Source organism: Ovis canadensis, chromosome 23 (assembly GCF_042477335.2).
Source record: "Ovis canadensis isolate MfBH-ARS-UI-01 breed Bighorn chromosome 23, ARS-UI_OviCan_v2, whole genome shotgun sequence".
Classification (NCBI taxonomy): Eukaryota; Metazoa; Chordata; class Mammalia; order Artiodactyla; family Bovidae; genus Ovis; species Ovis canadensis.
In genome coordinates this window covers 74,038,826-74,276,482 of record NC_091267.1, presented here as the reverse complement: position 1 = coordinate 74,276,482, position 237,657 = coordinate 74,038,826, and the positions used below count along the sequence as shown (strand labels likewise).

The 237,657-nt window shown below is 41.6% G+C and overlaps 2 protein-coding genes and 1 non-coding gene across 19 annotated transcripts; 1 reads left to right on the top strand and 2 right to left on the bottom strand.

Moving 5' to 3' along the window:
- Positions 1 to 11,501: 11,501 nt before the first annotated feature.
- Positions 11,502 to 117,985, bottom strand: RELCH (RAB11 binding and LisH domain, coiled-coil and HEAT repeat containing). 10 transcript variants are annotated; one of them, XM_069569107.1, is made up of 29 exons: positions 117,209 to 117,985; positions 93,937 to 94,026; positions 88,442 to 88,513; positions 88,276 to 88,331; positions 88,059 to 88,172; positions 83,006 to 83,209; positions 82,814 to 82,905; positions 81,905 to 82,198; positions 76,732 to 76,807; positions 75,625 to 75,720; positions 66,588 to 66,700; positions 62,199 to 62,289; positions 59,373 to 59,444; positions 55,236 to 55,376; positions 54,650 to 54,814; positions 52,457 to 52,604; positions 49,927 to 50,083; positions 49,158 to 49,281; positions 47,118 to 47,166; positions 45,070 to 45,149; positions 41,571 to 41,677; positions 39,271 to 39,370; positions 35,062 to 35,144; positions 34,201 to 34,264; positions 32,660 to 32,798; positions 28,808 to 28,924; positions 25,484 to 25,572; positions 22,017 to 22,087; positions 11,502 to 13,201 (listed from the first exon to the last, which is right to left on the bottom strand). In XM_069569107.1, the coding sequence occupies exons 1-29, from the start codon at positions 117,720 to 117,722 to the stop codon at positions 13,081 to 13,083; spliced, it is 3,639 nt and encodes a 1,212-aa protein (XP_069425208.1). In that variant the 5' UTR covers positions 117,723 to 117,985; the 3' UTR covers positions 11,502 to 13,080. The 10 variants fall into 10 exon arrangements, 8 of the variants coding, with proteins under 8 accessions (XP_069425208.1, XP_069425209.1, XP_069425210.1 ...); XM_069569108.1 differs by lacking the exon at positions 35,062 to 35,144 and adding an exon at positions 34,468 to 34,550; XR_011252438.2 differs by lacking the exon at positions 11,502 to 13,201 and adding an exon at positions 34,468 to 34,550 and having other exon boundaries at positions 22,049 to 22,087; positions 117,209 to 117,981.
- On the bottom strand, positions 60,858 to 60,925 carry LOC138428571 (small nucleolar RNA SNORD36). The gene has a single exon (XR_011252509.1). It is a non-coding gene; the product is annotated as a small nucleolar RNA SNORD36 (small nucleolar RNA).
- A 133-nt stretch (positions 117,986 to 118,118) lies between the features above and the next one.
- On the top strand, positions 118,119 to 221,178 carry PIGN (phosphatidylinositol glycan anchor biosynthesis class N). 8 transcript variants are annotated; one of them, XM_069569116.1, is made up of 30 exons: positions 118,127 to 118,196; positions 121,615 to 121,768; positions 127,252 to 127,497; positions 130,834 to 130,955; positions 131,471 to 131,569; positions 134,212 to 134,318; positions 138,591 to 138,715; positions 139,795 to 139,925; positions 141,055 to 141,171; positions 143,248 to 143,288; positions 146,759 to 146,818; positions 147,977 to 148,069; positions 148,728 to 148,783; positions 159,388 to 159,466; positions 160,824 to 161,006; positions 165,018 to 165,157; positions 167,247 to 167,346; positions 167,451 to 167,543; positions 169,141 to 169,232; positions 170,516 to 170,624; positions 173,032 to 173,140; positions 175,482 to 175,584; positions 183,030 to 183,132; positions 184,532 to 184,618; positions 187,520 to 187,575; positions 188,131 to 188,206; positions 189,954 to 190,027; positions 195,530 to 195,572; positions 197,858 to 197,910; positions 219,273 to 221,178. In XM_069569116.1, the coding sequence occupies exons 3-30, from the start codon at positions 127,277 to 127,279 to the stop codon at positions 219,394 to 219,396; spliced, it is 2,796 nt and encodes a 931-aa protein (XP_069425217.1). In that variant the 5' UTR covers positions 118,127 to 118,196; positions 121,615 to 121,768; positions 127,252 to 127,276; the 3' UTR covers positions 219,397 to 221,178. The 8 variants fall into 8 exon arrangements, 7 of the variants coding, with proteins under 7 accessions (XP_069425219.1, XP_069425217.1, XP_069425222.1 ...); XM_069569117.1 differs by having other exon boundaries at positions 118,190 to 118,355; XM_069569118.1 differs by lacking the exon at positions 146,759 to 146,818 and having other exon boundaries at positions 118,119 to 118,196.
- The last annotated feature ends 16,479 nt before the right edge of the window (positions 221,179 to 237,657 follow it).

The following is a 237,657-nucleotide window of genomic DNA, read 5'->3' as shown; positions in this document are numbered from 1 at the left end:
ACGCCAATGCTTTGGCCACCTGATGGGAAGAGTTGACTCATTGGAAAAGACTCTGATGCTGGGAGGGATTGGGGGCAGGGGGAGAAGGGGACGACCGAGGATGAGATGGCTGGATGGCATCACGGACTCCATGGACGTGAGTCTGAGTGAACTCCGGGAGTTGGTGATGGACAGGGGCGTGCTGCTGTTCATGGGGTCGCAAAGAGTCGGACACGACTGAGCGACTGAACTGAAGACCCCACAAGCGGCGCGCCTCGGCCAAAGAAGAAGAGAAAGAGCAGCCTGTGGCTGACAGCGGCGCAGGGCAAGCTCTCGGAGCGTCAGACACTTGTGTCCGAAGCATCAGAGACGCCCCTCCAAGCCCTCCCCACTTGGGTGCTTGTGCTAAGTCGCTTCAGTTGTGTCCAGTCTTTGCGACCCCAGGGACTGTAGCCCGCCAGCCCCCTCTGTCGGTGGAATTCTCCAGGCAAGAATACTTGAGCGGGTTGGCTTGAGGCTTCAACAATCTAATGAATGGGAGAAAATATTTGCAAATCACGTAGCCGATAAGGGGGTTAGATGGTAAAGAATTGCCTGCAATACAGGAGACCCAGGTTCGAACTCTGGGTCGGGAAGATCCCCTGTAGGAGGGCATGACTACCCGCTCCAGTATTCTTACCTGGAGAATCCCATGGATAGAGGAGCCTGGCGGGCTACAGTCCATGGGGTCGCGAAGAGTCGGGCACGACTGAGCAACTAACACTTCACTTCGATGTGATTATAAATATGGTGAAATTTAAGTCTGGCTATTTGTTTTGTATTTGTTCCACCTTGGCTCATTTTTTCCTTCCCTTCTTCTGGATGATTTGGGTATTTTTACGGCTATGTTTTTTCTCCGTTGGTAGCTTATTTTATATGCCTCTCGTTTGTTTTGTTGTTTTAGTTCTGGGTTTGCAACGTGACCGTATGACATCACAGCCTACCTCCAGATGAAGTTCTGCGGCTCTAGGTGTAGGGTAAGGGCCGCACAACGGCATACTGCCATTGCCCCTCCTGCCTTGGGCTGCGGCAGGCACGCAGGCTCCTTTACTTTGTGACTCTCTCCTGGGCAGCCTGATGGGTACACTGCCCAGTTACTTTTCTGCTTTTTGGAAAGCAATCTGTAGTGTTGCTTAAAAAAAATTAAAAGTGCAAATATCCTTTGGCAAAGCAATTCCATATCATAGTAGAAAAAGCTAGTTACAGAGAAATATCATCCCATGTCTGTAAAAAATAATTTAAAAACATGATTTTACTTATCTAAGCAAAGGAAGTTTCTGGAGAGACAACAATAGCAAATACTAATAGCATACTTACAAATTCTTTTAATCCTTGCAACAGCTTTGCGAGGAATACTATATCCTTCCTACAGATGAGGAAACTGAGGCATAGAGGTTAATAACTTACCTGGGGTCACCTGGAGTAAGTGACAGAGCCGGGATTCAAACCTTGGCTGTCTGGCTCTGGAGTGTATCTTATTACTAAGCACCAACTTTTCCCCAGGTTTTAAAAAATTGAACTATAGCTGATTTACAACACTGTGTTAGTTTATATAGTAATACTGTTAGATATAAAGTGATTCTGTTATATTTATTCTTTTTTCAGACTTTTTTCAGTTATAGGTTATTATAAGATACTGAGAGAGCTATATGTAAATCCTTGTTGTTTGCCTATTTTAAATACAGTGGGTGTATATCTGTTGATCTCATACTCCAGATTTATCCCTCCTCCCCTTTTCCCTTTGGTAACCGTAAGTTTGTTTTCTGTGCCTGTAAGTTGGTTTCTCTTTTCTAAATAAGTTCATTTGCTTCTTTTTTTTTTTTAGATTCCTCATATTAAGCTGACTTACTTCACTTAGCATGATAGTATCTAGCTCCATCCACGTTGTTGCAAATGACATTTCATCCTTTTTATGGCTGAGTATTATTCCATGGTGTGCGTATCACATCTTCTTTATCCACTTATCTGTTGATGGACATTTAGGTTAAAGTACCAAATATTAGCATTAGGTGAGTCATAAAAGAAAAAGTAGAAACTACTCATTTCAACTTTTGATGTTCCTAAGCTGTTTACACTGAGGAAAAAGTACTTTTGTACTTTAACTGACAGGTATGGACATTTGGTAAAGAGAGGTTAAAACTCCAGATGAAGTTAAGTATAGGAATTGAACAAAATTACAGATTAAGAGAAATATTTATCTGGCCTTTTGTTGTCTTGAATGTGGAGACAGACTTTCTGGAAATGGCTGTGTGGGAGACTTTGATTTTGATAAAAGGAACTGACTCGTGGGAGAGGGTATACTCAGTGTGGCACTTCACGAGAAACACCAAGGCCTACTCCTGGCGTATTTCCAACATCTACCCCTTCTTTTTTCAAAAAAAGATTAGGGGACTTAAAACTTCTGCTTGGAAAGTCCCAGAGGTGAATGTGCTGGTTTTGGAAGCACTCTCAACAACAGGATGCCCAGGTCACCATATTAAATCTACTGAAACAAGTTTACCTGAAAAAATAATTACCTTTAAAGACTTTATTTCTATATTTACAGATCACTCAAATAATTCAAATACTTTGTAGAGATTAATGTAGAATACATTTGTTATTAACAAGATCCATTAAAATGAGCTTGAAGACATCATCTTTCCTATATAAATGGCGTTATTATGAGAAACGTGGAAGATAAATAGTAGTTTTTCCTATTAAATGAAGAATGCTTGCTCTATAAAGAGATTTCTCATCATTTACAGAAAGTGTTATTTATTATTTTTATAAGTCCATTTACAAGCACACGTATAATTAAATTTTGGTTATACGTAATAAATGCAAAATTCATTTTAAACAACAGATGTTTTAACATTTATTAAATATTTCCAATTTTTACAGAGTAATCAGCCAATGGTGAATTGTTTTATTTGTACTGGGGAGAAAAATAAAGGAATCATAGCATTAGTTGAAAACTATTTTGCATGGCTAATGTGCAACTAACCCTGAAAATCCTCACTACTCCCCACTTCTGCAAGAACTTTTTGAGTTTCCAGAATCGAAAAGGTAAATTAAAATATGGCTGTCATTTTTGTTTCAGGTGAATGGTTTGTAAGTATTATGTCAATAGTATTATATTTTAATGGTCTGTACTAGGCACCAGAAAATAGATACAATCTTGTTAATAACATGCTTATAAATGTCCACAAGAATGATAATTAATCAGCTTATGTAATTTTTTTCATGTGGTGACAGAAAATACTTACTGGGCACAGAGCTAAAGCAAATACATAAAAAGTGACGTTATTGAGTAAACATAAGGCTTCACAAGCCTCCAGTGAAGCTCAGGAAACACAGACGTTTCCACTATTCACTCTCTCTGCTCGTGCTGACGTCTCACCCACAAAACACGTTTCCAACCAAAGTGAACCTTGAGAAATCGGTGTTCACTCACAGATAAATCAAGGGGCAATACTATCCCACAACGACAGGAAGAAATTTCACATCCAGGTTTGTGAGCGAGATTGGCCTGTCATGCCCTTCCTGAATTGGGTCAAGTTTTGGTGTCAGGGTTTTGCTGGACAAGACTGAGGAGTATGGAAGACCTTCGAAAAGGTGTATGATACGGTGTTATTTTTTCCTTAAATATTTGGTAGAATTCACCCATAAAACCATCTCGGCATTGAGGTTTCTTTATGGCATGGTTTTAAATGAGTTTTGCTGTGTTTAATAGACAGCTTCAGAGAGTTTGTTTCGTGTTGGTTTTGGTAAGAAGTGGTGTGTGTGTGTTTAAATAGAAGTGTGTTCATTCCGTCTCATCTTTTAACTTTGCTGGTGTACAGTCATTTATAAAGTCTCATTATATTTTAAATGTAGTGTTTGCAAGGATTTCTTCTTTTCAGTTTCCAATACTGGTAATGGCAGAAAGAGAAGAGGAACTAAAGAGCCTCTTGATGAAGGTGAAAGAGGAGAGTGAACAAGTTGGCTTAAAACTCAACATTCAGAAAACTAAGATCATGGCATCTAGTCCCATCACTTCATGGCAAACAGATGGGGAAACAGTGGAAACAGTGAGAGATTTTATATTCTTGGGCTCCAAAATCACTGCAGATGGTGACTGCAGCCATGAAATTAAGAGACTTGCTCCTTGGAAGAAAAGCTATGACCAACCTAGACAGTGTATTAAAAAGCAGAGACATTACCTTGCTGACAAAGGTCCATCTAGTCAAAGCTAAGGTTTTTCCAGTAGTCATGTATGGATTTGAGAGGTGGACCATAAAGAAGTCCGACTGCCGAAGAATTGACGCTTTTGAACTGTGGTGTTGGAAAAATTCCTGAGAGTCCGTTGGACTGCAAGGAGAGTCAACCAGTCCATCCTAAAGGATATCAGTCCTGAATATTCATTGGAAGGACTGAAGCTCAAACTCCAGTACTTTGGTCACCTGATGCAAAGAGCCGACTCATTGGAAAAGACCCTGATGCTGGGAAAGATTGAGGGCAGGAGGAGAAGGGGACGACAGAGGATGAGAGGTTGGATGGCACCATCAACTCGATGGACATGAGTTTGGGTAAACTCTGGGAGCTGGTGATGGCCAGGGAGGCCTGGTGTGCTGCCGTCCATGGGGCTGCACAGTCTGACCCGCCTGAGCGACTGAACACCACCTGGGGATTTATTTATGCCTTCTCCTTTTCTTGGTAATCTTTCTGGGGTTTAACCAGATTTTATTAGTTCAATTAATTAGAATCAAATTGTCTTTCTTCATCTTCCTTATCGTATGTTTTTCTGTTTAATTTCTGATCTTTATTGATTCTTCTGCCTCATGGTTCTTTTCAAACTTCTTAAAATGAATGTTAATTGACCTTAAACCTTCTTTCCTCATTTATGTGTTTAAAGCTGTACAGTTATTTTCCTTCGGCATTTAAAAAACATAATTGCTTTTGTTTTCTGTTGATATGTACAGCTCCCTGTAAGAATGGCTTTAATCTCACAAGTTTCATATTTCCCATTATTTAATAAAAATGTTTTCTAATGTTGTCACAGCTTCCTTAACATATGGTTTCTTTTAAAAGCACGTTGCTTACATCTCAACATTCGATATTTTCCAGTTTCCTTTAAAAAATAAGCTTGGCTGTCCTGGGTCTCGGTTGGGGCATGTGGGGTCTAGTCCCCTGAGCAGGGCTCGAACCCAGGTCCCTGCATTGGGAGCGCAGAGTCCTGGCTGCTGGACTGCCAGGGAAGTCCCTGTGTATCCTTTTTTGGCTCCGTATTCCTTTTTGCATCACTTTCCTTTTGCTTGAATAGCTTTCTCGGCTTTTCCTTTGGTGTGAGTCTGCTGCTAACAAATTCTGTTTTGGGGTGTTTTTTTTTTTCTAGGGGACGAGTGTCTAAAAATACCTTAACTTGCCTTCTTTTGAAGTTGTAGGGTGGCGGTTATTTTCCTTCGGCATTTAAAAAACATAATTGCTTTTGTTTTCTGTTGATATGCCAACGATCAGTCTTACAGTGGCTGCTTTTAAGACTTGCTGTTTGTAATCGGTTTCCAGCAGGTACTCTAACATGGGGAGGCTTAGTTTCCTTTGAATTGATCCTGTTTGTGATTCATTGCCTTTCTTGATGTTTTTGTCAGCTTAAACATTTTTGTGTCCATTCTCTCTTCAAATAACATTTCTGCCCAGTCTCTCTCTTCCCTTCTGGCCCCAATGACTTTTACCCTCTTTTCTGTGTTTTGCATTAAAAAAAAAAAATCTGTGCTGCTTCCTGTTTCCAGTTCCACATGTAGGGAGCTTGAGGTTGCCACTCTGCCCTGAGGAGTAAAAAGCTGAACGATCAATGGTTTAGTCGTTAAGTCGTGTCCGACTCTCTCGGCTCCATGGACTGTAGCCCGCCAGGCTCCTCTGTCCACGGGATTTCCCAGGCAAGAATACTGGAATGGGTTGCCTGTTCTTTCTCCAAGGGATCTTCCTGACTGACAGATTGAACCCTAGTCTCCTGCACTGCAGGCTGATTCTTTACCAACTGAGCCACCAGAAAATCAGTTCAGTTCAGTTCAGTTGCTCAGTCGTGTCCGACTCTTTGCGACCCCATGAACCGCAGCGCGCCAGGCCTCCCTGTTCATCACCAACTCCCAGAGTTCACTCAGACTCGCGTCCATTGAGTCAGTGATGCCATCCAGCCATCTCTTCCTCGGTCGTCCCCTTCTCCTCCTGCCCCCAATCCCTCCCAGCATCAGAGTCTTTTCCAATGAGTCAATTCTTCGCATGAGGTGGCCAAAGTACTGGAGTTTCAGCTTCAGCATCATTCCTTCCAAAGAAATCCCAGGGCTGATCTCCTTCAGAATGGACTCTTCCTAAATCCATTTAAGAGAAGGGAGGTCCCAGGGCATACCACTGCCCCCCAAACTGGAGAGACTGACAGGCAAATACAGAGAATCACAAATTGTCAGAGCAGGACGCTCACAAGCTATAATCTCTGTGGGAACTGAGGCAGGGGTGGAAAAACTAGAACTGTTATTGATCAACTGCTGGAGCCCCAGGAGGACAAGTCCAGGAGCCACAGACCCCAGGGAGCCCAGCCAGAGAGCGGCCCCTGCTCTTTGTTCGTTCTTACCTCCAGGAGCTTGACCAGGTTCACACAGATGTCAGCGAGAAAGCTCCTCAATCTCTAACCCTTCCCACTGGGCACATGGCAACTCAAGGTCTGTCTTCAGGTTTCTCACCTTCATCCTCAGCCTCTTCTCTTGGACTCATCTTATGCTAATTGAATCCTGACTACCCCTTGGTAAAGACACCGCCTGCAATGTAGGAGACCTGGGTTTGATCCCTGGGTTGGGAAGACCCTCTGGAGGAGGAAATGGACACCCACTCCAGTATTCTTGCCTGGAAAACCCCATGGACAGAGGAGCCTGGCGGGCTACAGTCCGTGGGGTTGCTAGAGTCAGATGCGACTTAGGGACTAAACCACCATCACCCCTAAAACATCACCTTCATTGCTATTCTTCAGCGTGCAGGCTTTTCCATTTTGTTTCCTCAAACCTCTGTACCTTAAAGGCTGGACGCAGAACAGGTATAGTATTTGCTTTTCACTTCTACTCTCAAAGGAAGCTCTTTCCAGCTCACTTACATATTGCTGACCCTATCCATCCGGTTGTGTCCCCTCTTTCCCAGTTCGATTCTGTAGGTCCATCTCGATAATACTTTCTTTGCAAGAGGTTTAATATTCTTTTCTCATCTTACGCATCTGGAAAAACCCGGACTTGGTTCTACTTTATTGTATGTATACTTTACATCTGTTCTGAACAGCTAATTTTGTCTGGAAGAAAACAACAACAACAACAAACCACAATTGTGTTAACTGCCTGTCTTTAAATTCGTAATTACTATTCTCAAATCAACTCTCACAATTGCTTGGCAATTTAACAGTTGTATCCATAATACTCTGCTATTCTTGGAGACAAGCATTTCTACCTTCCTTTTCCTCAAACCTCCAAAACTTTCCACACGCCGGCCACACTAGTATCTTTGCTTCATACTTTACTGAGAAGAGATGGAAAACCCCAAACCTTCCCACCACTAAATCTACCAAATTGCCTCCAGTGCACCTGTCCTCTCCAGTCACGGAGGAGGTCTGGATGTGTCTGTGTTCTGAACCGCACCCCTCTTGCCTTCTCAAGGACTTCGCTGTTTCACAGTCCTTGCCTACTCTCACTGCTCCATCACCGTTCTCTCTCAGTTTACCGACTTGCTCTCAGCAGGTTATGTACAGACCTAATTTCTCCTGTTACAAAACTTTCCTCCACGCCTCTCCTGGACCTCACGTTCCTTTCTAGATGCCTTTATAGCAACGTTTCCTGAAAGAGCCGGAACCCCGCCTGTCTCTCTTCACGCCTGCAATCAGGCCTCTATTTCCCCAGACCCACTGAGCTCACGATTGACGTCATCAGTGACTTTAATCTTCCGCCAACCTTAGACCCACCCTCCTACTGACTGCCAAGGGGCCACCACTGCTCCTCGGGGTGTTCTTTGCTTTCAAGAAACCACCCTTTCTTGGTTTCTCTCCAGCCTCACTTCCGAGTCTTTGAGTAGCTCCTCCTGCTCTACTGAACTTCAGATACGGGAGTGTCTCAGGGCTGAGTCGGGTCTCTTCACGGTCACTCTCTCACCAGGCCATCTCATTTAGTTTCATGGCTTTAGTCAAATATCAATGACTCCACAATCTGTGTTTTCAACCTTGACCTCTGTTGAGACCCACACTTGGATAATTAACTTCTCACTTGACCTCGAGACAGGTACCTCTCAGGTATCTCAATTCTGGCACATCTCAAATCAAACTGTAGATTCACTCCTAAAATTTCCTTCCTGTTGTTATCACTCATTATTTATTCAGTTAATCCAGCCCAAAATCCCAGTGACATTTTTGACTTTTCTTTTTCCCTCACTCTTCATACCCAACCTGTCATGCCTGTATTACGTCCCGAATTTACATCAGGTCTGCCCTTTCCCTCTACTTTTGTCCAGGCTGCCACCATCTCTTGCTTAGACATTGCCTTAGCTTCTGCCTGCTTGCTTCTTGCCTCTGCATGCTTGCTAAGTTGCTTCCCTCTGACTCTTTGCAACCCCATGGACTGTAGCCTGCCAGGCTCCTCTGTCCATGGAATTCTCCAGGCAAGGATACCTGAGTGGGTTGCCATGCCCTCCTCCAGGGCATCTTCTTAACCCAGGGACCGAACCGTTCTCTTGTTTCCTGCATTGGCAGGTGGGTTCTTGACCACTAGTGCCACCGGCGAAGCCCCTGCAGCCTCTATTCCTGCCTTTTTCCAAAGCGTTCTTCCAAAGCCTGTCTAACCATCATGTGAACTGGATCAAGCCAGTGTACTACTTCAACCATGTGAGAAGAATATTGGAATGGGTTGCCATTTCCTACTTCAGGGGATCTTCCCGACCCAGGGATCGAACCTGTGTGATCTGGCTATACCCCTCTCCAGTTTAATCTGTTGATACCCCATCACATTTAAAATGCTGGAGTCACGCTGATCTTCTTTTTCCAGTTCCCTAAACCCTCCAAGGCCTATGCACATATTGCTCTTTTTTCTCTTCCTGTTTTCACATGGGTAAAGCCACTCTTCCTAATTTTCAGGTACAATGTCACCTTACAGAGGCCTTCCAAAGTACTCATCCTAATTACAGTAAGGCTTCCTCAGTCCTTCCCTCTCAACCTGTTTGGTTCCCTGCCTGGCTGCAAGCTCTGTTCTACGCTGGCCTTATCCATTGCCTCCCGTGCCTAGCACAGTATAGGTACTCCATAAACAATACAAATGTTGAGTAGTGAACGACTGGATAATCTTTAGAAAGGCGTGGTTTTACTACATTTACAAATGGCTTAGAAAACGTGGTAAGGTTTGCTGATAAATGGGGCTGCCCAGAGCCAGCGATAAGGAGACAAGCTCTGCTGAGCTTTTTAGGCCATGAGCACACAGCACAGTGCTTTATTTGTGCTTTTATTTACCCATATTTTTTACCTTGGAGATAAGTAAGGACGTTAAGACAATCAGTCAGATACTTTGCTGAGTTCAAAATGTATAAGACTACACAATTCTGATCAACATATAATGGCTCTATGAAAAGAACATTAGGTTAGGGCTAGAGGAAAGGTAAACAGAGCATTCTTATGTAGCATGAAAATAGTCTAAAATCCAATTATTTCGCTGATATGCAGATACCACATACATTTATTATTCTTATTAGTAACATGTATCTTTAACCTATTATTTTTTAAATATACTGAAATAAAATAGTAACCAAATGAGGTACACGGTAAAGTTTTCAAACATGTCTACTCATATGAAAGGCACAGTTTGCTTGTAAGAGTTAACAACTAAGATAAAGTTGGAATATAGTTACCTGGGCAATCTGAAGAATTTGAGGAATCGGAGTAGCCAGTTACAAACTTCTTAAAATAAATATACATTATTTAGGCAAAAAATAGTCAAGAACTTGTAATCAGCATAAAGTGTTAGCTGCGGTTGGCTATCACTGTTCAAAGATCCACACGGTGGGTCTAGACAAAGTTACGTTCTTAAAGCTGAGCGCTGAAGAATTGATGCTTTTGAACTGTGGTGTTGAAGAAGACTCTTGAGAGTCCCTTGGACTGCAAGGAGATCCCACCAGTTCATCCTAAAGGAGACCAGTCATGGGTGTTCTTTGGAAGGAATGATGCTGAAGCTGAAACTCCAATACTTTGGCCACCTCATACAAAGAGGTGACTCATTGGAAAAGACCCTGATGCTGGAAGGGGCTGGGGGCAGGAGAAGGGGATGACAGAGGATGAGATGGTTGGATGGCATCACCGACTCGATGGATATGAGTTTGAGTAGATTCTGGGAGTTGGTGACGGACAGGGAGGCCTGGTGTGTTGCAATTCATGGGGTCACAAAGAGTCAGACACGACTTAGCGACTGAACTGAACTGAATGGCCTAAAATAGTTTATCTTAAAGAGCAGGTTTGTGAAAAGACAACTCAATACACACTGATTTCACGTCCCCAAACTTTAGTTTAGTTCAGAGACTATTTATTTGAACCATTTTTTCTTTTCTTATAAGGAAAGGAAGCTTGATAGCACCTGAATTGATACCCCATTAAAGTTACTTAAATTATTCACAATTTCATTCAGGCTGTCAGTTAATCTGATGTTTAGCAAGTAATCTCTCAAAAGGGGTGCTGACTGTCGACAGATGAAGGTCGAGGATGCTGAGCACAGAGGTGCACACACAGAGTGCTGCGGCTACTCGCGAGGCACTCTCAGGTTAGTACAGAGAAGTTGGCAACTACAACCCTTGTGGCTTTCTGGAAAACTTCAGTCTCTGGCTTGCTTTGGAACATAATTTCGAATGAACTTTTCATTACTTTGCAAACTTTGCTTTTATTTGTATCATTTTTACCTCTGTTTAAAAAGAGTGAGGATGGGAGTTTTCCAGCTTGTTTTGGAAGAACACACCCAGTTTCATATTAGTGTCTGTCTTGTCATTAAAGAATCTATATTTTACAATAGAAAGCCATGGGAAAATAAATGTAAAGTCTTACTGACATTAAGATGTTTAATAGCATAGTAACAGGGACTCGAAACACACTGCATATCTTGCTGGATGGCGCCTTTCATGAAAACCTGTTAGCATTTGGATAAACGGATTCACAAATTAATAAAACGTATCACATTAAAAATACATTATATTTATTCATCAGGTAACAAACATACTAGTGTTGCTATAGTTCAAAGCAAATGAGAATTCAAACATTTTTTTCTTTAAATCATCTCAGAAATGTTTTCATTTTATACAACATAATGCTTTTTAAATAAAAGTAAACTAAACGAGGTAACTTATAGAGATTATATTCCTAAATTAAAATATATTTAAGTGAATATACAGTTTCTCATTTCTCTTTTGCTTGGATGGAGGATATAGTGTTTCAAAATGAAAATAAATACACATAGCCAAAATCAAAACCAAAATAAGTATGCAAAAACATTTTATTTATAATAGATCAACATTTTTGACATGAAAGGAAGCCACTTTTAATTTCTCAGGAATGCCTAGAATCCAACAGTTTCCATAAATACTAGCTAACAATTATTTCACTGTAGGTTAAAGAAATAATTTCAGAATAAACTTTTTAAATGGCTCTGCCTATGGCAACTTATTTTTTATAAGCTTCAATGTGTGGTAAGCTAGCTTTGCCCATGAATGTAATCCAACTACATTCCAAGCGTATTAAAACCAGTTTATACAACAAACGTGACAATCACCCATATGTGCTCAAAAGAGAATTCTCTTTACCAAAATACGCATTTTTCAGAAAGGCCTCACATTAAACCCTTAAATCAACCGCCTCCCTCCCATGTCCAGGATCCCTCTTTTCTACTGCAAGTTGCCTTACTTGACAGACAACTGCCAGATCCCAGGGGAACTGTACACTGACTTAAGACTCTATGCGATATATGCCGAACACAAGGACAGTCACTGACTTTAAGGGACAAGCTGATGACTGAGACCAATAGTAAGGGAGCCGATGCCTTTTTTTGTCTAGAGGGAAAAAAGCAGCCCCAAACGTCCTGAACTTTTCTGTACCTCTCTGTACTACATAGGATGAAAAGATAGTCTCTGAAATTAAAATTCATCAGAAAATTTATCACCTTAAATAGAATGTTTTATGCAAATAAGCATTAACTTTTAGATCCGAGCCATACTTTCTTCTGTATTTCCACTTGGGAAAAAAAAATGTCACAATTATTAGCTCTTCTTACTTAAACTTTGGTTGGTATTTAAATCTACTACACACCAGTTGGTAAAATTCACCTTCGTTACCACTCCCCACGCGACACGTGCTCTCCTCCCTCAGGTAAGCCCATTATATTCATATAAGTGACGGGGAGATTTAAATAGCACTTAAAGAATATCCATGAGAGCGCGGAAATGTTGAAAGTTACACTATTATCTACTGACTGCAGGATTTGTAATTCAGGCTCATCACCGCGTTATAAATACTGTGTGACTGGAATGCACACAACTCCTACAGACACACAAACTGAAGTCCAAAAGGCACAGAGTAATGCTGGTGGCTCTTTCTAGTCAGAAACAATAAAAAGTCTGCATCATCCTTTCATAATTTAAATACTTAAGTAATCTCCATTTTTATTACTTTATAACAATGACTTCAAATTTACATTATTTTAAGTACCATTGTAATAGCTTAGTGTATCATACAAGTATTTGCTAACATCCCATCCAAAAATTAAAAAAAAACTATTCACTATATATATATAATATATAAAAAAAATATTCTGAAAGACAAGAACATAGAGGGGGACTTGGTACAGACTATCAGCTCAGCTTTTTCATCACCACAGTTGGAACTCCAAAATTACAGATATACAGCAACAATCAAAAGCAGTGCAAGTGTCTTTGGAGGTTAAGATAAAATTATTATGCAAGAACGAAAAACAGAGAAATAAAAAAGGCAAGTACTTCAAGTACAAGGAACCAGTCTGCTTGAGGTCCATCTCAGTGTTCGCTGGGGCCTCCTTCCCGCTCTTACTTCTTCCTCTGAAACACGTTGGCCAGCATGGCGCCCGATGTTGTCAACTGGCCCATTTTGTTCAAGAATTTGGTCTTCGCATCTTCACTCACTAGGCTTGCAGCAATTGACATTGAGCTAGGAAAAAGATTTTGAAATTCGTGTAAAGCGATTAGAAAATGAAAATTATCTACTTTTTTTCCAAGTCTTTAGTAACAGAACATTAAGAAATACATTCTGAACTGGTATCACAAAAGGGAAACGAACACTTAGGGAGTAGAGCTTTTTAGTAGGTTAGTGGTTTTTGTGTTAATCATTTCTTGAAAGGAAGCAGTGTGGTGTAGTGATTAGGCGCAAGTCTGGAATGAGACTGAAGCTCAATTCTGTCATTCACGAGCTGTGTGACTTTGGGCAAGTTATTTAATCTCTGTTTCCTCATCTATTAAAAGGAACGTAATTCTAGTACCTACCTCATAGGACTATTCAAGCATTAAAAAGGCTTCCTTGGTGGCTCAGTGGGTACACAATCTGCCTGCAATGCAGGAGACCCGGGTTCCATCCCTGGGTCAGGGAGATCCCCTGGAGAAGGGAGGGGCAACCCACTGAAGTATTCCTGCCTGGAAACTTCCATGGACAGAAGAGCCTGGTAGGCTACAGTTCATGGGATTGCAAAGAGTTGGACATGACTGAGCGACAGACACTCGGTTCCCTGATGAGTATACAGTGCTCATTAGCAGAGCCAGGCATGTAATAGCAGGTCTAAGTGTCAATTATGCTTCTTATTATTACCATTACTTCACCTAATGCTTACAGCAACCCTGGAAGATAGATATTATTCCTATTTTCACGAATGGGTAAACCAAGCCACACTGAGGTCTTCTACTGTGCGGGTAACAGTCCTGTGACTTATGCCTGTGTGCGGGGGGCGTGGGAAGAAGAAACATGTCATCAGTCGCCATCTGCACTAGTGCCAATCAGCAACGTCAAATCTTCTTGTTTCTCTTTAGCCAACCTTCTGTGTAGGGAGTAAGCACAACCTAAATGACCACTAAAGACTGCTGACACATCATGCTACTGAACAAAGTATCGACCAGGGACACTTTCCAGTGATTCAACAATCGTGCTGTGACAAGTAGTTTCAGGAGTCCAGCTTTCTGGATTTGCGACTTTGGCCAAGATACTTTAAATCACTGATTCAGTTTCCTCCTCTGTAAAATGCAGTTTGCAACTGTTACTGCAAAATATCTTGAGGTCTAAGTAAGAGAATATGTCTGGCCCTGTCAGAGCCGAGAGCACGGCGAGCCAGGTACAGGAGCGCAGCAGGCGTCTGCTCCATCTGCGCGTGGAGGGATGCTGCCAGCGAGCACTGCTGGTTCAGTGTGGCCTTTAAAGGTGCGCGGCGAGCCACCAGCTCCGCGCTGACCACGGCACCCACCGTGAGCACCTCTTCTTCCTGCTGCTCTTCCACCAGTGCCTCCACCTAAGGTGTCCCCGTGTCTCCGAGCACTCCTCTCTTGCTGGTTTCCCTCTTCCCACAAGTAATCCTCCACCAGGCTCAGTATCTGACTCTAGTTCTTCAGTTACAAAATACACTCATTCTCTTTGTTTCAAATAAATTTCCATAGGATGCCTACAAAATAGTTACCGAAACACAACGCTTTGCTGAGGGCCAGAATCATCAACTGTTGTATACTAGATAAAGCCAATGTCCCAAGCATTTTTCTCAGACCCTAACTTTAGAAATAACTCCCCAGAGCTCTAATACTTTGGCCACCTGACGCGAAGAACTGATTCACTGGAAAACACCATGATGTTGGTAAAGACTGAGGGCAGGAGAAGGGGGGGACAGAGGATGAGATGGTTGGATGGCATCACCAACTCAATGGACATAAGTCTGAGCAAACTCAGGGAGATGGTAAAGGATGGGCAAGCCTGGTGTGCTGCAGTCCATGGGGCTGCAGAGTCAGACACGATGCAGTGACTCAGCAGCAACCCCGCTGGTGTGTCTCTCCTTGCCGGTGCTCCTGTCATTTCCCCTCTTCCTAGCAGTGGATATGATGGCTCTCAAACTGTCATCAAATCTTGAGCCTTTACAACGTCTCTATTGTTTACTTTTATTTCTAATGTCAAGACTTTACAACTGGATTATTCCGATAATCTTGGATCTGGTTTCTTGCATTAGTCACTCACCACTTAAATAATCACTTCTTTATATCACACCCCTTCTCAGAATCTTCAGTGGCCACTTACTACCTCCAAGATAAAATATGCATGGGATTCAAGAAACAGCAATCTAACTCTTGTGTGGGTGTGTGTTTTAAACCAACCATCACTGATTAACTCCTTGACTCCCTTGAGTCATGTTTGCCTAGTCTAACTGTTTGAACTATTCTCAACTTAAATATCTCTTCTTTGGTGTCTAGCCAAGTTTTAAATTCCATGATGCCTTTCCTTAACACTGTAGGTTGATGGTACTGTTTTCTTTCTTTAGGAAACAGTGTTATGTCAGAAGATAAGTATTATTTTAGTCTGCATCTAGAAAAACAGGAGACATGGGTCAGATAATATCTGAGATACCATCAAGTCAATGACTCTAAGAGGAGTACAATATGCTAAAGGAGCCTGGAAACCAGGACATAGAAGGGAAAGCAGTGCCCACTGTTTAGCTTGGAGGAGAGTTAGGAGGCTTACGATACCTTCCTATGAAGAATGAAACATATAATATACATCTGCACAGCTGTGTATATCTATAGAGACCTACTGAGGCGCAGCACAATTATCTGGGGAACTTCTTGATGTGGATACCTAGACCTGACCCCAGTGATTCTGATTTTTTCTTTCCAGGGTAGAAGACCCAGGTAGGTATTTTACAAAGCTTTCTAGTACAGAATCACCGCATTATAGCATTTTTTTGTTTGTTTGTTTGTTTTTCTGAAGATTTACATTTTTTATTACTTTGACAAAAGAGTCTGACTCTGATCCCTCTGCCAAAACTTTAGAGAGCAGATGTTACAGGAAGGGAGACTTTAACTCAGAATATGAAAGGAGTTTTTTTTTTTTTTTAAAACAAGTGGTTAAAAATGAAATGGACTGCTCTGTAAAGTACTGTCTTCTTACTGCAGGCTTTCAAGGAAATCTCAGACCTTTCCATTGCAACTCATAGCCAATCACTTCCCATCACCTGTTGATTCTGCATCTATAGAACCTCTTGCTGCTGGTAAGTCACTTCAGTCGTGTCCGACTCTGTGTGACCCCACAGACGGCAGCCCACCAGGCTCCCTTGTCCCTGGGATTCTCCAGGCAAGAACATTGGAGTGGGTTGCTACTTCCTTCTCCAATGCATGAAAGTGAAAAGTGAAAGGGAAGTCGCTTAGTCGTGTTTGACTCTTCACGACCCCATGGACTGCAGCCTACCGGGCTCCTCCGTCCATGGAATTTTCTAGGCAAGAGTACTAGAGTGGGGTGCCATCGCCTTCTCTGATACTTCTGGCCTATTTTTTAAATTATTTATATCCTAGAATATTTCTCTCCCTCTCCACATTACTCTATCTTACAAATGGAAGACCACTGCTCCTTCTCTTTTAAATTCCTGTTTGATTTTTTGACACCACTCTGAATTGCCTCCTAATTCGCAGTGAAGCTTCTCTTGAAGTGAAGTATTAGTTGCTCAGTCATGTCTGACTCTTTGCGACCCTCTGGACTGTAGTCTGCCAGGCTCCTCTGTCCATGGTATTCTGCAGGCAAGAAGACGGGAGTGGACTGCCATGCCCACTTCCAGGCAAACGTCCTGACCCAGGGACTGAACCCGAGTCTCCTGCGCTGGCAGGCGGATTCTTTACTACTGAGCCACCTGGAAAGCCCAAGCTTCTCCTAGATGCTGCATTTTAAACACTGGTCTAATTTCATGTCTGAGCCCTCTTTCCAAGTGAGATCCGTCCACCTCCACCCCTCTAATTACCACCACTATTTTACTAGTTCCTAAATCTCAGTAACTGCTTACAGTGCTTTTCTAACTGTACTTCAAACTGTGAATAAACACTTCTCTTCAGAATAGCTCCCCTGGGTTGTACTGTGCCATCACCCAACCTGGGAACCCTTAGATTCTAGTTCTCTCTTAGTCTAACCTGTTGCCAAGTTAAACTGAACTCACATTTGAATATATCCTGAATCCACCTTATTTCTCATACTCACTGTTATATATAAACTGAGTAAGTGAATACGTGAGGATTCATTATGTCATGTTTATTTTTGTGTCTATTTGAAATTCTGTGGATTAAGAATTAAAAAAAATGATAATACAGGAGATGTGAATAACACAGGGAAACTATGATTATCAAAGTGAACTTTTCTTTTTAGATGGAAGGTCATATAACCAAAGGCGGCTCAGGACGGTACAGAGACTTCTTTCTTGTAATCTCCTGCATGCTAATTTATGAAATGTCATTTAGAAGGTATTTCACATATAATTTCTCTCAATTTTAGTCCCAAACCTTTTACATTTTAAACTAATAAGGCATCAAAAATGTTCATATTAAATGTATAAAAACGAACAGAATTATACGCTTTAATGTTAACTTTACGGATTTTGTGTTCAGAGTAGAAACCTATCAAAGTATTTCTATTTTATAACTTTCCATGGCTAAAATGATAGAAGAGCTTCCACCATTCCAGGAGACTAAGGCAACAGTTCTGAGCTGTGCTAAGGGGCAAAGGACTGCCCGTGTGTGTGTGCGTACTGGGGCTGGAACTGTGAAGGAGCGTCTGTATGGGCACCTGGCCTGACAAGATGAAACACTTATTCCTGGGAGTCACTTTTACAAAGGAAACACCTTTGAGTTTTTCATGCCTAAACAGATTCCACTTAAGATTAACTGTCCAAGGTTACTTTAGAAAGAGTACAACAGACTATTTATAAATTACTTCCTATCCTGAAATGACCAACTTTATTCTTCCACACCTATGTTCACATTTTAATTTCACTAAATCTCTGAGCTCTAGTTTGGTCAGAAGCACGTGACTAGAACACCCACACGCTGACAGCCCTTTATGCGGTGAATCCGTTAACTGCCCCAACTCTTGTCACAAATTTTTAGATATTTTCACCAGTGATTCCCAAACCCAACTACCTATCAGAATCTCTTTGGAAGCTTTTGTTTTCTGTTCAATATTTTATTGAAGTATAGCTTATAAAGGCATCCCTGATAGCTCAGTTGGTACAGAATCCGCCTGCAATGCAGGAGACCCTGGTTCGGTTGCTGGGTAGGGAAGATCCCCTGGAGAAAGGACGGGCTGCCCACGCCAGTGCTCTTGGGCTTCCCTTGCAGCTCAGCTGGTAAAGAATCTGCCTGCAATGCAGGAGACCTGACCTGGAAAAGGTCAGTTTTCATCCCAATCCCAAAGAAAGACAATGCCAAAGAAAGCTCAAACTACCGCACAATTGCACTCATCTCACACACTAGCAAAGTAATGCTCAAAATTCTCCAAGTCAGGCTTCAACAGTATGTGAACCATGAACTTCCAGATGGTCAAGCTGGATTTAGAAAAGGAAGAGGAACCAGCACATTGCCAACATTCATCAGATTACCGAAAAAACAAGAAAGTTCCAGAAAAACATCTATTTCTGCTTTATTGACTACACCAAAGCCTTTGACTGTGTGGATCACAACAAACTATGGAAAATTCTTCAAGAGATGGCAATACCAGACCACCTAACCTGCCTCTTGAGAAATCTGTATGCAGGTCAGGAAGCAACAGTTAGAACTGGATATGGAACAACAGACTGGCTCCAGATCAGGAAAGGAGTACATCAAGGCTGTATATTGTCACCCTGCTTATTTAACTTATACGCAGAGTACATCAAGAGAAACGCTGGGCTGGAAGAAACACAAGCGGGAATCAAGATTGCCAGGAGAAATATCAATAACCTCCGATATGCAGATGACACCACTCTCATGGCAGAAAAGTGAAGAACTAAACAGCCTCTTGATGAAAGTGAAAGAGGAGAGTGAAAAAGTTGGCTTAAAACTCAACATTCAGAAAAGTAAGATCATGGCATGTGGTCCCATGACTTCATGGCAAATAGATGGGGAAACAGTGGAAACAGTGTCAGACTTTATTTTCTTGGGCTCCAAAAATCATGGCAGATGGTGACTGCAGCCATGAAATTAACAGACACTTGCTCCTTGGAAGAAAAGCTATGACCAACCTAGACAGCATATTCAAAAGCAGAGACATTACTTTCCCAACAAAGGTCTGTCTAGCCAAAGCTACAGTTTTTCCAGTAGTCATGTATGGATGTGAGAGTTGGACAATAAAGAAAGCTGAGTACCGAAGAATTGATGCTTTTGAACTGTGGTGTTGGAGAAGACGCTTGAGAGTCCCTTGGACTGCAAGGAGATCCAACCAGTCCATCCTAAAGATCAGTCCTGAATATTCATTGGAAGGACTGATGCTGAAGCTGGAACTCCAATACTTTGGCCACCTGACGTGAAGAACCAACTCATTGGAAAAGACCCTGATGCTGGTAAAGATTGAAGGCAGGAGGAGAAGGGGACGACAGAGGATGAGATGGTTGGATGGCATCACTGACTCGATGGACATGGGTTTGAGTGAACTCTGAGAGTTGGTGATGGACAGGGAGGCCTGGCGTGCTGCAGTCAGTGGGGTCGCAGAGTTGGACACGACTGAGTGACTGAACTGAACTGAACTGATAGATGATATACAATATTATGTAAGTTAAAGGTGCACAATGTAATGATTCACAATTTTTAAAGGCTATATTCCATTTATAGTTATTATAAAATATTGGCTATATTCCCTGTATTGTACAATATATCCTTGCAATTTATATATAATAGTTTGTTCCTCTTAATCTTCTACCCCTAAATTGCCCCTCCCCCTTTCCTCCACCCTTCTCAGTCGGTTCAGTCACTCAGTCGTGTCCGACTCTTTGCGATCCCATGAATCACAGCACGCCTGGCCTCCTTGTCCATCACCATCTCCTGGAGCCCACCCAGACTCATGTCCATCGAGTCAGTGATGCCATCCAGCCATCTCATCCTCTGTCATCCCCTTCTTCTCCTGCCCCCAATCCCTCCCAGCATCAGAGTCTTTTTCCAATGAGTCAACTCTTCGCATGAGGTGGCCACAGTACTGGAGTTTCAGCTTTAGCATCATTCCTTCCAAAGAAATCTCAAGGCTGATCTCTTTCAGAATAGACTGGTTGGATCTCCTTGCAGTCCAAGGGACTCTCAAGAGTCTTCTTCAACACCACAGTTCAAAACCATCAATTCTTCGGCGCTCAGCCTTCTTCACAGTCCAACTCTCACATCCATACATGACTACTGGAAAAATCATAGCCTCGACTAGACGGACCTTAGTCGGCAAAGTAATGTCTCTGCTTTTGAATATGCTATCTAGGTTGGTAGTAACTTTTCTTCCTAGGAGCAAGTGTCTTTTAATTTCATGGCTGCAGTCACCATCTGCAGTAATTTTGGAGCCCCCCAAAATAAAGTCTGACACTGTTTCCACTGTTTCCCCATCTATTTGCCATGAAGTGATGGGACCACATGCCATGATCTTACTTTTCTGAATGTTGAGCTTTAAGCCAACTTTTTTGCTCTCCTCTTTCACTTTCATCAAGAGGCTTTTTAGTTCCTCTTCACTTTCTGCCATAAGGGTGGTGTCATCTGCACATCTGAGGTTATTGACATTTCTCCTGGCAATCTTGATTCCAGCTTGTGCTTCTTCCAGTCCAGCATTTCTCTTGATGTACTCGGCATATAAGGTAAGTAAGCAGAGTGACAATATACAGCCTTGACGTACTCCTTTTCCTATTTGGAACCAGTCTGTTATTCCATGTCCAGTTCTAACTGTTGCTTCCTGACCTGCATATAGGTTTCTCAAGAGGCAGGTCAGGTGGTCTGGTATTGCCATCTCTTTCAGAATTTTCCACAGTTTATTGTCATCCACACAAAGGCTTTGGCGTACTCAATAAAGCAGAAACAGATGTTTTTCTGGAACTCTCTTGCTTTTTCCATGATCCAGCGGATGTTGGCAGTTTGATCTCTGGTTCCTCTGCCTTTTCTAAAACCAGCTTGAACATCTGGAAGTTCACAGTTCACGTATTGCTTAAGCCTGGCTTGGAGAATTTTGAGCATTACTCTACCAGCGTGTGAGATGAGGGCAATTGTGCGGCAGTTTGAGCATTCTTTGGCATTGTCTTTCTTTGGGATTGGAATGAAAACTGACCTTTTCCAGTCCTGTGGCCACTGCTGAGTGTTCCAAGTTTGCTGGCATATTGAGTGCAGCACTTTCACAGCATCATCTTTCACGACTTGCAGCAGCTCAGCTGGAGTCCCGTCGCCTCCCCTCCACCCTTCTGGTAACCACTAGTTTGTTTTCTGTATCCGAGTCTGTTTCTTTTTTGTTATATCCATAATCCTGTTGTATTTTTCAGATTCTACATAAATGATATGATGCAGTATTTGTCTTGCCCTGACTAATTTCATCAGTAGAATATGCTCTTCTTTATGGTGTAGTAGTATTGCATTCTGTGTGTGTATACATACAGACACACACACATCTTTATCCATTCATCTGTTCATAGACACTTAGTCTGCCTTCCATATCTTGTCAATTGTAAATAATGCTTCTATGAACACTGGGGTGTGAGTCTCTTTGAATTGGTATTTGGCTGGAAGCTTTTAAATATACAGATCTCTAGGCCGACTCAGAAAGATGAGGGCACAAAGAATAAGGCAGAGATCTGAATTTTAAATTCCCTAGATGGTTTATGGATTAGTACTGTGAACTGCCCATTTAAAGGCTTTTCTTGCCTTCTAAATTAATTACCACAAAACAACACAATATAAAACACTTGACCCACTGACAAAAATTCTATGTAGAGAAGTTAAGGTTAACAGAAAGCCATAAAAAAGAATTAAGGTTTTACCCTTGAGGCTCTTGGACGGTCTTGTTCTCTACTTTTTGTTCACATTCTTTTATCATGGAAGTCAAAATAACCTGATTAAAAAAAAACTGACTTTAGTGAAATATAGGTAGCACAGTAAAACTAAAGTTTTTAGTTGAGCATTTAATATTGCCATAAGCTAATATGTTAATTAAAAGAGGAAACTTTTGGCAGTTACTTTGTTAAAGGCTTGCCTCTTGTTTGTTCTATTCTACAGATGGCCTTCATCTTCAATGCACAAATCCTGAACAAAATATCAGCAAGTTGAATCTACCTTCATCTATTAATAAAAGGAATTATGCATCATAACTAAGTGGGATTTTTACAGGGTTCAGAGGTTGCTTTAGGATATAAAAACCCATTAATATCAAATATTGTGAGAGAATAAAAAACCATAATTATGTAATCATCTCAACTGACTCAGAAAAATACATTTAACAATATCCAACCACCCCTCATGATAAAAATACTCAACCAACCAGCAATAAAAACAAACTCCCTCAGGTTGGTAAAGGGCAGCTATAAAATGTACAAAGCACAACAGGGAAAAAGCTAAAACGAGGGAAAGAAAGCAATTCCCAATCATGATTTTAACATGTCTTTCACAGCTGATAGAACGACTAGATCACAAAACGTTAATACAAATATAAGAGAACTGGCTCATAAAATTACCTACCTTTACCTCATGAAGCAAAAATCCACGGATCAATAAAGAAATAATGGAAATGAGAATCTAATTTGGACCAAATGATAACAAAGCTACAATGGAACAAAAGGGACGTGGCTAAAGGAGCACTGACAGGCTTGCGTTTATGTATCAGAAAAGAAGAAAAGTTAACAAGAGAAAAACCCAAGCTTCCTCCTTAAGGAGTTAGAAAAACAGGAAAAAAAAAATCAAACCTAAAGAAAGCAGAAGGAAATAAAGATGAAAACAGCAGTCAAACTAAAAAACAGAGAAAAATCAACAGTCAAAAATTCAATATTTGAAAAGGTTAATAAAATTCATAACCCCTAACAAAACTACTTTAAAAAGAAAGCAAAAAGCAAATTAATATCAGAAGTAAAAAGGTATAGCAATATAGAGCCTACACTAAGGAAAAGGGAAAAAAATACAGTAAAAGTATTAGAAAATAATATATTATTTACTATAATAATGGTGACTTTCCTGCATTTGAAACTTACTTAAAAAATTCAGAGACATTTTATTATTAGAATAATAAAGTTTCTCAGGTTAGTCAGACATAAATTCAACACATAAAAGTTATATACATTTCTACACCCCAATAACAAAGTGTTAAAAAACATATAATCCTAAAGAAAGTTAGCATTATAGCATTATAAATGTAAGGTGACAGTTTTTTTCAAACAAAATTATAAAACTTCATTCAAAGACATTAAAGGAGACATAAACAAATGTAAGGTACAGTCTGTTCTGCATGCGTGCGTGCTCAGTTGCTAAGGAGTGTCTGACTATTTTCGACCCCATGGACTGTCCATGGGATTTTCTAGACAAGAATGCTGGAGCAGACTGCCATTTCCTCCTCCAGGGGACCTTCCTGGCCCAGGGACGGAACCTGCGTCTCTCGCACCTTCTGCATTGGCAGGTGGAATTTTTTTTTTTTTTTTTTTTACCACTGAGCCCTTTGGGAAGCCCCATGTTCTAGACAGAAGACTCGAAATTATGAAGTTGATGTCTCTCCCAATTAATTTATAGAATCAATTAAACTTCATCAGAATCTGAACAAGATCATTCTAGGAACCTTGTTTAACGCAAAAATTTACATAAAAATGATAAGGGTTATGAAAAGTTCTAAAAAAATGACAGGATGCTGAATCTGCCGTTAGATTTCAGGACTTTTTAACAAGCAACTGTAATAAAGACAGTTCATTACAATGATACAGTTCATATCAATGTTATAATAAACAAGGAGATCAGCAGGAAACAATGTTCCTGAGTAAGACATGCAGGAATACAAGGAAACATCAGATATGAAAGAAGTGGCACTGCCAGTCAGTACAAGACATAATGAACTGTTCCGTAAACAGTAACGGGACAGCTGGTCATCTGTACAGAAAAAAGCATAATTTACGCACTGCCTCATACCATACATAAAAACTAATTTTAGATGGATTATGAATTTTATTGTAAAAATACAATTTTAAACATTTTAAGAAGAAAGTATAGGAGATCATGTCTTAGAAAGATTTAAACAATCTATTAAAATTAAAAATCAGTGTTCAAATAGGCCAAAAATATGAAAAAAAAATTGGGAAAAGATATTCATAAAATACAAAATGAACAGAATACTGGATTTCCAATTAAACAACAAACATCAAAGAAATAACAGGAAAAAATATCATCCAAAGTGAAAAAAATGGGCAGAAAACCTAAAAAGGCTTTGCTGTTAGTGAGCACATAGAGGATTCCAGGTTTAAAACAATCAAGGAGATGCAAGGAAAGCCGTCACGAGATGCCGCTTTGTCTCTACCGAATTCAAAGAAGCCCAAAACCATCGAGCACTGACGAAGACGTGGAGGAAAAGGTTGCAACTCCGGCGTGCCTGTGCAGGGCAGCACTCACCACCGGCGAGCTCAGAGACGGAAGCTTTGCTGGCGGCGAACTGTGTGAGAGCTGAGAGTGAGCGTGGACTACTGGGAGGAAACAGGTGTGGTGCAGGGATAACGGGAAGATTTTGGTTTTGTTTTGTTTAGGACGGGAGAGTCAAACATGGGAACAGGCTAAAGAAAAGCTGATAGAAAAACAGATTGATGACATAGAATAGGAAATAAATGATACAACAGGGACAGAACCTGTGTCTTCTGTCCTGAGGACACAGGAAGATAAACAGAATGAGAAGCGTTATGAGGAAATGGAGACAGAAAACAGAAACGCTGCCTCTAAGAAAGCTGATGGTCTGAGATAATACTGCACAGCATTTTGCAGATAAAAAGCATTTCATACATTCCTTGCTAAATTCTAGACAGTTCATTGTGCCTACTTTAGAGAGTTGAACAGATAGATGCAAAAGGAGCTGCTTAAGATCTCATCACTAGTTAACAAATCCGTAAAATGACACTGAACTTGATTTGAAAAAATTAAGCACAGCCTGCCATCATCAGGCCTCACACGAAGAGGAATGAAAGTCTGAACAGGAGATAATGAACCTCCCAGGTGGTGCTAGTGGTGAAGAAACCGCCTGCCAATGCAGCAAACATGGAGACAAGGCTGGATCCTGGGTCGGAAGATCCCCTGGAGGCGGGCACGGCAACCCACTCCAGTGTTCTTGCCTGGAGAGTCCCATGGACAGGGGAGCCTGGAGGCCTACAGTCCACGGGGTTGCAAAGAGTCAGATACGACTGAAGCGACTTAGCACGCACACGTAGGAGATATTAAAACACATGAGCATGGTGCTGATGGTCACAATGGCTTAATCATGACAGCAGCTTACTTCGTGCTCTGGAGAAAGATGTTCCATGTCGATGCGTAAACATCTGAGACCAGGTAAAAAGTGATTAACCATTAAATCCTCTGAAATGACTTGAGAGAAAGTAGTTAAGGACATTTACAAAAACCAAACTGGTATGTCCAACAGAACAACAGCAGCAGATTTCTTAAATGATGGCTGTGGTATGCTGATCACTTAGGGCCAACAGGCTTCCCTCAAGCATCATTCTTATCTGTTGAGTTAGCTACTTATCAAGAGTCAACTGTGTTTATTGCCACAAATCTCTTCATGTCAGAAGCATTCATTATTGTTACAGCACATAGTTTAATAACTTGGTATGTAAACATATGAAATAATAAGGGTGAAAATGAAATCAGGAAATTTAACTGGATGTTTAAATGAGGATAAAAAGAAAATTAATGTTTCCATGACAATTAAGTTGAAAGTCCAGCTGCTTAAAACATTGCTGTTTCAAATATATGCATATTAAAATATAAAGAAAAATACAAAAATCTAGAAAAATTCAGTATCCATTATCAGAAATGTTTCTGGATTCTCTTTAAACAAACTTAAGTTGAAATTCATAGACAATTATATTACAAACGTGATTATTCTAAGAAGGCTGATGTTTAAAACTCTAATCAGCAGACTGACAAAAGAAATGCCGTAACTTTACATCAAAAGATTGGTAAAATAAGTTATATTTATGTGTTTTAAGTTAAAAGAAGCTACCTTAGATATATATTATTTTCTAGATTCCTTACTTCAACCATTCTGCTAAACTGACGCATATGGTCCTGACTGAATTGGGCAAGAGAGGTTTTGCTGTAATACGTTTAGTACTACCTATATTTCTCAGTCCTATGAGTTTTAGTTGATTATATGACATTGAAAGGAGTCAGGAAAGCAGATGCATTTCTCAAGAAAACAATTCACCCTGTTCATTCACATTACTTAACAACACTTTCTCACCTATAATAGTTGTGAGCCATTTAAAAATAGTTCTTATTTAACATTATACCATATTAATATTCAAGTGAAAAATGCCAGTAAGTGACTTCCCCTATAAAGATGAGCTGATTTTTCTGAAGCAAATTATAATAAACTTTATTAAGTAAAAAAGTCCATATAACTACTGCCTTGAAAATAGTTATTTTCAAGAGAGAGAGGAATAAAGCCTCCTCTCTCCCTACTCACTGTTTGGTCCTCTTCCCCATGAAATCCCACAGTCTTTCTTAGGAGCTGGAAACTTATAGGTCATTTAGTCCTATCTGATGTTAGAAACCACCTCTACCTCATCCATGAGTGATGGTCATAAGGCCTCTGACTGCAAAACAGTGACAGGACATTCAGTTTCACAGAAGAGGTCACTGTACTTTTAGATAACTCAGAAAGCTCTTCTCAGACCACAGGCCTCCCTGCTCGTCAGCGTTTACACAAACGGGCCTAAGTTTTTTTCATAACCACCTTTAAAATTATTTTCAAATTATCTTTTCATCGCTAAACCATTCTAAGTCAAATATTTCTAGACTCCTTCAAATTTTATATTAAACGTCACTTCTTGACGCAACACCTTGCCAAACCTATTGAAACATGATGCTGTGTCCCATCAGCTCAGGATGCCGTGGAACACAGCGCAGACACAGGCAGCGTGATTCTCCCGGTGGCCTTAACGCCCCTGTAGACACAAGTACAAGCCCTGACTCAGGCGGAAGTGCCCGCACAGGGCCTGCTGTTGGGAGGCTGCTTCCCCTTGCTACGCTGGTGCGGAGGCTTCTTCCTGTGTGTCCTCTGCAGTGACAGTCTGCGCGTGCCTAGCCATGCACTGACGCCCCTTCCATACGGACGCCTCTGCTGTCAGAAACCACCGCACAGAGCTGAAAGTTTTGACCTTTCTTTTTTTGACTTTCTCATTTTCTTTGAGGCATATTCTTTTTGAAACTCTAAGAAAATTTAAGATTACACATAACTTTTCACTGAAGTTTGTAAACATTTACTTCTGCAAAGTTTAGGGAACAGGTACAAACATATCTGTGTTTTCTTTCTTTGACATGCCACACTCTGAAATGCCATTATTACTTTCTTGTAAGGGTCTTGCCACTTCTCCATTACTAAAGAGTCCTTCCTTGAGAATTCACAATTATTACTTCCTCTTCTTGCTTCCTCTATCTTCTCTAAGTTGAAAATGCCAACAAGATAAACTAGGAATGATGGTAAGTTCTGCTTTTACCAGAATTAAACTTATAGAAAATATGTGGTTAGTTGAGGCAAAATTATCAAACTATGGTATCTCTGCCCATTTTATAATCTATATGATAAAAAGTAGCTAACGTCAGCCATGTGACTAGGCAATTCGCAGTAGGTCCCAAAATGAAGTGCTCTCAGCCGTACATCGAGCTTCAAGCTTGACACTTTGGAAAGGACCAGCAGCTCCTTACCACCCGGTTCTACATTCCTGCTTTCCCTCCCACCACTTCCTTCTGCCCCAGCCCTAATCCTCTGGTCATGCTGTGCGGCGCGCACTTTCACAGTCCTGGGCAAGTGCTCAGTGCTCACTCCTTTTTCAACCTCTTACTTCCCCTTTCTAGGGCTATTCCGCTTTTAATGGGAAAGCCTGAAAGCTGGAGCTTGTTCTGCCCATCATTATCTTTACTTCCTTCTTAGTTTTATTTCATTTTTATTTCTTAGTTTTATTTTACTAGGTCTAGGATAGTAGAGAGAACATTTAACAGGACAGCTAAAGTTCACTGTTGTGGTCACAATTTTGCTTTTAACTATTAAAAAACAGAAGTCACTAATGGCTTCAGGTTTTAGTTTAATCATTTATAGAAAGCAGTGAGTGACACGGCTTAGATGAGCTCTGAGGCTTCCTCCTGTTCTGCTATCAATGTCAATGATTAGCCTGGGTGGCCCTGTATTTTTTTTTCAATGAGTGATATGTCTCCAAGAGATATTCATAGGATCATAAAGGTGGTTAAACATTCATTAAAAGTGAGTGCCAGGACATAGATAAGGCTTCCTTTTGATTAACAGAGAAGCCTCAGCTGTAGTTCATTTGTGGCTTAAGTCATACAGCCGATTAACACAGACAAAATTTTAGTCAGTATTTTCAAAACTATAGAACATATAAAAATAGAAGACTCAAAGTTGTCTTAAAATTAGGGGATGGCTAGAGTGAAGAGTGGGGCAAGTCAACTCAAATTTTTAAACTTCTACTCTACTTCTTGTTTGAGCTGAAGAAAACATTCTACTGCTCAAGGCTCGACAACTGAGGCTCACAGCAAAGCTGGCCCTTACGTCCAGACGCACAGAGCGAGGCGAGGATACAGCAGCAGGAAAGTGCACTGAAGGCCTCAAAGAGGTGGGCAGCGACGTCCAGCCGCTTAGAGTCCACGATCTGCAAGTTGTTCACCAAGGCCAACTTATGCAGGTGCGGTATGACAACTGGAAAGAGAGAGAGAAATGGTTGATTTTAACCTGAAATGTCCTCTATCCATTTGAAAAACAATATTTTATTTTATAAAATTTTACTTTAGTTTTGGATGATTTCAAAAGATCACCCACATCCTACACTTGCTCTTTCTTACTAGGGAAGAAAGCATGTTTTTTCAGAATAAAGAGTGATCCAGAATTTGGGAGAAATAGATTATAGCATGCCATTGTAACCTAACTGTGAGGATGTATACAGGTCATTTGGCTTCACTGCAATTCAGTTTCGCAATCTGAAAACCAAATAAATAAATGTAAACAACCTACGTCTTGTGTTATTATTATAAAGTTTATATAAATCAGGTATTGTTGCTATTAAAAGATGAATACAGTATACTTATTCTCTTTCAATATCAAATTATTTCACTACTTCATGAAAATATTACTGACTTTAGTTTCTCAAGTTCATAGCAAAGACCAGTGTCCAACAGCACAAGGTGGCTGAGTTTTCAAGTCACTCAATGGGCTCAATATCTGGTATCTCAATGAACAGAGTAAAATTTCAAAAATACAGACAGCACACTGCTAAAATAAAAGCAGCGGCCCAAGAAACAGTAGCCACTCCAGCAACGCTGAGTGTTCCTCCTGCCTAAGACCATGACCTCTAAACACCACTTCCCACTAAAACCAGGGCTCCTTGGAGAAACGGCTCCAGGGTAAGCGGCTATCAAGTTGTTGATCTCAGGGCCCCTTTCTAGTCCCTGCTTGGGTGGGGGACTCCAAACCGGGTTCATGAGCTCATATTCTGACCACTTGCAGTGACTCCTTTCACGTTTACACCGAATTTGCATATATTAAAGCCACAATCTCCTTATTGAAAAATCTTCTTTCTCAATAGATCAGCACTATAATTACAATCTTTAAGCTTACCTTAGTAAATGTAAAAAAAAAAAAAAAAAAACCCCACAAAAACTTAGGACAACGGCCATTTTTAGGGGACTTTTTGACTTGTCAAAATTAGTAACAGTATACTTAAGAGGTATTCTAAAACCATAAGACAAAACTTCAGCTCTTCATTGAATTCCTAATGAATTCACTGAAACTTTGATTCATTAACTGGCATGCTGAGGCCTCAACAAAACGGTGGCTCTGAGACAGTCTCTCAAAGAGTCTTTATTTCATTTCTGCCCACACTTACCTTCCTTGCGCTTGTTTATCTATAAAAGCATGGCCTCTCTATTCATTCTGCTCATGCTCTGTTATTTCTTATTCAAGCAATCCTTTCCTCAATGTTTTTCTCAGAAACTCAACAACCACACTATACAATATCCCCTTAAAACTGCTCAACTAGAAAACAAACCTAAACAAATTTCTTTAAATTCTAGTCTACTGACAGTTAAAGGCGATCATTTAGGATCTTCCTAAATCTCTGAAGATAGACATTTATTACAGAATTCAACATTTCATTATATAAGTACTGTCCTGGAACAACTAATTCACTCAACTGTTAACCCCTCAGATGGAGATAAATCATTAAAAGATTTAATAACCTAAGTGTGAGTAGTTCTACAAATGACCTGCAGTGGGCAAGGAAAACAGGAAACACACAATATAAGGCCACTTCTGGAGCCTTTCACTTAAAGATTCAAAACTGCAAACAAAGTACAGATAGATCAATAGGAAACTTTCTAAAAATAGACTTTAGTAAAGTTCCAAAATATATTCTGGGGTAGATCCAGTAGCAAAAATGAAGGGAATCATGTCTTCTCTTTTTAGAAACGGGCTGAGATCAAAAATAAGGAACTAAAAAAAAAAAAAAAAAACACACACACTGATTTGAAATGTAAAACTGCCATGTTAGAAAATCTCTGAAGTATGACTGAACGTTTTCAGATAAAGTTAAAAAAGTGGAAAACAAACAAAATTGTATCATATTCTGAAAAATATTCCCCAGTGGCTCAGACAGTAAACAGTCTGCCCGCAATGTGGGACACCTGAGTTCAATCCCTGGGTCTGGAAGGTCCCCTGGAGAAGGAAATGGCAACCCACTCCAGTATTCTTGCCTGGAAAATCCTATGGACGGAGGAGCTGGCAGGCTACAGCCCACTGGGTTGCAAAGAGTTGGACACGACTGAGCGGCTTCACTCTCACTGGAAAAACCAAATGGCCCCTGAGATAAAAATGAAAACCGAAAGGGCCTGTGTTCACTAAGAGTGGGGAAGAAAAAGGGCCGCTGGATGAGCCGGTGTCGTCTATTCTTTGAGAAATAGAGGGGAAAAGAGATAGAAAAGCTCAAAAATGCCACTCCAAGAAACAGCAGTCACCACCCTGCAACTCTCTGGCCCTCTCCAGTCTGTAACGGCAACTGTCTGCAGACACAGGCGGCCGGCGATGTAGCACCCTTGTCGGTATGCGCTCTACTCTGTACACCATTCACCTCACTAATACAGGATGTTAAGTTCCTTGGGGTGAAGTTTCAAGCAAAAGAGAAACCAACTGACTGAGTAGTAGATATCGAAGTGGAAAAAATTGTTTGGTCTTAAAACACACTTGTCAATCAATACACAGTTGACTTGTAGAAGGCTTCAGGGATAATAGTTTACTACACCTATTCAAGCATCGGAAACTTCTATTCTCAATCCTTTCTCTAGCCAAACCTTGTTATTTTGGGATCATTATGAAAAGAAAATTTCTTTTTTCTATGCAATGTGTCAACTTTTCTCTTGAATGTACATACGAAGGTTCGATTGTGTTCTCAACCATGTGGCGCCCATCAAAGGTCCACTGACTATTTAGACTGTCCCTTGATTCAATAGCCAAGACCTGCTTTAGGACAATTACAGCCACAATAAAGTTAGTCTAAGCTCCTGCAGAGGGCCATCTGTAAATCTGATGTTGCTGTGATGAAGAGCTAACCCTACTGCTCACTAAAACACTAAGCCTTTTTCTGTTAACTAATTGTGAAATATGTGAAATATTATTTCCTCCTCATGCTACCAACACTATTACCCATCGAGAAATAATCCTGTGATTGTGTTTTTGTAGCTCCGTAAGTGTTCATGCCCTTTTGGACACTGCAGTCCAAATCCTGACAATATTCTTGGTGATAATTCTTATAAACTGACTTAGGAAACCAAGCCTGTGATCCTTTCAAGAGCATGTCAAATGGCTAAAAATAAAAGGACTAAGATGTAGCAGTGCTAACTGTCATGCTTTTGGCATAATAATTATTGGATGCTTTGATACCACTCAGAAATGGCTGTCACGAAGGTTGAGAAGTGACAGTATAGAAACCGGAGAAAACGCTTTAGCAGATCATTATGCAGGTTATTCAGCAGGTTGACAAGCTGTGACTTAAAACTGTTGAATGGCATGCTAAGTGGAAGAAATGTACACGTTTCATGACATGTCTAAAAACACATATAAATTTCCTTAGAAATAACAATTAAATAATAATCTCTGAATATAAGGAGCACAGTTATTTTGAAATTAAGTTATTAAGAACCGTTCTAAAAATAACTTGAAATTATTTATGAGTTACTTTTCATGTCTACAGGATATAGTATAAGAAACCACTGAGTAACAGCAATAATGAACAATCCTCAATAAGAAACTTGTTTCACTCGTAGCTTTCAGTGTATGAAAGACAAAGTGCAGAAAAGGCTTTAACACAAGACATATCCTCAGAGAAACTTATGCTTTTGCTCTTACACGTCAATTCAGGAAAAAGAGTAAGAAAATGCAACTTACACTCATCTCGGAACCTTGGCTCTGCATTAGGCCCAACTCTACCAAACGTTTTTATGATCTCTGTATGCAGAGAATATTGGTCTTGATATTGAGGGTCTTCCAGGAAAGAAGCCAACTGCATTTTCACTCTTTCCAGCAACTTAAAATTGAATATCATACAGTCAGATTGAGGGAAAGACACACACTAAACATGGCTTGCATCACTGGATTCAAATGACTTGTATCAACATGAGTTGAAGTTTGAAATTAAATAAGTACTTCTCTAGTTTTTCAGGTCAGAAAAGAGCCTACATTTTTATGTTTGCCAACTCATTTTATTTTCTTAACACAAATATTCCCTGACAAACTGTAGAAAGATCCCACAATATTTAGGGAAAAAGATAAACGTATGATGATTTTGTGTCTAAGTTAGAATTCTTAAAACAGATAACAGTGTAAGTTACCCACTTATTCACCTTCTGAAAGCAATGAGTCATTAGTGACTTATATATTACTCATATTTCCCTAAAAGAAGTTTTTATTTTGGGATTTAAGAACATGTTGAAATTCTGCCAAGACTGCAAGCTTTGCAGAATGATGTATTTTTTTTATTTTGCTCCACCAGGGAAATATATATATATATGTAAGTAAAAAAACAAAAAACACTTTTTCCCACAACTAACAAAGTTGTTTATTTTGTTATAAAAAAACTCTATGACAAAAATTTTACAAAACAGTCTATATGTATATAATTTGTGTGTGTGTGTGTGTGAAATGTCTATGAGATGGAAAATCTTGTTTTCCATTTAAGTGGCTAATACGCCCACAAATAACTGATTTTCTAGTGTACAGCGTTTTTCACCGTGCAAGGACATGTCCAATCTCATAATAGAGAATAACATTCTGATACTAATTTTGATAAGTGTCTAACAGTTAATTTGCAGACAGAACCGAACAAACTTCAGATCACACAGGTTTCCGAATCAAAGTGGACTCTGAGGGAGGAAGACTGGTAATCTCCTGAAGCGGGCACGACAGAAGGCTGCCACAGTGCCGAGGAGGCCGGAAGACACCAGCAGCCTACAGCATGACTTGCAGCTTGACACGAGTGACAGTTACCAGAACATCGGCCCCTCTCGCCTCCATTCTCAAAACCGAGGAAGACTGTTCTCTTCAAATCTGCACACACTGACAACTGGGAATTTATGCATACTATCCAGAAGTCTACTGAATAAGAGAAGTCTCTGAAACTAGATCTGCTGTGAAGGATTATTCAATACTGCAATACCCAGACAAGCTTAGAATAGAACATCTGAGAGCTGGCTTATATTGAAGTTTCAAATTGAGAAGAAAGACTAGGGATTGTCTTAGCATATGAAAAGATACTTTTGGAAGGCTGGCTATCATATTCTCACGCACTGAGGTCCCTCTGGCCCATAACTAACTGAGGAATAAAGTGGATGCGTGTGCCCCCTGCCCCCAGCCACAGGGCGTGGGTGCGGGCATGTGCTCCCACCCCCTCAGCAGCACATCAGATGAGAGAAACTTCACTCATTTCCTACCTCTCTTTGAATAACTGTTTCCATAATCGTGCCAAAGGCTGGAATCGTAGCAATCCTGACAGAGCTGTTAGAATTAAAGAAGAAAAAAACTGACATTTTCTTTGAGACAAAAAACTGGTTATTATTAAAGTATATATCAAGGTAAGTACAAGGTAAATATACTGTATTAGTCGCTAGCAATGACAAATTAAATTAAAAAAAGCAGACCAAGAAGAATGCTCAAAAGGACAGACAGTATAACTTAAGGTCGCAGTCTGTGGAACTCACAATTCAGGATCACTGGACAAGGTAACAAGGGCCGGAGCAACCCGCTTGTCAACTAACGCTTCACTCATGCCTCGAAGAGTCAGCTGTAAACCAGTCAACATGCAATAAAAAATGGTTTGGTAAACTGGAATGAGAACTGGGTTAGCTGTGACTGAGGATGGGCAGGCAGACTCATTGGCCTTTCTTGGTTTAGTCACCCACATGAGACATTAAAACGTTAAGCCTCTGGTTCATGCCACTGTACTTACTGGTAACAGCGTGTTAGTGAGATTAGCAGAGCACCCCTTCTTGGCTTGGAAGAAATAGTCCATCAGCGTGTTTCAAGTTTTGGAGCTGTTTACTGAGGAACACTACTACTAATAACCCCTTTCAATACATGGCCTTGTCATTAGGCTTACTGCGAAGGTGGACTTGAAAACACAAAACCCACACATGAATAGTAGTATAATAGTTTAAAACCAAGTAAGCATGATCCCATTTTATTATTTTAAAGAGTTAAACCTACTCTTCAATGAATTTAAAAGCTGATGGTTATTTCTTGACAGGCACGTTTTGAAAGGGATGCTGAAGGTAAAAGGCAAGGACGACACTTACATTTCAGGGTCACTGGAGAGAGTTATGAGAGCAGGAACAACCCTCTGAGCTACCAGAGTTTCATTCACCCCCTTCACCAACAGCTGATTGGTCAGCGCAGGGGGTATTCACAGGTGATGCATGGAAAGAACAAACAACAATGCCACGGGAAGAAGAAAGAACAATCAAGAGAAAGAGAAAACACAAAAGCAAAACCAAAATTAGAAGCTAAGCCAATATGACTACTGGAGTGCTTAAAAAAGGCAGAGAACGCTTAGGAGGAGAATAAAGCTTCCACAGCCTAGCAGTCCCCGAAAACAGCTTGTCACCAACTCAATGGCAATTTGTACTTTTGGTCACATAGTCTACACAATTTCCAAATTCAATTAAAAGGCAATTTAAAATAAAGCTTTATTCTTTATTATTATTATTTTTTAAAAGAAGCCAGAAAGACGACATACTGGGTTCTACGGTTAAATTCTTTAAATAAATCTGGTATAACTTTGTTTTGACCAACAAGGTACAAACTGGACTGTCTTTAAACCAAACTCAAATGGCTAGCAGCCACCACTAAATTGCTTTTGACTGTTCTAAAGCATGTAAATTTTAAAATCACATACAAAAATTCCCAGTCTTTCACATCACAGAGCTTTCTTTCTTGAGGTACAGAGACCCAAGACAGTCTAGTGCAAAGCAGTTACTTCATGTGGACCTCAGACCTGGGTTCAGACTGCAGCTCTCCACTTATTAGGCATGTGGCCTCACATATATCATACCATCCCTTGAAACTCAGTTTTCTCATCTGAAAATGGTGACTGTCATCTGCCTCCAAGGATCCCTGCACTGCTGGCTGCACACAATGCACTGGAACACTGTGTCTGACAGAGACTAGGCATTCAAGAAATGTACGTGGAATTACGACGCTGACTCAAAGGATGCAAGATTCGTGATCTATTTAGAAAAAGCAGTTAAATAAAAAAATGCTTCTGGTTGGTCCAAGGAGTTAATGCTTACAAATGGTTCACTTCTCTAAAAGCTCAAATTAAAAAAAAATATGATAACCACAATTAGACCTATTTCTATAATCTAATTATAAAACAATTTTTTTTTAGCAGCCAACCCTAAATTGTAGAACAAGAGGACAATATTGAGCTATATGCATTTTGTTTTTATAGAAATCACAGCATTTTATGAGCTTCAACAGAGAAGTGTAACACCTTAATCCTATAATCTCAATTTCAGAATGTAAATACAAATTATTAATCTTAAATGCTAACCTTGTAAGGGAACTAGTCCTCCAAGAAGTTGGAAGATGTCATGGAATTTTTAGTAACAAAAACCCAGCAGGTACTTTTGAATCTGCTTCAGTATTCTGAAATAATTTTTATTTCAACAGAACCATGGATAATTTAGACAGGAATAAAATGACAAAGAATTTCTGTTACTACTTTAAAAGCATTACAGCTGTCAGGTAGAAAGAAACAGGGGGAAGAAATTAAAATATTGTTAAATAAAACTTTCTTCTCTGTATCATTTTATAAATAAAAGGGCATCCCTGGTGGCTCAGATAGTAAAGAAATCTGCCTACAATACAGGAGACTGGGGTTCACTCCCTGGGTCAGGAAGATCCCCTAGACAAGGGGATGGCAACCCACTCTAGTTACTCTTGGCTGGGAAATCCCACGGACAGAGAAGCCTGGCAGGCTACAATTCACAAGGTCACAAAGAGTTGTTCTGTTAAATAAAACTCTCTTCTCTGTATCATTTTATAAACAAAATAACTTAGATTTGAATCAGTAAAATACATTTTGAAAGGTTTATATTGTGCCAGCCAAAAAGCCTTAAAATGGACTCATTCACTGGTCTTAAAAGCCCATGCCTTCTTTGAGTTGTGGTCTTAATATCATGTGCTTTATTTCCTTATGACTGATATAAGAAATCATTATATGAAACTAATTTTCTGCATCTTTTGGGAAATCCACTATGTCACCCTAGAAGACACATAAGAGAGTCTCTTTCATAAATCAATTTCAATACTAATTTGTTACATCAAGAATATACTTTCTCTTATTTAACAATGACTAGAGTTCCCCTTTTTGTCCTGCTGTCTGAAAACTCAAGAGCTAAATTTAGTGTTCAATCTCACTAAGCATCCAATATCAAATTCCTGATATATCCATTTCTCACTTTCTTATCAATAGTTTCTATTCTGACATTAAAAACTTAAAACATGTTAAGTCCCCCGCTTTTTACATTTTTATTTTGAATTAAGTCATTTTTGGGTGGCAGGGGAAGCAAGCATAATTGTAAATTATAATGTATTAGTATCAAAAGAAATCTTATGAAATAATTAATCTTTTAATACAATATTGTTAAGGCTCATTGACAAAAATAATTTTAATATTTCCTGACAACTTTTACTGGCATGCTCAGTAAAACTACTTTTATCATAAATGAATTTGAAAAAATACTGAAATAAGTTCTCAAATTAGACTCAGAAATTCATAATCAACCTGAGAACATTGAAAACTGCTTAAGCATAGGTATAGTTTCCAACCAGGACTGGCAGCAGACATAGAAACCAAAACCAGACAAAAGCCACATGTAAGAAATAAGGCAGAAAAAATACAGAAGCAAGTAAAAGGGGAGGAGACCTCATTTTCTTTAAACTATTTTCCTTTATATGGTATGCTTCATCAGTATATATAGACACATTAGAAATAAATGTTTTAAGACAAAGAAATAGCTCTTATGGTCTTAGAACACAATTCTATGAAGACAGTATATTAAAGAAATACGATGCTCTTTTCCTTTGGGGGAAAGAGGGGGCTGAAGAAAGACTTTCTTCTTCCATGGTAATAACTTTTCAGCATACTGAATAATCAAAAACTATTTGTACCTAAAAGGAACTTATTATGCTAGGCATCTAATTAAACTTTTAATTTGGCATTTGTCTTGACAAAGAACACGTGATTGGTTTTTTGGATCAAATTTGTATAACTGTGGAATAACATGGACAGATTATTTTCAATCTTCTGATAAGAATGGAATTTTCTTTAGATGCCACAGAAACTTAAAAGTTTTAGATGGTATATGTTTTAAAATCTATCAGTGCTCTAACACTTTGATTGCAATTTACCTTAAATTATCTAAAAATTCTGAAATGTAGGAAGACATGAATTATCTCCTTCTTCTTATGAAAATAAATGCTTTAAGAGATCTTAAGAATGACATACACAATAGGGACAATTTTAGCCTGATCAAACATACTTTTCTTAAACTATTATATTATCTTGTGAAGTAATGGCATAGATTTAAAAAACAACAATCATAATAATAGTTAACATTTATTAAGTTCTTCTAATTATGTGTCAGACACTGTCTTAAGGCTTTTACAAGTATTAACTCATTTAATATTAACAAAAAATCCTTTGAGATGGATACTTATTATTATCTTCACTTTACAGATGAGAAAACCAAGGCCAGAGAAGTCTGAACCCGGCAATAAGTGGCAGAGACAGACGCTGAACCCAGGCAGGACGGCTCTGTGATAAGACTCAAGAATAAGAAAACATTCAAAGCCAACTTTAGTGCTCACATTCAAGTTCTAAAAACATATATCATGAACTAGGCTGACACAATTTCTTTTGTGAAGAATAAAAAAGATAGGTATTCCAGTTTTCATACTAAACTTGGGTAGGTGGCAATTTAAGAAAATCTAGTTAAATTATATGAAGTGTCTTCTCTCTTGGGCATTTAAAGTCTAGAGATGCCGTTATTCTAGATATGATATGCGAGGAAATAACAAAGTAGGAGCAATCAATAAATATTTCCATAATTGCAATGACTGAATCAAAGTATATTTTACTCATGAATACAACTTTATAAATACCCTCTACTATTTTACTTTGTTTTAATAGCCATTTGCCTCATTAAATAGAAAAGTATAGCCAAGAAGATTTACATAGGATGGAAATAAGTAAGATTTAAAAGAAATTTGAGAAGAGGAAATGATAATAACATTCAAGGAACCAATAAGGCTAAAAAACAATCCGAAATATTCCAAAACTAGATTTCTGCCCCATCCCACAGGACACAACTAGATACTATCCAATGCCACAGAATGGACGTCAATGTAACACAGTGTGAAAAGCTCCCTCCCTTCAAAAAAATAGTCCCTCTCCCTCTCCCAAAGAAAATCATTACGATCTGAAACTTTTGTTTACATACCTCAAACATTCTAGCAGCAGTACACCTCACGAGTGCTGACGTGTGGACAACACCATACCACAGAACAGTCAGCAGCAGCTCGTGGTAAGCTGGATTCGCACTGCAAGGGAGAAGATCAGTGCTAAAAGTGAGCGCCACAGTGTCCTACTGGGGTACTGAAAACCTCTACCTTTCTGAGGAATACCAGTGGCAAAAATATTGGCAAAACATATAGAATTACTTTCTATGGTTTAATAGGTTATGTCTAAGATTCTTTAAAAAAAGGAAGTCACTTTATACAACTACAAACTTTTAGCCCACTCAGGAACTAAGTTTCTCTAAGCATGCGCAAAGAGAATAGACATTTCAACTCTTTAATAGCATAAAAGTTAGAATTATAAAAAAATAGAGTAAAATAAAACATACTACTTATGAGAAGAAACACTGGACTAAGAGATGGGTAAGTTGTAACCTTTGTGAGTCTCAATTTCTGACACCCATAAACACTGGAGAAACAGTATTGCCCTATATATGCCATATGGGTGGTACAGGATCAGTGAGGATAACCCAAATCAAGGAGAACTCAAACCACCATATATGGAAGGGTTAAGTTGGGTGTGACACTTATCCAAATGTGGGATAGTGTTATTAATAAATACATAAACCTGTTTTTAGTAAAGAATGAGAAGAAACTACTTAAGCAGCTAGATGATGTGATTATGGGTTCAGTTCAGTTCGGTCCCTCAGTCGTGTCCGACTCTTTGCAACCCCATGGACTGCAGCACACCAGGCCTCCCTGTCCATCACTGACTCCCAGAGTTTACTCAAACTCATGTCTATTAAGTCAGTCCAACCATCTTATCCTCTGTTGTCCCCTTCTCCTCTCGCCTTCAATCTTTTCCCAGCATCAGGGTCTTTTCAAATGAGTAAGTTCTTCACATCAGGTGGCCAAAGTATTGGAGTTTCAGCTTCAGCATCAGTCCTTCCAATGAATATTCAAGGCTGATTTCCTTTAGGATGGACTGGTTGGATCTCCTTGCTGTCCAAGGGACTCTCAAGTCTTCTGCAACACCACAGTTCAAAAGCATCAATTCTTCAGCGCTCAGCTTTCTTTATGGTCCAACTCTCACATTCATACATGACAACTGGAAAAACCATAGCCTTGACTAGATGGGTCTTTGTTGGCAAAGTAATGTCTCTGCTTTTTAATATGCTGTCTAGGTCGGTCATAACTTTTCTTCCAAGGAGCAAGCGTCTTTTAATTTCATGGCTGCAGTCACCATCTGCAGTGATTCTGGAGCCCCCCCAAAATAGTCTGTCACTGTTTCCACTGTTTCCCCATCTATTTGCCATGAAGTGATGGGACCAGATGCCATGATCTTACTTTTCTGAATATTGAGTTTTAAGCCAACTTTTTCACTCTCCTCTTTCACTTTCACCAAGAGGCTCTTTAGTTCTTCCCTTTCTGCCATTAGGGTGGTGTCATCTGCATATCTGAGGTGATTGATATTTCTCCTGGCAATCTTGATTCCAGCTTGTGCTTCTTCCAGCCCAGCGTTTCTCATGGTGTACTCTGCATAGAAGTTAAATAAGCAGGGTGACAATATATAGCCTTGACGTACTCCTTTTCCTATTTGGAACCAGTCTGTTGTTCCATGTCCAGTTCTAACTGTTGCTTCCTGACCTGCATACAGATTTCTTAGGAGGAAGGTCAGGTGGTCTGGTATTCCCATCTCTTTCAGGATTTTCCACAGTTTGCTGTGATCCACACAGTCAAAGGCTTTGGCATAGCCAATAAAGCAGAAATAGATGTTTTTGTGGAACTTTCTTGCTTTTTTGATGATTCAGTGGATGTTGGCAATTTGATCTCTGGTTCCTCTGCCTTTTCTAAATCCAGATTGAACACCTGGAAGTTCATGGTTTACATACTGTTGAAGCCCGGCTTGGAGAATTTTGAGCATTACTTTACTAGTGAGATGAGTGCAACTGTGTGGTAAACCAGGCAAATCAAATGGAATGGAAAAGGGAGCCCAGTGGGACTCCTTTTCCAGTTTGGGGCCACTGAATTTTCTTCAAATTTGTACTTGATTTTATGCCTCCAGATGCTTCAAAGAAGATATATCTATATCCTTTACCTCATTCTTTTATTACAATGTATTGATTATAAAATATTAAAATATACAAAAAAAGAATAAGAAGATGTTAATTAAGAAATCAAGAAGTTTGGCATGTAATCTTTATTTAGACTAAAACTATGTAGTCTATAAAACCAATTTTAAGACTTGCTATAGCTTTTAAAAACTATCAGCTATTATTTTTACCCCAGTTCCACAAAAGCAGCTTTCAGGCTATCAAGAGGAGCATGAGATAATGAAAGCAAGGTCATTACATCCTCTAAGAATCCAATCAACAGCTTTCGGTCTTCTTCCTATGGAGGAAAAAGACTGATAATGAATTTCCAAGCAATCAAGTAGAACTTAAAAACCATCATTTCATATCTACAATTAGAAAATTTTATCAAATAAGGGGAAAATATCCTAATTTGTAAGCATTTTAATTAAAGATATTTATTAAGCATATCTACAATCACAATGGTATGAGGACAAGTACTATTCTGATTCATTGATTTAGACTTGAGCTGTCCAACACGGTTGTCACTCACCACATGTGGTAACTTATACTCAAACTAAAGAGAAGTAAAATAAAAGATTCAGTTCCTGAACTGCACTAATTACAATTCAAGCTGTTTAACATCCATGTATGGTTACCTCAATGGACAACTCAGATACAGATTACTTGTATCACTGCAGAGTTTGATAAGATAGTTCTGGTTTGAAAATAAAAAGGTATATTTTTTTATTAAAATTCATTTTAACAGTTTTACTTCCCATTAACTTTGGCTCTAAATACTTAAATACAAGCCACTAAAACAGTTATCCTCCTAACAGAAGAAATTGACATCTGAGAAATTATTAGTGGTGAGAAGTCACACACTTGCTGAGACCATTGTGTCCTTAAAAAAAATAGTCACACCTTTGATTAATAAATTACCTTTATTTTTAAACTTTCTTTGACAAACCATTATTTTAATAATCAGAAAATATTCTTCTTTCTTTTTTTACATAGCACACTATTAAGAAATTTGTTAGAAAAAGCAAGTTTGGTCAATAGAAAAGTTAAAAAAGATAACTGTATGTTAAATTAGCCAGAATCTATAAGGGAAAGAATCTGACATTCTATCAGGAAATAAATATATAATAAATTAGAGTCAAATATTTTATCTTTAGGGCTATCTTATGTAAACAATAAATGGCTTCTATATATATCAGTATCAATGCCTCCTGGTGGCTCAGTGGTAAAGAATCCACCTGCCACTGCAGGAGACACAGGTTCAATCCCTGGATCAGGAAGACCCCTGGCGAAGGAAACGGCAGCCCACTCCAGGATTCTTGCCTGGAGAGTCACATGGACAGAGGAGCCTTGGTGGGCTACTGTCCACGCGGTCACAAAGAGCTGGACATGGCTGAGTGACTAAAAAGGCACATATGTCACTAGGCCCACGAGGAAGACTGGACTGCCATCTAACTTTTCCTACACGGCCAGGCTAACTTAGAGTGAGGCAGGGACAAAGGACTGACAACCGTAACGCTCCGCAGGCATGGAGGATGGACACAGCAGCTTTCTAATGCGCCGCTCTGCTCAGTGGAGAACGGAAACGCAGACAAGCCACCGTCAGAGCTAAGGGGGAACAGAGATCTCACTCATTTTTAGTTGCTTACGGTACCAGAGGATCCATAAAATTTGGAAAATAAACTGTAAATCTGAAAAAACTTAACTGTGAAGTAACAGCTACAAAATATACTGCTAAATGAGCATGGATTCTTTGATTTGAAAAGTTACTACAACACAATTTCTCAACTTTGAAATTTCAAAACAAGTAATACTGCTTACGTACCTGATTCAAAATAGGCTTTGTTTATCAAAGCAACAAGGACAGTTAATTTATCTTAATAGAAAATTTTGTTTAGTAAGAAAAACACTGGCATGTGCTTCCTTAAGCACTGACAATCTATAATAGCCACTCGATTCTCGTTTTGTAAATAGTAGCAAAGCTCTCATCTCTTTAGATATTTGGATTTCACACAGTGCCTCAAAAAATGTGTCTATATTGATTTATTCAATAAATCTATTCTGAGGGACTACTGTGAAACAAATCTTGTATTTCATACTTTATCAAACCTTAAAAAATGTATTTCATATTTATTATGCCTTAAAATACTATTTATGGTCAAAATCAACATACTTAACATACTTACTGCCCAAGCTTAAAAATGAGAGAGGAAAACACTGACATTACGTTTGTTATTCTGCTGGAAGAGCTTCTGAAATTAGAGAGGAAAGGGTACTTGTGCTGTTGTGCCTGGTAATGCGCTAGGACTTAATCTTCACAAATTAAGGACAACAATGGATGCAATCTGTTATGGTTACATGACTTAAAATATTTAAACACAGAGATCCTGTGTGCATCTGTATTATGAGGTAGGCTGAGAAACTAGGGTAGAAAAGTTAAGAGAATACCGTACTACTCTAACTGAGCTGGAGCTTCTACTGCAAGATATCTTATGATATTGGAGAACCACAGTTTAATATTATAAGATGGTTCAAGTCTGTTTTAGAAGAAGAGTGCAATAAATATGAATAGCTAGCCCACATACTTTGAATTTAAATGCAAAAAAAGTTAGGAATTATTATGGAAAATTTGGGGAAAAAAAGATCTTCCTCTTTGGTTTTCCCATTCTAATTCCTTTTTAAAAGTTAATTTGGATTTATTTTATTGTTTTCCTATGATTACATTCAGATTAATTGGGGGGAGTGGTCAGAAATACTACATAGGAATTATTGTGTCATAATTTCTCCAAATGCTTTATCCTGAGTCCATATTTTCAACTCACAGGTGGGACTGCCTCACACTTAAAAATTACTGATATTAATATACAACATGTTTATTTAAAACAATGCTAAGTAGAGTGAGGTGGTCTGCTGTACTGGTGACCACCAATCAACCCACCTCCTGGGTCAAGCTCTCACTGAGTTTCCTCTTTTTTGAGTCTGGGTTGGACCTGTGACTTGCTTTAACCAACAGATACAGTAGTGGCGATGTGCTGACTCCAAAGCCTAGGCTGCAGCCTAGCAGATTCCGTTCCTTACAATTTGGGAGCCCTAAGCTAGCACAGAATGAGCCTGGCTCTGCCGCTACACAGGACCTGTGGACAGAGAGAGGCCCTAAGACTCCATGGGGACTAAAGCTCAGTCATCCTGCCAGGAGCCCCACCAACCAACCAGGTGAACGCAGCCACACAGCGACTATCAGCAAGAACAGCGGAAGAGACGCCCAGCCGAGCAAAGACCACGAGCCACCCTTCGTGTCTCGGGATTACAGAGCACTTTGCTAAAAATGACGAAGCTGCGTGTCATGGCACTCTGCAGTTTGCTTCACCTAACAGATGTGCTTTGTTTATTAATGAAAAAATTATCATGAAACACAAAGAAATTGGTACGTAAGTACAATCTAACACTTTTAAACAAAATATCAAGAAGCACACAATGTCTAATTTTATTTAACAGAGATAGTCCTCAAGAGACTATTATTAAAATATGCTTTCTACTATATATTATTTATTGAATAAGAAGAATAAATAAATTTGTTTCTCATTTATGGGTATTATTTTCACTTATAAACACATTAAAAGATATAACATTAGCTATCTTTCTAAATAGGAAGTGCTTTTACCTTTTCCAGCCAAAGAATTTTTCCCTTACCTGAATATAACACGTAAGGACTCCTGTTGCATAAATGGGGACAGTGGCTTTAGTGAGGACCCCATTTCCTGCTGAGGAATCTAAAAATCACAAAAATAATTTTAAATATCTGAGTATACTTTAAATGTAAGGCAAAAAGTCATAGTACAAATTATATTTTAAATTACAATTGGTTACAAGGCTTACAAATAAATGTTATCATTACTTTAAAAATACTTTGATCAAAACATACATATCCACTGGTGGTTGTGAAAATGTAACTTAATACTTTCCAGAGCCATTAGCATACACAATTTTGAAAGATGGGAAAACCTTTAATGACTAAAATGAGATGCTATACTGTTATTTGCATAGTCATAAATCAGAGCTTTCTTTAACACTTTCCCAAGTGGCCATATAAGCATGTTCTATAAATTTTCAGGCTTTTAATTTGCAGTATTCAATAAAACATAAAGGCACTCAGCTGAAAGGAGACACCTAGATATGTATTTAACCTGCTTCTAGACAGGAGACACTACCCAGTTTCTAGTACTTGCCTAGTTCCAGAGCTCTTCCTGTCCCCTGTACAGGGGTTTTTCAGAAGCCAGACAGAACCCTGACTATTTTCATGGAGTAGGGAGGCTAAATACAGCTTGGGGAGACGGGAAAGCATCCAATCACAGCTGAGTGTTCCTGTGGCGACTTTAACACATCAGATGCTCTTATGCAGCATGTGTAGCCGATCCTTTTTTTTAAAGTCCAGAGATGATATGGCAGTTGCTATTTATAGCACCAAAAGCTCTCACTTACTGACGCCAGGCATTATTTGAAGCGCTTCACATTTGCTTTTATGTACTCAAACTTTTAAAAATTATTTTTTTCTATTCTTATATGGTTTTAAATTCTTTTCAGAAAGTAGTACATACAGAATTCAGTTGAAAGCATGTATTTAACTGTCTTGAAAGTATTTTCACCCAAAATGAATCTATTTTCATATCAATTAGTATTTGAGGTTTTTTTATTCTCTTGGCAAGAATAATTTTATCTTTTGGGGAGTACTGATGTTCGCTGAGTGTGACTATGGTAGTTGAGAAATAAATTTGAGGCTACAAACATAAGCTTAAGTTGAATTCATACATATAGACTGTATATAATCACCTCCTAACTAACAATTCTGAAAGCTATCATCATCAGAATGAATAATTAACTAAACAGATGATACCAATTTTTAATTCTAAGTAATTAAACCATTAGAAACCTATTAAATATAAACTTTAGGAAGCATTTGTCAAAAAAAAAAACCTCACTGACATTTTCAAACTTAAAACGAATCATTTATTCACTCTCTAATTACCTCTGATGACAGACAAAAATGGAATCAAATCACTAAGGTACGACTGCGTTAAGAATTCCCTATACATCCAAAACAGCCAAGGTAAGATACCGATCAGAGGGACTATACATTTTTGTCCTTAATATTTTTTTACAATTCATTCCTAGAAATTAGAAAAATACACAGGGACATAAGATCCAAACATAAAGGAGTTCTTGGTGCTATAACCAGACTTCTTGAGACAGGTAAGTAAAAACTATGAACAGAGGGGCTGGAGCGGCCCATTAAAACCTGTAGCTTCATAAAAATCTCATGTTTCATTTAAAAAAAATGTATATCTTACATTCTATTCAGTTATACTTGTTTTAATTTTTAAAAGTTCTAAGTAATTATGAATTACATGCTCTGTATTTTTTCCTTTTTAGTATTTCAGCTGCACAATTTCAAACCTCCAAGGGTACAGTAAGTACGCAGTCTGAGAAGGTCAGGCTTAGGTCAACCTGATTACAGCGAAGGTAGATATTCACAATAAAACTGACGGAGATTAACCTCATTACTACTCCATGGAAAGGATATCAGACGTAGCAGTGCTGTGAACCCAAGAACGCCATAGTATAAATTTTCCTGTTCAGCTGCACTTGTTAGTTTATTTATACAATTTGCATATAATGAATAAAGTATTTTTCTGGAGTAAAGAGATTTAATTGTTTTTATAAATTATAATGCATAGACTTACCAATATTTTCTTCAGACAGCCTTAAAATCTCCTGGAACTGAGGTTTTACCTAAGCAACCCGAAGAAAAGATCCAGAAAGTCTCAGGTTCAACAGGCCAATCAGTGGTTAAACAGAATGCTTCCTACCATTGCTACTCCTGCTTATTTTTAGAGATTCAAGTAGTCAAAACCCTAACAGTTCTTAAAGCCATAGGAAAAGAGAAGTGTCAAGTTTCTGAAAACAACACCTTTTTAGAGACAAGATATTTAAAAAATCAATTTAGGTCAGCAAGTTTTCTGAAGGGCCTTTAGATTAATTTCCAAAGTGACTCTAAGTGTTTGAAATTACTACCTCCCAAAACTGAACTTTATGATAGAAAGGGTATTTAGGCAGATATTATATGATTAAAATTGTTGAAAAAAAAAATGTTGTGCATAAAAGGAATGAAAATGAAATTCCATTCATTTAGGATATTCAGTGAGTAACATACTCATTATGTTATGTCCACTGGCTTAGATTAGTCTTTAACTTTTTTAAAATTTAATTTTAAACATGAAAGACAGAATTTAACATTAAAGTTTTAAGTTAGAGGAAATGCTTGTTTCAATTTTTATTTTTAACATCACAGATTTCAGGCCTCTGAAGTCAACCACTTAAGTGTTCAAGTGAATTCGTAATTGCTTTTGTAAGAAAAAGTAAAATTAATAACAGTTACTTCTTCTGGAGATGTCAAATAGTTTTTGCCAATAGTGATTCCCAGTAAAATCCAATTATACTTAATAATTAGATGTTAATGAATGATTCGTTTTCTTCTACAGTAACATTAAGCTCTGGTTTTTGCCCTCCCACTGTGAAAAGATTAACCTTCAGCATCAGATGTACAGGACTAGATGTCACACCACACATGAAAAGATTAAGTACAGATCCGTTAAATGATTTACTCGAGGACACACAGAGTCATAACCCACTTTCTGAAGTTTGTCAGTCCACTATACCAAACTGTTATGCTCCAAATGTTTCAAAAACTACAGGCTTAGTAAAAAGGTACCACAAAATTTTTACCTTTTAAATGTCTCAACGTATAGCAACTACATCTTTATAAGGTTTTGTTAATGCTCTAAAGAACTGGCTCAACAATCTGTTATGAACACAAATGGATTAACAGGATTAAAGAAGAAAGTAGGACCTAAGGACTTCACAATTTTAATATTTAAATAACAGAATAACCTGGTTAGGCAAATGTGACAGTGACTGAGATGTGCAGCGGTAATCTCCCATGTCCATTCTATTTCAAGAGCTCCTGCCTCCTGGCAAGCATTCTACATAAGCTGCTTTGTTTCTATAATCACCTGAGTGAAAGCGAAAGTCGCTCAGCTGTGTCCGACTCTTTGCGACCTCGTAGACTATACAGTCCATGGAATTCTCCAGGCCAGAATACTGGAGTGGGTAGCCTTCCCTTTCTCCAGGAGATCTTCCCAATCCAGGGATCGAACCCAGATCTGCTGCATTGCAGGCGGATTCTTTGCCAGCTGAGCCACAGGCGAAGCCCGAGAATACTGGAGTGGGTAGCCCATCCCTTCTCTAGCAGATCTTCCTGACCCAGGAATTGAACCGGGGTCTCCTGCACTGCAGGTGGATTCTTTTCCAGCTGAGCTATCAGGGGAGCCCATAATCGCCTGAAGTGTTGACCAAAGCATAGAGAGGAAATGGCGGCTTCCTGAATCTGTGGTCGATTCAGTACAAGAAGCAAATTCAAAGAACTGCAGTGGAGTCCCCCAGCTGATACTTTCTATGCTGGAAAGCTCTGAGACATCCACAGTGAGTAGACCTTATATTTAAATGTGGATACAGACTAAATTTTGGCTAAATCATTTTTTGGAAAGTCAATAAAGAATATTACAGACCAGAATTTTCTTTTTTATCATTGTTTTCTAAGATATTAAAAGATACTTAGAATAAAGGAAGGGCTCCTGCTTTTACTTACTCTGCCATAGCATTAGTGAACACATTACATTTTTATATGTCTTGCATATAAGAAAATATGAAATACAAGTTTTTACCTTAGTGTTTGTAAAAATTTTGCCAAATGTCCGGCAAAGGCGCCAGAAAAATCTGGAGAATTCATGGACACAGGCAGTTGAAGTAACGTTAATTTTGCCAACTATTTCTATAAGCTGTGGCAACCTGAATAAGAAAGAAAGGAAAACAGGCAGGGAACACAAGTAAATGGCTGTTTCTCGCCAATTTCTGAGCCTATCCAAATCGAACAAGCGCTTCTGCTTTTCACAGCCAGCAAAACCAGAATGCAAAGGAGTTGTTTGGGACCCTTTGAAAAAGTCTTAACTTTATATTCTTTTTTTTTTTTTTTAACTTTATATTCTGTAAACTTCTTAAATGTTCACAGGTTGTCATGAAATATATGGAAACTTAATGGCAGAGTTCCAAGGGTGGTGTTAGTAAGACTCAAGTCAGTGGAGGTGACACTCCCTACAGAAGCTTGGCTAACATGGCTCCAAGCATTTTAGCCCCAAAAATGAGAAGTGTGGATGCAGTTTACAATCCACCACCACTTTTAGATAATAAGGTAGCAGACAGGTCTTTCTGCAATAACACAGACGCACCGTTTTCACAGATAAGCCGCTACATATCTACAGGTATAACTCTTCTCTCCCAAAGAAAGTTACCACAGATGACGCCAAGTTATGTTTTGTTATTTTTTAAAAAATATTTTACTATATTTTGTCCCTCAGTTCCTAGGCTAAATATAGTGAGCTATCTTCCATTCAAGTAGCTGAGATGTACCAAATGAACACGGGAGTGGTAACTCACAGCTGATTGACAACCCACAGCAAGCTCTCCCAGCCGGTTGTGCCCGCGTGCTCCAGCTGGTAGTCATAGAGCTGCAGGAGCACCGCCAGTTGCTCACGGCTTCCAATAATAGTGGACACGTCTTGAAGAGGGGACATAGGCCGAGGGAACCTAGTCACTGTAGAAAAGAGCAACGAAATAAATCATATGCAAAATGGCAGTTTGGAAAGCTAGCTATCTTATCAGAAGAAAACTAAGGTTCTGCCTCCTAGTATCTTTTTAGCATATTATAGCCTTTAAATATAAAACTAAAATACATTAAATTACTTTTAGAAAAAGAATGAAATATAGCTGATCCCCGCACAATCAGGGGTTAAACTGTCTAACTTATCGTCAGCCCTTTGTGTCAGAGATTCCTTCACACCCACAAATTCAACCAACCATGGACCAGGCAGTACTACAATATTAACTACGGAAACTACACACATATAAGCGGGGGGTACACCTCAAACTCCTGTTGCTTAAGGGTCGACTGTAAATTTCTCTTGCATGTGAACAAATTTAACAAATCTCAAAAATTAAGATTTTATGAGACTAAATATCTAGTAAGCAAAAACTGAAATGAAAGAGTTTGCCAGTAAAAAGCAAAATTTTATTTATTTTAATTTAAAATTTGCTCCAGAACAAGATCTCAGTTAAAATATGGATTTGAATTTGGTTTAAAAAAAAGATAGCTGTAAATCCACCAGACTGTTTATGTCAGTAAATAATAATTATAATAAGATATTTCCTTCATGGAGTAAAAAACTAATAGGTTGACAGCAGGAAAAAGTTGTTCAATATCAGAGAATAACCTAAAATACATTAGAGCTTGAGCTGAACAGGACTCTTAAGTATTTAATCTCCAATAGTAAATGCTTTATTTAGAAAGTCTTCCATAATTTGATAAACATTAAGTTAATATACAGTGTTAAAAGCAGTGGCCAGTAAGATAAAGCTATATGTAATAATAATAAAAAATTATTATGAATATTATAACCAGGGTCTCAAATACAAACTCTAAAAGTTTTAGGGGAAAACTGGAAAAATCACTTTCAAAACTGTGTGAGTAAATAGTGAATATACATCAGTGTCTTTTCAAGTCTGAACATCACAGCAATAAAACCTGCGGCCCTAAGGACCACAGTGGGATTCCAGGTCTTAGCTGGCTCTCGAGTGAAGATGCTACCGACAGTTTCTTTACTGTTGAAGAGAAACTCCTAGCGGCCCAACAGCCCCTGCGTAGAGGGTAACACCCTGAAAAGACACAGTGAAGGGTGCAGCGTTTTCTCAAAGCACATGATCGGCTTAACGATAATCAGTAAGCTTAAGAAAACATGAAATAGCTTTTAAAATGCCGAAAGACAAAATTAAGATGGTATTGTCTTCCTATGCTTCCTAACGTATTTAACAATATCTTAAGTACAGATAAGGGTTGTCCCTTGTTAGTTCAAGTCTCTATTTGCTATCATAATACACAAACAAGTAAATGAATTTAGGTTAAATGGTACCCCATAATACTCTGAGATTTCTGCATGAATTGTCATTATCTCAACCTAGGAATCCAACAGATTTGGACATACTGTTACAGGTGGCCCAGTTTACTTTACACGGAAATTATAACACTAAAAACACTTGATTTTATACTCCTGTTTATTACAAGCCCATAAGAGATATGGATAATTTCACAAATCTGAAAATCTCATACATACTAACAGCTTGTCTATAGCCATTTATCCTGGGGGTTGGGTGCTGTGGGGCTACCACGTGCCGTGGATCAAAGGTCACTTACTGGTTAGCGGGACTTTGAGCTAAGAGAAGAATGGCTTTTGCTATCAATTTCATGTATTCCTGAAAATAAATCATATTCTTTTTTCTGGGGGGAAAAAATACAAAAAAACTGCTGCATATGCTTATATTCCTATCAAGGACACAGCAGGAAATAGTAATTACACTTTCTTTCCCCTACTGAAAATAAGACAAAATAGCTGAGGAAGAAAAAAAATACAAAGAAAATGAAAATGAAAAGCTTCACAAACTGGCCCTAGTAACTATTAATTCAGCTCTGTTAATGAAAGAAAACACTTACTTCCGACTTACCACACTGAAAAAAAGAAGGTTATAAAAAGGTTCTGGATTAAGAATGGAGAGGAAGAATAAAACCTGTAAAATTACACCATAAGGCTCATCCATAAATGATGACGCCATGGAGTTCACCTTAGGTATCATACGATCTCTGACCACGCGGTTCCACACGTATAGTACGTTTTAGTAATTATGATGTCATAAAGTGACTTTTGGAGAAGGAAATGGCAACCCACTCCAGTAATCTTGCCCAGGAAATCCCAGGGACAGAAGAGCCTGATGGGCTACAGTCCTTGGGGTTACAAAGAGTTGGACATGATTTAGCAACTAAAACAAAGTGACCTTTACAATTTTAATCAATAACAATTCTGTGTGAAGCTAAGCTGTTAATGTTCTACTTCTTCCTTCCATAATTTAAGTTCAGTACCTTCTATCTGTGGCACGTCACCATGAAGCTTGGCTTTGCTGGAGAAGGGTGCGTTCTGTAGCACTAATGCAAAGAGAGATGGGATCAAGGACTGCAAGGCAGACAGATACATGTGGAGCTTATGCTCATCCAGCCCGTGCTCGCCTTCCTGAAACATAAGCAGGTGGAAGCTAATTTAGTCTCCTGAAAGTATGCATTTATGATGCTCTTCCTTTCAGTGACAATGAAACACTGAAGGCCATGCATGTTAGCCTCACAGTAAACCTGATGCAGATGACCAAGAATCTTTTCTGAACTGCTCTGAGTATGTGAAAATATAGGCACTGTGGGGGCTTCCCTGGTTGCTGAGAAGGGAAAGAATCCGCCTGCAATGAAGGAGATCCTGTTTCGATCCCTGGATCAGGAAGATCCCCTGGAGGAGGAAAAGGCAACCCACTCCAGTATTCTTGCCTGGAGAATTCCATGGACAAAGGAGCCTGGTTGGCTGCAGTCCATGGGGTCGCAGAGAGTCAGACACTACTGGTTAGCTAACATTCTAACTTTCACAAGGCACTGTGGATGTAATAGAATCTTTTGTATGGAAAACTTCAGGGTGAACATAAGTCATTTCATTTGTATAGAACTTCTTTCAGAGCTTTTTTCTTTTAAGAGGGTCTTAACTTTTAAAATTTTAGACATCAGGTGAAAGATATTAAAGTGATCAAAGGAATCATTTTAAATGCTCAACTGTTTGACCAGCAGTAGCACTTATTATTTTCTCTCTACTTCCAAACTCCTTTCATAGACTTGATGACAACTGTATTTGCCAGTAATTAATGCACTTTAAAATAATTCAAGGTATAGGTAAAATGCAGAAGAAATTTCAAAAGGAAACAAAAGAAAGAGATAACAGAAACAACAACCAAAAAGAGTGAAATGATCACTGTGGTCACAGAAGCCCAGCATCACAGTGAAGAGCAGAGTCATCAGAGACAGAAGCACTAAATGCTGCTCAAGTCCACTTGGGATGTCATTATATTACAAGTAACAGCTGTGTCAGAAGCACCAGATATGTTAGGTTTTTTTTACTATCAGGCTCTAAACTAGTTAATTTCTTTATGGAACAGTACCTGTGCTGAATATTGCAGCTGTGCTTAGTGGCAACGTGGAATTAGCTGCATTATGAAATGGAACAAAGAAAATGATGGATAATTCTCAGATAGAAGGGATGCAAATATTAAAGAAAAATAAAATACTTGAGAAAAATCCCCTAGATTTCATGAAAAGAGGTACTCCAGTCTAGCTGTCTATTTATAGTCTTCAACATGCATTTTGAAATTTACAGGAAAAAGAAGTCCAATTTTTAAATTAAATAAATGCACATATATACATGTAAGACTATACACAGAGTAGTATATATATATGTTAAAATACTTTATGTTAAGAGTCTTATAAAGATTCTTAAAATTTGGGGGTAGAAAGGGCAACAGTGTAGTTTCAGAGGCTGATATCTGATCCTGGTCCTGTCATTTGACAGCTGTGGTAAGTTAAACAGTTTCCACACCAAAAAACCAAAATATACTTCAAAGAGTTCTAAGGATGAAATAATAGATTTTATTTATAAAATATGGTACATAATGTGTACATAATACACATGAAAGAAATGTTAGTTTTTCTCATAGACACTGAGACTTTCAGTACAAAAATTAGTTTCATTGTATCAACTTTTCTTCTGTTCTTAGGAAGAATGGAAAATTCATTTTAAAGAAAAGAAGACTCATTTTAAAGAGTGAGGGCATGAACGAATGCAGTGAAATAAAGTTAAGACATTTTGACATTGTGTAAATAAGAAAGCTTTGCAGACTCATATTTTAAGTCATCTCTGCAGTTCTGGGGACTGAAGCTGATACTTTATCTAAAGTATTTAAATATTCAGAAGAGGTTAGAAAGAGGCAGCATTGGGGACAGTGTCAGAGTAGGCGCCACAAAGGTGCTATTTTAGCTAACAAAGTCAGATCGTGCCCTTCTCCTTAGCTTCAGTCAAAAGCAAAAGTTCCTCAAATCTCTCTTGGCTCCAGACCAACAGAATCTTTAAAGGGTAATTAATTAGAATGTTCAGCGAAGTGGTACTATCTTTGTTTCCCCAACATTCTTTCAAGATGCCTTAAAACACACTTGTATAATTTCTGTTGTATAAATAAAGGAAGCATTTACCCTGAGAAGTTTTTCAATCTTGTTCAGCAATGTGGGTATAAGGTGAGACTGTAAATTTCCAAGTTCTGTAGTCCAGGCAGCATAGGCTGGTAAAAATACTTGATGTGTGGCACTAACGACTCTTTCTGAGGGATCACCCAAGGCTGACAGCAACAGTTCAAAACCCTGCCACAAGGAAACAGACAGACATAACGCAGATTTAAAGCGAAAGAGAAGCCTCGGAAACACAACAGAACGCACCGTCCATCCCAGCACCTTTAGAAGGCGCTTCAAGCGAGAAGGAGGCCATTCGAAGCCCACCTTCCCCCAGTTCTTTATAGAAAACGTCACGTGTCCACTGGTGGGAACCAGAGAGGAAACGCTGCCAACTTCCTGCCACAAAGCTGTGGCAGGTCCTATAAATGAATCAAAGCACTTCCTCCTTGAAATTGCAGAATCGAAACCAGGCAGCCAACTTTACCTGGTTCAGGTTGGCACATCTGCCATCCCTACTAGGGGTTATGTGGTATCTGAATCAGAGATTTGGGATATTACACCATTCGGAATTTTATAATGGGACAGATGGGATTTATTCTGAAAGGCATACCTGCTGATATTTGTCTGGGTCATCAATGTATCCCATAATGATACCAAGGCTTTTGATCACAGCTTCTCTTACCAAATCTGCCTTATCTTCCATTAACATTTGTTGCAACATTGAAAGAACCAAGGAGCTACGGATCTCTTTCTGAAATGAACAAGAACATGTTTTACTATTTTTTTATACTAGTAGCAGAAAAGAATAGAAAAAAATGACAGATATCCATGTAGTCACAATCCAGATTAAATATATATTAACACGTTGCTATATTTGCTTCAAGTCATTTCTGAAACACGGACGACGTTACAGAAGCCCCCCCTCCCCCAATTCTCCTCTCTAAAGAGAACATTTGCCCTGAACTTGCTAATGATCATCTCCCAGCACACTTTTGTGTTTTCGCTATGGAAGTGCCAACCCCTGAAACCTCCACAGTGCACTTTCGGCAAACCAACAGTCACCCCTCTGCCATAAACAGACTCTTCTGTGTAAAAGGACTATTCTTCCTATCACTACCTATGGAACCCAGAAAAGCACTGATAGACAGGAGGGATTACAAAAATCACTCTGGTAATCAAAACATTTGCCTGGGGTAGGAGCATGGAAACTAAAATCCTGGTGTTGCTATTTTTTTGAAGAATTGAGGGGGAGAAAAAACAGAATGATAAAATATGAGAGTAAACTTTAAAAGTGCTTACAAAACTGCACGGCTATCTTCAGATGCTACTATTAAATATAATGCCAACTACTACTGCGTCTTAAATTTCATACAACTTTTCCCCCATGGATTCAGCCTAATTACTGTCTGAGGTTAGAATAAAGTGTCATTGTTTTCATATTCTTGCCCTTCCTTCCCTTTTTTGTACCATTATTGTAACTTGATCAACTCATAAAATTCTTTAAACCTAAACTTGTTTAGGTCACTTTTACATTTAACAGTTACAATAAAAGGAAATGACCACTTCTGTAAATCTCCAGTCAGTGTGATCTGGGATGCAGAGCAAGGTCTGAAAGACGTTTTTAAATAATCTAGTTTTTGTTTTGATTTTTAAAAACAAAAATATATGTAATTATAGAAACGTTTGGTCACATTTAGGGTGGTGAACATACTTTTTGGTACAGCCTTGTTTATTTATCGTTTAGGTTACATACTGCTTCCCAAGGTTTCTTTAAAAGTGAATTAAAAGGGCTTTTTGGGTGATGTCTACACAGGCAACAGGCCAGAGATCAGTAAACCTCAGCTGGGTATCTGCTTTGCAGCCATCGAGGCTGTGGTCAACTGTGGCAGTTTCCATATGCTAAGGAAACCCATGGGACAAGTTAGGAGGCTTCACGCCATCTGAGCTATGACTACACTGAGGTTCTACTGCTACCAGTTACTGAGGGGTAATGAGGCACGCGGAGATTCATGCAGGAAACATTAAGTCCATTACTAACGCTGCTTTGCATTCGAGTGCTAGGAGCAGTGTGGAACAGTTTCTTCCTTCTTTGAGAGCATGTGATATTCAGCTCTCTCTTGGAACAATAAATAATAGGGTGCTCAGACTCACTCATGGATATCTACCTATACAATTTATCACAATAAGATAATTTTCTCTGAAAAGATAGGCAAACACTAGAAAAAAAGTTTATGCCCAGTTCCTGGTGGAAGTATGGGAAAATAAGAACTTTGATGCACAGCTGATGGGAGTGCAATCTGTGCTGTCTTGGTTGGGGGAGAGTTAAACTGTCAAAATAAAAAAAATGGACATGTCAAGAGAAGCAAGATACAGAGGTTTCAACAATATGTGAAAATTTAAAATGCATAGATTCCCACACAAGGGATATATAGATCATTGTACAGTGTAATTCATTCTGAGTAAGAAAAACTTAAAAGATATAAATTTGTAAGCTTGCATATGCATGAAGTTTTATTTTCTCTAAGTATTCATTAAAAACCATTAACTGCAGATGTCTTTGGAGAGAATGACTAGGGCCAGGGAAGGCTTTGATTTTCATGTTATTCTTTTCTGTACTGTCTGAAAATTTATTTTCAACAACGTTTCTGGGAGTGGAGACCATGAATTGTTCTTGGATTATTCTCTGTATTTTTCTGTATAAAAAGAAAAGATAAATTTTATTTTTTAAAAAGACGATCGTCTGACTCTTGGGGTTCTCAGTCTCCACTCACCCTCACACTACAGAATGGGGGCTAACAGTAAATGCGACATAGACAGCTCCTGTGCTGCTGCTGCTGCTGCTGCTGCTGCTCCTGTGCTGCTGCTGCTGCTGTGCTGCTGCTCCTGTGCTGCTGCTGCTGCTGCTGCTGCTGCTGCTCCTGTGCTGCTGCTGCTGCTGCTGCTGCTGCTGCTGCTGCTGCTGCTGCTGCGCTAAGCTGCTCCAGTCGTGTCTGCCTCGGCACGACCCCAAAGGCGGCAGCCCACCAGGCTCCTCTGTCCATGGGATTTTCCAGGCAAGAGTACTGGAGTGAGTTGCCTTGCCTTCTCCTATGTACTGTTGCATAATTCCAATTTTTATACTCCCTTTAAAGAGCTGTCTTATAGAAATGACCCTTCAGGGCAGGGGTCAGCAAACTGGGCCGAAAAGTCTCTGCTGCAGCCGCTCAACTCTGCTGCTGCAGCATGAAAGCAGACAGACCATACACGAGAAAAGCGTGTGGCTGCGTGCCAATAAAGCTTTATTAAAACACAGGCTGCGGACTCCATCTGTACTTTGCCAAGCTCTGCTTTAAGCGACCGTTGTTCACAGTGAAGCAATTCTTGATGTCGCCTCCTGCTTCCATCCCCTGCAAGCCCTGGGCCCATCGGGAGACGCCTGAGAGAGCACAGCAGCCCAGCGTGCTCAGTCTTCTTCCTGGCGGGGGCCCTCGGTCATTTAGGAACCAACAAGCACCTCAAACAGCTTCTGTTTGGCTGGGGAATATCATCCTGACATTTATCATATCAGAAATTTAAAATGAGAAATTTCAAATTATTAACTCATTAAAAACTAAACTTCTTAATGACTAATGAAATTACAATTTTAATGGAAATAACTATAATCAAAAAAACTAGTGAGGAATAGTGTTGCAAATCTCAGTGACGTCTGACTCAAAAGAAGACAGGCAGGATCCTCTTATCTGCTCTGAACTCAACTGTGCTCTGTTGCTTGGGTGGGAGGACTAAGAAAACTGGGCCTCACAGAAACGTGTAACTGAGAAAGGGAGAAGTATCTTCATAGCCTGTTCTGATAAGAATAGAAGCTGTCAAGCTCTGAATGGTGAATACAAGTTTTCCAAAATTCTTGTTCTCATTAGAAGTTCTAATTTTATCATTGGCAATGAAAACTGTACTTGTTTACCTTGAAGCAAGGCTCCATGCCACTTATCTTCGTGAAAATGTCTGCCACATACCCAAGTTTGAATAATCACAGCTTGTTTTTCAGTGATCTATTGAGGAAAATTGGTGTCCACGAGCAAAGGCAGGTGGTTCAGCTCACAACTCAAACTATCTGAGTGCTTTCTCTCTACAATAGCCTCCATAGTTCTGAATGCAGCAAAAGGGCTTAATATCAGTATCTTCCAGCTGATTATATAGACTATTAGAAAAGAGGCACACTCAGGGTCAAAGTTTAGCAGAATTAACAATTTCACTGATTCCCCAAGTGCATGTCTGAGTGCAGCTGCCTCCCTGTGGGTGCACTGTGGCAGAGTACGGCCACTGCCTGTCTATCTGGGGGCCCCTGCTCTGATCGGTGCTGACGCACAGGCGCTGTGCCCGTTACAACTTGTGCTTGCACCGACAGTGTAACTGTCAACACAGAGAAACAGACAGAAATGTTTTAATATTATGATGAAAATGGTTTTCATCTCATGGACCTCTTCGAAAGGATCAAGGAACTCCCCAGGGTCCTCAGACCAAACTTTGAGAATTCCTGATGAGGTTTAATATATTTATACTCATGTAAAATCAATGGCTAATGTTCCCCTCTGTCTGCAATGTCACATGGTATCAATGTGAGCTTTCTTTATTCAGCTCATCTTCTTCCTTTGTTAGGACACAATGTGGATTAAAATGTGTAGTAAGACACCTGAAAAAAAAGGTTTCTCTATTGCTAAAAAAAGAAGGAAAAGGTTTTATCTTTTTAAGAAAAAATTACAATTCTTACAGGAAGGTAAGGTGCCAGCGCTCCACAAGATTCTGCCACAAGCAATCTTCTTTCTGGGTATTTGTGATTAATCTAGAGTAAAAAATAAATAAACATAAACAACATACCCTCCCTTCCTCCAAAAGAGAATTATTTTCACCACAAATCTTGTTAGGAATGCAATAAAGCTTCTTTCTTTCCACGTCTGGGGATCCCTATACCTGGATCAGGATTAAGGGACTCAGAGAGAGCCTAAAAAATGAGATCATAGGGGTTATTTGTTGAAGAGAAAGAGGATAAAGCAAAGATGAAAATATGGCAAGGTGTCTAGAGATTGTGGGCTTGCCCAAGAAAGCTTTCCTCAGGATGTCAGGAGCAACCTTTTCCTTCCCTAGGAACATTATTATATTTTCAAATTTGGAAAATCCAGCATCTAGATATTTACTGATATGGCCTACAATATGGAAAATCCAGCATCTAGGTATTTACTGATATGACCTACAATTTGGAAAATCCAGCGTCTAGGTATTTACTGATATGGCCTACAATATGTACCAGGAATGATCCATCATTCCTCATTTTTACCTCAAGGATTAAGTTGCAAGTCATCAATGATTTAACCAGAGCTCCTGACCAGTGTTACGACTTTGTTTTTAAAGTGAGCAGATGTCAATTCATTCCTGCTTGCATATACAAGATGATGGGGTTTTACTATTGTAATAACTACACTGAATCATAACAAAAAATAACAAAACAAAAAAAAGGACACATACTGGGTTTAATTCCCTATGTCTTCTTCATAGAATATAAATCTTTCTTTGACTGGAAAAGAAGCATATCTGTTCTCATACCGCCATATGAAAAGGTGACATAATTCATTAAAGTATTGGATGCCTAAAATTAAGAAAAGAAATTATGCAGCAATCTACTGGACAACAAACTGGAGGCAGGCGGCTGACAGATCCTTGATGTCCATGTTTATTCGGGTTACAGAAGAAAGAGGTGGCGGGGGACTTGTTGGTAACTGAGATCTCCGAGTTAGGCTTAACCCAGGAACAATAACCTCAAGACAAAATGGTTTGAATGTCATAATATGTTACCCATAAACTTACACGTTTCTTTAGTCTAGCAGGATGAGTCTCAAAATTAAATGCACACACAACAATCAACTGTATTCCTACATACTTTCAATCAACAACCAGAAAAATACAGAAAATTCTATTTATACAATAGTATTAAAAAGAATAAAATACTCAGGAATAAACTTTATGTAAATTATATTCTGAAGACTATAAAACATTACTGAAAGGAAATTTAAAAGACCTAAATAAACGGAGAAGTAAAGTGAAAGTCGCTCAGTTGTGTCTGACTCTTTGCGACTCCATGGACTGTACAGTCCATGGAACTCTCCAGGCCAGAATACTAGAGTGGGTAGCCTTTCCCTTGTACAGGGGGTCTTCCCAACCCAGGGATCACGCCCAGGTCTCCCTCATTACTTCTTTACCAGTGGAGTAAAAAGCTCGGATTTTGCTCTTCATGGTGACTACAGTGAAGAAATTCATGCATCACTGCCAGAATAAATGGAAAGATGTCTTAAATTCATGGATTGAAAGCTTCACTATTGGAATGGCAACATCCTCCAGATTGATCTACAGATTCAAGGCAATCCTTACAATTTCAGCTGACTTCTTTGCAGAAATTGACCTGTTGATCTTACAATTTATACAGAAATTGAAGGGACTCAGACTAGCGAAACAACCTTGAAATGTAAGAACCACTTTAGGAGGTTGGGGCTTCTTTTGTGGGTGATAAAACTGTTCTAAAGTTGACTGTAGTGATGGCTGTGTATCTCTGTGACTACTAAAACCCACTGAACTGTAGACTTTAAACAGGTGAGCTGTATGCTGTCTGAATTACAATCTCAATAAAGCTTAAAAGAAGATGGAAAAACAATTTAAAAAGACATGTACATATACAGAACTGTAGAACTGTAAATTCAAAGTTGTGCATACTGTTTTCAGCTCAACTTCATTTTCAGTGATTAAGAGTCTCACCCTAGATTACTGCGCACTAGAATCGACAGGAGACAAAGGGACTGTCAGAGACGATGTGAGGACATTTAATGTTCCCTTTCAAACAACGTCTCTAGGTTACTAAATTAGGAGATGACTCTACTAAATTTTAAAGAAAAAAATGAATATCTGAAGAAAGTGGGAAGAGAATTCTCAAAGGCCATATACTTCAGCCATATTCCAGAGAGTAATATTTTCCCTTAAGAACAAGTGACCGAGCTGGTATAAGTGAGGCCAAGAAATCTGTCTTCATGAGCAAGAAATTCATCTTTTGAGGATGGAACAGTGAGTTACTTAATGACCTAAATGTCAAGCGTACAAAGTCAAAGATCCTGAGTTTTAGAGAAGACAGGAATATTCAATATAAAACCAAAAGTGTTATTAGTAAACAGTGAGCTGCATTATACAGACTTCTTACATCAAAGGTTCACGCTTTACATTCTGTCTATATTTGTAACATATACAAGTATACAGTATATACAGATACAATGTCTATTATTTACCTCCTTACTTATACATACACAGAGCCTCTTGCTTTCCCTGAACTCATTAGTTTTTTTATATATTTTTTTGTATTTTGTAGCTCACTTGATTCAGAATAAAGCAAAACATCCCAGACGTTTCTTAAGCACTGTTAAATCACCGGGCTGGGCAACAGAAATACTAGCATAATTTATATCCCACATATTTCCTAATAGCATTTTTAAAAGATAATATGAGCATTTACAATAACCTAGAATACAACAGCTAGAGAAAACACAACACAGCTACTTACCTGTTCCCAACACTGTGGTAAAAGCTCAGCTTCAACACGCGTGGGTCCAACATGACGTGCAAATGCCACACAGCCCGTCAGTATCATCTGCCTGAAAGACAAAATGCACGACTGCAGACTAGCGTCTCGTTAGGAAGCACAGCCAGGCCTGGGGGTTAAGAAGAGCCAGCTCTAATCACCATGGAGTACAACTATTTCTGTATGATCAAATTTGACTTTTGACTTTTCCCAATGGATAGGCTGCCCCAAGGGAGTGAGTTTCTTAAGACTAGTCCTTCCAGCAACGGCAACACCATTTGAGAGACGTTGTGAAGAGATTCTCTACAGCTGTAAAGCTGAATTCCTAAATTAACTTCCCACATATATAGTTCATTGTGAGATCATGTTTAATGCTTCCATTTCTAATGAACTTCAGTTTCCAGTCACTAACTCAATCTATGACCATTTTCCCAGCACTCCTATAGCCCAGTTTCCCAGGCGGAGCAGCGGTGAAGAGCCCACCTGCCCATGCAGCAGACCCAAATGACACGGGCTCGAGCCCTGAGTTGGGAACGTCCCCTGGAGGAGGAAATGGCAACCCAGCCCAATACTCCTGCCTGGAAAATTCCATGGACAGAGGAGCCTGGCAGGCTACAGTCCATGGGGTCACAAGAGTCAGACACGACTGAGCAGACAGATTTCTGTAACTAAAAACTATGATACTGTATTAGTGAGATGATGCTTAAGTGAGAATTTTTGGTACTGAACCCAAGATAACTGTGGTGGGTAGGCAGCTTCTGACATGACTCCTAATGAGGTCTGTCTCCTGATATTCATGCCTGTGTGTAATCCCATCTTGTGGAGTGTAGACTGGACCCAAGGATTTGCTCCTAATGAACAGAATAATGGCCACAGTGATGGGATGTCACTTATGAGATCAGGTTACAAAGGCCTGTGACAGCCACCTCGAGAGACAGTCTTTTCTGCCTTCTCAGCTGGCATGCTCTGAAGACACTACCACGCTGGAGCGGTTTCAGGGGGTGAGAGGATGAATCCTGCCAATGGCCAACCACGTGAATGAGCTCAGAAGCAAATCCTTCCCCCATGGGCCTTGAGGTGACCCCAGCCACAGACAACACCTTGACCACAGCTTTATAAGAGACCCGGATGGACTGACTCACATAAATCATAATATAAGTGTTACTTTAAACCACTTTCTTTTGGGGTAATTTGTTATAAAATAATATATAAATAATTAATATGACAGTTTCATTTTATGATAGATTTGTAATACAAAATTTTGAAAGATTTTTCACTTTTCAGAATGAAGATACATTTAAAATGATTCTGAAAGTCAGAATCTTAAATTTTCGTTTTTTTTTTACTTCTGATTATCTGTGACTTCAAAACCAGTAAAGGTTGATGGAAAAAAAAGCATGTTTCCACAGATGTCTCAAAGCAGCCAACTTCAAGGAAAACCAAAACAGAAAGTTCAAGTCGCATCAACTAGGAAAGCAACTCCTCGTTGCTGTTTCTTAAGATATGTCAATTTAACTGAAAACTGAAGCATGGCTTTAGGTTTCTCCTTAGACTGCCCAAGTCAGTGACAACTGCTCTCTCAGGCTGGGGGTGTCAGTGACAGACAGTAAGCCTGTGGGCGGCAGGACAATGCTGAGCCGTGTGTCTTCACGGCATGCAGCAGCAGCCTCTCCCCGTTCCTTGTAACTTTTACCTACATGATTTCCCTTTATGCTTATGTCACTGTCTTCTCTGATGGCTTCTCAGCTTTTCTCTTTGCTCCTACTTTAGGAAGGCAAAGAAAGTGAATGAAAGAAAAATGGAAAAAGAAATTCCCAGGCTTTAAGACAGACATTTAGCTTCCCACTAAAAATTTCTTCATTTCTGCTCATTTCTACCCCTACTAGTCTGTTAAAATAATGAGGAGTCACATACATAGGTTTCAGAAGTGTTTGACAACTATAATGAAAGGACTGTTGAAACCCAAGCCTTTCGAACAAGCGTGAGAGCTACACACTTGTGTAAGGTTCGCGCGGGGTGACTTCGAATTGGGAGCCACCACCACTATACTAACATGCACAGATTTGTTAGAAATGTTAGGCCCCTCAAAATAAGCTTCTAGCAGAATCGAGTCACAATTCTAAAAAGTAGGTCAGCTTTGAAATATACTTGAAAACAGAAAAGATCAGATGGCTACAGATTGTTAATAGCATTCGAATCAGACTCCTGTGATAGTAAAAATACTGTTTCTACTTGTGGGAAATCAAATACTGTTCCTACTTGTGAAATTATTTGATTGCTATTTGACACAATGGGCTTCCCTTGCGGCTCAGCTGGTAAAGAATCCGCCTGCAATGCAGGAGACCTGGGTTCGATCTTTGGGTTGGGAAGATCCCCTGGAAAAGGGAAAGGCTACTCATTCCAGTATTCTGGCCTGGAGAAATTCCACGGACTATAGTTCCAATACTTTGGCCACCTGATGGAAAGAACTGACTCACTGGAAAAGACCTTCATGCTGGGAAAGATTGAAGATGGGAGAAGGGGACGACAGAAGATGAGATGGCTGGACGGCATCACCGACTCGATGGACATGAGTTTCGGTAAACTCCAGGAGTTGGTGATGGACAGGGAAGCCTGGTGCGCTGCAGTCCATGGGGTCGCAAAGAGTTGGACAAGACTGAGCAACTGAACTGACACAACAGGTGGAAATATGGGGTTAGTTATGGCTGCTAGCAAAGACTTACCAAAAATGCAACATAGCTGAGCATAAAACTCAGGACACAAGGAAGCTTGTGATTCAGTAAGTAAAGAAAATGAAAAGCAATAACTGATTATATATCAAACTTATGCTAATTTAAAAATTTTGCTTAATTTTTTATTCATATCAAATATAGTTAACAGTTCAGCTTATTTAAATAAATAACTTTATTTCTGAAAAGTGGAAGAGCGTCTGTGAACACGCGTGTTTAAATCCTGACGTGTCTTGACCTGAAGTCAGGCTGACAGGCACTTTTGGCCACCAGGTGGCAGCTGCTAGCTTTACATGCAGAGTCTGTAAAAACAGGCTAGGTAAGTTGAGAGATTTTTGCCTTGCATTCTAAAAATGACAATGTAATAAGTAGTATTTAATTATTAATTAAGTTTCTAAGATAGGGAATAGTATTTTCAAGGAGAAGATAAAATATTAACTTTCCTATATGCTGCTGCTAAGTCACTTCAGTCGTGTCCGACTCTGTGCGACCCCACAGACAGCACCATCAGATTGTCCTCGGAAAATTTCAGTTTGCAGTGAATGGAACCTGATTGAATTTCCTTTCATGTAGATTAATCTTGACTAGATCCTGAAAACAACATGTCTCTCTGCTTGCTCAGGTGTATTTTAATCAGGGCAGGAAAGAGACACATGTTCACAGTTTACAAGTCTACGTGGCTGCTTATTCTCACGGTGGAGAGACCCCCTGTGTGTTAAACTTCGGGCCTGACTTGTCACATGGTCCACTTCACGATTTCCCACCGTGCTCAGAAGAGGTAAAGACTGTCACGGTCAGTAAAACGAGAGCTCAGATGATGTCGAGTTGCCTAGTCTTCACGCACAATTCTGTTTTGCGGAAGTGTAAGTGAAAACTGCCTGCTTATTAAGCTGGAAAATCACAATGTGGAGACATTTCAGCAGCTCAGCCCCGTCCAGCTGGTGCTTAGTCTGCCTACCCTCCCCCAGGGTACTCTGCTCACGCTCACACTTGCACAGCTTCTCCTAGTATTTTAAAGTCTACTTTCTGGGGAGACACCTATCACGGTTGCCTGAGCAAAAAACCCACTCCCCTTTCTTCCAGAAGTCTCTCGGGTATGTGTCTTGTCCCCCTGCCCCACCACTCTCATGCCCCTCACCACCCCCAAGTACAACTCATTTCTCCATTCAGGCATCCTTGATTGCGGGTGTTTGAATCAGGACTAACTGAAACACTACATCCCTCTAGCCATACAGAAACTGCTTTATAGACAGCTTGGTGATGCAGACATCCCTATGTTAAATATTTCATTTCTGGTAAAGCATAACTATTAAGAGGCCATGCTGTATCTAGTTCATCTGTGGGGGGGAAAGGGAAACATTTAGGAGCTCTTGGAAATCAAATGTGAAAGATAAAAGCGAAGACTTATGGAACAATCAGCAGTCCAAAGATGACTAACACGGAAGCGCAGCAGTGCAACCTGAGTGCTGGACTGACAAGGAGAGCACGGTTGGGCGCTGTAAGCAAAGGCCAGTGCTCCCCTTAGTAAGAGAGACCTTAGAGAGGAGAGACGGCATTTAGGTTAGAAAGGCAATCCTGACACCAAAGCAATAAAGAGCAAGGCAGCACTATGTTGATTTCCCAGAGAAGCAGCCATAGTCACCTCTGCTCGTCGTCGGGCCTCTTGATCAGATTGAAGAGTATGTGGAGAAGCTGGTCCCTCTCCTTGGGCTCGGGGTGCAGACAGGCTGTGCACAAGATGAGGGGGATCAGCTCCTAGAGAGACACGGAGGCGGAAAAGGCCAAAGTAAAAACGCATCGCAGAATATTCTTTTCCCCCCGAAGTATTCATAAATGAAGTTTTGAATGAAATACACCTCAACACAGAGAGGAGCACATTTTTATTTTGTAAGGCTGATAATTCAAGAGATAAACACCATTATGGAGTGATTGTGCATATCACGATGTAATAAGGTAACTTACAATTGAACTAACCTTGTTTGCTCATACAATATTTCCCAAGGGTCTACTACCTTTTATACTAAGTAACATTTTATCTTACTAGAAGCTGATGTAGTAGTTTAAATTTTGAAAGTGCTTTTAAATAAAAACTTGCAGAAGTTAACTACATTTTAAAACCTAAATGAAAAGCAGAGAATAAAGATGACCCTTCATACTTCCACAGGCACAGCAGGACCAGAAATAATCAGCAAGTTTATGCCCTTAGCACCTGACCTAGTGGCTGATTAAAAAGACCATCTTCACAGGTGTTGAATGCTCTCCGTAAAAGCATCTGTGGAAATGTTCTATTTTGAAATGAAAATTTTAAGTAATATTTTGTTCCACTTTCAACATACAGAAGTAAATTTAGTATTTTCAAGGAAACAGATAAAAGTTTGTTTCTCTTTTACAAAGTATTAGAAAATTAAAGTTTTTTCACATTTTAATTAAACTGAGGTAAAATTCTAAAATACATTTAAAAGATATTAATGTTTTTCACTTTTGAAGTAGATTTGAAAATCTACTGAAATAAAAGTTCAAAAGTGATGAAGTATTTTTGGAGAGAAATCCTCTGAGTTATTTTGCAGCTATTTTAAATAAATCACCATGATATAATAAAAAGGGTAGAATGATTATTCTCATTTATTTTTCCCATATACCTCCCTACCCACCAAAAAGTATTGGCAGATTTAAAATAGGAATTAATCACTATGTACTAATGCATGGCTGGATGGCATCATGGACTCGATGGACGTGAGTCTGAGTGAACTCTGGGAGTTGGTGATGGACAGGGAGGCCTGGTGTGCTGCGATTCATGGGGTCACAAAGAGTCGGACACGACTGAGTGACTGAACTGAACGGAACTGAATGCGGGACACTTTAAAGAAGAGTCTACATTATTCTGAAGATGGTCCCTTAGAAACAGATGATATGCTTTTAGAGGAGTTGAGTCTGAAACTAAGGCGTGACTACAAGTCCTTTCCATTATTTCTAATGTCTTACATATATTATGTTAAAGTTATAATTACTCGGTATAAATCTAAATTCAAAGCACAAAGATGTAGAGAAGAAGAGGAAAAACAAATCTGAGAAGCAAAAACAAATTTAAATGTGAAACACGCATTCTGCCATCTTTCTATCCAGGCGCCTCTGAAGGTTTTAGGTGAGTGAGTGACTGAAAAGTGGGGAAAGGACTGTGCACTGGGGATGGACCAGTATATGCATGGGTCGCTGTATTTTGATGTTTTCCAAATATGCTTACTATGAGGCTTGATGGGTGAGGACCAATAATACCAAGGATCCTTAGAGACTCCCACTGAGATTGCTAAGGGCCAGTGATACTAATGAGAGGACAAGGATGACACATAAGCATATTCCACTGAGAGTAAAAGTTTAAGGATGAAAGGTAGTTATTCTAGGAAGTGCTAACAAAAAGAGAGAACATTTTAATGCCTGAAAAATCAAAAAGGCCCTAAATATTTAACTTATACTTTCCCCTCATGTCCCATGGGTTTTCTTTCTCTCCCATGGGTTTTCTTGCTTTCTCCTAACCCTTCTTCCTGCTTCCCAATTATCTCCAAATATTCACTCTTAAACTATCCCACTCTACTGTCTTCCTATTGCGTTACTCTTTAAAGAAATAAAGTTGTGAAGTGTAGGTAAGATATCTGCTCTAACTGCAAGTACATGCATACACCCTCTGTTTAAAGTACAGAATAATAGTTTATCTCAAAAACAGGTATACCAAAATAACTGTTACTGTTTACTTTTTGTGCCTTACATTTTCTTTCCCTTTTTTCTTTTTTTTAAACCATGAGGCCTAGTGATTCTTAATCAAAGAGGAATTTTATGTTATAGGTTACTGTAATGAATCTTTTAACTGGAATGTAGCTACGGATGTGCCAAACCAAGAACGCTAAACTCAAGAGTTTGAAGAGCTCCTGTCTCAAAACTCCTAAGTACCAAAGAACCCAATGAAAACTGTAAACCTCTCTGAGTTTTTGTTTCCTCAACGGAAACATACAGGAATTAAGCTGAGTACAGAAATCAAAAGTACATATATTTTGTCATTTTCTTATCTATTGCTAATGAGATGGTTAATTTTCCTTTCTGAGATCAAAGCTGGCCTCAAAACCCTTCTCAACACAGCAGCCATTACCGACCAATCCAAACGGGCACATAGGAAAAGAAAAAAAAAATTGTCAATCCTTGTCTCCTTGAACTCTAAAATTTTGTGAATTTAGGACTTTAGAGAAACATTCGTTTACTTTTCTCAATCACAGTTAGTAATAATTTACTCTGCCACCTGTTTTTATTTCTTGCTGGCTAAAATAGCAAACGCGGGAAGTCAGTGCCAATACACTTTGGTTGATACTCTAAGCCACGGAGAACTGGTTACATCCTGGCACCTTGATGGCAACGGCAGTTATAAAGTGTGCCAGATGGCTTCCTCTTCCTGAGCATTGCTGAGCTGAGAAGAGGCCCAGAAGGTGACGGCAGGAAAAAGTGGAAGCTGTAGTCTGTTTGTGACACAGCCATCAGGACTTTAATTGCTAAATTATGACCAGCTTCAAATACCCTAATTTCCTCTTCCTCTATCATTCATTTAATCACAACTTCTATTCACACCACTTTTCAAATAATGAACTCTGTAAGTACATTATCTGCTGTGCTGCGTATCTTACTTCTTATAAATTCACCTTTTTCAAGCCTCTGATGTACTAGTCTATCCACAAGACTCCTTAGGATTTTCACACTACAGTTGACCCTTAAACAACACCGGTTTGAACTGTGCTGTGGGCCCACTTACATGAAGTGTGTGTGTGCTTAGTAGCTCAGTCGTGTCCGACTCTTTGCAACCCCATAGGCTATAGCCCGCCAGGCTCCCTTGTCCATGGGAATTCTCCAGGTAAGAATACTGGAGTGAGTTGCCATGCTCTCCTCCAAGGGATCTTCCCAACCCAGGGATCAAACCCACGTCTCCTGCATTGCAGGCGGATTCTTCTCTGTCTGAGCCTCCAGGAAATACTGGAGTGGATAGCCTATCCCTTCTTCAGGGGACCTTCCCAACCCAAGAATTGAACCAGGGTCTCCCTCACTGCAGGCGGATTCTTTACCAGCTGAGCTACCAGGGAAGCCCACTTACGTGCAGGTTTTACCCCTTAAACATGTACTACATGACTACACGCATCTGTGGTTGGCTGAATGTGTGCAGTCAGCACACATAATCTGTGCACTGTTCAAGGAAGGGTCAAGGGTGCGCATAAATGTATAGATTTGAATTAATATTTTCCCACTGGTATCATCATCTCCAACTGAAGAAATCTAGTGTTTAAAATAGTTTCCTTATAATTCTAAACAAAATATTTAAAAACTGGTGTCTAGATTTTCAGAGGAAACTGTGACAGTGGGTTTAAAAATGTCTTTGAATAATAACCATGGCAAAATAATAAAGCTTTGATAAACATGATATACAAAAGGAATCCCTTGCCTACTCCGCCTAAAAACGTTACTGGGTCCATATTTCAAGGCAACAGACATTTTAAATATTTTCAAACATGCTTTATCAGTTAACATGTACTGAAGTGAAATACAAAACTGATCTACTGATCATTAGAGAGGAAATCAGTGTAGTAATCCTATTACAGAAGGTATTCCCGTAGTTTCTTACCACGGACACTAGGAAAGATATTTCTAAGGCCTTTAGAATTCATTAATCGAAAAGACTTCAGTAATCTGCACTTTACTCAAGTAAATGAGTTTTGCTTCAACTGGTTTGACTTCTGCCATTTTGACAACACTAGTTCTTTCCATATGAAGGACCTCCCACCCTTCCTGTGAAATTTTGTACATAATTAAACAAGAAAGGTTTCTAGTATTTTTCTTTCAGTTTTATAAGTAAAACAAAATAAATTCTAATGATAATAAAGAAATCATTTTCAAGGTAGTAAATGTCTTCAGAGATGATTACATTTGATTTAATGAATACTTTTACTTGACTTTCTTCGTCTTTAAAGATTAGTATGTGTTCAGACTACAAAAACAGTAGAAAAAATAGTACCTGAACAGGACGTAAAACAATGTGAGTGATCAGATGTTGAAGGGAAAAGAAATGAAGTAGGAAATGAGATCAGGCACAATTTAAAATTTAAAAAAGTATGGGAATGTTGATATGATAATGACTCCGAGATCTGAAAGGAGTCTAAAACACAAAAGGAAGCCGTGCGCTCAGATCAGATGCCAATGAGGGAAAGCCTGAGTACTTCAGGTCAGGAAGCAAAACTCTACAATTCTAGAAAGGTGATATCAGTCCAATTAATTATAGGTCACCATGTGTCTTCACTATTCCACTGAAAATATTTCCTATAATTTAAGCTTCAAAAAAATTTGATGGCTGTTACTAAATTTTTTTCATCTAGTCTTTTGCCTAGGAATTAAGCAATAAAGAATTACAATTTAAATTCAAATACTGATAAGTATACACCCTTTGATTTGGATTTTCAGTTGAAATTTGTCATGATGTTGGTAGTAACATATAGAGAAAAAAAAACATTACAAAGACTTATATAAGGAAAAGACAAGATTACTCACCTCTGGAAAAGTTTTATACTTCAAGGGCTGCTAAAATACCTATTCTTAGAATTATTAACATCTATAATTCCCAGGTCTCAGACTTTAGGAAGCTTAACTGAAATACTTAAGTGACTTTTAAACTCTGATACTGCTAAAGGGCATGTGATTTACTCTGAAAATTACAAGATACACACACACACACACACACAGCATGGGTGCAGAAGGTGGACCCAACCTGCACAACTCACTGTTCACTGCCCTCTGCTTGTCCTGCTCCACTGCACTCACACAATTATGAGTTATATCGTTGCTCTCCAGTTAAAAGTTTACCCTAGCGCAACCACAAATGGTAATGTAAAAGAGTAAAGTTTGGTTTCTTAGAAAATGAACAAGTCTTTAGAGGTACTAGCTAATTTTTAAGGCTTTTAGGGAATTGGTGCTCTCCTTTATCTTTTTTCTTCTTATAGCTTTAATGATATCCATTTCACACAACACACTCTAAAACAACCAATGGGTCAAAGAAATCACTAAGAAAATTAACATACTTTGAGATAAATGAAAAACAGAACATACCAAAGCATGTGAGATGCAGCATAAGCAGAACACAGAGGGAGACCTATAGCCACAATCACCTGCATTAACAAAATGAGATTCCAATTCAACAGCCTTGCCACAAAAAGGAAACTAAACTCAAGGCCAGCAGAAAGAAGAAAATAATAAAGATTACAGCAGGGGTTAAGTGAAATATGGAACCGAAAAAAAAACACAGAATCAACAACATCAGAAGTTGGCTCTTTGAAAAGATCAATACAATTGACAATTTTTACCTTGACTGACTAAGAGAAAAATAGAGAAGATGCAAATAACTACAATCAGAAATAAAGGAAAGGCCACTAGTAACAAATTTTAAAAAATCAAAAGGATTACAAGTGAATACCATAAACAATGGTCCACCAACAAGTTAGATAATCAATAAATGAACTAACCTCTAGAATCACATAATGACCAAAACTGATACAAGAAGAAACAGAAAATCAAAACAGACCTGTAACAGGCAAACAGATTGGATCAATAATTAAAACCCTCTAGGATCAGATGACTGCTTGTGAATTCTAAAACACATTTAAAGAATTATTAATACTGATCGTACTCAACTCTTTGAAAGAACAGAAAAGGAGGAACAATTCTTAACACATTCTGTGTGCAAATACTCTGAAGAATTTCCTGTTCATAAAATACAAGAGTTAATACTGTTTGAATGTCAATATTCCTCAAAGTGATCCACAGATTCAGTACAATTCCTATCAAAATTGAAATGACTTTTATGGCAGAGACCAAAACTGAGCATCCCATTATGTGGAACCAAGAGGGACCCTAAATGGCTGAACGATACTGTCAAGAGAACAAATCTGGAAGACTTATGCTTTCTACCTTCAAAACTTACTGTAAAGCTACAGTAATCAGAACAGAGCGGAACAGGCACACAGATAAACAGAAAGACCCATGGGACAGAACTGAAAGTGTAGAAATGAATCCAGCATCCACATCAAACTGATTTTTGACAAAGGTGCCATGACCATTCAATAAAGAAACAACTCTCTCTTCAACAAACGGTGCTGGGACACCTGGGTAACTTCATGAACAGAACACAGTTCTGGACTCCTGCCTCACTCCATATATTAACAAAAAACAAAACAAAAACATGGATCAATCACCTAAATAAGAGCTAAAGGTATAGAACTATTAGAAGAAAACATAGGGGTAAATCTTTCTGACTTCAGCTTTGGCAAGGGATTCTTAGATGGATACCAAAAACATCAGCAACAAAAGAAAAAAATAGAGAAATCAGATTTCACAGAAATGAAAAACATCTGTCCATTTAAGGACAACATCAACTACAGGATGGAAAAAATACTTGCAAATTATATATGAGGTCAGAGTTTAATATCCAGAATTGTAAGAACTCTTACAATTCAAAAACAAATAATCCACTTAAAAAATGGGCCAAGGATTTACTAAAATTTACTGCATGTGAGATGACAGCTCAGGGACAGGGGAGTAAAAGCTCTTATTGTACATCTTTTCATATTCAAAAGATGTTAAACCATGAATATACATTATTTAGTCAAACCTTATACTCTGCTTTTAATGCTTTATTTTTTAAATTATCTAGGATATTGCTATGATCAATCATACAAATGGACATTTTAATTGTAGTCACATATCAATAAAAAGGCTTACACTGATAAAAGAACACAAAAAACTTGAGAAATAAGAAAAAACAAAAATATTAATTCTTAAAGCATAAGACCTTTTAAAAAATATAAATTTATGGAACTAGGGTAAAATATTAAATACAAGTAATCCAATATCAAAGGATAAAATCAAATAAAAGTTTTGTGCTTTTATGCCCTGGGATTTAGTTTCAAAGAAAGGCAAGATAAACCTCATTATTTACCAATTTAATTTTGAAGGAATACAACTCTGGTATATTAAAAATGGTAAAATTTCCAGTAAAACAAAATATGATACAAATAATTAAATAAACAAAGATAAATGATCAATTCTTCATGAAATTATAAGTAAAAAAATATTTTTATATATAAAAAAACTTAAAATCAGCCAGAAAAGTAAACATCATACCACAAATAAAATATACATGTATATATAAATATATGCTTACATATATATTTATATATATATCTGATTACTGATGATGCAAATTTATAAAAACTTCATGCAGTACAATCAGATTTTAGTGGTAGAGTTTTTTATGATTAAAAAAGGGAAAATAAAAATTAAAGCTTAAACTGCATCTCATGACGATTAGGCTTCTGTGCTATTTTAAAGACTGTCTCAAGGAAACATAGTGAGAGGGATGCAAACGTTAATGCACTGCACAGATTATGCTACAAGCTGGGAAGGAAAGAAGCTCAGACACCATCCCGCCAGGCAGAACTGCCAAACCATCTGAAATTGGACACTGATCCTTCAAGACAGAGAATTTTCATACTTCTTAATATCTCACAACTATTCTTAAATGTTAGGTAAAATAAAACCATCAGTAAGAAAAGTCATGCTTATCATTTTTAAATTAAAAATACCTATAGGTATAAAAATTATTAAAGCTCTACATATGTTTTCTTGAGGATCAGTACAAATTTCTTGTGCTAAACAGATAATTAAGGATAAGCTCTCATATGGGTTTTGCCAATGCACTGTGTACCTATCATACTGTAGGTCCCATGAATTATGATTAAAACCAGTGGTAAAGATTAAGAGGATAACAAAAGAAAACTTGTAGGACACGTTCGATAATATTCTTAACCTATTAAAAAAACTTGTGAATTGCAAATTGATTTCATAAATTGAATAATTCAAATAAATAAACTTGTTTGCAAATAAATCATTCACTATTTAAATGAGATTACTGATAGTTTTTCCTTAATCTTTTAATGGCAAAATATAACTCTAAAAATACTTTCTGTAGTATTTACGGCTTATAACACAGGCACTGTGCACCAAAATAAATCTGCTACTCTATTTTAGACATTTAAAGCATCTGTCAACAACAGGTTAGCTACAAGAAAAATAAAAAAGAGACTCTCAAAAGTTATTGCAGGCAATATTATAACTATCCTATTCTAAGACAAGTCTAACTACTGCCAAACAAATACAATAAAACTAACATTAATAAGAGGTAACTACAAGTACATTTAAGAAAAGAGTTATATTATTAGTCCCTATTAATGTTCAATCCCAAGACTGTCTATTTCTGTAGGCAAGTCACGCATATCATATCGAGAGAGATCAAATAAATTAGTTAACTGGTAATGTATAGAACGGACAGTGTTCATGGCGCCTAAACGGACCTACAGTACTAGTTAGTGTTGCAGAAGCTAATGATGCTTTAAGCGAAACTGGAAGCATGAACACCATGCAGCTTCACTGAACTCACCTGGCAGAGGTGTAAAACCATTCTCTAGGAGCAGAGATGCGTGCACAAAAGTAAGAACATGATTGCAAGGAACAGACTTTAACAAATGAAAATATGACACTAAGCTTCAAAACGACGGAAAATGGACGACAGGATGGTCTAGGGGTGACAGGGCTTCTCTGGGCCTCACCTCCCTCTTGGCCAGCAGCACGTTAGGCACGATGTGCGGCAGGCAGCGCCCCAGCATCAGCATGACGCTCGCCTCACTGTCTGCAATCCGAGACACCTGGAAGACCACAGGGTTAGTCAAGGCCGGCACGGGAGGGCTGCTGGGCGCGACGCGGCTGCAAGGCTATGCTTTGAACCCTGTCTCAAACACTTCTGTTTCACACACACATTCAAAAGGATGATCTATGAGGAGGAGGGAAAAAACCAAGAACCACCTGAGATTCCAAACAGGACGAACATTTCTGTAGGCCAGAAACGGATTTAAAACACGAGGGGAGCAGGGGGCAGACAGGGAGGCTTACTAGGCTTCCGTTCCGGGAACAAACAGTGGTAACACAGCACTGGGGCAGCCTCGATGGCTTTTAATCTTTGTTTTGGGGGGAAAGGTACCCACAAAGTCACGGTCTTTGGCTAAGGTGAAAGAGTAGTTTGTATAATGAAAACAAAGGGGAAGCCCATGGGGGCTGCCCTAGTCTTACAATGAGAACTGCCAGACTGCATCCAAACCACTCTCTAGCTCTGTCATATTCTTAGCGACACTGTGGGACAGAAGCCCAGAAGAGGTGACGAAGAATCAACCACAAGCAAGGTATTAACAGAAAGGGAGAAGTACAAAGAAAGGAGGAAAAAAATACCCTTTCAAGGTAAGCCTGCAACAACAGTTACAGAGGACTTGATGAAAAGAAGTGAGAGATTTGAGCCAATTTACTCTGCAATAAAGACAGTCAGTCCTAGAGAAATTAAAAATGGAGTAATCTAAAAATAACTGAAGTTATAAATAATATATACATCTGACTTGGTTTTCTAAATTACACCATAAAGAGGCATATAATTGTAGTCTGATAGACATAAAAAATTAAAACTAGACTGTCAAGAGTCACTTTCATACTAAACAGAACTTTAATCCAAAGATAAAAATAATCAACTACTTTTCTTGAAAGTGGAAAACTGGATTTATTTCTTAGATTTTTACTGGAAACAGAGTTGTATTACAATTATTTTTTGGGTAAAATGCTAAGAAGAAAAACGGAATGTTTTAAGAAAGTTGCAGGAATCTGATATAACTTACCTCTGATCCTAAACGACTATCAGCTGACATTCGACAGAAAGAGAGTAGTGCTTGATGGAAAGCAGGAGACAGCTTCCTAGAAGAAGACATCGGATGAAGATGGGATGATGCCCAACGTTAAATCGGCGTTCAAGGAGAAAGTAAGTTGCAGGCTGTAATTCCCATCATTACATGAATCCTACCCCACACATGCTTGAATTTCTTAGCCACAAAAGATTTAAGGTCACTTCACTGGAGAATCATACAGGGAAAAAGGAATAGCAATAGCTGCTGAGCTTAAAAGAGCTTGATATTATGTGAATGAATGTCTTATAAATGTTAATAGATTAAAACTGAAGTTGTATGGCAGGTCAATGACTATAGAAAGTGTTTGCAATACCTGAAATGAGGATTTTTCCTCCCCTTCCCTAATTCTAAGGTCCCAGAAAGGTAATGAGCGGCTGCAAAGGATAACCTGCTATGTTGCTGACAAGTTCGGCAGATCCATATCATGAGAACGATAACCCTTAATGTTAGAAACCCACATAAAAGAGCAAGAAATTAAACCTGAATGAAGGAGAGGCTCATTCAACATTCACATGTATTTTAAACGAAGGATTATTTTGTAATTGAAAATATTAGCCTATTTCTGTTTAATAAAGAAGGTTAAAACATTTACATTTGTAAAATAACACTGGTCTCTATGTAATAGTATTCATAATATTGTAACTAGGAGTTGTATTTTATGTGCTCAATCTACGACGAAGAAAAGTGGAAACATCTAAGGTTACATAACAGAGGTATTCAGTATACACCACAGAGTGGCCCCCAGGAGCACCTGATTATGGAGTTAGTGTGCCAAAGCTGAAGCCTGTTTGCTCATTATGTACCCCCTCCCCTATTCTTTCTGCGGAGGGAGCTACAACACACCTAACTGCCCAAGCCAGAAAGCCTTCATCCTTCCCTTAGTTTTAACCTCCTAATCCAATCAATTTTTTTTAACCTTCTAACTATCTTACAAACCTATCTGTCTTTCCAATACAGGAAATCCCACCATCTCTTTCTTGAACTCTTCCAACAGGTATCCTGTGAGTCTCCGTTCTTGCTGCCCTCTAATTACCACTACACTCTGGAGGACTCATTCTAAAACTTCAGTTCAGTCGCTCAGTCGTGCCCAACTCTTTGCGACCCCATGGACTGCAGCACGCCAGGCCTCCTTGTCCATCACCAACTCCCAGAGTTTACTCAAACTCATGTCCATTGACTTGGTGATGCCATCCAACCATCTCATCCTCTGTCGTCCCCTTCTCTTCCAGCCTTCAAACTTTCCCAGCATCAGGGTCTTTTCAAATGAGTCAGCTCTTCGCATCAGGAGGCCAAAGTATTGCAGTTTCAGCTTCAAAACCAGTCCTTCCACTGAACACCCAGGACTGATTTCCTTTAGGATGGACTGGTTGGATCTCCTTGCTGTCCAAGGAACTCTCAAGAGTCTTCTCCAACACCACAGTTTAAAAGCAGCAATTCTTCGGGGCTCAGCTTTCTTCATAGTCCAACTCTCACTTCCATCCATGACTACTGGAAAAACCATAGCCTTGGCTAGACGGACCTTTGTTGGCAAAGTCATGTCTCTGCTTTCTAATATGCTGTCTAGGTTGGTCGTAACTTCCCTTCCAAGGAGTAAGCGTCTTTTAATTTCATGGCTGCAGTCACCATCTGCAGTGATTTTGGAGCCCTCCCAAAATAAAGTTTGCCACTGTTTCCACATCTACTTGCCATGAAGCGATGGGACCAGATGCCATAATCTTCATTTTCTGAATGTTGAGCTTTAAGCCAACTTTTTCACTCTCTTCTTTTACTTTCATCAAGAGGTTCTTTAGTTCTTCTTCACTTTCTGCTGTAAGGGTGGTATCATCTGCTTATCTGAGGTTATTGATATTTCTTCCAGCAATCTTGATTCCAGATTGTGCTTCATCCAGCCCACTGTTTCTCATGATGTACTCTGCATGTAAGTTAAATAAGCAGGGTGACAATATACAGCCTTGACGTACTTCTTTTCCTATTTGGAACCAGTTTGTTGTTCCATGTCCAGTTCTAACTGTTGTTTCCTGACCTGCATACAGGTTTCTCAAGAGGCAGGTCAGGTGGTCTGGTATTCCCATCTCTTTCAGAATTTTCCAGTTTATTGTGATCCACACAGTCAAAGGCTTTGGCATACTCAATAAAGCAGAAATAGATGTTTTTCTGGAACTCTCTTGCTTTTTCCTTGATCCAGAGGATGTTGGCAATTTGATCTCTGCTTCCTCTGCCTTTTCTAAAACCAGCTTGAACATCAGGAAGTTCACAGTTCACGTATTGCTGAAGCCTGGCTTGGAGAATTCTGAGCATTACTTTACTAGCATGTGAGATGAGTGCAATTGTGCGGTAGTTTGAACATTCTTAGGCATGCCTTTCTTTGGGATTGGAATGAAAACTGACCTTTTCCAGTCCTGTGGCCACTGCTGAGTTTTCCCAATTTGCTGGCATACTGAGTACAGTCCTTTCATAGCATCATCTTTCAGGATTTGAAATAGCTCAACTGGAATTCCATCACCTCCACTAGCTTTGTTCATAGTGATGCTTCCTAAGGCCCACTTGACTTCACATTCCAGGATGTCTGGCTCTAGGTGAGTGATCACACCATCATGATCATCTGGGTCGTGAAGATCTTTTTTGTACAGTTCTTCTGTGTATTCTTGCCACCTCTTCTTAATATCGTCTGCTTCTGTTAGGTCCATACCATTTCTGTCCTTTATTGAGCCCATCTTTACATGAAATGTTCCCTTGGCAACTCCAATTTTCTTGAAGAGATCTCTAGTCTTTCCCATTCTATTGTTTTCCTCTATTTTTTTGCACTGATTCATTGAGGAAGGCTTTCTTATCTCTCCTTGCTATTCTTTGGAACTCTGCATTCAAATGGGTGTATCTTTCCTTTTCTCCTTTGTTTCCACAGCTATTTGTAAGGCCTCCTCAGAGAGCCATTTTGCATTTCTTTTTCTTAGGGATGGTCTTGCTCCCTGTCTCCTGTACAATGTCAGGAACCTCTGTCCATAGAGTTCATCAGAAACTCTTTCAGATCTAGTTCCTTAAATCTATTTCCCACTTCCACTGTCTATCATAAGGGATTTGATTTGGGTCATACTTGAATGGTCTAGTGGTTTTCCCTACCTTCTTTTAAAACTTAGATACCATCGTGTTCCAAGTCTCTAAAATGAGTTAACACAGTTTATACGACTTAGTCTCAGCTCCGTTCTCCAGCTTCCCCTCCTGTTGCCTTCTCACCTGCATGCTTTGCTTCCGTCTTCATACACCGTTCTAGCTCCCAAGTGCAGTGTTCCTCCTGCTCCTATTAGTGCCTCTTAGTGGGAAGACTTCCTCTTATCTCTTGGCCTGGTTCACCGCTACTTACGCATTAGGTATAAAGTTAGAAAATACTTCTTCCCTGAAACCTTTCCTCCTCTGATGACCAGGTTAGGTACCCTGATTGTGTGTTTCCAAGCAAGCTGAACTTCTCTTATATTCCTACCTTTTACAATATTATAACTGCCTGACAGTCTCTCTCACACTGTAAAGTCTGTGACCGAAGGGCACCATATGCTTGGTTACCATTGTTATACTTTTCATTTGGGCTTCCCTAGTGGCTCAGAGGGTAAAGAATCCACCTGCAATGCAGGAGACCCAGGTTGGATCCCTGGGTTGGGAAGATCCCCTGGAGAAGGGACTGGCTACCCACTCCAGTGCTCTTGCCTAGAAAATCCTATGGATGGAGGAGCCCGGTGGGCTGCAGTCCATGGTGTCGTGAAGAGTCGGACACGACTGAGCGACTTCACTTTCACTTTCACGCATTGGAGAAGGAAATGGCACCCACTCCAGCGTTCTTGCCTGGAGAATCCCAGGGACGGGGGAGCCTGGTGGGCTGCCGTCTACGGGGTCGCACAGAGTCGGACACGACTGAAGCGACGCAGCAGCAGCAGCAGCGAGAGGACTGGCAGGCTGCAGCGCGTGGGGTCCCGAAGAGTGAGCAGCTAACACTTCCACTCTTCTTTTAAACCGCAAACTCCTCGCTAACACTGCCTGACACACACTTAAGAGCTAAAAGTCAGCTGGACACATTTAAGAATCATCTTTCTCCTGAGAGTGGCTCTGGGGTCTGGAGGAGATGCATGGAGCTACTGCAGACGCCGCTGCATCGCTCTTAGGCCTGGGTCTTGACCATGTGAGATCAGACGCACTCTGAAGACTGGCCCATGTCTGTTTCAATCCTGTGACCCCCTCATGATACACAGACACACACACAACCACACACAAAGTTGTGGCATATGAGTCAAAAAGTTTGCTTTGGAAAAAATAAAATACTTCTCACTAATAATGAGTACCTTTAAATCTAAAACAAATTAGTCATGCTTTCCTATTACATCCCAACGCTTGCTATAATACTCCTCCATTTATGAGGAGGAGGAAGTATGACTGCTCAGAATGCATCACAGGGTATGTGTGAGGGTCGACTAAGCTGGCATATGTAGAGTGCTTAGCACGGTCTGATGTATAAAACAAACTCAGTAAATATTCCTCTCTCAAGAGAATATTCTTTTTCCACATCATAACGTAAATAGCTTTTGTCTCCTCTACTAGGAAACGTAATCATGAGGGGCAAGGGACCCTGCTTTGGTCATCTAAGTTCAATCATTGCAATTCAATAAAAATTAAATGAATTAAGATAATATTAATGACACAATGTTGCTAATGGAAGCAGAAACAGGAAAAAGGACTAAGATCAAGAACTAATCAATCACCTTTTTCGTAAAGGCTACTATTCAATATCAAAACTTTCTACTGGGCCTGGTCACGACGTGGAGCACAGAGAAGGCAGCGGCACTGGGCGGACACAGCCCAGAGAGCACACGTTCCGTTCACGGGCTTACGCACTGGGCTAACACGGGGCCTAGCTCATGCACGGTCTGCTCCTCCGCACCACAATCCAACTCAGCAATTACTTTCGATTTTTCGCAGCGATGTGGACTCTGCTAAGTGTTAAGTTCATGCTAGACACATAAAAATTCATATATCTGATCTGCAAAATAAGAACTGAAACTCTTCTAGTTTGACAATGTACTAAATAGCTGAAAGATGCATTTCAAAACACAGGACACATACTAACCTATTGGGTTTATCAAAATGGACTGTGCTTTTACTTGATGGAGAAGACGACGGCATTCCTTCTCTTTCTCTTCTGGGGAAAGACTGTGGGAAATTCTCTTTAGGAACAGTAGAATCAACTTCATCTGATTTTGAAAGATGGACATCCTTGTTTTCTCTCTTGTCCAAACTATTTATAACTGAATTCTGTCCACTGTCTTCAGAGTCTTTGTGGGGAGACTGATCCAAAGAAGGTTGAACAGAGTCACAAACGACAGGGCTGGCAAAGTGCTCACTTTTGAGGAAGTCCATTTCGCTATAAAAGAGAGAGAGATTCTTAGAGAAGAATTGTATTTTTTAAGACTTTGGCAATAGCATAAACCTCATACTGGGTTTAATGATTTAAAAGTATAACATATTAATAGAAAGTGGTTTGGCAGCTAATCTTTCCTGTACTATATATATTGATGCTTCATATAGAAATGGAGCCACAAACTCTTACAAAACATAAAAATATTTTTATAATCTATGCTTTGGATTATCACTTAGCCTTCTCCATGTGCAAAATGTGGAAAATTCCATCTAACCCACATCATAAGAATTAAATGAAATAATGAATGGAAAATATGTATAACATTAGCACGAAGAAGCTCCTTTATTACTACTGATACAACCTGAAGAAAGTAAAAAATACCTTACTCCTTGGTTCTAAGACAGATGTGATTTTATGATTATTACAGTGATTAACAAGTTTTGGGGGGAGAAGAACACATTAAGTATATAAGCAATTATAAGATTTGTTTCCCCCAGAAGTATTAGGATATGAAAAATTATGCCTTACAACTGAAATATTATCTTATATGTTTATATAATTTGTCAATTTCTTTAATAATTTTAAGAGGTTTTATAGAAATGATGATTAAGTACTAACCTTTCAAGCCTTCTGATTTGCTCCATCAAAGACCATTTCTCACTATTTAATAAACTAATTTTATCTTCTAATTTCTGCACTAGCAAGGAGTTCTAAAATCAAAATGAGAGAAAAACAGAAACTCAGCATCTCATAGTGCGCTTTTACATGGCTTAAACACTTTTTGTGGACTTGATTATTTACACCTCTCACCTCTACAGTCTGAGGAGTTTCAAGGGTTGAAGGAAGGTTGCCTAAAACTGGCGTCAGAGCTTCTAATTCATCTTCTTCTACACCGCTGGCCACGTCCACAAGGTCTTTTCCAGTTACTTGATGATTTCCAAAATCTCGGTAGAGCTGCAATAAGTCTGGAGGTTTTGGAATATTTAATCCTACATCATCCCATAGTTCAAAATCCTAAAAGATAAAAAACAGTAACATAAAAAAAAAATCTATGTGGCAGTTTGATCTTGCATTTTTGAGATGTATCTTTTCCTTATTGCTAATATCTTGAAAACTCAACATAATTGTGTGATAACGTCAAAGTGTACGTGCCTGGTGAATCCCACCCTGGGAGTCAGGAAGTGTGCAGGATTAGAGTGTGTGATGCACCCCCACCTCATACTTGGAAAACAAGTGAAACAGGGTCCTCAGTGGAGAGACAAGTTTTCTTTACAGCAGAAAGGATATTCTGGACTTCCCTAGTAGCACAGTGGATGAGGGCCTGCCTGACAAAGTAGGAGCCCTGGGTTTCGTCCCTGGTCCGGGAAGATTCCACCTGCCCTGGAACTACTGAGGGCAAGCTCTAGAACTCGAGGGCTGCAACGACTGGGCCTGCAGCCTGCAACCACAGAGACGCATGCACCTCAACAAGAGAGACCAAGGGGTGAGGAGCCCAGGGGCCCCAAAAGGAAGAGTGACCCCGGCTCACCACAACTAAAGAAAGCCTGCGAGCAACAACAGAGACCCATCACAACCAGAGGAGTAAAAAATAATAAATTCCTAAAATAAAACAAACAAACAAACAAAAAAGGATACTCAGAGAGAAGTTGAAAATAAAGACTGTTCATTTACAATAAGAGAATTTCACATAGCACCACAGAAAGGAAAGAGAGGAAGTAAAGGAAAGAACTGGCAAGAGGGAACCCGAAATCAGCAAGACAACGATTATATGCAGATAAAAATATAAGAAAACTATCACTAAGTAAGCATTGAGTGCAACTATATCTGCAGATACAGAGATCTGTTTAGCCTCAAGAAGATTACAGGCTAGTCAAGGGAGCTCAGAGATAATCCTAGGTAATCTTAGAGCCATTAAGATTAAATCAGGCCACTAAGATAAATGATCAAAAATAAACTCAGGTAAAAAGTCTCACACTTTCGCCAGAGGCTAAACATGGAAGACGGCCACTGGCACCGACCCCAGTGCTCTTGCCTAGAGAACCCAGGGGCAGAGCAGCATGCTGGGCTACAGCCATGGGGTCGCAGAGAGTCGGACACGACGGAGCGGCTCCACTTTCACTCTTGAAACACGAAAGCAGGGAGGGCCCTGGGACAGAGCTGCGTTAAGGGCAGGCGGGATCACCATTAAACACCATTTAGTGGTTAAAGGGTGAGTAATTGATGAGCGCTTACACTGCCCTTTATAAAATACTTTCATTGGGGTATATAATTAATAAAAAACAAACTGCACAATTTAAATCTGACTCTCTGCGACCCCATGGATTGTAGCCCGCCAGGCTCCTCCGTCCATGGGATTCTCCAGGCAAGAATACTGGAGTTGGTTGCCACTCCCTTCTCCAGGAGACATTCCCGACCCAGGGATCAAACCTGGGTCTCCCGCATTGTAGGCAGATGCTTTTACCGTCTGCGCCACCAGGGAAGTCTTAAACCCACAAGCTAACTTAAGATGTGCAGCTGCTGAGTCCTGACACCTGAGCGCACACCTGAAGAGGTCACTGCGGTCAAGATGGACCTGGGGGCGTCCCTGGGGGCTCAGTGGTCAAGAACCTGCCACCAGTGCAGGAGACACAGGTTCAATCCCTGATCTGGGAAGATCCCACCTGTCGCGGAGCAACCGAGCCTGTGCGCCGGAGCAACTGAGCCTGTGTGCCACAGCTACTGAGCCTGTTTCATCTCGGGCCTGCGGGCTGCAATTATGGAGCCCATGTTCTGCGACTACCGAAGCCCACACCCCTGGAGTCTGAGTTTTGCAACTACAGAGTAGTCCCCACTTGCTGCAACTAGGGAAAAGTCAGAGCAGCAATGAAGACCCGGCACAGCCAAAAATAAACAAACAAAGCAGAGGAAAAAAAAAAAAGATTAAACACCAAAGCTACGAAAAAAAAGATGAACTTGTTCACTCCCAAGTGTTCCTGGCCGCTTGCGACGCTTCCCCCTTTTTCCTCACATACGCCCTGTTCCTAGGCAAATACTGCGCTGTTTTCCGTCACTGTTACAGGTTTACATTTCTTAGAATTTTATAAGTGGAAGCATACAGCAAGTACTCTATTTGCCTGGTTTCTTTCATCCAGATTATTGATTTTCAGAGTAATCTTTGTTGTTGTATCTGTCAGAGGTTCATTTTTTTTTTTTTTACTGCTGAGTTAGCATTTCACTGTAACGATACATCAGAATTTTTTATTCAACTGCCTCCTTTTGGATATGTGGGTTGTCTCCCTAATGTCAGCTATTATAAATAAAGTGTGTGTGAACAGTGCGTAGGAGTCTTGGTATGAATATCTCCCTTCACTTCTCTTGGACTGCAATATCTAGGAACGGAATGATCAAGTCATATAGGTAGTGAAGGTTTTAATTCTTTTAAAATAGCCTGCTAAAAAATGTTCCAAAGTGACTGTACCATTTTGGATTCCCATGAGCAATGATGATATTCCTACTTTCTCCACATCTTTGCCAAGACTTGGTACAGTCTCAGGTAAACATTTTAGTAAGTGTGCTATGGGATTTCACTGTGACTTAATTTTTACCCACCTAATGACTACAGATGCAGAACATCTTTTTCCATGTGCTAATCTGATACCCACATAGGTTCTTTGTTATAAATCATATATACATGTTTGTTATAAAATCATCTATATAAATCTTTTGTCCATTCTTTTAAAAACTGGGTCTTTTTTTTATTATTCATTTTATAGAGTTCTTTAAATATTTTGGATAGAAATTCTTTATCAGATATGTTACTTGAAATATTTTACCGAATCTATGGCTCATCTTTTCATTTGTTTAGAGTTGCTTTCAAAGAGTAGAAGCTACTGACTTTGATGAGAACAAATATTTGATGAAGAACACCATACTTTTGGTGTCATATACAAGAAATCTTGGCCTCCCTTCCAGGGTTGCAATGAATTTTTCCATGGTTTCTTCCAGGAGCCTTATGGCTTTAGAACTTACATTTAAATCCATGATTCACTTGAATTACTTTTTGTATATGGTGTGAGGTATGGTTCAAAGTTCATTTTTGGAGGTATACAGATATCAGAATGTTACAGTACCAACTGTAAAAGAGACTGTGCTTTCTGAATGGAATTTACTCTGTGCTCTGTTAGCATCAAAAGGTCACTTCCGTGAAGTTAACCTCGTGACTACCAGCGCACTAAGTTCCAATGATTTGCCTGCGTTTATGCCAGCAGGACACCGCCTGAACTAGAATATCTTAAAGTCAGCCAGCTGAAGTCCCCTAATTTTGTGCTTCTTTATTAAAGTTGTTTTGGGCTATACTACGTTATTTCCATTTCCACAGAAATTTTAGAATAAGCTAACCTCTACAAAAAGGCTGGCGAGATCATTAGGATTGTATTAAAAGTACAAATCAATTTACAGAAATTGACACTTTGACAATACTGAATCCTATCTATTAGTACAGTGTATCTCTTCTTTATGTCTTCTTTATTTTCTTTCAGCATGTATAATAGTTTCCAGTGCATAATCCTTCATCATATTTATCCCTAAGTATTTCCTATTTTTTGATACTTTTATAAATGGTATCTTTAAAACTTGAATGTTTATTTGTTGCTAGCATACAGAAATACAATTCATTTTTGTTTACTGACCTTGAATCCTACAGCTTGTCTATCATCACTTATAGTGTTCAACACTATAAGCAGTCTATAGGATTCTTGATATATCTAATCGTATTACCAGTGAAAGTCTTCTTTCTTCTTTTCCAAAATATGTCTTTTGTTTTTTTCTTGCCTTGTACTGGCTAGACTGCTCAGCATGATGCTCAACAGAAGTAGCGAGAGCAGATATTCCTGTTTTATTCCTTATCTATTCCTTAGTGTTCATCATCAGGCATGATGTTAGTGATAGTTTTCCTATAAACGTCTTTTATGAATCTAAGGAAATTCCTCACAATTCCTAGTTTCTTTAAAGGTTTTACGGGAAAGACATGTTTGATTGTGGCAAATGTTTTTTTTGAGCTGACCATATGATTCCTCTTTTGAAAAGTTTCTTAAAACGGTGAATTACAATGATTGATTTTTGGACTAATCAATCTTATGTTCCTCAGATAAACCATTTGGTCATTGTGTATTAGCACTTTTACACATTGTTGGATTTAATATATTAAAATGTTATATAGAATTTCTATATCCATGCTCATGAGGAAAATAAGCCTGCAACTTTCTTTGTTAGCCAGGTCTGTATCTGGTTTTGCAATCAGAATTATGCTGGTCTCATGGAATGAGTTTTGGACGATTCCCTTCTCTTCAATTTCCAGAAGAGTTTGTGGAGGAGTGGTACTACTCCTCCCTTAAATGGCAGGTATCTACAGTGATAGAACCTTGCTTATTTACTTTACTTCTTCCTTAAAGTCTAGTAGATATCTACAGTGATATAACTTTGCTCATTCCAGATTCTGATAATTTGCTTCTTGTCTCTTTTTCTTGGTAAGTCCGGCTAGAGGTTTACCAATTTCATTAACCTCAAAAACCCAGTTTTTTGTTGTTATTAATTTTTCTCTGTTGTTCTCTGTTACCTATATCACTAATACATTCTCATTTTTAGTATTTCCTTCATTTTAATTTCTTTGGACTTCAGTTAGTTTTCTTTTTCTAGTTTCTTAAAATAGAAACCAATCTTCATCAACTTGAAATGTTCTTTCTTTTCTATTCACTATTTTGGTGTTATGGAATTTTACTGTATGTATATAACTTTAAAAAAATTAAAGCTAGATAAAAGAGGAAATAAGTACATTATAAATTAGAAAGAAACAAATTATTGTAAAAAAAAAAAAAGGAAACGGTACCTGATCATCATTTTCATCTGAAAACGTTATTGATGTCAGCTTGTAGTTATTCTTCAATAAAAATTCATTGACTAAGAAGTTTAGAGCTCTCTTTTCAAGAGGTTTGATTGGCTCCTAGAGGTGGACACAAGATGGGTAGAGTACTGTGAGCCTCCGCTTTCAACACCTGTGCTTCCATCTCATACGGAAGATACTTTTAGATCTGTCATTCACCCACCTGAATTTCAGGACTTGATTTGTAATTTTTTCGTTCCTGTAAAGGAACTTCATGTTCTGGTGGAAGAAAATACAAATAATAGTTTACTCCTTTACATTTCACACCATCTCAGCTACCTCTACATTGTCAAAGCAGAAAAGTCTCAGAAAAGTTGCATGTACACCACCTGCAGCCTCCGTCAGGTTGGCTCGGAGGGCCTGAATGGTCTCCTTGGCTTTCCGTAGTTCAAACTCCAGGACTGGACAGGGATTTGGAATAAACACACACAGGCATCCAACCAAGAAAAGGGAAACAGAAATAAAAAATAAAAAGCAAGGATGGGTATGAAAAAAAAATACAATTTGTATTGAAAACAGAAAGCATGCAATCTTTATGAAACTTGTGAACGCATGCAGCAGAGTTGATTTGCAAGCAAACTGGTGAATGTTTTCCATAGTTTTAGAATACAGGGGACTACTGATCAAGGGTTCCAGCTGTCTGACAAGGAATAGCTCTATTTAAAAATAAAATCTATGGCATACTCTCATTTAGGCAAATAAAAACCTTAGGTGTTGTGCTTCACTCAGTCTAGGTAAGAAATGGAATGGAATGTTTCCAGGTGACATCATTTTAGGGGAAAAGACAAAACTTAGATGAAGTTCAGCAAATACAGTTAAAGAAAATCTTAGGATTAAAAAAAATATTTATCTAGAATAATGTTTTAAATCAACATACAGGAACAGTGAATATATTCTTTCATTAAGATGTTGAAGAAGTATGTTTTAAGTATCTTACAAATGTGGGATGTCTATCAATTTTTCTACAAACAAGTATATATGTTCTGTAAACAGGCACAGATATGTTAAACACATATCTAAAAAAGTTCCAAGGGATTTATTTTAGGTTTCATTTAAAGCCAAAGAATAGACATACGTTTGTTTTTTAAGTTACAATTAAAATCATTCTAAAGCAAATGATTGTGTACAATTCTAATAAGAGTGTAGTTATCTAAGGATATGGATAAAATTAAGCAGAATTTCAAAGTTCCTGACAACCCTTCAAATAGATATTTGTTCACATTAAGAGGTGCTAATGAAATTTAAAGATTTCTCCTGTTACTGCAGAGTCTAACACAATAAACACGAATAACTGAGGAAACATTTTAATGAGCTTTTTGAAATGTTTCATCATGAGCAAGATTTAACTATGTCTTTACTTGGAATTTTCTTTAAAATATATAAATATTGCTACGAAGGAAAAAGCATTGGACGGAAAAGTCATTTCTGTGAAGTAAAGCTCTGAGAAAATTAAGTGATCTTTGTCACAACTGGATGTTTAAAAAATTATTATTTAAATAGTTCTGCATAAAGATGAGTAAATTTAAAACTTTAGAGATGCAACTTTTTCCTGATTTACTAATAAACAGAAAAAAGAAGATGGCAAATGAAACGCTATCAGAGACAACAGAGCTATAAAATATACGGGAAAAACAGAATTCACTCAGTTTGCACATTTTCATTAAAAACTTAAGATGTAACTGAATCACACCTAGTACATGAAGGCCAATTATTTTGATGCACAGAATTTCAGTGCAGCAACACGAAAGCACAGCTAAAAATCAGAAGATGTGTATATGACTATTTTTTTGGTCGTCAGCAATGCTGATCTGCAAACATTTCTGTGCAACAAAGTAGAAACATTTTCCCTAAAAATTACACTTCTGGAAACTCTCCGAGTTTGTATTTAAAGTCAGACCGCACAGATTCGATGTGTAAGCTAAGTACAGAATAGATTTACTTTTCTTCTATTTCAAAACTCTAGGTTTTGATTTAAAAGCACTTCACTATACCATAAGCAAAGTAAGTATACATATCATACTTTCAGTATAACTTACAATTTACTAAGAGATATTATAGAACAATTGCAGATCAGAAATGCCCTGTACCAGAATGATAGAATATGGAAAAAAAAAAACCACAAAAACTGGTTAAAACACAAACTGTGGGAAAAAAAAACAACTCAATTCAACTGGTGAAGTTTAGGTGACCGAGAACAAAACAATGCATGATCCAGGCACAGAAAGCCAGAAAAACCCATGTCAGACGGCGAGAGTTTGTGTCTTTGAGCACACCTCAACGCACATTGCCAAATGCCACCAGAAGCCAGCACTGCTTTTAGAGCCAGTGCTCACCGAAATGGGCTCACTCTGCTGCATGTGTCTCACTGCATAATACAGACTTTAAAAGACAAAGGCAAATCTCTGAAGCTACTCACATCTCTATAAAGGCACAGTATGGTCAGATAATTGAACTTATGTGAAAAGTTTTCCATGAAAGGTCTGAACAGATATATTTATACACATATGAATTTGTCACTTCTTTATCAAAAGATATTGAATTATAACTCAAGACTTATTACTCTGTAAAGTGATACATTATACCAAGCAACCTCCAAGTCGTTTTCAAACACTATGATTCTTCATAAGAATGTTTGAAGAAGTGAATGCTTTTAAAAAACACTGTAGGAACCAGCTACCAGCCTGCTCACTCCACTACCCCACCCTCTACTAGCCCAACACTGTTGAATGAAACTTTAGTGGAACTAAAGTAACAACTGCAAAGATATAGGTATATTGTAATACTGCATATTATAATCTTACCAAAATAATTAATGACTAAGTCAGCATCAGCCATTCTAGATTGGCTGAAACAGTTGTTTTTCAATCAAAGTTGGATAATACTGGTATTGTATCGGGGTACTACTAGATCAGGCACTAATGACTTGGGATATATGCAAGTGTGTATCACTATCTTAAAATATTTGTTAAGTCTTAGTTCTTTTGGCACAAAACTCAAAATAATGGTGCTCTATAAACATCTGTTCATTTAGAGATCTTCTCCTCATTAAAGGAACACCTGCACAGACTTATAACCAGATTTTTAAATTTAGGAAAATGATGATGAAAATCATCACATACATATTTATATCACACACACACACACACACACACACACACACACACGTCAGAGAAACAGCTTATTAATGGTTGGAGCAGACTCTACATTTGCATCATGGGGCAATGGACTCAAAACCTGTGTTATCTATAAACTCCTGCCCAAGACTGGTACAGGAACATCAAAAAGATGTTTCTCAGTAAGGTTTACGTGTGAGCCAATGACAGATGACATGGTAATTATCTCTTCTCAATTACTGGTCTTTCAATTAGTTTCTAAGTTACTATCAATGGTTATAAAGAGACAAAAATCTCTTCGGAAATGGGAATTGTGATTAATTTAAATTTTCAGCCACATATCACACACTTGATTCAACAACAGGCTATGGTACAAGAGCCCTAAGAGTTTAAAGATTATTTTCTTGGAATAACATGTATTTTCTTCCTTTTCCCAGTGAAGATCAAAGACTGCATCCATTCATCCATTTATCCTGAAGTATCACTGATGCATAGTATTGTGCTAGTTTTCAGCTGTATAGCATAGTCATTCCCTTTTTTTGTAGCCTATATTTCATTATAGGTTATTACAGGACATTAGATATAGACTTCTGTGCTATGAAGTAAACCCTTGCTGCTTACCTATTTTACGTTTAGCAGTTCGTATCTATTACTCCTGTACTCCTAACCTGTCCCATCCTCCCCTCTCTCTCCGCTTTGGGGAACCACGGGTTTGTTTCCTATGTCTATAAGTCTATTTCTGTTTTATACATAGATTCACTGGTATTATTTTTAGATTCCACATATAAGTGATATCACATAATATTTGTCTTTCTCAAGACTGGATGTGTTTATATAATAAATACATATATAATTAAATATAACATAATGCCACTTAACAAATGATGTAATTAGGAGGATAAGTCCTAAAATTATTGAAATAATTCCCATTTGATTTGGTAATTTTCAGATATCACTGATGTGATTTGCTCTTTTGACACAGCTCTTTACTAACCATTGGTAGTAACTTAGAAGCTAATTGAAAGGCCAGTAATTCAGAAGAGATAATTACCGTGTCATCTGTCAGCTAACAATGTTTACAACTAAATCATGACAATTGAGGAGGCAGCTGCACTGAAGTTTCCCAATGACTTCCCCCTTCAGCTGACACTAATATTGTTCTCACTGCCGAGTCCTCTCTGAGCCTCTGCTGAACTAAAAATGATTCATCATTTTTTCCCTTAAATCATGTAATACTGTTTGAGACTTTTAAACTCTTTTATCAAGCAATAAATGAAAAGCACATACTGGAATGTCATTTTACATAGGTCAAACTTAATCCTTCACCCTAAGAGGTGGCATATGGTATGATCAGTGTTGGGCTCTGCTGCTGGGCTGTCTACATCTGAGTCTTAGTTCTGCCACTAAAGTCTGAAGACTCTCTGAGCGCCTCAGTTTCTTGGGGAGTGGAAGATGAGGATAATTCTATAACTTAATGAGTTAAGATACATTTACAAAGTGTTCAGAAAAGAGCAAGTGCTATATAAAAATTAGCGCTCAATAGCACTCATCTTTATTCATGATGACTAGAACAGGCAAATGTAGGGTAGGTTTTAACAACATTGTTCCAGTAAAGGGAAAAAAAAACTCAACAGGGCTGATGAAGAGAGGAAGCCAGCGTGTGGATGCCCCTGGCCCCAGGGCCCTCACAGGCTCCACGTGTCCCATGTGGCATCTTTCCTGCGCCAGGAGTGCCCACCACCCCAGCGGGGTAAAATGCCTCACTGAGGGTGGCTTCCCGTCTATCTCAGAGTCAACATCCCGTGAAAACCACAATTCCTATAAAGACATTCAGGAACTACTTCAGTAACTGACAGCCACAGCCTGAAGCACCAGAAAGGTACCAGGCACTTGACATCTGAGGAGCCAGAGCTTCTGCACTGGTGGATTCAGGGTGGACCCCAGGAGAACCCCACTGGCCTCATCTGATGAGGGCAGGGTACAGAGGGTGCAAACGGGTCTTCTGAAGTCCCCACAGACCCAATGGTGATGCCAGAAAGGCAAAACTGGTGGGAGAGTGGAGAAGGGACGCAGACTGGGGTGAGGAACCAGGCCACTAAAAAGCATGCTGCTCTTCTTTTTGGAATGGGCGAAGTCCAGGAAGCCCTGAGTGGACCAAGCATTAACAACCTTTACTTCCAGGACCACAGGAAGGTCGAGTGACGTTTCTAGAGGGATGCAGTGGTGGCCAGGGAGAATCCAAGGACTGAAGACACAGTTCTGGTCGCTAATCAGCATGGAGGTATTTAAACCAGCTTTTAACCATCAGCAGAGGGCACTGGTACATACCATGTAGATATCACTTAGCCCCGGTCTGGAGGATAAAAGGAATGAGGAGAGCAAGGTCCAAGTAACTTTGCACTAAACCATGGCTGACTGACACCTGCTTTACACCAGTTTTATAACTGCACAGCTGTAAACTGTTAGATGTAAGCAGAACTCAGTAGTTGCAGGCACACATAACCAAAAACTCAGAGCATCACTGGAAAGAGCAGTTGGGGGTTGGTGAACACTCAGGAATGCTCCCTGAAGCCAATACTTGAGTAATGTAACTTTGTATAGTAACTATCTAATTCTATTCACATACTGAACTGTACAGGAAGAGAATTTTTCAAGTCATTTCATTATTTCTGGAATGTGAAAAACTTCCAAATCTGTCTTTAGAATCTTACCTGCCACTCTCTCATCTGTTTCCCTGTTACCATCATCTGAATATCTTGCAAAGTCTAAAGAATCAAGGGTGCTGATGCTCCCAGCTCGATCTGTAATAAATCAAAAACAGAAAAAAAAAAAAAAAAGGAAGAAGAATTAAACAGCTTTTTATTTAACTGCCAAAATAAGGGACTGGAAATCAATTAATTATCTATGATTTTTTTTCCAGTTAATAAACTATGACTCTACGGTATAGGAATTCTATTACAACTATAAGGTAAAAATGCTCGTACTAATTAAAGTACTTTGAAGTAACGTGAGTTTCCCTGCCCAGATCTCTAACTCCCGAACAAGACACACACAGGGTATAATGCAACCAGCCTAGCTAAGGACAACAGAACTGCAAACAATTTGGATTTTACTCCAAGTCCAGTGGAAAAACAACAGAAACACACACATTTTTAGAAAGTGGCTGCTGTAAGGAAAGTGGTTTTCAGAGAGATCAACTCAGAGGCTGTTATGTAAATCAACTATACTCCACTAAAAAATAAAAATTAAAAAAGAGAGGCGACTACAGTCATGTAAGGGCTTCCCAGGTGGCATCAGTGGTAAAAACAACGAGAAACACAGCTGACGGCGAGCGCAGGAGACATTAAGGGACGTGGCTTTGGCCCCTGAGTCAGGAATATCCCCTGACGGGGCATGGCAGCCCAGGCCAGTACTCTTGCCTGGAGAATCCCATGGACAGAGGAACCTGTGGGCTACAGTCCACGGGTCACAAAGAGTCGGACACGACTGAACTGACTTAGCACAGCACACAGCACAGAGGCGTGTAGGTGAGGGATGATCAGATCTGGCCTAGAATAGAGGTACTAGAAATGTGAGAAGTGGTCAGATTTGCGTTATTTTCTGGTGTGAAACATGTCCTGGTAGTGAAATGAACGTAGGTTTAAGTAAAAGAGAGAAAACGAGGTGATTCCTGAAGACTCCATTTATCGAATTTGTAACATGAGATGCAAAAGATGAATGCAGGGGCTTTAGGAGGTCTGTGTTTTCAGTGTGCAGGGGTGGTATGGAGTGTTCTTAGCTTTAGGCAGATTTTTAAGTGTCTCTAAACAGAAAAATACACTGTACAAATTCTCAGCTGAAGGAAGAAATCAAAGCTGACACTTATTAAGGGAGATGTACCTAGCTAACGCAAAGAAGGGACAATAGGTCAACTCTTTATTAAGTTATGCTACTCACAGAGTGCTTACTGTTTATTACTGCTGTAAGGAATAGATTATCTGTTTAGAAAGCACTATTTGGGCAAATAAATTCAGATTACAGAAATATAGATTTGAAATCCACATATGGCTCCCCAACCTCCTTTTAAAACAATTAGTATATGCCAATAATTGAAATGGTTGACTTTTCAAATAGAGTTATGCTATTACTAATGTACCTCTTATCTTTTTAAAGTGAACCAAAAAGTTGAATCTTATTAAGGTGAACCAAGTGAAATTCTACATATAGTACTCTTCTGAGAACACAGTGTTTGTATTCAGAGAAGCATTTAATTTCTCTGCACTTTAATTATATCTGATAAATAACAACTTACTATGAACTTTTGTTGTAAGATGGTATAAACAAATTACAGGGAATCAAGTACACATCAAATCATTAGAGCATAATTTATTTAAGCATAAACCAAGAAATATCAAATAACAATATTTACTATACAAATCTCAAAAGTTCACATTAAAATGGGTTGAAATTAGAAATATTACTCAGCAATAAAAAAAACTACTGATATATGCCACATGACTGAATTTCAGTGCCTTATGATGAATGAAAATCTTTATACAGAATACACACTGTGTAATTTCATTTACATGAAGTTTTAGAACAGACAGTAGTAATTTACGGTAGAAAAAAATCACTATAGTGGATCTTGGAGTGGGGGGAGTGGGGGGCTGCAAGGCCCGGGGGCTGCTGACTGGGAAGAGGCTGGAGGGGCCTTTTAGGGGCGAAGCTAGTTGGCAGGAGACTGGGTCACCACAGGGCATTCATTTCTTACAATTCATCAAACAGTACACTCGAGACGTGTATTTTACTGTTTGTAAATTTGCCTCAAAGGAAAAAAAGGTGAATTCTAAACACTGAGCCCGAGTCTGTGGTGTGCATGCTGAAACATTTAGAGGGAAGGGCACCGGCATTGAGAAGCTTCTCTGGTAGCTCAGTTGGTAAAGAATCTGTCTGCAGTGCAGGAAACCTGGGTTCGATTCCTGGGTCGGAAAGATCCCCTGAAGAAGGAAATGGCAATCCACTCCAGTGTTCTTGCCCGGAGAACCCCGTGGACAGAGGGGCCTGGCAGGTGGCAGCCAATGAGGTTGCAAGAGTCAGACATGACTCAGCAACTAAACCACCACCAACACTGGTATCTGCAACTTAATTTGGAATGCACAGAAAAATAAGATGACCTTTCAGATGAGCAGAGGATCAAAGAGCGGTATAAGTCGGAGATAAAGCAATCCTAGTAAAAATTTAATCGCATAATCGAGGTGGTAGATAAAGCAATCACAGTAAAAATTTTCTCGAATAATCAAGGTGGTAGATATCAGCTGTAAAAATTCTTTTCCACCTTTCTCAAGTTTTGAAATTTTCAAAAAAAGTTGGAAAAAAACCTGGATGTACAAAGGGGACCAAAAAAAAAACCCCACAAAAAAATGCATTTAAGTTAAGTCCAGGATCCACCGACTCCTAGAATTTAATAACTGAAGTTGTAATACCGGGAAATAGCTATGATTTCTTATTGTCTTAAATGACAAAATAAATAAATTTGTTTTACTTCTACTGTTTGAAATGGAACCAAAGTTAGACAATGTGTCACAAAAAGAAAGGAAATAAATTTCAAAATAGATCAACTTCATAAGGCTTTTTACTTATACATCTTTTAAACAAGTAAAAACACAAAATGCTTGACTCGAATAGACCACTGACCTATGAATATATCTGCCTGGTAAATAACTAATATATATTATAAAATGGTGTTTTCAGGTCACTATATGTATACTACCTAAAATTTCCTGTTGTTTCTTTTTAATAATGACTTTTCTCCAATGATTTGTACCATACTGAAAATAGGAGCTCTTTCCTCCAATTATACAAATACACATACTAGACATAATTATAAAAATAGAGATACACAGAAAAGTAGATAAACCATTCCAATCTTACTAAGATTGGAAACATGATCAGAGATTATTAATTATCCCCCCAGAATTTCTAGATATTCTTTTCTGAACTCTCTTCCCCATGTGTAAGTATACATATATATTTCTGCAAAAACAGAATGGATACTTGCATCTTTGTAACTTGCTTTTTAAAAATGAAGATCATGTAGTGAGATTTTGCCATATTGATAAGGCGATGGATACATATTGCTTAGACTGCTTTCTAAATTAAGCACAGCAATTTGAGTTCCATCCACAGTATACAACAGCAGTTGTCAATGTCTGGTATTATTATTTTTAATCTCACCAATTTAACAAACTATAACACTGTCTTTTTAATTATGCATCTCTTTGATTCCTGGTGAACCTGAACGTTCTTTTAAAGATATAATGGCCATCTACCTTTTTCGGTGTGTGTGTGTGCAAATTTTCTATTCCCTTTCTTTGACCATGTAACTAACATCAAGATTTTCCTGGTAAGTTATTTTGCCATTACTGCCCTAATCAGAAATTCCTCTTGAGTACTAGGCCCTCTGCTCACACTCACAAGCATGTTTTGGCTCCTCACTAGCTAGTCTTATGTCTCCAACCTGTGTATTAAAACATGTACACCCAGTAGGATAAATCTTTATCAACCAATATTCTGGTGGCGGTGTAGCAGACCTCACTGTTTTATTCCTGAGTTTCATGAATGGTGAAGTATGGTGCTGGTGAAGTATGAGGTTGATTTCATATATTTTTTTTTCCATATTAAGTAACTAATGTTAGTTTTCTAAGTTCTTTCTCTTTCTGGTATTTTCAATCAGATACACAGGCCTACTAGGCTAGAGCCTATTTGATCATCATACATTATCCCTCCATTATACTATTTATCCAGAAGTTTGTAATAGGAAAGAGTCTTTGGGGAAAGCAAACGCAGCTTAATTTCTGTCTTGGTATTATTATGACCATTGAAAAATATATTTTTTCTTTTTTTTTTTCAGTTCCAAGCCAACAATTTTATATTCTCCAAGGAAAAAAGCTTTAATATCTTTTAAACTATAATAACATTAATCTTATAAAAGTAAAAGCAATCTCCAGATGTACTAAAATATATGCCATGTCAGAAAATAATTACTTATGGAAGAAAGTAATTTCAACTTTGATGGAGTTAACCTGTAACAGTTTGTATATAAAATATACTTGGGAATTTAAGACTAAAAGGTAAGATTTTCCAGTTTTTGCAGTAGTCATGTATGGATGTGAGAGTTGGACTATAAAGAAAGCTGAGCACCGAAGAATTGATGCTTTTGAACTGTGGTCTTGGAGAAGATTCTTGAGAGTCCCTTGGACAGCAAGGAGATCCAACCAGTCCATCCTAAAGGAAATCAGTCCTGAATATTCATTGGAAGGACTGATGCTGAAGCTGAAGCTCCAATACTTCGGCCACCTGATGTGAAGAACTGACTCATTGGCAAAGACCCTGATGCTGGGAAAGATTGAGGGCAGAAGGAGAAGGGGACAACGGAGGACGAGATGGTTGGATGGCAACAGCGACTCGATGGACATGAGTTTGGGCAAGTTCTGGGAGTTGGTGACGGACAGGGAAGCCTGGCGTGTTGCAGTCCATGAGGTTGCAAAGAGTCAGACACGACGGAGCAACTGAACTGAACTGAGGTAAGATTATAGCTTCTAGATAAATAAGCTTCTTTGGATTCAGCCAGAATTCTTTTCCAGGGCAAGCACATACCTTTCCAAATACTCTGATATAAAAGAGGAAGAGTTTGGAAAAACTAGCCTCTTTTCTTTGGAGAAGGAAATGGCAACCCACTCCTCCCAGGGATGGAGGAGTGTGGTGGGCTGCCGTCTATAGAGTCGCACAGAGTCGGACACGACTGAAGTGACTTAGCAGCAGCAGCAGCCTCTTTTCTTAAGAAAGAAGCTGTTACCACTTTCTAATATAAAGTATACCACAAAGCATTTCTTCAAATTCTAAGATTGTGTAACTTCTTAGTAATTCACTTTGTAACTCAGAAACTGAATGATCAGGGACTTTCACCATAGCTGACAAACCAGTAAAACCTGTATGTAAGTTTTAGTAGGCCTGAAAACTAAAACCATTAGACAGAGTGTAACTATAAGGCATGCAGACCGATTTTATAAATTATTGTATGAGAGGAGCCTTATTTATATACATTTAATCTTTAGGTACTGATGACAGAATGTACTTCTATAATAGCTATAAAAATTAGCTTCAGACTCTTGAAAAGTCATCTTTTATAGAAATTAGATACCAATAGCACTGTAAAAGAAAAATGTATCAGAGAAATTGATCAGCTCCTGACTGGGAAAGAGCATTGGTTAATTCAGTGAACATTCAGTGAACAGCTACTGTGCACCAGGTTAACAACAGGAAAATACAACAAAGAATTAAAGAATAATTTTTAAAGACTATAGATATAACTGATTCTGAAGAATAGACTTAAATTTTCTGAATACTTCTTTCTATACTATTTAATTTTTTACAATTAATACTTTTTGTAATATGGGCATTTTATAATTAAAAAGTCATTAAAGTACCCAATTTATAATTAATGGATTTAAAGAAAAATAATGTCAAGCAATTAGCTTTAAATTTCAATTTGCTTAGTAAAGATCATTTACTGAACTACACCTGTGCCATGGGTTAGGGTTAAAGCAAAGAAAGAAGCATATAGTTTATAAATTCAGTAAACAGATAACAAATTTACCTTAAAATTAATTATATCCAAATTTGAGGTCATGCATAAACACTCTAGTGTATTATCCACTTAAATTAAAAAACGGATCTCAGAAATCTGTCAGTGGCAAAATTTGCGTTTAGATTTCCTGATCTTCAGTTCTTCTCTAACATGGGGCTCATTTCACTGGCCCCTCTGTTTGAGAGCTAGAGGGAAGCTTAGAGATAGCCCACCTCTCATCTTGACTAGTAAGGAAACAGAGCTGCATATTCACCCAGTGCATATTCACTAATCCATGGTGTGGAGTAGAAAGATAAACATTCAGTGAGACTTGGCTCTAGCTTTCAGTAAGCTTATAACCACTGGAATTAAGTCACGTACACAGATAATAACAATACAATTAGACTACATTAAAGGTTAAGCAAATTAACCTTTGTAAGAAGCTCGGGGTATAATTTAAGTCTCCCAGTTTCCAGCTCACTGTCTTTTCTTTGTCACAAGATTCCACTGAGTTAAACATCAAATTAAAAGACTTACACTTAGGAACAGGCGAACGAAACTTTACTGACAAACTGTTCATTAGAGGTAAGATTTCTATAACGCCAGATGACTTGACCATACGAACAGCTGTCAGGTGGAGAGGAGGGTTATTATTAGTAGCATTAGCTACTATTATATTTAACTTTCTGACCACTTATTTTGTGCCAGATATTTTTCACAGATAAACAGGAGCTGTTACCTTCTGTATTTTGCAATAAAGGATAAAGAGACTATCCCAGACTCACGCAACTGGGAAGGCGCAGACTAGAACTACGAACGCAAGCCCGCTGGCGCCAAAGCCTGTGCTCTAAACCATTCGTCTCCTTGAGCAACATGTGAAAGCATGCAGGCTCTCATCTCCTAGACTCCAGCCGAGCGGGCTTGATGCCGTGAGTGGCCTCAGTAAGGTCGACCTGGACTCAACTTTCCTCAGGCGACAGAGGGAAAAGCTAACTTGACAAGGAATACTCCAAACTCACATATCTAAAAGATCCCAATACCTAAAGATCGTCTCTTTAACATACAATCAACATTTACTCAAAGGCTTATTTGTCTGGTACAGTATTAGGCACTGGTGACAAAAGATAAATATCGTCTCTTTTCTATATTCATGCTAAATAAATATTTCTGAACTGCCTACTTTAGGCAGCTGTGCCAGGTGTGAGAGAAGACAAAGATACATGAGACAGGAACTCCAACAAACACCTTAAGAAAAACCCTGGTCAGCTGAAACATCGACATGCAAAAATAAGAGCAACAGTATCACAGTCACAAGTTTCATATAATTAATTTCCATGAGACAGAGACAAACAAACACAAGTTCAGAGGATTTAGAGACCACTCTGAGGAAGGACATTAACTGGACCTTGACTTAAAGGTAAACAGAATCTGGAAAGCGGGAAAGAACGTGAAGAGAAGGAAACCGATACGGACAAGAGCACTGAGACAAGAGCATATGAAGCAAGTCCAAGAAACACTACGTGAACAACGTGAGTACAACACAGGCCTGCACACGCCAGTGCGGATGAAGACGCAGGAAGAAACAAGACCACAGGGAGAAAGTCACAAGGCATATTTACAATAAAATATTTCAAAGTCATTTTTATCGTATACTGTGCAAAAATGGGGAAAATTAACTTCCTAAACAGATTTATAAATTTTTTTTCTGCAATGTATAATTCTGCTAATAAAAAAGAGTTTAAAAAAAAACTGTCTTGGATGTGAGCAATTTTAAAAGGTTTTAGCTAGACTGACATGAACAAACTGCTTTTAAAATCAATTAAGGATGGAGGAACCGATTAAAGGCACAGGAACCAGCGATAAGGCTGAGACTCAGGATCCAGAGGTGAGCTGCAGGCCTGAGCTGAGGCAGCGCACAAGCACAGAGCTGAGGATGGTCAGAAAGAGCACAGGAAACAGGGCGGCACAGCCTTGAGCAACATTGGCCACCTAATCAGGATCGGCTGGTTTCAGAAACAAATGAGCATCATTTCTGCCTGCTGAGGAAATCTGGAAGAAGGTTACACCCACAATGGCAACCGTGGTCCCCCTCCTAGAGGCTTAGTCATCTTTCAGGACTAGACCAGAACCTGAGATGTAACCATGCAGCAAAGCTTCAGGACTGAGAAAAAGGAGGACGTCCTGATCCAACGTTCGTGGATTTCCATAGCTGATTCCATTCAGCAAATGATCATTCTCCTTTGTCTTGGTGTGGTGCTACAGTTTATCATTTTACTTGTTAAATGATCAATATTACTCTACCTGACCTGCCCTCTGCATTAAAATGACTGGCTACTCTCAGTCAGTCAGTAAGATATACTCTGAATGGGTCACTAAGATACTTTGCCTGATCACATACTAAAATGACTCAAGAACATTTGCTTAACTGTGCTTTAAAATTGACAAAACAGTAATTGTACTGCAATGGAAAGAATGAAAACTCGGAAGCTGACGATCTGGTCTGGAATCCCAGTCTTGCCACTTAAGACATGATACGCAGAAAGATACAAAAGGGCACACAAATAAAACGTAAGCCCATCTTCAGCCAGCCCTCATCACCCTGTGGGTCCCCAATCCTTGCTTAGACTCTTCTGTGCGTGTCCTTTCAGAAAACGCGACGCGCAGACCAGTTTCTCCCTTTTTGCAGCTCAGTGGTAACAGTTCACAAATACTGCCTGCACCCTAGCTTGCTCACTTTGTAACACATCCTCTGTCATTCCACATGAGGGCATACAGATCACTCTGCTTTAATTAGCCGATCCCCCCTGTTGGACATTCAGGTAGTTTTCAACTTTTGATACCTTTACTCGAACATAGAAGATATGAAAAAAATCTAGGTTCAATAATTTTGATGCAAACAAGCTTGTCTTTAATAAAATATGGAATGGAACTGGATACTAAGGAACATGCATTTTTAAAATGTGCTTGATACCACCAAATTACTCGCAAAAGAGTGTCCTACCAAGAGTATATAAGTATACATCTTACTTTCCAACCTTTGTATCATACGTATTTTGATCAAAACTACACTCAGAAGACAATATTGTTTACAGGGGAAAAAAAAAAAACTTGTTAGGAAGAGTTCAGTGAGCCTGTAGACTTGAAACCCACCAATACGAGCTGCCTGTCTGGCGCAGACACCTTATCAGAAAGTTTAGGAGGCAACGATCAATATTCCCACTACTGTAGCTTACCACAATGCAAATACTAAACATTAAGAACATAACAAAATATGACTGAGAGATTTTGGTGATACATTCGTTACTCTCATCATCTCATACTCTTGGACATTTCTCCTTACTCATACATTCATTCTCCACGCCCACTATCCTCCAACACACACACACACACACACACACACACACACACACACACACACACGCTTTATTCCTTACAATGATTGTAAAGAATGCCTACAATCAGGAACTACTCTTGAATAAAAAAATTAGAAGCTTTTAGGGCCGCTGCTACATACCTCTCCAGTGGTGATACTATTTCTGCGCACACATACAGAATATTTACAAGGGCCCCCACACAGCGCCACGTGCAGCGCAACACTCTGTAATACTTCTTACTGCTGAGCAATAAGAAGCTACTGGTATAATTCTGACTGCTTGAAACATGTCAAATGTATCCTAAAAGAGATCTTTGTCAACATTATAGTAAGAATTATCAACTCAGTCTCAAAATTTCCCTTCCAAATAAAACTGACCTTCAAGGTAAAACACCAATAGGTGACTGAGAACAGAGAAACCGGTGCATAGGCACCAATAATTTGTGAGCAAAGAATGACATTTTTTGCTACTGTCTTGTACAGGAGACAGGGATCAAGACCATCCCCATGGAAAAGAAATGCAAAAAAGCAAAATGGCTGTCTGGGGAGGCCTTACAAATACTTGTGAAAAGAAGAGAAGCAAAAAGCAAAGGAGAAAAGGTAAGATGTTCCCATCTGAATTCAGAGTTCCAAAGAATAGCAAGGAGAGATAAGAAAGCCTTCCTCAGCGATCAATGCAAACAAATAGAGGAAAACAACAGAATGGGAAAGACTAGAGATCTCTTCAAGAAATTTAGAGATACCAAGGGAACATTTCATGCAAAGATGGGCTCGGTAAAGGACAGAAATGGTCCAGACCTAACAGAAGCAGAAGATATTAAGAAGAGGTGGCAAGAATACAAAGAACTGTACAAAAAAGATCTTCATTACCCAGATAATCATGATGATGTGATCACTCACCTAGAGCCAAACATCCTGGAATGTGAAGTCAAGTGGGCCTTAGAAAGCATCACTACGAACAAAGTGAGTGGAGGTGATGGAATTCCAGTTGAGCTGTTTCAAATCCTGAAAGATGATGCTGTGAAAGTGCTGCACTCAGTATGCCAGCAAATTGGGAAAACTCAGCAGTGGCCACAGGACTGGAAAAGGTCAGTTTTCATTCCAATCCCAAAGAAAGGCAATGCCAAAGAAAGCTCAATCTACTGCACAATTGCCCTCATCTCACATGCTAGTAAATTCATGTGCAAAATTCTCCAAGCCAGGCTTCAGCAATACGTGAACCGTGAACTTCCAGATGTTCAAGCTGGTTTTAGAAAAGGCAGAGGAACCAGAGATCAAACTGCCAACATCACTGGATCATTGAAAAAGCAAGAGAGTTCCAGAAAAACATCTATTTCTGCTTTACTGACTACGCCAAAGCCTTTGACTGTGTGGATCACAATAAAACTGTGGAAAATTCTTCAAGAGATGGGAATACCAGACCATCTGACCTGCCTCTTGAGAAACCTATATGCAGGTCAGGAAGCAACAGACAGAACTGGACATGGAACAACAGACTGGTTCCAAACAGGAAAAGGAGTACGTCAAGGCTGTATATGTTCACCCTGCCTATTTAACTTATATGCAGAGTACATCATGAGAAACGCTGGGCTGGAAGAAGCACAATCTGGAATCAAGATTGCCGGGAGAAATGTCAATAACCTCAGATGTGCAGATGACACCACCCTTATGGCAGAAAGTGAAGAGGAGCTAAAAAGCCTCTTGATGAAAGTGAAAGAGGAGAGTGAAAAAGTTGGCTTAAAGCTCAACATTCAGAAAACGAAGATCATGGCATCTGGTCCCATCACTTCATGGGAAATAGGTGGGGAAACAGTAGAAACAGTGTCAGACTTTATTTTTTTGGGCTCCAAAACCACTGCAGATGGTGACTGCAGCCATGAAATTAAAAGACGCTTACTCCTTGGATGGAAAATTATGACCAATCTACATAGCATATTAAAAAGCAGAGACATTACTTTGCCAACAAAGGTCGGTCTAGTCAAGGCTATGGTTTTTCCTGTGGTCATGTATGGATGTGAGATTTGGACTGTGAAGAAAGCTGAGCACTGAAGAATTGATGCTTTTGAGCTGTGGTGTTGGAGAAGACTCTTGAGAGTCCCTTGGACTGCAAGGAGATCCAACCAGTCCATCTTAAAGGAGATCAGTCCTGGGTCTTCTTTGGAAGGAATCATGCTAAAGTTGAAATTCCAATACTTTGGCCACTTCATGTGAAGAGCTGACTCATTGGAAAAGACTCTGATGCTGGGAGGGATTGGTGGCAGGAGAAGGGGACGAGAGAGGATGAGATGGCTGGATGGCATCACCGGCTGGATGGCATCACCGACTCGGTGGACATGAATTTGGGTGAACTCCGGGATTTGGTAATGGACAGGGAGGCCTGGCGTGTTGCAATTCATGGGGTCACAAAGAGTCGGACATGATTGAGAGACTGAACTGAACTGTCCAAATCTAATTAATAGATGATACAAGACAGATATTCAATATGAGCCAACAAAAAAGGCAGACATGTACCAAACACATATGCAGAAATAACTTAACAATGCAGAATATATTCTTTCTGTTCATATACCAGAGTAAGGATGGTATTCGCATTTCACATCACTAGAAACACCAAACTTGGTTTACACTGCATAGTTATAGGATTTGGTGTCAATTAATAGCAGAACACTGGAGCTGTTAATTCCCATGACAAATGTTCCTTGCTTTGCTAGAATTTATTACATGCAAAATTTGACAAAATACCTTATATTGACTCAAAAGAGAAAAGTTCAAAGTACACCGTCACATAGCCACCACCTGATGTGAACAACTGCTAACATTTTACAAAATTTAAAAAGAAATGCCTTTAAGTTCATGTCCCTAATGTTTCCCTCCTCAAAGGCAATCACAGTAATGGATTCAGTGTGACTCTAGTTGATGTTTTGTAAACCTATAGCACATATCAGTTCAGTTCAGTTGCTCAGTCGTGTCCGACTCTTTGCGACCCCATGAACCGCAGCACACCAAGCCTCCCTGTCCATCACCAACTCCCCGAGTCTAAGTACCCACAAATAATATATTGTTTTATGCATTTGAAAATGTACATAAGGGCACAGAACTGTGTGTGATGCTTCAGAACAGATGTGAGATCTGATTGAGATGCTAAGATCTTCATTCTATGAATATACCATAGTTAATGTTTCCAGTACGTATGGCCAAAAGCACTGCTTCCAGCGTTGTACACAGCTCGTTCCGCACCCTTGTGAGCTCTGGATAAACAGTTCTATGTGGAGACGCTGGGTTAACCGGTGTGCACCACCTCCAGTTCTACTGCATTTTATCAAACACTTTCCACAGGAGCTCTACGGACATTTCTACTGGTGGCACAGACGGCCTGCCTCCTCCGTATCAGGAACACTAAGTGTCAGGCCTCTTCATATTTTGCCAAAAGATCAGGTATAGGTATCATAATATGCATTTCCCTAATTACTAGTGAACTTGAGCGACTTTTCATTGGTTTGCTTCTGCCTATTTTTCATTAGGTTATTTTTCTTTTCCTTACTTTGCAGGGATTCTATACAGATTCTATATTTGAAATACTTTTTGACTACTATATATACATGTGCCAAATACGTACTCCTAGTCTATGGCTTGTCTTTTACTTTATGTTATCTTTTCACATACAGGAATTTTAACTGTGATACAAATATATCAATCTCTTCAAAGTCTACAATTTTTATGTGTAAGAAATCTTACCTCATAAAGGTCATAAATATGTTTTAATATTTCCTTCAAAAAGTCTTCCAGTTTCATTTCCCACATTTAGTATTTCAATTCATTTGGAACCTCTGTTTTGATGTGTGTATGTCTGTGGTAGGAGAGAAAGGAATAACTCCCCTCTAGAAGGAGAAAAATGTATCCAATAGTCTTCCCTTTCCTCCTTTATCTGACTCTGTTTCTTATACAAAAGATTCACTGAGCTTGTTTCTGGCCTATAATCTCTTCCTTACTTCAATCTGTCTACCTTTGCTTGCCTTTGCTTTTAAAATATTTGTTCTGTAGACAGCAACATATATTGGTTTCAAAAAAATTTTAGTAAGCTTCAAAAAGACAAATCCCATTTTCTCGCCATGTGCTGGTTATAAAATCAAATAACTAACCATTGCCTAAGAGGAACACAAAAAGAAATATTTAAAAATAACTTATATGAATGTAATTTAAAATATCTACAAAAATGGAGGTACAATGCCTTTACAGATATAAAACACAATGCATTAACTGTATGGAGGCAGATTTTAATGAACCATTACAAAATCTTAAATCCAATGTTTGCCTTTTAATATCAATAATCTATTTTACACTTACACAGACTTACTGCAAATGATAATAAATATTAATTCAGCTGACTCTCATAACAGCTCTTATCAGGTAGGTGCTGTTATCCTCAGTTCTCATTTTTAGATGAAGAAATTGAGGCACTGAGAGATTAAGAAACAAGAAAAAAAAAAGTGGCAGAAACAGGATCAAAGCCAGGACTCCAAACTTTGTGCTCTGAAGTCTCTATGCTGTACAGTTTTACTTCTTTAATTTATGGTGGCCACTCAAATAGAAATGTTTTAAATTTTCAAGTGAATTTCAAGTACAGATGTTCCCAGTATGTTTTTTAAACAATTATTTTAATCAGGATGTCACATACCCATTCAGTTCAGTTCAGTCGCTCAGGCATGTCCGACTCTTTGTGACTCCACGGACTGCAGCAAGCCAGGCCTCCTTGTCCATCACCAACTCCCGGAGTTCACCCAAACTCATGTCCATTGAGTCGGTGATGCCATCCAGCCATCTCATCCTCTGTCGTCCCCTTCTCCTCCTGCCTTCCTTCAATCTGTCCCAGCATCAGGGTCTTTTCAAATGAGTCAGTTCGTCACATCAGGTGGTCAAAGTATTGCAGTTTCAGCTTCAACACCAGTCCTTCCACTGAACACTCAGGACTGATCTCCTTTAGGATGGACTGGTTGGATCTCCTTGCTGTCCATGGAGCTCTCAAGAGAATTCTCCAACACCACAGTTCAAAAGTATCAATTCTTTGGCGGTCTTCAGAAAATAGGCCAAGTTCACTTTCACTTGTTTTATCAGCCACACATTTTTCCAGTTACTCTGCTGCCAAGCTCACATTTCTCTACTTCGTTCACACCAATGTGAGAGATCTATCACACAGCTTTTGCTATAACACAAACACATCAGCTCTAGGATGTTCTCCTGGGTCCTGTTATAGTCACCTTTTGCTGAATCTTAGTAAATACCATTGCTGTATTCAATTATATCAAGTATTCACTTTTCAGAAATCTGAAGAATCTATTTTTAAAGTAAATTAGACAATTTACATCCAGCTTGTTCAGATTTTCTGTGCAGATTTCCCTAGTTTGTAGAAACTATATGCACACATGGAACTGGAGAGTTATCAGTCTGCCATGCTCCAGGGAAATGGGGCCAGAACCACTTTAAAAAGTTAATCGTGGGTACAAACTTCCAACAAGATAGATAAGTCTTGGGGACGAAGTGTACAGCATGGTGGCCATAGTTAACAATATTGTTTTGTGTATTTCAAAGCTGCTCAGAGAGTAGATCACAGAAGTTCTCATCAAAGGAAAAAAACAAACAAACTCTAACTGTGTGGTGATGGGTGGAAACTAAACTCACTGTGGTGATCATTTCAAAATGCAGACGCGTATCAAATCACTTTGCCGGACGCCTAACACTAGTGGAATGTCATGACAATTAGATCTCAAAAAAAGTTAACGGTAATAGCTCCACAAACACTCATACAAGGGGGTTGAAGCAGATCAACCCTCAACTAATGCAAATCCCCCAAAAGTCAACCAAAGAGGCACCACGTTCAAAATATGGCCAAACAGCAGAACACAATTTATTTAAGTATCAACAAGTATGTTTTTAGTGTGAATAATTCAGAAACCACATTTTATCACCAACTCTTACAGTACAGACGTGTGTGTTGTGTGTTTAGTTAGTTACAATACACATACATAGAAGCCAACAAAAACAACTATCTGAAGGGAGAAAATAGGGTATTACTATTTAAGGCCCTTCTCAATTGATATTTACAATTTAGACAGAAGCAGACTTTAGACCAAAGTAAGTGCTCTTTTCCAGTGAATCATCCTAAAACCATGGGAATTAAGGTAGCAGGCACAGTTAGAAGCCACCATTCAAAGAAAAAATAATGATAACAAAATTTAGTTTTTGTCCTAAGTAGATTAAACAAAATGAAAACTGAGCCAATCCTGAATGGTTTTTTCCAACAAAGGTGCTTAAAAGACAAGCAAAGAAACAAAAAAACATACAGTAAGAAGATCATCTCTAAAGTAGAAAGTGTAAATTTAGTTTTTAACATAAAAGGCCTGTTCACTGGTTAATACCCTTATCTTGCTTCCTTTTAAACTATGTACCACAAGGGCCTGAAGTGTCATACTGCATTTTTATAACTACCCAAATGGAATCACTTTATTAATTGTGAGCCAGATAATGGAAAGCATGTTCCCAGATGATGTTTTCAACAAGGCAAAATATAAAATAAATATTATCTTCTCTTTACCCTCACTTCCTTTTCCTCTTCCTCACTCAGGATGAGACTCTAAATATGGCCAAATAAGAAAGTTACTGTTTATATTGAAATTTCACTCATACTTGAGCATCACGTTAAAATTTTACTTTCTCCACAATTATCACAATCAACAATGATGTTTCTATATCTGATCACAATCAACAATGATGTTTCTACATCTGAATGCTTACACTATTACCTGTACCACGGAAAACTATTCTATAGACTTTTAGGCGCTAGTCTTGGCTCTTCATTAAGAACATAATATGCTCAAGGATATGCACTAAACTTCTTTTGGATTCCTATACTTGGCTGATCACATAACTTTATAAATTTACTGATCAATGTAAAATATTGAATACCAACTATACGCAAGTGACTGTTCTAGGCAATGAAAATATCTGACTTTCCACAAGAATTAAAAAGTTTGAAGCTGATGAAAGACATGGGTAAAAAATGAGTCATATAAGAGAGAAATTTAGGAATCTATATCAATCACCTCAGATGTGCAGGTGACACCCCCCTTATGGCAGAAAGTGAGAACAACTAAAGAGCCTCTTGATGAAAGTGAAGAGGAGAGTGAAAAAGTGGGCTTAAAGCTCAACACTCAGAAAACTAAGATCTTGGCATCTGGTCCCATCATTTCATGGCAAATAGATGAGGAAACAGGGGCTGACTTTATTTTGGGGGGCTCCAAAATCACTGCAGATGGTGATTGCGGCCATGAAATTAAAAGACGCTTACTCCTTGGAAGGAAAGTTATGACCAACCTGCTAAGTTGCTTCAGTCATGTCGGACTCTGTGCAACCCCACAGACGGCAGCCCATCAGGCTCTGCCATCCCTGGGATTCTTCAGGCGGAATACTGGAGTGGGTTGCCATTTCCTTCTCCAACCTGGATAGCATATTAAAAAGCAGAGACATTATTTTGTCAACAAAGTCCGTCTAGTCAAGGCTATGGTTTTTCCAGTAGTCATGTATGGATGTGAGAGTTGGACTATAAAGAAAGCTAAGTGCCAAAGAATTGATGCTTTTGAACTGCGGTGTTGGAAAAGACTCTTGAGAGTCCCTTAGACTGCAAGAAGATCTAACCAGTCTATCCTAAAGGAGATCAGCCCTGGATGTTCATTGGAAGGACTGAGGTTGAAGCTGAAACTACCAATATTTTGGCCACCTGATGCGCAGAACTGACTCATTTGAAAAGACTCTGATGCTGGGAAAGATTGAAGGCAGGAGGAAAAGCGGACGACAGAGGATGAGATGGTTGGATGGCATCACCGACTCAACAGACATGAGTTTGAGTGAGCTCCAGGAGTTGGTGATGGATAGGGAGGCCTGGCGTGCTGCAATTCATGGGGTCGCAAAGAGGCGGACAAGTCTGAGCAACTGAGCTGAACAGAACTGAATATGGTCCAGACAGCAATAGCAAGTCTCCCTCAGCTAAAAGCAGTGAGCTTAATATATTTTAGGAATACTCTCTCGATATTTGGTTAGAAGCCAGAGGAAGCACTAAACCCAGCTCCAACCTAGCGGGGAGGGACTATTTTGTTAAGTGGAAGCGATGGGCACTTTTCCAAGATGGGAGTCACAGCACAGGGGACACGAAGAAGGGGACAGAGCAGTGAGGTGAGCGCTCTTTCAGAGCTCTGAGAAAAGATAGGCAGGACAGTGAAAGAGCACTTCAAAAGGAGAGAGGGGACTCAAGAAGTCTGCAGGCTCATAAGTTAAATTATTAAAGTCAGCCATAAATAAGCTGATAAGCTGCCTTAAGAACATCTGGAAGCATAACTACAGAATAAAAGAAATTCATCACTGAAAGGCATGTTATTTGACCACTTACTGTCTCTACAGAGCTGACTCATTCTAGGCAATTTTTCTGATTTTGATTAAACCTTGAAGGCTCAGAGTAGAACAGCATTCCTCTAGATAAAATACTGTAATTTGTAATTAAGTTGTGCCAAAGGCATTGGCATAAGTTTTACCTTGCAATCTAACTGGAAACCAAACTGGCTCAACTGGCAAAAATACAGGGGACAATATATAATTAATGTGTGTCTATATTCAAGCAAGTAATATTACATGCAAAAGATCAAATTAGTTTATCAAGTGGGCCTAGAAGGACTGTCACAAGGAATCAAACCCTGAGACTCCATGAGAGTGCATTTTACATTCTTCCACTGAAAACATCAAATTTAAAAAGCTATAGTTCTTTTATATGTTTTATAAATTTGACTTACTCTTTTAGTCAAGGAAAAAAAGATAGTATGAAGACTTCTTAAAGTATTTTAGAATTACCACTATACTATTATCTAGGTCAGCAGACTTTTGGGCAAACAATTTAGTAAATCTTACAAAATTAAACTGCTTTTGTGTCTGCTTAGTCGCTCAGTCCTGTCTCTGCGACCCCACGAACTGTAGCCCGCCAGGCTGCTCTGTCCATGGGGATTCTCTAGGCAAAAATACTGGAGTGGATTGCCATGCCCTCCTCCAAGGAATCTTCCTAACCCAGGGATCGAACCCAGGTCTCCCACATTGCAGGTGGATTCTTTACCATCTGAGCCACCAGATAAGCCTTTTAGAAATCTTTAAACAAAGAAAACCACTGTTGATTATACATTTATTACTCTGAAGTTTTATGAATTTTCAGATCTGACACACATTAATCAAAAATACATAAAAACAAATAAAAATAATTTAATGTTTTAGATAATCCACACTATCAATGTTTATACTGTTCATAATCAACCAAAAAGTACTCATTGAGCATTATAAAGTAATAATCCAACTAGCAGCAATTAACATGGTAGAAGTGAATACAGAGGACCTTTATAACCGGCAGTAGTCTGGTCCTAAAGAAAGATTCATCCTCAGAGTTTCTAAAATATAATTTGTATGATCCAAATCTTAATCAAAATCTTCAAAACACGGTACTAACCATAGATTTACAGACTTATTTTAGCATGTATCTACTTCCTGACTGTATTAAGACATTTAAGTATATTAATATTTTGATACACAATGCATTTGGATTTAAATTATACTAAAGCTTGAGCTATAAGTGTCTGCATAATTACAGGAGGAATATTTCAGAAATATTTCTTCTTTTTATGATGCCATCATAGGCCTAAATTTAGAAACAGAAAACTATAAAACTTCTAGAAGAAAATACACAGGAAAATTTTTGTGACTTTAGGATACGCAAATATTTATTTAGGAAACAAAGACCATGAATCATTAAGGAAAAACACAATTAACTGGACTTGATGAAACGAAAATCTTTTGTTCATAAGACACATTGTTAAAAAATGAAAAGGCAAATCATGCTGGGAGAAAAAACTTAGAAAACACATATTTGATGGAGGACTTGGGTTCAGAATATATAAAAGAACTACAACTCAATAAAAAGCTGTTAACAGACATCGCACAAAAGATATGTAATAGCAGTCGACACCCCCCCCCCCCCCATGGCCAAAAGCTCACAGGAGCTCAGCATTGCTAGTCCTCGAGAAATAAAAATTAAAACCACAATGATATACCACCGTACTCTCACTAGAATGAGTTAAGTAAAAGCCTGAAAATACCAAGGATTTCGGGGATGTATAGAAACAAACTTTCATACCCTGATGATGGAAATTTTAAATGATACAACCACTTTGCAAAACCTGTTTGACAGCTTCTTACAAAGTTAAATGTATACTAACTATGAACCAGCAATTCTATTCCTAGGTTTTATCCAAAAGAAATGAAAACATATGTCTCTGCAAAACTCACACACGCATGTTCATGGTAGCTTTGTTCATACAGGCCAAAAATGGGGAAAAAGACAAATGTCTAACAACAGATGAATGGTGAAGCCGAAACAGGAATGAACTACCATGACCCATAAAAACATTATCTGGATGAATTTCAAAACCATTATACTGAGGAGAGAAAGCCACACAGAAAAGACTATCTGCTCCCAACTGCGTTTGTATGAAATTTTAAAACAGGCAAAACTCATCTAAGGAAGTGGTTCTCACTTGGGGCATTTTGCCCTCCCCTTCCTCCGACGGTGCTGGCAACATTTTTTGACTGTCACAACTTGAGGAATGGGGGCTGGGTGGCTGCTTCTGTGATGCAGTGGACAAGGGGCCAGCAGTGCTGCTGAACAGTCTAGAATGCACAGGACACTAACAACAAAGAATTATCAGGCCCAAAATTCCAATAGTGCCCAGGCCCAGGTTGGAAAACTGTTTTCTACTGTGGTCAGTGATGGGCTTGAGATACAGAATGCAAATGAAAATGAAGGCGTTCTGGGGACAATAAAAATGTCCCCAGACATTCATTTGCGGTGGTAGTTTGTTTTCCCAAATTCACCATGTGCGGCACGCTTCAAACGGGCACGTTTTATTGCGTGCAGTTTCCCCTCGAGGTTGATGGCGAGAGTTACAGCCCATCCAGTAACATCAAGCTACAAAGACACTTTAATCCAATTTTTGCTTTTAAACATATATGCACAGAAAAAAATGGAAAAGGCAAGTACTATTGGTTGGATTATGGATAACTCTGATTTTTTCCCCCTACTGCTCATCTGTTTGGTATTCACCTGAAAATATATTATATTATGGAATAATGTACTTTTGAGTTATACCCAGAACAGGTCCAAATCAACTAGGGAAGAGCACAACTGCACATGAATATTTGATTATAGCTAAATCCCGATTTATGATCACAGGACTGAAGTTATTTCAAGAAACTATAAAAATGTATAATGCAAAGGCATTTACAAGTCAACTTTTACTTTAAAACACAGCTATATTTAGAGCCTAAATTATAAATATAACTTTCTGTACAAAAAAGTTTTTAACAGAAATTTTCACTACAGTGATTCCACACAATAAGGTAGGCTAAAAAGATTAATAAATGCTTTTAAATTAAATAATGTTATAAAGGAATAACATTTCATTATATGTATGCTGCGATTCATGGGGTCGCAGAGTCGGACACGACTGAGCGACTGAACTGAACTGAACTGATACAGTAGAAAAACATATCAGATGCAATTCAGTTATGTTCAACAACAGGCCAGGGACTATACAAACTGTGAGTAATAAAAACATGTCCCTCAAGAAGCTGACTATCTAATGGAGAGAAATGATACTGTTAATAAATCCAAATAAAAAGAGTTAAAGGGTATGGTTGAGGTTTGAAAGTAGTACAATGAAAAGAATCAAACAACTAAGCCTTGGTAGTCTGGGAAGCATTTACAAAGATGACAGTTGAGCTGGGTCTTGAGGAAGCAGTAAGAGCTTATCAGGTGAAAACCATTATTAGACACTTCAAAAATCTTAAAACAAACAAAAGCCAGCTGCCTAACAACTTTGTTACACTGCTCTTTTGTTACATTTTATGGTCTTAAAGGTCAGCAACAGAAAAACCAGTTCCGAGAAAAGGAAGATAATCCTACAATACTGAGCAAGGAAGTTACAACTGCTGAGAAAATTCCATATTCAAGAGAGAAGACTGCTTTGGATCTACCTTGATGGAAAAAGGCACTCTTTGCAGTTTAACTACATCTAACTAAGTTACGTGTAAGTTAGGGAACTGTGGTGTTGGAGAAGAGTCTCGAGAGTCCATCTCAACCAGATCCAACCAGTCCAACCAGTCCATCCTAAAGGAAATCAGTGCTGAATATTCACTGGAAGGACTGATGTTGAAGCTGAAACTGCAATACTTTGGCCACCTGATGAGAAGAACTGACTCAGAAAAGCCCCTGATGCTGGGAAAGATTGAAGGCGGGAGGAGAAGGGGATGACATGGTTGGATGGCATCACCAACTCAATGGACATGAGTTTGAGCAAGCTCCGGGAGTTGGTGATGGACAGGGAGGCCTTGCGTGCTGCCATCCATGGGGTCACAAAGAATCAGACATGACTGAGAGACTGAACTGAAGTGAAGTTAGGTGATCTCAGTCTCTGGAACTACTTAAAAGTACTGACAAAAACCCATCAGTTTGGCTACAATTTTAAATGTATTTTAACATGTGTGAGCAAATTTCAGTTGGCCTCACATAACACATTGAAAACCTCATACCGCCAGTAAGGGAAAATCTAAGATGCCTCTTAAAGATAGGTACTGGGACTCCAATATGCATCCTTGGCAGAACATTTTAAAGACATAAATGCTTATAAACACATGATGAATGAGGTAAATGACCACTCTATACAGTTAATGATTACAACGAGGCAGAAAACATACTTCCTAAACTTCTGAAAAGAAAAAAGCCTACAAGGTACTGAGACCAGGAGGCAACACCGCAGGGAGAGCCTGCCTGCTCCTCAGTTCAGTTCAGTGCAAGCGCTCAGGCGTGTCCGGCTCTTTGCGACCCCATGGACTGCAGCACGCCAGGCCTCCCTGTCCATCACCAACTCCCAGAGTTCACTCAGACTCACCATTGAGTCGGTGATGCCATCCAGCCATCTCATCCTCTGTTGTCCCCTTCTCCTCCTGCCCCCAATCCCTCCCAGCATCAGAGTCTTCTCCAATGAGTCAACTCTTCACATGAGGTGGCCAAAGTACTGGAGTTTCAGCTTTAGCATCATTCCTTTCAAAAAACACCCAGGACTGATCTCCTTTAGGATGGACTGGTTGGATCTCCTTGCAGTCCAAGGAACTCTCAAGAGTCTTCTCCAACACCACAGTTCAAAAGCATCAATTCTTCGGCGCTCAGCTTTCTTCATAGTCCAACTCTCACATCCATACATGACCACTGGAAAAACCATAGCTCTGCTCCTTAGACTTTCTATAATTCTGGACACCCACTGAAATTAAGGAACCGAAAGTGAATGAAACTGAGTTTATTTAAACTGAACAAATTTTATGCAGCAGAAGATGCAACTTTTGAGTAGTCAACCCAAAGACAAAGGTTCAAGTGGATCTGGCTTCGGGGAGAGAGCAACACCATTTCCTATTCTTTTCTCTCTTGACTTGGAGTCAAATAATTACTGCGAACAACAGAAGGAACACTGTTTCCGGGTAGTGGCGATTCAGGAGATGGGAGAGAATGGAAAAACGATTAAAGCGATAAACCAAGGTTGCAAGGGAGTCTTCTGGAGTCATGTAGTGGCCAGCGAACTAGAAACTGGATATTTAATAGATATCGACACCAATAGTGGGACCAGGAGCTGGTGTAAGTCCAGCCAAGGGCTGGAGGCAAGCAGGGAGAGAACAGTCGCTGCCAGATACTTTGGCCTCCACCGTACGAGATCACCACCCCCAGCCCCGCACTACCCTCCCCGCCCCGCCAGCCCCAACCCTCTAGCTGAAACGCTCCCAGTACTCAGCACCAGCCCACAAGCACTCCCTCCCCACAATAACCCCCCACAACCCCAACAGCCCAGCCGGAGCGACAGCGCCGTCGTTCACTTACTGAGCTGTCCCCCACCCGACGTTGTACTCGGCTCCCGACCTCCTGCGCCTCCAAGGCCGGCTGCCCCGGGGATCCCCGGCGCCCCCGTCCCCGGCGGGGTTCCGCTCTGCCTCTCGAAGTTGCCAGGGTTGGAGAAGTAGTCGCGCAGCCGAGGGAGCTCCCGGCCGCTCTCTAACAGCTCGGTGTGCAGCTCCAAGGCGGTGAGCAGGTACTGATCGCGCAGCAGCTGGGCCGCGATCGCATCAATTGACAGGCGGGCCGGGGTCTCCCCAGGGCCCCCCAGGGCCGCCGCCGCCGCCTCCCCGGGGAGCCCCGCTCGGGCACTGCTCCCCAAGGCCACGGGGTCCTGGGGCGACAGCGAGTCCGCAGAGCCCGGATCTAGGCCGCCTCCGGCACCCAGCCGAAGTCCTGCCCGCCGCTCGTCGGTCGCCGAGACCTCGTCCTCGTCCTCGTCCGAATCGCTGAGGAAAGGGTTCACGCCGCCGCCGCCACCTCCAGGCGCCATCGCCGCCATCTTACACTGTCAGGAGTGTGGGCGCCTCCCTGTCTGGCTCTGACAGGCCGCGGCCTGCGTCCCCGCTCAGCCTCAGCGGGCACCGCTCGCTTCCGCAGCCCCGGCCTTGCCACGTCCCGCCTCCTCACCCGGAGACCAGGCGCAGGCTCGGAGGCGAACCGTCAGGAGGCTGCAGCGGCAGCAACAGCCACTGCCTCAGCCGCAGCTGCACCAGCAGCCCGGCTCTGCGGGCGTCTTCCTGGTCCCCCGTCTCGCGAGAAATGGCGCGTGCCCCGCCCCTCTCCTCTCCCCGCCCCGCCCCGCCCCGCCCCGCCTGCTCCCCAACGCCTGTGACCAGAGACTGAGGGGCCCCGCGCCCTAGTCAAAGGCAAAGCCCCGCCCCACTCCTTTTTGATTGGCCGCAGGAGGTAGGGGCGGGAATTGGAGTCACGGAGGACTAACCCGGGAATTATCGCGAGAGTAGCTTCTGGCCAGGTAAGTGTCAGGGACGTTTCGTAGTTGGGGGGCGGTTGTGACGGTGGCTTAGGAACCTTCTCTTCTGGGCCGGAGGGGCGCTCTGACTCGCAGCCGGGCCCTGCCTTCGCGCTGACGAGGGCTCGTTCCCGAGGTCAGGCCTGACCTGCTCAAGCCCAGGTAGAGTCCGGGAGAAGTGGGGGCCCGGGCCGGGCCCCGACACTGGCGCTCGCCGGGGTGCGCTGCCCCCTCTTCCTTCCGGCTGCTGCTGTTTTCCCCGCAGGGGTGGCCGGTGGCCGGTGCAAGGCAGGGCCGGTGGTCAGAAGGGGGCTTGCTTCCTCTTCCTCGCCGTCCCCGCCTCGTGCAGGCGGGCCCCGGGGGCCTGGGTGCGGCACAGAGACAGAGCCAATGGAAAATGCAGCGGGGACGTTGGGATCTGCTTGAATCTGGGAATATCCCCATAGTCTCGACTTCGGTAACGAACTATTAGGAGCGCAGCAAGCACTTGTGATTTAATACACAGCTTGCACAATGGGGACGCTTCAAAACGTCAAATGCTGTCTCTCAGAGGGTCCCTTGCAGAGAAAGGAGATCCAACCAGTCCATCCTAAAGGAAATCAGTCCTGAATATTCGTTGGAAGGACTGATGCTGAAGCTGAAACTCCAATACTTTGGCCACCTGATGCGAAGAACTGACTCATTGGAAAAGCCGCTGATGCTGAGAAAGATTGAAGGAGGGAGGAGAAGGGGACGACAGAGGATGAGATGGTTGGATGGCATCACCGACTCAATGGACATGAGTTTGAGCAAGCTCCGGGAGTTGGTGATGGACAGGGAAGCCTGGCATGCTGCAGTCCATGGTGTCTCAAACAGTCAGACACGAACTGAACTTGGGGATTTTGTTTTGTTTTCGGTAGAAGTTTTTTTGATGCTTTTAATACTACGAATTGGAAGCTTTTTTTTTTTTTTTAACAGAGCATTAGCTCCTGGTATTTAATTCTAAATTTATGTGTATGTGCCTGCACGCCATGTATTGAAGAAAAGCATGGAAAAAAATCCCAGATCTTAGGAAAATAGTATCAAAAGAGCCACCGGTGTTGTTTCATCAGTTCAGTTCAGTTGCTCAGTCGTGTCGGACTCTTTGCTACCCTGTGAGTGACAGCACGCCAGGCCTCCCTGTCCATCACCAACTCCCAGAGTTCACTCAGACTCATGTCCATCGAGTTGGTGATGCTAACCAGCCATCTCATCCTCTGTTGTCCCCTTCTCCTCCTGCCCCCAATCCCTCCTAGCATCAGAGTCTTTCCCAGTGAGTCAACTCTTCGCATGAGGTGGCCAAAGTATTGGAGTTTCAGCTTCAGCATCAGTCCTTCCAAAGAACACCCAGGACTGATCTCCTTTAGGATGGACTGGTTGGATCTCCTTGCAGTCCAAGGGACTCTCAAGAGTCTTCTCCAACACCACAGTTCAAAACCATCAATTCTTTGGTGCTCAGCTTTCTTCACAGTCCAACTCTCATATCCATACATGACCACTGGAAAAACCATAGCCTTGACTAGATGGACCTCTGTTGGCAAAGTAATATCTCGGCTTTTGAGTATGCTATCTAGGTTGGTCATAACTTTCCTTCCAAGGAGTGTCTTTTAATTTCATGGCTGCAATCACCATCTGCAGTGATTTTGGAGACCCCCCAAAATAAAGTCTGACACTGTTTCCATTGTTTCCCCATCTATTTCCCATGAAGTGATGGGACCAGATGCCATGATCTTAGTTTTCTGAATGTTGAGCTTTAAGCCAACTTTTTCACTCTCTTCTTTTACTTTCATCAAGAGGCTTTTTAGCTCCTCTTCACTTTCTGCCATAAGGGTGGTGTCATCTGCATATCAGAGGTTATTGATATTTCTACCGGCAATCTTGCTTGATTCCAGCTTGTGCTTCTTCCAGCCCAGCGTTTCTCATGATGTACTCTGCATATAAGTTAAATAAGCAGGGTGACCATATACAGTCTTGACGTACTCCTTTTCCTATTTGGAACCAGTCTATTGTTCCATGTCCAGTTCTAACTGTTGCTTCCTGACCTGCATATAGGTTTCTCAAGAGGCAGGTCAGGTGGTCTGGTATTCCAATCTCTTTCAGAATTTTCCACAGTTTATCGTGATCCACACAGTCAAAGGCTTTGGCATAGTCAATAGAACAGAAATAGATGTTTTTCTGGAACTCTCTTGCTTTTTCCTTGATCCAGTGAATGTTGGCAATTTGATCTCTGGTTCCTCTGCCTTTTCTAAAATCAGCTTGAACATCTGGAAGTTCATGGTTCACGTATTGCTGAAGGTGGTTTGAAGAATTTTGCGCATGAATTTACTAGCATGTGAGATGACTGCAATTGTGTGGTAGTTTGAGCATTTTTTGGCATTGCCTTTCTTAGGGATTGGAATGAAAACTGACCTTTTCCAATCCTGTGGCCACTGCTGAGTTTTCCAAATGTGCTGGCATATTGAGTGCAGCGCTTTCACAGCATCGTCTTTCAGGATTTGAAACAGCTCAGCTGGAATTCCATCACCTCCACTAGCTTTGTTCATAGTGATGCTTTCTATGGCCCACTTGACTTTGCATTCCAGGATGCCTGGCTCTAGGTGAGTGATCACACCATCATGATCATCTGGGTCGTGAAGGTCTTCTTTGTACAGTTCTTCTGTGTATTCTTGTTGTTTCATAGTCCTTAGCTAAAGGATTGCTGATCTTTATTGTAATTGAGTTGCCAGAGAGATTGAAAATGGAAACAATGTCTGGCATGGAGAATGGGAAGGGTTAGGGAGTGGCATGGAAAGGGCATGTTTAGAGATGTGTCAGTTACATGCAACGTTTCTGCCTGTGTGATGGGAATTTTTCACATCTGTTGTACTTAAGGTCCCCACATTTAGGGGCTTCCTGTCAAGGATTGTGCTTATTAGGTTCATATCTCCGTCCTGCCGATTATTTGCCATGAGACTTTTAAAAAGTTACTTGACTTCTCTCAGCCTCCTCTGACAAGGAGATACTTAAAGTACACAGAATTAGGAATGTGCTTGTCACAGTACCTGGTACTTAGCACACAACAAATGTCATAATCATTTATCAGTTAATGTACTCCTAGTGGAGAAGGAAATGGCAGCCCACGCCAGCGTCCTCACCTGGAGAGTCCCCGGGGAGGGGGAGCCTGGCGGGCTGTCGTCCATGGGGCGCTAAGGGCTGGACACGACTGAGCGACTTAGTAGTAGTAGTAGTGTATATTGAGAATATTTGACAGATTTTTAAAAGTAAAGCAAAACAAACCTGGTGTCAGTCATTTAGTAGCATTAGCCAGAAAAAGCAATAAAGGTGGTAGGCTCCAAAGGGAATATCTTCAGGGTCTGATTTCTAAAATGGAAATTGAAAGTAGGTGTGAAATGTGTTTCCTTAGAGAGCTGGGAGAAGTTGGATGTGGAAGTTCTTTCTTGATCAGCGGCTTCCTGTGGCACGTCTGTGACCTCCTGGCTCTGCCTCACATCCTGTAATCATGGACCTGGGAATGTGACCTTCCAAGCCCCTAGCAAATCACCTGGCCAGTCGTCTCAGTAAGTACTTTTCTCTTCCACTAGTGCAGAGAAATTTGCTTATCAATTAAAAATGTTGAAGAAATATTAACAGTGTATACTGGGATATTATTAACAATTGCTGATTTCTATTTAATAACAATTTACGATTAACATTGTTGAGGAATTTTCTTTCTATGTACCAAAATTTGCATTAATCTGGGTCTTTACAGCCAATGTTTCACTGAATAATCTGGATAGTCATTGATGCTTGTATGTTAGTGATAAAAATATAAAAGATTGCTCTTTTCCAAGCACTTCAATTGTTTTCTTGATTAAAAAATTATTTTTTTGTTTTAGTACTCTTAACCACAAGCAATATTTTCAGTGCAAGTTTTTCATTGATGTAAACTTTTATAAATATCTAATTTTTTATACATTTTTACATATTTTAATTTTTGACATTGTTTTTCAGTGTGTGGTAAACATCCCAGAGGTATAAGCTTAATGACTTTTATTGATACATGGTTATGTGTATTTTAAAAAGTTTAGTAGTTATTCATTTGTTTAGGTGATTTCCAAATGATTCATCCATGAAAATGTTTTCTTTTTCACTGCTGCTGCTACTGCTGTTTCAGTTGTGTCCGACTCTGGGCGACCCCATAGATGGCAGCCCACCAGGCTCCCCTGTCCCTGGGATTCTCCAGGCACTAAATCTGAATAAAAAGTGATTAAAAAAAAGAGATTAAATGATAATAGTGCTTATTTACATGTACTTAGGTATAATAAAGTAAGTAGTGTGTGAAGGGTGATGTTTTGGAGTCACTGAAATTTTGTGTAAAGTAAATGACAAGTATGAAAGTTACTGTGGTTGTATTTATCCTCAGTCTTCACAGCTCTTGTTTCTGATCTGGAGAAATAAACAGAGAAGCAAGGTAGCCTGTAGTAGCTACAGTGCGTGTTACACATCCATTGAAAGGATAATCCTAGGTAATTTAATAGACCGAAGTGGCACCCCACTCCAGCACTCTTGCCTGGAAAATCCCATGGACAGAGGAGCCTGGTGGGCCGCAGTCCATGGGGTCGCTAAGAGCCGGACATGACTGATCGACTTCACTTTCACTTTTCACTTTCATGCATTGGAGAAGGAAACGGCACCCCACCCCAGTGTTCTTGCCTGGAGAATCCCAGTGATGGCAGAGCCTGGTGGGCTGCCGTCTATGGGATCGCACAGAGTCGGACACGACTGAAGCGACTTGGCAGCAGTCGTAGTAAGAGCCCAGGACTGGGCTGAGTGCTGGAGAAAGCCTGTCTTGCTGTCCTGGAATTAGCATGAAGTTATAGAGGCAGACATTGCTACAGTCAGAGTCGTACTGTGTGCTTATAAACGGAAGGAAAGGCCTGAGCTTCTGATCTGGACTGAGTGGTCTATGAAGGAGTGATGCTGGAAGGTGCCCAGGAGGGACCTAAATCCCACTGTTACTATACGAGAGAGCTAGGTTTTTACGTTAGCTATTACAGCTTCAGGGTCAAAGTTCTCAAATAAAATGTTTGTTTTACTACTTCAGTAAGCTTTAGGGTAGGGGAGAATTTGTATTATCCTTTAACACAGACACTTTGATACTTTTTACAGAAAAGTTGTGTAACAACATAAGTCCAGGGAGTTGTTTGTAAATGCAAAAGAAAGTGAGAAACGATAGAGATGTTTCCTTATTAGTGAGCATGATAAGGAGAGTACTCAGGTTCCATGGTTGAGAGGAGCGTTTCAGTCAATGGGAGCTTCTCTGCATCTAGGTAGACGCCATATGTACTTCAGTTGTGAATAGAGTTAAAGATCTTACAGAAATGAATTAAAATGAGTTGAAAAATGAGTTACTTTGCGTAACTAACTATGATACCTGATAGAAGAGTTCTGAGCTAAAGGACAGAAGAAAGAACAAGAGACCAGAATATTAGGGACAGTTTTGGGATAATAAATTTGACAATTTGGATGAAATGGACAAATGGACAAAAGATACAACTACCAAAACTTACTCAGCAAGTAGTAAATAATCTTAGTATCTCTCTGGATATGAAGAAATTGAATTTATAGTTAAAAACTTTCCAACAAAGGAAACTCTGAGCCATTGATATCCTGTTACACAATAGAGGAAGAAATAGTACTAATCCTACACAAACTCTTCCAAAATATAAAATGTAGTAACACGTCCCATTGCATCGTCTGACTCCAGAACCAGAGAAAGATATTGCACAGAAATTATAGTCTAATGTCGCTAATAAATATTAACTTAAAATGCTGAATATTTTAGCAAATAAAATCCAAGAGTATATAGGAAGGATAATACTTAATGATTAAGTTCAGTTTATTCTGGGAACCCTAGTTTGGTTTAACATTTGAAACGCCATCAGTGTAGTTCACCACACTAGGAGAGCCCACTCCGGGGGAGACCCCACACCTGGAGAGAGAGACCCCACAGCAGGAGAGACCCCACACTCCGGGGGAGACCCCACACCAGGGGAGACCCCACACCGGGAGAGATAGACCCCACAGCAGGGGAGGGAGACCCCACACCAGGGGAGAGAGACCCCGCACCAGGGGAGACCCCACACCAGGGGAGAGAGACCCCACACTAGGAGAGACCCCACTCCGGGAGAGATAGACCCCACAGCAGGGGAGGGAGACCCCACACCAGGGGAGGGAGACCCCACACCAGGGGAGGGAGACCCCACACCAGGGGAGACCCCACATCGGGAGAGACCCCACTCCAGGAGAGATAGACCCCACAGCAGGGGAGACCCCACTCCAGGGGAGAGAGACCCCACACTAGGAGAGACCCCACTCCGGGAGAGATAGACCCCACAGCAGGGGAGACCCCACACCAGGGGAGAGAGACCCCACACCAGGGGAGAGAGACCCCACACCAGGGGAGAGAGACCCCACTCCGGGAGAGATAGACCCCACAGCAAGGGAGACCCCACACCAGGGGAGAGAGACCCTACACTGGGGGAGACCCCACACCAGGGGAGACACCACACCGGGAGAGACCCCACTCTGGGAGAGATAGACCCCACAGCAGGGGAGACCCCACGCCAGGGGAGAGAGACCCCACACCAGGGGAGAGAAACCCCACTCCGGGAGAGATAGACCCCACAGCAAGGGAGACCCCACACCAGGGGAGAGAGACCCTACACTGGGGGAGACCCCACACCAGGGGAGACCCCACACCAGGGGAGACACCACACCAGGAGAGAGAGACACCACACCGGGAGAGAGAGACACCACACCGGGAGAGAGACCCCACACTGGGGGAGACCCCACACCGGGGGAGACCCCACACCAGGGGAGACCCTACACCAGGGGAGAGAGACCCTGCAGCAGGAGAGACCCTACACCAGGGGAGACCCCACACCGGGGGAGACCCCACTCTGGGAAAAACCAAAAGAGCAAAACCAGATGGTCTCAGTCCCTCAAGCAAGAGGATCTCATGTGATCCTCCCCTCTCACTTTTGCTTTTGTCAAAAGCGCTTGACAAAATCCAGCATTTTTCATTCACAACTTTAAAACTGCATGTTGAGAGTAAAAGAGAACTTCTTTAAAGCAACAAAAGGAATCTGTGAAGAAAACCTGAAAACCTGACAGCTTTCACCCTAAGACTGGAAACAAGGCGGGGCCTCTGTTGTGCCCAGCGTCACGCTAGTCCTAGACCGCGCAAGGTTGAGACACGAGAAAGTGTGCAGGGAAGGCCCAAAGGCGCCTGCATAGAATCTACCAGAACAGGTTCCTAGCGTTTCAGAATACAAGGTGAATGATAAAGATCAGCAGTGATTTAAAAAGTAATGAGGGGAAACTGAAATTGAAAATACCGTTTACAATAACATTAAAAAGTGAAATATATAGGGATGAACCACAGGGGCATGAGGAAAGTTTTGAGGGTTATGAGTATGTTCTCTCCTGTGATTATTATACACTTTAAATATGTACACAGCTTATTATAGGCCAGTTATACCTCAATAAAGCTATAAAAATGCTGTGAAGAATATTACTGGGACACTTCAAAAAGTTGAAGTATAGATGGTACATTAGGTAAAATACTGACGTTGAGTTTACTGATGTCGGTAACCACCGTAGGTACAAGGGAGTATCATTATTGTCAGAAAATAAGCACTGAAGTATACCCCCCCGCCCCCCCACCCCCCACACACACACACGAGAGAGGTAAGTTAAAGAGATGAGGCAAGGATGAGAGAGAAAGGATAATGTTAGAGATATATGGCTAAGGGGTGTATGGGTGTTTGTACCATTATTGTGGCTTTTCTCTGAACTTGAAATTGTTTTAAAATAAAAATAGTAAAAGTCTATACTAAAGAAAGTGTTGTCATCTACAAAAATTCCCTAGGTGGAACACAAAATACAATCGCCAAAAGAAAAGTTAATTCAGAACTTTCAGAATTCATAAGTACTGACTGCTCTTTGAAAAACACGGTTAAAAAAATGAAAAGGGGATGAAAGAGGATTTAAAAATGTCTGTTACATGCAAGTAAAGTAGCTCAACATCATTGACCACCAGGGAGACGTAAATTAGAACCACAGTAAGGTAACAGACGGGACAAAACCAAACGGATCACAGTACAAGTCCTGGCCAGTGTCATGGGTACACACTGAGGACACAAGGCTCAGCGAAACAGGTCGCTCCCAGAAGGACGGGTGTGCACAGTTCTGCTGGCCTGAGATAGTCTAAGAGAGTCACACTCACGGCGGGTGAGGGGGGGGGGGGGGGCGCTGAAAGAAAGTGGTTGTTCAGTGGCTGTGAAATCTCACTTATGCAAAGTGAATAAGCTGTCGAGATCTAATGTATAACAGTTTTACACATAAAAATTTAAGAGGGTAGATCTTATGTTAAGAACTCTCTTTTTCTTTTAAGTTGCTCAGTCGTGTCCAACTCTTCACGACCCCGTGCACTAGAGCCCCCCAGGCTCCTCTGTCCATAGAATTCTCCAGGCCAGAATGGTGGAGTGGGTTGCCATCCCACATCTCCAGGGGATCTTCCCAACCCAGGGATCGAACCCAGGTCTCCCGCATTGCCAGCGAATTGTTTACCGTTTGAGCCACCAGGGAAGCCCTCTTACCACAACTTGAAAACAGTTACCAGTGTAGATAGGGAAGGAGCCGCAGAGCAATGAGGCTTATTGAAAGATGGAGGAAATAAAAAGTGTCCACCAAACTAAGAAGTTTTTTGAGACTGAAAAATGAGGCTGCTGCTGCTGCTGCTGCTGCTGCTGCTGCGTCACTTCAGTCGTGTCCGACTCTGTGTGACCCCAGAGATGGCAGCCCGCCAGGCTCCCGCGTCCCTGGGATTCTCCAGGCCAGAACACTGGGGTGGGCTGCCGTTTCCGTCTCCAGTGCATGAACGTGAAGAGTGAAAGTGAAGTTGCTCAGTGCAGGCAGCTCTAGTCATCAAGTAAGGTGGAAACATACGTGCTTGCTCTAAGGCTTACCCGGATGTGGTCCCGTGCCCTCTCCCCAGCTGCCCTGGAGACGGCCCCCTGGACATGCTGCTGTACGTCGCCTTGGGGCTGCTCGTGCACCTCGTGTTCTTCGCCTCCATCTTCGACATTTATTTCACCTCTCCTTTGGTTCATGGAATGACTCCTCGGTTTACGCCCCTGCCTCCCCCGGCAAAAAGACTGATGCTGTTTGTTGCTGACGGCCTGCGAGCAGATAAGCTTTATGAATTAGATGAAGATGGGAATTCTAGGGCGCCATTTCTTAGGTAAGCGTGTCAACTGGTACAAGGACATCTCTGGAACTGTTAGGCTGAGACTGCTTATCTCACACTGGGTAGAGGGGTGATGATGAAAGAGAGTAGGGCACGTGTGCCTCTGCCTTTGTCTTAGAAATTAGCAAGTGTGCTTCCTTCCACAGTTACTTCTGTTATTGTGGAGGTTGATAGCAGGTGGTCAAAATGCATGGCCTTAGCTGCCTGGCCTCGCTTGTCCTAATTCTGAATGCTGGCTTACAACTCAGTATATTATCTTTTTTTCTTTTTTTGTAAAGTAAGACTGTTCAATTTTCAAGTAAGGACAAGCATAAATTTCAGTGAATTGCCAATTACAAAGGTATTTATCTAAAAAATATAAATTTTAATTCAAAATATGTTTTCTATAAAATAAAGCCTTCCAAATTTATATCACTATGTAATATGATAATTTTGGATTCTGTCCGTTCCGAAGGAGATCAGCCCTGGGATTTCTTTGGAAGGAATGATGCTAAAGCTGAAATTCCAGTACTTTGGCCACCTCATGCGAAGAGTTGACCCATTGGAAAATACTCTGATGCTGGGAGGGATTGAGGGCAGGAGGAGAAGGGGACGACAGAGGATGAGACGGCTGGATGGCATCACTGACTTGATGGACGTGAGTCTGAGTGAACTCCGGGAGTTGGTGATGGACAGGGAGGCCTGGCGTGCTGCGATTCATGGGGTCGCAAAGAGTGGGACATGACTGAGTGACTGAAATGAACTGAAGCGGCTTTGAAAAGAAATATTTAATTTTTTGGACCTGTGGGGTTCTTGCAATCAACTATTCTTTTTTTTTTTTTCATTCATAGCAAGCCCCTCAAAAGCCCTTCCTAATGCTAATGTGGAGAGATTAAAACTCAAATTCAAGGGAAATTTGTCTAAAATTGTCTCTTTCCCCTGTCCCTACCTGTCATCATTGCTTCTTATTCCTCTATCCTGTGATTTTCTTTATAGTACCACTCAGCATGTACAGCTTCCACTAAGGCAGGGACTTGGTTTTATACACGACGTTATTTCTGGTTCCTAAAACATAGTTCAGTTCAGTTCAGTCACTCAGTCGTGTCCAACTTTTTACAATTACATGAATCGCAGCACGCCAGGCTTCGCTGTCCATCACCAACTCCCGGAGTTGACTCAAACTCATGTCTATCGAGTCGGTGATGCCATCCAGCCATCTCATCCTCTGTCGTCCCCTTCTCCTCCTGCCCCCAATCCCTCCCAGCATCAGGGTCTTTTCCAGTGAGTCAACTCTTTGCATGAGGTGGCCAAAGTATTGCAGTTTCAGCTTCAGCATCAGTCCTTCCAGTGAACACCCAGGGCTGATCTCCTTCAGAATGGACTGGTTGGATCTCCTTGCAGTCCAAGAGACTCTCAAGAGTCTTCTCCAACACCACAGTTGGAGCATTAATTCTTCGGTGCTCAGCTTTCTGCACAGTCCAACTCTCACATCCATATATGACCACTGGAAAAACTATAGCCTTGACTAGACTGACCTTTGTTGGCAAAGCAGTATCTTTGCTTTTTAATATACTGTCTAGGTTGGTCATAACTTTCCTTCCAAGAAGTAAATGTCTTTTAATTTCATGGCTGCAATCACCATATGCAGTGATTTTGGACCCCCCCCCCAAAAAAATAAAGCCTGACACTGTTTCCACTGTTTCCCCATCTATTTCCCATAAAGTGATGGGACCAGATACCATAGTAGGCAGTTAATAAATATTTGTTGACTGCTAGAAGAATGAATGAACCTGAATTCTCTGTCAGATTTCCAGGAATAAATTTATGGTGCATCAAAGAAATGCATAATATATTAAAGGATACAAAGAAACAAGCAACTCAGGGCAATAGGAAAATACAAGTAGGAAAATAAGATTGTCAGGGTTAGGTTCAGTACACAGAAATATGTAACATGAATTCCTATGACTGGTTTAAAAATTGGGGTGATATACTTGCTTGAATTTCTTAGTTGTCATAGAGAGGAGAGAAATGTAGTTCATTGCAAAGTTAATGACTGTAAACTCTACTGGTTGTTGAGACGAAGATGAGCTTTTCCGACAGTGCCTGCTTCTCCCTGGGGTGTTCGGTGGGGGCGGGGCTGTGCTGCGTGCTGCCTGCCTTTCCAGCTGCTTCTGAAGCCTTTTTGACAGGTTTTCTTTGTTTCTCACTTCGTTTTTTTAAAAATACGATCTGATCAAAATGTTTCTCATGAGAGGTATCCACATTGCTTTATACCTCCCTGTTTTTGCTTGGGTTCAGTTTCCATTATAGAACTGAAGAAGTTAAAAAACATTTCTCCCTTAGCATGTGGTTTAATGGTTTTTCAAGCCTTTTACTTTTTATATATGTATTTTACCAAAGTCTATTTGGTTATAAGTCAATTAAAAGTATCTAAATCAGCACTTTTAGGTACTTCTCTCCAGAACATTTTGAGAGTTGAGAGTTTAGCTTGAAAACCGTTACAAATGAATTTGTGTTTCATAACTTGTTGCTCTGCTGGCCTTTTACCTGTTGGCATTACTGTTCGTTTTGCATTTTTCTCCAGATTTTGCAAATCACCCTTAGACAGCTTAAAGAATGGTGATACATTTAGCAAAAGAAACTTTTGACTTGTTTTAATCTCAAATTTAGAAAGATAATTTAACTCCTAATTGAGAGTATAGCTGTTTCCTCTTAATTTTTTATTTTGAAAAACTTTTAACTACAGAAATGTTGAAAGGATTATATCATGAATATTCATCTGTATATCCTTAATCTAGATATGACCATTTTAAACATTTTTCATATTTGCATTCTCTGTCTCAGTACACACACACACACACATACACGCTGAAACTTTATTTTTTTTCCTGAATAATTTGAAAGCAAAATATTTTCACACTTTACCCCTAAACACTTCAGTGTGTATCTCCTAAGAACAAGGACTTCAACGTGATCACAACACCATCATCACACCTAATAAAATTTAGCATTGACAAAGTAATACTTTGTGTATCAGTGATTTCTTATGTAACACAGCATTTTGATACTTTGTGACTTAGAGCTCTAGCGTGTATTTCGTTTTGTGATTCTGTACAATGCTTGGGAGGTTCCTTGTCTTACCTGGGCTTTCTTATGCTATGGAATCCGTCTGGTGGAATCTGTCTGGTGGGAGGAACTGGACCGAGCCCAGTTGGGATCAGAAAGATTCCTTCTTAAATTTTGACTCCTTCTCTTGATTGGACTTCTTCTGTGGTGATCTTGTTTTTCTAAAACCTCCGCAGAGCCCGTGACTGTAGTGCATGCTGACTCTCTGTCTGTGACACCTTTCAGGAATGTCATAATGAACGAAGGCAGCTGGGGGATCTCTCACACGCATGTGCCGACCGAGTCTCGGCCCGGGCACGTGGCCATTATTGCAGGGTTCTATGAAGATGTCAGCGCAGTTGCCAAAGGTACTGTCTCTTTAGATGATTTTATCACACGAAGAGACCGCTTGCACAAATATTGCTTCTTTAATACTGCACCGTGACACAAAGCGAAGGATGTTCTGAGATCCTTTTGACAAGTCGCTTAGCCTCACTCACTCACACACACACTGGGACTGACTCAGGGGTACACCTTTAATCTTGTATCATCATGTCCTGTTGATAGAATATGATTGGATGGATTGCTGGTTTTCCTAGATGTTAACTCTCAAAAGTTCGGAAGTGATTCTGTATTTTAGTAAGAAGTCAGTTAGCTGGCAAGCTTTTTAGACGAGGCTTGCAGTAGAAGTCAGTTAGCTGGCGAGCTTTTTAACGAGGCTTGCAGTAGAAGATGCAGGTGACAAAAGCTGCCGTTAGTTTTGCATTTGGTCTGCAGTTAATCCTCTTTGTTATTGTTTGAAAAAAACTTCTTCAGGAGCCACACCAATGCATCACCATCTAAATATTACTATTGTCATTGTTTTTTTCTCAACTACCTGAAGGATGGAAGGAAAATCCTGTAGAATTTGATTCTCTTCTTAATGAAACCAGGTACACATGGTCCTGGGGAAGCCCAGACATCCTGGCTATGTTTGCCAAAGGTAGGAGTCGCTGATTATATTTCCCCAAATACTAAGTAGGCAATGAATCAATCTGGTAATTTAAAAGATATACTACATTTTACTGATTAATGAGATACATGTTTTGACATATTTAACATCTCTGAAATGAGTGTATATTATAATAGATGTGTGAGTTTGATTTTTTTTCATCTTAGTTGTACTTAAAATGTTGGATTATACAGTTTAAATACCTTGGATTCAGTGAAATGGTATATGATTCTAACATCTAACAGCTTTTTAATCTTGGGTAAGTTAGATAACTTCTCTAAATTTTAGTTTTCCTTTTTGTAAAATGTGATAATAATAATTTCTATCTTATAGGTTTGTTTTGGGTGTTAAAAAAATTAATTCATGTGAAATATTGACCAAAAGGCTTATTACAGTGATCTCATTATGTTGTTGATGGTCACTTACTTTGACTATTAAGAAGTTAGTACATAATCACATAAAGATTTAAATGGCAAAATTTATATTTATAGCTTCTGTTTTCATGTGTTCAAGATCATGCCAACGAGATTTGTTGTATTTGTTGTGTTTCTGTGCCTGAATCTGCAAGTGTGAGAACATCTCTTAATGAGAAAATTCATTTGCATCATTTTCTAGAATCAGCTAGATTCCACTTAAATTTTATGCTATTAAGTGCTTTTTAGTGGGAACATTGAGGTCATTTCACCCAATGAAAAGATTTGGACCTTTAGTCAGGGGTATAATTATACTATAAATTATAACAGTTGGAACTATTAAAGATTATTCTATATCTCAAAAGCAAATCAGATATTCAGAATTTTCTGTGTGATAGTCACAGAACATTATTATGTAGAGCAGGTCCACAAACTCATACTGCTTGAAGTTCAGTTCAGTCGCTCAGTTGTGTCTGACTCTTTGCAACCCCATGGACTGCAGTACGCCAGGCCTCCCTGTCTATCACCAATTTCCGGAGTTTGCTCAAACTCATGTCTGTTGAGTCGGTGATGCCATCGAATCATATTATCCTCTGTCATTCCCTTCTCCTCCCATCTTCAGTCTTTCCCAGCATCAGGGTCTTTTCTAATGAGCCAGTTCTTTGCATCAGGTGGCCAAAGTACTGGTGCTTCAGCTTCAGCATCAGTCCTTCCAATGAATATTCAGGACTGATTTCCTTTAAGATGGACTGATTGGATCTCCTTGCAGTCCAAGGGACTCTTAAGAATCTTCTCCAACACCACAGTTCAAAAGCATCAGTTCTTCGGTGCTCAGTTTTCTTTATAGTCCAACTCTCATATCCACACATGACTCCTGGAAAAAACATAGCTTTGGCTAGATTGAGCTTAGTTAGCAAAGTAATGTCTCTGCTTTTTAATATGCTGTCTAGGTTGGTCATAGCTTTTCTTCCAAGGAGCAAGGAGTTAAGCTTTTTTGGGGACTGGTAGTGGTGAGGATGAAGTTGCTATGATTTACCAAACTCACCTCCCTGCTTCTGACTTCAGTTCATAGGACAGGATCAGTGCCTTAACTGGAGACAATCCAATGGGACTGTTCCATTTCTTACAGTAATTTACAGTCCCACTCAGATCTTTACTTGGGATTTGAAGAATAGGATGGTTGAGGGGTGGAACCAGTATCATTGGAGCTTAGCTTGTCATTATTATAAGAGATTGTCATTATTTTGTTATCTCTCTTCCTTATGACCTTTAAGAGGCTATCTAACTCAGAAATTCACTAAGTTGATTAGATCCTTAATAAAATCTTACAAGTGATTAATGTATTTGTTGACCCTTTCAAACTATTTGGCAATTATCAATATTTTTTCTCATACATTGAGAAGAATGCATGTATTTTATGAACGAAAGAATTGAAATATTTGAATTTTCTTCTTGGTTAGGGAATTTTGTAAAACAGGTGATTTAATCTGATTGTACCATCCCTAGATGCCCAAATTCTTTGAGTAGTTTCATCCTTACTTGAAGGCAAACTCCGTTGTTTACTTTTATGCTATTGTATACTAACTAGCGTTGTGATTTTTTTCTTAGCATTTTAAATTACAGCTCACTTGTATCTGCCAACAAAGGTCTGTCTAGTCAATGCTGTGGTTTTTCTAGTGGTCATGTATGGATGTGAGAGTTGGACTGTGAAGAAAACTGAGCGCCGAAGAATTGATGCTTTTGAACTGTTATTGGATAAGACTCTTGAGAGTCCCTTGGACTGCAAAGAGATCAACCAGTCCATTCTAAAGGACATCAGTCCTGAGTGTTCTTTGGAAGGACTGATGCTAAAGCTGAAACTCCAATACTTTGGCCACCTCGTACGAAGAGTTGACTCATTGGAAAAGACCCTGATGCTGGGAGGGATTGGGGCAGGAGGAGAAGGGGAGGACCGAGGATGAGATGGCTGGATGGCATCACCGACTCGATGGACATGAGTTTGAGTAAATTCTGGGAGTTGGTGATGGCCAGGGAGGCCTGGCGTGCTGCGATTCATGGGGTTGCAAAGAGTCGGACACAACTGAGCGACTGAACTGAACTGACCTGTATCTATAAAACTGGAAAATGTTATTGGGAGAACAGAAGCAACAGCATACGTTCAAGCGTACACCATGGTCCATGGCAGATCATTATAATTTTTCCCTAAAATTTCCTCTTCAGGTGACTCTGGAAACCATATTTTTACAGACAGTTATGATGCATCCAGTGAGGATTTTGGTGCCCACGATGTAACAAAACTGGACACGTGGGTTTTTGATCATGTGAAGGTATGTGCTGTTGGTGGCTGGCCTGCCACACACTAGATGTAGGTATTTGCCTCATGCAGTTGTCTAGTAGCTATACCTAATGTGCTGGAAACTGATTTGTTAATACATGCATCTATAGTTTTTTTTGCTTGGATGAATTTGAAAGTTCCTTATTGTAGCATACAATTTTGAAAAGACTGGATTCTAAGGAATTGTACATTCTACAATAACCATACAGATTTTTAAAAAATAATTTGAAAAAGTAAACCCTTTTCAATTCCATGCTTCTGCAGTGAAGTGGGCCCTGGATGGGATTCAGGAACCCCACATTTCCTTCCTCATTTGCTGAATCACCCCAGAATAACCTTGCTGGTCTTTTGTTGACCACAGAGTCAGTCTCTGACAAGCAGTGATGTATGTGGAAGTCTTTTGAAGTTTCAAATCTAAGGCATTTCTTATAGAATATGGTAGATGTTTCAAATATTTGCAAAGAAAAATTAGATAAGCAAAAACCAAGTTCATAAGTTAATCCTAGTAAAACATTTGAGTCTCTTTAAGAAATAGAGGGGTTTTGGGACTATTTTTTAGTGACAATCCTCAGAGTTTCACCAGGAATCCAGTAGAATTTATGTTTTCAAAAATTGTGAGAAAATCTAAACTCTGGATATTGGCTGACTCCTATCTATCATTCTCTTCTTTCTCATCTCCAAATTGGAGCTCATAATTCATCTATTGTAGGAGGCATTCACTGACTGACCTTTAGTGATTCTTATTTTTACCAGCAGTGTCTCTGGACTGACACTGTGGGCTTCTCCATAACACAGTCATTTTTTATTGCTTGTTTGTAAACAGTCAGTAGCTGTCTGAATATTTATCAGGAATTAAGTGCTCAATATGTTCTTTGATAAACCATATTTCTTTCCTTGGAATTTGTTCCCTTAAGATTTTCTTTTCTTACTTAAAGTGAAAGTGAAAATCTTCAAGTTAAATAAAATCTCTTTACAAAAATAGCAAATGATTTTGCTAAGTATCACTTCTTAATATAATCAATTAACGTTAGCATTTGTTTCGACGCCCTTGGCTTCTGACTTCATAAACATAGCCAAAGATGCCCAGCATCGTGGGTTTGATTCCTTGTGGACAGGCAGATATAGTTAGTGGCTATAGCTTTGTATAACTAGGCAGATATGGTTAGTGGCTATAGCTTTGTATAACTAGGCAGATATGGTTAGTGGCTATAGCTTTGTATAATTAGGCAGATGTAGTTAGTGGCTTTAGCTTTGTATAACTAGGCAGATATAGTTAGTGGTTATAGCTTTGTATAACTAGGCAGATATGGTTAGTGGCTATAGCTTTGTATAACTAGGCAGATATGGTTAGTGGCTATAGCTTTGTATAACTAGGCAGATATGGTTAGTGGCTATAGCTTTGTATAATTAGGCAGATGTAGTTAGTGGCTTTAGCTTTGTATAACTAGGCAGATATAGTTAGTGGCTATAGCTTTGTATAACTAGGCAGATATGATTAGTGGCTATAGCTTTGTATAACTAGGCAGATATGGTTAGTGGCTATAGCTTTGTATAACTAGGCAGATATGGTTAGTGGCTATAGCTTTGTATAACTAGGCAGATATAGTTAGGCAGTTACAGCTTTGTATAATTAGGCAGATGTAGTTAGGCAGTTACAGCTTTGTATAACTAGGCAGATATGGTTAGTGGTTATCGCTTTGTATAACTAGGCAGATATGGTTAGTGGTTATCGCTTTGTATGACTAGGCAGATATAGTTAGGCAGTTACAGCTTTGTATAATTAGGCAGATGTAGTTAGGTAGTTACAGCTTTGTATGACTAGGCAGATATAGTTAGTGGTTATCGCTTTGTATGACTAGGCAGATATAGTTAGTGGTTATCGCTTTGTATAACTAGGCAGATATAGTTAGTGGTTATCACTTTGTATAACTAGGCAGATACAGTTAGGGGCTGGCTTGATTCTATGCCTTTTTTTAACCTTATTTCAACACTGCTATTGACCAGAAAAAAAGAATTCCCTATAATTTCATAAGATGTGATAGAGGTATATGTACATTAATTAGGTAACAACAAAAATATAAAATCATCCGCAGTAAAGAGTGGTGTGAAGGAAACATATAGGGACTAAGAAGATATCTTTAGAAAAGTCCAATCTGAGCTGAACAGTTAGAGGAAGACTTTCCTGGAAAAGCCTAGGAAACATAGAAATGGTTGGGCCTGGATTGCACATAGAGCAGAGTGTCTCAGGCCAACAGCATAATGATAACTTGGGCTCCAAAGGAACTCTGTAATAGAGTGAAAATACTGCTTTAAAGCTAGCTTGTCTCTCAGTGAATGATAACGCCAGTAGGCAGCCCAGGACTGAGGCAGCCCAGGACTGAGGTAGCCCAGGATTGGCATGGTGGCTCCCCAGTGCCATTAAGACCCGGCCTCTGAAGTGTCTCTTCTGTCCTCAGAGTGTGGCCTTAGCTTCTGAGTCGTCTTACGACAGGAGATGCTGGAGTTCCAGCCATTATTTCAGTGTTTTAGGTCAACAATACATGGAATTGAAAAGGACTCTGTCTTCTTCTAAACTAAATTTATTTCGAAAAGACCTTAATAAATAGTTAAATTTATTTCAAAAGACACATTGTCTTTTGACTGAAGTGTTTGATTTCTGTCTCATTGGCCATAACCAAACAGGTACCGTGGGAGAGAATAAGAAACATGTAGGTTTTAAGTTTGGCGCACTAACATGGTCCCATAAAATCAGAAGCTTTACTTAGAGGGAAAGGGAGAATGCATGCACTCTCCCCCAGTGCATAATAAATATTTAAATACAAAAAGAAACAAGTGCCTTTGAGCTAAGAACAAAATGGAGTTGGTGGGCATAATTATACTAAATATTGGGAGTGGGGAAGAAGTTAAGAGTGTATTTCACATCTTGTGTGCAAAAGACCAATTTTTTAAAAGGCAATGGGAATCTATCAGTTTGAGCTCTGCAAGATTAGTATTTCATGGTTTCCCAGATCGTATGTCCACTTTTGAATGAACCGCACTTTTTACAAAGCTGAATAATATCAGTCATGAAACAGATTGTAAATTCGACTCCAATTCAATTGCTAAGTTTTGTTGTTTCTCGTCAGCTTTTCAATTACATCTTTAGAATATAAGTCCTTTCTCTTGAAAAACTTCCTGTTTCCATATAGATTTAAAGTTTCTTAGGGGCTAATTAGAATGTATATGAAAGCTAGGGGGCCATTTTATGCTTTTAAGGATGATTATGTTTATTTATATTTATTTTTATTTATGTTTAATTTCATTTGTATTCCTTTTTTTCTTCTTATTTGGAAATAGGTAGTTTCTCTAATGGCACCATTTATATTTTTTAATGTTTGTAATAATGAAGAGTTGGTTGAAGGAATACTTCAGGCTTTTATTGGAAAGTTAAATACCTTGTTAAAATTAACATCTTATATAGTTAAAGACTATGGGGTCTTTCATGGGGTCGCAAAGAGTCAGACACGACTGAGCGACTGAACTGAACTGATAGTTAAAGACATTTATGTGAATAATAATTATATATCTTGGCAGTCAGTTGACTTATTCAAAATAATTTAAAAGTACTTTCCGTAGGTACTTGCTTACACATTCATGTGTATGTAAATTCAGGATGAACCCTTTTCTTAGAGGGCTTTATAAATCCAGTTTATCATTGTGAAATTAATCATTTTTGAACTGTATTTCCATTCATTATGTGGCCATTTTTCCATCATACCTTGTGAAGCACAGATTCGAGTCTTGGGACAGTAGAAATAAGCTATTTGCAATGTTCCAAGTGAGATTATGGTTGAACTAGGGCGCCAACACAGGACAAGAAGCAGGAAAACGTTTTAACACTCATAACGCGTTCCTAAATTGCTGCCATGAGTGCTGTTTTATTGTTGGCTCATGTCAAAATAGTTCTCCAGTATTATTAGAACTTCATGAAACTGAGATCCCCTTTCTATAATCTTTTTTCAGCCTAATTATAACACGGAAAATAGCTCACTTGTGTTTTGAATGTAGGTGTCTGAACTGACAAGTACTTTGTGTTGGTAGGTCCTGAGGACAAATTTAAATAAAATAGGACAATTTGATTTTTTAGTTCTGTATAAGTTTAATTAAATGTTTTCATCAGAATTACTTTTTAAATAAAATTAATAAAATTTTTAATTAATTAATAAAATTAACTTTTTAATAAAATTAATGAACTAAAATTTTTTAACTGATTTGTTACATATAGGAGTTCTTTCACGCTGCCAGAAACAACCAATCTTTGCTTTCTAAACTAAACGGAGACAGAATAGTCTTCTTCTTGCATTTATTAGGGATAGACACAAATGGACATGCTCATCGACCAACATCAAGGTAATTTAATGCCGTGTTTAATTTCATGGTTTTGAGGGAAATACCTGTTCCGTTTGAACTTTTAAAGTACTATAATGTACTTTCTTTGTAATGATCACAACAGAACTTATATTTTAAATAACTCTAAAGTAGAATATATTCTAATTTATATGATATGTAGTATGATATTGTGGTAAAATCACATGTGCTGTGACCACACTACACATTAATATAAGTAAAATATGTTCTGTACGTGTGTTCCATATTACTCACTTATCAAAGCAGAGAGAAAAAGATTATATTTGAGAAGGATTTTAATAAATTTTAAAACAAAAAGCATTTTTATTATGTTAATGTTTGTATCACAAAAAGATGTAACTAGCTGTTCCTTACGTTCCATTTAATGAGTGCTACATCGAGCAGATAACAGTATGAAGTTTTGTGCGCCGTGTTTCAGCGGCACTCCTTATAGAAAACAACTGTCTTTCTCACTCTGGCAGAGCATAAGATAGGAAGAATTCATAGCATGCTTTTATTTTTCATTTTGGATTAGATTTAGATTAGTCTTAACTTCCAGTAATGAAGACCTCATGCTTCTCATCTGTAACACAATGCATTGTCTTAAGTAATAAAACATACTAAACCACCCCTTGTGCAACTGTATGGAAAGCTTAAATATAGTTTGTCCAAAATGTGTTATATTGTATCATAAACACACTAAAGAATGAAATTCTATAGTTGAAACAGTGATACTTAACCTGTTTGATAAATGTGTCAAAAGCAACATAGGCATTATTAGAGACATGAGTTTAAAAGTCATCATTGTTGCATTTGAGGCTTAGAAAGCGCTCATAGAGACCTATTTGCTAATCGATGCTTTAAAAAAAAATTTCTGAAAATGATTTCAGATTGTTTTACTTCTTTAAGAGAGGAAAAAGTGTTTTTAACAATCTACAGAGCTCTGATTAAAAAACATTAAGGTTGAAATCTAGAAGTATTTTAGCAGTTACTGACTTTATCATAAATTCGTGTTGAATCAAAATAAATTTGATTTTGCCAAATTAATGTAATTAATATAATTTGCTCTTCTTTTTAAACAGGGAATATTCAGACAATATTAAATTAGTTGATAAAGAATTGAAAGAAATTGAGGCTACTGTCAAAGACTTTTATGGAAATGACGGGAAAACAGCATTTGTCTTCACCGCAGACCATGGGATGACCGACTGGGGTCAGTCTGTCTCTGAGTGATGCATATGCTTTATGACTGGAGTCGCGGTGGGTGTAGCTTGCAGACATTTTAGGGCATTGCAGAGGATTAGATGTCTAGTGTATACAAAGTGTCTGGCATATGAGAGTGTGCATAACATGGCAGTGTGAAAAAGACTAATCTTATGCAGTCTTTCTTTTAACTGTGAAAGGCACATATTCTCATCTGACTTCCCAGGTGGCGCAGTTGATAAAGAATCCCCCTGCCGGTGCAGGAGACAGGAGACACGGGTTCGATCCCTGGGTTGAGAAGATCCCCTGGGGCAGGAAGTGGCAACCCACTCCAGCATACTTGCCAGAGAAGATCCATGGGCAGAGCCTGGCGGGCTACGGCCCACAGGGCTGCAGAGTGGGGCACAACTGAGTGTGCGCAGGCGTGCACACACACACACAGAGGAACCCCCCCCAACTCACGGTTACCTCCCGACACGCAACTGTGTGATGGCGTAGGGCTGAGTGTAAGGTGGTGTTGCTGGGGGACCTAGGGCTACTGACCTTGTCCACTAGAGGAGACTGTCCACTCTGCCAGACTCCCAAGGCAGACAGTGTGCCCAGAGAGCAAGTCAAGGCAAAGCGGAGACTTGAGTCCCCGAATCACAGTGTAGAGTTCTGATGAGCGGGTCCCACTTTATAAGGGGGTTTGGGCTACACCAGCCAGGGTGGCCGGGAGGAAAAGCAGACCAAGACTGCTGCCCTCTTCAGAGCAGACCTGGCCTCGACCGCCCACCCCAAACCTGAGCGCTTCCTCCCCAGAGGAGCCTCGCCTGCGGTTGCTGCCTTCGCGGCCACTCTGGTGGCGTCTCCTCATAGCCTTAGTCGTTGTTATCCTTCATCTTCTTTCAACCAGAGCCACTCCACGGATGTTCTGGTTTTTCTTTCTGCCTGTTTGTTGTTGATGCTCTGATTTGCCTGGAGAGTATTTTAAAACTAATTGTTAAATAGAGATGCAAACTTTTGGGAGTGTGGTGGTGGAAATTAGCTCTTTATGGGTCAACTCTTTACAACGAAATATTAAAAGATTTTCAGGGATAGGTTACTCAGGTATAAGTTCGTCTTGGTTACTCACATTGCTCATTGTGTCTTACTTGTAGGCTCCCATGGAGCCGGTCATCCTTTAGAGACTTGTACTCCTTTTATCGCTTGGGGAGCTGGAATCAGGCTTCCCCAAAAAGTGTCAGCTCAGAACTTTGATGACTCATATTTGCAAGGTAGGAATGCTTACCTTTATTGTTTTTATGAATGTGACATTTTAAAATCAAAGTTTAATTTTTAAAAATGACTTCAAATTATAGCTTTCATTTTGTTATTTGTGACATTGCTATTTCTGTGTATTACTTTTGTATAGTTCATATTATTTCATTTATGATATTCAGCTTAAAATACACATTATTATTTGCCTTATGAAAGTTCAAGTGTACTATTCTTTTTTCACAAACCTTATTACTCTAGGACTCAGATTAAACCCTTGGCTTAGATCTTACCTACAAAGACTATCAGTCAGATAAGCCACACATATGTCACAATTTATGTTTCAGAACTGGGCAGACTTTGCCCTGTCTCTAGTATTTTTGAAGGCCTTCTCTTATGCAAGCCTCCTTGTTTCTCAATCCATGATAAAAAGGAATTTCTTTTTCCTTGGAGTTCTGGTTATCTTGTAAGGTAAGGGTCTTTTTAGAATTTGAGAGCTTTTACTAATTGGACAAAATAAGTTCCTCCCAAATGTCCTTCTCTGGATTAGTTGTGTCAACTCATTCAAAGTACTTGCTAAGAATACAGACTTTTTAAAATTTACAGATTTCTAGACCTTGTCATTAGATATTTCGATTCCATGAGTCTGGGTGAGGCCTGGAAATTTTCTTTTTAAAACCTTCTCCAGTGATGTGAACTCACAGCTATATTAGGTATTTCTACTAGAAGACTTTTGGGTTTGTATAATAAAGTTTTGTTACATGTTCTGTCTTTTTTGGAAATTTTTGGAGATATAATTCTCATACTATAAAATTCATGTTTTAAAAGTGTGTGATTGAATTTTTTTTTAGCATTTTCACAGAGTTTTGCCTCTGCTATGCAATTTCATTGCTCTCCCCCCCCCACAAAAAACCCTTGTCAATTAGCAGTTGCTCCCCCCTCCCCTCTCCCTCGTATGTGTATAAACCGTATTCTGTTCAGTCAGCTTATGGGCGTTCGGGTAGTTTCCACATCTGGGCTATTTTACAGTGACGCAGCGAACCTTTCTATATGGGTGTGTCCTTTTATTTCTCTTGGATGGATTCCTAGGTGAGTAGTAGCAGGTCATGTGTGCCTTATGTTTTATTTTTTGCAAACTGCCAAGCTGGTTTCCTAGGCAGCTGCGTCATTCTCTGTTCCTACACTCTGTGCTAAATAGGCTGTTTCTGTTGTTTAGTCGCCCAGGCGTGCCTCTTTTGTGACCCCGTGGACTGTAGCCCGCCAGACTCCTCTGTCCATGGGATTTCCCAGACAAGAATATTGGAGTGGGTTGCCATTTCCTTCTCCAGGGGATCTTCGTGACCCAGGTGTCAAACCCGCATCTCCTGCTTGGCAGGCAGATTCTCTGCCACTGAGCCACCTGGGAAGCCTTTTAAATGGATTAGACTGGGTCCAACTAGAAGCTAGGTTAAACAGTATGTTTGTACTTAGGAAACAGAACTTTATTTTGGCAGTTGATTTCAACCCACTCCAGTATTCTTGCCTGGAGAATCCCCATGGACAGAGAACCCTGGCGGACTGCAGTCCATGGGGTCACAAAGAGGCGGACAGAGCTGAGCTGCTAAGCACATTCACAGGTGGAATCAGTGGTGGCAGGAGCACCAGAGCTAAAAAGTTCCATGTATTTTGCAAGCAGCTGCCATTACAGAAAAAGAGAGCAGCTTCGATTGGCTACCGGCCAGCGGGCTGCCTGGTAACCTGGAGCGAGACTGTCGCTGCGGCCGTGTGACAGGCGTCATCGTTGTGCCTCTTGCTTCCATCTTCCTTCCTTAGCCTTTTGATGTTTTGAAGCAGTTATGGCCTAGTGAGCATTTTGGAAGTTTAATAAACTATTACAGAAAATATCAAATAAATTTTATTGAGTTACTCTTTTAAAATTCTAGTTTAAAAAAGTTTGCAGCTCTGCCTTTCGAGTACCCTTGTGGTTCATACTTGGCTTAAAATCGACTGTCCCAATACTTTCTTTTCCCATTAACCACCTGTAATAATGAAAGAACTTCTCTTGTTTTTTTTTTTAATGTTTAACATCAGCACTTATGTTTATTTGTATCTTTCAGAATGGAAGTTGGAGAACTGGAAGAGACAAGATATTAATCAGGTATTCATTATATTTAATCATGTTCAAATTTAATTTTCTGTCTATAAGAAGTTTAGAACAAAAAAATCTGGGAAACAAAATTGTATTAAAGATGATAAAAGATTTTTCTAAAACATTTCAGTTACTAAGAGAACTCCTGCTAGTGTGAATATTTTCATCCCGAGTAATCTTATTTTGGGCTTCCCTGGTGGCGCAGAGGGTGAAGCGTCTGCCTGCAATGCAGGAGACCTGGGTTCAGTCCCTGGGTCAGGAAGCTCCCCTGGAGAAGGAAATGGTAGCCCACTCCAGTACTCTTGCCTGGAGAATCCCGTGGACAGGGAAGCCTGGTAGACTACAGTTCATGGGATCGCAAAGAGTGTTTCTTTGGGCAAAATAAAGCAGCCTCAGATAAAACTGAAAGGCGAAGACTTCCTCCAAATAACACTGGCTAATCCAAATAACACTGGCTAATCACAGGATTATCATGCAGACTGGAGTGTGCGTGCCTGTCACACCTGTGTGGCTCCTGTGTGGCTTCTGTGTGGCTTCTGTGTGGCTCCTGTGTCGCAGCTGCCTTGCTCCGTTGCTTCCGGCACAGGCCTGATGGAGCCCGTGGTGCGCATCTTCCCTCTTCCTGTGCCAGTTGCTGTTTCCTTTTTATTAACACAAGTTTTCTCTTTAATTCTACCCCCAAATTTTTACAGATGCAGTGGGAAAAAAGTGACAGGAGTATACAGATCAGAAACCTGACCTTACAGGGATCCTTACACTGTAGGGGACCGTACATCACAGGCAAGTGCCGGCCAATCTAATGGTTAGACCGGCAGCGTCACCTGTAGATAGGAAGCACCGAATTTTCTTGTTGAGGACATGCTATGCAGATAGCTGTCTGCAAGTGAAAGGCATGGTATCGTCGGTGTGTGTCCTCCAGAATGGCAGGAATATCTTACACCTCCTCCAGATCACCTCACACGTTCACCTCAGAAGCTGGCTTTCCTTACCGTGGAGGATAAACCAAGGCCTGGGGTCTCATTTTCAGCTGTGTGCTTATAGAAGCCTTTTCTTTCTCAGCATATTAACAATGGTCTTATCTCTCCAGATGAATGCTTATTACCCAAGCAGATGAAAATGTATAGAACTGGATAGCAGTCTATTAATTTGCAATAAAAACCACTGTCAGAGGGATAGGAATATCTTGAAGTTCATAAAATAAGAGCATGTATTATTTATAGCCAGACTGGATCATCATCAAAAGCTGAATGCTCTTACTCTCTGAACACTGCTTCAGACCTGCATTAGATGAGGGTCTGTACTCATCCCTTCTGCCTCTGTCGTTGTGGGTCTGCAGCATGTTTAAACACTGTGCAAACGTTAACACTCAGCATTGAAGTATTAACTTTAAACTTCGTGTGACAGCTATCATGGTGAATAAAAGAAGACACAGTCCCTCTCCTAGAAAGCTTATAGTCTAGGAATAAGATAAATTTTACATTTATCTTTACTTATCATACAAATAAATGTGGTGATGAGTACAGCAGAAGAGGTCTGGGAAGCGATGAAGGCGCAGAGCAGATCTGTCTGGTGGGCTGTGTGGTCAGCAAAGGCTTCCTGAGAAGCTGCGGCCTGAGCCGAGACTGAGCCAGTGCAGGAGGCGGGAGCTTCTCAGGCCAAGGGGCAGCGTGTGCCCAGAGGTCTGGGAGGGGGCACATGGCATCTCAAAGGACCCTGAAGACGGTGGTGTTCAGAGCATAGCGCTGTGGTTCAGTGGGAGGCAGAAGGCAGACACTGGGCCATGCAGGGCCTCGTTGGGCCTCTGGAGTTCATCCTTAAGTTGGGGGAAGCCCTCCTAGTGTTTGCAGCCTGGGGAGGGGCGTGATCTGAGGTTTTACCACAGGGTCGTCTCTCTGTTGGAGGACAATTCAGAGGCCAGCAGTGGAAGCTGGGGAAGGAGAGGGTGCAATCAGGCGACCAGGGGTGTTGTCGGTTTTCTGTGAGATGGGGCTTGGTAAAGAGGACATAGATCGTGAAAGTGAGACAGACTGAGAGCCTAGGACGAAACTCCAACTTTAAATGAGGGCTTGAGAATGTTCATTGGAAGGACTGATGCTGAAGCTGAACCTCCAATACTTTGGCCACCTGAAGCGAAGAGCTGAGTCATTGGAAAAGACCCTGATGCTGGGAAAGATTGAGGGCAGGAGAAGGGGACAACAGAGGATGAGATGGTTGGATGGCATCATCGACTCAAAGGACATGAGGTTGGGTGGACTCGGAATTGGTGATGGACAGGGAGCCTGGTGTGGTGCAGTTCATGGGGTCACAAAGAGTTGGACACGACTGAGCTACTGAATGAACTGAACTGAGAAAGTAGAGACTGGAGACTCTAATGGTGGGGTCACAGAGGCCCAGAGCGGGTGGTCTGCACAGTGCCGTGTGGTTGCATCATTATAATCACAGCAGCATCTGCAGCCGCTGGTTAGTGTGGGATTATTACACACCAGTACTTTATAAATTGTCTCATTGGATCGTGCCATAATTCTATAAGGGAGAAACTTTCATTTATTTTCTAACTGACAGGGAAACCTGAAGCTTTGGAGAGTTGAAATAACCTGCCCAAGGTCTCAGAGATCACAAGCGAAGTGTTTGGAATTGGGCATTCTGACAGCCAAGCACTTGACTGCCTGAAACATTATCGGTACTAATACCAAAGCAGTCAGTTAGATGTAGAAAATGGAGGCTATGAGTTCTGTAGTGAGTGCAGTCTAGAGGATGATGAAGAGTGAAAACAAGTTCGAGCAGCCCGAGGACGGATGGGGAGGTGAGGCCGTGCAGACTGGAAGCGTGGACCGCTCCTCCGGACACTTGGACCTGGAGGGGCCCTCCAAAGCCGTGCTCGAGGACTTGTGTCTAAAGAGGCTCTTATCCTGCTTGATGCCTTCTTCTAGAGTCACTGGCTGGCCAGCCGGCCTCCTTCTGCTGTACTCTTTCTTTAATTAATATATAATATATGTGTATATATATTTGTATATACACTGCTGCTGTCGGGGGGTCACACAGAGTCAGACACGGCTGAAGCGGCTCAGCAGCAGCAAAAGTTGAAGTCTACTTTTGCTGGCTATTTCCTATCTAGTAAGCATCCTTGTCGTAATACCCCAAAACTGTTAGATTAGATGGTCAAGCTTTTAGCTTGTAGAATAAGTAACTTTTTTGTTTTATATATTTTACTTTGGGGGCTCCTAGTGATTTCAGATTTAGGTTTTCGTACGTTCATGTACCTCTAGCAAGTGACATTTTTTTAGAGATCAGTATCTACCGTGTATGGAATAAGTATTTGATGAGAGTGGATTAAAATGGATATCATGGTCATCTTTCAAGATACAGGCACAGCAGTTGACTTACTCGATGTCCTTGTTGGTCTGTCGCCGTCTCAGATCTAACTCCCTCTGTCCTTGTTGGTCTGTCGCCGTCTCAGATCTAACTCCCTCTGTTTGCAGGCTGATGTCGCACCGTTGATGGCAGCTCTGATTGGAGTTCCCTTCCCTCTTAACTCAGTGGTAAAGAGTACAATTTTCTTATCAACTCTCAGAATAACAGAAAAATTATCGTACAGTAAAGTTTACCTTTTACGTGTTTCTGAATCCATTTAAGGAAAGTTTATTACACAGATATTGCTGGTTTGCTAGGTCAGTGCCCCAGAGACTCGGGACGAAGAAACTCCCTGCAGTTCCGTGGCAGAGCCTGTTTGCAGGGTCACCAGCCCTCCCCGTGCCTGTTGCACCGTCTGTTCCGTGACCCTAAAGCAGCAAATTCCAGTGTTTGCTAGCATTTGAGTGGTCCAGCCGGGAATACTTGTCTACCTTCAGTGTGGGAAGGCAGGGGACCTCATTAGACCCACTGTGCTCCATCTAATTTCTCAGCTTCCAATGGAAATGTGTTTAAGATGGGAACTGGATGCTGAAAAACTAAAAGACAGAATCCATTCCCATCAGCCATTCTTTCTAGCCCTTCAACTCAAAGTTAAAAAAAATAATATCCTCTGCCTCAGAGCTCTGCGTCATTTGCCCCCTGTAGTCATAAACGTGTGGTATGTCTATAACTGAAACCAGAGTCTCGGAAACGAAACTTTCCGTGTAGTGTGACCGTGTGGAGCTTCCCTGGTCACTCCCTCGGTGAGGGACCTGCCTGCGGTGCCGGAGAACCGGGTTCCATCCCTGGGTCGAGAAGATCTCCTGGAGAAGGAGATGGCAAGCCACTTCAGTATTGCCTGGAAAATCCCATAGACAGAGGAGCCTGGTGGGCTACAGTCCATGGGGTCACGAGAGTTGGACAGCTTTAGCAACTAAACCCTAATAGCATACTCCTATTTTCCTTCTGTCTTTTTTTGGGTGTGCTGGCTGTGGCCCACCATAGGAGCTTTTTGTGTGTGCAGAGCATCTGGCTCACTGCCTGCCATATAGCGATCTTTTGAGAAATGTTAGGTTTGATTGAACTTGACTCATCTCTTTTGCTTTCTTTATTTTATTATACCTATTTTGTGAGAAAAGTAATAGAACATTTTTCAGTTACGATTAAAAAAAATGTTTTTAATTATTCCAAGAATTTATTTGTCCATATGTCTTATCTCTCTTGCTTCCTTGTAAGTCTGTTCTGTTTTATCAGAATAACCTGAGCTTTGTTAGTGCTAATATTAAACCAGTGTGTATTATTTACAGGGAATCATTCCTGTGGATATGCTTAATACCTCTGATCTCTTCAAAGCAGAGAGCATGTTTACAAATGCAGTACAGATTCTTGAACAGTTCAAGGTAAAACGAGACCACACACAAATACGGACATGATTCCAATTTTAAAACTGAATATATCTTGTGAAAATATTTGATTTTGCATTTTAAGAAATGATTTTCATAATTTATTATCTTTAAATTGTTTGTGTTTGACTAGTGTCCTAAGTTTCATATTTCTGAGATGCACTTTCCTTGAATCAGTTTGAGGGTGTAGAATTAGCTCTGAGGAGCATCCCGAATTGTTAGAGCACCACAGACGCTTATAAAGACTACAGACCAAGTCTCTGTCAGTGGGATTTGCCTTGTGCAGCATTGCATGGTGCTCTGGGTATATTATTATTTGCATTAACAACTTAAAGAAATGACCGTTTAACTGAAACTTTCTGTTATTCATAATAGTGTTAATGCAGCATGGCTTATTGTGTTTCGTAAGGGTTAAAAAGTATAGCTTAATTATATGACATTTTGCAGGCCTGATATACTTCATTCTCAGCTTGTTGTAATGGTACTATATAGCATTAACATTTTCTTTAAATATTTATGAAGTAGGATAGTAACACAAAATTCCATTTATTTCTATTGCTGAAGAACCATTTTAATGGATATTTGTATTTCAAAATGAAATCAGTTCATTTTTTTCTCTTATCTAATATAAAATATTTTCACGCTTGGTTCCCAGGTAAAAATGACTCAGAAAAAAGAAGCTACTTTGTCGTTTTTGTTTACACCATTTAAGTAAGTCTCTTATGTTTTTTATTAACTTGTAGGAAAGAAGTTTTCATTGAGTTTGAATGCTTGACAGTAGATTAGGTTCTTAGAAAAGCTGTCTTTTTTGTGTACATTAGTGTCATTTACCAAATGAAAGCCTCTTCTGTTGTTTTACAAGTAATGAACCAGGTGCTGTGTGCCTTTGAGTGGCTCGTAGAGGGGATACAGGGGTGTAGAAAGACAGGGCTTGGCTGGGGAGGGGTGTGGCTCTTAGCCTGGCCGAGGAGGGGGATGCTCATGCTGTTCTGGCTTATAGAAAGAGAGGAGAGCTGGCGTGAGAGGTGAGGCTGAAGGCTGCTGAGCTCAACTTGGCGTTTGAAGATGCATGAATTAGTTAGAAATAGGGATTGGGATCTCAAGGTAGAGGTGAGAGTTGGTTAGGAGGATATCGGCGCCATCAGCATAAAGATGGTGGCGGAAAGCCTCGCGCACGCAGGAGGCTCTCGGGTGGCTGCATGAAGTGACAAGGCCGGTGGTCTGCTTCTGGGAAACACGGACAGCTGCTTGGCAAAGAGAAGAGCAGGTTTTGGTGGGCAGCAGATTTTGTCCCATCCCAGAAAGATGTGCTTTCCTTGAATTGGGAACGGGGTTATTTGAGACAAAACCTGGCTGACTGACTCGGGTGGGTGCCTCCTGGGACATCATGTGCAGTTAGCAAGAATTCCCATTTTCAGGAAGGATTTTTCTCTTGACCAAAATAAATAAAATTTGTTTGAAATATGGGTGGTAGGGATGTGATTGAGTGACTTCACTGGAGTTGTTTTTGACAACTTATAGCGTGCTAAGTTGCTTCAGGCGTGTCCGACTCTTTGCGACCCCATGGACTGTGGCCCACCAGGCTCCTCTGTCCATGGGATTCTCTAGGCAGGAATACTGCAGTGGGTTGCCATGTCCTCCTCCAGGAGATCTTCCCAACCCAGGGATCGAGCCCATGCCTCCTGTATCTCCCGCCTCAGCAGGCAGGGTCTTTCCCACCAGCACCACCTGGGAAGCCGATCTTACATAGCACTAGTGTGTGCTTGGTCGCTTCAGTCGTGTCCAACTCTGCAACCCGTGGACTTTAACCTGCCAGGCTCTTCTGTCCATGGGATTTCAGGCAAAAATACTGGAGTAGGTTGCCATTTCCTTCTCCATATAGCACGGGTGTTTAATCCTAAAGGAAATCAACCCTGAATACTCATTGGAAAGACTGGTGCTAAAACTGAAACTCCAGTACTTTGGCCACATGATGCGAAGAGCTGACTCATTGGAAAAGACCCTGATGCTTGGAAAGATCAGGTCAGGAGGGGAAGCGGACAGTACGAATGAGATGGTTGGATGGCATCACTGACTCAATGAACATGAATTTGAACAAACCCAGGAAGATAGTGAAGGACAGAGAAGCCTGGCGTATATAGTTCAAGGGGCTATAAAGAGTCAGACACGACTTAGTGACTGAACAACAAGAGCATAGCCCTGGTGTAATGTTCACAGACTAGAAGCTTATACCCTCTGGATCATGTAATATGAGTCAGTATGGCAGCTTGCTTCTGTGTGTGTGTGTGTGTGTGTAGGAGAGCAAATACAAAGCGAAATTAGGATTTTGCAAGTCAAAATTGATTATATAATATAATGATATATATAATAATGTTAGTGAAATATTATATTAATTATATATGTCAAAGGTAGAATTATCATTTGAAGAGTGTCCCTAGTTGTAAGGTCATCACATATGCTTATAAAGACTATAAGCCAAGTCTTTATCAATTAGAATTAGAGTTAGAATTCTAATCCTCCAATTAGAATGTATCCTATAGTATATCATATAGATATCATATGCATCTGTTTATTGATAACATAGTAGTATAGTCAGACCATAACAAAATAACTAAATAAATATTCTATCAATTCTTGGTATGAAGAAAATACACAGGACGTTGGAAATCACAGTTACCTTAGATCAGCAACCTTAGGAAGACTTATCAGGGTGATGCTCTTCTGCGGGAGGTTCAAGTGCATGTTGCCTGTCGTCTTCCCCTCGGCCCGGAAGCTGACCGTGACCTTTGCCCTGCTCTGAAGCTCAGCACCTGCCTGGCAGCCGCTGCTAGCTCTGTGTCAGCTGGGGGCCTGACAGAAGGGCTGATTCTCATCCTTTGGCTCACTCATCCTGCCTGCAGACTTGTCTGGCTGAAAAGCACCATTTGTCGAAAGCCTGCAGTATGACCAAAAAAGCCCAAGATAAAATAAAAAATTAACTTATGAGGAAATGGATAGTTGAAGGAATAGCAAAGGACTAAAAATATTAAAATCTTGAAATCCTCATAAGTATCTGAGAAGCTGTTTTATCCATAAGACAAAAAGTGGCGCAAACTTTACAAAAGGAGGAGTACAGGGTGCATTGTTTAAAAATGGGAAATGTGTCTAAAACCTCATGGGAAGATAAACTGTACAGGAATGAGCCAAAGGGGAGGCCAGTCCTCCAGATTAGAACAGCAAGTAGACCTCAACTGAAGTGAGATGGATTTTCAGTAATTTGTGGACTGATGAGGAGCTAGAGGAAACACTAGAAGTCATCATTTCTTCATCCCTCTTGCGGTGGAAACTTTAGGAAAAGGAAACATTTCAAACTGTACAAGAAAGCACGCTTGCAGTGTGCAGCAACCGAAGACGTGATGTGGTTTGGAACAGCTGAGGGAGACGGCTTGGTCCAAGCAGACATAGGAAGGGGTGCATTTCTGTGCTGGGAAGCTGAGAGTTGAGAATGATGGGGCAGAGATTGATTGGTTGTCATTATGCCCCTCGGTACTGTTTTTTATTATTAAAAATCACATCTGTGTGTGTGTGTGTGTGTGTGTGTGTGTAGGCGCTTTCAGTTCAGTCTGTCAGTCATGTCTGATTCTTTGTGACCCCATGGACTGCAGCGCGCCAGGCCTCCCTGTCCATCACCAACTCCCGGAGCTTGCTCAGACTCATGTCCATTGAGTCGGTGATGCCATCCAACCATTTCATCCTCTGTCTTCCCCTTCTCCTCCTGCCCTCAATCTTTCCCAGCATTGGGGTCTTTTCAAATGAGTCAGTTCTTTGCATCAGGCGGCCAAAGTATTGCAGTTTCAGCTTCAGGATCCGTTCTTCCAATGAATATTCAGGACTGATCTCCTTTAGGATGGACTGGTTGGATCTCCTTGCAGTCCAAGGGACTCTCAAGAGTCTTCTCCAACACCACAGTTCAAAAGCATCAACTCTTCGGTGCTCAGCTTTCTTTATAGTCCAACTCTCACATCCATACATGGCTACTGGAAAAACCATAGCTTTGACTAGATGGATGTTGGTTGGTAAAGTGATGTCTCTGCTTTTTAATATGCTGTCTAGATTTGTTGTAGCTTTTCTTCCAAGGAGCAAGTGTAATTTAATTTCATGACCGAAGTCACCATCTGCAGTGATTTTGGAGCCCCCCCAAAATAAAGTCTGTCACTGTTTCCATTGTTTCCCCATCTATTTGCCATGAAGTGATGGGACCAGATGCCATGATCTTAGTTTTCGGTATGTTGAGTTTTAAGCCAACTTTTTCACTTTCCTCTTTCCCTTTCATCAAGAGGCTCTTTAGTTCTTCCCTTTCTGCCATGAGGGTGGTGTCATCTGCATATCTGAGGTTATTGATATTTCTCCTGGTAATGTTGATTCCAGCTTGTGCTTCATCCAGCCTGGCATTTCTCATGCTGTGCTCTGCATATAAGTTAAATAAGCAGCATGACCCATATGTAACCTTGACGAACTCCTTTCCGGATGTGTAACTAGTCTGATGTTCCGCGTCCAGTTCCAACTGTTGCTTCTTGACCTGCATCCAGATTTCTCAGGAAGCAGATCAGCTAGCCTGGTGTTCCGTCTCTTTCAGAATTTTCTTTAGTCCTGTTCAGCTCTTTGCCGCCCTGTGGCCTGCAGCCCGCCAGGCTCCTCTGTCCATCGGGTTCTCCAGGCAAGAATACTGGAGTGGGTAGCCATTTCCTTCTCCAAAGGATCTTCCCAACCCAGGGACTGAGCCCGTGTCTCTTATGTCTTCCGCATTGACTGTTGGCTTCTTTACCACTAATGCCACCTGGGAAGCCCAAATATATAGTAATATGTATTAATATGTATAGCTTTTATAAAATATAGTTTAAAAAGAAATAAAAAATAGAAAATTCCCTGGTGGTACAGTGGTTGGGACCTAATGCTTTCACTGATGTGGGCCCAGGTTCCATCCCTGGTTGGGGAACTAAAAGTGTACAAGCTGTGCAATGCAGCAAAAAATAAATATAAAATAAAAATTTTAAATATTAAAATAATTTAAAAGACAGATATTTTAATCATTGGCATGACTCATAAAATCATGCAGTCTGTGGGCACAGATAAAAAAGAAATTTATTCTTTCATATAAATTTTAGAATCATCATGTTGAGTTATATATAAAATTCTTTAGTTATTTTAATATATTTAGGAAGCAGTTGGAGAGAATTGACATTTTTTACAGTATTGAATATTATTTATTTATATCTTCTGTTATATCCCTAAGTAAAATTTTATCATTCTTCACCCAATATACATTTCTCATTATTTTATTCCTAGATATTGTATTTCTAAATATTATGAGTAGTATCCTATTTTTCCTATCACACATGCTCGGTATACCAGGAAAAACAGTTATCATCATTTATCATTTGAGTACAATGGGTTCTTTAATTTTCTCTATTCCAATGAGTTTTTTTCATTTCTACACATCTCTTTCAGTCACCTTTTTATATTCACCTAATGTCAACATTGTCCGCTTTAAAACTACAGTATAATTATTGGCACATAGACATTATAAAAGATGAAAGTATACTATGGTTACATATTCTTTTTGTACAACAGAGCTTCCTTGGACTCCCTGCAATGTGGGAGACCCGGGTTCAGTCCCTGGATTGGGAAGATCCCCTGGAGAAGGAAATAGCAACCTACTCCAGCACTCTTGCCTGGAGAATTCCATGGATGGAGGAGCCTGATAGGCTACAGTCCATGGGGTCTCAAAGAGTCAGACAGACTGACTATCACTCACTCAGGTTCTTGTTACAAGTAATTGTTCAATGAAATCCTTCCTTCTTGAATAAGTACTGTATTTTTTTCTTCTTATAAATATATTGTTCACTCATTGGTGAGTGTGAGGAAATTTATCTCTGAGGTATTGAGAACTGAAAATTCAGTCTTGAGATTTTGCTCAGGTGATCAATTGCACCAGCATCACTAGGTTTTGGTTTACTGATGTCTCTTTACCATTCCCCCACTGTCTTATTTAGTCTTTTTTTAGCATGAATAATGTCATAGTTCTTAGGGTGATGGAATAGTAAATGTGTCATCAAGATACAGAAAAACAAGATTGCTAGAATCTTACATCTGAAACTTGTTAAAGGGTCCAGTGGGTCTATATGTTCCCTGGTGGCTGAGTGGTAAAGACTCTGCCTGCAGTGCAGGAGACCCGGGTTTGATCCCTGGGCAGGGAAGATCCGCTGGAGGAGGGAATAGCAACCTACTCCAGTCTTCTCTCATCTGGAGAATCCCATGGACAGAGGAGCCTGGAGGGCTGCAGTCCATAGGGTCGCACAGAGTCGGACATGACTGAAGCGACTAACCAGCATTTTATTCTGTTATTTAAAAGTAAGTAAATTTTATTTTTTGATACTTTAAAGACCTCCAAGGAAGAATAAAAATCATGGATAGAACTGCTCAAAAAAAAAACCCCTCAGAAGTAAAATTGGGTCTAATGGACCCTGAGGCTATGCCTAGAAGTGACCAGCAGGTGGGGCTGCATGACTAGAAAAAGTAGTTTGGCTGCCTGCGAAGGTGACTTAAAAGGGAGGAAAAACATACCCTATTTGAAAATTGTGTACTATAGAGGCCAGAGTAAAATTTTTTTAAAAAATGTTTTTTTTAATTGCATGAAATCAGAAAGGTCTCTTGAGAGAGAGTTTAGGAAACATGAAGGTGGGAGGAGACATTATGTTGCGCTGTGTGCGTTTGTCGCTTCCGTCTCTGCGACCCCACGGGCTGCAGCCCGCCAGGCTCCTCTGTCCATGGGATGCTGGAGGCGGTGGCCACGCCCACCTCCTGGGGGATCTTCCCACCCCAGGAATTGAACCCAGGTCTCTCTAAGTCTCCTGCATTGGCAGGTGGGTTATCCACCTGGGATAGTATATTAATATCTTGCCATTTGAAGCCAAAACATTGTTATATATTTTACTTAAAAATCACCATATAAATTCAGGGAGCTGAAATAAATGTTAACAAAACAGTTCAATGTGTTTTTCTACTAAAATGGTAAGATACCTTTTTTTTTTTACATTTCTTTCAGTCTGATACAAATTAAAGGTCCTCCCTTAGACCATTTTTTTTTTTTTTTTTTTGACCAGCAAAAGGAGTTTATCTTGGAATAGCAGAGAATTGCAATTTGGGACAAGCAGACACTGGTGAACCAGAGGCGCTCCTGTAGAGCGGAGGCGAGGGCGGGCGTAACTGGGAGGGAGGGCTCGCGGAGCGCTGCGGGCGCCTCCTTGGCTGTGGGGGCGGCAGCGCGCTCTCGCTGGGCCGGGAGGACACCTTTCTTTCTGCCCGGCTCGGCGAGCTGCGGCCAGTGATCGGGGCTTCCTTCACTTCAGATGCCATTCCCTTTAGTCATGTTCATGCTGCTCTCAGAAGCACCTCAGTTTAGTTGAAAAAAATTGTAAGGATCGTAAAGGACAGCTGTTCACCTTCGGGCATTTCAGTATCGAGGCTTCAGTCGCTCCTGTCCGCATTGCTCCTCGGCTGCTGCTGCGAAGTCGCTCAGGCGTGTCCGCCTCTGTGCGACCCCATGGACGGCAGCCCACCAGGCTCCCCCGTCCCCGGGATTCTCCAGGCAAGGACGCTGGAGTGGGGTGCTGTCGCCTGCTCCGTTCCCTAGTGTAGAGCCGGATGCTCAAAAGGTCACAGGCTCTGTGGGATGTTGGTTTGGTTCTGTGTGGTTTTCTTCTCCCGAGGCTCCCAACTCTTCAGTTCTTGGTGGTCTGCTAGCTCTCCAGCGCCTTTAAATTTACTTAAATAAATTTTATTTAAAGCACGCAATCGGAGGATAGTTACACAATACTGTTGGTTTCTGCCGTGCATCGGCATGAGTCAGCCGTAGCTGCACGGAGGTCCCCTTCCTGTGGAACCTTCCTCCCGCGTCCCCCCCCATCCCATCCCTCTAGGTTGTCACAGGGCCCCGGATTCGAGCTCTGGGCCTCAGACAGCCAGTGGGGACTGGCTGTCTAACTTCCACGCGGTATATACGTTGCCATCTGCTCTCTCCGCGGGCCCCACCCTCTTTTGTTTTGTCAGGCTTTCTGATTGTTGCTGGTGGGAGCATTGGCATGCCCAAGTTTTTCCATCAAGCTGTGGTTAAATGTTAATGTTTTAATTATTTTATTTACAAAATCTGGCTCGTCAAATATGAATGAAAAGTAATGCATCTTCACAATAAAAAACCACACAGGTGATAATGAAAAGTTCCCATGCCTGTGTTCATCCTTGGCAGTCTTTGCTCCTGTAGGCAGAGTTGCAGTTTCTCCTGTATCTGTGTAGCTGTATCTTGAGTACACATGTATGTCTGTGTACATATCCCTTTTGCTAGCATATTTCCAATTTTAATTATGAAACTGTTCACACTGAGAAGAATAAAGACTATAGTAAAAATCTTTGTACCTACAATCCAGGCTTTAGAAATGTCAACATTTTACCGTATTTCTTTAGATCTTCTTTCTCTTAAGAAATAAAATGGTGTAATATCATCGAATCCCCATTTTTAAAGTCTGTTCATTTTTTTTACAGTTCTCCTTTCCCTGTTCAGCTTGATTTTCAAGATCTACCTGTACTGAGGCGCACGGGCCCCTTCTTCGCTCCAGTGCATTCGTGGTGCCCCTTTGACTCCTTCTTGCCAACCCCCCATGTAGTTTGTTGTTATTTGTTTTGTCTTTTTTCCAGAATGTTAAAATATGGTCCCTTCATTCTGGACTTTCCATTTTTCATAAAGTTTCTTTATATTTAAAATACGTGATACTAAGACTATTCTGTGCCCTTCTCAACTTACAGAGAACTGAAAAAAAAAATACATGGGGGATAAGAGTCTTTAATGTCATAATGCCCCAGTGAGGTTTGTTTAGAGCATTTTAATGAACATTTTGATGTCCAGGAATTAGTTTCTGGACAAGCTTTTTTCCCTCTTTTTAGCAAATTGTGAGGTGCTTTTGGAATAGCAATGTATACGCTTCCGTTTTTCTTCCTTTTTAGGTTTGCAATATTTTGATAGCACTTTAATCAATTAAGATATATTGATTGATGTGCTTTGCACTTTCCTGAGCATTATTGATATTAATGAAAATAATTAATGGCCCGCATGGAGGTTAAAATTTAGTTGGAGAGAAATGAATTGGTGATTAGACCACACTAAAGTGCTAATGGTGTGCGGTGAGATTTGGAGTGGATCATAAAGGGTGATGCAGATTTTATTTTGGAAAGCAGAGACAAGAGGATCTTTATGAATAATAACTCAGACATGAATGCGAGATAGGTAACGACGAAAAGCTTAACCATTTTATAAAGCTGAGAGTTTATATTTGGGGTAATGGGAAATTAAATAGAAGAGAAGGAGATGGTCATCAGAAGTCCAGGAAGTTTAGAACTGATGAAGTAGACAATAAGATGCCCATCTCAATTTCAAGTACATTAGAAGATTTTAGGATGTGGAGTGGTTTAGAGCAAGGAGAAGGGAGATCGTCTTAGGAGGTTTCTATAGAACTTTGGAATTTCCTCTTAGATGTAGCCTTCAATGAGCGCCTGTGTCCTTTGGCCGAGTAATTCCATTTCAAAGACTTCTAGGAAGATATTCCAAACTGTGAGGTGTCTGAAAGACAGAGAACTGAACTGGATCATGGCAACATTTCGAAGGAACTCAGTTTTCGTCATGAACTCCTGCTTCCTGGTACCTTTTTCCTCCACGTCCCAGTGAGTCCAGGGGATCCCCTCCAGTCTGACACAGTGTTTAGGGGTAGTGTTAGTCCTTCAGTCGTGTCCGACTCTGCTACCCTACGGACTGTAGCCCCCAGGCTCTTCTGTCCACGGGTTCTCCAGGCAAGATTACTGGGGTGGGTTGCCATCCCCTTCTCCAGAGGATCTTCCCGACCCAGGGGTCGAACCCGGGCCTCCTGCACGGCAGGCAGCTTCGTTACCGTAGGAGCTACAGGGAAGTCCTGATGGAGTGTGCCGGTTCCCACGAGTGGGAGGACCTGGGACTCCTCGGAGTGGGCCCGGATTCTTCTTAGTCAGGGTCTCTACAGAACTCGAGGGAGCTCACAGATGAGTCTCTATGGGTCTTGAACTTTCTTAAAATCTTACATAAGAGTTTGAATTATGTTTATTTTGAAAACTCTGGAGTGAGTTTCAGATCCTGAAAGATGTCTGTGACCCACCCAAATTAATAACAATGCTTAAAGATGACTTTCTGAAACCAAGTAGAAAAAAGACAAGTGACTATATGTTGAGCTGTATGAAATTGTAAGAAAAATTTTTTAGTAGTTATTGACGTACAGAAACATCAGTGTCATATGATCTGACCCAATATATTCTTCAATAACGTTTTTACACTTTGATAATGTAAAGGTATGCACTTTAGGAATGTAGATTCTAGTTAAACAGTTTGTGTTCCAATTTCGTGTTAACTATACTTATTTAAAGATTACTTATGCAGTAAGGAGTATTGTTCCTGTGTCTTTAAGGTTTTTACTGTGGTAAAACAAGGGTAAGGAAGTGGTAGAAAGAGAAATGAAAGATAGGGAAACCAAAAAAGTATATGGTCTAATACCAAAATTGCAAATCGATTCCGATTTTTGACTGACTACTTGCTGGTTAAGCTCTGCCCGGCTCTCTTTGATAATGAAAACTGTCAGGCCCTGTCTGGCTCAGGGACAACCGAACCCAGGCCTCCTGCGTTGCAGGCAGATTCTTTACCAGCTGAGCCACAAGGGAAGCCCAAGAATTCTGGAGTGGGTAGCTCATCCCTTCTCTAGAAGGTCTTCCTGACCCAGGAATCGAGCTGGGGTCCCCTGCACTGCAGGTGGGTTCTTTCCCAGCTGAGCCACCGGGAAACCCCCAGGGACACAAGACAGGGTAATAAGTCCGTCCTGTCTGTCGCATCTGCCACGAGCGTGAGAGGGCTGAGTGTTGTAACGCTCATCACTCATTTGCTGTTTCACTAATTCTGTTGATCTAATCATACTTTTCTTTGTTAGCCAGAGCATTCCATTTCTTCCAGTGACGTATTGTGTGACTGTTTTCAGTGGAGTTTGGCAGTTGCAATTTTGAGTCAAGAAAACCAAATTTAACTATAAACTATTTCTTGGGAGAGTTCAGATAACCAACATACAGTTTGGCTCAGAGTTTGTTTCTTTCCCTTTTCTCAATTTTCACTATTCTATTCTTTTATTTTCAATCAAGCGAAAAAAAAAAAAGGCAAAAATATAATTGAAATGAGAAAACATTTTAAACCTAAGCCTTTTTATTTTCTTTTATAGGTCGCTATCTGATACTAAACAGGCCAACATTTTAAGAAAAGCAAGATACTATATAAAACAGAAGAAGTATGATGAAGCAGTAAGTACGCAGGCCTTGTGTGTATAAATAGCTGACCGTTCAGGTATGGAAAGGGGCAGATATGGTGGGAGCGCAATGAGCCAGCCAGGGAGCTGTCCTCACCCTGCGTGCAAGGGCTGAATTTCCGAAGCAGCTGCTTTGACCCCATGGATAGACTTCTCTAATTTCAGATAATGTTACAGGTGAGCTTTCTTAGGTTAGTGTTGTTGATGAACAGTTGCTGTTTTCTGTCGTGAGAAAGGATCTTCCAAGCTCCTGTCATCCTGCCTTTGCATACTATTTTAGAGCGTGGCACGTTTGTACATTTAGAATTAGCTTCACGCTACTATAAATTTACTAGTTTATTCTGAAGCTTTGACTTTTCCCAATCCCTGCCCCATTGTCTTTTCCATAAATTTTCCTCTTTGTTAAATGGTCGTATAAGTTTAAAGTAAAAGAGAATTCTATTTTCATTTCTAAAATTGCCTAAGTAGTATGATGGCCTTTCTAATGCTTATTTTTATTATAGTTTCACAATGGCAAGCTACACTCCTCTAAAATATTAAGCTGTTTTAATAATGTTTTATAACTGATTGGATTGGGAAGATCCCCTGGTGAAGGGAAAGGCTACCCACTCCAGTATTCTGCCCTGGAGAGTTCCATGGGGTCACAAAGAGTTGGACACGACTGAGTGACTTTCATTTTCACTTTATAGCTGATTTGGGTAATCTAATAAAAAGAAAGTAAAACATGTGAATATGAGCCTTTCTATCAGGGACATATAGAGCCATTTTAAAAAATGTATTTTTATTGTGTATTAGGGTGTAGCCGAGGAACGCTGTTGGGATGGTGTCAGGTGAACAGTGAGGCGACCCAGCCGCACATGTACATGGGCCCCTTCTCCCCCAGCCGCGCTTCCCGGCCAGGCGGCCGCGTGGCGCCGGGCGGAGCTTCCTGGGCCGTACCGGAGGCCCTTGCTGGTTGTCCATCTTAAGCACAGCAGTGTGTACGGTCCACCCAGGCTCCCTGACGGCCCCTCCCTCCTCCCCCAGCAACCGCACGCTCACCCTCTCAGTCTGTGAGTTAAAGAGACATTTCTCTCACGTCCTCTGAGGGTAATTTCCACAAAATGAGTCCTCTAAAGTCACTACACATCGCATTGATAGTTTGCACTTAAAAATATCCTTTCTTATCAAGATTTTAAAATTTCTTTTATTCGGGATTTTTTTCTTATTTACCCCTTGCAAGAAGATCCTTGACCAACCAGAATCTGTTTCTGCTGCACGGTCTGCAGCCACGTTGATTGTGAGGCCTCCCCTCCCCCTGACGCGCGGTCCCCTTCCTCTGTCCGCGTGGCCGTGTGTCCCGCTCTCCCCAGGTCTCGCTCTGTCGGGAGCTGATCGACCTCGCCCTGAGAGGCCTGGCCTACTACCACACCTACGACAGGCTCTTCCTGGCCTCCAACGTCGTCCTCGGCTTTGTGGGCTGGATCTCTTACGCGTCTCTGTTGATCATCAAGTCTCACTGCAACCTTACGAGAGGCGTTAGCACAAAGGCCAAGGTATGTTCAGAAAAACTGGATTCAGACGATGCTGCCAGACCAAAGGGCTGAGGAAGGAAATGGAGTCTGATCGACTGTAGGGCGCCCGCACAGGGCCCCCGTCGCTCTAAGCCAGCTCTGTCTTCCGCCTTTGTCGAGGTGCCTTTTCTCAGAAATCTCTATTTCTTTAGTGGGGAAAAGAGCATATCAGTAATAATAGTCCTGTAACAGAAGAGGGCTATAAAGACAGCTGTGCAGTTTACATTCACCTACGGCGTTAACTGTGTGGACTTTCTGTTTATTTTTATATTTATTTAGCGTGTTATAAGTATTCCATATCTTTCTACAGTATAGGTAATCAGAAAACAATTTCAGAGCGATATATTTAACTTCATCTGTTATTAAGTTTAGGAGCTGGAAAGAGATAAAATCACTTATTCAAAATGTTCCTTTTAAAACAATATATATATTTTTTGGAACTGTTCTTCCCTTTTTCATCTTTCCAAAATTCTTAAACATGAATTTCAAACTTCCTCTATATCCTCATTTTAAGAGTTAGCTCTCATTTATTGTACTTTCAACACCAGACAAAAAAACCCTGTTCTCTAGCAATACTTTATACAACTGAGAAAATATAACAGCACATATATGGCTCATATTAAAACACTTCACTCTCTTAAAGTTTATCTCTGTCACTCACCAGGGACAGTATGCCGCTTGCGTTTTCTTTACTTCACTCTCTAGTGATTATTACCTTGTCCAAATCCTCTAAAAAGTAATATATCCAGATGGTGTATTATTGATAAGAATAGCCGGTACACATTTCCAACAGTAAGTTTTTTCAACTTCATATTTTATTTTTCTATAATGGAAGGAAGAACAGTAGTGTTTATTCCATTTTTACAGTGCTTTAATGCATCTTAAATAATTTAACCCAAGTAATTTTCATTATTTGAATGTATGTGGAATGGGCTAAAATAAAAATAATTTCTTACATGACAGGAAAAGAGACAAAGATGTCTTAGTGAAGGCTATATCTAGGCACTCAGCTGGCTATTGGAAGCTCATTTTGCCCCTTTGAGCTTGTGACTGCTGAAGCAGGCTGTACAAAAAGGAGGAGACTGGAGCTGTTTAAGGGGCTTGCACAGGGCCGCTCAGCTAAGACGGGGAGGAATGGAGGTTTGAGTGCTGAGTAGTAATGCCACGTGCCTTTGCTGTCCACTCGAAACTATCACAGCGTTGTTAATTGTCTATTCCCCAATATAAAATAAACAGTATTTTAAAAATCGCCCCAAACTGACCACTACAGTTGAGTTCATTAGAAATATTCTGAACCCTTTGGTTCTGTTTGCAAAAGCATTCTGATTCTTCTTCAGTGAGAGTTTATAATTTAGTGACGTGACAGCATGTAAGCAGTTTGGGAGGAAGAATGCGTTGCCAGAAGCCGGAAGCACTGACGAAAGGGGGGCATGGAGAGCAGTTGGGGGTGAGGGGCTGCAGCCGCAGAGCCTGGCGCCTGCAGTTGGGGAGCGTGGAGGCCCCAGCAGCGCCCGGCACCCTGCCTCCTGGAATGGCTGCATGCCACCGAGAAGGGGGCTGGTCGACGGCTGGGAGGGGGAAAGAGTGGCTCGCAGCAAACACTGCCCTCCTCTCCAGACATGGGGGCAGGTGTGAGGCAAGCTAAGTGGTTTAGCCGGTGAGAGAGTGAAAGTGAGTCGGTGGCTTAGCCAAAGGGACAGCAAATAGAACAGAAGCGCTGAAATTACCTTTTGGTCTGACTCCAGTGATGCCTGGGAAAATCGAGAGCCAGAGGATGAGGTGGTCGGATGGCATCCCCGACTCAGTCTGAGCAAACTCTGGGAGTTAAACTCCGGGAGATGGTGAAGGGCAGGGAGCCTGGCGTGCTGCAGTCCATGGGGTCGCACGTGGGGACACGACTGAGCGACGGAACAACAACCTCCAGAGGCGATGTCGCGTCTGCCTGACAGCGTCCCTCAGACGATACAGATACAGGTTGTTTCTGATGTGTCTCCGTCACAGACAGGTCTGCAGCGAGCATTGTCTTCAGAGCTAATCTGCCACAGCTCCTCCAGATGAGCTCTGCATTGGACTTGCCTCTGTTCTCTGCTTGCTAGTTCAGACATCTTTTGCTTTAGAAGTAAATATCCTTATTTATCTTCATGCTTTCCTGTTCTCTCGTTACTTGGGGAAATCTCAAAAGGTTAACCCCTTAAACCAGCCCCGTGTTTCCATCTCTGTATAGATTGAATTCCTTCTTGGTCAGCACCTTGTCCAGAGCGTGGCATAGAGGTGTGACTTAAGAACTGTTGGCTGGAGGGGTAGCCTCAGTTAGGTGCTTTTTGGAGGATCTGGGAAGGCGCGGAGTTAATTGTGACGAGGGAGAAAGCGTCTCCCATTCCTGTATTTAAAGTTCTTTCCATTTTTACTTTAGCGGAACCCACTTCTCTTTGATTTGGTTTCCTACAAGTAGATTTCTGTTTGTGATGTCTGTTACTTTATGTATCAAAGGTTCGGATAATTATACGATACTGTGCTGACCCTGGAAGATCCCTCGAGGATCTTTTTACATACTTGTTTACATTTATTTTCTTATGATTTTACTCTTCTCAGAGTGATGTGAAACCAGTCTCAATCCCTACAGTGCTTGCCTGCCTTGGGCACCTTCCTCGTTAGAGGCCCTCCCTGTCCATCTCTGAGTTCTGCCCCTTCTCCTCCTGCCCCCTTGCTTGGGGTCCTCCATCCTGTCTGGCCTGCATCTCCGTTTCCAGGGCTAGTCACTGGGTAGGCTTCTCCACTGACTGCTGGGACTAATGCAGAGAAGGGGAGGAGGAGACAAGGAAAATAGAGGCAGTAATAGGAACCGTTACTTCTTAAGCAGTAGTAATATTCTGGGCATTTTGGTAAGCTCTTTTCATAACCTCATTAAAGCATGACTAGCCTTGATAAATAAATATGGATATTATTATTCCCATTTTATAGATGGGGTGAAATTAAGTCTCAGAATCTTAGTTTCTTTTGTTTTTTTTTTCCCTCCAGCTCAGGGTCATACAGTGAGCCATTGACAGAAGCAGGATTTGAATCCTGATCTGTGTAGCTCCAAGCTCTTGATCACAGTGCTATGCTTCACCTTCCTTTTTACAGCCCTGCTCTAGTTTATCCTTGCTTCCTTGCTCCCTTTCTGGTGACATTTTAGAGCAGAAGGGAGGAATTATAAAGGGGAGAAAAACACTTGCTTTTCCTCCCTAACCTCACCTGCTCCAGAAGATAATTCGTGATTCTCCCCTTATTCAGCTTGGGCAGCAAGGCAAGGGGAAACAGAAAGAGCAAACAAGGAGCAGAGGCAAGAGGGCGCCACCGGGCCGTGCAGTCCTGCTCCTCCCCCCCGCGCTGTTCTTAGCGCGGCTTCCGTCAGTCAGCGCGTCTTGTCCTCATCGCTGGCCTTACTGCCCCCGACGTGGGCCTCATTGCTCCCGGCCCAGAGCGCCCGCAGGCTCCCCATCCACGCGCCGCCACTGAGCGGCTGCCCTCCTGCTTGGCGGGCGGCGGGAGCGGAGATGCGCCCGAGCGATCCTCCTGTGGTTAACTGGTGGGAGAGTGGCGTGCGCGGCCGGTCAAGGTGAAGCTGGAACAGATAGAGGCGTTGTTCCCGATGGAGATGAAGTCCCACGTTTACTGTAGATCCAGTGGGCGTTTGTGCGCTAGGCAGTGAGCTTAGTCAACATCTATAAAATTGTTACTAAGGAGAACTATGCTCAGAGGTCCAGACACGTCATTTGACAGCAAACTGTAGCAACGTAGTCTTAAATGGAGACTTGCCTAACGGCTGCAGCCCCAGGCTTCCTGCTCTTATCCAGTGACAAGTTTCTTTTAAAACGCAGTTCTTAGATCGATCGTCTAGTTGTGGAATCACTGAAAGAAAGTAATGTATTTCCTTTACTTCAAAAATGTCTTTTAAGAATCTATCAGTGAGCATGAGTTTGGAGTATTTTCAATGTTCTCTTTGACTTTCAGAACCCAAGCCGTCTCCTGCCATACACTTTTGTAGCCATTGGCCTTTTCGTCGCGCTTCTACTGCTGATTCAAGCCTGTCCCTGGACTTACTACGTCTACTGTTTGTTGCCGTTGCCAATATGGTACGCGGTTCTCAGAGAGTGAGTAACACGTCTCGTGGTCTTGTTTTTCACTTCACTGACAGTTAAATCTGTAATTATAAGGCATTAAGTTAGCATAAGTAGATTTCTGTAGCATGTCATGAAAGAGACTTACAGTACTGTCAGATCTCCCAGCCCTCTGATTTCACGGATAATAGCATAAATGGTGCATATAACCATCCTCTTTTTTTTCCTTGGCTGCCCCTCACAGCTTGCAGGGTCTTCCTTTCTATGTCAGGAGTGGCTTACACTTTGAAATCTCATCATCCCAGTTTCCAGTGTATCTTTATCTTTCACGAGGCAGTTTGCATGCTGTTGTTCCAGACATTTTTGGCCCTTTTCCCAGCTATCATGTAAACCTAGATGAATGAAAGCTTGTAATTAAATTCAGTCTAGTAATGTGTACCTGTGAGAATTAGGGGAGATTATTCCCGTATGCTGTGGTTCCATCTTTAAGAACTTCCTCACAGGTTGAACTTGAAATGAACTCTTATCATCATAGAAAACATGAAGGCTGAGCTCTCATGCTCTTAAAACAAAATTGCTGTAACACTGGGCTGGTTCATGTTCACAGGCAGTGCGGATCGTGTTGGGGACTGTGTTACTCTCTGCATCTGCACCGGTCGTCTGGAATGTAAACTTAATCTTGGGCACCCTTTGGGCAAGCCAGACCCGGGAGTGGCGGTGCAGAATAAGGGTGCTGTCGGGGTTGGCAAGCACGCTCGAAAAGACACGGTGTATGTTTCTATTCTGATTTCTGCCAACTCCAGCTTTGATCCCCTCTTAATATCAAAATAAAAATTAATATTAAAATATTTTAAATGTTAACTTTTTCAAATACAAGGTGAAAAGACACTGACAAAAGAACAGACTGTTACTTTTCCATTTGAAAGGAGTATAGTTGCTGGATACACATATTTAAATCAGAATTTTTTCTAATGTCATTTTTTCTGATTTAAAGCTTCTTAGAATGAGAAGTTTTATCTAAAATTCTCTCCTAAATTATTAAGCACATGCATGCTTAAATTTTAAGGGACACTGTGATTTTGAAAATATGTTGTTTTCTGTATTTATCTTTTTGATAGATTAGATAAAATAAAACATGAAATTTCACTTTTCTTCTAGAAAAAAACTCAGTGACTTTATTGAATCATCACTGCTGAGAACAAAAGAAACATTCTCCTTTTGACTGGTGTTAGCTTTTCTTCCCTGCATGGTACTTTAATTGTTTTGATGACAATGTGTAACCATTGTTTTTAATTAGAAAAAGGTTATAAACCAAATCATACTGACAGTTTATAATTTCCTACTTAAGAATGCACTACAAATGCTAAAGAAATTTTTCTTGTGATAAAATGTAAAACGTACTCAAGTATGTAATGCATTTTAAATGGTTGTGAAGTCACATTTAATTATAATTAGTGTACGATTAGTGACATCTTAAATTGAGTTTGGAAAAGGTTATTTCGCCCAATGAAAAAGTGCAATTAAGATTTTCTCTACCTAGATTAAGTTGAAGACAGTTGAGATTTCAATATAAAATTAATTTTAGTGAATTTTTAAAATGTTCTCAGTTTTTATTCATTTGGGTTCATTTATTTTATTTCTGATGTTGTGTCTGTAATTGCATGTGCCCATGTTTAAACTCTAGAGAAGGAAATGGCAACCCACTCCAGTATTCCTGCCTGGGAAATCATGGACAGGGGAGCCTGACAGGCTACAGTCCATGGGGTCGCAGAAAGTTGGACACAACTTAGCGACTAAACAACAAAATGTTTAAACTCAGATCAAGTAAGACTCATTTATTGTCATTAATGTTTATAAAAAACCAAGCAAATTATTGTGATCCTTATCAAGTTAATTCAGAAGTTACATTTTTCCTAATATATTTCCAGATTTCAAAAAAGGTGTAGGTAAGTTAAGGCATTGAAACAAATCTTAGAAATTATCTTAGTTTTTAAAAGATCTATGAATCAAAAACTTCCTGATTTCTGTGCACAAGATTTTAATGTTTTGCCATGTGAGAACTAACTTTTTATACTCAACACAGGTTATAAATAATCTTTTTATAAATAATCCTGTTACACAGAATCCCAGTTATTCAAGGCTTTGTCACCGTACTGTTGACCTTCCGTCCGTGGTGCTTCCTTGGATACCTCTTGCTCTTTATCCTGGGAGTTGAAGTATTGGTAAGTGATTTGCCTCTTACCCGGTTTCGGGTCTCTTTCATACACGTGCGTATCGCGTTCGCAGTGACCTCCTTTCCCCTGTCTTCTCTGCATTGCATTCTCAGGTGCTCAGTTTTTTCTACCGCTACATGCTCACAGCTGGACTCGTCGCATTCGCCGCTTGGCCGTTGATCACTCCGCTGTGGACTCGAGCAAAGGTATAAGTACTACTCACTTCAACTCTGGGCGGATTCATAGTGACTTTTTCGTTTATGTGTTTTAACTCTGGGAATTGTCCTTTTTTTAAGAGACGCAGAGAATGTGTCCTTACATAAAGATCCTGATCCTTTTGACAGGAGGACTGAGGTTGACTTAAAGGTGTCAGTGATTCGTGTAGATTTTCATATCAAAGTGAACTCCTCTTCTGGTGATTGAAATACTCAAGAAGTGCAGCTGATACATCCTTCTCTGAAAGGGTTCCTAGGTTCCTTTAGCCTCAAATGTCTATGCCACCGAGGAGCTGCCCAGAGCAGAGCGCTGGCAGGAGGGGCCACGTTCTGGGCTCAGATCCGAGGGGTCACCTCCCCTGGTCCAGGGCCCCATCGTGCTTTCTCTGGAGAAGTATGTGTTCATGATAGATGATTTTAAAATAGAATTACTCCTGATTTTTGTTTTTTGTTGTTGTTGTTGTTTGTTTTGTGTATGGTTTGCAGAGCTTATTTTTTATGCGTTGCATGTATCCCTGAAGACAAATTAGAATATGCAAATAAGCAAAGATTTAGGGAAAAAAACACCCACAATCCCATCACCCAGACATTGCATGTTGTTAACCCTTCTGGATTTTTTTCCTATACATTCATTCTTAAAGAGGAAGAAAGGAATCATCCTATACTTCGTATTTCACAACTTTTTTTTTTTTACTGAATTATTATTGTAATTACTCCTGATTTTCTGCCTTTAACTACATAGGTAATTACAATGTGCTACAAAAAATATTCTCCTGTTTCCACTTTGATGCTTTTTGGTGGAGGTAGCACGAGGATAGACATTTCTTCTTTCTGTTCTATGAGAACCTACAAGATGTTCCAGTTAGTGGAATTAATTTTTCTGTCTTAATCTAACTACAAAAATGGTTTTACTTTTATCCCTCCTGGGCACAATCATTTAATAGTAGGCTAGCTCTCTCGAAGCCGTCACCAGCGTATGTTGGGCCATAAATTGAATGAGGCTTCCCAGTTGGTAGCGAATCCGCCCGCCAGTGCAGGGGCCCCAGGAGACGTGAGTTTGATCCCTGGGTCAGGAAGATCCCCTGGAGGAGGAAAGGGCAACCCACTCCAGTATTCTTTGTTGGGATAATCCCATGGACGGAGGAGCCTGGCGGGCTATAGTGTGGGGTCCCAGAGAGTCAGACACGACCGAGCATGCACAAAGGACTGAATGAAGGGCTTGCTTAGAAAGAGTTCAAGGCCAGGTTTAAGTCCTGGCTCTTTGATTTACTAGTCTTAGATCTGGTGCTACACGCTTCGACGTCTCTGAGCTCAGTACCATGATCTGAAATGCTGTGAATAATATAGCCTACCTCTTGAGATTATTGTGAGAATTAAAGGAGATAATACCTAAATCATACTTAACAGAGTGCCTCCAATGTAACAGATCCTTCACAGATAGCAGCTGTATTACTTTCAGAGTAAACAAATGTAAGGCTTTGAATTTTCCTTTTAGTTTCACTAACTGTGTAGTCTGTGTAGTCTGCGAAACGATGAGGACGGCTGCTTGCGCCGCAGTGCCTAAAGGTGACTTTCCTCTTTCTTCTAGCGCACCTCGCTGAGTTGGATTCTCTTCTGTTTCCTGCTGGCCGTGTTCCCGCTTTTGCCTGTCGTAGGACGAGAGCCAGACATCTTCCTAGTGTATGGACACTACTTTACCTTACTTTCGTTTGAATACAGTTGTTTTTCTCAGTCAACACTATATGAACCACATCTTGGCCATGAGTTTAAAATCATGTGAACAACCTGGAAGTTAAAATATTAATATTAAACCATGAGTCATTGTTTTGGCCCGGCTCTGAGAGGCATTGAAACTCCCTGAAGATGCTTCTGAGCCTTCATAAAAAATGAAATTGTGCCAGTGGTAACTTAAATTTCCAACAATTTAAAAAATGTCTGGAAGCTCTTGTATTTTGGGGGAATCAGTGCATGATTTGACATGAAAAGCATGTTCGGTTGCTGAAATTAACAGGTCCAGGAAGCTGCTGATGACTAATATCATCTCTGTCTTCGCCTTTGAGCAAGTCCACACTTTTAATGTCGTAGAAAGACGAAATTCTCTTCTACTTTGAACATAAATATATCCACTGGGGAGGGGGGAGTCTCTGTGCACCTTGACAGCTTTAATCACGTATGCTGTTAGAAAATTCTTTATGCCTTACTTGAATTCTCCTTGCTGCTCTTATGCTTATTTCCCCTTGATGTATCCCAACAAATCTGTAAAATAACTGGTTACCTGTGTTTTTAATTTTAAATTATTATCATATAATCTATTGGCTGTGTGTGTATGTGCTTGGGAAGCTAAATGATCATTATTTCATTTAACCTTTTACTCTCTTATTTTCTAATCATGTAATCATCTTCATTACTTTCTTTTGGACTCTGTGTAAGGAAATTTTTTAGCAGTCTAACTCAGTCTTTAATAGATGAAGGTATTCTTTTTAACTGAAAGAAACCACAACATTTTAAAAGTATATGTTAATTTTAAAGTATGTGTTATCTATAAATTAATACATTTATTCTCATTTCTGTGAGAATAATAATTATGGACTAGATTAGAAATTATTCTGTGAGTCAATTTATTTGCAGAGCTCAAAAAATAGTATTGAATTCTAGGACTATTCTCTGTTAGCCATACCTTACTGGTTACTAAGTGGAAACACTTTGCAGTTGTTTCGAACTGTAGACAGCATGTGCAGAGACGAACTCAGACATTCTGCTTCATTTGTTACTTCCCATTGCTCTGATGCTCTTATCTCTGTGAAGACCCTCCCCTCCTTTCACTAGTCTCTCCCTGTCTGTCCTGTTCAAGTACTGTCGACACAGTTGAACAGGACTTAGGCTAAGAGGAAATGAGATTATATAAACAGTCTCCATATAGATTTGCCACTCACCTATTCTGTTGTGAATTGTGTTTTAAACAGAGTAGGTGCAGGCTTGCTGGTTCTTCTGCTATCCCTGTTTGTTGTAACATCTGTCATAAAAAGAAACGATAGTTTTATAAATGAAGAGCTGGTGTTACATCTATTACAGGTGGGTTACAGATTTTCAATAGTATACTATATATGTGATATGCTAAAATGGACGTTATGGTTGTATTTAATTATTTCATTCTTAAGATGCCATCATGCTTTTATTACTCAATAAGAAGAGCTGAGAAGAGAGTTTTCTGTTTAAGATATTAAATGGAAATACATTCTCTAGAAGGAATAAAGGAAATACATTCTCTAAAATAGCTACAAGGTCAACAGGAGCCACCCCCTGCCCCTACCCCGAGGGCAGAGATTAAGGAGGTATAAGTCTACTTTGGCCACCTGATGTGAAAAGCTGACTCACTGGAAAAGATCCTGGTGCTGGGAAAGATTGAGGGCTGAAGGAGAAGGGGATGACAGAGGATGAGATGGTTGGATGGTATCACCGACTCAATGGACATGGGTTTGGGTAAACTCTGGAAGTTGGTGATGGACAGGGAGGCCTGGTGTGCTGCGGTCCATGGGGTTGCAAAGAGTTGGACACGACTGAGTAACTGAACTGAACTGAACTGAAGAGGTATTGATCAAGAGGTTAAACTGAAAAGGGCTTCTTCTGGTCTGAGATTCTGTGTTGTCCTCTTTGGGGTCAGGAAAGAATAAGTTCTTTGAAGGGAAAGCACCTGCTGAGTATGTTTATGTGAAGATTAGCCACATTAAGACTGCAGATGACATGCTAGGAGAAAATAAACTTCACCTTGGTTGGTGGCTTTGGAGTGGTGAAAAGAACTTTGAACTTGATGTTTCCAAATTGAGTTAATTCCCAGCTACTCTTTGTACTATATGTGTGATTTTCAATAATAAAGCTTCAGTCTGTTTATTTTTAATCAGTAGAGACAATATTCAGTAGGGTGGTAAGAGGTTATATGATGTCATATTCTGTAAAATGATAGCTTTACTGTAGATGAGTAGAAGTCACTTTTTTTTTTTCCTTTTAAACAATAAAAAATAAGCCACATCTAGAACATTGATTAAAAAGAAAACATATCTGAGTCTTCTCAAAAAATTTACTCAGAGTCAAGCTGGGATAATAGTAGTTCCAAGAACACTCAAAACTTAAAGTATACAAGACATGAAAGATGTTAACTCATTCTTGGAGAAAACAGAGAACATATGAAAAAGAGAGATATTTTCATTGAAGATCCTATCGAGCCATTGAAACATATCTTATCATTTTATTTGGTCTCTGATTGGCTTTACACTAACCCATAGTAGCTTTGACAAAATTCACCTGTAATAATGAGTATTTTGACAAAGGTGAGTGTTCATGCATCTCACTCTTAGGAACAAATGCCATGTTAAACTTCGTATGGACTTTGTTAGAAATGCTCCTAAATATAAGGAAAATCTGATTTTTTAAAAAAATTCCCTCTCACCTTAACCTTGCTAATGCGCACTCCCTCCTCTCTTGTGTGCCGTGTTTATATATATGTGTATATATATGTGTATATGTATATGTTTGATTTGAAGATTTGTGTCTTTTCACATTTTAACGTACTGAAATGAGAATGTGGCTTATAATTGAAAGGATCCTAGGACTGTGTCCTAGATATATTGACAGCATTTCTCCTTAATTCACTGAAAACAGGAGTAAATTAAATGTGTCTCTAGGATTTGGTGATCAGGTTGCTAATCTGAACTTTAAGAGAGTTTGCTTGATTCACAACCATAGTTTAGCTCATTTCTTAAACTGGCTGTTAATCCACTAATTCAGGGGTCAGCACACATATCTCTGAAGAGCTAGATTGTACATATTTTAGGCTTGTGGGCCGTATGGAGCCTGTTGTCAGTTTTCAGCTCTGCCGTTGTAGGGCAAAGGGAGCTATCGACAATAGGCAAATGAATGGGAGTGACTATTCAACAGTGAAGAAAACAGCATTTCAATAAAGCAGCATTTCGAAAAGCAAGCAGCAGCCCACAAGCCATAGTTTACCAGCTCCACCAGCTTATGTGTGCTCTCTGAAGAATTCTACACTCCTTGTATTCTCAGCACCAGCGACCCCTCAGGCCACAGCCACGGACTGAGTGTGTGAACAGACCTGCCGTGAGTGAGGCCAGAGGGGGGAGACATTCAGGCACACGCACCAGGCTGTGTGCATCCATCCTCTGCATGCCCATGGCTTAGGAAACCTTCAGGACTGAGAACATCTTCCTAAGCAGGCACGGCGTGGTGACGCGTGCTACAGTACTCTTGAAAGTGTAGAACGCCTCGTTTGTGCTTGTAAAGGAAGGCCCTTCGCTCAGTACAGGAATTCCAACTCTTGGTCTTGGCCACAGGAAGGTGAGCGGGTCCAGTTTCAGTAGCGTTTGGGCCAGATCCCAGCTGTTGAAGCGGTTTTCTAAGTATCTTTCTGATACATACCTGGCCACTCACCACCACCTCTTCTCACGTCTCCTGGGTCTGTTTTCAGATGCTGAGCATCGTGCTTTCCGTGTGCGTTGTGTATGGGACCCATAAGAGTCTGCTCGAGAAACAGGGACTGCCGCTTCTCAATCAGATTGTTAGCTGGACAATATTAGGTAAGAGGGCAGTCAAGTCGAGTGAGGTGACTTCCCATCAGGGTGCATCTTAAAATCATCCATTGACATCTGCATTATTGTTACTGAAACAAGTTTGTTGTGAGAAAATAATAACAAGTACCTATTATTTCTGTCTCTTGCTAGAATTTGATAAAGAAAATTAGAACTCTTGTGAGCATTCATGTGTTAATAAGAATTCCTGAGAGAACATTTATGACTTGATAATAAGGCTGCATATTCATTCACACCTGATAAAAAGTGATTCCAGGAGGAGGAAGGCTCTGTGAAGAGGACTCCTATGCTGAAGTTTCACGTCAGTCCATAAATTCCCAGTTCTTACACAGGGAACAGGGACTAGGAAGCAGTTAAATTTTATCTGTGTTTCCCTTGCTGAAAATAACATTGCTTAGTCATCTCCCAACACATCACACATTTATAAAGCCAGTTGTGTGTTTCAAAGCGTTCTCCTCTGTAGCTCTCTGTAGAATGTGCTTGAGGAGCAAACATTCCATTTAAAGGCAGCCTTTGCCTTCCAGGCAGAAGCAAACTGGAAGTCCATATTTTTCATGAAAAAAAAAAAAAGGAGAAGACGACAGTTTGTAATGCCTATGGATGATGTGATGTGCAGTTTAACCTTTATTTGTTTAAAAACGCTTTTTGTTCATCATTTTAATAAAAAAGATCATTGGGTGGAACTTTGCCTGACAAAGAGCATTAAGGGATAGGAGTGTTTTACCTTGGATTACCCTTAAACTCCAAGCAGACGTGTAACAATACAACAGGAAGCTGACATGTGTCTCTCAAAGTTTTGATTTGCACCTTTTCCAAACACCATGGTTATTGTGTAAGTGGAGCTGGACAAGAAGTATCTCTTGTAAACGTAACTCTGTTTTCACTGTATGAGCTTTATTTCATTATGGGCTTTATGTAGACTGTTCCTTTTAAATTATCTTGATTACTAGAGTTACTATTTAAATTTATTGTGCATGACAATAGAGAGACTTCTCTTTCATTTTTTTAAAAAAATGTGTTCAGATCGTACCATGTTCTGGTGCTATTCTGTTCCCTGAGAAAAATAAAAGATTGCTTAAATGGATTAACAGACTTGCCCCATGGTTAAACAGTTATAAGCCTTTCATCCAGGATGCCCTCCCGAGGGATCTGTCTTCATTCTCTGAAACATTTAATTCTAAAGGTGGCACTAATGGTGAAGAATCTGCCTGCCATTGCAGGAGCTGGAAGAGAGGCAGGTTTGATCCCTGGGGCGGGAAGATTCCCTGGAAGAGGGCCTGGAAACCCACTTCAGTATTCTGGCCTGGAGAATTGAGTGGACAGAGGAGCCTGGTGTGTTATAGCCCTTAGGGTTGCGGAGAGTCGATGCAGCTTAGCAGAGCGTGGCACATATTGCCATCTTAACCAGGAGGGTTAGGAAATCGTGCACATTTTCCTTCCAGAATAAAGATTGGGAAGTTTATGCTTAGTTGTGCTCAGCTGCTCAGTCGTGTCCGACTCTGCTACCCCATGGACTGTAGCCCGGCAGAATCCATGGGATTCTCCAAGCAAGAATTCTGGAGTGAGTTACCATGCCCTTCTCCAGGAAATCTTCCTAACCCGAGAATCGAACCCAGGTCTCCCACATTGCAGGCGGATGCTTTACCGTCTGACCCACAGGGAAGCCCAAGAATACTGGAGTGGGTAGCCCATCCCTTCTTCAGGGGATCTTCCTGACCCAGAAGTCGAGCCAGTGTCTCCTGCCCCGCAGGTGGATTCTTTACTAGCTGCCCCTGCCCCAGTTCGTTTGCTCCCCAAGTGACGTGACTGCTTCCTGGCCTGCGAGGGAAGAGGGCCTCCCTTGCGCGGACCGCTCCCGTCACGGCCTCTTGTGTGGCGGGCTCCTCCTCCTGTCTCCTGTTCTAACTGGCATGCTACAACTCTTCAGTGCAATACTTTGCAGGGGGAAACTTGGAGAAGAGCAGGGGGGCCGGGTTTAGGGAAAATCAGCTTCTATCTTTGAATTAAATGTCTAATTAAGAGAAAAGTTGCTGTATCTTGAGTAATATTTTTTATTTTTATTATTTACATTATTCTCTTAGGAGTTATTACAGTGAGCAAGAGCGAGGATATACACTGAAAAAATCTGAACTAAAATACGGTTAAAGTGAGGGAATGTCGTTAAACATATGGAGTTTTAAGTGTCTTACAAAAATGAGTAGGGCAAACGTAGTTTCCTTTTAAATGTCACACAAGCAATAAATGCTGGAAGTGGTAACAGATTATTCGGTGCTTTAGACTCTGCACTGTGACCCTCTTCCTGACTCCACCCAAATCTGTCTTATTGCAGCCTCCTCCTTCGTCACGCCTCTCCTGAGCCCTCCCGTCCTCTTCGATCGACTGTTCAGCATTCTTCTTGCCTCGATGTCGACCTACCTACTTCTAAGTACTGGGTATAAAGTGTTTTAAGATTTTAATTTTTAGTAGCAAGTTTTAAATGATATACTGACCGTTCTCTAAGTATTTGACCTCTGGAAATGAAAAACATGTGAATCCTGAGGAATACATTGCAGGCATTTTTACTCTGGAAGAACTGTCTGTGCCTTTATCTGTTCTCTGCAGCTTTCCGTGTCGTGCCATTTTCAGAGTATTACCTGTTGTCTTGTGTTTCTGTTTATTTCCTGAAGTTGCTAAAATGTTGCTTACATCCAGTGTTAGAAAGTTCTGATAGATTGTAGAGGAATTTTAAATCTCAATGACTTATAAAAATTCAAGTTTTTGTTGCTTTCCTTTCATGCACTGTAAATTATGTTTTGATTTGTTCATTCTTTTTTAAATACATTTTCTTCTATATTTACCCTTAAATATGTCATAGTCCAAATATTCCTTTTGATTCAGAAACCTTTTAGAATATTTTCTTAAAAGTTAGGGAATACATTTTCATTGAAGATTGAAGTTTTCTTATAAAACCAAAAAAGAACAGCTTGATTTGGGTGAGTCTGAAGCATTCTCTAGAAATCAGTGAGAACAATGATTCTCTCCGTGTCTGCTTTGAAGAAAAGAGTTCTTCATTTGCTTTCAAATTTTATTTCATCTTTACTTAAATCCTTATGGGTGCAAAAAATATGCACATTACTCAGTTTCAAAATTCAGTCCAAATGTAGGATCTTGGTCTCAATTAGAATAAACCTAGGGATTCACCATTGTGCTATCAACAGATTATCATCTATCGATAATTTATATAGGATTTTGTAAAGCCATTATGTGTCCAAGACTTGGGTCCATTTTGTGGGAAGCCTAGTATCTCCTGTTTTAGGGTTAGAAGGGTGTCCTCAACATCTTTTCCTAGTAGACCCTAACGTCCTAAGTGATCTGGAACCCAGGAGTTCTTGTAACCTCCTTCTCTTAACAAGGTTCCCCACACCTGTTTCTTCATTTCTCCCCCAGAACCTGATCTGGGGTGTATCTGTGAAGATGTTATATGAACCACATGGACATGTTCACCAGTCACCTTGACTTGAGGCTTAGAATTTTCAATTGTCAAAGAAAACTTGAAGTCTATCAGCATATAAACATAATGAGACTTAATGCTATTGACTCTTTTCTCCTTTATTGGTGAAATTTCAGGATAAACAGTTCAATTATAATCAGAATCCATTAAAGTGCATATGAATTAGAATATGCACAGGCTTTAGTCTAGATTAAAAAAGTAGAAGATAAGATCATTTCTAACCCTCCTTTTGGGACAACACACAAGTTTCATTACGATCACACCCCCGGAGGTTGTCTTTAGGAGGTGGATGTTTGAGTGTTCAGAATATGTGCCAGCCCCTACATAGTCACTTAAAGATCAATAAGCCCTTTTCTTTTTTGAGCCTTTAAATTCTAAAGCAATGTAAATCTTTTAATCTAAATATTTAAAGAAATGTATTATAGATTCAAAAATACAAACAAATCTAGAAATAGATTTAGTTTCCTGGATTAGAAATGAAGGAAGGAAGAGTAATTAAAGTTGAATTTTAAGTCAAAAATATTTCACAGTGTAGACTGAGCTAATCATACGACTTATATTAGGGAAAATATTAGTGTTTTATCTTCTATTTAAAAAATTTTTAGTATTAGAGTATTTTAAATTATCATCAATTTCATTGTCAAAAGATACCAAAGCAGATTATCATAAGCATGTTTAATTTAAAAAAATCTAAAAAGTGAAAAATCACATCTGAAATCAGAATACTAATGATGTATGACCTTATTAATGAATGTATTAAGAAATATATTTTGCAACATCAGAAAGTATTTACCTTTGCAAAAAAAATTAAAACAGAGATAGCTGAAACAGGAGTCTAATAATTTCAGTTAGTACATTTTTCAATGGCAAGTCAGTTTTGCAAAACATAGTCCACCTGTTACTGTTCCCATCACTGTTTTGGACAAGCTAGAGGGTTCTGTACCCACTTCAGTGTCCTTGCCTGGAGAATCCCAGGGGAGCCTGATTGGCTGCCGTCTATGGGGTCGCACAGAGTCGGACACGACAGACGTGACTAAGCAGCAGCAGCAGAGGGTTCTCTATGTAAATAGTGTGAATAGTCAGAATTATAAGATATTTAAAAGAAATGCAGTTTTATTACTTTACAAAAGTACAGTAATAGAAATTCTAAATTCTAACAATGCATCCTTGATTAAGTGAATAAAGAAGATTCATTTTTAATCAGCATTTGATTATTTTTATGCAAATGGAAGCTATTGTAATACTTGAAAATAGTTTTCTTAAGTTGGTTAAACATGTTCTAAAATTTTGATTATCCCTTTGCTTAACAAAGTGTAATATAAACTGAATGTCTTTTCAGCCCTGTTCAGTTGTCACAGAGCCCAAACTAAACAGATCCTAACTTACTCTAACTTAGTAAGTACACTATGAGCCCATAATGACATTTTATTGGTATTTCAGTTTGTTAATTCAGATATAGAGACTTTAATGCGATATTGGCTTTCTGAAGAAATTATTTCTAAAGAAATATACTCTCATAAGAAGATTGTCTTTATCAGATTTATTCACCTACATTTTAAAAACTGTATTTAATAGTTGTAAAAAGAAGTTAATCTGCAGCGCTGTCTGTTGAGCTCTGGGAGCTCTGTTTTTATGTATTCAGTTCAGCTCAGTGCAGCCGCTCAGTCGTGTCCGACTCTCTGCGACCCCATGAACCGCAGCACGCCAGGCCTCCCTGTCCACCACCAACTCCCGGAGTTCACGCAGACTCACGTCCATCAAGTCGGTGATGCCATCCAGCCAGCTCATCCTCTGTCGTCCCCTTCTCCTGCTGCCTCCAATCCCTCCCAGCATCAGGGTCTTTTCCAGTGAGTCAGCTCTTCTCATGAGGTAGCCAAAGTACTGGAGTTTCAGCTTTAGCATCATTCCTTCCAAAGAAATCCCAGGGCTGATCTCCTTCAGAATGGACTGGTTGGATCTCCTTGCAGTCCAAGGGACTCTCAAGAGTCTTCTCCAACACCACAGTTCAAAAGCATCAATTCTTGGGCGCTCAGCCTTCTTCACAGTCCAACTCTCACATCCATACATGACCACAGGAAAAACCATAGCCTTGACTAGACAGACCTTAGTCAACAAAGTAATGTCTCTGCTTTTGAATATGCTATCTAGGTTGGTCATAACTTTTCTTCCAAGGAGTAAGTGTTTTAATTTCATGGCTGCAATCACCATCTGCAGTGATTTTGGAGCCCCCCAAAATAAAGTCTGACACTGTTTCTACTGTTTCCCCATCTATTTCCTGTGAAGTGATGGGACCAGATGCCATGATCTTCGTTTTCTGAATGTTGAGCTTTAAGCCAACTTTTTTGCTCTCCTCTTTCACTTTCATCAAGAGGCTTTTTAGTTCCTCTTCACTTTCTGCCATAAGGGTGGTGTCATCTGCATATCTGAGGTTATGGATATTTCTCCTGGCAATCTTGATTCCAGCTTGTGTTTCTTCCAGTCCAGCGTTTCTCATGATATACTCTGCATAGAAGTTAAATAAGCAGGGTGACAATATACAGCCTTGACGTACTCCTTTTCCTATTTGGAACCAGTCTGTTGTTCCATGTCCAGTTCTAACTGTTGCTTCCTGATCTGCATACAGATTTCTCAAGAGGCAGGTCAGGTGGTCTGGTATTCCCATCTCAGAATTTTCCACAGTTTATTGTGATCCACACAGTCAAAAGCTTTGGCATAGTCAATAAAGCAGAAATAGATGTTTTTGTGGAACTCTCTTGCTTTTTCCATGATCCAGCGGATGTTGGCAATTTGATCTCTGGTTCCTCTGCCTTTTCTAAAACCAGCTTGAACATCAGGGAGTTCACAGTTCACGTATTGCTGAAAGGAAAGAGTAATTTTGCATATAAGTACAAATATTTTTTAAGATCATGTTTTTTTTATCCTCAAACTACACCTTGATTCAATTAGTCAGCAGCTGTTTTTCTTCACATTTCTAGTATCCTGAACACTAGACAGACGTACGGATAGAGTAATTAGAATACCCCAGGTCTGTAACAGTTGTAAAGTTCTGTAAAATGTGGACTCTATTTTACAATGTTAAGCAATTATAAAATGCAGCAATTCAGTTCAGTTCAGTCATTCAGGCGTGTCCAACTCTTTGCAACCCCATGAATCGCAGCATGTCAGGCTTCCCTGTCCATCACCAACTCCCTGAGTTTACTCAAACTCATGTCCATTGAGTCAGTGATGCCATCCAACCATCTCATCCTCTGTTGTCCCCTTCTCCTCCCACCTTCAATCTTTCCCAGCATCAGGGTCTTTTCAAGTGAGTCAGCCCTTCGCATCAGGTGGCCCAAAGTATTGGAGTTTTAGCTTAAACATCAGTCCTTCCAATGAACATTCAGGACTGATATCCTTTAGGATGGCCTGGTTGGATCTCCTTGCAGTCCAAGGGACTCTCAAGAGTCTTCTCCAACACCACAGTTCAAACGCATCAATTCTTTGGCGCTCAGCCTTCTTCACAGTCCAACTCTCATATCAATACATGACCACTGGAAAAACCATAGCCTTGACTAGACGGACCTTAGTCGACAAAGTAATGTCTCTGCTTTTGAATATGCTACCTAGGTTGGTCATAACTTTTCTTCCAAGTAGTAAGTGTCTTTTAATTTCATGGCTGCAATCACCATCTGCAGTGATTTTGGAGCCCACCGAAATAAAGTCTGACACTATTTTCACTGTTTCCCCATCTATTTCCCATGAAGTGATGGGACTGGATGCCATGATCTTAGTCTCTCCTCTTTCACTTTCATCAAGAGGCTTTTTAGCTCCTCTTCACTTTCTGCCATAAGGGTGGTGTCGTCTGTATATCTGAGGTTATGGATATTTCTTCTGGCAATCTTGATTCCAGCTTGTGCTTCGTCCAGCCCAGCATTTCTCATGCTGTACTCTGCAATTAAATTATCATAAGTTTATTGTGAATAATATGATACAAAGAATGACTAGAGAAGGGGATTGAATTGTGCCATCAGGGACTTCGGTGAAAATTGAACTATATATTCAAGAATGGCTAGGATGCAGGCATTCTAAATCTTTCCTTTTCAATTTTTTTTTTAGTCGCTGTAAACATCGTACAATCACATTTTGCAAAGTAGAGATAAGGAGGAAAATCATATACTCACCCTACCCCTCCTCTCGATGTTCTGGCTTATTTCCTCCAGTCTTAGCTCTGTACTTACCTTTTTAATACAGTATTAATGATAGTCCATGTACTATTTAGTATCTTTATTTTCTACTTAATTTTAGAAGCATTTTCCCAGGTAGTTCACAGGCTTCCTAAGAATCATTTTAATAGATTTTTAATATTAGGTAATATGGCTATTCCTTGATGCTTTTATTATTCCCCTATTTTTGGTCACTTTATTTCTAATTCTTAGTATCATAAATAATATTTTGAGTTATATATTTTTCATAAGCTTTTTATATAGTTATTAATAGATTATTTTCTTTGCTCACTTCTCAGCTGTATTATAAGTGGGCCATAGAATATGAACTTTTTTTTTTTACTTTTGTCTTAAGAACAGCACCAGTTTATAATATTACCAACAACCTGTGAGGGGACGCACTTCATCATATCTGTCACAGTATTTCTACTTTAATTTGTAAATAAGAATATTGGAGAAGGCAGTGGCACCCCACTCCAGTACTCTTGCCTGGAAAAATCCCATGGATGGAGGAGCCTGGTGGGCTGCAGTCCATGGGGTCGCTAAGAGTCGGATACAACTGAGCGACTTCACTTTCACTTTTCACTTTCATGCATTGGAGACGGAAATGGCAACCCACTCCAGGGTTCTTGCCTGGAGAATCCCAGGGAGAGGGGAGCCTGGTGGGCTGCCGTCTATGGGGTCGCACAGAGTCGGACACGACTGAAGTGACTCAGCAGCAGTAGCAGCAAGAATATCATAAGCTATTTTAGCAGGCGAAACCGTACAGCTCTGCGTGTTCTCTGCACCTGTTTTACCAGTAGTGTTTTCTCACATACGTACTGTCTGCTCGTATCCTTGGATGTTCTAAACCTTATATACCGAGTGATTTATATATGCTTTCTCAAAGCTGAATGTTTTCATCTGCCCAGTTTTCAGGGTTTTGTTTTACGATTGGTGGTCAAATTTAAAGGGTTTTGGTTCTCTTGCTTTCCCTTGTTTAGGAGATAGTACTGTATGGATTAGAGTTCGGTAGTTGAAAAAGTTGAATGAGAAATACAGGTTGTTGTTTTGTTTCTGTTTGGTTTGCTTAGTTTTGTGTTGTAACTTCCACCCAGTTAAGCAGCTCATCCACAAGTGCTTCTGAGCTGGACCTGTATGGTGAGAAGACTGGCGCAGGCAGAGACTTTGCAGGCCGGTGGGGAAGGCGTTAGTAAGCGTGAGATGTATGAGCGGCTGTGTGTCAGATGTATCAGAGCAGTATGATAGCTGCCGTCAGGTGTAGAGTACCTGGGGGATCACAGAAATGAAAGACGCCTTAAACTAGGGCAGAAAAGGACTAGAAAAAGCGTCTGACACTGTGTGATCTCGTGAACATCCCTCCTTTGTCCGCATCATAGTTGCCACATTGTGCACCAGCCTCGAGAAGTGCTGTACATTATTCAATCAAACTCCCCTGTGACTATTAGCTTGTTTTTTTTTTTCCCCGTAAACATATTACAACAAATGTCTTCATATGGAAATCATGGTGCATATGTCTGATTATTTTCTCAGGGTAAACTCCTAGAAGGAACATTATTAGATTACACTATGTGAATAGCTTTGAGGTTCTTGATGCATAGCACTAGATTGCCTTACAGGAAGTATTTATTATACTTTTATAATTATTCTTTGATTATACTTTTATCTGGATTATTTTTTTAACATGAGTAAATATTTTAAGTGGCGGTGGCATCTATTTTTTAATTTCTATATCAGTTATCAGTAAAGTCAAACGTATTTTAATGTATTTATAGGCTCTTTTTTTCTTTTGAGAGGTTTGTATTCCTGTATTATGCCCATTTTTAAAAAAAATTTGAAATGTTCATCTTGCTGTTCTCTTGATACTAATGATTTTTACCTTTGTCTTATGTTTTCTTGTTTTGTGTACTTCTGTCATTTACCTTATGAATGACTTAAATATCTCTACTATTTTAAACATGTAATGGTCTCAAGTTTTGATAAATTTCAAAAAAAGATGTTGTTGGAGTTGATATTTAAATGTAGCTTTCTTTTCCTATTTCTTCCTCTGGAAAACCTAAAAAAATTAAATTTTGTGATAATGTAACTTAGAAGTATTATCAAAATTGTTTTAACTTGCTTTTGTATTTAATTTTTTCTTTTCATTCCCACCCTCTCACTTCCGCCCCCACCCCCAACCCCTTAGGTACGAAGCTCTCTTTCCGTTAGTATTGTCGTGTTTGATGTTTGTCTGGATACACATGGAACAAGAAACCCTGCAGCAATCTGTTGTTTCCTGTAAACAGAAGGTAGCTTGTCAAAACCGTTCTTGCATGTGGAAATACTAAGGTGCTCCCTATTCTAACCCCACGAGGAAGCTGCAGTGTTGCTTCGTCAGCAGTTCTGCCTGAGGCTGCCGTGGCTGCCCAGTGGTCAGGCTGCACTTCAGCGCAGGCCGTGGGTCGGGTCCCTGGGTGGGGAGCTAAGATTTCCACATGCCACACAGCACAGCCAGGACAGAAAATTCTACTTAAAAGTGTGTACTACTTCACATGTTGATAATTAAGTTAATAATTAAGTCAAGCAGTTTGTGAGGAAAGTTTCATTTAGAAAAGCATGATTTTATTGTTTTATGAACATATGGGTTGGGCTTTACTTAAAGATTGTTTGTGACTCTCTGATGTAAAAAGCCATTAATATAAGTGAAAGAATAGAGGGCAAAGAATGTTATTTATCTTGTTTCCCTTTGTTTTCACATTTAGTCTTTATTTCCTTCAATTTATTTTTGTTGGAAGAATATTCATGTTGCCATACATCAGTTTATGAGTCTGATCATGAAGTGAGATATGTGTTCCCAGGGTTATTTTTCTCTTTCTGGTTATGCTAATCCAAAATGCTTATTCTATCACCTTAGTGATTCGGCCTCAGTCCAAATCTTAGACTGTTTATTCAACATAATGTCCTTTGAATTGGCTAAAACCAAATATTAAGGGTACCTTTATCATGCTGAGCTGGAGAGTTGATTGATATCCCTTGCCCTTATTTCAAAACTGAAGATAATTATAAGAAACTGATGATAGAATATTTACAGTTTTACTGAGGCCAGATGAAGTGAACGCGGCAGGAAAATGCCTTCACAGTTGAGCCACTGATTCACCTTAGCTGGCTCTGCTTGAGTTCACAAAGAGTGCTTGAGGATTTAGGATAAATAATTTCAGTAAAGAAACTTTATTGAAATATTATTGAGTAATTACTGGTTTTAAACTTTCAGCCTGGAATATTAAAACAATACATAAAAAGTAATTTTGATTAGATTCAAGTAAATGATCAGACTGTCTTTAGTATTAAATATTCAATGTTTAATAACTAAATATTATTAAATTAAACATGAGGCTCATTGTGTTATGTTTTAAATTCTATATTTTAACTTAAAGATACGTCTTTTTCTAAAGAAGAGGATTAAAGCATCTTCCGAACTTAGTAGGAAATTACATGGGAAGTGGGAGATAGGGAAAGTCTCCCTTTAACAGTGTGTTTTACCTTGGCAGATTTTACTGAGTGAAATTCAGCTGTAGGAAAACGTTTCTTATTGTCTGTGTGTCAGTGCAAGCTGTCTTCCTGGCTGCTGGAACTGAGGCGGTGAGCTTGCCCTGGCGGGTGGAGGGAAGCCGCCTGCGATTGTGCGTTCTCTCTCTTCTCATCCCACAGGTCTCCACCATCCAGTTTGCCTGTAACACTGACGTGACCCAGTGTCGAGACCTCTACCTGGATGACATCCGCAGGGCCTTTTTCCTTGTATCCTTTCTGTGGGGTTCTGTCTTAAGGCGCTGCAGCCTCCCGTTTGATGGAACAAGAGAGGTACTGGGGAGCGGGGGTACGGTTTCCACCCGTCGCTTGGTAGTGGACTCAGCCTTGGAGGCTGTTTCACCGCCCTCCCAAACATGGTTTTCTGATACAGATTGCACTTCAAAACACTTACGAAACTGTAGAAAAGCATAAAGAATGATACAACAGACCAATGTGTTAGGTTTGTGTGTTTTTATGTGTACTTTATACGGTGCTCAGATAACATGTCTCACGAGGTTGCTGGATCACCTTGTGTGACAGCTGTTAGCATTAGAAGTTTGAAAGATGATGTAACGGGATACCGTCTGGCTTTGGAAAGGCGAGCTCGTCGGCTTCAAGGTGTCCATCGGGAGGTATCTCCTTTGAATGGACATAGTGGAGTCTGGACCATCGAGGCCCAGGAGGTCAGTGCTGCTCCTCTCTCCTCTGCCTCTTGCCTTCACTCTCAATTTGGCTTTCTGTCTTTGCCGACACCTACCACTCAGCCTGTGCTAATAAGATGCTTCTTCCCCTGAGCCCTGCCTCCTCCTCAGTTATCCTTCATCTGTCCCTTGTGTTTACAGCCTAGCTCCCTGCTGCTACCGTTTCCTCCCCGTTTGTGTGCCATCTCCTCAGCCTAGATGGGTGCCTTTGAACGCTTGTCCTTGCTGTGCTGGCGTCCTCTCCTGGCCTGCACAGCCTCGTGTGTGTGGCCTGCAGACCGGAGAGGGCGCCGCACAGCCTCGCGGTCCGGTTCCACTGGACCGCTCTCACAGTGCTCACCTCAACTGGTTTCTTCACTTTCCTTTGTCCTCTGGAACACGATCCAGGCTCTCTTCTCGGATTCTACACCACCTCTGCTCTTCTTCACGAAAACTCACTCTTCCTTTGCTCCTGAACGATGCATGCTTTTCCTCTGAGCTCTGCCATTAACCTTCTCCTCTAAACGTGCCTGGGTGGCGTCACCCTCTCCTACAGCTCTGGCTGATGCCTCTGTACAGGCACCTCTGAGACCTACCTCTCCAGCCCCGACCTCTAGAGTCACGTGACTGCCGTGCCCGCCGCCTGCGTGCCTGCCAAGTCGCTTCAGTCATGTCCCGCTCCTAGCGACCGCGTGGTCTGTAGCCCACCAGGCTCCTCTGTCCAGGGCATCCTCCAGGCAGGAACACTGGACTGGGTTGCCATGCTGTCTTACTGCCCCAGGAATCGAACCCACGTCTCTTATGTCTCCGGCACTGGCAGGCGGTTCTTTACCACCAGCTCCACCACATCCTGCTGGGCGTCACCAAATCCACGTCCACACTGACTGACAACTGCCCACCCTTCTCCAAGTCAGTCTCTGCCTGACCTCATCTCGTTAATGTCGCTGCTGCGCTCCCAGCCTCCCAGGCCGTCAAACTTGTTGCCATATTTAACTAGCCCCCGACTGAGCTCCCACGGTTTCTCTCCTCCATTTCCTCTCTGACCACACCAGTTCAGACTTTCCTGGTCCCCAACATATGCACTATTAAAAGAGCTTCAGAACTGAATTTCCTGCCTCTAATTATTAGTCTCCCTGATCAAATATCTCACTGTTGGTGATATTTCTTGTTTGTATCACTCACTGAAAATGCTTGCTAACTCTTCAACGTCTCCACAAGATAAAGCTCAAGGCTTTTTATTAATAGGCCACCAATCTGTATTTCTTGCTTCATCTCTCTGTACCCTTCATTAATGTCCTTATTTTCCCATTGTTTACCTTTAATGAATCTTACCTACTTCGACCTATCATCAACATTTTAGTTACCATATGAGCACTTTATACTGTTTTATTTATAATTATATTCTTAGGGCCTGGCTCTGCCTCTGACATACTAGGTGATAAATACTGGTTGGTTAGTTAATTGGTTGAATGCATTGAACCATGAATAAGTTTAAGGCTCAAGTCACCAGCTCAAATACCACTTCTTCAGTGAAATTTGTCGTGATTCATACTTCCTCTTCACTGTTTCTATACCACTTTTGTGTATGTGTCTATAATAATAAAGTAACTAACATTTATCGAGCACTTTCACTATTTTAAATGCTTTACTAGCAGTAAGTTGTTAGACACTGATAAAACTAATATCTACTTTTTATTACTGCACTATTACAAATATAAGTTGAAGACACATCAAAAAGATGTTTAACACTTTATCATCTTCTAATTGAATTCTTTTAAAACATGGCATCTTACTTCTTCCTGAGCCTCCCGAAGAACCTGGCACATTTCGTGCGTAGTGGGCCCAGCGAGCACGTGTGAACTGGGACTGTTTCAGCCGGGCACGCCTGCCACTTCTTTCTTTAGGCTTTAGCTGCCAGCCTCAGATAACACTGGGGCTTCCCTGGTGGCTCAGAGGGTAAAGCGTCTGCCTGGAACGTGGGAGGCCCGGGTTCGATCCCTGGGTCAGGAAGATCCCCTGGAGAAGGCAATGGCACCCCACTCCAGTACTCTTGCCTGGAGAATCCCATGGATGGAGGAGCCTGGTGGGCTACAGTCCACGGGGTCGCAAAGAGTCGGACACGACTGAGCGAGTTCACTTTCACTTTCAGATAACCCCAATCCAGTGCTTTTGTGAGCGGGGAGGAAACAGCAACCTTCCCGAGGTGACGGTGACAAGTGAGAGTGACTCTCAGGCCTTGCTGTCCTTCGTACGTTGCTTGTTCAGCCTGGTTCTCTCCAAATGCATTCATGACGAAATATGGTGGAACACTCATTTTCAGCAATTTACCACCAAATGTACAAGTAGAGAAAGCAAATTACCCTCATGGTAGAATGTATATATCTTCTCTAAATGAAAAGGAACTTTTATGGATTCTGACTTGTTTGGCATTTCCTTTAACTCTATTTAGGTTTTCTTCTTAGTGACAGCCTTTTTTGGAACTGGAAATATAGCTTCTGTTAACAGGTAATTTTAAATAAAAACTGTATATCTATATATATATAAAACCAGAAAATACACAAATTAGGGATTTTGTTCTTGCTTTTTATCCTGAAGGATGTGCTTTGGAAATTGGTGCATATTGGCACAAACGAGTCTATCTCATTCATTTTACTGACTTTGTGATCATTCTTTTACGACAATATTCACTCTCTCTATTTTGGGCTGCGCTGCGTCTCTGTCGCTGCATGCGGGCTTTCTCAGGTTGCGAAGAGTGGGGGCTCCTCTCTGGGAGGTGCGGCTCGTGGGCGCAGTGCTGCTCCCAGGCTCCACCGCGCACGCAGTTGCTCCGCACCGGTGGGATCTTTCAGACCAGGGATCAAGCCTGTGTCTCCTGCATTGGCAGGTGGATTCCTCGCCACTGAGCCACCAGAAAAGCCCCCATGATAATTCTTGATACACTGTAGACTTGTGTTATAGTAAGAGTAGCTTTCAGAAAATTAGCTTAAACATCCTTTTCAGAAGAACATTCAAGTTGCAATAATGTGAATTCTAAAGTCCCTTTTCTTGTTGATCCCTCAGCTTTGACCCTTCCTCCGTCTACTGCTTCCTGACCGTGTTCAGTCCTTTCAAGATGGGAGCCCTGATAATGTGGAAGGTTGGTTTTCTTCTCTTCTTAAGATACTGATTAGTTAAGGCTATGAACTCATTGTCCCATGAAATCATGTGACATGTGACATGAAGATTGTGAAGTGGCAGAGTTAAGTGGCTGGAAAGTAGATGCCTTCTCAGACACTGCTGAATGGGAGTGGGGGACGCTTTAGCCTTTGCTCCAAAATAGAGTTAATCTTCTTGGTTTAGTCTTAAGCCCATTTAACTTCAAAAAAGTAGAGAATCTCTGTTAGTCCCAGGAAGTCCTGTCAAAGGTGATTAAAGCCTGGGAAGTGAAGGGTGGATCAAAACTGCCTTGCTCCTCAAGATCAAAGGCTCTCCACAGCCGTGTTCCCCACCCACGAGACTGCCAACACGTTACCATCTTTTCTCATAATCCTTGTTCCTAGAATTGATTTATTCATTCAATAAATATGACATTGAAGGCTTATCAGCACCAGCTGGGTCTTGAGGATTCTAAGATAATGACAAATTATCAGCTTTCCAGGGGTTCGGACTCACCAGTGGAGTGTGATTCACTTTCTTCCCCTTTCTCTCTAGGGTCACTAAGCTTGTCTCATTCCCTCTACCGTAGTGCCTGGCACGTTCTGTGTACTTAGTATGGACTTGTTTAAATACAAGAACTAATATCTGCCTAACATCTGATTTCTTCTTATTCAGATCTCATAAGTAATAATTGTTGGAGGTATGTATGTCTTAATAGGATCAACATCCTGTTTTGTTACTGCACAAATGCAAAAGTGAGTTTAAGAAATGTTAAAAAGATGTTCGTTTTCTCACATCACATTCTCTGTTATTTTGAAATGTGTATTGATAGTTTCTTTAGTCTTTATGTACATTTTTCTTGATGGTGGTAGTTCTTTTCTCAGTATGTTAAAGATCATGAGCCTTTAATTAAAAACAAGAAAAAAAGAAAGGAAAACTAAAGTTTACATTAAATGCTCGATCTGTAATCTCCAGCTTAATCCAGTAAGCTTCACTGACGAAATGTAGTTGGTCATTTTTCTTGACTGCTGTCCCTGTAGGTGAAAGTCCTCTTGGAGCTCTGCCTCACTCATGCAGCCTTCACTTGGACAGGAGTCTTGTGTAGTCGTGAACATCATCTCTTTTCCATATCTTCTGCCTCCTCTGTTTAAGCACCGTGTGTGTGTGTTTTTAACTGGTCATTGGAAAACAGTATCTCAAAATATTAATGGTGTTATTTCTGGCTTATAGATTTTTTTCAACAAATAAAATTTTATTATACCTTTCTCCATTTTTTTCTTACAGAGTATGAATTTTGTAATCAGGAATAAATTAGTATTGAAATAAAACCACAGAAAGCAACGGTTAGGCAGCTAAATCATGTTAACAGAGTTGTAGTGACAAATAACCAGATGAGTTCAAGGATCTGTGAGTCAGGTCTTCAGGCTTCATAATTAATTTGATTTGGGCCTTGTGTGCCTTTCACACCCTCTTGGGATCACTTGAACATGGTCATTAATTATTACAACGAGTTCAGGAGAACGAAACTTGGGAGTAGGCTCCATCTGAAGTATGTGTCACTCTCTTCTCACTGCCGGCGCTGTTGATGTGGACTCCTGAATCCATCTGGTCACTATTCTGTGTGTCACTGGTATCACGACTTTATTTCAGCATTTGCTTTCCACTAATACAGATAAATTTTGAGAAATTGAAATATTTCTTCAAATGCTGCAGGCACCCACGGCATCATCTGTTTTTCTTTCAAACAGATTTTAATCCCCTTTGTTCTTGTGATGTGTGCTTTTGAAGCTGTTCAGTTAACTACTCAGTTATCTTCGAAAAGGTAAGGTGAATGCTTTGGATTTGTTCATTTTTAGGAAACGAAAGCAAACATTTGATGGTATTTTCTGTGATTGCTATTAAGATACTGTAACATAGATTGTTTATTATAAAAATGAGGGAAAAAATGTTCTGCCCTTTTAGCCAGAATTTTGTAGTCATTAGAGGAAATAGTTGATTAGAGCCTATAACATAAAAATATGCTTTTTCAACTATAAAATATTACTAGAAAGCTGTCCCAGCTAGAGAGTAACCTTGTCTAGAAAACTGTAAAATGTAAATGTCGAATTCTTGTGGTTAGTGACTTGCTCACTGTAGATAGAGCTGTGCCTACGACTCCAGATGACCCCCCTGTTTTCCTTTGGGTTCTCTCATAAATGTGTATTAGATGCCTGTGTTATCACATTATGTCATTTTATATGGGTTGAAATTAGCTTCTAGATGTCCCTAATTTATGTGGTTTCTCAGTCTTGATTACTACACTTTTGACAAATGGAATAGGAAGTATTGTTTCTGAGTTTCTAGGAATTTGTGGAATAGTCAATGTGTTAAGTAATCAAAGACTAGAAGAGAAGCTGTCAACCCAACTGTTTGCTCTTTTGAAACAATCAAATTGTTTCATCTGCACAGGACTGATCAGCCTTTCTGAAAGACACTTGAGATAAATATGTAGTTTCCTAGCAGTTTTATTATTCTTTAATCAAACTGGAATATTCAATACTGAAAGAAATAATGAATATTAGAATAAATTTGCATGTTCTTGATAATTTAGGCTAGAACTGAGTATAGCATATTATTATGTGTATGCCATAATAATTTTTTTTAAAAGGTTTTCTTCCATGGCTTAAAAATAGTAGAAATCTTATTTCTAGTCTAATTTAGTATATTTTTGCAGGATTTTTACTTGAATTTAACATTAAAAGCACTTATACCTTGTCAATACCACATAGAAAATAGTGACTTATATGCAGTTAAAAAAAAAAAAAACTAGTAAAGTGACAGACATGTGCTTTCCTGCATCTCTGTTAGTGAACGCAATTTTTTAAGAAGGACTTAATTAAAGTCTAAATAAGAAGAGCTTGTGGAGAAGGAAATGGCAACCACTCCAGTATTCTTGCCTAGAAAATCCCGTGGACGGAGGAGTCTGGTAGGCTACAGTCCATGGGGTTGAAAAGAGACACAACTGAGTGACTTCACTTTCACTTTCTTTCAAGAAGTGCTCGGCACATGTGGGAGAAGAAATAGAAGACTCATCAAAATGTGTGTGTGCGTGTGTGTGTGTAGTAATTTTAACTTGAGACTCAGTTCAGTTCAGTCACTCAGTCGTGTCTGACTCTTTGCAACCCCATGAACTACAGCACGCCAGGCCTCCCTGTCCATCACCAACTCCTGGAATTTACCCAGACTCATGTCTGTTGAGTCAGTGATGCCATCCAACCATCTCATCCTCTGTCATCCCTTTCTCCTCCCTCCTTCAATCTTTCCCAGCATCAGGGTCTTTTCAAATGAGTCAGCTCTTCGAATCAGGTGACAAAGTACTGGAGTTTCAGCTTTAGCATCAGTCCTTCCAATGAACACCCAGGATTGATCTCCTTTAGGATGGACTAGTGGATCTCCTTGCAGTCCAAGGGACTCTCAAGAGTCTTCTCCAACACCACAGTTCAAAAGCATCAATTTTTCAGTGCTCAGCTTTCTTTATAGTCCAACTCTCACATGCATACATGACTATTGGAAAAACCATAGCCTTGACTAGATGGACCTTTGTTGACAAAGTAACGTCTCTACTTTTGAATATGCTTGGTAGGTTGGTCAAAACTTTCAATCCAAGGAGTAAGCATCTTAATTTCATGGCTGCAATCACCATCTGCAGTGATTTTGGAGCCCAAAAAATAAAGTCTGACACTGTTTCCACTGTTTCCCCATCTATTTCCCATGAAGTGATGGGACCGGATGCCATGATCTTAGTTTTCTGAATGTTGAGTTTTAAGCCAACTTTTTCACGCTCCTCTTTCACTTTCATCAAGAGGCTCTTTAGTTCTTCTTCCCTTTCTGCCATAAGGGTGGTGTCATCTGCATATCTGAGGTTATTGATATTTCTCCTGGCAATCTTGATTCCAGCTTGCATTTCTCATGATGTACTCTGCATATAAGTTAAATAAGCAGGGTGACAATATACAGCCTTGACGTACTCCTTTTCCTATTTGGAACCATGTTGTTCCATGTCCAGTTCTAACTGTTGCTTCCTGACCTGCATACAGGTTTCTCAAGAGGCAGGTCAGGTGGTCTGGTATTCCCATCTCTTTCAGAATTTTCCATAGTTTATTGTGATCCACAGAGTCAGAGGCTTTGGCATAGTCAATAAAGCAGAAGTAAATGTTTTTCTGGAACTCTCTTGCTTTTTCCTTGATCCAGAGGATGTTGGCAATTTGATCTCTGGTTCCTCTGCCTTTTCTAAAGCCAGCTTGAACATCAGGAAGTTCACGGTTCACATATTGCTGAAACCTGGCTTGGAGAATTGTGTGCGTTACTCTACTAGCGTGTGAGATAAGTGCAATTGTGCGGTGGTTTGAGCATTCTTTGGCATTGCCTTTCTTTGGGATTGGAATGAAAACTGACCTTTCCAATCCTGTGGCCACTGCTGAGTTTTCCAAATTTGCTGACATTTTGAGTGCAGCACTTTCATAGCATCATCTTTCAGGATTTGAAATAGCTCAGCTGGAATTCCATCACCTCCACTAGCTTTGTTCATAGTGATTCTTTCGAAGGCCCACTTGACTTCACATTCCAGGATGTCTGGCTCTAGGTGAGTAATCACACCATCATGATCATCTGGGTCGTGAAGATCTTTTTTGTACAGTTCTTCCGTGTATTCTTGCCACCTCTTCTTAATATCTTCTGCTTCTGTTAGGTCCATACCATTTCTATCCTTTATTGAGCCCATCTTTGCATGAAATGTTCCCTTGGTATCTCTAATTTTCATGAAGAGATCTCTAGTCTTTCCCATTCTATTGTTTTCCTCTATTTATTTGCATTTATCACTGAGGAAGGCTTTCTTATCTCTTCTTGCTATTCTTTAGAACTCTGCATTCAGATGCTTATATCTTTCCTTTTCTTCTTTGCTTTTCGCTTCTCTTCTTTTCACGGCTATTTGTAAGGCTTCCCCAGACAGCCATTTTGCTTTTTTACTTGTCTTTTTTTTTGGTAGACGGTCTTGCTCCGTTTCCTGTACAATGTCATGAACCTCCGTCCATAATTCTTTAGGCAGTCTGTCTATCAGATCTAGTCCCTTAAATCTGTTTATTACAGTGGAAAACTAAACACACAGGTTTAGGGTTTAAGTATTTAATACAAGCAAATACAGAGGGAGAGAACTGAGGCAAAGAAGGCAAAGTGCGACCTTATAAGTGTCTTCTCTTTTGACCTTAGACCTTTATAAGTCACTGACATCTCCCTGTAATATTATACTGACCCACTCAGACTTAATTTGCATCCATTGAACTCAGCAAGTCCCTTTCCTCCTGGTGACCTCTAGCTGCTCCCCGTCCGTTTTTTTGTCTAACCCGTTGCAGAAGCTCTAGTCCGCCCGTCCCTCACTGCTGTTTCCACTTGCCTAATGTCACCGGTGTCATCGTCCTGTCCACGTTTCAATCACCGCCAGAGCCCACTGTTATCATTCGTCTTCAGTGGTCCCTTAGCTGACCTCGCTTAGCTGACTCCTGTTCTCCGAGAATTGTTATCTACGCAACAGTGCAGCCTTTAGATCTTCCAGGGGCTTCTTGTCCCAGCGAGGACCAGTTCTGCAGCCCTGACTGTGGCCCAGGGGACCCTGTGGTCCGCCCTGCACCTCTCGTCCTTGTTTCCTGCAACCCCCTGCGCGCACTCTGCTTCCAGCAGTGCGCTCACTCTTCCTCCGGCACCACGCACGGTTCCTCCTCACGCCCTTTGTAGGCCCACGCCCGGTGCCGCGGCAGGCCCTTTGTAGGCCCACGCCCGGTGCCGCGGCAGGCCCTTTGTAGGCCCACGCCCGGTGCCGCGGCACGCCCTCTGTAGGCCCAAGCCCGGTGCCACGGCACGCCCTCTGTAGGTCCACGCCCGGTGCTGCGGCACGCCCTCTGTAGGTCCACGCCCGGTTCCTCTGCACGCCCTCTGTGGGCCCACGCCCGGTGCCGCGGCACGCCCTTTGTAGGTCGACGCCCGGTTCTGCCTGCTGTGCTCCCGCTGCTTTGGTTTCATGGTCCGCTCCGCTTGTCCGGGTCTCCGCTTAAATGTCTTCTCCTCACAGATATTCGCCCGGTCAGTCTACGTTTCTTCCTAACAGCTACCACCACCGGACCTTGTATTGTTATTGCAAACATTCTATGTATTGTCTCCCTGAGTTAGATGGTAAGCTCTGGTCACCTGATGTATAACCAGCAGTAAGCGCCGTGACTGGCATGCCACAGAAACTGAAAACTTATCTGCTAAATTAGTGGTAGAAGTTACTAGCATAAGATAAAATTGGAAATGGCTACTACTTGCACATTGTAACATTTCTTTTAGACACAAGGCTGACTTAAGGTCTTCAACCTTCCCATTCCCTCGAGCACTAAAAAAAGGTGGCCCAGGAAAAATTAAACTTGCTAGAAAGAACACCAGATAACACTGTAAAAAGCTAAAACCGCCCAGAGTAAACTCTGTAACGCAGGGATCATAAGGGCTCCTTGTAACGATGGAAAGACTGTGTGTGTTGCCAGCATCGGTGGCAGTGTCCGGGTTGTGAAGCTGTCCTGGAGCTTTGAAGGACTCACCAGTAGGGAAACCAGGCAGAGAGTGCATCAGCTCAGTTCAGTTCAGTCGCTCAGTCGTGTCCGACTTTGCAGCCCCATGAACCGCAGCACGCCAGGCCTCCCTGTCCATCACCAACTCCCGGAGTCCACCCACCCCATGTCCATGGAGGCGGTGATGCCAGCCAGCCATCTCATCCTCTGTCGTCCCCTTCTACTCCCACCCTCAATCTTTCTCAGCAGCAGGGCCTTTTCAAATGAGTCAGCCATTCCTATCAGGTGGCCAAAGTACTGGGATTTCAGCTTCAGCATCAGTCCTTGCAATGAATATTCAGGACTGATCTCCTTTAGGATGGACTGGTTGGATCTCCTTGCAGTCCAAGGGACTCTCAAGAGTGTTGGAGAAGAAGAGGGTACATGGGCTTCCTCTATATCATTTCTTCAGTTACATGTATATCTGTAATAATCTAAAATAAAAAGCTTAATTAAAAAAGCATAATTCGTGTCCCTTTCATATACTTAAAATAAATATTCAAAATGTTAAGTAACATTTTTGAAGTCCAGCCCATCACTGTGGGACAGGAGTCCATGGTAATGTGAACCAAGAGCTTTTGTCAAGTGTATTTTCAGAAGCAGAAATGCTAAGACCGGAACGTTGGGTCGTTTGATTATTCTGATTTTGATTTTAATATGCTTTTAGAATGTGCCCGCTGTGTTACATGTCTATTTTTTTATTTTTCCAGCCTTTTCCTCATGGTTATCAACATATCAGACATCATGGCTTTGGTAAGAGATTACTGGATATTCAATATAAATAAGATTGAGAAGCTAAACAACAAGTTAATCAAATGAAATATGAGTGCATTTCTGTATATGAACTCTTTAGATACTGAATTATAAGTGCTGGCATAAGCTACACATAGATTACTTTCTTCTTTTTTTATTTTGACTTTCAATGCAGTAAAAATGCTCTTCTTAGGGTGTCAAAAATCCTCTAACTTGATTTATTAGAACCTGTATTTTATACATAGTCTTCTATGGTGCATTGTATTAACTTCCATAGGAAGATAACATAAAGAGCTATCTTTAGATTCAGGTGACACATCATTTCCCTACTTGAAATGTTGATTTTTAACGTTTTAGTCAGATTGAAAAAGAAAGGAAAAAAGAGTGGGGAGAAGGAAGGGAAACAGGAAAAAGGAAATAGGATAATGTTATCAAGACCACAGCTCCAATAATGGGTTCTAGAGAGGGACAGGTAGCTGGGCCTCTTATATGTAGTGTGTGGACAGAGAGACCCTGTTTACAATCAGGAGGGTCCCCTCACTACCCTCAGGTTTGATCATTCACTGAATGGACTCAGAGCATTCACTGAAGACTTAGTATTCACAAGTGTGACTTGTTACAGGGAGAAGCGGTAGTCGCTCAGTCGTGTCTGACTTTTTGCAACCCCATGGACTGTGGCCCACCAGGCTTCTCTGTCCATGGGAATTCTTCAGGCAAGAGTACTGGAGTGGGTAGTCATTCCCTTCTCCAGGGGATCTTCCCGACCCGGGGCTAGAACCTGGGTCTTCTGCGCTGCAGGCAGATTCTTTACTGTCTGAGCCAGCAGGGAAGGCCGTTAGAGAGGAAGGAGCAGCTGTGGATGAGCGCAGGGAAGGTGTGCTGAGGGCAGAGTCCGACAGGGCCCCGTGCTGGAGCACTGGCCGCCCGCCCCGGGGAGCACGGACAGCCGGGCTCCCCCGCGTCGACAGCCCGGTGGTGGAGCACTGGCTCCCCCACGTCGACAGCCCGCGTCGACAGCAACAGCGCTCGGCAGAGCCGCGACGGCGACTTTTTGCTGGGGCTCAGTCGCCTTCCCACGGCTGTCTCTAATCTCCAGCCCTTTAGGAGGTGGAACTGATAACACACGACCCAGAGCCCTGAACATGTTTGACAGGATCAGACGGTCCGGTGGCTGAGGTCCCCGAGGCAAAGGCTCCTGTCAGGCAGGACCTGCTAACGCCCGTGGTAGCTGATGGCCAAGGCCGGCCCTTTCTTGAGAGAAGAGTCCCTCCTCACTAGTCACCTTCCTGTGCTGGAGGTGGCGAGGCTGTTAGGACAGCTGCCCGATCGGAGCCCTAGTCACTTGGTTCAGAGGAGAGCATCTTTATGCTGCATTGACCTGGAGGTCTTCCTGGCGGGGCCACAGATAACGCCAGGACGAATGGGCTTTCAGGTGTACTCACAGAGTGGCAGGAAGGCAAAGCCATGTTAACAGAAGGGGATTTAAATGCCCTGGTTAACTTTGGGTGAAGAATCAGACTGCTGAGCTTAGCATGGAGAGCCGCGTGCGGGCCAGCCGCTGCTCGTGCCGGCGCCCAGCCTCACCCCTGTCCTTGTTTCCTGGGCTCCGCCTGGCCGTGGGCTCCGATGCTCATGCAGTTGCCCGCTCTGTCAGACCAGCTCCTCCTTGGGCCTCCCCAGAGTCCAGCAGGGCCCCGTGGTGGAGCACTGGCCACCCTTCACCTCTTACTTGTCGCTTAGACATGGAGAGTTCCTGCTGGGACAGCCTTCCCTTGCACCCTAGGTGGGGTCTGCGCCCTTCCTCTGAGCTCCCGTCCTCACCTGTACTTCCAGTGACAACACTCATCTCACACACACACACACCCAGCACACACGCCCGATCATTTGACTGAATCAGCACTAGATTATAAAGCTCCTGAAAGAGTTTGTCTTCAGGATAAACTTGTTGGGAAACGTCTGTTGATGATTAGACAATATGGCTTCTGTTCACTGCGATCCTTGGTATCATTTAGTCATTTTATTACCGTTGGCTGGGTTTTCTTTCTGGTTATTCACAGATGTCAGTTTTGTGTTTATGTGATTAAATGGAGATGCTGTTTCTGGCTTTTAGGCTATTGCTCATTTTAGTCCAAGCAAAAATGTCAATAAAAGGTGAATTCTTATTGATTCCAGTCAGATAGCAGTTCTGAGGGAAACCTGAAAGACACAATTCTAAAGCGACGCTTTTAGCCTGGCTCTGTATAGCCTTTGTTTTTAATGGGGCCCTATCTGGTTTTGTTTTACAGCATTTTTTCTTCTTGATCAAAGATTATGGCAGCTGGCTTGATATTGGAACAAGGTATAGTATACATTCACTGTGTATAGTATGGAATATCTATATATGGTATGGAGTTCTTAAGACTGTAGTTAAAGAAGAAGTAACTTGTATCTCAGCCTCAATCAAGAAGTAACTTGATTTTTGAAGCAGGCAAGCATGGCAGGCAGCAGTGCCTGCAGAGGTGAGACCTGTCCCTCCAGTTCTTCCCAGATACTCTCCTGGGGTCCTGTGAAGGCAGGCGGGGTCTGAGAGCAACGCAGGGCAGCAGGCAGGTGCGAGGAAAGCTGCTTGAATCTGGGCTCTCAGGGGGCTCATTCTGGGGGCTGCATTCTCCTCGTCTCTCAGTCTGTCTGGACAACAGTGAAGCTCTTCAGGTTGCAGTGTGAATTTTCTACTGCAGTTTACGTTTCAGGTGGTCATCATACGCCTCCTGGACTCTTCTGTGTGGGGACATTTGAACACGGGATCCCTGTAGCATCGTTACTTGAAGTATAATCTGAACAAAGTCAGTCTCCTTCTTACTGTGATTTGAACATCAAGGATGGCCACAGTCTGTTAAATTTCTTTTCTTTGAGGGGAAGAAAGTGAGGTTGATTGTTTTGCCAGTCTGTTTTCAAATGCAGTCAGAGACAGAATACGTTTCTGTAGGCGAATTGTATTTCTTTAGTCAGTACTTATTCAGGCAGGAACCATGTGGCCTGGACGAGCCCCCAGCTCCGGTCCTCCCCTCGGTCCCTCCCTCTGAGGCGCTCGGGCGTGTCCGCCCTGGTGTCTAGGGACGGTCTGCCTCCCTCCGCAGTCAGCCGCTGGGAGTCTCTCCCTCCCGGCGTGCTCGGCACATACAGGGTGCGCCGTAGGCCGTTCGTTTGGCCTCATGAGTCTCTTAAACCTGCAGCTTTGGGAAGTCTGAATGTGTCCTCCTCACCACCCTCTGACCCCAGACTGGCCAGGCAGGTAGTGGTCAGAGCAGGGGCTTTAAACCAGACCTCCTGGGGTTGATCTGTTTCTCCCACTCTTCAGCTGTGAGCCTGTCAGCAACTGGCTTGACGCATCTAATCTTCCTGTCTCTTGTAGTCATTTTGAATGAATTAACCCATGTAAAGCATTTAGCACAGTGCCTGGCATCAAGTAGGTCCGATAAGTGGAAACTGCTATTATTGATATCACTCTGCGGTTCTGTTTCTTTATCTTTCAGAGTGTTTTTTGTGTTTGACATAACTCTCCTTACTCTCTTCATGATTTAAGTTTAGATACAGATCAGAATTTTGTTTGGAAAAGATCCTGACAAAAGGTAACATTTTTACTTGTGAGACTTTATATATTATTTTTAATTGTAGCCAGATATACATAATATTGGAGAAGGAAATGGCAGCCCACTCCAGTATTCTTGCCTGGGAAATCCGTTGGACGGAGGAGCCTGGTGGGCTACAGCCCAAGGGGTCGCAAAGAGTCGGACACGACTCAGCGACAACACGCACGTGCGTAACATGAAGTTTACCATCTTAGCGCTTGTTAAGTGTAGACGCCAGTAGCACCAGGTACCTTCACGCTGTTATCCAGCTGTCATTAACGTCCACCTCCGTAACTGTTTCCTCTTGCAAACAACTCACTTCTCCGCCTCCACCAGCCCCAGCAGCCACCCCCCTTTTTTTTGGTTGGAGGGACCTATACTGGTTTTGGCCCTCAGGAAGTGCCAGAGAATGAAGAGGACCTACTTCTCACGTGAAGACGGCCATCGTTAACTTCTTCACAGCATCATGAATTTATGTCACACAAACTAAAGATCTGGGTTTCTCTGACTAGCTTGAGGTTTATCTTTACATGGCAGTTTTTTTTCTTCAAAGTACACATTTCACTGTTATTATCAGTAATAACAAGCATAAAACACAAAGCATTTTTAAATATCCATGGTCTCAGTTCAATCAGGCGGCACCAGGCGAATTGCTGGGGATGAGAAGCACGTTCTGGAGTTGTTGAGGAGCCTAAGGGTGGAGGAACCAGGTGAGAGCAGAGCTGTGGGATCCAAAGAACATTCAGGAAAGAGGGTCACCGAGATGCTACAGAGAGCGCGAGTAGGGAAAGACGTGAAGACACGCGTCGGGCTGAACAGCAGTCATCAATGAGCTTGGCCAGGGACTGTTCAGGGCTAAGATTTAATACTTGATATCTGCACTGAATCAAATTCATTGATGTCTGGGTGTGGACTACAAGCCAGAGGTAATCATTTTTCTCCCCTCTACCAACTCTTCAATAAAATAGCAAACCCAGCCAAAGTGAAAGAGAATAGAGAAACGATCATCAGCAAATGCAGGTTCAACAGATTTCTGGAAGATGGAGAATCCGAGAGAGGCGGCAGCAGCCCAGAATCTCTCACAGTCCTGCCAAAGGCAAGGCACCCTGACGGCTCAGACGCAGCTGGGCAGTGACGGGGCATGTAGGAAGGAGGAGGGGGGCTGGGGGTGACCTGACCATCTCTGTGTCCAGTGATGGAGCCGGCAGTCTCCCCACGCCTCTCCTTCCCCCATCCCCGTGCAGAAAGGATTTCACTCCCGGGGAAAACCTGGAAACAGCTGTAAAGAGACAGAGGCGACCCCCGTGTGCAGGTGCTTCTCACTCTAGGAAAGCTGCCTCCACTCAAGCAGTTGTAGCTCCCTTCCATCCCGGCCCAAAGGGTGGAGACAGGCCCCTCTCCTGCTTGTCCCAAAACACGACCTAGCGATTTTTATTACACACCCACAGCTTACTGGCAACTGTCCTATTGGGGAGGTAGACTTAGAGGAAAACAAGACTTTCTTAAAAACCTAAGTAAACGCCACCCTCTGACTGATATTTTGAATTGTACAGCAGTTCTATTCCTAGCCATCTACCCAAGAGAAGGGAAAAATAGGTCCACAGAAAGGCTTGTATGGGAATTTTCATAGTAGCTTTGTGACTCAGATGGTAAAGAGTCTGCCTGCAATGCAGGAGACCCTAGTTTGATCCCTGGGTCAGGAAGATCCCCTAGAGAAGGGAATGGCAACCAACTCCAGTATTATTGCCTGGAGAATCCCATGGACAGAGAAGCTTGGTGGGCCACATAGTTCATGGGGTTGCAAAGAGTTGGACATGACTGAGTGGCTAATACTTTCTTTATTAATAATCAAAATCTAGGAACCGCCCAGCTGTTTATCGGCACTTGAATGGTAAACAAATTATGCTATATGCATAAAATAAAAGCCTCTTATTCATAAAAAGAAGTGAATGACAGATGAACTCAACTATACGGATGAATTTCAGATATTTTATAATGAGTGGAGGAAACCTGGTGCCTTGAAAGTACACGTTGCATTTTTCCATTTATGTAAAATTCTAGGACAGATGGAATTAGCCTACAGTCAGAGAAAGCCGGTCGGTGGTCGTCTGGGCCTGGGAATTACGGAGCTGCTGCTGCTGCTGCGTCGTGTCAGTCGTGTCCGACTCTGTGCGACCCCACAGACGGCAGCCTGCCAGGCTCCCCCGTCCCTGGGATTCTCCAGGCAAGAAACTGGAGTGGGTTGCCATGTCCTTCTCCAATGCATGAAAGTGAAAAGTGAAAGTGAAGTCACTCACTCGTGTCCGACTCTTCGAGACCCCATGGACTGCAGCCCACCAGGCTCCTCCGTCCATGGGATTTTCCAGGCAATGGTACTGGAGTGGGGTGCCATCGCCTTCTCCGGGGAGTTACGATGAGCATGACTAAATGCGTACTTGGGAACTTTTGGAGTGATGGAAGTGTTCCGTGTCTTGACCGTGCTGCCGGATACATGGGTGAATCGTGTGTCAGTATCCATTTAACTGGATACCTTAAATGGTTTGATTTTCTTGTATATAAATTATACCTCAAAGTTGATTCATAAGGAAAAACAGAACTAAATTGCCTAGAATTGACATGAGTAGGGTATGGTAGAAGTCAACTAAATCCTCCCTCTCTCCTCAATTCAGTTCAATTCAGTTGCTCAGTCATGTCCGACTCTTTGCGACCCCATGAATCGCAGCACACCTGGCCTCCCTGTCCATCACCACTTCCCGGAGTTCACTCACACTCACGTGCATCGAGTCGGTGATGCCATCCAGCCATCTCATCCTCTGTCATCCCCTTCTCCTCCTGCCCCCAATCCCTCCCGGCATCAGAGTCTTTTCCAATGAGTCAGCTCTGCGCATGAGGAGGCCAAAGTCCTGGAGCTTCAGCTTCAGCATCAGTCCCTCTCTCTGCTGCTGCTGCTAAGTCGCGTCAGCCGTGTCCGACTCTGTGTGACCCCATAGACGGCAGCCCACCAGGCTCCCCCGTCCCTGGGATTCTCCAGGCAAGAACACTGGAGTGGGCTGCCATTCCCTTCTCCAGTGCATGAAAGTGAAAGTGAAGCCGCTCAGTCGTGTCCGACTCTTCGAGACCCCATGGACTGCAGCCCACCAGGCTCCCCCGTCCCTGGGACTCTCCAGGCAAGAACGCTGGAGTGGGTGGCCACTTCCTTCTCCAGTGCAGGAAAGTGAAGAGGGGGAGTGAAGCACCAGCAGGCCTAAAACAGGAGGAGGTTAGCGCAGTTGCTTGGGAGGTGAGTGAGCAGGAGCGAGGCTGTCGCTTTCCAGTGGGTCTTTCTGCTTATTTTGCTGTTTCAGTGCTGCGTGTATGACTCATAAAAACGAAGGGAAGAGTCTCCACCACTCTCAAGCTTGCTTGGACAGGGGAGGAGAAGGAGGGCGGTAACCACCTGGGAAAACCCAACCTCCTTTTGAGATTTTGTTGCCATTTCATTTCACACATGAGCAGTGTGAGGGATGATATCTTAGTGGAAGGCATGAATGTCCGAAGATCTGACTGAAAGAACAAGTGAGAGTGTTAGTCTCTCAGCCACATCTGATTCTCTGAGACCCCATGGACTCTAAGCCACCAGGCTCCTCTCTCCACGGGATTTCCCAGGGAAGAACGCTGGTGTGGGCAGCCACTCCTCCTCCAAGGGATCTTCCCGACCCAGGGACTGAACCCAAGTCTCCCGCATTGCAGGCGGGTTCTTTACCACCTGAGCCCCCAGGGAAGCCTCTGTCCAAGTTGGAGCCCAGCACGCAGGCCCAAATGGAGCAAGCTCATTCCTAGAGCAGGGTAGTGACCCGTCTGGACCAGTCAGAACCAGGCTGCGTGTTGCAGCAGAATCACTCCAGCCGTTGGGTATTCGAGCTGTGGGCTCAGAGACAGGCAGCTCAGAGAGGGCTCCGTCTGTGCTCCGGAAAAGGCTCACGCTTGGGGGGAGGCTCAGGACACCGGGCACAGGCTCCCTGTCACAGCTCTGCCGACGCTAGTGCCACCACCGTGTTTACAGGGTCCCCCGGCGTGTTCGTCCACGTGGTCTTTATCTCAGCGCTCTGACGTAGACGTTGTTTCCACAGCAGGGTGTGCTCACTGCCTCCTTTTACCCCGAGGACCCTGAGAGCCTCCGACTCGCTCGCGTCACGGAGCCTGGCAAGAGCTGAGCAGGTCAGGAGCAGCTCTCGGGTCTCAGGGCTGTGTGTCCCCACTGTCCTTCACTGCATCTCCCTGGAGAGAACTGCCCCAAGTCCTTGCTTTGTGATTCTGGTAGCCTATTTGGAAAAGTGGCTTTGTGTCTAATCCTATATTTGTGATTGTTGGAAACTTTTGAATAATATAAATTTAGGATCTACAGGAGAAAGAGATACTGATTAGAAGGGAGTGAGCCAAGAGTTAGGGCGTCTTTGGCCAGAAAAGAACTATTTGGGGCCAGGGGCCTTTGTTAAAGGTACAGAGCAGACTCATTTCCTCGGAGAGAAAACGCTGAGACACAAGGAATGAAGCAGGAGGCAGCTTTCTGCTAGGAGAGGCTGTCGCGGGGCAGACAGGGTGCCAACAGGTGCCACATCCCTGGGCACACACTGCCAACTGCACGGCTGGCACAGAGGCTTCTTGTTTATGTCAGAAGAGGCAGCAGATGGTGAGTCTTGTGTCCATGTTTGAGAGAAAACCTTCTACATAGAGAAGGCTCTCTCTAGGGGAGCTGAAAGGGTTGCAGACGGTGCCGCGGTATCCTGGTGACGCTTAAGTTCTGAGGCTTTGCGTATGCTCTGGAAGGACTTCTGCTGGGGGCACAGAGTCAAGAGAAAATTCAGGGACATTGTGATGAAGTGAGACACCCCCAAGCAAGGCCCTGAACAGGAAGGCTTCTCAGCTGCATCACCTTTGCCGACCTTGGTTACGTTGTACTCAGTATTCCACTTGAGATTTCTTTTCAGCATTGGATCCCAGAATTCAGGACCTTTCCCCCACTTACCGACTTACTCAGTCTTCCCTGCTTTTATTCGGCGAGTACTTCCTGAGCAAGGACTCTGCGCCTGCCTGTCCAGTTACATGCGGCCCAGCCTCCTGCTCACGTCCACCTCCTGGCGGTCCCTCGGGGACCCCGTTCCTTTCAACACTGTTGTTCCCTTCTCCTTCCTGTCACCCAGTCTTTCATCTAAGACTTGATTGGCAGAATGTTCCCCTCAACACACACCCCTCAAATTACCTTTCTTTTCTTCCTCTTTAATAATATACTGTTCATCCAAAAAAAGAAGAAGGGAGAAAAGGTGAGGGCTGTGGAGGAGGCAGGAAAGAAGGGAGGGAGGAACAGAGAGAGGGGAAGGGAAAGAGAGAGGGGAAGGGAAAGAGAGGGGAAGGGAAAGGGAAGGGGAGGGACAGAGAGGGGAAGGGAAAGAGAGAGGGAAGAGAAAGAGAGAGGGGGGAGGGACAGAAGCCCCACTTGAGTGTCCTGTTTTCTACCTTCGGCAGCAGTGTCGGCCCCCGATCCACTCTGGAAGGTCTGTGTTCTTTGTCCCAAGACTACTTTCTCTCTTTCCCAGACTTGCATGTTGCTTATTTAAAGATAGCCACCATTTTTCCCTGGAAAATTCTGGAGTGTCTTTCTTTAGAAATGTTCAGCACAGCTGGTTTAAGGAATTTAATGCAATCGTGTTTATCTCTCCTGCCTCCTGGGGTCCCTGAAACTTTCCAGAAACCATTTAGAGGATTGCGTTGTTTTGCCATAGAAAAAAAGTTATACCCAAACCCAGGGGAAAGCCAGATTAAATTAAGTAGCAAATGAGGAAAGTGATTATTGAGAAAGGTATTAAATTGATATAATGTGTATATTAGTAGCTCAGTCATGTCTGACTCTTTGCAACCCCCATGGGCTGTAGCCCTCCAGACTCCTCTTTCCATGGGGTTCTCCAGGCAAGAATACTGGAGTGGGTTGCCGTTCCCTTCTCCGGGGGATCTTCCTGACCCAGGGATCAATCCCAGGTCCCTGCATGGCGGGCAGACTGTTTACCACTGAGTGTTTAATGCCGCTCACTGTTCACAGTGTGTTCGGAGCTGCACGTTATTTCATTACTGTCATGGCAATGGTATGAGGAAAATACAGTATTTCTGTCTTACAGAGGAGGAAACTAGCTCTGAAAGACTTTAGCAATAACATGGCCTACCTAGGTTTCGTTTTTTTGTATGTGTATACATGTAATATACAGATCTTTTCTTGAGAAGAAATTATGTAGTGAGCCATCCATAAAGCATTCCCAGATGTTATCAAGGACCCAAGACAAATGGCATTGCCTCTTCCAGACCTGGTGATGCCCCCCCTCTAGAGACGGATGGCTCTGCATCAGAGTGTTTTGTAGCGAATTCGGGTACTGAGTGTGAGATTCTAATGTATAACTTATAACGGATATTCCAGCGCTGGAAGGATCTGGCTCTGACAGATGGCCCCCACTGTCAGGTTGTAAGACAAAATAACTGTAATACGAGGCAGCGTGTGGTTAAGAGGAGAGGCCGCTTCACTTCCAGCTTCAGTGACCGAGAACACTTTGTGCAAGGCCAGCGTGTGGGCTGAACCTTGAAGGAAGAGAATAATTTCAACTGAGAAACTCAGAGGTTGGGGAAGAGTATTTGGGGCAGATAGAGGGGATATGGGCAAAGCAGAGAGGTAAAAAAGCCCAATGCCCTCATATCTGGAGTGTGATAAATAATCAGAATTTCAGAAACCATTGGTTTTGGATAAAGAAATTTCTAGCAAATAGCTTTTGGGAACCTTAATTTGGAGAACTTTGAATACAGAACTACTGTTGGCAAATAAGTGAGGAGCCTTGGACTTTGCTGCTGCTGGAGCGGTGATATTCCAGATGTCACTTACACAAGTGAATCATTCCTAAGCGTTAGGGACCTTGGCTGCCTCTTTTATGCAAGTGCATCCCGTGGGGTGAACGGTGAGGCAGAATGTGTGTCTGGAGACGGGCACTGCACACCCGCACCACAGGGTGATGACCGCATTGTCCCCGGGGCTTCCTGGTGTCAGACCCCTACCGTTCAGGCGTCAGCTCACTTTGACCCTCTGCAGGTCTTCTGTGCTCCCAGGCACAGTTTTTTCCCGCTTCCTCTAAGGTCAGTCTTCCCAGGCTGCCGTGATGTTGCAGGGCCCCTCACCACGTCACAGTGCTTTGCAGAAACCCAACTGTCAGCTTCTACTATCCTTGCCCTTGATAATTTTAAATTTTTCTTTGAAAAAAATTACAGTAATATATATATATAACATAAAAATCCCACCTTAATCATTTTAAAGTGTACAGTTCAGCTCAGTTCAATTGCTCAGTCATGTCCAACTCTTTGCAACCCCATGGACTGCAGCACGCCAAGCCTCCCTGTCCATGACCAACTCCTAGAATTTACTCAAACTCATGTCCATTAGGTCGGTGATGCCATCCAACCATCTCATCCTTGGTCATCCCCTTCTCCCCCTATCCTCAATCTTTCCCAGCATCAGGGTCTTTTCCAATGAGTCAGTTCTTCACATCAGGTGGCCAAAGTATTGGAGTTTCAACTTCAGCATCAGCCCTTCCAGTGAATATTCAGGACTGATTTCCTTTAGGATGGACTGGTTGGATTGACTTGCAGTCCACGAGACTCTCAAGAGTCTTCTCCAACACCACAGTTCAAAAGCATCAATTCTTCAGCGCTCAGCTTTATGGTCCAACTCTCACATCCATACATGACTGCTGGAAAAACCATAGCTTTGACTAGACAGACCATTGTTGGCAAGTAATGTTTCTGCTTTTTAATATGATGTCTAGGTTAGTGGTAACTTTTCTTCCAAGGAGTAAGCATCTTTTAATTTCATGGCTGCAGTCACCATCTGCAGTGACTTTGGAGCCCCAAAAATAAAGTCTGACACTGTTTCCACTGTTTCCCCATCTATTTGCCATGAAGTGATGGGACGGATGCCATGATCTTAGTTTTCTCAATGTTGAGTTTTAAGGCAACTTTTTCACTCTCCTCTTTCACTTTCATCAGGAGGCTCTTTAGTTCTTCACTTTCTGCCTTAGGATGATGTCATCTGCATATCTGCTGCTGCTGCTAAGTCACTTCAGTTGTGTCCTACTCTGTGTGACTCCATAGACGGCAGCCCACCAGGCTCTTCCGTCCCTGGGATTCTCCAGGCAAGAATACTGGAGTGGGTTGCCATTTCCTTCTCCAATGCATGCAGGCATGCACGCTGAGTCACTTCAGTCATGTCTGACTCTATGCGATCCTATGGACAGCAGCCCACCAGGCTCCTCTGTTCACAGGATTCTCTAGGCAAGAATACTGGAGTGGGTTGCCATTGCCTTCTGCATATCTGAGGTTATTGATATTTCTCCTGGCAATCTTGATTCCAGGTTGTGCTTCATCCAGCCCAGCGTTTCTCATGATGTACTCTGCATATAAGTTAAATAGGCAGGGTGACAATATACAGCCTTGATGTACTCCTTTCCCGATTTGGAACCAGTCTGTTGTTCCATGTCCAGTTCTAAGTGTTGCTTCCTGACCTGCATACAGATTTCTCATGAGGTGGGTCAGGTGGTCTGGTATTCCCATCTCTTTCAGAATTTTCCACAGTTTCTTGTGATCTGCACAGTCAAAGGCTTTGGCATAGTCAATAAAGCAGAAGTAAATGTTTTTCTGAAACTCTCTTGCTTTTTCCTTGATCCAGAGGATGTTGGCAATTTGACCTCCGGTTCCTCTGCCTTTTCTAAATCCAGCTTGAACACCTGGAAGTTCACGGTTCACATACTATTGAAGCCTAACCTGGAGAATTTTGAGCGTTACTTTGCTAGCATGTGAGATGAGTGCAATTGTGCGGTAGTTTGAGCATTCTTTGGCATTGCCTTTCTTTGGGATTGGGATGAAAAGTGACCTTTTCCAGTCCTGTGGCCACTGCTGAGTTTTCCAAACTTGCTGGCATATTGAGTGCAGCACTTTCACAGCATCATCTCTCAGGATTTGAAATAGCTCAACTGGAATTCCATCACCTCCACTAGCTTTGTGTTCATAGTGATGCTTCCTAAGGCCCACTTGACTTCACATTCCAGGATGTCAGGCTCTAGGTGAGTAATCACACCATCATGATTATCTGGGTCGTGAAGATCTTTTTTGTACAGTTCTTCCGTGTATTCTTGCCACCTCTTCTTAATATCTTCTGCTTCCGTTAGGTCCAGACCATTTCTGTCCTTTATCGAGCCCATCTTTGCATGAAATGTTCCCTTGGTATCTCTAATTTTCTTGAAGAGTTTTCCAGTCTTTCCCATTCTGTTGTTTTCCTCTATTTGTTTGCATTGATCGCTGAGGAAGGCTTTCTTATCTCTCCTTGCTATTCTTTGGAACTCTGCATTCAGATGCTTATATCTTTCCTTTTCTCCTTTGCCTTTGCTTTTCTTCTTTTCACAGCTATTTGTAAGGCCTCCTCAGACAGCCGTTTTGCCTTGCATTTCCTTTCCTTGGGGATGGTCTAGATCCCTGCCTTCTGTACAATGTCAGGAACCTCCGTCTATAGTTCTTCAGGCAGTCTATCTATCAGTCCCTTGAATCTATTTCTCACTTCCATTGTATAATTGTAAGGGATTTTGTTTAGGTCATATCTGAATGGTCTAGTGGTTTTCCCTACTTTCTTCAGTTTAAGTCTGAATTTGGCAAATAAGGAGTTCATAATCTGAGCCACAGTCAGCTCCCGGTCTTGTTTTTGCTGACTGTATAGAGCTTCTCCATCTTTGGCTGCAAAGTATATAATCAATCTGATTTCGGTGCTGACCATCTGGTGATGTCCATGTGCAGAGTCTTCTCTTGTGTTGTTGGAAGAGGGTGTTTGCTATGACCAGTGTGTTCTGTTGGCAAAACTCTGTTAGCCTTTGCCCTGCTTCATTCTGTCCTCCAAAGCCAAATTTGCCTGTTACTCCAGGTGTGTCTTGACTTCCTACTTTTGTATTCCAGTCCCCTATAATGAAAAGAACATCTTTTTTGGGTGTTACTTCTAAAAGGTCTTGTAGGTCTTCATAAAACCGTTCAACTTCAGCATCTTCAGTGTTACCGGTTGAGACATATACTTGGATTACTGTGATGTTGAATGGTTTGCCTTGAAACAAACAGATCACTCTGTTGTTTTTGAGACTGCATCCAAGTACTGCATTTCAGACTCTTTTGTTGACCATGACGGCTACTCCATTTCTTCTGAGGGATTCCTGCCCGCAGTAGTAGATGTAATGGTCATCTGAGTTAAATTCACCCATCCCAGTCCATTTTAGTTCGCTGATTCGTAGAATGTCTAAGTTCACTCTTGCCATCTCCTGTTTGACCCTTCCAATTTGCCTTGATTCATGGACCTGACATTCCAGGTTCTTATGCAATGTTGCTCTTTACAGCAATGGACCTTGCTTCCATCACCAGTCACATCCACAGCTGGGTGTTGTTTTTGCTTTGGCTCCATCCCTTCATTTTTTCCTGAGTTATTTGTCCACTGATCGCCAGTAGCATTTTGGGCACCTACCACCCTGGGGAGTTCCTCTTTCAGTGTCCTATCCTTTTGCCTTTTCACACTGTTCATAGCGTTCTCAAGGCAAGAACGCTGAAGTGGGTTGCCGTTCCCATCTCCAGTGGGCCATGTTTTGTCAGAACTCTCCACCATGACTCGTCCATGGCATGGCTTAGTTTTATTGAGTTAGACAAGGCTGTGGTGCCTGTGATCAGATTGGCTAGTTTTCCATGATTGTGGTTTTCAGTCTGTCTGCCCTCTGATGGAGAAGGGTAAGAGGCTTATGGAAGCTCCCTGATGGGAGAGACTGACTGAGGGGGAAACTGGGTCTTGCTCTGATGGGCGGGGCCATGCTTAGTATATCTTTAATCCAATTTTCTGTTAAAGGGTGGGGCTGTGTTCCCTCCCTGTTATTTGACCCGGGGCCAAACTAATGCGGAAGTAATGAAGACTTCATTCGAAAGGTCCCATGATGCACTGCTACACTCCGCGGCCCTGACCCTGCAGCAGGCCGCCTCCGCCGGAGACTCCTGGACACTCCTGGGCAAGTCTGGGTCCGTCTCCTGTGGGGTCACTGCTCCTTTCTCCTGGGTCCTGGTGGAACACAGGGTTCTGCCCGTGCCCTCCAAGAGCCTCTTTCCCAGTCCCGTGTAAGTTCTGGCGGCTCTGTGGTGGGTTAATGGCTGCCTCCTCCAAGAGGGCCCCTGCCATGCCCAGGTCTGGGCACCCAGAGCCCCTGCCCTGCGGGAGTCCACTGCCGACCGGGCCTCCTCAGGAGGCGTGCGCACACAGCTCTGGCTCAGCCTCTGTGGGGTCCCTGGGTCCTGGTGCGCACAAGGCTTGTTTGAGCGCTCTGAGCGTCTCTGGCAGGTCTGACTCTGAACAGTCTCGCCCCTCCTGCTGTCTTGCCGCGCCTGCTCCTTTGCCCTTCGTCGTGGGTTTCTCTTCACAGCTGCTCCAGCGCCCGCCGTCTTGCTGGGGCTTAGAGTGTACAGTTCAGTTTTATTAAGTGATTTCACATTGTTGTACAGCTGATCTCCAGAACTTTCTCATCTTGCATAACTGAAACTCTGTACCAATATCTTCCCATTTTCCCTTCCCCTCAGCCCCTGGAATCCACTATCTACTATCTATCTCTCTGAATTTGGCTACTCTAGATATCTCATGTAAGTGAAATCACACAATATTTGTCCTTCCGTAACTGGCTAATTTCACTTAGCATAATGTCCTCAAGGTTCATCCATGGTGAAGCATAGATCAGAATTCCCTTCCTTTTGAAGGCTGAATAGCATTCCGTTGAATGTCTGTATCGCATGTTATCTGTCCATTCATCCCTCTGTGGGCACTTAGCTTGTCCCCTTTGGCCACTGTGCTTGAGGTTGCTGCAAGATGGGTGTTCGTTTTACCCATTCGAGTCTGTTTTCAGCTCTTTGAGGTACATGCCCAGAAATGAGATTGCTAGATTAAATGGTGGGTATGCTTTCACTATTCTGAGAAACTGCTGAAGTGATTTTCATAGCAGTTGTACCAGTTTATTCCTATTGATGGTGTAGAAGATTCACCAACTCTTTTCTTTTTTTTGACAGTAGCCAGCCCGGTGGATGTGAAGTGTATCTTACTGTTTTGATTTGCTTTTCCTTCATCGTTACTGATGCTGAGCGTTTTTCATGTGCTTGTTGGCTGTTTGTATGTCTTTTTTAAGGAAATGTCCGGTCAGGTCCTTTGCCCATTTTTAAGTAGGGTTATTTTTGTTGTTGTTGAGTGGTGGGGTTCGTTCTGTATGTTAGACTTTAACCTCTTACCAGGTAAGATGGTTTGCAGATATTTCCTGCCTTTCTGTAACTTGCTTTTGACTTTGTTGATTATGTCCTTTGCACAGAAGTTTTAAATTTTTATGTAGTCTTGTTTAATCTATTTATTTTTGTTACCTATGCTTGCTTGGTTGTTTTTAAAACAGGCTTTGAGCCATTGCAAAACTCAAATTTAATATCTAGCATGATGTTCTTCTTGGCATGTGTGTGGTACCTCTGGGCCTATTCCTTGCATTCCTGTACACAACCATCATGGGAATAAAGTGTTCGTCAGAGCACAAAATAATAGCAAAAAAGAGACTGCAAGGCATAAAACACACAGTGAGCATCATTCAGACCAAGGGAAACAGAACGGTGATTAGCACTCCTAGCCTGCGATGCACTAACAACCCCTCACTGCAGCGCTACCCACAGGAAAAGGATGCTAACGCCACGTGCCAGTCCTATACTTCACTTAGGATAAATATGGGAAATATGTAGCTAACTGATGCTATGTAGGGTACAAACTACGCTGTAGAAATATTTTGTGGTGATAGCATTTTTTCTGAAGGCAGCTGCCCCGCACATAGAGTAGCCCCGGTTTACCTGGAGCAGTCCTGGCTGGTGCCTTCTGTTCCAGTGTGATCATCACATCCTCATCTACACAACATTAAAACCTAGAGTGCATGGGAGAGGTTAAAGGCATGCCAGGTAACAAGCCTGCTAAACCTCAGTTTATCTCAGTCTCAGCGCTTCATCCTCACTGGTCTAACTCCTCTAGGTTAAATGGGATGCTTGCTTTGAGAGACTTAAATTTCAGAGCTCAGTTCTATTCATCAAACTGAGGGCACTGAACTAACCTACGTGAATTCCCCAAATCCTCTGCCGGTCATTCCTGCTGAAACACCTCCTTGCTCTGCTCTGCCTTTCTTGTCTATTGTTGTTTTGTACAAAAGACTCCCACTTAAGAAAGGAAGACGGTAGGGAGATGGAAGAGGTCGGGATGGAGAAACACAATGCACTCGGAGTTAGTGGAACTGGGCTTCCTAAACGGAATTGCCCAGTTGATGCTGCACAGTGAGGTTTTTGTTGCTGCTGCTGCTGCTTCTGTTGGTGAATTAGGACTCTAAACTCTTCCTTTCGCATCTTGTAGGGCAGTAATGGTATACAGAGCTGCAGGGAACCACGTGACACAGGTCTAAGGGGCAGAAGGGGTTCGTCTGTCTTCATATGCATCTGACTGATTGCCAGGAAAGGACTTGGATAGTGGGGGGAAAATACACTTCAAGACTTAAAAGTTTAGCACCATAGAACAAGGTTCATATATCAAGACTTCATTATGCTACTTTTTCCTGCATTTTTTCCCTGCATTTTATTTGTGAGAATGTTGTTCTTAGTTTCGGCTTTCTAATTATTCCTCTGTGAATATACATTTGAAAAGCCGAGCTGTTCCATGTCATGTTGCAGATGTTATTAAACTTACTGGCAGAGTTTCCTTAATGGGAGCCTGGGTTATTTGAACTGTGGCCCTGTAGTGGTTTGCCTTGGTGACAAATTTCATTTCTAAACCCCTTTGTATCAGTAATACAGCTAATAACTCCAGCCATTCCCTGCCTGTTATTCACAGGAATGGAATATTGTCCTTTTGTCCTCTCTATTTTATTGCTCTTTAAATATATAAATGGTGAGAATCTGTCCCAGAATTTGAGAGAGGACTCAAGTGCAATACACAAACGCAGCCTGGGTATCTGCAGTGTCTGTAGGATTGTTTGGGGACTGCAACAGGTTTTCAAAATGTGCTGGAGAGAATCTTCAGCTGTTAGTTCCAGCTTACTAATGGTTTCTTTAAAAATAAAGATTAAATTGCTAGGGCATGAGATAGGATATCTGTTTATAAGTGTAGTTCAATATGTTGGAAATGCATCTTTTGGACTGAGACTCTTAAAGGAATACACTCTAGTCAGCATGACCAACTAAAACAGTGGGTGTAAATTCAGTGGTTTTCTGGAGAACCTTCTCGCATTGGGTGTTCTTTTTTTTTTTTTCAACAGCCATATGAGAAATATCCTACCCAGGCTGTGAAACTGACTTGGGCCAACCGAGCTATAATTTCGTATTTTCTTGTTTTAATCTTTTACACTGTTTTTTTTCAGTTATAGCAGGCCATAAACTTTACAGAGTATTGCCTTTATTTTGCATTCAGAGAGAAGTGATTTTTTTTTGAACTAGAGAAAGAATGCTATTGAGGGAGCTTTCATAACTATAGAAGCATATTTAAATTTACGTTCTAAATGCGCTTGACTTGAGGTGAATAGTCGTCCTCATCGGCAGGAGCTTTCAGTTCGACAGCAGGAGTCATTTGGACTCCGTCTCCTGCACGCGCTATTATACATCACTGCAGGATAAACGACAGCTACAGTGTCATTTCTCTTTGTAGTGAAAACTTATCATTAAGTTCAGTGATATTTTAATATCCTCCTAAACGTAATTGATAAGCACCATAAAATCTCTTTACTCTTGACAGTGAACATTAAGCTTTATTAAAATTAGTGATTCTCCACCTGTGTCTTCCCGGTACATCTGACAGATAGGACCGGCTTTGATTGCGCATTATCCTAATTGAGAAGTATCATCAGCCTTTTATCACCCATTGTGTGGGTTGAACAGACCCGCCTGGTGAGTCTGTCCACACAATCAGTATCTATATCCGCCTCGTCCCTCTACCGTCTCATATGATGTGCACCTTGAGAACTGCTGATTTAAATGACAGAACAGTCAGGAGGAGGGAGTGGGAACAGCTGAATCGTTTCAGATAGAAATCTGATGCTCCTTTGACTCTGCTCACAGACTGAGTGCCCTGGACTCAGCCGCATGGAGACTGTGAGACAACGAGCTTCACAGCTGTTCCCTGCCGACTGTGTTAGCTTAAACGAGCCAAGAGTCCATGGTTTCAGGCCATTTCAGGTCGAGGAGATAGGTGATGTGTGGAATACCCTTTAGAGATGGATTGTCACTCAAATTGAGGTGGGGTCACCTGCCTTCTGATCAAGTCATTTAATATTTTAAAGTTTTTAAAAAATATTAGAAGTGATAAAAGGCCTAAAAGTGATAGCAAAATCTAATGGGAAAAAAAAATCATCTGCTGTAATAGAATCTTTTTGTTTTTATGGCTTTCTTGAGGTATAATTTATATATCATAAATTCCGTCCGTTTTAAAGTTTTAAATGATTTAAATTACGTCAGTGACTCTCAGCAGATTGATGGATTTGTGCAGCCATCACTGCCAGCAAGTTTCTTCATATTTCCGTCACCCAGAAAACTCCCCGGTGCCTGCTTCCGGTCTAGCCAATTCCCATGCCGAGCCCCAGGAAACCGCCAGCCTGCTCTCTGTCTCCACAGATTGGCCTGCTCCGGACACTTCGAGAAATGGCGTTGCGCGATGTGTGCCTTTCACGTCTGGCTCTTTCAGGCAGTGTGGCGTTTCTGATCCCTCTGTGTTGTAGCGTGTCAGGATTTTTTTCCCGTTCCCCGCTGAGCAGTGTTCCACCATGTGGACAGGCCGCAGCCGGTACACACTTTCTGGAGTGCGCTCTCTTACAGCCTCATGGCGTTCCTTTCATCCACCTGCCTCCTGACCTCCTTGCCTGCTCTCCCCATGGAACACGGCCTCCCCAGGGATCCAGGTCAGTCTGGGCTGCCTGGATTTGGTCCTTGAGGCTGTAACCTGGGCACTTTGCACTCCGTCCCTCCCCCCTCTCACCTCTGACTCCAAATTCCAGTCCCTGGTTCGGGGAGTGAGCCTTCTTACATAACATGAAGAAGTCATAACCATTACATCGAGCTTATTGGGCGAGGATTTTGATCTCAGGAACCACTGCAGATAGTGTAATGTCCTGTGAGGAACAGAGATGGGGTAGAGGAGCTAGCTATGTGTGGGAACTATGAGCTCAGCCCAAGAGTGCTATGTCTAAGCCTACCATAATTTGTAGTCATCTCATAAAAAGAAATATATCATAAGCTCATTGTAGAAAATGCTGAAAGCACGTAGAAAAAATAAGTCAACTGGAATTCAGCCCCAGAGTCCAACAGATTGATAAATATCATTTTAGACTTAATGTATATGCAAATGTATTCAGGGTTGGGTTTTGTTTTTTTTTTAAGTTGACTTTCTATGAAAGCCGTGTTTCCCGATGTCATCAAATAGTTTTGAAAATTTGAATGTTATTATGATGAGAAGGATACAAGGAGAAAGATGGTAGGGAGCGAGTTCAGAAAGAAAGGTGATGTCACTCACGGTTTTGACTGAGGTTACTGTAAGGAATTAGGAATTTATTCTAAGTGTGAGGCAAAGCATTAGACTCTTTGCAGGGACGTATTTGATATGCTTACATTTTAAAGCAACACTCTGGCCACAGGATGGAGAACCCATTGAGGGGTCAAGAAAGGGAAGAGGTCGATTGCTTAAGAGGCTCAGCTAGAGATGATGCCCTTGAACTAGGGCAGCGATTCAGAACGGCGGCAAGAAGCTACATTGATGAAGAATCCTGAAAGAGAGGCGAGTGGAATCTGCTAACAGACTGGATATACTGGCGGAAGACGAGGAGAGTCAGGAGTGGCTCCTGCCCCATCCCAGCCGCGCGTGTAGACCCCTGTGCCCCGACTCGGCCTTTGCAGAGCAGGCGGGAGCAGAGCTGCCGCCTTCTGTGCTGTCTGGCTGAAGTGGAGCAGCTAGTGTCTGAAAGTTTTCCATCTTTGGGGCCGCCCCTTTCCTTATCTGTTCTGTGACTGGAGAGAGTAGGCTTTTGTTATCATGTTGGGTTGTTTGGGGTTCTTAGTCTATGTCCATTGGCATTTCTGGTTGGCCAGTTTCTGCCAACAAGAAGAAAACCCAGCAAATTCAACCACCGTGTCATTCCTTGGGTCTCAGGGTTCCTAACCCACCTATTGTCTTTCCACCGTTCTGTCTACTTAGGTTTATTTTATATACAGTGTCCAGAGGTTTTAGTTGTGCTTGGCAGGGGGAATAGGGGGAAATACGCCTACTCCATCTCCTGGAAAAGGAAAGTTTTCTGATTTTTTTTGTTTGTTTGAAAGTTTCTAGTGTTCTAATACCATGTTTTCCTGGCACCTCTGCTGTGATGAGCTTGAATTGCTCCCCTTTGGAAGACATTTTAAAGTAAGATCAGTCAATCAGTTACCAACTTCTGTGTGATAAAATTTCAGCATAACTCACATGATTCTAGTAACATAATATTGTCTATTTTGGCATGAGGTTTTTAAGAGTATTCTGCTAAAATGGATATCTAGATCATTTTCTTCCCAGAAGGGCTATAGAATGAGAAATGTCATTTTCATTTTTAAATAGATGATGACCAGTGATTTATGTCCACTGCGGCTACTAAAGTTGGAAAATGGCTTTGTGAAATCTGCATAATTAAGGGGCAGATAAGATCTATATCGTATCCATTCTGTGTTAAAAAACATACCACCACACACGTATGCAAACACATACACACATAAATTCAAGCAGGAAAGAAGTCCAGGTCCAATATTCTGTTCCATTATTTTTACAGGGAAAACAAACATTTCAAAAGTCTTTCCTTAATGATAGTATTTGTCTAGCAATTAAATATCCAATTGTATTGCTTTCTTTTTAGGTTAGAAGCCTACCCTAGTCCAGAACCAGATTTCTAACATAGCTAGTTCTCATGCTTATTTTTTAATTAGCCAGCTCTTTTTTTCTATTTCAAATTTACTTTATAAGATTAACCAGTTAATCTAGAGAGATTCTAAATAAGAATGCCCTAACCAGTGCCATTCCAAAGAAAACATTATCAAACTATAAATCTTCATAATTGGAGATTCTTACTTAAAAACTTATAATACCAAAACTAAATGAATTAAATCTGCTTAGAGTAGAGGCTCTTCTTTTCTGGCCTGAGGGCCTTACCCATTATGGGTAAGCACCCTGAAGCTTTGCCTCGGTTGGTATAGGGCCAGCAACTTGACATTTGGGGGGCTGCCCACCTGTTGGACCAGAGTTATTGGGGGAGTGGGAGGGTGGACTGCAAGCCTCTTTTCCCATTTTCCTTATTAGTCTCCACATCCCTCTAGGTGATTGCCCTATTGTACATTCACCCAGCAGTCACTTTCCCAGATATTCTTAAGACAAGTTTCCTGGGGCCTGCCCTGGGGGCCATCCTCGCGAAGCAGCTTGTTGAAGGGTGTAAGTCTCAGTTCAGTTCAGTCGCTCAGTTGTGTCCGACTCTTTGTGGCCCCATGGACTACAGCACGCCAGGCCTCTCTGTCCATCACCAACTCCCAGAGTCCACACAAACTCATGTCCATCAAGTCAGTGATGCCATCCAATCATCTCATCCCCTTCTCCTCCTGCCCTCAATTTTTTCGAGCATCAGGGTCTTTTCCAGTGAGTCAGTTCTTCGCATCAGGTGGCCAAAGTATTGGAGTTTCAGCATCAGTCCTTCCAATGAACAATCAGGACTGATTTCCTTTAGGATGGACTGTTGAGGAATCTTCTCCAACACCACAGTTCAAAGCATCAATTCTTTGGTGCTCAGCTTTCTTTATGGTCCAACTCTGGTCCAACCCTGGTCCAACCCAGGGATTGAACCCAGGTTTCCCACATTGCAGGTGGATTCTTTACCAGCTGAGCCACCAGGGAAGCTGGGTATAAGTTTATTATGAAGTAAGATTCTTAAATGTAACTCTGATAGGCCTAGTAAATAAGTAACTTGCCAGTGTCGTCTGAAGCTTAGCTTGGCATTTGCTGTGGGAAACCCCTGCTTTACTGCACATCTGTTAGGCCTGTATCCTCAATTTCTTTCCATATTTGCAAATTTATTATCAAGCCATGGACAATGTAGTATGGCGCTTAAAAAGAAAAACTGAACATTTACTATTGCTGATAGATGGGAGCTGGGATTGAGTAATTTTAATAGTGTTCTTTTTCCAAAAGTCTGGCACGTAGTGGTTTTGACTCAGATTAGTAGAGAGATGTGTCCTTTTTGTTTTGTTTAGACTCTTTGACTAAAACTTTCACTTCACTGAATTTGAGTTTGAGTAACATCTTTCTTTCTTTCTCTGTGGCCTGTATTTTAGAGTATGGAATGCCGTGCTCTAAAATGCCATATTACTGAATCTGGGGACACCTTGGGGAGTCTGTGGCTGTGATTCAGAGGATATGGAAATTATAAGGGGAAAGTTACATTAATTTTTGTAGAAGCTAGCTGTTTAAGCTCAGCTTCTAATGGTGACAAAGACACGGGCACTGCTGGTACAGTTTCCTGTCAGATTATGGTTGGAGCTGTCTCGAAATATTCCTTACTGTCATTGCTACTTCTGCAACAAATTCACTCTTTTTAGCATTTTGATACCAATTTAAAAAGCGTTAGTATGCTTTGTAATTTATGTATTTTGTATATGCAGTTGGCCCTTCAACAGCACGGATCTGAACTGCGTGGGTCCGCTTGTCTGTGGGTGTTTTAGAGAGTGGCTGCTTCAGTACTGCTCGATCTGTGGTTGGCTGAGGGCAGAGACCAAACCACAGATGCTTAGGAACTCAGGACGCTCAGGGCCAACTCTGAAGTTATAGATCGACTTTCAACTGCTCGGAAGCTTGGCACGCCGAATCCCTGAGTTGTTCAGGGATCACCTGCACACTTAGAAATGTTAGAGGAGCCTTATGCTCTTCCTCCTGAGTGTTGTGTCCGCCTGTAACGTGTTCCTTTTTCTCCTGTAGCATCAGCCACTACGTGATTGTCATGTCCATGACCATCTTCATGGTGTTTCTCAACTGCCTAGCTCAGATGCTCACCACAAAGAAGCTCAGCCTGTGCGGCAGACCCAAAAGCCACATCACATAAAGTTGCCAAAGCCACCTCTCAGCATCCAGGGGCTCTTTCTCATTCTCCTTTTCAACGGAAATCTCGTCAAGGATTCACTAAGAAGATGGAAATCAACGTGTAACACATTCTGCGCCTATAAGGAAATTGCATGTGGAATTCTGAATTTACAGGTTATCTGGAATAAAAGAGCTTCCATTTTCTTGAGGTTTGGTGTGCGTGAAATAGTGGTTACACCTGTGGAAAAGCCTCGTAAGGCATTCTCCATTTTCATTTTTCCCTCTGGTTGGAAACTCTTCTTCTCACTGATGTTTCAGAGCAGCCATAACAATCTCCAGCCCCCCTGCACAGCTTCCTGTGTAACATGCTCCTGAGGGGCGGTGCTGACCACCTCTGCAGTCAATGCACTGGCTGAACTTGAAGGAAGTCACCAGGTGGCCCCATAAATATTGATCAGCTCTCAGCACTGGTTTTGCAAGTGGTTCTAACGACTGAGCAGCGCTAGAGAAACAGTCGGGATGTGGAGAAAAATGTTTGTAGGTGTTTTTAATTGTAAGACTTAATAACTGTTAATTTCCATAGCCTTTATCATGCATTGTTCCAACAGAAATCTTTAACTGATTAATTTGTTTTGGGGGTATACCGCACAGCACGCGGGATCTCCCCCAACCAGGGGTTGAACCTGGGCCCCACGCACTGGAAGCGTGGAGTCTTAACCTCTGGGCCTCCAGGGAAAAGTCCCTGACGGAATTTTTTAAATCAGTGGTTAGACTTGCTGGCACTGTCTTAAGAATCCACGTTAAAACTGCTTTTCTTTCAGGCTGTGCGACTTTAGCCCACAGGCCCAGAGTCTTCTCATTAAATTTTGGTTTCTGTTTATAAACTAACTGTAATGGACAGAACATCTTCAGAGTAATTTTTATTTGGGTTTTCCATGAAGTGACCTTTGCATATCACTGTAGAGTTGGACGTTTGCCCATGATGTGCCAGGGGAGTTTGGCTGATGCTAGGCTTTCTTGGTCTGAATCCCATTAAAAAAAAATAATAATTGATTTCAAATTAAGTTATAGCATCACCAGTTCACATTAATGATGAGAAAAAGCTCTCTACAGATTAGTAGATTTTTCAAATTGGCAGGTGAGTGAAGAAATATAATCTAGGAGATTCACAAATCAGCTTGGCAAAATGTGCTTTCTTAATGCCTATTTATGATGAAGGATAAATAGTATTGTGATGGCATTTCACGGTGTAACAGCAAAAGCGCACAAGAGCACAAAAAAAAAGACGCACCGATGTCATCTGTGGCACAGAGTCGAGGTGGACAGCGAGGACACTGCGGTGGCTGGAACCGTGTTGGCAGCTGGAGGGCCCGTGAGCCTCCACAGCAGCTCAAAGGGTGTTTGATCAGTCTTTTCACAAGTCAGAGAAAACTGACTTTATAAACACGTTGTTATTTTTCCTTTTATATCTAGTTTTGCCTTTCATCTTTTTCCAGAGTTTCACACAGAGGAATTACTGAATATTTTATTACAACAGGGTAAAAGGTGCTCTGTACTTTATTTTGATTTTTGAACATGTCTCTTTAATATTATTTCAAGTCAGTGTGAATTTCCACTACAGAGGTCGCCCCTGCAGCCGCGGGCCGGCCTCGCAGTACCGAGACGGGACCACTCGGACTCACCTGGGGACAGGGTTTGCAGGCTGGGCCTTTTCTGTTGCACGGCTTATCACCATATCTTGAGGTATTTTGAAATGCGTATTTTTATACCGAGTGACAGAAAAATAAAGTGTGAGTGAAAAGTATTTCTTCTGCCGTTTCTCTCCCCTTAGTCCCTGGGTGTGGGACACGCTTTTCGGGTGGGCTCAGTGTTTTCCTGCCAATAGCTGTTCAACAGCTGGTTGTGATTTTGGTGCTCTGGCAGGAGAAGATGAGGACTCGTCTTTCTCCTCAGCCCTGGGCTTTTAATTTAGTAAATTGTATTTCTGTTTAAGATATTTAATTACTTTTTCATCCTAACTATGAATACCAGATTTTCAAGTCAAGACTTAAGGCATTTGCTGATTAGCATGTGTTTAAATTAGGAATGCTGTAAGAATTAAGGTGGGGCTATCAGGTTGGGAAAATATTGAGCAACAACAATGACCGAAAACCACTGTCTCATGGAGCATGAATAAATCTTGGAGGAAACTCTAAGGATTTAGGAAACTGTAGCCTGCCTGTAACTTACTAACGCCTTGATTCTCTGCACCATTTTATTTAATGTGCTGTATTCACAACACAAAGTGCCTTTTAAATTTTTCTAGGGAAATAATAAGCGGTATTTTGAAAGTGTTAGTCACTCAGTCGTGTCTGACTCTGTAACCCCATGACCCGCCAGGCTCCTCTGTCCATGGGATTCTCCAGGCAGGAACACTGGAGTGCGTTGCCATGCCCTCCTCCAGGGGACCTTCCCAACCAGGCATATTCTCACAATAATCCCCTCAGATGATTGAACCATTAAAGCTCAACATTCAGAAAACGAAGATCATGGCATCTGGTCCCATCACTTCATGGGAAATAGATGGGGAAACAGTGGAAACAGTGTCAGACTTTATTTTGGGGGGCTCCAAAATCACTGCAGATGGTGATTGCAGCCATGAAATTAAAACACGCTTACTCCTTGGAAGAAAAGTTATGACCAACCTAGACAGTATATTCAAAAGCAGAGATATTACTTTGCCGACTAAGGTCCGTCTAGTCAAGGCTATGGTTTTTCCAGTGGTCATGTGTGGATATGAGAGTTGGACTGTGAAGAAGGCTGAGCACCAAAGAATTGATGCTTTTGAACTGTGGTGTTGGAGAAGACTCTTGAGAGTCCCTTGGACTGCAAGGAGATCCAACCAGTCCATTCTGAAGGAGATCAACCCTGGGATTTCTTTGGAAGGAATGATGCTAAAGCTGAAACTCCAGTACTTTGGCCACGTCATGAGAAGAGTTGACTCATTGGAAAAGACTTTGATGCTGGGAGGGATTGGGGGCAGGAGAAGAAGGGGACGACCGAGGATGAGATGGCTGGATGGCATCACGGACTCGATGGACGCGAGTCTGAGTGAGCTCCGGGACTTGGTGATGGACAGGGAGGCCTGGTGTGCTGCGATTCATGGGGTCGCAAAGAGTCGGACACGACTGAGCGACTGAACTGAACTGAGAGCTGAACTATACACCTAGAAAATCCACCCACCACTCACTGCTTCTCATGACAAACTGGCCCCGAGTTTCTCCAGCCCAGGTGTGAGGATGCGCACCTCCGCCGCCCGCACCCCACCTCCACACCTTCTGATCCACCACTGGGCCATCAAAGATGTCATTCTGATGGAGCGGGCCGAGCTGAATGGAGGGGTGCGTTGCGTGGGGCTTGTCTCGAGATGGCGCCGAGCTGCGGGCTCCTGGTGCTCTCCTGGGGAGAACCAGGTGAGCTCCGGACACGCATTGGATGCCCTTTGGTTGGAGGGCTGACCACCCCCCAAGAGGAGGGTGAGCCAACCCGGCTCAGCCGTTCGGAGAGGGTCCCCTTCAAGCAGTCCTGAGAGCCACTTTAAGGGACTGGAGATGGCTTGGTAACTTCTCAGCCTTTCAGAGTTCTTTTTATATCTACATTCTCTCCATCTGCAGAATGTTACAGAATGGGATTGTTAGAGTGGGTGCTTTCAACACTGTGGTAGTGTTAATATCTTGCAGCGTTTTCCCGTTTCTGCATCAACGTGGTTTGTTAAAAAAAAAAGGTGGGCAGGATTTCTGCTCTTAATACTCATTCTCTATAAAGAATGTTTCAGCACTAATGTATCACTTACTAATTTCCTTAGAGACACTAATACAGATCGTTAATTGTCAAGTCACTACCCTGAGCATTGGAGTATTTGCCACACAGCAGCGTTTCTCAAAGTATATCCCTTGGAACATGAGTTTCTGAGGATCCAAATAGATGTCATAATAAAAAAACATTCCCTGATCAAATATATTTGGAAATAAGTCAAATGCTGGCTGGACCAAAGGCAAGAAGCCCATGGATTTGATCTACAGATAAAATGTCAGACAATTAAAAATGAAGATATTAGTTATCTACTGCTGCACAGCAAACTACCTCAAACTTACCAGCTTAAAACACACATTTCACAGTTGCTATGGGTCCAAAACTGGGGAATTTAACTTGATGAATGCATTGTGAGGGGAAAAGAGAGCAGTATGCCCCAAGCTTCCACTTGCTTGACTGTGCGCCCAACCTCTGAGTTCCCCTTCAGCCGAGTACACATACTTCAGAAATGCCCCTACATACTTTTATGTTTAAAAAACCTCAATTTATCACAGTTTCAAAAAATAGTGTCATATACTTAATCGAATCTTTGTTTTTTCTGAGAGCTTGAAAAAACATTTTCATTTTTACTTTTATTGTGGGAAAACTTTAAAAAGTACTGGCAATTTTACCTGCCTCTGCATGAGTCATGTAACCCTGGACTGGTAACCTTCAGTAGTAAGGGATGGACATCCAGTCAACTAGAAATTGAACCAAGTCTTTATACATCCTAGGTTAGGTCCTTTACCAGAAAAATAAATTCATAACAAGTGCTGACACGCTTTCTTGTGACTTGCCACTAGAGAAGGTGATTACTAGTTAAATTTTTGTGCGTTCCCTGGCTTTTTATTCTACTTACTTCTCTCTCCCCAGGTCACTCCTCTCCCCTCCCTTAGTTACGTTAGAACATAGTGCTTTTCTTTATGAATTAGTTTCCATCAGTTCTTTTTAAAAGCTTTCTATTCTAGAGTTGATTATAATTCCCATCAGTTCTTAAATTCATAATTCATTATGCGGTGTGAGCGCGTGGTGCTCAGGTGGGCCATCTCTGTGGCATTCTTTCTTCTGCAGTTACTGCCTCCATTGCTAACCACGTGTCTCTAGCAGGTGACATGGTTTTTAATGACTTCCCTCACCACAGCCGACTAGGGGTACACATCTGACCCAAGCCAGGCCAATCCGAGTTCTGGGCAAGATTTTCAAGCTAGAACAAAGAGACACTAAGATTCAAACTTCAGGCGTCATTGATGGCTAAGTGGGATCCTCCAGTAACCTTACAATGAGTAACTTTCCACCACATCTTTATGCAATAAAAAGAGGGACTGATTTTATTGGTATTTCCGAGAGCACTGTGGGTAATGACAAGTCCAAAGTTCCACTTACGTGCTGTGTGTGTGTGTGTGTGCGCACTCAGTCATATATACTTGTATGTTTATTCGACGGGTCAGAACAGTCCAGCAGCGTCTTGCAGGCCCCTTTGGCTGTCTCCTTTGCTGCTCAGCTTCCCTTGATTCCAGCCATATTTTAACCCCTCCTAATTATTCTACAAGCCATTCATTTCCTCAGAATTTTTATCTGCGTCTTTTACCTTCACACCCCAAGAACTTTAATTGATATGCATGCTTTGAATGTATCTGTGTCTCTTCAATGCTTAGTGTGGCTTCTAATTACAGCTTTTTAAAATATTGTGATAAAACTTATACAGCCCTTACAATGTGCCAGACATTGTTTTAAATGCTTTACAAATACTGCCTTTTTGATGCTCATAACAACCCTGTGAAGGAGGTATTATACTATTTTACAGATGGGAAAACCAAAGCACAGGATGGTTATAAATAACTTACCCAGGATTCTACAATTAGTATAAGGCCCTTTTTAAAAAAAAAAAAATTTTTAATGAGTCGTCTCCCCTCAACCGCTCTGTCCTGAAATCTGCATACGAGCGTTTGTAGCGTTTGTAGCGTTTGATTCTGTGAACACAGCTGCTGTACCGAAGCAGGTAACATAAAAGCTAGACTTTTTCAGCTGTGTTTGCTGCTGCTGCTGCTGAGTCGCTTCAGTCGTGTCCGACTCTGTGGGACCCCATAGACGGCAGCCCACCAGGCTTGTCCCAGGGGTTCGTTTGTCTAATCAACTATAATTAGGAAAACATGCTTTTGAAGTTGCCTGAACGTGTGCTGAGTCGCTTCAGTCATGTCTGACTCTTTGCAGCCCCATGGACTGTAGCCCGCCAGGCTCCTCTGTTCCTGGGATTCTCCAGGCAAGAATACTGGAGTGGGTTGCTGTGCCCTCCCCCAGGGGATCTTCCCTACCCAGGGATCGAACCCCTGTCTCCTGCGTCTCCTGCATTCCAGGTGGACTCTACCACTGAGCCACCTGGGAAGCCTTTGAAGCTGCCCACACGTGTGCGCCGGGCACGGAGCAGGCATGTACCCAGACGCTTGCTGTTCATCTTTGAGGCACAGGTCAGCTGTCTTCCTCCCTCTTCTTTTTAATCAGCATTAAAGGAAGGAAGGAAATACTGGAAGGAAGGGAATATTTTCAAGCACTTGGAGTTTGGTCAAGTCCTGGAAGACCAGAAGACGCTTAGTGTAATGGATTGAATTGTGGATCCCACTAAAGATATGTCCACATCCTAACCCCTGGGGCCTGTGAATGTGACGTTAAAAAGGGTCACTGAGGGTGTAGCTAAGCCAAGATTCTTGAGGTGGTGTCCTTCTGAATTACCGAGGTGGGCCATAAATCCGATGGCAGGAGCCGTATAAAAGGCGGAAAAGGAGGCCTCCCACGGTGGCCCAGTGGCTAGGAGTCCACTGCCAACGCGGGGGCGTGGGCTCAGTCCTTGGTCTGGGAAGATTCCACATGCAGCGGGGCCACTAGGCGCGTGTGCCACGGCTGCTGAGCCCCCGGGTTACGGCTCCTGCAAGCCGCCTCCCAGAGCCCGCGCCCCAGGAGAAGCCCCCGCCCTGAGGAGCCCCCGCCGTGAGAAGCCCCCGCCCCGGGAGGAGCCCCCGCCTCCCAGAGCCCCCGCCTCCCAGAGTCGCCCCCGCCCCGGGAGAAGCCCCTGCCCCCGGAGAAGCCCCCGCTCCATGGAAGCCCCCGCTCCATGGAAGCCCCCGCCGTGAGAAGCCCCCGCCGCATGAGAAGCCCCTGCCCCAGGAGGAGTCCTCGCCGCGTGAGAAGCCCCCGCCCCGTGAGAAGCCCCCCGCCTCCCAGCGCCCCCACCCCGTGAGAAGCCCCCGCTCCATGGAAGCTCACGCACTGCGATGCGGAGTGGCCCCCACGTGCTGCAACTGGAGAAAGCCTGGGTGCAGCAGTGAAGACCCAGCACAGCCATAAATAAATGAACAGATACCAAAACAAGAGAGAAGAGGGGAAGATAGAAGGAGGAGGAGGCCCGGTAAAGACAGAGGCAGAGACTGAGGTGATGCGCCACAGCCCAAGGATGTTGGGAGCCACTGCAAGCTGGAAGCAGCGGGAAGGAGGGAATAGGTGACTAGGGGCTTCTGGCCTCCAGAGCTACGAGAGAGTAAACCTCCACTGTTGTAAAGTACCCCCGTGTGTGATAATGTGTTATGGAAGCCCGAGGAAGCTCACACACTTGGGGAGGTGACTTGCACAGACCCATCGGCCACTCTTCGGATGGAGCCACAGCTCTTGCTTGGCTAAGCTGTACTGCTCACCAGGTCACGAGTATGAGCCCCAGAGCTCAGCCTGAAGTGTGAACAGTGAAACAACATCAAGATTGCTGATGGCTTTCCTGGGACATTCTTGCCACATTTTTCTGGAAGTAGTCAAGAGAACCTGAGGCTTTTTCAGTTTTGGTATTTATATATCTGGATTCAGTTAAAGCCAGAAAGTCCTGCGTCTGGTTGTCCTTTAAACCATAGCCTCACCCACCCTAACCCTGTGCTGTCCGTGACCTCATCCAGAAGATGAGGGCATTTTCCCACGGGATCCTCGCATGCGAGTCCCCTCAGCCTTTGGCCCAGACTCGGCATGAATCAGGGCCCGGTGGCACATCATGAGCACACTCTCCGCACCTGAGAGGGAAGCCTTCCAGTGATGTGCCCTCTGTGAAGCCGTGAGTCTTGCGTGACGACGTTCCAGTTCGTGAGGTCTTATCCCATATGAGTCTGCAGGCTGGATGGAGCTGCTGCTTTTACTGCTCCTGGGGCCGAGGAGGTCTGAGGTGGGGAACGTGGAGAGGCAGGCCCTTGAGCTGGCCCCTGGGCCTCTGCCTAGTGTGGCACGAGGTGCTCTGCCTCCTGCGTTTGTCTGATGGACCGGCTCGTCCGGGAGGCCACCGGCAGCGGGAAGCTGGCGGGGCCTGGATCAGGTTTGGTGGGTCTGGCCCAGTGAGTGCTACGACATGTGCTACAGATGCGCGTGACTGCTGTCTGTTCCTCAGCGGCCTTTAATAACAGGCCTGTCGGGAGGACCTGCGCTGTTCTTTCTTCCCACCTGGTCACCTCTCCCCTCCTGTTTTCTTCCTGGCGGTTTGAAGTTACAGCCCTGCTCCTGAATGGGCCCTGGAGTGCGGCGGTCACCCCTCCTAAACTTCCCATTTCCTGCCTCAGCAAATTCAACTTTGCCAATCCCACCAGTTCTGTTGGCTGCCAGCAGAGCAAATGCGACTTCTTTCAAGAAAGACAGTAGCTGAAGCTCCAATACTTGGACCACCTCATGTGAAGAGCTGATTCTGGGAAAGTCCCTGATGCTGGAAAGATTGAAGGCAAAGGGAGAAGGGGGTGGCAGAGGATGAGATGGTGGGATGGCATCACTGACTCAATAGACATAAATTTGAGCAGACTCTGGGAGATAGTAAGGGACAGGGGAGCCTGGTGTGCTGCTGTCCATGGGTCACAGAGTCAGTCAGTCACGACTTAGTAACTGAACAACAACAAAGGTCAAGAAGTAAAATGAATTTCTTTCTTCCGTTCACTCATCTACCCCGTCGTCCTCCCTTCCCTTTCTCTCTCTCTCCCCCTTTAAAGAACTTTACTTGAGCCCCTATATGTCAGCTAGGGGGCTTCCCTGGTAGCTCAGTTGGTAAAGATCTGCCTGCAGAGCAGGAGACCCAGGTTCGATCCCTGGATCAGGAAGATCCCCTGGAGAAGGAAATGGCTCCCACTCCAGTATTCTTGTCTGGAGAATCCCATGGATGGAGAAGCCTGGTGGACTACGGTCCGTGGGGTTGCTAGGAGGTTGGATTAGGGAACTTGAAATGGTTAGAGATGCTGTGTGTTATGCTTAGTCACTCAGTTGTGTCCGACCCTCTGCGACCCCATGGACTGTAGCCCACCAGGTGGCTCTGTCTGTAGAGTTCTCCAGACAAGAATACTGGAGTGGTTGACATGCCCTCTTCCAGGGGATCTTCCCAACCCAGGGATCGAACTGGGGTCTCCTGCACTGCAGGCAGATGCTTTACCAGCTGAGCCACACTGCAGGCAGGATTGGCAGTCATGGTTTCCTCAGGCTTTGTAGGTGGACAGAAAAGCGGGTAGGAGAAAAACAGAAGAGAGTAGCTGAGATCCAAAGGGTTCTCTGCATCAGTTTACCCAAAAGGGGCAGGAAAAACGGAAAGTGGCATAGAGCCGTCGGAAGGATGGAGCAGATTCTCTCCCCCCAGCAATGCTTCTCCCTGCCCCCGCCCTCTCTCAGCCAGAAATTGTGCTCCTGCGCCAGAGAACTCCAGGGAGAGAGACAAAGACGGCGAGGCTCCTGGACGTGGCTCTCGGCGTGGTCCCAGCCTCCGCGTGACTCGTGAGGGCCTTGTCCCGGTCTGTAGGATGCTGGGACGCTCCAAGTTCGTGCTGCTTTCCACGTGGAGGCATGGTGGCCCTAGTCTCCTGAGCTGGAGACAAGCACACGGATCTGCTTTTTTGGGAATCAGGGTACTGTTGCTGCCCGTGAAGCCGTTCTTCCTTTCTTCCTCTGATGGTAACTTACTTGGACAGCAAACCCCAACCTTGACCTTGTTAGCTTCGTATTCTAAGGAGCTGGGAAAACAGAACCAGGGAGCTGCTTTAAAAGGGGTGCCTCTTACCTAGGAAATTCCAGCAACTTTTAACCTACATGTAGATCATTTTCAAAATGGCACTTTGTTCAGAATTGTTATCCTTTATTGCACAGGGCTTTTCAGTGTGAATCAGTAGAATCACAATAAGGAAAAGAAAGAGGAGAAAATTGTTTCTAAAAATTTTAAGCGGAAGATTCTGGAAGCTTTCTCAAGACGACTGTTTCTTTTGCCAGCTATGACCATCTAAATAATGGCATTTGCTTCAACTAAAATATTTGTAAAGCTTCTCAGTTTCTTCTGTTTCTTTTTAGGGCAGATGGTCTGAACGGCCTGAGTCTGTCCCAAGACGGTTTGATTTATTCTTCCAGAGTTGCTGAAACCTTAGAAGGATAAACAGCTCAGGACAATGCCGTCAGGGGACTCCGTCTGCTATATAGAGTCTCTGCTGTCACACTGGCAGAGAGAGACCCCCAGGAGGGCCACTAGAGAAAGGCTTCAGCGCCCTCCAGCGTTGGGCATCCTGAGCACCACAGGGCCGTCACCATCAGGGGCAAGGGGAAGGAGTTGGAAGCGAGTGTGTCAGCCACCCAGCAGGATCTCTCTGTGGATTGAAGAGTGTGGGGCCATCACTGTGCACAGTCTCTGTGCCTGATGCACAGTGAGGCCGAAGTATAGAAATGTCCGAGTTTGGAGCAGAGAAAGGTTTGTTTCCAGGCCAGGCGAGGAGACATGCTTTTTAAAAAGCCCAACTCGAAAGCTTTCAGCAACGCCCTTGCACTGGGAAGGTGAGGGAGTGGAGTGGCTAGCTGTCACAAGCTTCTTGTGTGGGATTCTTTGTTTTTGCAGGTGTCCACGTAGGTCAGGCCACAATCATCTTCGCATAAACCTCCATCAAAGCAAGTGTTATTCTCTGTTCTGACAAGAAAGGGAAAGGGAGGCATTAGATTGTCTCCAAGCCTTTGTGCGGCTTTTAACACTTAAACCCCATAGTAAGAAAAGCGGCTTCATCACCCCTCCTTTTGTTTGTTCAAGGTCCCGAGCTGGACATTCGCCCTCTGAGATCCGGCCCCGGCCGAGAGGAGGGTCCCTATGCGGGCAGTCAGGCTCCCGGGAGCTCTCCTGCAGCCCCCCGGGCCCTCTCACAGCCCCCTGGGCCCGTCGCAGAAGCAGACCTCAGCTGGCACTGCCCCCTGAGCCACGCCCCCGCACCCTACCGGCCGTCTTCACTGTGAGACCCAGGTGCCCGGGGCCCAGGAGGCCCACAGGCTCCTCTGGCCACCCCGACAGGGCAGACTGTGACCTGGGGACTGTGACCCAAGGTGACCGCCACAGCGGCACCCCTGTGATGCCAGTCATTGCCAGAGCGCCCCTGGGAGCAGCCTCAAGCTAACAGTCACGGGCTCACGGTCATGCACTAACAGCCACCTGCTAATAGACGCCTGCTAAGTCACGTGCTAACAGATGCCTGCTAAGTCACGTGCTAACGGATACACGCTAACGGACACACACTAACTGCCGCGTGCTAACGGTCACACTCAGATGGTCTTGCACTGACGGTTAAGGGCTGACCGCCAGGCACTGGCTGTGTGCCCGCCCCACCCCGTCACAGTGCCAGCAACAGCCTGGCTGCAGGAGGGCACAGATTAGGTGATGAGACTGGAATGTAGTACCTGCTGCAGGGAGACGACACCTGCTGCTTTCCCTACTTAAAGAGAAGGCAGTAGTTAGCATCCGACTGTTTTCTGAAGCTAGGGCCTCAGGGGAGGATGTCTCAGGCCACAGGGCTCTGCTCATTCGCAGTGGTTACGGCTCCACTTGGGTCTGTGAGGGCGACAGTGTCTCCTATGTCTGGCCACTTCCAACATGTCTGTCCAGTCTCCCCAGCAAGTTCGTGGAGGATTGCCCGTCTTTTGACAGGAGTCGCAGTAGCAGACCCAGAGTCATGAAGGCTGTTGTTCTTTCTCTGTAGGAAGAAAGCATTTTGAGTACATTTTGAAGTATTAAAGGACATCAAACTTGATATATCTGTTAACCCAAGACATTTTAAAAGTAGATTATTCTCCAGTGGGAGACCTGGGTTCTTTCCCTGGGTTGGGAAGATCCCTGGGGAAAGGCATGGCAAGCCGCTCCAGTGCTCTTGCCTGCAGAATCCCATGGCACACTGAAGGGCTGAGCACGCACACAGGCTCCAGCTCGTAAGGTCTGGCTTTTTAAGAGGGCCGCTCCAGTGCTCTCGCCTGGAGAATCCCATGGGCGGAGGAGCCTGGCGGGCTGCAGTCCATGGGGTCGCTAAGAGTCGGACACGACTGAGCGACTTCACTTTCACTTTTCACTTTCATGCATTGGAGAAGGAAATGGCAACCCACTCCAGTGTTCTTGCCTGGAGAATCCCAGGGACGGGGGAGCCTGGTAGGCTGCCACCTCTGGGGTCGCACAGTCGGACATGACTGATGCGACTTAGCAGCAGCAACAGCAGCTATTATCTTTGCTTTTGTGTCCCTATTGGTATCATTTGTTGCTGATTAATGCTTGGGGCCAGACACAGAATGAAACTTTCACTTGCTTTGAAATTCGACAAGGGCTGCGATTGTTCCAATGTGTCTGGTTTTCAGACTTAATTGTCCTGAAAGAAAGGAAAGTGGAGTCACGACGCTTTACTACCCCGTGGAGCCTCTGTCAATGGGATTCTCCAGGCAAGAGTACTGGAGTGGGTTGCCATTTCCTTCAACAGGGGATCTTCCTAACCCAGGGATGGAACCCAGGTCTCCTGCATTGTAGGCAGATGCTTTACAGTCTGAGACACCAGAGAAGGCCATAATCATCCTGAGTCTTGTTCAGATTAGCTACCTGGAGGGTGTTTTTTTTTGGCTACTTTTAAGTTATCTACTGAGGAAAGATACAATAGCGTTAACTAATCCTGTGAGTTAGTTCTCGATATTCCCATTTCTGAAACCTAGACTGGGTGGGTGCTAATTCGCTTCAGTCGTGTCCAACTCTTCACGACCCGGTGGACTGTAGCCCGCCAGGCTCCTCTACTCATGGGATTCTCCAGGTAAGAACACGGGAGGGGCCGCCATGCTCTTCTCCAGAAGCCCAGCCTAATGATCCCCTTATTTCTAAGCGTTCTTTGTGATTGTTTTGCTCGATCCTTTCACAAAGATCTACCGCGCTCCTCTGCGTGTCACTCGTATTTCAGTGAAAGAGAGAGACACATGTGAACGGATACTTGGCTTCTCATGACGTATGCGGCATAACTTATATATGTCGCAAGCATTCTGGGCGCCCAGAAAGGAAGCTGATAGCTCCTGACAAGGAGGAGCGAGTGGGGGAGATTTCACAAATGTCATATTTGAAGTAGGCCTGTTAGGACAGTTATTACTCACTTGGAGGGGTTTAAGATGCATAGATAGCAATAATCTAGGTAATAAGCTTGGTGGAACTTCAGTCTGACAGGGACAGGGACAAGAATTCTGTTTGGAATCTGCTGCAGGCTTGTTCCATGGACTTGACGCAGGGGGTGTGGGATGGAGCAGGCAGAGACAGATGGCGGGTCATTCTGCTCGGATGTTCAGTGGCTGAGTACCCTGGTTTAAGCTTTTAAAACTTAGAGGAAGAGGGCATTTAAAGGCAGAATGTTGAATTTTCTTTTTTAAAAACTTGATTAATTTTATTTTTGGCTATGCCAGGTCTCCATTGCTGCGTGCAGGCTTTCTGTGGCTGCAGCGAGCAGGGGCTCCTCCAGCTGCGGTGTGTGAGCGTCTCTTGCCGCACGTCCCTGCGTGCAGAGCGCGGGCTCCGGAGCGCAGGCTCAGTAGCTGCGTGCGCGGCCTTACTCACTCCTCGGCGTGTGGGGTCTTCCCGGACCAGGCGTTGAACCCGTGCCCACTGCGTGGGCACCAGGGCAGTCCAAGGTGATGGGTTTTCTTCCTGTTCAGTGTGAGATGCCCAAATGCAATCCTGGGGGAGTCCCTTCTGGTTTGACTAATCAAGTCTTAGAAAAAAGTCCTGGGCCAAATGCAGGCACCTATGGGAGTTCATGGCACATAATTGTGAGCTAGTCCCCAACTGTTTCCTGTGTTATCTCTTGTAACTCATCGCACTGTCTTTTTCCAGCCCTGCTCGACAACACGCAGCTGTCTCCTCTTTCACTCTGGTTTTTACCCTTCAAGGTGCCTACAACACTCTTTTTCTGAAAATGGGGGGGGAAAAGCAAAACAAATCAAATAAACGAAAAAGGAAACAAAATAACTGTCTCTTAGTAGGAAAGTAATCAATACACTGGCCAACTCATATAGTGAAACTCAATTCAATAGTTAAAACTAATGGATAAGATCTACGTATATCAACATAAATAGGAACCTGCTGCTGCTGCTGCTGCTGCTGAGTCGCTTCAGTCGTGTCTGACTCTGTGTGACCCCATAGACGGCAGCCCACCAGGCTCCCCCGTCCCTGGGATTCTCCAGGCAAGAACACTGGAGTGGGTTGCCATTTCCTTCTCCAATGCATGAAAGTGAAAAGTGAAAGTGAAGTCGGTCAGTCGTGTCCAACTCTGTGCAGCCTCATAGATGGCAGCCCACCAGGCTCCTCCATCCATGGGATTTTCCAGGCAAGAGTACTGGAGTGGGGTGCCATTGCCTTCTCCGAAATAGGGACCTAATATTGACTAAAAATAGCCAAGTTAACTGAATTCGGGGCTTCCCTTGTGGCTCAGCTGGTACAGAGTCTGCCTGCAATGGGAGAGACCTGGGATCGATCCCTGGGTTGGGAAGATCCCCTGGAGAAGGGAAAGGCTCCCCGCTCCAGGATTCTGGCCTGGAGAATCCCATGGACTATACAGCCCGTGGGGTCTCAAAGAGTCGGACGAGACTGAGCGACCCCCACTTCACTGAGTATGTGCAGCTTCACAGCACTTACAGCTTCACAGCATTTACAGCTTCACAGCATCTACAGCTTCACAGCACTTACAGCTTCACAGCACTTACAGCTTCACAGCACTTACAGCTTCACAGCATCTACAGCTTCACAGCACTTACAGCTTCACAGCACTTACAGCTTCACAGCATTTACAGCTTCACAGCATCTACAGCTTCACAGCATCTACAGCTTCACAGCACTTACAGCTTCACAGCACTTACAGCTTCACAGCACTTACAGCTTCACAGCACTTACAGCTTCACAGCATCTACAGCTTCACAGCACTTACAGCTTCACAGCATCTACAGCTTCACAGCACTTACAGCTTCACAGCATCTACAGCTTCACAGCATCTACAGCTTCACAGCACCTACAGCTTCACAGCACTTACAGCTTCACAGCACTTACAGCTTCACAGCACTTACAGCTTCACAGCATTTACAGCTTCACAGCATCTACAGCTTCACAGCACTTTTGTGTCATGAATCGCATGTATGCAGTAAATACATTTATGAGCAAAAAACCTGACAACTTTGTGACGTTGAATCTTCTCACCCAGAGACATGCCCTCTCTCTCCGTTTGTTCAGGCCATCTTTGTGCCCATCAATGGGGAGGCGCTGTCTCTGCATGGAAATCGGGTGCGATTCTATCAACATCCAGTCCCAGTCTTTCTTGTAGTCCATCCTAGACCTCCCTCCTGGAAGGCTTCTCCCACTTGCACTGAGGAAGGGTGAGGTTTCCATACAGTCTTTAAGAATGGAGACGGTGTCTTATTTATTGCGGCGTTTCCAGCGCTCAGTCAGGGTCTGGCACGTGGTCAGATCCTAGGCCACACTGGGTGAGAGGCTTAGGAGTGTTGGCTGAAGCTAGGGAGGCATGTGGAGGTCGTCATGAAAACAAATAATAGACGACAAGAGAGGGGCACAACCCCAGGGGGACGTCTGCGATAAGCCACAGAAAGTGAAACCCCTAGAGTGACGGGCGGTGAGCAAGCACCGTACGGTGGTGTCCCGAGTGTGGTGTTTCTGCAAGTCCAGGCTGACCGCTGTGAGTAAGCCTGGTGCATATTAATCTTAAATGGGAAAAGAGTCATTCCAAGCACCGAAGAAGTGAAGGAAGCAATGATTCCTACATGTGAATGGGTCGAATGGAGCTGGTCCACTGAGTGTGCACAGACCATCCCCTTCGGGCCAGCAGGCACAGCCAGCAGCTGGTTCTGTTTCAGTCTTCGGCTTGCTCGCTCCCACTCCCAGCCTCCCCACTCTGGCAGAGCAGCTGGAGGTCCTCCGGGTGCCTTCATCAAGCACCCTTCCTGGGGAAAGAGGAGCCTTCATGAAGTGACCTTCCCACGACAGAGGAGCCGTCATGAAGCACCCTTCCTGGGGACGGAGGAGCCGTCATGAAGCGTCCTTCTTGGGGAAGGAGGTGCCTTCATGAAGCGTCCTTCCCAGGGAAAGAGGAGCCGGCTCTGCTTCCCCTGTTTGCTCTCAGGGGTCCCACTGACCTTGGCCTCATCATCCCCCAGCCCATTACTTCCCAGGTGGGTCTGAGTCGGTCCCTTGAGCTTTGAGCTATTCCCAGATCCTCTGCTCTTCTCTCTGAGTGGAAAGGAATAAAAGCGGACGAGGGTAAACTCTTATGGCAGACATGGCTGTTTGTGGAGCCAACATCAATTCTTAGACTTTTTCAGGAACTGAATCTCAGTTTTGTTCCGCGTGGTCCTATGAAACTTTGACGTCAACCTCTGCAGTCACATGTGGCCGTAGTCTGGCCAAGAAGGTGTATGAGCACGTTGCCTGGTGAGGCGTTTGGGAACCCTCTTTGTAAAGGGCCTGATTCGATAGGTCGTATTTTCGTGCTTTGCTAGAAAGCAGAGGTGGCGGCAGCGGCAGCAGCAGAGGCACTGCCTGGGGCTGTAGGAGACTCCCTATGCCGGGGGCTCCAGGCCAGGCACAGTCGAAGACCTCCTCCCCCAGGTGCTCTTCCTCACCCAGGCACTGGTCCCAGGTCTCCTGCACTGTAGGCAGATTCTTTACCGTCTGAGCACAAAGGAAGCCCGAGAAGGGGCAGACAGATAGACACGGGGTGGACTCTTTATATGAAATCCTTGCAACCTTGGCTTTTAAGCCACTGGTTAGTTGGTTTTCCTGTTACTTTCAGTATAGTGCAAATGTAAGTGGTACTACTTTAAGTGTGAAATTGCGATAAATATTTGTTTCCGTCCATGGGAGAAGTGATAAACTCTCCAGCATAATAGGTGGTATTTAAGCAAAGGCCAAAGGTGACACTAAGGGGTTCCTGAAGGAGAAGAGGGGTTGAATTTGGCAGAAAAACAGAAATGTTAATTTATAAAGAAAATCATTTGAGGTAAAGGTGGCTTCAGGAACCTCAGAGTGAAGTTCTAATTACTACAAAGTAAGGTTTCCTTATCATTTTAGCACTTAAGGAAGCGACCACTCTGTGTGTATGTGGGTGAAACAGACACGTGCGTGTGTGTTGGCTGCTTGGTCGTGTCCGACTTTGTGACCCCATGGACTGTAGGCCCCTGGGATCCTCTGTCCATGGGATTCTTCAGGCAGGAATACTAGAGTGGGTTGCCATTCCCTTCTCCAGGGGATCTTCCTGACCCAGGGATCGAACCCAGGTCTCCACATCGCAGGCAGATTCTTCACCTTCTGAACCAGTAAAACAAAGATGGCAGAGATGCTAAAGATAACTAAACTTTATTTAAGAGTTACCGAATGCCAGACTCTGGTCTAAGCACCTTCCCCTTTCATCATCACAGTAACTCACTAAAGTAGATGCTATCAATTATCACCATTTTAAATGAGAGGAAACTGAGGCACAGATTTAAGAAACTTGCTCACGTCATAGAGCTGTTAAGTGGTACAAAATAGACCAGTACTTAACTCTATTGATCTCAAAATCTGCCCTAAACTTTCTATAGGAGTAGTCCAATTAATCAAATTAACTCACAAAATATTAAGAATTTACATGGTGAAATGTAATACTGTTCTTTAAGATTCTCAAGGAGGCAGAGTATATTCACAACAAAATAATTGAAACTGTTTATATTAATAAGCAATCCATACTATAGTATATAAATTAGATACAATAATGTATTGCCTAAGAAAAATACAGGCAAGTAATACCTTAAAAAATAACAGCATCATTTCCATTCAGTGGGATTATAGATGGTTCGATTTCCTTTTATAACAGTTTCATGTTTTCAATTTTTCCATAATGATTTAGTTACAATATTGTTTCTGTTACAAGAAAAACAATTAGAGAACAGTTGTGCATGCTAAGTCGCTTGTCCTGTCTGCCTCTCTGCAACCCCATGGATCACAGCCCTCCAGGCTCCTGTGTCCGTGGGATTCCCCAGGCAAGATACTGGAGTGGATTGCCACGGCCTCCTCCAGGGGATCTTTCTGATCCAGGGATGGAAGCTGTGTCTCTTACGTCTCCTGCTTTGGCAGGGGGGTTCTTTACCACCTGTGCCGCCTGGGAAGCCC

Excerpts from the sequence above, each read along its gene's own strand:
- RELCH (XM_069569107.1), bottom strand. The coding sequence starts at position 117,722 with ATGGCGGCGATGGCGCCTGGAGGTGGCGGCGGCGGCGTGAACCCTTTC. Across the intron at positions 82,199-82,813 it reads CAAATCAGAAGGCTTGAAAG|CGAAATGGACTTCCTCAAAA; the intron begins GTTAGTACTTAA and ends TCTCTTTTATAG. Across the intron at positions 54,815-55,235 it reads ACCCAGACAAATATCAGCAG|GGTTTTGAACTGTTGCTGTC; the intron begins GTATGCCTTTCA and ends TCCTTGTGGCAG.
- PIGN (XM_069569116.1), top strand. The coding sequence starts at position 127,277 with ATGCTGCTGTACGTCGCCTTGGGGCTGCTCGTGCACCTCGTGTTCTTC. Across the intron at positions 148,070-148,727 it reads AGATTCTTGAACAGTTCAAG|GTAAAAATGACTCAGAAAAA; the intron begins GTAAAACGAGAC and ends CTTGGTTCCCAG. Across the intron at positions 190,028-195,529 it reads ACTCAGTTATCTTCGAAAAG|CCTTTTCCTCATGGTTATCA; the intron begins GTAAGGTGAATG and ends TTATTTTTCCAG.